The 288,358-nt window shown below is 40.6% G+C and overlaps 3 protein-coding genes across 14 annotated transcripts in view; 1 reads left to right on the plus strand and 2 right to left on the minus strand.

The window, feature by feature from the left end:
- Positions 1 to 3,228: 3,228 nt before the first annotated feature.
- Positions 3,229 to 132,829, minus strand: LOC128098639 (protein enabled homolog). The gene is made up of 3 exons (XM_052719934.1): positions 132,349 to 132,829; positions 132,211 to 132,265; positions 3,229 to 3,499 (listed from the first exon to the last, which is right to left on the minus strand). The coding sequence occupies exons 1-3, from the start codon at positions 132,827 to 132,829 to the stop codon at positions 3,244 to 3,246; spliced, it is 792 nt and encodes a 263-aa protein (XP_052575894.1). The 3' UTR covers positions 3,229 to 3,243.
- A 52,491-nt stretch (positions 132,830 to 185,320) lies between these two features.
- LOC128098862 (pseudouridylate synthase 7 homolog) lies at positions 185,321 to 244,005 on the minus strand. 3 transcript variants are annotated; one of them, XM_052720342.1, is made up of 17 exons: positions 243,805 to 244,004; positions 237,041 to 237,459; positions 234,668 to 234,752; positions 234,454 to 234,555; positions 230,521 to 230,665; positions 224,501 to 224,518; positions 223,007 to 223,118; positions 220,921 to 220,998; positions 212,656 to 212,784; positions 211,211 to 211,336; positions 207,989 to 208,050; positions 207,171 to 207,331; positions 206,262 to 206,388; positions 204,791 to 204,892; positions 199,641 to 199,770; positions 198,366 to 198,457; positions 196,768 to 197,844 (listed from the first exon to the last, which is right to left on the minus strand). In XM_052720342.1, the coding sequence occupies exons 2-17, from the start codon at positions 237,424 to 237,426 to the stop codon at positions 197,708 to 197,710; spliced, it is 1,992 nt and encodes a 663-aa protein (XP_052576302.1). In that variant the 5' UTR covers positions 237,427 to 237,459; positions 243,805 to 244,004; the 3' UTR covers positions 196,768 to 197,707. The 3 variants fall into 3 exon arrangements, with proteins under 3 accessions (XP_052576301.1, XP_052576302.1, XP_052576304.1); XM_052720341.1 differs by lacking the exons at positions 196,768 to 197,844; positions 198,366 to 198,457 and adding an exon at positions 185,321 to 188,595 and having other exon boundaries at positions 243,805 to 243,911; XM_052720344.1 differs by lacking the exon at positions 224,501 to 224,518 and having other exon boundaries at positions 243,805 to 244,005.
- A 28-nt stretch (positions 244,006 to 244,033) lies between these two features.
- Positions 244,034 to 288,358, plus strand: part of LOC128098861 (RAD50-interacting protein 1) — a 63,466-nt gene continuing 19,141 nt past the window's right edge. For 3 of the 10 annotated variants that reach the window (XR_008214361.1, XM_052720338.1, XM_052720337.1), the window contains exons 1-11: positions 249,270 to 249,472; positions 249,663 to 249,708; positions 256,317 to 256,501; positions 264,911 to 265,152; positions 273,721 to 273,894; positions 273,983 to 274,132; positions 275,512 to 275,668; positions 278,553 to 278,663; positions 278,754 to 278,979; positions 280,320 to 280,457; positions 287,926 to 288,125. Coding sequence is in view for 9 of the 10 variants with exons in the window: in XM_052720338.1 (XP_052576298.1) it covers positions 249,341 to 249,472; positions 249,663 to 249,708; positions 256,317 to 256,501; positions 264,911 to 265,152; positions 273,721 to 273,894; positions 273,983 to 274,132; positions 275,512 to 275,668; positions 278,553 to 278,663; positions 278,754 to 278,979; positions 280,320 to 280,457; positions 287,926 to 288,125 (1,761 nt within the window). In the remaining variant the exon portion in view is untranslated. Of the gene's footprint in view, positions 244,139 to 249,068; positions 249,241 to 249,267; positions 249,473 to 249,662; positions 249,709 to 256,316; positions 256,502 to 258,794; positions 258,873 to 264,910; positions 265,153 to 273,720; positions 273,895 to 273,982; positions 274,133 to 275,511; positions 275,669 to 278,552; positions 278,664 to 278,753; positions 278,980 to 280,319; positions 280,458 to 287,925; positions 288,126 to 288,358 lie in introns of those variants that run through there. The other 7 variants (XM_052720335.1, XM_052720331.1, XM_052720334.1 and 4 more) reach the window with 6 other exon arrangements.

Below are 288,358 nucleotides of genomic sequence, written 5' to 3' on the forward strand. Positions count from 1 at the left end.
GGGGGGGGGGGGGGGGGGGGGGGGGGGAAAGAAAGGAAGATAACCCACTGAAATTCTCTCTCTCTCTCTCTCTCTCTCTCTCTGATAAGTGAGACTACCTGACATATAGTCAGACAGCTGAAGTAGGATGTATATATTTGAATAAGACATCCATTCAGTCTCTAACTTTCAACAAAATGCCTATTAATTAGCAGGAGGAAAGAATACAGTAGAGATATCTGACATCCATCATCTTAATTAAATGATGCTATCACCAGTAAGGGACTAAATCAAACTTGTGTGCCACCTGTTAAGACACTTGAGAAGAACAAATTATAACTTTGGAGGTTTTCTGAGAAACATCACTTTAAAAAAAAAATGTGAAGGTCACAAAAGCCAAACAAATACTGAATAACTTCCAGATAGATTAAATAACCAGAAAATCAAAATGTATAATGTAATTCTATCACAAAATCATTCTATATAATAAATATCAGGCAACTAGCAAATTCAAAACAAAGTGTAATGGCTGAATGGGGCTAACATCAGTGTTAACATCCTGATCTCTGAGGATTGTGCTGGGGTTTATAGGAGAATGCACTTGATTATAGGCAAAAATAATAAAATATGCACGAGTATTCAGAGGATGCAAGGAGAATGAGTTAAGTAACTTAAGTTCACCTAGTTCTGGTGTCAAAAGCCGCCACCACCACCACCACCACCCCCCCGCCACCCCAATCCATGAAGAAAAAGAACATGGAGGCCACAATTCTCCATTCAGACATCCTAATCCACTCTTAGGATTTTGTTATGGCTTACTCTTCCAATGTATTTCAAAAGCCATGTGTTAAAGGCTTGGTCACCAGCCCACAGTGCCACTGGGAAAAAGAAGAACCTTTACAAGGAAGTTAGGTTACTGTAGGGCATGTCTTTGAACTGGCCACTTTCTAAACCCAACACCATAAATTAAAATAAACCTTTTCTTCCTTTAATTTATCTCAAGTAATTTTGTTGCAGCAACAGAAATCTGACTAATATAGACAGATTCTTTGAATGTATTTCTATCAGTGATTTTAGACAAACTGTTATGGTCCATACCACAAAACTTCAGAGACATCTGACACATGCAATGCTAATGAAAGGCACAAGCTACTTACCAAGTTTAAGGATGAGCAAAAGTGACAGTGAGAGTGAGAATGAGATTGACAGTGAAACCACACCAGCATGAGCACAAAACTGTGAGCTTGCACACACAGTGAAACAAAAGTTGTCACCATCTCTAATATGCCTTCTTTTTTTTTTCCAGAGCTGAGGACCGAACCCAGGGCCTTGCACTTGCTAGGCAAGCGCTCTACCACTGAGCTAAATCCCCAACCCCTAATATGCCTTCTTGAGACTGACTTTAATACTCCTAGAAAGTTTAGAGTTCCATAACTTCTACCTATAATCAGTTCTAAATGATCCTTCATTCTTAGTCCTCTATTTGGGAATGGAATGTCCCCTGAGCTAGCTCACTGAGGTCTGAAGAAATATTAGCTTCACCTCCTGACCTACACAGTGAACAACACACAGTGTTCATGCCAGCATGGAAGAACTTGTTTACTGAAGAGAACAGTTCCTAAATAATGATTTCTACTAGTCAACATCAAAATCAGTAGTCCATAGCTCACCACAACGGCATTTCCCAAACCAAGAAATGCAGACGCACAGGGAGAATGATGAATTCCTTCTTCTGTCTTTCCAAACTGCATCTCTTTTATTAGACAGCATAGACTACTGATGTCGTAACTGTGACAGATGCTGGAGAAGAGCCACTATCTTTTCTAATGAAAATAGTGATCCTAGGTGCTGGAGAGCCAGCTTACCAGATAAGAGCACTGGCTGCTCTTCCAGGAGACCTGGGGTCAATTCCCTGCACCAGATGGTGGCTCACAACCACTTATAAAACTCCAGTTCCAGGGGATCTGATGCCCTCTTATGACCTCTGTGGGCACTAGGTATGCATGTAGTACTCCTGCATAGATACAGGCAAAACATGCTTACACACAAAAATTTTAAAATCTTTTTAAAAAACAAAGAAAAGGAAACATTAATTCTATGGGTAAACACCTGTCTCTATCAGAGAATTAGATTACAGGAACTTAAGTTCTTATACTTTCATACCAGAATAACTCAGTCTTGTTCTGAGCAGACAATATTCCTTAACCAACAGCACAATCGATTGCATTCATTAGATAAGGATAAACTGCTAAGACACTACAGGCCTAGAAATTCACTCAGGGTTTATAGTTTGTTCACATATGCATCTTCTGTCATTTTACCCTTATGTTACACGGAATCTGAATTCCATACTTCAATCTGAAGCAGGTAAACTATCTTACCAACAATGCAGACTCTCAGAATTGCAAGAAATGAAAATCCAAGTGAGCAGGATAGCTAAAGAGAGACTGTAACTTCCTTTTCTTCAAGACCTTCAGATTCCAAACTATACAAAGTACAGCCAGCTTTCTAGCCTCTGGTGTTGTCAATATTCATCACACAACATGCTTGCTGCTTAGGAGTTTTAACTGCACATTTTTGGTCTTAAGAATCAATACAAGAACATTCTACAGCTGAGTGGTGGTGGTGGTGGCGGCGGCGGCGGCGGCCCACGCCTTTAATCCCAGCAATTGGGAGGCAGAACCAAGTGGATCTCTGTGAGTTCAAGGCTAGCCTGGTCTACAGAGCGAGATTCAGGACAGGCACCAAAACTACACAGAGAAACCCTGTATGGGGGGGGGGGGGGGGGGGGGGGGAGAACATTTTACTTCAATAGTTTCTGTGGAATCATAGATGAAAGCAAAACCTACTATGCCACATAACAGCAGAACCAACCCACAGAATGTCTTTTTTTTTTTTTTTTAAGTACAATGCCAGAAAGTCTGTCTCTGTAAACAACATGCACACTTTCTTTCCACAAACAATGAGCAATGCAATGCTACAAAGGGAAGGGAATGTTTCCCTTTTAGCCTAACAGGCAGAAAGCTAAAAGCCAAATACAAAAGTTACAATTAGCTTCTGTCAGGAGCCTGGTACTTCTGCTCCAATGCTCTTCTTAAATGGTTTCTTGTGCTCTTTATATTTAATTGTATCAAATGTGTTTAAGGTGCCTAGAGTATATATGAACATACATATTTTTCTTTCTCTTACAATTTCTATGACATACAATTTCTGGCATCATTCTAATAGTAAATTTAGGAGGCTAATTTAATAAATATCAAGTAGTTACTGCACTAACTCCCCTGGCCCACTCCCCAAGTTACTTGGTAGCCCTACAAGGAAAGCAAGCCCACCCTGCCATTCCACCACATCACCTTTGCAGTAATCTGCGGGGTCCTCCTGCTCCTCATCATCTGATCCCAGAATCTCCTCCTCTGGCTCTGGGGGCACTGGGTCTGGCAGCGGTGGTGGCAGCGGTGGTGGTGGTGGTGGTGGTGGAGGAGGAGGAGGAACTAAAGGAGCTTTCTGCTGAGGCTCTGGCCTGAAACAGCAGGGAAAAAAATTCTATTTACGAAAAGCAAACCATGCATGATAGGCAAATTTGAGTTTCTTAGTATGAGGAAACTAGAACTTGTCACACATTAAGAAGAAATTCCACTCATTAAAGTTAAAGTCATTCCATTCATTTTAATTGAATTCAAACAGTACTTCATCACATTGGCTGACAGGGGGTGGTGACCTTCTCCTTTATTAATGGAGTATTTTTCATAAGCATCTTTTCATTCAGAGATTCAGTATTTTTTCAGACAATGCTATTAAAATTTTATTGTAATGAATAAGCACCTTATCCTATGATGTACAACTTTATAAGAAAGAAAACATCCCGTGGAGATTATTAAAAGGTAAGTATACTCAGCTATCAGCTTATAAAGAAGTTAGTTTTTCTTACTTGAAAAAAATCAGAATTAGCCAGGTGGTGGTGGCACATGCCAGTAGAAGGCAGAAGCAGGTGGATCTCTGAGTTTGAAGACAGCCTAGTCTACAGAGTGAATTCCAGGATAGTCAGAGCTACACAGATAAACCGTGTCTTGAAAAACAAAACAAAACAAAATGAAGGATGAACTTACATAAAAGTTAATTATTACTTCTAATCATGTCCCAATAGAAAACACACAGTATCTCAGTTTGGATGCCAAAGCCTGCCTGGCTGTTAAGCTGTCTTCCTAATGGGACTATGACTGTTTTCCCTGAACTGGCCTCTGCAAGGGGGGTGAAAAGCAACTTTTATGTATCACATTTTAAGATGTTTTATATACAAGTTAAATATATTATTAACATTAATGTCACTCAACTCTTTTTACTTTGTTTAATGTGGCCATCAGAATCTTAAATTACAAGGAAGGTCTACACTGTATTTCTACTGGATGACACTACCCCGTAGATCTCCCTGAAGCAGAGCAGTAGCTTAGCCTCACATTCACACTCCTGCTCACACCAGTGATGACAGTTTCTTCTGAAGCTTTTATTAATGACCTACCTCATGGTAACTGACACTACTTCTCAAATCAATTCACCACAGCAAGTGTAATGTTATGCTTTATGTAACATTATGCTCCAATTATACACCCATACCTGTTACTGCCGTCACACAGGAGAAGGCAGCTGAGTTTCTTCTAGGGAACACACACTGACACATGCCCTAGCACCTGAGGGAAAGCAGGTTTGCCCCTTTCCTTCCTTAGAAACAGGGTCTTATAGAAAAGGCTGGCCTCAAACTTACTATATAGCTGACACTGGCTTTCAACTACTAATCTTCCTGCCCTAGTCTCTCAAATTCTACAATTAGAGCATGCATCACAAACCCAGCTGAGATGGTCTTCTTTTAAAGAATTTCTAAGAGCACTGTAAAGTGTGCTAAAATATCAACTATCTAAAAGATCAAGAGGGACAAGTTATCTCACCAATTACAGGCTTGTGAAGTATATCAAAAGATCAAAAGACAACTTCCTTCTGCCCTAATGAACACAATCAAGAAGCTATTCCAGGGCCAGGCACGATGGCGCACACCTTTAAGCCCAGTGCTTGAGGCAGAGGCAGGTGAGTCTCTGTGAGTTTGAGGATAATCTAGTCTACAGAGCAAGTTCCAGGACAGCCAGGGGTATGTAAAGAGACCCTGTTGAGAGAGAGAGACAGAGACAGACAGAACGTATGAATCTATTTTACAGAAGAAATATTAGAAATACATTAAAAAAAAAAGAGTGGGGAGGAACTAGAAATATTTTCAAAGAGAGTACCAATACAAATGGTTTAAAAACAGAAATCTGCCGGGCGGTGGTGGCGCACGCCTTTAATACCAGCACTCGGGAGGCAGAGCCAGGCGGATCTCTGTGAGTTCGAGGCCAGCCTGGGCTACCAAGTGAGTCCCAGGAAAGGCGCAAAGCTACACAGAGAAACCCTGTCTCGAAAAACAAAAAAAAAAAAAAACCAGAAATCTTTGGAACAAATGATGCCGAGATGAACAAAAGGTGCACAGGGTGGGGGTGGAGCAGGAGAGATTGCTATGTGGTTACTGCTTGCTGCTCTTCCAGGACCAAAACTCAGTTCCTAGCACTCATACTGGGCTGCTCACAACTCTGTAACTCCAGCTCCAGGTGCTCTAACACCTCTTTCAACCTCTGCAAGCACCAAGGCAAGTGGCACATATTCACATAGATGTATAAATAAAAATTAAAATTTTTTTAAAAAGCAGAATGCCCCCCCACACTATTCTAACATGGATTAAAGAGTTAAATGAGTCGGGCGGTGGTGGTACACGCCTTTAATCCCAGCACTCGGGAGGCAGAGGCAGGCAGATCTTTGTGAGTTCAAGTCCAGCCTGGTCTACAGAGCGAGATCCAGGAAAGGCGCAAATCTACACAGAGAAACCCTGTCTTGGAAAAAAAAAAAAAAAAAGTTAAATGAAAGAGCCAGAACTATCAAACTCTCAGAAAAATCTTCATGATCTTGAGTTAAGCATTGCTTTTTACACACAATACCAAAACAAACAAATAAAAGAAAAAGATAAACCATACTTAATCACAATTAAAAATGTTTGAACAGGCAAAATGGCTCAACAAGTAAAAGTACATGCTGCCAAGCCTGGAGACTTCAGTTCAAATCCAAGGACCAATGTGATGGAAGGAGAGAATGGATACTCTGAAATTATCCTCTGACCTTCAAACATACACTGTGGCATGTCATCCTCCCACATTCAATAAATCAATGTAGTAACTTTTTTAAATTTAAGTGTGTGTGTGTGTGTGTGTGTGTGTGTGTGTGTGTGTGTGTGTGTGTGTGTGTGTGTAGAGGATTAGAGGTTAATCTTGAGTTATTCCTTAGAAGTTGTTCACCCTACTCTTTGAGACAGGATCTTTCACTGGGACTTGGGGCTAGCAGATTTAGGACTCCTGTCTTCTCAATACTGTTGGAATTTTAAGCAGTCACTGTCATGCCTGGCTTTCAAAGGAAAAGTTTGTATTTCTCAAAAAACACCATCAAGAAAATAAAGAATCTATTCAATAGGAGGAAATATTTCAAAACTGTATAACTGAAACAAGACATATCCTGAAATATATAAAGAACTCTTAGAACTAAACAAAAAATGACACACTAATATGAAAGTGGGTAAAGAAAGTAAGGATGTATTTCAATTGTAGAGCATTTGTTCATCATCAACAAGGTTCTAAGTTCAATCACAAACACCAAAACAGAGTAGCAGATTAAAATAGATATTTCCAAAATAATATATATATGTATGAATGATCAAAATACAAAAAGATCAATATCATTGTCATTTTGACAGTTTTAATTGTTAACTGTTGTAGAATATTATTTTAAGTTGTATTACTTTTGTTTATGTCACATTTGTTGAACTCTGTGAAGCTGTATTACCATGCCCGTGTAAAACACCTGATAGTCTAATAAAGAGCTGAACAGCCAATAACGAGGCAGGAGAAAGAACAGGTGGGGCTGGCAGGCAAAAAAATTAATAGAAGAAAAAATTGGGGAGGAGAGGAAGGAGGAGCCAGAGAAGGAGGACGACTTTAGAGGCCAGTTACCCAGCTACACAGCAAGCCACAGAGTAAAAAACAAGAAAGGTATACAGGAATTAGAAAAGGAAAATCCCAGAGGCAACAGATAGATGGGATAATTTAAGTTAAGAAAAGCTAGGGTAATTTAAGTTAACAAAAGCTGGCTAGAAATAAGCCAAGGTAAGGCCAGGCATTTATTAAACAAGAATAGGCCTGAGTGATTTATTTGGGAGCTGGGTGGTGGGCCCTCCAAAAGAGTAAAAAATAAACAACAACAGTTAACTTGACAGAATCTAAAATTATCTGGAAAGAGTTTCAACGAGGAACTGTCTATTTCAAACTGGTCTGTGGGTATGTCAGGAAAGGGAGTGTCTTGATCATGTTCATCACTAAAGAAAGACCAAGGCCACTATGGGTGGCACCACTCCCTAGGCAAGAGATCCTGAACTCTGAAGTGTAAAGAGCAAACTGAGCGCTAACAGGCATACTTCCTTTATCTCTCTCCCTGATCCTGTGGATGTGATATGATTAGCTGCTTCAAGTTTCTGCCTTCACTTCCAAGCAACAACGGATTGTAACTTGGAATTGAGAGCTAAAATAAATCCTTTCTCCCTAAGTTGCTTTATGTCAAGGAGTTTTATCATAGCAACAGAAATGAAATTAGAGCAGGAGTTCAGGAAAAGGAAATCAAAATTGCAATGAACTGCCTCCCACACCAAGACAGCTATAATTTTAAAAAATCCAACATTAACAAATGTTAGGGAAGATGAAGACATGGGGCCCACATATACTTCTGGTGAGAATATAACACAGCTATTTTGTACAACATTCTAGAAACTCCTATGAGATTAAAGAGGGGGGGAATAATTGGAGAGATGGATTAGCAGTTAAGAACCCTTGCTGGGCACAGGTGGCACACGCCTTTAATCCCAGCACTCGGAGGCAGAGCCAGGCGGATCTCTGTGAGTTCGAGGCCAGCCTGGGCTACCAAGTGAGTTCCAGAAAAGGCGCAAAGCTACACAGAGAAACCCTGTCTTGAAAAACCAAAAAAAAAAAAAAAAAAAAAAAAAAAAAAGAACCCTGGCTGTTCTTAACAGAGGAACCAGGTTCAGTTCTCAGCAACCACATAGCAGCTCATAACTTCAACTCCAGTCCCAGAGGATCTAATGCCCCCTATTGGCTTTTGTAGACACTGCACACTGGTGCGCAGACATGCATATAGACAAAACACCTATACCCATAAAAATAACAAAATGTTCAAAACTATTAAAAATTCATAAAAAGATTAAATAGGGCTGATGAAAAGGCTAAGTGGGTAAAGCACTCACCACCAATCTGATGGCCTGGGTTTGACCCCCGAGACCATATGATGGAAGGAGAGAATCAACTCTACAAGCTTTGCTCTTACCTACACACACACAACACACACCACACACACATACACACACACACACACACACACACACACACACACACACACACACAACATCATCACCTCCAATCAATTAATCCTTTGATTAAGTAATTTTTAAAAAGCTTAAACATCATTAATATATGATTTAACAATTCCGCTCCTAGGTATATACAGAAATTAAGTATCTCCACACAAAATCTTGTCCAGGGTGTTCTCAGTGGTATTATTATCCATAGTCAACAAAGTGCAGAATCAATACAAATGTCTATCAACTGGTAAACAGATAACATGTGGTACAGATTTACAATAAACTATTATTCCAAAATAATAAGAAATAAATGCTACGGAGTGCATAGCCTTTGATGACAGTCACTGAGACCATAGGTTCTATGATTTCACAGTGAAACAGATATCCAAAATAAACAAAGTTATATAGACAAAATAAATTAGTGCATGCATTAAGTGAGCAAACTATGTGTATTGATTATACTTAAAGGGGCTATTTAAAATATAATACTAGGGCTGGAGGGATGGCTCAGAGGTTAAGAGCACTGACTGTTCTTCCAGAGGTCCTGAGTTCAATTCCCAGCAACCATATGGTGGCTCACAACCATCTGTAATGAGATCTGGCGCCCTCTTCTGTATACATAATAAATAGATAGATAGATAGATAGATAGATAGATAGATAGATAGATAGATAGATAGATACATAGATAGATAGATAGATAGATAGATACATAGATAGATAGATAGATAAATAAATAAAACAAAAAAGCTACATGAAGAAATTCCGTCTTGAAAAAAATAAAAAATAAAAAACATAAAAAATAAATAAAATAAAATATAAAATTATATAAAGCTACATAATTTATTTGAATTTTATATTATATATTAGTAAAGTGTATGTGTCCAAAAGAAAATTTAGAAATAGCTATATTTAGATTTCACAACTTGTATGCTCTTACAATTGACCAGCTACATTCTCAGTGAAAAACATTATGCAGTTCTCTAAACCACAGAGTGAAATGCTAGTCAATAGTACAAGGTTTATACAAAGCACTAGAAACATGTTCTTATATAAGAAAGAGTACGGGGTTGGGGATTTAGTTCAGTGGTAGAGCACTTGCCTAGCAAGCACAAGGCCCTGGGTTCGGTCCTCAGCTCGGGGGGAAAAAAAAAAAAAAAAAAGAAAGAAAAAAAGAAAGAGTACATTTCAGTTAAAGGAACAGAACATTTGAAAAGTAGAGTTCCCACTAGACACTTAATTTTTTCAAAGAACTATATTGCATATTACTTAAAAAGTATACTAATCACTACTCCATATAGGACCTTTGAAAATGTGGTTTGAAAAACTAAACATTTCTTTTGACACTAGAACTGCCTCACTGCACTCGTCAACTCCATGCTGTATTCTGCAGGTACATTTGCTCTAATAGAGGAAGGACCTGAGTCACTCCTACAAAATGTACATGCACTCTAAGTCCCATGGGACTAGAAGGCCAGACAGGAATCTCCAGCTCCTTCCAGTTCACACTTTTCCTTGTCTTTCTCTTTTAGCAGAGAAACTGACAAGTGAACTGTACACCTGGCAGGGAAAAAAAGTTTTTCTTTACAGCTTAGATGGCAACTACTATAAATTTAGAAAATAACATTCAATAAGTCTTCAATTAAAATTCAAAGAGGAGTTCCAGATGAATTTCTTCAGGTAGTATTAATAGTTCAGCAAAAGCTCATATAAAATAAAACCTTAATCACTCTCTTTCTCCTTCTTTACTCTCCACCTCTTAGTGTAATGTTAGCTTATTTCTACTTACAGATGGAATCGATAAATAATACATGCACATTTTTCCCAAATAACTTGTTTGAAATGTTATATGTTAACACTAGGTAAAGATACAAGCTAGGCAGGGAAAAAAGATGATTTCATTTATTCCTCTCAAATGAAAAACTAATTTCTAAGCTTACTATAAATCAATATATATGTGAAATGTCTGTTGTGGCAGGCAGAAATGTAACATGAGCCCCAGTAGGTCTTACCATGTGAAAACCCTGCTCCTCTGAGAGTGGGTAGTCCTGTGATACAAAATACAACAAAGCTACATGACCAGGGAAGTGTGCACTGGATGGCTTGACTGAATCAGCTCAGACGTTTAAAAAAACAAATAAAAAAACAGTGTTTTCTCTAGCTGGTCACTGGAGGAGCTGAGATATGGTCAAGCTGGCCTGGAAGAAAACAAATATTCATCTGTGAACTGTCAACTAGGGCCACAAAACACAGTAGTGACTGCCAGTAGCATCTATGAGTGACAATAGTCCCTAGGCATCTGCTAGAAGAATAATAGGGCAAAGGACCTCCATTCTGTAAACAAAACAAACATGCTCTGTTAACAATCCTTAAGTTTCAGGAGGTCCTGAGGCTCAGATAAAAACTGCAGACTCAAATGACACCTTAATTTTAGTCCAAGAAGAGAGCAGCCATGCTGTGTACCCTCATCTCCAACATAAATTAAGTTAATGAATGGATATAGTTTGAAGGAGCTGTGTTTAGTTTAATTTGTTACTGCAGCAAAAGAAATAAATACAGCTATCAAGTTCCTCAAAATGTACCAGAGAAGCTCATGTAGAAATAGTAGGTCTTATCTCAAGAGGAAGGCTGGAGTTTGTTTAACACAAAGGAAATGGCAAAAGGATCTCAGCTGAGTAAGCAAGAATGAAAGTAGGTTCTCGTTTTAGACATGGGCAGATTTAAAAACAAAAACAAAAGCTCTCCTCAAGTCCAAGCAGAAAAAGAATAATTAGTTTCATATTTAAAAAATACTAGTCTGCCTATTGCCTAAGATGGCATTATTTCCTAGCAGGTGTCAGCAAATCAGACTTGCTTCCCAGCTCTCTATATTTCAGTCTCCATGGTGGTTCGTTTAGGAGCTGGAGAGATGGTTCAGCAATTAAGAGCACTGGATGCTCTTTCAGAAGAGCCCGGTTCAATTCCCAGCACCTATATACTGGCTCACAGCAGCTGAGGGATCTAACACCCTCTTCTGGCCTCCAAAGGCACTACATACACATATATGCAAGCAAAGCACCCATAAACATAAAATAAATAATAATTTAAAATAATTTAGCACATGCCTTTAATCCCAGCACTTGGAAGGCAGAGGCAGGTGGATCTCTGAGTTCGAACCAGCCTGGTCTACAGAGGAAGTTCCAGGACAGCAAGGGCTACACAGAGAAACCATGTCTCCCCAACCCAACCCAACCCACCTACAATACTGCTTGATCAACTGAGTTACTAGGTAAGTTAGGACTAGAGAGGTTCTTTCATCAGAGAATAAGTGAAACTGGTATGTAAAAGGGGTGAAAAAGACAAAATTAGTGGGGGAAAGCTGGAACTGTTAAGTACAGAAAGCATGATAAAAACCTGAACTACACTTCATTGGCTGAAGGTGGGCACTGGTCTCTCTCACCTGTGTACTAAGAGAGAGGATGCAAATTTGAGGCTTGAAAAGAAAGGAAACTTCTGCTTTAGCTTACTTAAGTTTGGAGGGCAGATGGATTGCTCAGTAGCACAGAATACAGTGGGCATTGTTTGATATGTAGATATTTAGAGAACATGTGTGTACCAAAAAGAAAACAGCAAAAGAATTCAAGTAAGATCAACTTTTACATTGGGATAAGACATAAAGAGCAAGCAAACAAAGAACCTGTATGCTTTCTTCTGCTTGTGAGGAATCTGAAGTTGCTGCATGAAGGAAGGGTACAGTGCTACCAAAAAGTTTATTGAAATCTATCCTAAAGTAATCTGCTGTATTTTAATCCCAGCACTCAGGAGGCAAAGACAGGTGTATCTCTGAGTTCCAGGCCAGCCTGGTCTACAGAGTGAGTTCCAAGATAGCCAGGAACTACACAGAGAAGCCCTGTCTCAAAAAGCAATGGGAAAGAAAGAAAAGGTAAGAGGAAGGAGAAGGGAAAGGGAAGGAAAGAAATCTACCTGCTGTAAATACAAATGACTGTTTCACACTATTCAGAAAATAATACAAGATATGCCACTTTGAACAAAACTTCTGCAAACAAACTCTCATAAGACTTAAACCTAAAGGCATCTACAATTACTAATGAAACTACTTCAATGAAATTCAAATATAATTTATTTTCTATTCTCTGAGATAATTCAAAACACACAAAGAAAATAAATGAAATCCTGGTATGGTTTATATAATGTAGTAGCCAGCAAGCACATTAACTGACTAAAACTAAAGATGTAGTTCATTAATCACTCCATCACCATCTCAGGTCATCAAGAGTCACATATTCACTGTTGGCAGCATAGTATGGGCAACACAAAACATTTCTTCCACCAACTTCTGAACAATGATGCTTTAGGAACATTTTTAGCAATGTGTATCTCCTTTGACACATTCGATAATAGGATTAATCTATAAAGAGTTTATAATACTTTTCACTACAGTTTATTTTATATAACTTGAAGTTCTAGACAACACAGTAAAATGGTAAGTAGACAGGATAACCAGTTTAAATCAGATAAAAAATTACAGTACCTAGATATTTTGTGGTTCAGGTCATCTCCTTAATGAAATTTATCCTGATAAACAGTAATACTGGAGCATCGTAATGTCCTTCAACAGAAGAACAGCATTATGACACATTGTGAATCCACACAACAAAACTGCCTGAAGGAATTGGCAAATAAACTAAGCATGGTGGCTCATACCTGTAGTAACAGCAATTGAGAGGTTAAGGCAGGAGGACTGCTGTAAGGTATAGGCCAGACTGGAAATCAAGTGAGACTCTGCCTTTAAAAAAAAAAAGTGGTGATGATACATGCCTTTAAGCTAAGCATTTGCAGGTGGTTCTCTTGAGTTCAAGGCCAGCCTTGTTCTTCATAGTGAGAGCCAGGACTACAAAGAGAAAGCCTGTCTCAAAAAAAAAAAAAAAAAAGACTGAAGCAATATTAAATATTTAAAATATTAAAACAAAAATTCCATTTACAATGACATTAAAAAATTAAATGCTTAGGAATAAGCTTAGCCAGGCAGTGGTGGTGCACTCCTTTAATCCCAGCACTCGGAAGGCAGATTCAGGCGGATCTCTGTGATTTCGAGGCCAGCCTGGGCTACAGAGTGAGTTCCAGGAAAGGCACAAAGCTACACAGAGAAACCCTGTCTTGGGGGGGGGGGGGGGGAGGGAGAAAGAAAGAAAGAAAAGAAGCTTAATGAAAGAAGTTCAAAGCATAGTATGAAGACTATTAAGACTATTATAGAAAACCTAAATAAACAGAAGGTCATCTCATTTCTTGGATTAGAGAATTAATACTGTTAAAATGACAATACATCCCAAGAGATCTATGAATTCAATGTAACCTCTACCAAAATCCCAGATGCCTTCTTTTCAAAAGCTGATCCTCTGTGCTAGGCTTCAAACAGAAATACAACATTCTACAACAGTCAACAAATGCTGGAAAAGCAGAGCTAGAGCTCTCATACTTTCCATTTCAAAACTTAGAGCAAAACAACAATGATCAAGGCAGTGTGTTATGGAGCAAGGAATGGACATATGGATCAATACCATCGAAATGGAAGTTCTGAAGTAAAATCTCACTATAAACTGACTTTTAACAAGGGTGCCAGGATCATTCACATAGGGAAAGAAGAGTCTGTTCAACAAATAGTGATATGACAACTGGGTATATACATACAAAAGAATAAAGCTGATTCCCAAGCTTTCATCAGACACAAATACTAGCTGATAATGGAGCAAAGTGCTAAAAACATTAGCTTAACTGTGAAACTCCTAGGAAAAATTGTCTCCACTATTTATAGTGAGAAAAATAAAAATTAAGCCTCAATGATAGCACTTCACACCCACAAGAATAGAAATAATAAAGATGGAAAATGGATTGAGGAGGATGTGCAAAAATGGGAAATGGAGATTTCCCAAAAGGCTGAACTGTTCCCATAAACCTCAGCAACTTCAATTGATGTATGGCCTCCAAAAGTGAAAGCTCATTTCCACATAAAAAACTGCACATAAATGCAGTTTTTTATGTGGAAATGAGGAACATTCCCCAAACCATTTTGGTGCTGAAGATGAGACACAGAGCCCCATACATATAAAGAATTTGCATTCTCAGCCACTGCATTATAAGCCTACCCCTATTATTCATCATGGCCAGAAGAGCAAACCAGACAGTATCAATACCATGATAAATAAAATAATCACATTAAATAAAATGATAGTATGCTCATTAAGTTGGACTTAGCAAGAAAAGGAGTGCTGACAGATGTTACAATGTGTAATGTATGAGTCTTGAAAATATTATACTAACATCAAACAAACTACTAACCAAAGACAATTCTCCTAAAACTGAGTGGGGTAGACATGGTTACTCAACTATATGGAGTTTCTTTGTAGGCTCAAGATTTCTCAGAAGGAGACATTATATAACTTCACACATATGTTGTATAATATTATAAATATTTTTATATCTGTATATATATGAAATCTCACATACATATATAATATATATAATGCCTAGAATAAACAAATTTATAGAGACAAGTAGATTAGTTGCTACTTAAGGCTGAAAAGGTGGGGGAAATAAAGGTGATTTACCCAACTATATGGAGTTTTGGAGGGTTTGATCATTGCACAGTTGATGGCAAAACTGAGTATGTCTTCATTATTTTAAATGAAGAAAATTCAATATAAATCACCCTAATAAAACTGTTACACAGTGGGCTGGAGAGATGGCTCAGGGGTTAAGAGCACTGGCTGCTCTTCCAAAGTTCATGAGTTCAATTCCCAGCAACCACAAGTTGGCTTACAACCACCTATAATGAGATCTGCTGCCCTCTTCTTTTATGCAAGCAGAACACTGTATACATAATAAATAAATCTTAAAAAAAAACTGTTACACAATAACAAAATAGTTGCTCATGTATTATTAATAAAAATAAACAGAGCACTATACATTGCATGTTATTTGCTGTACACAAAGACACAGAGTGGCACACACAAAAATACCTGGATGGAGGAACAAGCAGCAAGCAGCACCGGTTCTCTCCAAGGAGGAATTATTAACTTTTCAAGAATTCTCTATGGTCCATTCATACGTTTTCAATTTAGAAACAAATTATTAATTTATACGAAAAGGAAAGAAACCCAAGGAAAAGGCTAGGGGTGGCTCAATCAACAAGTGTGAGGACTTGAGTGTGGCTGTCCAGCACTCGTGGGAAGGGCCAGGAGGGGTGATGCTCTCCCTGTGCTCCTGGTGCTGGAAAAACCCAGGAGCCCTCAAGCCTGCTAGTCTTTGCAAATCAGTGAGTTCCAGATTCAGTCAGAAACACTTCTCCAAAAATGAGGTAGAGAGGCTGAGGAGAAAGCTCAGTGGTTAAAATGCTTGCTGCACAAGCATGAGGACAGGAGCTGGCATCCCCAGATGCCAGGCAAAAGATGGGCAGAACACACATCTGTAATCCCAGTGCTGGGAAAGGGAGACAGTAGGACCCCAGGCTCTTGTTGACAGCCAAATGATACAGAAGACTTCAAATTCAAGGAAACCTTGTTTCAGAAAAGGAAGATCAAGATGGCAAGATAGCTCAGCCAGTAAAGGTACTTGTCCCCAAGCCTTACAACCTGAGTTCAGTCCCTAGAATCCATGTTGGAGGAGAGAACCAACTCCTTTAAGTTGTCATCTGACCACTACATGAAAACCATGGCATGTACTTGTACACACACACACACACACACACACACACACACACACACACACACACACACACACACACACACTTTCCTCTCTCTCTCTCTCCTCTCAATGAATGAATGAATCAATCAATCAATCAATGAAATAATTATTTTAATGTCATGGAGAAACAGCTGATTGAGGAAAACATCCTAACAGCAACCTCTAACTTCCACAAATGTTCTCAAAGACGACTGCACACCTGTGTACACACAACATCTATCTCACAAATACAGCAAACAAACCAAAAAATATTAATAAGGTGGAAAATAATAAAAGGAGACATTTGAAATCAACCTGTAGCCTCCATATGTGGCTACATGAAACCCAAACCTTGATGGAAGCACTTGAAACTGAGCTATACCTTCAGATCACACAATTCCAACTTTTAAATCAAGTGTAGGTTTGAAGACCACACTTGAGTTAGCACTAATGTCAACCTTACCAAAGAAATTGAATATAAGTTTCTGAGTTGCAAATGAACATTATTATTCCAGCTGGAGAGGGTGAACACATAAGAACCCATCGGAAAACCATTTTCCAAGGACGCATCAACATGAGCAGGCTGAGATTCTAGCTACACAAGCCCCAGAATGAACCCTCTCCTGCCACCAGCCAACAAAAATATACTCAGAATACAATCTGTATTTCGTCGAGCTAAGGAACAAGCAGGAGCTTCCCCTGCAAACTGCAATCCCAAACCTCCCTTGGAAAGAGTTTGTATTTAAATTCACAGCTAACCGATCAGTCTTGAAATCCTCAAATCAAGAAATTAACTTGTGCTTCTGGGTTAGTGGCAATCCCAGGGAAACTAGTGAAGCAAACCAAAGCCATTTGAAAGAAATATACCCTCCATCTGGGCGCACTGGGACTCTCAGCAATTATATAGCACAAATATGAGTTAACATTTTTTAATCACAATATAAACATGAAAACCACACTTAAGAGCAACCCAAAAGAAATAATAGCAGACAAGATCAGACATCAAATACTAGCATTACAAAACACACCCACAAAAAAAAGTATAATGGCTCCCCAATATCCATGGATACCAAACTTTATGGATGCTCAATTCTCTTAGGTTAAGTGCCATAGTATCTGCATGTAATCTGTGCCTATACTTTAAACCATCTCTAGGTAATTCATAAAGTCTAGTAAAATATAAATGCTACGTAAGTAGTAGCTATGACACACTGTTAAGTGTTCAGTACAGGTGGTTTTGTTTGTTTGTTTGTTTGTTTGCCTATTGCAATATTTTCAATCTACAGTTGGTTAAATTAGCAATTATGAAACCCATGGATAAGAAGGTAAAGATTGTTCATAATTTTCATAGAAATGAAAGTAAATCAATGGATTGCAGAGGGACAATGTCTGTTAAACATGAATTGTCCAGACAACAAATGAGACTGGAAAGTAAATCTGAAAACACTATCTAGGAGCAACATAGAACCAGAAAATAAAAATATAAACGAAAACGTAAAGCCATCACAGTAGTGGACAGCTGTAATCCTAGTAGTTGGCAGGCTGAAGCACAAAGACCTATGAATTCAAGGCTGTCATAAGCTAAATAGTAAAGACTGTGTTTCAAACACAAATTAAATGAAATAAGGAAAACTTGAGGCCCAGAGTAAGCAATGACAAGGCCTAATCTCTACCTACTTTTTGGAGGTTTTACAAAAGAGGGGAAAAAAAGAAGAGGCTGCTGTGAGAAGTAATAACAGCTGAGAATTGTTCAGAATTAACAAAGAACATGCCTTCTAAGAATCACAAAGCACAAATAATGTTGCAATGCTGAAGTCCCCAATGTAGTAAAAATAAAGAACACCGAAGGGGAGGAGTGTTTTTTCCTACCTAATCATGCCTAATGTCTGCCTAACATTTATATAAACACACACACACACACACACACACACACACACACACACGTATATACATATATACGTATGTATACATATATACGTGTGTGTGTGTGTGTGTGTGTGTGTGTGTGTGTGTGTGTGTGTGTGTGTATGAGGAAGATTTCTCATTTACTTTTTCAAGAAATATTTACAAAGCTCAAACTATATTGCTAAACTGAGTAAGTCCTCTCATGAAAATAGGAATTGGACATATTAGCTATGACAAATATATAAATATCAAAATAAAATAAGGCAGAAAGTGTTTAACAAATTCTTTTACTTTTTTTTCACTTTTAATTGTGTGTGAGGGGGGTAAATATGCATTTAACGATTGCCCAAGAGGTCAAAGAGGTCAGAGATAGAGAACAGCTCACCTGGAGCTAGAGTTACAAGCAGCGGTAGGCTACCTGATATGAGTGGTGAGAACCAAACTTATATCCTCTGTAAAACAATATGGGTTTTTAACTGCTCAGCCATCTCTCCAGCCCCACAAATTCCTTAATTATCATACAGCCTTATCATATAGTTTCTAGAGCTTGTTATAAGGTCTATGTCAATAACAAAATATGGTAAAAGGGGGAATGTTCACTTGCTTGTAAGACTCTAGGAATGATTAGAGAAAGAATATAGAATTGAAAGGACACAAGAAAGACAAATTGTATCAAAAGGTCTAACTAATGAAAATTCTAGTTAAGGGGGGGGCATGGGACTGTACTAATCATAGTTTTCAATTATACCAATAAAAATCAAGTTTGTGTTAATGTCAGACAAATGTAAATAACTACAGCCTAATACATTAGGCTTCCAATTCAGAAAACATGTCAAATAAAGCATCCTGCTTTCTCCATTAAGCCCACTTCTTAAGGTTGACACCATAGAATATCCTTTCATTATTCTTAAACCATCCCTGAGTCATGATGGTGATTCACCTATGATGTCCCCTTATCCATTCCCACTGCATAAACCACCAGTCCAAGCCCCATCCTCTCCAATGCCACATCCCCATCCCATTCAACTATCTTCCTTTACTACAGAAAGCTAGCTAAAAAAGATAACCTATAATTTTTCCTGCTTTTCTTCACATTACAAAAATACTTGTTCATACTAAATCACAGAACTACAACTGCTTACAGTCTTACTTTCCAGAAATAAGCTGTAATATCTCTGTGTATTTCCACTCAAATTTTACCCAGGTATATTTTACAGAATTTTGGATCATTATTTTCATGGACATCTTCCCACATCTCCCACCTGAAGACACAACCTACACTGGCCTTGAACACTTGACCTTCCTAACTCAATCTCTCCAATGCAGTGACTAAAGCTGTACACCACCATCCTCAGCTAAAACATCATTTTAACTAGCCCAAACCATTTCATCAAAAAGATCTATCTAAGGCACTTAACCATTTCTTTATACTCTCTAGCCAAAAAGTATACATGATGTGAAAGCATGTTTTGTCGTGTACGAATCTCTGAATGTAATGTTTTCTTTACAATGACTTCAAACTTTATTAAGAAGCAGTACTTGCCGGGCGGTGGTGGCCCACGCCTTTAATCCCAGCACTTGGGAGGCAGAGTCAGGCGGATCTCTTTGAGTTCGAGACCAGCCTGGTCCACAAAGCAAGTTCCAGGAAATCGCAAAACTACAGAGAAACCCTGTCTCGAATCCCCCCCCCCCCCCCCAAAAAAAAGAAGCAGTACTTGCCAGGCAGTGGTGGCACGTGCCTTTAATCCCAGCACTTGGGAGGCAGAGGCAGGTGGATCCCTCTGAGTTCGAGGCCAGCCTGGTCTACAGAGCAAGTTCCAGGACAGCCAAGACTACACACAGAGAAACCTTGTCTTGAAAACAAACAAAAAAGCAGTACTTTATTTATGAAAATATTAAGACACCATAATTGGAGACATTTGAAACTTATGAAGTCTGATCAACAAATGACAATATTCTAAAAATTAAGTGCTTAAGGCAGAAAGTAAGTTTTTAACAGCAAATTTACCAGTCAGTTTTAAACTTTCTATATTTGCCTACTTCAGTATCTATGCTAAGCAAGTAATAATTGGGATATTGTGAAATGTAGTTTGGTCTTAATCCCCATTTTCCTGGCATACAACAACTAAATTCCTTGGACTTTCCAAAGCAGTAACCATTTATTAATCAGTTGACAGACATCTGGCAGTCCTGAGCAGCTTCAGGATGGGAAACTTGTCAAGGGAAAGATCAAGTACCAAGACAGAGTAAGAAGACAGGGGGTTTTGCCCAAAGTCTTGTAGGGGTGGAGATGTTGAAAGGTTATTTATATTGATTACCAGGAGTCAATAATTTACTTAATCACACTTATATAATGCAACCTCCAAACAAATGCCTAAGAGACCAGACTCTGGAAGCATCTGGAGAACTGAGAGGTGGCACACCTTGGCAGGGCATGAAATTCCACACCCATTCCTCCATACTTCACTTTATGCATCTGTCCATCTGATCCTTTGGAATACCACTGGTAAATGTTAAGTGTTACAATGAGTTTCCTGAGGTACTCTATCCAATCAACCAAACCTAAGGAGAGAGTTTAAAAACTCTAATGAACACCAAACCTGGTAAGTCAGAAGGACAGGTGAAATAACCCCGCGTATGCACTGTCATCTGAAAGTAGAGAAGCAAGCTTGGGGTAAAAAACCCTCAAGCTGAAGATCTGTAGTTTCTAGGCAGAGAGTGACAAATCTGAAAGGTTGGTATCCACTGAAGCAGTTGTGCAGGCAAAAGACATCCACACATGGTGTCAGATAATAAAGTATAGAACTGGTTTGGTTTTTCCTATATACATAAGTCAATCCACTACCCAACAGTATTCTTCAAAAGTGTCTCACCAGCAGGGCGGTAATAGTGCACGCCTTTAATCCCAGCACTCAGGAGGCAGAGGCAGGCAGATCTATGTGAGTTGGAGGCCAGCCTAGTCTACAGAGCGAGTGTCAGGACAGCCTGGGCTATTTATTATACAGAGAAACCCTGTTTTGTTTTGTTTTGTTTTGTTTTTTTTGGGGGGGGGTTTCTCAACATTGCTTATAAGAGAGTATCTCATATAAATACCAAGAGTAAATTAACAGTAACACCAAACTTCAGAAAGACATTTATGACAAAATGGCCATCCTGAACACTTACAACAAATCTGTGTTTGTTTCACTGGGAACAAAGTGACATGGCTCCTGAATTCAAGGCATATTGTGTGGAGTTAGGACAAGATTATAATTTCTACTAGTAGATAAAGCCAGTTAAACTCTAGTAATTGCTGTTGGCCAGGTATTATTTGTATTCACACATACTAAAATTTTTAAAGACAAACTAATTACTAAAAAGACACAAATAACCCAGAAGAATCTTTCACTGTTAAGACTGCTAAAACAAAGTAAGGTGAAAGATAAATGGGCCCTGCCTACCATGACTGCACAGACAACTCCTGAGCACTGCCCAGCACTCCCCACACCTCCCAACCCCACCAGAAAAGCCATGTTGGGATCCACATGATCTCACAACCCAACCCCACTTCCCCAGGCTGGGGTCATTGAGAAATAATTCCACAAAGATGTACTCCTTCAAATATATTTTTTAAAAACAAACAAAAAACAACAACAAAAACAAACTTCAACTGCAATGAGTATTCCTCCAGATCTTTTTCCCTAGAATTAACAAAAATGAAAAGCCCCCAGAAATTTCCTAACATACTACAAAAGCCACAAAATTTAATTTCATGTTTTTATAACACAGGCAGAAAAAAAGGGGGGGGCTACCTTGTCAGTTTGTCCCTGGTGTGCATTCCTGCCCAAATTTCAAAGCTTCATGCTAACATTGTCACATCCTCTTTACACACATTCACTGTAAGCTTCTCCAAGGCAGTCTTTGTTACTTACTACAGTCAACAACCCATAAAATCATACTAACTCGTAGACTTCACATAGTAAAAGAACACAGCTAGATCTGTGTGTGCCCTGTTTCCAGAAAAAACAAAGATATGCATCCAAACGTCAACTCCAAAGGGGCAGGTTATGCTCATCTTCAGTTCTACAAATTGAGGTGTACATTCTATACCTGGAATGTCACTAAATGGCAAGGCAGAGTTCTAGTTTTATTAATGCTGTGTGGATACCAGCTGTCATAGTCACTACTTATTTTTATATGAGATTATCAAGTTACTCATATACATTGAATTTAGATATTTTTAAAAGAAAATGAAAATAGGAAATTTGAAAAGAAATGACATTTGTTATTAGCACACCCATGTGCACACATGTGACTTTACGCCCTTTAATGTTTTATAATTCCCTCTACAAATATCATGAACAGATATTGTTGGTTATTTCTCAGTGTTTAGAATCCCTATGTTTTACAAAAAAAAAAAAAAAAAAAATGTTAACATCTCTAACCAATGAAAAGTCCTCTCATTTAATGTTGATTCATTTCAGTTTACCATCATTTTTTAATTATAGATCATTTAAGATTTCAAATCGCCGGGCGGTGGTGGCGCACACCTTTAATCCCAGCACTCGGGAGGCAGAGCCAGGCGGATCTCTGTGAGTTCGAGGCCAGCCTGGTCTACAGAGCGAGTTCCAGGAAAGGCGCAAAGCTACACAGAGAAACCCCGTCTCGAAAAACCAAAAAAAAAAAGATTTCAAATTATACTCCAAACTATCAAAATATAACCTTTAATTTATTCCCATTTTATTTCATGAATTCAAGATAATGAACTAGTACTGATGGTAAAGCAAAACATTCTCCCTGACCCAGAAAATTTTAAATGTTTGCTAAAACAAAGGTAAACTTTTCATAAAAAAAAATCCTACTCTCAAAACATGTGTAAACTCAAAAATATTAAGTGAAACAATTCTTTAGTCATCCTGAGGCTTTCATGAGTTGGGTTAGTAAAAATTAGATTTATCTAAAAAGATTATCACCATACAAGAGCTGCCACTAAAATCTGAAGTACTTCTCTGTCTAAAAGCCTACTTTATTGAAACCTAACAAATACCCTCTTTCTACTTGAACTGGAATACATTACTAACACTAAAGTGAGTTCAGCAAACTGCTTTCTGAAGTGGGACTGTTTGCTCTAGGAACTTCCTTCTTAGGACTCATGAGACCACCAGCTAGCCCCACCTTTGTGCATCTTCCTACTTAGGACTGGCACCTTATCCAGGTGCATCTTGAAAAAAAGGGCAGCAGGACTCCAGAGCATTAACTGGCCTCCAACAAACAACAGCCACCATGCTCCAAAAATCATGTTTAGTGTGACATATTAGCTTTGTTTTCTATTACAGCATTCCAAATCTTCTAAATCTGATGACAATCCACCCAGCCAATTTTGTTTTGTTTTGTTTTGTTTTTCGAGACAAGGTTTCTCTGTGTAGTTTTGGTGCCTGTCCTGGATCTTGCTCTGTAGACCAGGCTGGCCTCGAACACACAGCAATCCGCCTGCCTCTGCCTCCAGAGTGCAGAAGGGGACATAAATTTATTTTAAAAAATTTAACAAGTGGGTTGGGGATTTAGCTCAGTGGCAGAGCGCTTGCCTAGCAAGCGCAAGGCCCTGGGTTCGATCCTCAGCTCAAAAAAAAAATTAACAGGTTATGTCGAGAAAACATGCATACATAAGATAATGAAAAAAGGAAATAAACTTCAGGAACAAATACTTCCCAATGATATCATATACTACTTACAAAATTTCTCACAGTCATTCAAAAAAAAGAAATAGTACCTTACAAGGTTCAAGGCCCACTCTCCTGACAGGTGATCACTAGTAACCTATGACTACTTGAACTAATATTTTAATAAATAAATTTCAGCATACTAGTTTAGTGCACACATTTCAAGTACTCAGTATGGTAAGAATGGTTCCTGTTATTGTATCTGACAGAGATCTATGAACAATTTTGAACTGCAGTTTAAAAGACTGTAAGCTAGGTTAATAAAAAAAAAAAACTAATTTCAAAATAGCTGGGAATATTTTACATGCCTGTAATTCTAGCACTTGGGAAGCTGAACCAAGGATAGCAAATTTGAGATCCTCTTACAAATAAACACATACACATACACACACACACACACACACACAAAAAAAAAAAATTGGCTTCAAAATACAGCATGTCTTACCAAGTACAAATTTATGTTGAATCTCAGAATTAGAAGACCTCCAAAACTATCTATTAATAAGGTTAATATATCAAATGTATTTTTCAATACATACAAAATCATAATTGTTTGTGAAGCCTTTTGGAAACTATCACACACACACACACACACACACACACACACACACACACACACACACACACACTTCTCAATATAAAAACTAGGAGAAAAAAATTAGCTCAGACTTTTAAAAAACATGCATCTATTTTAAGAAATAAAATTCATGCTCTAAATAGAAATCTAAGACATCTGCAACGACATCTCTCATACATATATTTACTTATAACATACATGCAGACATATATACATACAGATTTCTAATGTCAGTGTCAAACCAAAAACATATATAGTGACTGGAGCCCAAGGCTAAGTGACCAGCAATGCCTCTTCCCCCTCTAGGTTCCTCTCATCCTCTTGTGCCGCATCATTGAAAACATTACAGCAGTGGGAATTGGAACTGCAAACCATTACCTCCTCTTTTCCCTCACTAAAATCATAAGCACTTGATTTCCAAACCAAGTCATTGATAACAAATAAAGAACACTCATGATCCTGCAATAAAAAGACAAGGCACTGCCAGGCGGTAGTGGTGCACGCCTGTAATCCCAGCACTCGGGAGGCAGAGGCAGGTGGATCTCTCTGAGTTTGAGACCAGACTGGTCTACAGAGCTAGTTAGTCCAGGACAGGCTCCAAAGCTACAGAGAAACCCTGTCTCGAAAAAAAAAAAAAAAAAAAAAAAAAAAAAAAAAAAAAGACAAGGCACAATTGAAACATGAGCAAAGTGTAGACTCATTACCAAAGATGATAAAAACATAACAGACCTAGATATCCTTTCATTAGAAATGAAAATGTATGTCTATGTAAACAATGATACATGAATATTCAGTCATACTGTCTACAAATGCCCAAAGTGAAAAAAACCCAAATGTCCACCAACTAGTTACAGGCATAAAAAAAAAAATGTGCTATCTTCACACAACCAATAAATAACAGTTAACAATATAACCACATGCCTTTGGTTGTTTTTTGCTGTTGCTGTTGTTTGTTTGTGTAGTACTGGGAATTAAACCCAGGAGCTTGTATACACTAGGTAAATGTTCTACCACTGAGCTACATCCCCAGTCTCCTCCCTTTATAACTTTTTCTGTGTTGATTTTAGATATCGCTTGGTCTCCCTATTTTTCTTATTAAAATCTTCCTTTTAAAATCAGATTAGAGCTGGGCAGTGGTAGTACATGCCTTTAATCCCAGCATGTGGGAGGCAAAAGCAGGCAAAAATTTCTAGGTTTGAGGCCAGCCTGGTCTACAGAGTGAGTTCTAGGACAACCAGAGCTACATAGAGAAACCCACTCTCCAAAATAAATAAATAAATAAATAAAATAATAATAATAATAATAATAATAATATTAGAAATTATGGAAGGAGGGGTAAAGAGTATAGCTCAATGGTACAGCACCTACCTAACATTGATATGCTACAAACAGTCACTCAATGTACCCACTGGTGACATAGTGGTATGACTATTATGGGGGGTGACCAACCACTTTCTACTTGGATCTGAAGTCCATTCCACAGGAGAGAATTCATGCCTGGTACTATGAACCTGGTCCAAAGCCCATGGGTGGGGAGGTCTAGGCACTGATGGGATAGCTAACTATTGTTTTTTGGTTTTTTGCTAAATACACATATTACACCAGCCAAACTCTCCTTACAACATTTATGCTTATGTCCATGCGTTAGTGCTTCTGTCAGCTTCCATCAAAGCAGCTTTTTGTTGCAATAGGAAAAGTGGTTACAGCAGACTCATTAAATGAGAGTTATGAGTGCTGAGAATAAGCGACTACTTAAGAATATTCAGCCCTAATCGGGATTTATATCATCCTCTCCAAGACTCAACAGAACATATTGGAAGAAAAGAAACAAAAGTCAGAAAATGGGATGAAGTGTTGTAAAGCACTGTATTCCGGGCATGACATGGTCACTGTGCTTGTAAATTTACAACAGGTGTGATTATCTGAACAAGACATAGCCTATCAACATTCTGTCATGGAGAGGGGAGGAGCTTTACAGGTCTCTCCCTCTTCTAAGGATCTACAATCATTTAACAGTTGCTAGAGGAGGCAGAGACTTTTTTTCAGTGGTATACCCACTGCAAAAGTTTCATATACTCCTGTAAGCAACCTAATTAAATGCAGGACAGAAGGAGGGAGGGAGTGAACACAAACACAGAAGCAGGACTAGCTGGCAAGAGGAAGAGAAAAAGGACTGGGATGTTAATGAGAGAGTCACCACGTGAATGTGATTAAAATATACACATACAGAAAAACAGAATAATGAAACCCATTATAATCATTAATGGATCTGGACATACATAAAAAATGACTATCAATCTTTTAACTTTGGGATCCAATTTCACACACAAAGATACATTATTTTTACATAGAAACATTTCAGTTTATATTGGAATACTTTGGTCTCTGCTGCAGTAACTGACATTATTGCTCACAGAAGCAGCAATCTCTCTGATGCTTTCCCACTGTGAAACTAGAGTTAAAAACTGGTCCCAGTAAGCAGAAGAAGCTCAAAGCAATAAAGAACCACCCAAAATTTGAAAGATATTTGTTTTCAAAGAGAAAACAAAAACTCTGTTATAACATAACCATTATATGAAACACTCAGCCTTATTAATCCTTGCACAACAAAGGTATCTCTCCCTCCCTCACCCCACTACTCCCAAAAGATAGAGAGGGATCCTATGTGAGGATAAATCTGAAAGCCATTTATATTGCCAAAGAATAGGAGTAAGTCCTGATTAGTTTAACTCAGTGCTGAGCACTGAGGCTAAGAGCTGAAAAGCTGCAAAATATACCAAGTCAAAGGATTTTGGTGCACAGTCACAGCCAGGACTGAGCACTGTGCTCAGATACTGACAATGACCACAGTGAAGACAGAAACAAAGCAAAAGTAATAAATAGTCTGGGGACTGAACCAGAGACCAAAGCAAAAACGGTACAGCAACTTTTAATTTCGGTACCAAGTTGTGCTGACAGAAAAGACTTTTGATCCAAGGTGTACAGGTAGAATGTAGCAATGGTGAAAAAAATACATGCTGTATTTATGGCTTTAAAACACTAATGCAGAAACAGGTGTGGTTACATACTCCTGGACTCCCAAAATACAAGAAGCTGAAACAAAGGCATTGTTGGGAGTTCCGAGGCCAACCTGGGCTACACAGTGATCTCCAGGCCAGTCTAACTGCAAAGAAATATCAAAAACAAATGAACACGAACACACACACACACACACACACACACACACACACACACACACACACACACACACATCACCAGGAAAGGAATGAATATGTTATATTTTGGGGCACCCTATTTTCCATCCTCAGCAAATGTAGATTATCTGAGAATGGGAGGAAAGGTACAAACAAAAATGGTACTTAAAATGTGTTGGACTCTGGCAGAGATAGAATCTGGAACACTTGGGTAGAGAGAGCAATCTAAGAGCAAAGATCTTGTAAACAATTACCCATCTAGGTAATAGCACAATGTACATAAAATACAAGCTTAGTTGCAAAGATGGCAAAGACTGCTGGACAGAGCTCATCATTGCCTACTCTAAAGATGATAGAATGGCTATGTAAGCCATCAAGAACAAACACAAAAATATTAAAACCATCTATATTAAAACCATCTATGTGCTTTAGCAAGCTAGAAGAACAGAGGACCCTAAAAAGATTTACATAGAGTGGATTTCTTTTTTAAATACACATACTAATGAGATGCTGTTGGTCCACCTATCTGTCCTGATTCTTAAGAGTCATAAAGGCACGCTGACACAGACACAAATAGGCTAATGAATGAAAACTGCTAGAAATAACTAGGTAACACACATCAAAATACTGAAAATGAACATCTTATGATTCTTAGAAATATATACATGGGGAAGAACACAAATCTAAGTGTTTTTCAGTTTAAAAAAATGTATGCAGTGACTAAAGAGATGGCTGTTTAGTGCTTGCTAAGCAAACATAAGGGACCTGAGTTTAATCCCCCAGAATCCACGTAAAAAAGGCAGGGTGCTATTCCATGCATCTGTAATCCCAGCACTAGAGAGGTGAAAACAGTAGGCTTTCTGGGGCTGTCTGGCTAACGTAGCAGAATGGCTAGATCCAGGTTCTGTAAGAAAAATAACGTGAAGGGGGCTGAAGAGATATCTTATCAATTAAGATAACCCAGGGTTTGGGTCCTAGCACTGCACTGGGTGACTCACAACCACCTGTAACTCCAGCTTCAGAGTACCTGATACCTCTGGCCAATATGGGTACCTGCATTCACATACTCATACCCACACACAATTAAAAATAATAAAATAGAAGGCTAGAGAGATGGCTCAAAGGATAAGAATGTTTGCTGCTCTTCTAGAGGACTTGAGTTTGTTTCGAGCATCCACATCAGGCCTACAATCACCTGTAGCACAAGCTCCAGTGGATTCAACATCCTCTTCCGGCCTCTGCATACACATATTTATAAACTTAAAATAAATAAAATAAATTTTTGAAAAAGAATAACATGTAAATAAGTAGGGTAGAAGACATTTGAGAAAGATACCCAACACTGAACTGCTATGTGTGCATGTGTGACTGGGGCAGCAGGATTTCTTGAGGTCAAGCTGGGCAACACTGCAAAACACTAGCATCAAAAATGATTGTTTATAGTAGGAAACATGTCCTATACCAGGATGCTCCACTTTGCCCAGTTTTACTCCTTACTTTAAACAGACTCACAGGCTGAGAGGAATAGCACTTACCTGTAACCCAGCATTCAAGAAGCTGAGACAAAAGGATGGACAACTTCTGAGCTACAGAGCAATATTCTGCATAAATTAAATAAACAGGCAAAATACCTATACTAATATTTTTCTACATTAATTAGGGTGCATAATAACTGAGTGAGGCTGCATTTTAGTATTTCAATTATAGTAAGAGAAAAACAGACAAGAAAAAGGCTACCAAGATTTACAGTGGCAGTTGTCACTGGAAGGTTAAAATGTAGGTAATAGTTTTTATAATGGATACAGTTGGGGGGGGGGGGGGAGACAGGGGGGAGGGAGGGAGAGGGAGGGAGAGGGAGGGGGAGGGAGGGAGGGAGAGAACGAGAACGCACCTGTCTGTCTCACAATATAGATAAAATACTTGCCCATACAAGCTTGAGGACCAGAGATTAAAAACCTAGCGCCCATACAAAAACCCATGAGGGAGGTCATGGCACCTTCCCTGTAATCCCCAGAACTTTGGAGGATCCCTAGGGCAAGCATGCTAGTTAAGACTATCCAAATCCATGAACTCCAGGTTCCACAAGAGACTCTGTTATAGTAAATACGGTAGAGAGTGACTGAGGGAAACATAGTCAACCTCTGACCTCCACATGCACAGGAATATAAATGTACACAGACAAGTATGAACACTACGTTTTAGCACATACACACATACAGGTCATGAACACATGGATTTTAACACTTCTATAGTAGTATTTTATTTATGAATAAGCTCATTTTAATGGATCTCTAGATATTTCAGAAATATGTAAAGGGTCTCTATGATATTCTAAACACTAATGACAAAATGTAATAATAGTATTTGCTGAATAATTGCCACTTCACTCAATCCTTAAAATAATCTTACAAACTACTAGCAATTTATTCAAACAGAAAAATCAAGTAACTTGACCAAGATACAAAATAAAATAGTTGGTAAGCTATCCTTTTAAAGCAAGACGACCTACAAAGCTCATGTTCTTAATTGCCTACCTATGCTATAGGCTGCCTTAAAGGGTAACTTATACATTAGTGGAAAAAATAAAAGTACAAACAACCAAAGCAGTAAAGCTAGGTGCACCACATGCTTCAGAAGGTAAGGGAATGGGGGCGGGGAGGGGGGGAGGCGGGGAGGGGGAGGCCGAGGGGGAGGCATCTTTAACCTGCTTGAAGGGACAGAGGCATCATAAACACTGAAGTAGTTAACAGTTTCCAAGAATTCAGTTAGGCATGTCCAACCCATGGCCTGAGGGGCTGCATAGCTCCCATGTAGCTAAGAACATAGTCCACTAAATGTAAACTTGCTTAAAATATTGAGATTATAATTTTTGTTTGTTTTATAACTTGATTGTGTGGTTCTCAAACATGAACTTTGTAGATGACACAAAGTGTTTCTGAATACCAAAAGGCTAAACTCACCTGGTAGGCAAAGAGGCAGTAGACTATTCTCAGCAGAAAGAACAATTAAAGATTTTGGAAATAATAAATATCTAACAACTTCTTACCCTAAAGTCTTACAGATTTTTTAGGACTAAAGTAAAGTCACCAATGTTTGTGATAAGTAAATTTTAAGTACAAATATTAAAGTCACACCGTAGGATTTTAGATGGTTTTATTTTGCAGTGAAATTAAGTAAAATAAAAGCAAAGTTCAATTCCTATGCTTGCAACTTTCACCACTGCACTCACCAGTAAATCTACTTCTTCATGCTAATACAACATTGATTTCCCACAATGCAATATCTTCACTTCTCATGTGTGCCTGCATGTGATAAGGCCAGAGGAACTGCTATCCCAGACACAAATAACTATTCCTTCATCTCATTTTTTTCATGTGATTTTATATACAAGTGTACATACAACATCTGCACATCAGAACCAATTTACTGTTTTGATTTCTAACATAATACAACTGAAAGTCACAGCAACTGTAAGAAAGTATTATAAAACTGGTGTTTAAATGACTTCTAAAAATTATTTCTTCTAGCAAATGCTAAATATATCTAAAACTAGTATTGACTGGTATTATTTCAATCTATAAATGTCATCACAAAGTCCTTTTTGTTATTCAAAGTTAAGTCATTGATACAGTTCCTCCTGAGATGAGAGACTCAAGGGCTTTCTGCTATATTCTAGCATTTACAGTATTAACATCTACATGGCCATTAGAGGGGAAGGAGTGACCAGGAAACATATTTCATCTAACAAGCAGCCTCAACCTTCAACAGGCATCATAGTCTCTTCCAGGGCTATAAGGTGCAGATGACTTATGGGTTTGCCCTGGCATCTCACATTCCACAGAAGCTGAGCACATTCCCAGGGGTAGGGGTCATGAATTTATATCAATTGCTCAGGTGCTGCCACACAGGTTGATCTGGGTTTATATCAGTCCTTGTTGAAGATGAGATTTTATTTCTGAAGAATTTTAGACAGGGAACAACATTACAAAAGTTGAGGGTTTTAAAATAACACTCTGAAATAAATATAGAGAATGGAGCTTATACATGTGTCAAGTATTATTCTAACACATACTTTTTACATATTTATAACTTTGATAATGGTGCATCTTCTCATCTGTGGTGTGTTATACTATCAGCTAAACTGATAATGACTTTACTTTCTTGGACAAAAGAAAAGGGGGTGAACCATAATTTACAGACTGTGGATTCAGTGGAAAACACTATTACTCCTTCTGCAGAGGTGCTAGGAAAGGAAAACCCATTTTACAAATGTGGAAGCGGATTTCAGGGCAACACACAAGGTCCATTCACAATCAAACAGGTAGGAAATGACAGGTCCATGATTTTAAAAACCCCAAACTTTTGCCATCTAAAACAAACATCTTTCCAATAGATAAAGCTGTTTTCTATGACCCATAGCATGGCTCCCAAAAAAGAAGAAAGGAAAATAAAGTCAGTGCATATCAACAGAAGCAAGATAAATAATTGAAGTTTTTATGAACTCTGGCTATGAAATATTAAATCTAACCAAGATTTTATTTAAGAAACTCTGCCCAGCACTCGGGGCAGAGGCAAAAGGATATCTGTGAGTTTAAAACCAGCCTACTCTACATAATAAATTCCAGGACAGTCAGAGCCACAAAGTGAGAGCCTGCCTCAAAAAACGAACGAACGAACGGGCTGGAGAGATGGCTCAGAGGTTAAGAGCACTGACTGCTCTTCCAGAGGTCCTGAGTTCAATTCCCAGCAACCACATGGTAGCTCACAACTATCTATAATGAGATCTGGTGCCCTCTTCTGGCCTGCAGTCATACATGCTGTATACATAAATAAATCTTAAAAAAAAAAAAATGAAAGAAACAATAGAATAGAAAAACCATAAATAAAAGAAAGCAGCCAAATGAGCCATCTCTACAATATCCATATAAAATCAGGGTAGTAGTTTATGAACAGTGGTTCATTACAGTACTTCAAGACACAGAATATGACATAATGTCTTCAAAAAGACAGACACTGGTTTGAGGATTCAGTTCAAATTATAGGAGGTGACAACATGAAATGAGGTTTGTACCAGTACAGGCACTGGACCTGGAGAGTGTTCAAAACAGCATGCATGATCAGCTTCCCCAAAGACAATTATAGACACTTACAAAGTCCCTGGAGCACTCCACAGAACACCTCTATAAAGCATCAGTGTGGCTTTTGATCCAACATGACTTGGAAAAGTGTAATTTCTGAAATGGAACTCTTTAGGTTACCAAATGGTTTCCTTAGTTTTAAAAATTAAAAAAGGAAAATGGGAAAAAACTGGTATTTGTCATAATATCCTGCATATTCCCACTCTCTACTGCAAAGTCTACTAATAAAAGATTCATTAAAGTATGCACTATACTTAGCACATTCAGAAAAGCACACTTATACTTTCCTTGGATCAATTAAATGTTCTAACTCCTAGGAGAAGAATGTGCAAATATTCTTGTTCATCAAACCATCCTCACTAAGACAACTCAAAGCTCAGGAATGAACAGTCTAAGCTGATAATTCTTCTGGGGCCTGATTTTCATATCTGAAAGAAATACCACTTCCTAAATCTTACTTCAACTTCTATTGGGAAGGAAGACACCTTAAGAAAAGCCATAGAGCTGTTGCTATGACCACTACACAGATTTCAAAACTTGAATACTTCAACTCAGATAAGTAAAGAGTTACAAAGCCTTATTTCCTATTATCACATTCCAAATATTACACATTGGAGTCTCCTCTCCTCTCCTCTCCTCTCTCTCCTCTCCTCTCCTCTCCCTCTCCCTCCCCCCCTCCCCTCCCCTCCCCCCCCCTCTCTCTTTCTCTCTCTTGCTGAGGACCGAACCCAGGGCCTTATGCTTGCTAGGCAAGCGCTCTACCACTGAGCTAAATCCCTAACCCAGTAAATATTCTATATACTGATTTTTGTCCTTTTATGGCTCAATGATAAAGTAATATTTTATCTGGAGGCAGTGTGGAAATATTCTAACTTGTAGTAGAACATTTCTTTAAAACTACCGAAGCAGTATAGAAATCATGTGAAGCACCATACGTGTTATCTTAGTTTACAACATTCTCTACATAGTAATTACAAAAATAAAAGAAAAAGAAGAAGAGGTCAGACAAAGGAACAGAGGAACAGACATTAAAAAAAAATTAGATAATAAAGCTCTGCAAACCTAAACACAAACATAGTGTCCATAGTGTCAGTGAGTACAGGATGAACTAACAACCTTGAAAATCATTTGTCTATAAAATGGAATACTTCTGGCCAATGAGAAAGAACACTGCTTTGAAACAATGCTTAAAATAGTTCCTCTTGGAGCTGAAAAGACAGTCCAGCAGTTACAGGTTGCTCTTCCAAAAGACCAGGATTTGATTCCTAACACCCACATGATGGCTCACAACCATCTGTAGTCCCAGGACATCCAATGACATTTTCTGTCCTCTGTGGGCACTGCATGTACATGAAACAGATATACATATAGGCAAACACCATTTACATAAAATACAGGTAAGGTAAAAGGTGAAATAAGCTTTCTCTCTTGCAAGGCACTATGATTCATCCCAGCATGTGAGAAGCAGAGAGGCAGGTGGATCTCTGCCAACTTCAAGGCCAGCTTAGTCTACATAGTGTCAGGCTAGCCAGAACTATATATAGTAAGACCCCGTCTCCAAAGTAATAATAAAATAAAAATATGTTCTTGCTTCCTCAACCCTCATATATTGCATTTTAAATAAACTCTTGGCTTCCTGTGAGCCTTAAACATCAACATATACACAAAAAATATTTGCTTAATATTTAAAAAGCATTTATTTACCAAATATCTTCCAAAGTTTAAGCTGTGAAAGCAGCCGTTGGCAGTACTATTTCAGCTTTCATCTGCAATAATTTGTTTTCTTCATCTATTTTGTGTGCTTGCTGTTCATATGATGTTCAATAATAATTTTTGCTAAATCAAACTGAAGGATGTAAAGGCAAAAAAAAAGCATGCTAAGTTAAAGAACAAAAATGGTTTCATAATAAAAAATAAATTAACTTTTTACAAAAGGATTGCACAGTAGGAAAAGGATCTAAACTTTTTTTTAACTTATACCTCTAAAGAATTCAAATTCTGATACCAAAATTAGACAGTGACATATTGAGACATATAACAAGACTAAGCTAAATTTAGGTGTTCCTTCTCTGAAGCATTCACCAGTTTCCAGGCTACTTATTCAATAGTTTCTTGCCCTAAACACTTTATATACATTATTTCATTTAAATATTACAATTACTCAGCTGGTAATTAAGATAGCTGCTAAACTTCCAACTCAGATAGAAGGTCACCTAGTTGCCCAAGGTAAACAAAGCAATGCAGTGGCCAAGCTCACTTGAAAATATGGCTGGCTCTACAACATGGAACTACTACCATGTTGCGTTGCTCACAGCACCCACCACCTCTCTTCAGCATCAACTTTATATACATCACCTCCTTAGATCTACTTAGTCCTGAGATGGATATCAGCGTCTTTATTTTAATAATCAGGAAGATTAAGACTTGCAGATGTTATTTAACTTGCAAGGACTGACCTTTGAAGTTTATGACTCAAGCCCACATGGTATTTGCAATATATCACATTCTTTTCAACGCTAAAGTTCGCCTCTCCCTTTACAAGAAAAAAATGATTCCATGTGTACAGGAAAATCAAGTCACACCTGACTTTTCATTATAATCAAAACTTGAAAGTAGAGAGATGGCAGAGAGTTATGAGCACTTGCTGCTCTTGCAGAGGACCCAGGTTTGATACCCAGCACTCACTTGATGGCTAACAACCCTCTTTAACTCTAGTTCCAGAGGTTCCAATGCCCTCTTCTGACCTTCACTGGCCACCAAGCAGGCCTGTAATGCACATATAAAACACTCATAAAATAAAATGAATAAATCTAAGTTTCAAAAAAAGTAGCTATAATTAAAACTTCACTTTCTCAAAGAAAACCAATTTCTCATGGTTTTGCTTTAAGTCATTCACTGTCCTGGTTAGCCTTAATGACACAACTTGGAGTCTATCTGAAAGGAAAAGATTCAAGTGAGGAATTAGCAAGATCAGATTGCCTTGTGGGCATGCCTGTGAGGTTTTATCTTGGTTATTAATTGATTTAGGCCCAGCCCACTATAGGTGTTACCATTCTTCAAGTAGAAGTGGTCCTGGACTTTATAAAAAACAAGCTAGAAGCCAGGCATAGTAGTGCATGCCTTTAATACTAGCATACAGGAGACAAAGGCAAGTGGAACTCTGTGAATTAGGGGCCAGGAAGAACAACAGAGTGAGACCTTGTTTTTTAAAACATAAATAAAAAATTTAAAAGCAAGCTATACATGAGCTCGTAAGCAAAGCAGCACCCTCTATAGTTCCTGACTTAAGCTCCTCCTCTGACTTACCTAAATGATGGATTGTGACCTAGAAGTAGATGACAAATAAACCCTTTCTTCCCCAAGTTGCTTTTAGTTAGTGTTTTATCATAGCAACAGAAAAGTAAACTAAACCATTTACTCACCATCTCTCAAGCAGATGGTCACGAACAGTGAAAGGAATTAAAGGGAAATCTGCCTAATAAAAGGTCACTGAGTCCAATATCACGTTCTGCCATAATCTGCCTATAACATAAGCCAAGGATGAGGTCATGTTCTGTACATTTCTTAAATATTCACTGTGTCATTTGTGTTCTCAACTGCTGTGGGCATTTCTAGATCTGTTCTACTTCACCCACAAAATGAATATGATCTCAAATAATTATCTAGATATGCATCCCCTCTTCCTCTGCTCATTTAAGAGGAAGAGGCTAGAAATTATTGGTAAGAATAGATTAATCCCACAGTAAGTAAAAGAAACACAGAAAAACAAAAACACACATTACTGACTTCTACTATACATACATACAAAGACCTGTGTACTGGTATTCATGCAAACACACAAAGTCCAACCTAAAAGAAAAAAACCTACAGTTTGTGCTTTGTCAACCTAAAATGAGCCATCTATTTTTGGCTCATGCCCACTTAAGAAAAGCCCTGGGCTAGCCCACAGCAGACTGCTGCATTAGGCTGAGTTGTGAAGCAAGTCAGTCTCCAGTCCTCAGATGTGACCTCGGGCTTGGCAACAGCTACAGGCTGAATGTGAAAGCAGGAAACCATGAAAAATTGCTAAAGCTTGCCAAGTTGCATTCCAAATATAAATCTACTTCGCAATACTATTTATTCTGGTAGAAGTAGGTAAGACTCAAAAACATGAGAATCTTTATATTCTAATCTTGATTTCCTAAGTCTACCTAATGGCATTCACAATTGAAGGAACAGAAAAAAGTTCAAATGTGGAAACTCCAAAGTTAAAATCCTAAAGTAATTTGAAAAACAACTTTGAATAATGGTAAACTCAGGGCTATAAGCAAGTTGACAATTATAATAAAATAAATTTGAAGAAATTTTTAAATTCATCTATAAAGATTCTTTTATCTTTAAATTAGCAAATATTTGTGAGTCAGTAAAGGAACTGGTATAAACAGAATTTTGCCAGTTCAATGCAGAGAATTCTGCCTAGTACTCTAGCTCTTGATATTGTTACCATGAGAGGGAAGGACCACAAGGCAGACAGGCAACTCCAGCTCACTATGCCATCACTAGGTATGGCTCAGGGTTCACAAGCAACTCAATATTAAGTAAATAGATCTAAAGGGGAAAAAAACTAGAATGGAGCCACCAGAACAAAAGTGCGACAGGGGCATTGGTCCACATCCAGGCAAGTGGTCAGAATAATTTCCTAAGCACCCCTTTCCAAAGAGCCAAAAAAAAAAAACCCAAGAAGCAATGAGAGTTAAGTCTCCAAAATACCTGAGCACTGGGAAGCTGAGCAAAACCAATATGGAAAGGAAATAGTTCAGAAGATAGTAAGCAAAATATTAACTAATACCTTCAGCCATTAAAAAAAAAGCATTAGTATTTGTTTTCTTTGTAAATACTTTTCTTATGAATTAGGAAAGAAATTTTTAAAAGATCTTTATACAAATAAACATTTGCGTTTACTAGAATGGTCAGAGATATGCTAGGTGCCAGTGACACCAAGGTCAGACAAAATTCAATCTCTCATTGACTAGTTGGGTAATAGGCAAAGGTTTCTCAAGATAGAAGCGGGTATACTGAGAAACAGAAAGAGCCTCTGTGATGGGAGGGCATTATGCTTATAGGGAGGACCAAGTACAGGAGGGTGTGTTACAAAAAAGGAGGAGGCAGAATAAGTAAAGAATTCAGATGAGATCATTCCCCCATAGGATCTCCACAAGAGGCTAGAGACCATCAGGAAAGTAAGTACAACATCTGAGGGCAGCACCAGGAAACCCTGAAGAAAAGCAGTACAACACAGTCAGACAGAGGCAGAGGACTGGTGAAGGACTTTACAAAATAATTCATAGGATCTGGTGACCAAACAGAAGTGGGCCATGAAAGAAAAACAAGACAAAACAACACTAACAACTGTAGCAGGAATCTTAAAGAGTCATTAATAAAATCAAACCTGAGGCCAAACAACAAAAAAAAATGAGATTGTCAGGGTGGTGGCACACACCTTTAATCCCAGCACTGGGAGGCAGAAACAGAAGGGTCTCTTCCAGTTTGAGGACCACCTGGTCTGCCTAATGAATTCCAGGACAGCAAGGGCTACACAGAGAGACCCTGTTACAAATAAACATGTATTTAAAGAAAAACAGAGACGATGAAGTAACAGACTTCTGATTCTAGATATAGTGTTTAAAACTAAAATGAGAATGACAGTTTTCTGAAGCAGGGGTCATACAATGGTCATCCTAAGGTGGAAGGAGGGGCACTGATATGGAGTGGGGGAAAGTAAGTAACAGTCAAGAAGCCAAGCAGGAAGGTGTCAGTGGCCCCAGTAGTTGCTGCCAAAAACAGTGTGACTGATACACATCATATGCCATCAAAACTCCTTACTACTTACTAGGCAACTACTTACTAGAACTTCCTTCTATCCTTAAATAGACCCCAGGAATGTTACCACTGCCTACTTTCTCTGAAAGATATTTACAATGTCCACTTAAACCCACAGAGACAAGATACACCAAGCAATTTTTTTCAGTCACCTCATAGACCCCAAGAGCAGCCATAAATCAAAAGAATTATTTATCCTCTCTCCCTCCTCCTGCAACAGTTTACAAGATAGAAAAGTGAATGCAGCACACACTGGCCACATAAACTATCTGTCACTATAGTAGTCAGAAGGGATTACTGAGTTTTGTTTAGCCCAATTTTAAATCTGAGATCTCAAAAGACATTAGCAGTCTGAAGTAGGAGCTAGACATCTATAGTTCATATGGAGATCTGCAGATATGAATACAGGAACCACCAGTGTGCAGATGGTGTTTAATAGCACTAAAGAAATGAGGTCATCTGCAGGGAAAGTACAAACAAGGAGAGCAATAGACCAAAGACAGAGACTCTGATGAAGGATCAACATTTAGAAAATGATAATCTGGGGTTGGGGATTTAGCTCAGTGGTAGAGCGCTTGCCTAGCAAGCACAAGGCCCTGGGTTCGATCCTCAGCTCAAAAAAAAAAAAAACCTAATAAAAAAAAGATGATAATCTAATATACAAACTGAGAAGCACTATACTTTAATTTTCTATTGCTGAGAAGAGATATCATGACCAAGGCAACTTATAAAAGACAGCATTTAATTGAGGGGCTCACAGTTCCAGAAGGTTAAGAGTCTGTGGTCATCATGGCAGGAAGCATGGCACCAGGCATAGCACTGGAGTACCAGCTGAGAGCTTACATCTGACCGACAAGTACAAGGCAAAGATAGAGCTAACAAGGAATGGTGTGTGCTTTTGAACCATCAAAGCCCACCACTAGTGACACACCTGCTCCAACAAGGTCACACTTACTTTCTCATTCTTCCTAAACTAGGAACCAAGTCCTCAAACACATGAGCCTATGGGGATGGTGGGGTGGTGGAGATATCCCGTTGGAGGGATTCTCATTCAAACCACCACACAATGCTTTAATGTTGTTTTAATTGTCAGGTGGGGATATGTGAGTGTGTGTATGTGTGTGTGTGTGCATGAATGTGTGCACCATGCCAAGTGAAAGTCAGAGGACAAATTTGTGGTTTTCTCATTGCACCTTTACAGTAGGTTGCAAGGATTAAACTCGGGTTGCCAGATTTGTGTGGCAAGTACTTGCTTTTAGCACTTCATTTTTTTTCTCCCAAATTCCTCACTAATCAAGGCAGAAACCTTCTATATCAAAGGATATATATACATAATTCAATGCCAGGTATTCTGAGTATTGAAAAAATAAACTATCAATATAGATTTCCAATTAGTGGCAACAATTTTTCATTTGCCCAATCTGCGAAGAAAACCATGATTTCACTTACGAGACATTTCCAGATAAAGGAAGCTAGGCATCTTCAAGAATCAAGTGGGTGAGAAGATAAACAAAAAGCACACAGGGTCTGAGCTCTCTTGGCATGTACTGATGCCTCTTAAGGACATTCAAATTCAGTATTTTGTAGGGGGAAATACAGGACTCTGGTACATGAATGAAATGGGAATGAAGACCACATATACAGATCTACTAACATCGGAACATTCCTTTCACATACTAATTGAACATCAATAAATCTAAAACCCCAAATCTAACATGTCCACAAATCTGAAATTTAAAATATTTCATTTAAAATATGCTGACAAGTGGAAAACTTTACACCATGAAATTGTTTCTTTTTCTTTTTTTTTTTTTTTTGAAATTCTATTTCATGGACAAAATTGTAACACATAAATTACTTTGACAGTGTATATAAAGTATACATGAAACAAAAATGAATTTTATATTTGGGTCTCATGCCACAACTATCTGTGTATATTCAAAACCTGAAAATATCTGGTTATAAGATTGCAGATAAAGAATATTCAAGCCGGGCGGTGGTGGCGCAAGCCTTTAATCCCAGCACTCAGGAGGCAGAGGCAGGCGGATCTCTGTGAGTTCGAGGCCAGCCTGGGCTACAGAGTGAGTTCCAGGAAAGGAAAGGTATGAGCAGTAGTAAGTTCTACTACTATGAAAATTAGCTCCACCTTTGTCACTAGCTATGAAATCTTGTGCAGAAACTCTGGGTAAGGTATATAATAACTTTACTTTTCTTCCAAAGTGAGTTGGACGGCCAGGCAGAGGCTACCCAGAGGCTAGGAAGCGTTCATCTCAGTGTCCCAGGAACCAAAAGCTATTCAGAGGATTTTTGCAAAGATAATGAAATAAAAAAGAAAAATTCATTTCAAACGAATATGATGTCTTCATTTGCGTACCTTGCAATAAGTACCTGCACCTACTATGAAAGGGAAGTAAGTAAGCTTGTCAGCATGATACCACAGCAGGAAACACATCAAACATGCTCTTCTCTAAACTACAAAACCCCAACCCAGGGGACTGTCATGTGGGACAAAACTTGTTCACTTTATCACAAAATATTTCTTACAAAAGCTTTTCACTTAATCAAAAAGGTGGAACACTCAGTAAGAAAAGAGGAGACCTTTTCCTTTTTACTGGAAAATGTTGGACTAAACAAAAAGTTTCTTTCGTCAAACTAGGTTTAATCTTATCACACTTCCCTCTCACCAAATAAAAACAGCTACCACAACCCACAGAACCAGGGAGGCTATCTAGCAGGGGGGACCCTAAGATGACTGTGGCTTATAGTAAGTTTTGGTTTTACTCAATTACTGGGCAAGCCTCAATCAAACATTTCACTATTAGGATAAGAATTTACACTGTATCAAGCTGATCATAGAAAAATTAATTAATTATTAATTAATTATTAATTAATTAATAAAAAAGCAGACTGCAATCCACAACTCCAAAGAAGCTAGCTAACAAGGAGGAGCCAAGGATGGACGCATGGATTGCCCTGGGAAGGGAAAATAGATGAGATCTCCATGAGTAAACTGAGGATGAGGGGTGGGCAATGGAGGGCAGGGGATGGGGATGAGAACATAAGGGAACATGATGGTCGAGCTGGAACAGGGATGGATTGGGAGATCAAGGAAAGAGATACCATGATAGAAGGAGACATCATGGGGATAGAGAGAAACCGGGTCCTAGGGAAGTTCCCAGGAATCCACAAGGATGACCCCAGCTTTAGTGGAAAGGATGCCTGAACTAGCTTACCCCAGTAATCAGATCTGTGAATACCCTAACTGTTACCATAGAGCCTTTCTCCAGTAACAGAGGGAAGCAGATGCAGAATTCCACAGTCAAACACCAGACCAAGCTCCAAGGAATCCAGTTGAAGAGAAAGAAGAGGGATTCTATGAGCAAGGGGCATCAAGATCATGATGGGGAAACCTACAGAGACAACCAAACCAAAGTAGTGGGAACTCATGATACTTAGACCAACACCATTGGAGCCTCCACAGGACTGGACTAGGTCCTCTGCATAACAATACAGTTAGGTAGCTTGATCTGCTTAGCGCCCTCCCACCCCCCACCCCCTCAGTAGGATCAAGACCATCCCTGGTGCATGAGCTGGCTTTTTGGAGCCCACTATCTGTGGTGGGACACCTCGCACAGCCTTGAGGCAGGGGAGGGGCTAGGACCTGCCTCTACTGAATGGACCAGGCTCTGCTGACTCCCCACGGTAGGCCTTACTTTCTTGTAGGAGAGAATGGGTGGGGAGTGGGTGGGGAAAGGCTAGAGGAGGGATGAGGAGGGAAGAGAGTAAATTGGTATGTATGTAAAATGTGACTGGTATGTAAAATGAATAATACAATTTCTTAGTAAAAAGAAAAAATATAAAATAAAATAAAAACAGCTACCCTCACCATAGTAAAGCTTCCTCATTCTGAGACACTACATTTACATGCTAATTATCATTCTGCCTCAGGAAACACATGGTCATTGTAGGTCCAAGGAATACTATATTAGACAGGCAGTTTAGCCAACTAAGCCACAAAGCCAGCCCCCAGGAATATTTTTACAAACCCTGGTAAACTTCATCACAAAAAGCTAGTGAGGGAGACAAGAATCAAAATTCTGTCCAAGTTTTAACTTTTTTTTTTTAAAGTACTGGCTAAAACTGAACACCAAGAATAAACTGAAGTTAAATTCTCTTCAGTATGTATTTAGTGGGTGAGTGAGTAGGTAGATGGGTGAGGTTTGAATACTATAATACTATAAACTATAATCTATTTATCTTGATTTATCAGTTTCACAGTTAAGATCTGTACCATTTTATTTTTCAAAATTTAACACTAAGAAATCCAATACATTCTGTTTTCAGCTAGCAAAACATTAGGGAGAGGAGCTACATTCTGATGAGTAAGATGTGGGAGGTTAACGCTCTCACTAAAAGAAGATAAACTTAGCATCTCCTAAGAAATCCCAAAAAGGATTTTATCAAAAAGTAAGTAATAGTGAATTCCTAAATTACTGATCTGACTTACAATAAGGAGATGAACTTTTACCCAAATAGTCTAATACTGTTAGAACAAGAACAAGTGAGTTAGACAGTGGATAGGGTGACACTTAGGAAAGCAAGCCAGTCACAGAAACAATGAGGCTTTCCTAAATGAAAACACAAAGGCTAAAGCAGCTGTGGTGTTGTAAATGTGTAACCCCCAAACTCTTGACGCTAAAGCGGGAGGATCATGAGTTTGAGATAGCTTGGACTACAACAGAAAATTTAAGGCCAGCCTGGGCTACATAAAGAGAAGAAGTGGGGAGGACAGTAGGGGAGGGAAGAAAAAGGAAAGAAGGGGAGAAGGGAGCGAGAGACCTCATACAAGCTAACCATCTGTGTTAAAGGTCTTACCATCTGTCTGAAATGAAAAGTTTAGATATAAGTTCTTGAAATGCTTCAAGAAATTAAGATTCATTAGTACAAACAGAATACACATTTTTTTTCCTCACTGATTATTCCACTTGACAGCTAACAGCTAGTCAAGAGCACACTAAGGACACCTTAGGTATTTCATAAATGTATGACTGAATACAAGAATCTACATGTCTCAGTTATACTGACTTCACTTTAATTTATGTAAACAGAGTCTTTACTAGAGCAAAAGTCACAAGACACAGACTGAGAAGTCTACACCACTTAAAGTATTCATTAATGTCAGCTATAGAACACTCACACTGTTCTTGAAATCTGAAAGGAGGGTGCATGGGATCCCTGTGTGCACTGCCAGAGACAATGTAAAGTGTACTCTTCTGAAGGACAATTTATGTCCTGTGGTGGTATTGTGTTCCCCGAAATATTGTGCACTCTAATAAACTTATCTGGGGTCAGAGAACAGAACAGCCACAATATTAAACAGAGGTTAGGCAGTGGTAGCACAAGCCTTTAATCCCAGCATTCCAGAGGCAGAGATCCACCTGGATCTCTGTGAGTTCAAGGCCACACTGGAAACAGTCAAGCATGGTGACTCACGCCTTTAATCCCAGGAAGTAATGGCAGGAGGCAGAAAGGTATTTAAGGCGTGAGGACGAGGAACTATAGCAGGTTAAGCTTTTAGGCTTTTGAGCAGCACAGTTCAGCTGAGAGGCATCCATTCTGAGGAAACAGGATCACCTGAGGAATTGTCAAGGTGAGGAAGCTGTGGTTTGTTCTGCTTCTCTAATCTTAAAGCATTTACCCCAATACCTGGCTCCAGGTTTGTTTTTATTAATAAGAAATGTTAAGATTTGTGCTACAATGTCCATCATCAAAAACTGCACAAACTGCATTGAAATAATTTCACTTCTAGAACCAATACTCAATAAACAAAAAAATGATAGAATATCTACTTAAAGAGACCCAATGTAACACAGCTTTTTAAAAATCACTACGTGGGGATGGAGAGAAGGCTCAGTGATTAAGGGCACTTTCTGCTCTTCTAGGACTCTTTTGTTCCCCGCACCCAAATCAGACAGTTCACAACTGCCTATAAATCCAGCTCTAGGGGCTCCTACATCCTCTCTGGCCTCTGCAGGTATCTACACTCATACGAGAGATACACACACAAACACAAAGTTTTAAATATTTTTAATACTCATTTTTTAATCATGTGTGTATGTGTGTGCACACACACAAGTGCACCAACAGAAGTCAGAGGCATTAGATCCCTTAAATCTGACGTTATAGATGGTTGTGACCTGCCTGACATTGAGTGCTGGAAACCAAACCCAGAGCCTCTGGAAAAGCAACACTTGCTCTTAACCAATGAAGCAACTCTCCAGTCAAAAGAAATAATAAATCTTTTTTTTCTTTTTTGTAAATAACACTACAAAAACTAGGCTAATGAATATTCTTTAAGAACATAAGAAAAAATGCATAAGGACAGGAATTAAAGTCCAAATGTCACTATGATACTGTGTTTTGTTTCTGGCAATAGTGACACTGCTATAAAGTACATGTTTGTTTTTAGAGCTCACTTGACAGGAAAGCCTCAGTTATCTTCAGTATCTCAGCAGTGGTCACCTGTGTCAGAATGCCTGAAATGTTACAACAATCTGGAAATCTACCATTGGAATGAATATAACTTAGCCTGGCGCTGGGGCTCATGTCTTTAATCCCAGCACCCAGGAGGCAGAGACAGGTGGATCTCTCTCTCTGTGAGTTCCAGGACAGCCAGAACTACACAGAGAAACCCTGCCTCAAAAAAAAAAAAAAAGACAGAAAGAAAAAAGAAAACAACTTAAAATTGTATGCCTTCTACCTAGGGATGTGATGCCAAGTGCTCATGGTGTGAAAATCCCTCTCAGTGGGTCTGCACAGGTGGGTCAGTGTGTTATGGCACAGAGAAAATGCTTTACCGTGCTCTGCACCCGAGTATCAGATGCTCTCTCACTGGAGAGATCAGACATAAAAATCCAAAAATCAGAAATAAAAAAGCACAAGCGCTAGAAAACCTTGGCTTGTATTTGTACACAATCAGTAGTCCCTCATGTGGCAGTTATCTGCACCCTTCTGTCATATATACCTCTGATCTTTAAAGTACTTTGCCCAGAAATGTAACTATAATGACTAGTTATATGCAGTACTTTTCTTTTTTTTTTTTCAGAGCTGAGGACCGAACCCAGGGCTTTAGCAAGCGCTCTACCACTGAGCTAAATCCCAACCCCATATGTAGTACTTTTAAGGAGTGCCAAGGGCCACCCACTGTGGTACCATCCACAAAACTCAGCACTGAATGCCCAAGAAATAAACCAAGCTACAGGTACAAGCATTCACCAATATTATCTTCTGTACAAATTTTGTACATCGATTATCTTTAGAAATTCTACAATTTTGTGCTTCCTGGGCTATGCAGATTTACAAATCACTGAGTGAATGGTTCATATGTAGCAACTGCTGATAAATACTGGTTAGACAGATAACAAATATAATCTGTAAAAATTAGTCATAATTTTTTCTCAGCCCCATACTATATAAAGGATTGTGCTGCATCAATAATATGAACTATAGTTATTAAAAGTAGTTATTTTTGTCATTATCATTGTTATTAAAATAGTTGCTAAGCACAGTTTGCTCAGAACCATTCCTGATAAACGCATATAACTTACCAATTAAGAAAAGATTCATACTGGGCACGGTATCACAAGCCGGTAATCCCAGCAATCAGGAGACTGAGGCAAGAGGATAAGTTCCAGGGCAATCTTGGTTCCATAGAAAGACCTATTTCGAAAACAAAAATGAGCCAGCGAGGTGGCTCGGTAGGTGAGGTGCTTGCTGTACAAGTCTCACAACCTCAGTTTGATCCCAGAATGTACACAATGATAGAAGAAGAAAACAGACAGCACAAAGCTGTCTTCGGGCCACCATATGTTCCCCATGGCACGTCAGTGACACATACCCACATTACACACACACAAAGACACACTATCTTTTTAATGAATAAAGAACAAAGAGATGGTTCAAAGACAAGAGGAAATGATACCATTGTTATACAAAATGATGTTAGATATACAGTACCTAGAACTTGGTAACAAATAATACCGAACCACATACTCAAGGTTCTGATTCTTTTCCAAGCTTCTTGCATTCGGAGAATCCTGCACAAGTCTTACTTTATGACACTTGAAAATTGAGATTCACTATAAACAGAGAGGCTATAGCTCAGATTACAGTTTCTCACGCAGGAGCATCTAGACAGGACATGGGACACTGCTTCTTAAGATGAGTGACACTATTTCTCAATCTCTGGTAGAGACAGAAAAATTCTTTTTAAAACATAGGTTTTAGAATACCATTAAATTGGTTATATTGCCTGTGTTTAACTATAGTGAAATGTAAACAGAAAGGCATGATACTGTAACTATTAATACATTGTGAAATATATGACCAAATGACATACCAAACACTGACACTGGAAATGTATGGTTTAGTGTTGCTTTTTGTTGTAAAGAAATGGAAAGCATTCAGATTTATCTTAATTTCTATTTTACATTAAAATAAATGTAAAAAGTGTAACAATAAATGGCACGATACAAAAAAACTAAGACATAATCTTGCTAGTTTACAAGAATTAATATAGATTTGTTGTGACTATAATTTAATTTATGCCTGTGGCAAAGAACAGAAAGTTCTTTTCTACACAAACAATCATAAGATTAGTCTAAACACAGGTGCTCAGCAGCACAGGCTTTGTATCACCTTTATCCTAAGAACCATGGGAATACAGGTGAAGGGTTTTTACAGAGAATGACCTACCCAACAAGATGTGTTTTAAATGGTTTACACAGGCTTTGATGTGAGCAACATCCTTAACATCAGAAATCAGACAAAAATCAAAGTTTAAGTTGGTAACAAATATAATAGTGTAAAAAATAAAGCATATAATTACCAACAGAAGAGCAGTTCAGATAAATGTCTGCTATTTTTAACCAAAAATTAAATGGCAAGGCTACACTTTTATGCTGGTTCAAGAAATTTTCAAGAGCAAGTACAACTTAAATAGTTAACAGTTTAAAAGGTACGAAAATGTCACAAGACTGACTTATCTCCCCAGTTCTATAAAAGTAGGCTCTTCCTTATACAATTTATAAGGTAAGCTTCTAAGAGGATTTACCCAAGTAATTACTTTGCTATTGAAACCAAATCTGAAAACTAATGTTAACATGCATGGCCTCTAAGACCTGTTAAAAGATGAAAATCAATCGGAATGGTTCCTCGTATGACTCTGGCTAAGTTCTAATGCTCATCTCCTTAATAACATCTGTCCTCAAAAACAGTCCCCCAAGTGAGTTCCAGGAAAAGGCGCAAAGCTACACAGAGAAACCCTGTCTCGAAAAAACCAAAAAAAAAAAAAAAAAAACCAAAAAAAAAAAAAAACAGTCCCTTCTGTATATAAACCTAAACTCAACAGAAACACATACACAGGTTCATTTATCAAAAAGGCATGCATACTATTCATAACCCCATATCCACAAACAACAAATAGCCTCCAACATCCATCAATAGGTAAAATGGATAGAACTAGACCCAAGCTACAAATACTGGAAAGCTATGACTACACACATGAAGCATGTGCATAACATTGGGAAAGATAAAGGTGTTGTTCGATTTTTTTTTTACTCTTCTGGGGGGCCCACCACCCAGCTCCCAAATAAATCACACACAGGGACCTATTCTTACTTATGAATGCCCGGCCTTAGCTTGGTTTGTTTCTAGCCAGCTTTTCTTAAATTATCCCATCTATCTTTTGTCTTGGGGCTTTTCCCATTCTCTTTCTTCTGTAACTCTTACTCTTACTCCATGGCTTGATAGATGGCTGGGTGGCTGGCTCCTGGAGTCCTCCTCAGTCACTGGCTACTTCTTTTTCCTCCCAGAGTTCTCCTTCTATACATTCCCTATGCCTGCCAGCTCCTCTTATCCTTTCTCCTGCCTTGCTATTAGCTGTTCAGTTCTTTATTAGACCATCGGGTGTTTTAGACAGGCACCATAACATAGCTTCACAGAGTTCAACAAATGTAACATAAACAAAGGTAACACATCTTAAAATAATATTCCCCAACAAGAAGGCATGTTTTACTTTTGGTTCTGGTGGCTGAGTCAGGACACCCAGTCAAGCTAAGCATGTTACCACCTAAGTACACCTTCATCCATATCTTTTTTCTTTTTTTGGGGGGGTGGGGCGCAGGGGAGAGGTGGTGAGACAAGGTTTCTCCCTGTAGTTTTGCCTGTAGATCAGGCTGGCCTGGAACTCACAAAGGTCTGCCTGGCTCTGCCTCCCGAGTGCTGGGATTAAACGCATGTGCCACCGCTGCCCGGCCTCATCCACATCTTTTTCACATATTACTTCTATTTATGAATGTCTCCTACTACACTGTGCTCAAGGATTCTTGAAGGGAGAACCATAACCCAGTACACATCTTTCTACCTCTCAGATCTTTAAGACAGCACAGCACAAAATCCAGTGCTTCTGCAGGAGACCTATGAATCCTTAGTTCACATGTGCCATGTGTCTCTCAAGTGTTTTCAGAGGAGAAAATCCTTTCTCCCTTCAAATGTATCCTTTCAAAAGCTGCTCTCAAAGTTATCTGCCCAAGCCAGGCGGTGGTGGCACATGCCTTTAACCCCAGCACTCGGAGGCAGAGCTAGGCAGATCTTTGTGAATTCGAGGCCAGCCTGGTCAACAGAGCGAGATCCAGGAAAGGCACAAAGCTACACAGAGAAACCCTGTCTCGAAAAACCAAAAACAAACAAACAAACAAACAAAAAAAAGTTATCTGCCCAAATGAAACTCACTGCTTTCATTCTACAACTCTGAGAGGTAGCTCTCTCACTCCTGCTCCACTGCTTCTTAATTCACAGAAACTCTCAAAGACCTCACAGCCAAAATACAACCAGAAAGGGGCAAACCATACAATCTCATGGATTTTTTTGTTAAAAATCTCAAAGAACGTTGTGCTCCATCATATGAACATCAAACATTTGCCAAGCATCCAATTTGGCTTCCTGTAACCAAGCATGGAATTTTTAAATGTTTTAAAGGTTTCTATTTTCACAATATTCAAAACAGAAACAACTTACTAGGCATATGCAAACCATATGCAAAAAAAGAAATCAAAACCGAGTTATCAATCCTTACCTGAATATTAAAACCCAAAATGGATATCAAGATCAAACATTAAAAACATAGAACTTGTAGCTGAGTGTGGTGGCACAAGTCTTTAATCCCAGCAGAGGCAGGCAGATCTGTGAGTTCAAGGCCAGTCTGGTCTACAAAGTGGAGTTTGTACACAGAGAAACCGTGTCTCAAAACTGCTCCCCGAAGAAAGAAAGGTGGGGAAGCATATAAAGTCTAAAAAAATAAATCCAGTACAAAATCTAAATGACCCTAGGCTTGGCAACGATTTCTTATGTGTCACACAAAAATCATAAACTAAACTTAAAAAAAAAAGTAACAACAACAAAAACTCCACAAACTAAATTTAAAAAATCCACAAAACTGTATTTCATATGGTCTGCCAAATCCCAGTTCTTCAATAAAAATACTAATAAATACTAAATATAAACAAAATCAGCATTCAGCCACCAGTTGGATTCATTCTACCATTCAGAAACAAAAAAGAAAAAAATCTATCCTGTAAACAGAAACTAAGAAAGCAATGGGAGAGTGGGGACTGGAAAAGGGAAAAGTATCATCATCAATGAATGTACAGCCTAGTGTGTGGGCTGGGGAAAAGGAGAGACACCTTGTACTGCTCAGACCTCACTACACAGCCCAGAGCAAATCAAAAATACCTTCTTCTGGGACCACCATCACCACCAAATTGCTCCTTTCTCACTATTCTTTAAGGTTTCTGTTGGCTCCAAAATGAGAAAGGATATTAAAAGACATACATGAACAAGCACCAGTTGTGTACATGAAATGCTCTTATATAGGGTAGAGATATATTTATCATCCCTATCACTTCTCACCAATGCTGTTTACTCAGCACTGGCCAAATACAGGCCACAGCATAACTTTATGTTTATGACTTTTCTCCCTTCCTTGTTTCTCCCTTCCTGAAAAAGGCAGCAACCAACTTGTGGATTCAATATTTGCTGACTATCTGGGATGCTACAAGGACCCTCTTTAAGACACTAAAAATGTCACAAATACAAGTACCAAGAGCTTGTCCTTTTAGATTCTTTTCCCTGAGAAAACACAAATCCTAATCAGAGCACTGAATTACTAGTTTTTAAGTGACTGTGGAACATACACCTTCTTGTTCATTCTGCACTCTACCTCCCCTCTACATATTAAGAAGTTGGTAGTATCTGGTGTAATCCCCAGCGCCAACAACCAACCAATCAACAAGAGAAATGATATCTGGGTTGTTTAGTGAAAAATTGCTACCCTTTTCCTTATGAAGATTACTATTCCTCCTCTTCACCATGTGTTCTGCCTCATAAACTCTAGGAGAAGTATAGCCAGAACAAAGCAAAGGGGCGGGGAGGGTGAAAACTTAAATTTTGCCATTAACTATTGAGTTTACTTTATTACACTAAATGGGAGTAGACAAGAGTAACCTGTGTCTAAGCACCATCACAACCATGCTAACAAGTCAATGTGTTCATTCATTCAACAAGCACTCAATTAAAAAAAGAACTATTGGTAGTAGGATTTATTCCTGGAACCTCCAGAAGGCACTCTCCTGCAGTAGATGTGCCCTCTTAACTGGCCATAACACACATCAGTTGTTTTTTAACTTATCATTCATTCAATAATATTCTTTGTTATTAATCTTTAGAAAAGTAAGTTAAAATTTTCTTCTCTGGGGGGTGTTAAAATTTTTTTCTTCTCTTCAAAACACAACATCTAAAACTAAACTATAACTGAGTGCAGCTGCATTAATTCTGGCTTGTGAGCAGCCTTCCTACATGGAGCATGTGCACTCTATGTCTCCTCTATCAAATTACATTCTTATAGGTCTCCATTATTTCATCTGTGCTGAAAGCATAACTTTAAAATTAACTTCAAAAACTACTGTTATCCATTAGCACACTGCATTATCTAAACACATTTTACTTTGGACCTATTTCATTTTTCAACGAAGAAGTGTCCTCAAAAGTGTACAAAAATAAACTAAGTTTTTTCTTTATTATACTTTTCCCATTTTAGAAAAGTATATGAACAAAAATAATGCAGCCAATACCAGCTTCCACAAGACAAGCATTTCTATATAGTGGATAAAAAGTCACTAAAAACATCCCAGCACAGATTCCATAATGACAATACTCTATTCAGAAGCACTGTCTCTACGAGGGCTCCCAGAAGATGCTCTAAACTGCAGGGACAGAGCTGAGTACAGAAACAATACCTTGTTTTGTCACACAACTTAACAGCTTCCCCCTCTCTGAAGAAAGAAACCAGGTTTCTTTGCCCTATCTACTGATAAGGCATCTAGAATTTTAGCCCTATGAAAATCTCAAAGATCTCTAACACTTAAGCTACTATGTATAAAATCTTTAATCATTTCTTTTCCTTATTAGAAAAAACCAAAATCCATTTTTTAAAAGATAAAATATTTTTAAGATATAATAACTAATGAACAGTGAATTGAAAACTGTGGTGAATGTTATATGATATTATAAGATATTACATTCTGGGCAAGACACTGGTATTAGATAATGAACTTTTTACACTTGAAATTTTTTCTTTTACAGATTCCTCTAAATCAGCAGTTCTCAACCTATGGGTCATGATCCCTTTGTCAGGTCAAACAGGACCATCAGGAAACACAGATATTTACACTATGATTCCTACCAGTAGCAAAATTACAGTTATGAAGTAGGAACAAAAATAACTTTATGGTTGGGGGTCACCACAACATGAGGAGCAGCATTAGGAAGCTTGAGAACCACTGCTCTAAATAAATTAAAGGGTCAAATGATATGGCTTTTAATGAAATGGAGAGGAAAAGGAAATTTTAATGTACCTATATTAATTAAACAACTTTTATGCTTACAAAGTACTAGTTGATGCATAAATCACACTCACTACTTCAGTGAGAATATCACAACTGCCTAATAGAACTCTATGCACCTACTAAAATTATAATCAATAAGGCACGCTCCAGTAAACCATGCAGAAAGCCATTCTCACAGCAGTTGGTTTCTAAGCTTTATAATTATGACAAAACACGTGCTCTCTTTTCTTTCAAATAACCACAGAGCCTAAGTAAATAAAATCATGAAAATATTTTGGCTTATTTCCTATACAATGAGTTTAGTAAGAAAAGAATTCACTCATTCCTCACTTCTTTTTCAGAAATATTCATCCATTGTGTTCATCCCTCAACTTACCAATAAAGAATTCATGCTACCGCAGAAGGTTGCATAATTATTGCTGTCATCTCATTGAGTACACTCTAGTACAAACCACAGCCGACACTTGGACTGCTCATTCCTTACAACCCTACCCTCTGCTGTTCTACCACCACCATTTTACTGGCAGAACAGTCACAAGGCTGAATGACTGAAATCAGGTGGCTAGCAACAAACCAGAAGTTAGAAAGGTCAAGAAAAATAAATACAAACCTTCTTATTTTTTATTTTCAATCTCTACAGAAAGTAGTTACTTCTTCATTTGTAACCAAAGTTGCAAACATAGGCTTATTCACCTAATTCTAGTAAGTCAATATAATCTTGATGCCATCTGATCAAGTCCTCCTGAAACTCCAACACATTTTGCCATGGAGGATCAGCCAGTTTTTGTTTAACAATATTTTTCCTGTATTATTTCCTTACCACCAAGTAATTTTCCACATTTATTTTCCTAAATTTTCAATCTAAGAACAACAGATAGCCCTGAAAATTAGCCCTAGAAAAGATGAATCAACATGGCTTAAATACAATTATCAACATTAAGTACAAATTGATAAGACAAGCAAAAGAAAATGTAACCATTAAATCTGCCTAAGAACCTCAATTTAAAACATTTTGGATACATATTGTACATACACAATTTTGATAAATAGAAGTGAACACAGAATTTACTAATCAAAATAGGGAACAATTTTTTAGAGCAGAAAAATATCTTCTTTTTGCTTATAAGGCAAAATAGTAATTTTCATGAACTATCTCCTTACAGGTATAATCATATGAATGACTGATAAAATAATTGCTTTAAAAATACTTCTGAGTCATTTTGTCCTTACCTGCAGGCATGAACCATCACTGCATGCAGTGACTGTTCCACTGCCTAGCAGAGACTTGAAGAAACATCATATCTCTTTTTGAGAATGTGACTAATCTGTGTGTTTGCAATTCCTAAGCTATGTACAAATGGCACTCCCTTGGTACATTAAAAAATAATACTTATTACAAGAAAAAAAATCAACTATGTTTAAGCTAGATATTAAAAATATAAAAAAATAACCTTGGAAATTCTATGTAGCAGCAATCTCAAAATATAAGAACAAAAATCATGGTTGTTCCTTAAAAAGAAAGCAAGATTTTTCTTGGTTAAATTCTTTTAAGCTTTCAGCAGCTGTCACACATGAACCAGCGGTCTGCCGTGTTATGGTGTGCATGCTGCAGCTGATTAGGCTGACTGTTTTTCTAAAAAAAAATCAATTACCCTTTGCAAAGCAGAACAGCTTGCCCAAATACACATCTTCAATACAGCACAATACCAGCATGCAGTACAACATTATATAGCAAACTTGACAAGGAAAAGATTATGTCCTGTTTGTTTCTTAGCAATGCTACACCATTAATTGTTCATGCAAGAGATGTAGCTGTACCTTTCTGAAGAGGACGACTTCTCAGAGTTAACTGACATCAGCAGCTCAATCTTCTGCTTGATTTCTGGAAAAATCAGAAAATATTCACAACCAAGATTGCCCGCCCTTGCTTATAAGCCTTATATCAAGAGATTTCTTTCCTTCTCTAATCCCTTTTGTTCAGAATGAGGCCACAAGATTCACAGTACTTCTGTTAGGACTCGGATTCAATGGTGCTATAAAGGGAAAAAGCTCCAGAGGCATCAGGCCTTGCTAAACTATGCACATGACTGTTTATGAAAGCAGGAAGTACCATTTCTTTTAAGCAGAGGGGTGTCCTTTTTTTTAAGGTGGAACTACCCAGGCTCTATAAAAAGGTTTCAAATTGAACAAATTAGAATACAAACAAGAAATCCTAACATCCAAACTCAATATACTAAATAATTTAAGAAGCCTAAATTATAATATTTCAGTCTGCAATGTACAGATATGCAACCCCTGCCTGCTTCTATTTGATTAGCCCTAAAAAATATGGCTCAGTGAATCATTTTTGTCACTTAAGAATGAAATATTAAACCAAAACCCCAATTCAATGATTAAAATATGCTTAATCTTTGTTACAATTTTGATTGTTTTTCATTAAAGACACATTTAGTATCTAGTCCCTAACGCCTTTAAAAAGAGACTTCTCTTTTTACACCTTAGTTTTCCCTCCTCTTTCACAGTACACAAGTGAACAGCAACACCCAGACACCGAGCAGAGACGGTATTCTTGTCCTTTTGGGAAAGGACTGGCAATGCCGCCTACATCAGAAATTTAAGTGCAAGTTCAATTTAAAAATGGTTGCCAGAACCCAGTTAGGCAGAATGACTTAAAGGGGAGAGTGAAAAGAACTGAGCAAAGGTAAAGACTGGGAAAAACACAGCAAGCACATTTGCCTTTAAACACACCAACAACTACAATTTCAAGTGAGTAAGACCTAAATTATTACTTCATGTGAAAAGCTGTTTTTTCTATTCCTGAAAAGTATTTTCAGCTGTATTTTTTAAAATACAGTATACTTTTATAATAAAAAGTTCATGTTAAAAATAAAATTATCAGAGTTGGGGATTTAGCTCAGTGATAGAGCACTTGCCTACCAAGTACAAGGCCCTGGGTTTGGTCCTCAGCTCCAGAAAATAAATAATTAAATAAATGAATGAATGAATAAATAAATGGGGATATCATTGGAAGCCTATAAGGTCTTTCGTGTGTGTGGGGGGGGGGGTGTTTCCTCGAGGTAAATCAGTGTTTTTAAATGCTGACTACACTAGTAAAATTAAAATATGAAAAAATGTAAAGAAAAAACACTGTTTCATAAAATGCAACAGAGTAGGAAAATTCTTTCCAAGTGTTAAGGAATTTCTCTAATTTAAGCATATATCATCCCATAGGCATTATAAAATTATTTAAACTTCTGAGGCAGTTTACAGAGCCCAGCCCAAGGGGCCATACAGCAATTGTTCAGTAAAGGATCCCCCATTTCAAAAGGAGAAATGGCTCTGCCTGGGACTTAGAAACACTATTCTTCATTTTCAGTAGCCATGGGACTCAGGAAATTGCCTACACTCTCTAAAGCCTCTATCTCCTCATCTATAAAATGGGGATGACTATTTCTACATGATAGGCTACTGTGAAGAATGCATTAAATAACCCATCAAAGCCCAGGAAGTTACTGTGCTTTGCCTGTGGTAGGCCCTTCCTACCTGTTGTTAAGTACTGCCCAGCAAAGCACAGCACTCTCTCAATAAATGGTTACTAAAGGAGTTAATGAGGCACAGGCCTACCTTTTTTCTTGGCATTTCCATAGTTTTTTTTTTGGTTTTTTTTTTTTTGGTAGTTTTGTTTGTTTGTTTGTTTTGGTTTTCTTTGGTTTTTTCGAGACAGGGTTTCACTATATAACAGCCCTGGCTGTCCAAGAATTAATTTTATAGACGAGGCTGGCCTCGAACTCAAGAGATTCGCCTGCCTCTTCCTCCCAAGCACTGGGATTAAAGGTGTGCGCCACCACTGCCCGGCTGCGTTCCCATAGTTCTTCTCCCTTTTATTATCAACTTCATTCAACATGTTTTTGTTGTTGTTTTAATCAGTATTTTATTGTATGTAGAAGTTAACTGTACTCTATCTTGGGCTCCCTACTCACAGACATCCGCCTGGCTCTGTCTCCCGAGGGCTGGGATTAAAGGCGTGTGCCACCACCGCCTAGCTAATAAATAATTTTTTAAAAAGTTATTGAGATTGCTTGTAAAGATGAGTTACTTCTCGGGAGGCAGAGGCAGGCGGATCTCTGTGAGTTCGAGGCCAGCCTGGTCTACAAAGCGAGTTCCAGGAAAGGCGCAAAGCTACACAGAGAAACCCTGTCTCGATAAACCAAAAAAAAAAGAGCAACTCTTTAGTAAAGAGCCTTCTGTCTCTAGTCTGACTCGCCCCTTGGCGCCGCCCTGTGCCCAGACTCATTTTAAGGAAAACTCCTCCCCTTCCTCTCTCTCTCTTCCGCTTTTCCTCCCACAAGGCGTGCACCCTTAGTCCCACCCCCCTTTCCTAGCTTTCTCTTCAACTCTCTGGGCCCTGGTCCAGGCAGCCTTGGGTCCCCCACCTTGCGTAATTCAAAACAATTTCTATTTCAGAACATACAGAAGTTCCAAACTCTTGCTACATTCACAATTGAATATAGTGCTAAGACCCTTGACCAGAAAGAGACAAGAAACAAAGATCATGCAGTTATCATAGGAAAAAAATCAGGCAGCCATAATCCTCTCAGGATCTTAATAAAAATGACTGCAGAAGAGACAGGAGTGCCATAAACATGAAGTGCTCCTACCAATTCCACCACAAAACCAACATGAGGACCTTGACTTTTGTGATAGAGTAAATTAGGTATATAGTGCTTCCTAGAGTCTAACAAAAACTTCCTTTCATATGACAAATTCTTTACATAGCCATCTGTAAACTTGATTTTACTTGAGTCTCACACACAGAATAAAACGAAAGTTTCAAAATTAAAAATGGGGGAAGTTAAAATTAAGTTTGGAAATTGCTAATAACAATAAAAGATTTGCACAAATCTAGGCCTACTAATACAAGTATCAGGAAGTTCATGAGGTCCCACCCCTCCCTGAGAAGCAATAGTGTGGTAGTTTGAAAGAAAATGGCCCCCAAAGGGAATAGTGCTATTAGGAGGTGTGACCTTGTAGTAGGTGTGGCCTTGCAAGAGGAAGTGAGACACTCTGGGGGTGGACTTTGAGGTCTTTGCTCAAGCTAAGCTCAGGGTAGCAGACAGTTCACTTCCTGTTGCCTGCAGATCGAGATGTAGAACTCTCAGCTCCTTCTCCAGCACCCTGTCTGTCTGCATGCTAGCATGTTCCACCATGATGATAATGGACTAAACCGCTGAACTGTAAGCAAGCCACCCCAATTAAACCCTTTTTAAGAGTTGCCTTGGACATGGCGTCACTTCACAGCAATAGAAACCATAACTAAGACAACCAAGCAGTTAATGGTTGCTGGGGTAGAGACACTGACCTTGCTCAAGTAAACTCCTACTCATACTCATGAAAGCAATGCTAATTAACTCCAATGGGGCACCCACCCATCCCCAAAAAGAAATAAAAGTGGGAAGGGGACTTAGAAGGATATAACCAAAGTCAATAATAAAATCCTAAAAGAATTTTTAAATGTTTAAAAATTTTTAAATATATTTAGAGGCTAAGAGGAAAACAGATCAGTAGACTTCAAAACATGAATCTTAAGAAGGCAGAGCAGCTCTGAAAACTTAGCTCATGTCACGTGCTCAGGGCCACTGTTTCACACTGCTGTGCTCAACCATACTGGGCTTTCAATAGCTCACTGATTCCAATTACTTTCCTGGAATCACTACAATTACCTCTATTTCACATATTCACAGAATAATGTCTGATCTACTCTCTCTGTAGTAAACTTAGGCCTAGGAGTCTGTCTGAAGGACTCCCACTAAATGGAAAAGGTCTGCAGTATCTTTTCTGGCTGCCATGCTTACTTCTAAGACCAGGTCCCCAATCGAGATTTAAGGAGATACATCAGAGACCCTTCACAAAGGTGCTGAGTAAAGCTAGTGCTCTGAAATGCGAGAAAGCTGAAGATGGGTTAACTGACCTGCATCTTGAGAGGCCAAAACCTTAAAAAAAGTAAAAATTAAAAAGCCTTTACTATTCCAGGGCTCATCACTTCTGTCATAACAATACAGAAAAGAAAAATAAAGGCAGAAATTGTACAGATATAAAAAGTATCATTAAAGAACTGAACACTGAATCAACTGTCCTTAATTATCACTAACTCCGTCCACACTCTTCAAAACAGGTCACAGTAAACCTCAGTAAAATTGAAGTCCAGAACAATGCAGAAACATCTGCGAATGATACATTGATAAATAGAAAACACTGAATCCAAACAAAACCACCGAGAAATGAGGAGACAGACGTTAAAAGGTTAAAATAATCAACAAGAACATGATAAGCACTAAGAACACGTACTTAACCACACACTAAATGACAAGAAAAATAAAGCCCTTATGTAATTAGCAAAAATGCTCATCACAATTTCATTACCACCTAAAAGACATTCAATAATGTTGTTATACAACTAACCCAGTTTCATTTAATATACAAATGTGTGTCAAGAAAATTTGTTCATTAAATTTTATAAATCAGTGAATATTTTCCAGTTGTAACTTGTACTGGTTTTGTGTGTCAGCTTGACACAAGCTAGAGTTGTCAGAGAGGAGGGAGCCTCAGTTGATGAAATGCCCTCCATGGGATCCAGCTGAAAGGCAGTTTCTCAATTGGTGATCAATGAGGGAGGGCCAGCCCATGGTGGGTGATGCCATCCCTAGCCTGGTAGTCCTGGTATATAAGAAAGCAGGCTGAGCAAGCCATAAGGAGCAAGCCAGTAAGCAACATCCCTCCATGGCCTCCATTCTGCCTCCAGAATCCTGCCCTGTTTGAGTTCCTCCTGTCCTGACTTCCTTCAGTGATGAACAGCAATATGGATGGAAGTATAAGCTGAATAAACCCTTTCCTCCCCAACTTGCTTTTTGGTCATGGTGTTTCGTCACAGCAATAGAAACCCTAAGACATAACTAAAATTTTGTTCAATAAGTTTATCCTTGAGTTTTTAATTCCCTTTCTCAAAATAAATTTCTAATATCACCTCTTTCCTTAAAAGTAGCCGTTTTTTGGAGAGATGGGGAGATGGTTCAGTTGGTAAGGTGACCTGCTGCACAAGCATGAAGAGTTGAGATCCTATATGCCCATGGTGTGAGAAAACAGGCTTGCCAACAGGCAATTCCAATGCTGAGGAATTCGGTGTGAGATTTTTATCTCAAAAAAAAAAAAAAAGTAGAGAAATAATTGAGGGAGATACTTCTGGCCTCCACATCCACACACTCACAATCATGGACACACAGGGTTGTATTCCTCTAAAGGTAATGGGGCAGAAGGAAGTAGTCTCACCCTGGTTAGGTTTCTTTTTTGTTTGTTTTAAAATGATCTCATTTCTTATTTGTTTGTTTGTTTTATTTGGTGGTATAAATGCCAGAGGTGTGTCTGTAAAGGTCAGAGGACCACTTGCAAGAGTTGGCTCTCTCCTTCCATCATGTGGGTCCCAGGGATTAAACTCAGGTCCTTGGGCTTAGTGGTGAGTGAGCACCTTTACCAGCTAAGGAATCTCACTGAACACAGGTTGTCTTAACTTTTATATATTATTATTATTATTATTATTATTATTATTATTATTATTATTATTATTATTGCAGCGGGGGGAGGGGATTTGGGTATGTGACTGTAGGGAGGAAACGTGGCACATATAACCAGATCAGAGGACAGTTACTTTCATCATTTGGTCTCTCTTTCTACTGTGGGTTCCAGGCATTAATCCCAAGTCACTAGGCTTCCTTGGAACCCAGCGAGCCATCTCACCAGCCCAGGTCAATTAGACTTCTCATGAAGCCAGAGACACTGGTAAAGTAAGTTCTATGCCGGCTTCTCATAAGGCAGAAATGTAATTAATCACAGAGTTAGAGCTAAAAGAGTCAAATAGATGAATAAAATTCAAAGCAAAATTTTTACATCTTATGTCATGCTTGAAAAAAAATGAAACTTTATAGAGCTATTTATAAAGCTTGTCAATTTACCAAGATTCATTTTGTGTCAGTACACCTACACAGTTCCCATCAGGAATTTCACCAATTATCACTACTCTCATTTGTAAATCCAGAAATTCTCACCTCAAGTATCAGCAGTCCCTTCTATAAAAATCTTCCTCAGCAGCAATAGGAAAGACTACATACATCCATGGCATTGTTTTGTTCACAAAATACTATAAGTACCACAAATACCTTAGCAGTCTATTTTGTCATCCTGTTGTCCGTGGGGTTTGGGACAAATTGGCAAATGGCTTGAAACTCAACAATCTTCCTGCCTCAGCCCCATAAATATTGGGACTTCAGATATATACCACCACACTCAGCTGAGTTACTCATTGAATATTCAAGGATCAACGTAGCCTTAAACACACACACACACACACACACACACACACACACACACACACACACAATATCCTAGTTTTGTTATCTGAAATCAACATGGCAGATTTGATGTTCTCCAACATTATCACCTTCAGTCTTGTATTAAGTTGATCTCCAGTCACATAAAAATAGCATGTTAGGCAAGTATGGCTAAGATAAATAGGTCTTTTACAATTTTGTGCATGTCTATAATACATTCATACTATGCTCTCCTCTCCTCACATCCCTCTTTATTCTCCCTCCCATCTCTGTCATCTCCCCCTCTTCCCTACTAGTCCCCTTCCCAGATTCATAACTTCAGTTTTTCATAACTCATTGGCTTTAACCAGGGCCATATGTGTGACCACTAGGCCGTGACTATCTATTGGAGCCTAGCAGGGTCACCACTGAGTACACAACTGAAGGCAATGACTCCCCTCTCCCTGAATCAACTCTGTCAATCTTAATCAAGTTAACTGTACGTTGCTAAGTGCTATGTGGGATCATAAATTTGCACTGATTCACAGTCCTACTGAATCATCCTCTTGGAAACAGTGATGCCTTTAAAGTCATATAGATAACTTATGAATCTGTAGAAGACCCTTGTCCTCCCTAGATCCCTCTCTAATGGATTATAAATACAAAATACTCAGTTTATAAGCGCAAATAACTAGCCAATTAAGCCAATACTCATTACTGAAGTAAATATGAAGGATGTTAAATATACTAGATACACTATATATACTCTCACAATTTCACTTCTACCAAATTTACCCTAGAAAAAATTTACATGGCTGGAATATACCTAAGCAATACAGCATTTGCCTAACAGACAGACACAAAGCCATGAGTTTGTTGTCTACCTCCTGAAAGAAAGAAAGAAAGAAAGAAAGACAGAGAGAGAGAGAGAGAGAGAGAGAGAGAGAGAGAGAGAGAGAGAGAGAGAGAGAGAGAAAGGAAGGAAGGAAGGAAGGAAGGAAGGAAGGAAGGAAGGAAGGAAGGAAGGAAGGAAGGAAGGAAGGAAGACAGAAAGAAAGACAGAAAGAGAAGAGAAAATATTCATACATCATGTGTCTCAGGAGAATCATACAAAGACATTCAGTCATGGGCCAGTGAGATGCAGAGCAGATAAAGGTACTTGCCATCAAGCCTGAAGGCTTGATCAATTGAGCTCAGTCCCCAAGAACCACACACTGGACAGATAAAACCACCTCCCTCAGATTGTCCTCTGAACTACACACACACACACACACACACACACACACACACACACACACACACACGACATGCATATACCCATCTACTTTCATTCACACACATGTAATTAAAAAAAAATCTAAAGAATTGGAGTGCGTCTAATAAGTAATAGATAACACTCAATGGTAAGTGACCTATACTGAGAATATAATTGAAAAGAATGAAGTAGATATCATAAACACATCTAAAGCATAACTCATACTAAAGCAAACTTTGAAGGCTGCAGAAAACAAAATGACACTATTTCTGTAATAAATATGTATTTCATAAGTGCATTTATATGTTAAAAAAAGGTAAGAGTTATAGAGGAACATATCCTAAACTATTATAAAAATATTGTGCTTACTTCTGGGGATAGACATGGTGAACAATGTAGTCAGGAAGGTTTTACTGCCATCTGACCTTTACTTTTTTATAAGTATTACCTATGTAAATTAAAATCAATTTTTAAATATTAAGACCAAAGCATGTCCCATTTAATGATGTCCCATCTATTGCATAGCTTAAAATGGACACTAGTCAAAAACACTGCCATCACACTGTTATAAATAGCCTCTCCAAAAGGCCAATTTTCACTTTCAAATAAAATTCACAGTTCAATCAAGGTCAAAGCAATGTTCTGTTGGAATTTTGAGAGTGTTATACTGAAGGAAAAGAATTAAATTTTCCTGACACTATTCAGCCACAAAAAAAGGCAGTCATATTGGAGCTTGTACATTTGGCATTTCTAAAAAGACAAGCTTTAAAAATCTAAATTCAGGCTGCCCCTTCTAATTCCATCTGCAGCACCTTTTAAACAAACTTACCAGAGTACATCAATGAACTAAAATAAATAAATCTAAAAATATAGGTATTGATTTAGCAGCCCCCAAAGTATCAAGTCTCTGTTATATTACACATAGGTATGTCCATGAAAGACATGCTACTCTCACAGAGTCTACGAGCTGAGATCATGGTATAAAAACCAAATCTGTAAGCCAGAACACACATCTCTTGCTGGACCAGGAAGAGGAAGAAGACAAGCTCAGGACACTGGAGCTGGATGCTAATGGAAAAAAACAGACCACAGAGCTGCTACTCCAGAGCATTAAGAAATTCTGTGTACCTGTAAGCACACCACTTAGGAGGACTGATGAGTAAAGCAAGCTTAAACCATGAAGAACAGACCCCAAGAAAGAGCAGTTTCGTGCAGTGGCACAGGCATGTAATACTAGCACTCCAGAGGAAGAGGATGAATAGGAATTCAGTGCCAGTGTGGGCTACATATCAAGTTCAGCCATAGAGCAAGTTTGAGGCAAGCCTGAAAAAAAAAAAAAAAAGAGGAAAGAGGGAGGGGAGTGAAAGAAGAGAGAGAAAGACTACTTGTGTGATCATGATTCAAGGCCAGTCTGGGATACATACTAACATCCTGCCTCCAGAAAATAAAGTGAAATCTAGTCTTCTGCTTGGTAATAACCTTATCCCAGGCATATCATTATTATATTCATTTCAATAATTAAACTGGTTGATATATATACATAGAAAACTTCAAATTTTAAAATATTCCAATGGGAAGAACTGAAAGATGTGTCAAGGCAATCATGGAGTAATGTACCCTCAAATGACTATCCAGTCGCCTCTTTATTTTTTCCACTGTTCTCATGGTAGGGTCTCTTCTTTACTTGCTTATCTGGAATACAGACAAAACTGCAGTACCAAGGTTGATAGCCATACATGTATATGATAGTTGAAAAATTATCTTAACTTTGAGTCATTTTGGACTGAAACACTGACATTAGGTTAAAGTAAAGAGGACATACTAGGTTTCGTGGCTACCTCAGCAACTTCCATTACAGGCACTGCCTGTATGTTCTCACAACCTCTGAAGTACAGCTGAAGGTAGGCTTCTACAACAGTAGTCCCACACAGGGAAAGCTCTGCTTTTTGCCTCAATCTTTACAGACCACTGACTTGTGTATCTACCTAACTGATTGATTTGCTGTGAAAACACCAACAGGTGGTTTCAGTTTCCCACATTATACACAATGTTCCTTAAACTCCATGTGGCACCAGCTGTTTTGAGTCCTACATGAGGCTCACACTAAGAGCTCTAGTCCTTTCTCTCTTAAGAGTCCACTGCTATAATACAGCAGCTTCTCTTTGAGTATCTGGGTTTTTCCCAAGTGATTGGTTCTGTCACTGCAGCTTTCACATGGAACACAAAAGTATTTCAGGTATCTCTGTGTTATGGTTAAATAATAATTCTTTTCACATTATGGTGGCAATAGTTATATTTCAATTTGGCAAGCATTACATATCATCGTTAACAACTCTATTAGGTGCACATCTGTAATCCAAACAGCAAGGAGGCTAAGGCAAAAAGATCACAAGTTCAAGGTCAGCCTAACAAGACCTTAAAATACCAAAAATATGAGGCTGGGATATAGCTCAGTTGTTAGAATACTTGCCTAGCATGCATAAAGCCCTAGCTTTGATTTCCACCATCCTGAAACAAACAAAAAGCCCCACTGTCAAGTAGATATAAATATAATCCCCACCTTATAGACCAGAGAGCTAAAAGGTAAGGTTAACAACATCTAGTAAACCAGATAACAAGCAGCACGCCCAAAACTTAGCTCCAGTTCCATCCAACTTTCACAGTCAGTGTTATGAATGCCTCCCACTAAACTGAAATGTAAATTCCTCTCAGGCAGGGGATGGATTATCTCAGTTCATCTTTCTCAGCAGACTACAACTTCAACAAGATGCTAGGCTACCTGTAGACCACACTATTCAACCCCAGTGTGACACAGCACACAATACTGCTAGATCCCAACAAGCATCCAAAGGACATCCACAAACTAAATCTCCACCCATTTTGACCTTTGTTGCTAACAGCCAAAACTTTAGAAAAATGCTTGACAGAAATCAGACACAATTCCCAATGGGGAGAGATGGGAAGAAACCCACCAAAGCTTAGGCAAGAGGTCTGACTTTCTAAAACACCAACTTCAAATCATGGTTCCAGTTTTACTCATTACTCAAAATCTGCTCAAAACGTGGGGTACCAGAACTATATTTTGGAAGATGTCAAAATTCTGTCAAGAATTCCTTATACCCTCTCTTTAGAAGGCCTGGTGAAAAAATTCAATGTGAAATACTTCCTCCTCCAAAAGCTCCTACTCCTTGCAAGCTGTGATGCAAAGGGAAAGCTATGTCTAGAGCTGTCATTTTCAACCTTTCCCCCCCATGCCTGATGTCTAAATTCTTCCCCAATACTTTCAGCAAATGCTGAGTTTTTTTTAAATGTCAAATAATTTATGGGGTTTAGTAATTGTAATTCTTGCTGAGTGTGATGATGCACACTTGTAATCCCAACACTCCAGAAGAAGATGGATACAGGAGGATTGACACCAGTTCAAGGCCAACCTAAGCTACATAGTTTTAAGTCAGGCAGGACTATAAAATGAAACCTTGCACCATCCCCACCCCCACCCCCACCCACCCCCCAAAACACTAAAAAATGAACTGGCACCACAAAAATCACACAAGTGCTCTACAGCATCCATGAAGTTGGGTCTGCCCAATTTTCCTTTCTCTTCCTTCACATCTATCTCTTTTGGATGAAAGCCAGAGCCTAAGTATACTTTTTCTGGACTTCCTTACTCTCGTTGGAAGCTCCCTCCTTCCCCTTTGTGCCATGAAGCTGCTTTTCCACCATGTGGTTGACTTCCATGCTAACTCAAACGGCATAGCTTGCCTCTCTCTTTTTTTAAGCTCTCAGATGTAATTTTCTCTAAAACTACAATTAAAAAAAAACTTAATTCTGTATTATAGATGTGCATTAATCCAGTGCCCACCAGCTATATTTAGCTATTGAAACACTGCACTTATCTTAACCAAAAGGCCAACAAGTAAACCTAAGTTACATTTACTATAAAAGCAGAATGAATGTGGGTGCACTTGCCTCCAAGCCTGAGGACCAGAGTTCAATCCCCACGACCCACATGATGGAAGGAGACTCCCAAAAGTTGTCCCCTGACCTCCACCTGCTCACTGTGGCATACGTGCGCACACACCCAAAAAAAGAAATCAACAAAATTCTAAAACATGTACTAAAAAGTAGATTGAAGATATTTCAATTTTTGAATTAGTATTTGATGTCCTTTAATTTTACTTATGTTCTTTTTTTAAAAAGACAAGGTCTCACTTTGTAACACAAGTTGCCTCAAACTCCGTAGCTACTCTGAAGCTGGCTGGCTTCAATCTTTCTGTGATCCACCTGCCTCAACCTCCCAAAAGCTGGGATAACAAGCATGAAGCACTACACCAGACGAATACTTAAAATTTTAACATGTATATAACATACAAGTATGTATTATATTAGTATAGAAATATACAATAACATGCCGGGTGGTGGTGGCGCACACCTTTAATCCCAGCACTCGGAGGCAGAGCCAGGCGGATCTCTGTGAGTTCGAGGCCAGCCTGGGCTACCAAGTGAGTTCCAGGAGAGGCGCAAAGCTACACAGAGAAACCCTGTCTCGAAAAACCAAAAAAAAAGAAATATACAATAACGTAACTATTTTGATCACATTTTTTAACATTTCATATTTTTTATATCAACTTTATTATTTAAAAAATCCTTGGGAATAAAAAACATAGCACATCAAAATTCCTATTCTTATCATACATGTATCATGCTGTTTGGAGAATTCTGAGATAAATTTATAATTTAAATTATATATACATATAATAAAATAAGATTCAGGCACAAGGTGGAATGAAGTATGACACATGCTACAATATGGATTAAACATGAAAACATTATGGTAAGTAAAATAAGCTACAAACAAAAGGACAATGAATAGTATTACTAAACTCCACTTATGTGTAGTATCTGGAATAAGAAAATTCCATAGGGACAAGAAGTGAGACAAAGATTGGAAGGGGAAATAGAAAGTTACTGTTTGATGGTTAAAGAACTGTTTTAGATGATGCATAGTTTCTAGAAACAGTGTTCACATCACAAAAATTTTAATATATTTAATGCCAGCAAATGATATACTTTAAAATGGTTAAGATGGTTAAGGTTTTGCGTTCTGTACAGTAACAAACTTTATAATTAACATATGTAGCTGGCAGGATATTTCTAATGGACAGTACCATTCTAGACATCATGCCCAGACTCCAGAGGCAAGGAGGCCATGGGGAAGATCAAATACTAACTTACATTTTCACAATAGAGGATATATACATTACTGGTAAATGAGCTTATGGTTTGTTGAGTGTCTCTTATGAACACTAGACAAATTAACCCCACAAGGAGAAAGGATTAGTAAACTAGTATGCTACCATTAAACTTAAACATTTTCTCCTACTGAAGAATGGATCTAAAGAGCAGCAGAATATTTTGTGCAATTTGGTCCACAGGTGCTTTTTAACAAACATATAACAAACACAATCAGTTTTGTGATGAGGGTAGTTCTGTGTATAAATGACACATAATTCTACCAAAGAAACAAGATGTTCTTTTGATTGACAGTCAACTCTAACATTCTCTGGCTCTAACTTAAGAGGGTCAGTGCGTGTGTGCGTGTGCGTGCGTGCGTAGGCCAAAAGTTGACATCAAGTATTATTGAACACTATCCAGTTAGTTTTTTGAGGTAGGATCCCTCATTGAGTTAGGAGTTCACCAATCCTAGCTACTCTAGTTATACAGGGTATCCCAGGGATTCCCTGAATCTGTCTCCTGAGTTCTGGGATTACAAGAGGCTGCCACACCTGCCCAACTTTTCAGTGGGGTTCTGGGAATCCAAACTGGGGTGATCACATCTATACAGCACAGATTTTATTCAGCCTTCACTTTTTAGGAGTCAAACAGGTCCTCCCCTGTGATAATAACTACAGTATTTCTTAAAACAATGAAATAATTTTGCCCCTATAAGCACATATATTATAATAAATTTTTATTAGTTTATAAGATTTTGAGTTGCCTTTGTCACTTAGCATAATACACTTTAGATGTATCTGATTAGATGTATTAATAGTTCATCTCTTTTTGCTGATGAGTAGTATTCCACTGTCTAGATGTATCATAAGTTAGTCAATCACTAGTCAGAGAAATTGGAATAGTTTTCACTTCTTTTGGAAGGAGGAGGAGAAGGAAGAGGGAAGAGGAATGAGGAGGGAGGAGGAGGGACAGGGAAGAGGAGTAGGAGGAAGAGGGAAAAGAAATGAGGAGGGAGAAGGAAGAGGAGGAGGAGGGAGAAGGAGGAGGAGGAGGGAGAAGGAGGAGTAGGGAGAGGAGGAGAGGCGGAGAGGAGGAGGAGGAAAAGGAGGAGGGAGAAGGAAGAGGAGAGGAACAGGAGGAAGACGATGACAAGCAAAAATTAAAATTAAAATTAAAAAAACTGGCCAGGCGGTGGTGGCGCACGCCTTTAATCCCAGCACTTGGGAGGCAGAGCCAGGCGGATCTCTGGGAGTTCGAGGCCAGCCTGGTCTACAAAGTGAGTTCCAGGAAAGGTGCAAAGCTACACAGAGAAACCCTGTCTTGAAGAAAAAAAAAAAAACGGTACAAGTTTCTCTATGAACTTTTTATTTCACTTGTGTGAACACCAAGAGTAAGTCATATAAGTACACTTGACTCTTTAAGAAAATGTCAAAATGTTTTCCAAAACAGTATTTTAACCAGTAATATGTGAAGGTCCAGTATCTTACATCTTCATAAACAGTTTCTTTTTATTTTAGCAGTTCTAAACCATGAGTAAGTAGATGGAATACTTTCAGCTCCCATCCCTAACAACAGACACAAGAGAAGCATCTTTCATGTGCTTGTCTTCTTTACTAAAATGTCTGGTTGTTCTTCCAGCTTTTAAATGATTTATTTACTTTTATGTGTTTTGTATGTATCTATGTCTGTATGAGGGTGTCTAATACTCTGAAACTAGAGTTACAGACAGTTGTGAACTGCCCTGTGTGCTCGGATTTGAACCCAGGTCTTAACTTCTGTGTCACCTCTTCAGCCCCTCATTCCTTTTTTTTTGGGGGGGGGGGGTTTGAGACAGGGTTTCTCTGTATAGATTTGGAGCCTGTCCTGGAACTTGATCTGTAGACCAGGCTGGCCTGGAACTCACAGAGCTCTGCCTGCCTCTGCCTCCTAAGTGCTGGGATTAAAGGCTGCACCAACCACCACCGTCCAGCTCCCTCATTCCATTTTTAAACTGATGTTTTTCTTCTTGTTGAGTTTGAAAGATTTTTATATAAATATGGGTAAGTCTTTTCTCAACTAAGAGATCTGCAAACACTTTCTGCCAGTTTGTGACTTCTCTTTTATATCACAAATATCTTTCAAAGAGCAGTTAGACTTTCGGAGAAGTCCAATTTATCTTTTTTTTTTTTTTTTTCAAATTTTTATTTTATGTTCAAAGAAATAGCAAGATTCTCTTTTACTGGCTGGATGGTCCTGAACAATCGACTCTAGGGAGGTCACTTATTCTGACATAATGAAGCCTATATCCTTTGTGTACAAATGAAAGGGCTGCAAGCAAGCACATGTTCTGTTCTACCAGTATTTGCAGATCAGAATGCAATGGTTTGAACAAACACAGCAGGAGCAAGAACCCTGGTTAAACTTTCTGAGGCTACATCCAAGAGCTGCTGGGAACCCATGCTGCCTTCAAAAAGCTATCTTTGTTTTCTTTCTTTCTTTTTTTTTTTTTTTTTGAGACAGGTTAGGCTGGAACTCAGGACAATCTTCCTCCCTCAGCCTCCCAAGTGCCAGAATTGAAATGAGAATTTTTAAGGCAAAAGTCAACAGACAAAGTTGGCTACACACAATATGCAAATTGAAGAGTAATGGTGAAAAAAGCAAAAAGAAAAGATTTATTTTTTAGTGTGGCCAAAGAGAAAAGAAATGCATAGAAGGGTCCACTTACTAAGCTCATCTTTGAGGAACTGGCATGAGCTTTGGCTTAAACAGAGAACTGAGACAAAGGACAAGCATGCAAAATTAAGCAATTTTGGTTAGATGTGATTGATCACCTTGGTCACTGACTTAGCTGCAAGAGAGTCTCTAAGTTATTAGTGCTAATCACTGTTATCACCTTAGAGGACAGACCTGGCTCCTAGAAAAGGAAGACTTTAGCTCCATTCACATTCTTAGATGAATGCCCTGGGGAGAGGCTGTGTGCTGCCATTCCCTCCAGCCTCCCACCCCACCCCCAACTCCAACCCCCACCCACCCCCACCCCTATCTTTTTTTCCCCTAAATTCAAAATGACTGCAAGTTTAGGAGAATGACTTGTGCTTTATACCTTGAAGATGACTTAGGTAGAGTCAAGCAAGAAACTGAGACAAAGGAAAAGACAGACAGACACAAAATTAAGACAGAGATGCCAGGCTTTCATCTTGCTTTTTAGTTGCCTTTAGCAAAATCAGTCAGTCCCTGTTTCAAGGTTACAGGCATGAACCACCATATCTGCCTCTTCCTTTCTTTGTGTTTTGTTGTTGTTGTTTTGGTGTTTTATAGTATCATATCTAAAAATCCTTTGCTAAATGTAAAGTGACAAAAACTTTAGGGGCTGGAGGTGGCTCAGCAGTTGAGAGGCCTGGCTGCTCTTCCAGAGGACCTGGTTCAATTTCCAGCACCCACATGGCAACTCAAAACTATCTGTAATTCCAGTTCCAGGGGATCCAACACCCTTACACAGTCACACATGAAGGCAAACACCAATGCAAATAAATAAATTATTTAAAAAAAAAAAAAGGTAAAGTCACAAAAACTTTCTTCTGATAGTTTAATCCTTTTTCAGTTAATTTTTATCTATTATGCAAGACATACAAGAAATCAATTACATTTTGCTTTTACTACTTGCTCCAAAGTGGAATTACATTTACTGGTGTTGATTCCATGCATGGCTCTCACCTCAATGGAAATACAAGATTGTTTATTCTGAGCCAAATATGAGTGCATGGCCTGGGGACACAGATTTAAGTTTTCCTGAATAACAAGTTTCAGTGAAGATGTAGGTACATAAATTTTTATGGTCAAAGAATAAAATAAAGTTTTAAGTCAAAGCATTTACTAAATATGCTGCTTGGGACATCAGGCAGGCAGATCACAGCCAAGTGGATAAAATTTTCCTATGGATCTCAAATGTTCTCTAGTGACAATATTAGCTTTGGGGATAACAGAAGCAAGTGATTGTTAAGTTAATATATTCTAAGGTTTTGCCTGACAGTTGGGAGTGTTAGGAAAGCTATAGAAGGTGGGTGCTTAAGGAAAATAAAATTATAGTTTTATATCTTCAACATTCCAACTCGACAATCATGAAGTTCCAATTAATCAATTTGCCTTATAGAATCTTCAAATGCAGATTTCAGTTTATGCTTTTTTCTGCTTCATTTTTCTGAACATCTATATTGGTCTAGAATGTAAGAATACGAGATAAAGAAACAGGAAACAGCCAAAAACCAACCAATCCACTAAAATACAGGGTAAATTCAACAACAAGTGAAGGCACTCAACAGCTAACTGCTGGGGGTGGGGGGATGCTGAAGAGTGCTAGTTAAGATGAGAAAAAAACAGACACAAAATGCAACCTAGGAGAAGGAAATCACGTTCAGTTCAGAAAGAATGGAGCAGGAGGAAATCCCCCCATAGGCTTTACATTAGTGGCACACATTTCTATATGCTCGTGGTCTTTAGTAGGAAGTCTGCGTGCACTAAAATGCTTTTTAAAAAATGAAAAATCAGGGGGCTGGAGAGATGGTCAAGAGCACTGGCTCTTCCAGAGGTCCTGAGTTCAATTGCCAGCAACCACATGGTGGCTCACAACCATCTGTAATGAAATCTGGCGCCCTCTTCTGGCATGCAGGCAGAACACTGTATACATAATAAATAAATAAATCCTTAAAAAAAATGCTACTTTAAAAAAAAAGGAAAAAACAAAAATCCAATGTAATCACTACTTCAATGTAAATGTGCCTATAAAGTAAAATAATAAGGCCCTCAAGTCAGCCTGGCTCAGAACATGCTGTAACCCTGCCTGAAAGAAGCTTTGGTTATCTCACCAAGCTAACTTCACACCAATGCAGTAAGTCAGTGCAGCCCTCCAAACAAGAAGGTGTGTCTGTGCCTATGGAGATCTTCACTCCACCCTGGGTCATATTCTGACACGATCCTCTTCGTAAAGAGATAATAAGGACCAAGACTTTACACCCAGTTTAGCTCAGCCCAGAGCCAGAGCTCAGGTGGCTTATAGTTGTTACCAGTATGCTCTCTCATGTACTACTTCCACCACCATCCAAGGACCCTAATTCCACAGCTACCTCTTGACCCACAGAAGTACTTCACCTGCCCACTGAACCTAAGGATCTTCCTAGTCTCAAAAAGGATTGCTACATGTCCCCCAACAGGACTGATCACTGACAAGGACACTCCTCCCACTGCAGGCCTAGGACATGGAAGGCTTTATTTCTCTTATTCTCCCAGGTTTACTACCTGGTTGGAGGTGGGGCCCACAAAATCTCTCCTACCTACTCTTAAAAATAGCAAGTGGGGGTATGGGAGCAGGAAAAGAAGAGGGAGGGGGGACAGGGGTTGGTATATAAAAGGAAAGAAAAAAATTTTAAATAAAAATTTTTAAAAAAAAATAGCAAGTGGAACCCAAGTGGCACATGCCTGTAATCTCAGTACTTGAAAAGTGGAGACAACATCAAGAGTCCAAGGTCATCCTTAGCTATAGCAAATGCAAGGATAATTTAAGACTAAATAGACCTTGCCTCAAAAAACTTAATGAGATTGGGGAAGAATGGTTTAAGTTTGTTCAAGAAGGGCCTAATATTATATACTAGCATCCAAGCTCAAGTTCCTTTCCTCTCTTTCAACCCACCTCAAAATTTTAAATAACATTACATGCAAGCAAAACATCCACATCCCATACAAAAAAAGCACGCCTTTAATCCCAGCACTTGGGAGGCAGAGCCAGGCGGATCTCTGTGAGTTCGAGGCCAGCCTGGGCTACCAAGTGAGTTCCAGGAAAGGCGCAAAGCTACACAGAGAAACCCTGTCTCGAAAAACCAAAAAAAAAAAAAAAAAAAAAAAAAAAAAAAAAAAAAAAAAAAAAAGTTTTAACAAAAACTTGATAGTTAAAAAAATCTAAACATTAGTGTCTTAGGATTTCTATTGCTATATCCACCGTAACCACGGCAACTCTTTTTATCTTTTTGTTTTGTTTTGTTTTGTTTTTCGAAACAGGGTAGCTTTGCGCCTTTCCTGGATCCCGCTCTGTAGACCAGGCTGGCCTCAAGCTCACAAAGATCCACCTGGCTCTGCCTCCCGAGTGCTAGCATTAAAGGCGTGCACCACCACCGCCCCGCTACCACCGCAACTCTTACAAAGGAAACATTTAATGGGGTGGCTTACAGGTTCAGGGGTTTAGTTCATTGCCGTGACAGCAAGAGGCATGGTGATATGAAGGCAGAAATGGTGCTAGAGAAGGAGCTGAGAGTTTACATATGCATCAGCATGCAGCAGGAAGAAAGAGTGACATTGGGCCAGGATGGAGCGTCTGAAACTCAAGAACAGCCCCCAGTGACGCACCTCCTCCAACAAGGCCACACCTCCTAGTAGTGCCACTTCCTATGAGCCTAGGGGACAATTTTCATTCAAACCACCACACATAGGTAATCTTAATTTGCTACAGCACATTACATGTGATTCAACTACAAGATATGCATATCGTGGATTCAACTTTTGTTTAAACAAACAGATCTACTAGGAAAATAGATCTTTTTAAATAGCAACCATGTGACTTGCCTCCATCTTGGCTGATGACCTCATTAGGATGGAAACAACCATGTGAGTGGCAGCCATCTTTAATAAGATTAGGAAGTACATGCCATGTAACTTTACCACAGTCTTGCTTAAGATGACCATGTGACATAAAGCAACTAAAGCAACAATTATAAAACTCCTACTGAGCCCTCAACTAGGTGATTAGTATCTCCTTTTCAGACTATGGAGACAATAGGTCCCCAAAATATTTTGAATTAGGATGAATTTTTATGGCTAAAATCAAGGTTTATAAATTCCTAAGGTTATAAAGGTCTACTCAAATTGACAAAAGCTGACTTAGAAATGAATGTCTAACTACTTATGTCTTTGCCAGCTGTGTTCAACACTAGACTTCCAGAAAATTTAAATCAGAAATATTGTGTATGTTTGAAAATAATGTGTATTTGATAATTAAGGTTTATAATCCCTAAGGTCTACTAAGATTAAAAGTAACTGACTTAAAGATATCTAATCTCTTTGTCTTTGCTAACTTTATTAAGCTTTAGCTATTTGGATAAACTGAGTCACACAAAACACTGATAATCTGTAATGGTACACTATAAAAGGATCAGAAAAGGTTACTCATCTCTCTGTGGACCATATTTATGGTTGAATAAAGTTCCCAGTTTCTCTGTGGACTATATTTATAGTCTAAAGTTTTTATTTTGATGTTAAAGGATCTCCAATTAAATCTTCAACTCAATTTTTTTTTTTTTTTTTTTTTTTTTTAGTTTTTGAGACAGGGTTTCTCTGTGTAGTTTTGCGCCTTTCCTGGAACTTGCTTTGTAGACCAGGCTGGCCTCGAACTCAGAGATCTGCCTGCCTCTGCTCCCCGAGTGCTGGTATTAAAGGCGTGCGCCATCACAGCCCAGTTCAACTCAAATTTTTAAGGCATAATATAACAAAGAGAAAGCTGTAAAATCCAAATCTTATAAAAACTACTAGTGTAAACTGTTAAAGATAATTAAGACATGCAAGTTAATGGTCAGTCACCTCATAAAGGATCAATTTCTTTAATGTTCTCAGACCTACACTTGTAGCCATGCTAAGTCCAAACATAATTCATTTATTCATGCTAAAAACATCTGTCTAATCTAAAGATCCAGCCCTCTGGAAAGAGTGTTAATGCTTTTAACCCAGTATTACTTTGGGTTCCCAATATTTGACTATGATTCAAAGGTGTGAGTCTACTGCCTTTTCTATAATGTGGATTTCAGTACAGATTTTAAAAAGTGGTGATACTAATATATCTAAAACTCTTTTTGTAAACTTAAAAAATTTAAGTAAGCTTCAGGGAGTCAACTTGGATCCACCTCTCACAGGTCAAAGGGACTCCAGATAAGTACTCCTGTCAATCAACAGCCGAAGTTTTACCATCTGCCTATTCCTAAGGGTGGAATCTCTTCCTCCCCTGATCTTGGGATTCCCCTTCCAAAACTATTAGGACCATGGGCCTGAAAGTTTCAACTGCACAACTAAGATAAAAATTATCCCCTAAACTCCTTAACTTTACCTTCTTTGTCTACCCAATCTGTCCCAGCAAGTCAAATGCAAACTGCTCCAAGGATGCTTTGCCTACAATGTGCTAGCTACAGGTGTTCCAACCTTAGAGATTACTTCAAAGGCCTGCACTTCCCTATCCCCAGGTGGTTCTGCATAACCTGGGCAGCAAATGAAACAGCCTGCACTCCTCTCTTCCCATGCTCTGACCATCATTCCAGCCTGCCTGTGTCCCCACAAAGATACATAAATTTCAGCAGAAAGTAGCTACAGAAGACATTACATCACCCCCATCATCAACAAAAGGCTGAAATGATCAGTCTCAAACCCAGGACAAGTCTCACTCAGTCCCTGTGGCTCCTCCCAGCACTCCCCCCAACCCTCTGACCCTAAACCTCTCCCTCCCAGGGGCTGGGCTTCTACTTCCCTTCCTCCAGCCTGACCCCTACGAAGTCAGTCATTTTGGCTATGTTGGTCTCTTGGCCCAGGCTGCCTCTCTTGGTCTGCCTCCCCCTCTCTCCTCTCATGGTCTGGTTTAATCTGCCGACCACATTCAGTCTGGACTCTTTCCTCTTCCTGCTTTCTCCCTTATATCTAAAATAAAAATCTTCTCCATACTTTAGGAGTAGTTATATCCTCCTTTTATTTCATTTTTCATTCAGTTAGCTCATTTTTGTTTTTAAGAAAAGTTTCTCGCTACATAGGCTATCCTCAAGCTTGAATCATTCCTTCAGCTTTAGCCTTCTAAGTGTTAGGATTATAGGCCTGAAGCACGACATCCAGTTCTGAGAAACAACTTTTCATAAATATCTGCCAGACAGATCTATGATCTTCCTCATTCCTCTGTTACTTAAATTATTTTGTGTGATTTGGAGGGAAAGTCAATACTGAACCACCAAAAGGAAGAGGAAGCACAATGTAGGGATAAAAACTCTTGATCTAACTTGACCCCTGAACTCTTCTTCCTATGTCCCTGACTCAAGGACTCCAACTTGACTCAAGTACTCTAAGTTGACCCCTGAACTCTTCTTCCTATGTCCCTGACACAGGGACTCTAACTTGATCCCTGAATCAACTGACAAAGGACAAAGTAACAGGAGCAGAAACAAAGTTTGTTCACAATATATATAAATGTCATGGAACTCCAAAAGGCATTAGAATTGGCACAGTTTGTATACTTTTCCCTTTTCTGTGGTAGGAGAAATTAAACTGAGGAAACGAAGGACTAAAAAGTGTGGAGAAGATGCTAAACAAAGCAAGTTTTGGGCTTTGGAGAAAGCAAGAATGGAAACACTCAGAAAAGAAAGGTGGTTTTAATTAGGAACATGTTACATGTGAAAATGTACATCTTGCTTTTAAAACAGAAAGTGTAGAGAGTTAACCCGCTCAAAACCAAGTTCCAGTGCCAAAATGGCATACTACATGAACATACTCTCATCACCTTAAACACACTGGGAATAAAAGATTTAAAAAGAGATACAAGCCGGGCGGTGGTGGCGCACGCCTTTAATCCCAGCACTCGGGAGGCAGAGCCAGGCGGATCTCTGTGAGTTCGAGGCCAGCCTGGGCTACCAAGTGAGTTCCAGGAGAGGCGCAAAGCTACACAGAGAAACCCTGTCTCGAAAAAACCAAAAAAAAAAAAAAGAGATACAAAAACAATTAGGAGGGGCTGAGGGTGTGGCTCAGTGGAAGAAGAGTTATTACTTGGTACTATAAATGCACAACATGGGTTCAATGCACAACATGGGGGAGGAGGGCAAATACTTTTTTTTTAAACTGATATCTGATATGCTTTCTGAAGCCATCAGAAGCACAAGAATTTTCTTCTGTACTAGTCTGCATCTTGTTGTCATTTTTCACTTTGCAGGGAGAGAAAAGCAAACTATCACTTTGTCAGGGTCTCAGGACTTTAATGGACTTACTACTTCCTCCAGCAGGAAGTAGTAAGAGAAGCTACGCCCAAATTCCCAAATTATATGTAATTTTACTTTGTTAAGGTTAAAACCTTCCTTTTTGGAAAAAAAAAGAAAAGGGGAAGTGCTGTGGGATGGTCTGTATGTCAAGTGTGTTGCTGATTGGTCAATAAATAAATCACTGATTGGCCAGTGGCCAGGCAGGAAGTGTAGGCGGGACAAGGAGGAGAATAAAGCTGGGAAGTGGAAGGCTGAGTCAGAGATACTGTCAGCCACCACGATGACAAACAGCATGTGAAGATGCCGGTAAGCCACGAGCCACGTGGCAAGGTATAGATTAATAGAAATGGATTAATTTAAGCTGTAAGAACAGTTAGCAAGAAGCCTGCCACGGCCATACAGTTTGTAAGCAATATAAGTCTCTGTGCTTACTTGGTCGGGTCTGAGCGGCTGTGGGACTGGCAGTTGAGAGAGATTTGTCCTGACTGTGGGCCAGGCAGGAAAACTCTAGCTACAAATGACCCTGGAGGGTCATCTGTCTCTATAGGCTTGCTTTTAAATACATTTACAATAATCAGATGGTTTCAGAGAATAAATGAAAGCATAGTAACTATAAATTACTATTGCAAATGACATTTCCCTAGAAGCAATATATTTAGGTGGAAAGTATATGATTTTCATAACTATCATAATTTAATAATGAAGTGGGACATGTCATGTGAATAGGACTAAGAGCTCTGGTAGGCTACTTGCACTCATAGCAGCCTATAAAACTCAAATTACTCACACTACACCCAATCCTAGATTCCACCATCTACAAAGATGAAATATAAATCAAAGTACCCAGTACTTTTAACTACCTCCAGAGACTATGGTAAGGGCAATCCAAGGTAATGTATAAGGAAGTGTTTTGCAAAGTCCTGGGTAAAGTGGGAGAGTCAGTATCAGCTGACAGCTGTAGCTCATCACCCACCAACCATGCCCAAAGAGTGGCAATTGGAGCTAGTTCTTCTCTCATCTAGAGTTCAAAAAAGTCTGTCATACTATTTTTACAGAAAATAAATTCTGTATCAAGGCAACTTTTAAAAAGCAATGTTTTTTAAAATAAACCCCATCTTCTTTCCCCCAGCAAATCAACTGGGGGACTGGCTGGGTGTCTTTCCTGCTTTCTCTCACACACTCATAAAATCACATTCTCTGAATATATAAAAAACACATTCTTCCTCAGAATGCATTTTTTAAACATTTTTGGTTTTGTCTGTTATTATTCTTTGACAATTCCATAGATGTATATAATGAATTTTGGTCATTTTCACTCCCAATTACCCTCGCTTTCACTACAACATTCTGCCAAATGAGTTGCCCCACACACTCTGACTTTTTTTGTTTTGCTTTACATGCTGGCCTGGAACTCTCTGTGCAGCCCCAGGCTGACGTCAAGCCTACGATCCCTGCTTCAGCCTGAGTGCCCAACATTAGGTCCCAAAGAAACTCAGAACAAATGGATAACTGAGGTACCTATTACCATACTAACACTCAAGCTGGCCTCCAGGATCCTTACCCCTCTGCTCTTCTCACCCCCACTGGCTACCCTAAACCTCTCCCCAGCCCAGGGGCTTCGCTTTCCTTCCCCCAGCTTCTGATTCCTATATAACCCAGCCATTTTGGTCATGTGTCCTCTTGGCCCTCCTTTCTTAGCTACTGGTCCTCCCTCTTTTTTTTTTTTTTTTTAAGATTTATTTATTATGTATACAGTGTTCTGTCTGCATGTGTCCCTGCGGGCCAGAAGAGGGAGCCAGATCTCATTACAGATGGTTGTGAGCCACCATGTGGTTGCTGGAAACTGAACTCAGGACCTCTGGAAGAGCAGCCAGTGCTCTTAACCTCTGAGCCATCTCTCCAGCCCTGGTCCTCCCTCTTGCCTCTCTCTTCTCTTCCTCTCTCGCTCTCCCCCGCCCTCCTCTCATGGCCCAGTTCAGTTCAGGCTCTTCCAGATACCTCTGGAATAAAATAAAATAAAATAATAAAATAAAATATAAAATAAAATAAAATAAAAACAACAGTAACTATAAATTACTGCTGCAAGGTAGGAAAAAGGCCACACTAAAATAGGGACAGTAATCAAGTCATTTTTAAAATGCATCTAGAAGTGTCATACCATAAATTTTCTAGGTATCAAACATCCCATCTACAATAAAAACCTCCTCGACAATATCTAGAAGTAGTCACGTCCTCATTTTCATTCACCCAGCTCAAAGTGGGTATTTTTATGTGCAAAATAATCCTCACACAGTTAGTTGTACAATGTCAGGGAAACTGAGATGGGAAATGCACCAAGCCTGGAGTTGAGAGTACCAAAGGGTAACCCAAATGTCTGCTTATTCAACTACAAGATTCTTTTCATATTGAACCATAAGATTATCTTACCCAGTATTATTATAGAATTCATTCATTTTCATCTCAAAGAGAGTTTCATAATCTACATAGCTACAAGGCATGAATTTGTATTGAAAATAAACACAATTCTCATCTGTATGCATCCATACTGGTGGGAGCATCTGTAGTTATGACTCAGCATTATCTCCCACTGTTCTAATCCTGACCCACACTCTTGCAGAGCCAAGTCTCTGAAAATAACTGATCCCATTATTGTCCTGTTTGAGGCCCTTCAGTATTGTGCCATTTCCCATGGGCACAGAGCTTGTACCTGGCAGGGAGGGGACCACCCAGTCCCCTGTGAAAGACAGTCCTAGGCTCGTCTTTCCAAAGAGTACCTTTAAATTTTACATACAATTACAAGAATGCAGCTTATTTAAAGCTTTTAACATTTCAGACACAAACAACAAAATTTCATTTTCACTTAGAGCAATGGTTCTCAACCTTCCTAATGCTGCGATCCTTTAGTACAGTTCCTTATATTGTTGTGACTCCCAAGCATAAAACTATTTTCTTTGCTACTTCATAACTAATTTTTCTACTGTTATGAATTGCAATGTAAAAATCTGTGTTTTCTTATTGTCTTAGGCAGCCCCCTTGGAAAAGGGTTGTACAACCCAAAGGGGTCACAACCCACAAATTGAGAACCCCTGACTTAAGAGGAACTGAAGATTGCTTCAGACAAGTCCATAAGCATTTGGTGAAGGTAGGAAAAGGGCCACACACTATAATAGAAGTAGTAAATCAAGTCATTTTTAAAATGCATCTGGAAGTACCATACTATAAACTTTCTAGGCAACCAGACATTCCATTCCATGCAAGCCACTGTCCCTAGGGTTCCCTGGGTCAGCTGGTCTGCTGCAGTCCCTGGAGAGTCAACTCTTCAGAACTCTTGTGTTTCAGTTTTTTGTGAATGGAAATATAAAGCTCTGAGCCTATCCGTTTTTTAGCACTCTCAGTTAAAACCAGAACTGCAGAAATATGTGCATGACCCACATATTTCCCACGGTCTACCAAAATACCAATCCAACATATTTTTTTTTAATCTGTAGATCTTGTTGGTGAGCAAGAAGGCCACTGTTCCTCTAGATCAGGAAGTAAAGCTACAATGTTTCAGGAGAAGGAGGGTAAAACAGGTCCACTGGTACAAGGAGTGAGATCATGACAAACAACCTAAAAAGACCTAGGGCAAGTGTTGGAATTCGTGACCAATGGCCACTCCCCCAGCTACATGACTGCACATGCACTGGCAAAATGATTAGTCATCCCAGAGCCTAGTAATCCATGTGCTGTGCGCAAATTACATGATCAGGCAATCTATGCGCATAATCCCATATGCGCATGTGCAGGGAAATCCATAAAAAGTGGGTCACAGACTCTTCTCCTTCTTCTTCTTCTTCTTCCCCTCCCCACAACCCCCTGCACATGTCTTCCATAGGCCTAAGCACATTCTCTTCTGTCCCGCCTTCCCCAATAAACTCTAATAGTGGGTTTTGTCATGCCTCATGGCTTTTCTTCCACAGTAACAGCGTCGCTTAAAGAATAACATTGTGCCGCCAAAAGCAAGGGCCAAAGTTTTGTAAGTCAGCCCCATTTGCCCAAGGACAGATAACTTCCTGGAATGCTAGGGGCTGTAGTTCTTGTGAGATAACAAGCCACATATTTCCACTCCCCTAAACAGGTTTGTTAGACCCGACTGTACCAGATGTGCTCAAGCACGTAGGTGAGACGTCTGTGATAGTTAAAACCGCGCTGGTTGATGGCGCTGGTTACCTGCAGAAAAGTCATGGGCCACGGCAGAACTCAATGTTAGTTTTTAGAGCTTTATTAGGAGGCAAAGGGGGGAGAGAGTGCCAGGTCTGGGGGGAGGGAGCAGAGCGGGAACAGAGAGAGAGAGCAGAGAGAAAACACAGAGAGAGTGTGGGGGTTCGTGTCCAGAACCTGAGGAGTGAGGGCAGGATCCTAACAGTCCTGCCTAGATGTAGGTGGAAGGTACACAGACAGGAAGTACGTCAGGATATATGTTGCCCCTGGTTTGCCTTTATATGCCTCTGCAAAATATGCCTCATCACCATTTTCTGGGAACCCCATATGGACCTGGCCAGAATTTAATTAAAGTTTGCTTCAAATTTGGTTCAAAAATTGTGGTACTGTTCTTTCTCTCATGATTCTCGAGTCTAATACTAATTATCAGGAAAACATGCTGATTCAAGGATTCTAAACCATCTCATTTTTTCAAACTATAAGAATAAAGTTTTTTTTCATACAAAACATTCCCCATTTTAAAGAAGTTCCCACATAATCACATTCACAAGTGTGATCTAGCCCACATCCACCAGTCTGCATCCTATAACAGTACAGATATTTTTATTCTTGTAACTAATATATCAATGACAATCCTGAACCACACTCTGCTAGATGTGAGGACAATAAAGAAGTCTCAGGCTATGTTTCTGAGGGGGTTTACAAGCCCATGAAGGTGAAAACAGAGATATAATGCCACAAACACTGTAGTTAGTCCCAGAGGGACCATACAAGCAATAAGTAAAAAAGGAGAGCAGGCAGTAATAAACCCACAGGATGCAAACTTGCAAAGCTAGAGAGATGAGCCTAGAGGTGTCCTGGTGAGACGAGACAATGGACTCTCAGTCAGTGTGGACAGAACAGCAAGTCTGGCAAATTCAATAATGCAAGACCCTGTAAGATTTCTATTAATATGTTAAATATAAAAAATATAAAATGTTACAAAGAAACTTTTAGATAGCCCATAGCCTATACTATTGCCATATATTTCCTTTCTTCGTAGACCCAATGAGTCTTTGACCACCACCCCCCTTTTTTAAGAGGTATATATATGTATGTTCATGTGAGTTTGTACATATGCATTGGGTATATGCACACACAATGTGTTCACGTGTGTGTGGAGGTTAAATTTCAACATTATTTAGGCAAGGACTCACTGAAGCTGGCTGGTGAGCTCTAGAAATCTGCTCCAACCCCAAATACTAGTATTACAGATGTCACCAGGCCTAGTTTTTGGTGGGTTCTGGTGATCCAAACTCAGGTTCTCATGCTAATGCAGCAGGTACCACACTGACTGAGCTGTCTCTTCAATCTCTGTTTGCCCTAATTGTTCTTTTGTTTGTTGGTTCGTTTTTGTTGTTGTTGTTTTTTGGGTTTTTTTTGTTTTTCAAGACAGGGTTTCTCTGTGTAGCTTTGTGCCCTTCCTGGATCTCATTCTGTAGACCAGGCTGGCCTCGAACTCAGAGATCCGCCTGGCTCTGCCTCCTGAGTGTTGTGATTAAAGGCATGCGCCACCACCTTCCGACCACCCTAATTGTTCTTAAAAGTATGTGTGTGCAGTATGTGTGCCTGAGTGTATGAATTCCGTACGTGTGCAGGTAAACATGTGGCCCAACGTTAGCATCAGGTATGATCTCCACCTTATAAATTAAAGCACGGAGTAGGACTGTACCTGGAGAGTATGAATCTGGATAGTCATCTTGCTCCAGGTCTCCCCTGTCTTCATCTTAGGAGCTGGCAGCCCAGCAGTCCAAACAGCTTTTGCCTATGAGACAAGCACTTACCCTGATGAGCCATCTCCCTAGTTCTCTCCCAATTTTTATTCATCTTGGTCATAATTATGTCTGTTTAGACCTCTGTTTTGACATATCTACTATAAGCTTGCTCAATCCTTCACTAAAATGAAATGTAGCACAGAACTAATATGTATCCATCTAAAATGCCTTGCTGAGTATGGTGGTACAGGCCTGTATTCCTAGGACTTAAGTTCTAGGTCAATCTAGGCTACATAGTGGTTGCTATGTACAAGCCCCTTTAAATAAATACTAAACCCACAACTGCAGAACATTTAGGTCAACTACTTCAGTCTCTTCTTATATCTTATGCAGGGAGATTCTTAGAGGTAAGCCAATCACCTCCCACATATCACGCTGCAGCTCCATCAATAGAACCATAGATCACTATCCCCAAACACACAGGCACACTAGGTTCTGGTTTCCACTTGAATAATGGCAGTAAAAACAGAACATAAACCCACAGGGTACTATTAAACGAACGTAAATCCCAACACCAACCAAACCTCCACACTGGTTTTCAGTACTTAACTACCCACTGATTTATTCTCCTCACTGTGCCTGCACCGTTTCCTACCTCCCTGCCCTCCAACAGGAGCAGGAAGGTCCAGAACTGGTCAGTTGGCTCAGGCCAAGAATGGGGTATGGCCAGGAATTGACTTCAGCAAGGCTGGCCACTGTTGTATCAAGCCTTGTGATAGCTACATCAAGTAATACTCTGGAGGCTGGGCATGGTAATGAAGGTCACAACTCCCATTGCCCTAACCATGAGTTCAAGGCTAGCCTGGGATATATAGCAACATCCTGTCTCCAAGGCAAGAAGAAAAGAAGTGGGGAAGGGGGAAGGTGGGGGGGGACAAGACAGAGACAGAGGTGAGCCAAAGAGTACTGCATTTGTACTGCCCTTAACAGGGTACTGCAAAGGGATTTGAACCTGAGTCTTACAATCATCCCCAGCAAATTAAGTCACTAAGGGAAGGTCTTCTGGCATAATAATACCATTTGACTTCTTCTTGATCAAACAAAGTAGGGAGGGGATCTCTACATATTATTTATAGACAGAGGAAATTACAGTAAAGTCAAAGAGTAGCAGCAGGAACCATTCTGCTGCAAAGACAAGATCTGAGAGGTGGAAAATGTGAGTGAATAGATTCTTCTCTGAAAAATATGTAATACTTAATACATACCAACATTATGTCAAAAATGTTAGTAACATATCTGAGAATTAAACAGTACACACTAATAAAGTAAACCCCACAAGAAATCAGGAAGATTAACACACTTAACTATAATTAAACCTTAATTTGTGAAAGTCAGCTGTCTTTCCCCTTTCATAATCTTACAAAAATTTTTGGAATGTATTCAACTTTTTTTTTTTTTTTTGGTTTTTCGAGACAGGGTTTCTCTGTGTAGCTTTGCGACTTTCCTGGATCTCGCGCTGTAGACCAGGCTGGCCTCGAACTCACAGAGATCCGCCTGCCTCTGCCTCCCGAGTGCTGGGATTAAAGGCGTGCGCCACCACCGCCCGGCGTATTCAACTTTTTAAAACTGAAAAAAGGCTGGGCAGTGGTGGCACACACCTTTTAATCCCAGCACTCAGGAGGCAGAGGCAGGCAGATCTTTGTGAGTTCAAAGCCAGTCTGGTCTACAAAGCAAGTTACACAGGACAGCTGTGTGTGTGTGGGGGGGGGGGGGGTGTTACTAAAAAAAGTAACACATCACACACATTAGCTAAACTAAAATGATTTCAATAACACCAATGACACTAAAAAACAGTTTCAGACCTTAAACAGCTCATTTATGCTCTCCTCACCTTTCTTCATATATAAAGTCAAGAAGCTAATTGAGGAAAGTAGAGGAATGTCTTTCAAACCACAAGGCCATTCAAGTCAACTGCTTCAGTTCAGGACCTGTCTGCAGAATGAACACTCAGTTAAGTGCTAATGCTGTGTATGACCTGGAATGAGCCAAGTGCTCAAGCAGTGATGGGGTAGTAGTTTACCTACTGGGCAAGAAGCAGAACTCTGAGCCCACAATTCTTATTTTCAACATTCTGCTTTTAAGCTTTCAATACTGTACTTTTGTGTATGGTATTAATTAGAAAAAAGGCTCCATTATTTTCAAATGTTCAAACCACTTGACTTGACAATCCCAAGTCCCCTATAGTATAACAGCCCTGAAAAATATTACACACCAGTATTCTCATTACCTTGGAAGACTAGAAATACTGATGAACACATTAGATGATAAAAAATCTAAATATGCTGCACTTGCTATGACTGACATAATTGCATAACAAATTTTTGTTAATCCTTAGACCCTATGATTGCTTTTTCCTAACCCTCTTTCAATTTACAAGCAGTTGTTACTGAAATTTTTCTGTAATGACTTCTTGGTTTGTATTATACAACTGCTACCCCTGTTACACAAAAGCAGAAAGACATAATGAAAAGCATTTACCCAGGTAACCTTAAGAATGAGCCTTTTAGCCAGGTGTCTTTAATCTCAGCATTCCTGAGTTCAAGGCCAGCCTGGTCTACAGAGTGAGTTCCAGGACAGCCTGGGTTACACAGAGAAGCCCTGTCTTGAAAAATCAAAAACCAAACAAAAAAAGAATGAGACTTTTAATCTTCAAGAATAATATTTAACACAGTAGAAACTATTCTGAATTCGCTTCCCAGAAAAACCTGGGAAGTATCGTTGAGTTGTCTGTGTACCACTTGACCAGGAGGCTCCCAAATACTCACAGCACCATAACGTCTGCTAATTCACCCTACTTTCCCCACAGAGGGAGTAAGCACTTCAGCTACTTAGTACTGAATCCTAAACACCAGAGAGAGCTAGCTCACCAGTTAAGTTTCTGGTTTTTAAATATTTATCACAAACCTTATTTTCATTTTACAAATGAGATCCCGGATGTAATAAATATGATTGGTTTCCAAGACCATCTTTCTAGTCAAAGGGTTAAAGATAAGAGAAGGAAGAAATTGATGCCAAGAATTCAGGAGACACAAAAATGGAGCACAATTCCTCTGACATAGCCTCTTCTCATGGATCAGACTTCTCATGGATCCAGAGTTTAAGTGTAGCTTAGGAAGAGCTTATGGACTTGATTTCACCCAGAGCCTGGTTCCAACTCACTAGCCACTAGATGGTGGTTCTATGACCTAGGCAAGCATTTGACCATTTGTAATCACCCTGCCTTGGCCTGCAAGTAGATAGGATGGAAGGCCTGCACCACCAGGCCTGGCTTAATTTTACTTTTTACATTATTGTTTTATGTATATGGGCGTTTTACCTGAATGTATATCTGTGTACTATGCCTACCATCCATGGAGGCTAGAAAAGGGTACTGGCTCCCCTAGAACTGGAGTTGACATGTAGGTGATGGGAATTTAATCTAGGTCCTCTAGAAGAGCAACCAGTGCTTTACACGCTCAACTATCTCATCTCTCTAGTACCTTAAACTTTTTGTTTACACTTCAATTGTCAATATTCTAAATTATTTAACCTTCTAATTAACTCTTCTTCTTTGCCACCTTCTTTGCCTTCTTCTGCTTTTTGGATTTTCAAGACAGAACTTCTCTGTGTAGCCCAGGCTGTCCTGGAACTCACTCTGTAGACAAACACACAAAGATCCACCTGCCTCTGCCTCTGAGTGCTGGAACTGAAGGTGTAAGCTACCATGTCCAGCTTGAATTTTTGTTAAGACACCTCCACTGGGAATGTGAGTCTCAAAAAAACAACAAAAATTCTATATAAAAAAATTAAAAAGCAGGGCACAGTACACACACGTAAAGCTAGGACTAAGGAGCCTGAAACAGGAGGACTTCAAGGAGTTTTAGGGCAGCCTGGGCTATGTTACATTGTTAATACCAGAAGAGTCTCAGTCACAAAAGCAAGATCTTGTGTCTAAAAAAAAAAAAAGGAGGCATTATAAAGAAAATCTATGCAAAAAATATTAACAAAATCAAAAATATGAGTCTAGATCCTAAAATACATAAAATCAGAACTAGACAAGGGAAGCTACTAGCCTGAAAATGGTAAATGTACTTTTTACACAGAATAAAAAGTTGATAGAAACACAAACTATATCATTAATCACTGGACAAATACAAGTAAAAGCAATGATGTATCATTTCACATCCACAAGGATGGCTGTGACAAAAATTAAAACCAATAAGTACTGTCATACAAAAGAGATGCTAGAAAACTTGCACACTGATGGTTGAAAAATAAAATGGTATTCTTGCTGTAGGAAACAGTTGGGTGATTTTATCAAACAGTTAAACAGATTAGTAATTGATCTCTTAATTCCTAAGTACCTACCCCAAATTGAAAACTGGTACTTAAATAAATGTACATGCATGTCCACTGTAACAATTCAACAGCCACAGTACAAACAGCTCAAATATTTACCAACAGATCAATCAACTACAGTATAAACATAAGATGGAGTATTAATTCGCCAAGAGGAAGAACATATGGTAACATACACCTGTAACAACAGCACTTAGGATGCAAAGGCAGGGTGACTGTGAGCTGGAGGTAGGCCAAGGCATTCCCAGCTAGCCAGAGGAAAAGTTAGGAGACTATGCCCTAAGAACCTCGCCCACCCTAGTCATCTCCACAGTCCCAGGCCTAGCTCCAGACTTGCAACTCATGTACTGGTCTTGCCTGATGGAGACTGTTACAGAGAAAAACTGACCATGAAGTACCCATCCCCAAATGATACATTACAACACAACCCTACACCTAAGGCTCAGGTAGAAGAGAGGGCAGGAGATTTTAAGAGCCAGGGGACAGGGACATCTGGTACTAGGTAATGTCTTCTATATATGACAAGGAAGCCACACCCACGAAACCTCAACAATATGGTTGCCTAAACAAGATCTGAATAATGACAATACCAGTAGACATACCAACACAGATGGGCGAAATCTCACAAGACCCCACCCCTACATGAAAAGCTACAGTCAATAGCTGCTGAGAGAAGACGACTCATTAGTCTCCAGGAATGAGGAGGTCCCTGATATGCTACCAAGCCCAAGTGGTTAATGCTAAATACATACACATATGAGCAACACTAAATGAACTCAGCAAGTTGCATTTATATATACATATTTGTGTATGTGTATGTATGTAAAACAATGTCATGAATTTGAGGAAGTTGGTGGGAGCACTGGAGGAGTTGGAGAGGGGAGACAGAGGAGAGAACATGATGTAAATACAGTACCCATGTATGAAATTCTCAAAAATAAAAAATTAAAATAAAAAAAACTTTCTATGCTATATAAATGAACTTAGAAACATCATGTTAAGCAAAGGAAGCTACACAGTTATGTGCTGTATGAGTCTATGAACATGTTCCCAGAGTACAGAGAGAAAGCAACTGCCTAATGAGTATAGTTCCATTTCTGAATAAAATGTCAGAAAAGATTCACGTGATAGCTGGACAGCAGCCAATATACTAACTGCCAATTAATTATTCACCATAATGTACACAAGGTTATATCCTGTTGTATACATTTAACTTCAAGTGCTTACGTTAGTTCTTTCTTTCTTTTAAAAGACATGGTCTTACTAGCTTCAGAGAAAACTGCCTGCCTCTGCCTCTCAAGTGTGCTGAGACAAAGGTGTGTGCCACAGATTACGTCATTTGCTAGGAAACACTTGCCAGGTCAAAGGTTCTCTCTCAAACTCTAAAGTCACCCTGGATACAGCTGGTGAGAAAACACTGGGTCAAAAATGCACTTGCCAGGGCTGGAGAACTGGCTCAGAGATTAAGAACACTGACAGCTCTTGCAGAAAACCTGGGTTCTGTTCCCAGAACCCACATGACAGCTTACAATGGTCTGTAACTCTAGTCTGGGGGGATCCAGTGCCTTCTGGCCTGAGGGCAACATGCACACACAGTGCACTTGCATGCACGTAGGCAAAACACACGTACACATATGAAAATTTTAAATAAATTGTTTTAAAATGCATTAGCACTGCCAAGGCACCAGGTTCCAACCCTAGAACAGGATGGGGCAAAAAAACTTACAGAAAGAAATTACATATACACTGAAATTTCATACTAGAAGGGGAAATGCTACAGAAAAGTATAAACTAAAACTTCCTGCCATAGCCCAGCAGTGGTGGCACACACCTTTAAACCCAGCACTCAGAATGCAGAGGCAAGCGATCTCTGTGGTCTACAGAGCGAGTTCCAGGACAGCCAAAGCTGTACAGAGAAACCCTGTCTTGAAAAAAACAAAAACAAAAAAATTTCCTGCCAAAACTGTTGACAGGATCAGGAACTCAAAGCCATCCTTGGCTATACAGGGAGTCTAAGACCACTGTGGGCTACCTACAGGAGACACTATTTTATAACAATAAATACATCTTTTTTTTTTAATAAAGAAGTGTTCTTGTTCTTCAGATTCCACATACCCACAAATATTACAACATGCCAACAGCAAAGAACCACATAGAGATGTCTTCAGGACATCTACCCATGATTCATATTTAAAACACTGCAGGCACTCTTATTTTTCAAGGGCTGTCTCTTAATGCAAATGAAATTATAACACTAGCACTGTTCAGAGTATGACAAACAAAGTCTTTCTCCTCAGCAGCTCATTCTGGTTTATTCAGCACCAATGTGTACCAGACACTATACACACATAACATGGGCAGGCACTGGGCATGGTTCTTACACTGTAGATATTCTAAGAAAAGATAAAGTCAAAGTTCCATAATGAAATATGAAATAATATATCTTCAACACTACAAGAATGTCTTGGAGACATGCAATTCCTATCTTTCCTGTGGTGAGCCTGGCTAAAATACTGAAAACTTACCTAAGGAAGTCTTTTTCCACATGCAAAATGTTCAATAAAAGTAAGTTTTTAGAAAGAGCCTATTTTCCCTTAAAAGCTTTCTGACTCCTCAACTCATACTGAAGCACTAGCTAGTGAATGTGCAGTATGAATAGGAAGGCTCTATACCCACTGCATGGGAAGGAAGGTATTTATCAGACACCGAAATGTCTCCTGTTACCACTGAATACTCAATATCCTATTTATTCCATGTTTGTTGAAGAAGGTACACTTGGAAATCAGCTGAAGCCATCCATCAATAACTATCATAGAGATGTAATTCTATTCAAGACTTTTCTAAATTCTGATAATATTCTGACAAAAAAAGGCAAAACCCAACACCCTTAAACAAACTAATTTGGAAATCAAGTAATATGGCATCATAAGTCTCAACCTTCCAAATGCTATGACCCTTTAATACAGTTCCTCATGTTATAGTGACCTCCAACAAAAAAATTATTTTGTTTCTACTTCACAACTGTAATTTTGCTACTGTTATGAATCATAATGTAAATATCTGATATTTCTGATGGTCTTTTAGGTGACCCCTGTGAAAGAAAGGGTTGTTCAATTGCTCCACAGGGTCTCAACCCACAGGTTGAGAACCACTGATCTAAGTGACCAATGAAAACATTTAAGAAAATAAAATCAAAGAAAAAGTATTTCACCTTACCACAGAAAAAGCTCCTTTAAGATGGGTGTGGTGGTGCACACCTTAAATCCCAGCACTTAGGAGGCAGGGGCAAGCAGATCTCTGTGAGTTCAAGGCCAGTCTGTTCTACAAAGCAAGTTCTAAGACAGCCAGGGATACACATAGAAACACTGTCTCAACACCCCCCCCCCCACACACACACACACACACAAAAAGAGATAAACAAAGAAAGAGCTCCTTTAAATTAGCTACCAATTCATTAGCATCTTTCAAAGGCAAATGTTAAACTCTGTGGGTATACAATTACAGAAACCACATTCTCCAGTTGTTCAACAAGGTGCCAAGCCTTGATTAAGACCTTACATGCCTGAAACCTGTAGAATCCCTCTACAAAGATTCTACACAAACTGTCGACATGCATCAAACAAGACAGAAATGCCAAAACACAAAGTCAACATGCATGCCTGTCATCCCAGCACTTAGGAGGCAGAGAGGCAGGAGTCCACACCTAGCCTGGCTACAGAGTAAAACCTATCAATGAATGAAAATATGGACAAATGAATGAATATTCTACCTGTGAGAACCAAAAGATAGCAGAGAACTACCTTCTAACTTAAAAATCAAATAAAATACATTAGCCAAATAAAACCAAATCTAAATATTGAAAAATGCTAATTAATAAATCATTTGGCTGAATGTAGAATTGATTGCAGACATATATATATATATATATATATAGAGAGAGAGAGAGAGAGAGAGAGAGAGATCACATTTTCTGTATTTATTCACCTAATCCCATTGTCTTAGCTACTGTGAATAGTAACACAATAAACATGGGCACACAGGCATCCTAGTGTATGCTGCTTTGGGCTCCTTCAAACATATATCCCAGAGTGGTGCAACTAAATCACTGTAAATTTATTTTTGAGGAACCTTCAGATTTAAGCATTTGGGCATGATGACACATGCCTGTAATTTCAGCACTTGAGAGGTCATTGTCACTTACTTAGTGAGTTTGAGGTCAGGTTAAGATATATAAGAAGATCAGGTTGTGATGGTGCATGCCTTTAATCCCAGAGACAGAAGCAGAGGAATCTCTGTGAGTTCCAAGTCATATCATTTAATAAACTCTATAACCACTTTTTAAAAAGCATAAGGCATAACCACACGATGTTTACTGGTGGGAAAAATAAAATGTATCTTGTTTATTAGTTATACTATAAATCAGATATTGATTTGTTGCCACCTACTGGCAAAATTCATTATTTGAACTGTCACTTCACATCAAACATTCACTATTGTTAAAACTAAACACACACGGAAAAAAGCTTAGTTATCTTAGTTATACCTTTTCAATATTCTCTTCTTATTTGTAACATTTTACTCAACTATTCTAGTAAACTTCTGGGGGAAGTTTTTTTGTTTGTTTGTTTCGTTGTTGTTGTTTTGATTTTTTCAAGACAGGGTTTCTCTGTGTAGTTCTGGTGCCTGTCCTGGATCTTGCTCTGTAGATCAGGCTGGCCTCGAACTCACAAGAGATCTGCCAGGCTCTGACTCCCGAGTGCCAGGATTAAAGGCTTGCACCACCACAGCCCAGCTTGGGGGAAGATTTTAAAGCCGCATCAAATTTAATAATGACTGAAGCCAGGTGGTGGCTCACACTGTAATCTCAGTCCTTGGAAGACCGAGGAAGGAAGACTGTTAAAAAGTTCCAGGCCAGCCGAGCGGTGGTGGCGCACGCCTTTAATCCCAGCACTCGGGAGGCAGAGCCAGGCGGATCTCTATGAGTTCAAGGCCAGCCTGGGCTACAGAGTGAGTTCCAGGAAAGGCGCAAAGCTACACAGAGAAACCTCATGATCTACCATTTTACAAGGACTCCAATTTGCAGTAAGACTCGTTAAGGAAGGGAATGGCTCAGTTGCCTTTAACCTACCTACATGATCTACAGTCTGAGGTCCTGTCTAAAAATGGGGAGCGATCAGGAATGCATGAGAAGGGTGAATAGGCAGGAAGATCAACCAAAATTAACAATCTATGAAAAAGTCATATAGAAATCTGATACCTGATAATTAAGAAATAAAACATTTTCAAACGTTTGAGCAATGTACCCTGTGTGAGTAGATAAAATCACTCCAAGAAGTCACATTTTAAAAAGCCCCATGACAAGAGAGTAGGTTACCTCCCTATAAGCTGTTGGTCAGAGGCACCCTTGCAGTTCCCAAAACAACACAGGCAACTATCACTGCTGTTAGTTGCCCACAGAACTAGACAGTAAGGTCTTACTAATGATGATGCCTTACACCCTGGAACACAGAAAATCAAGTTAGAACTGGGCTAAGTCTCACTATAACAAGCTGCTGGGTAAGAGGTGTTACTAGACTTAGCTGTGGACCAAATATGCAACAAAACCAATAGCCAAGAAACTCACCCATTGGTACAACAGTGAAACATCTGTTATGGAGGTAATAGACTTCACAAGACAGAACTCATACTTAGTACTATAAACCCAGTCAAAAGGCCATGGTTGGAGGTTATAGGACCTGGGCAAGAGGTCACTGCCATTTCCCTAAACAAACATGATGTGCTTATCAAACTATCTTCTAAATAATTGTGCTTATTCCCCTAAAATAGTGCTGCTGTTGGTTTTGGTCAGAGCCGCTTCATTCAGCAACCTGTCAGCAGTGACTGTAAAGTATGCTCCAAGAACAGAGAGGAAAGTTAAGAGCACTGGCTGCTCTTCCAGGTCCTGAGTTCAATTCCCAGAAACCACATGTTGGCTCACAACCATCTATAATGAGATCTGGTGCCCTCTTCTGGTGTGCAGGCACACATGCAAGCAGAACACTATATACATAATAAATAAATCTTTAAAAAAAAAAAAAACTCATTCACAAATGGAACATCTATCTCACTACCTCCAGTGCTGAGAGAATGTCTGTAAGAGCTGGAAGGGTATGAGAGGTGAGGACTGCTGACTTTCCTGCATGGATGGCTGTTGCACACTTGAGCTCGTAACAGCTATGATTGCCTATGCATGATCGCCACCACAAGGAACCATCAATATCCTGACATGGATAGGGGAGGGTATCAAGGCACCCTCCTCTTCCTGAGGAATTACACAGGTCAGTGGAAGAGGGAAACACTTTCTTCAGTGAAAGTGCTAAAGTGCCTACACTCCTCTAAACAAACTCTCACCCACTCCTGTAAACAACCCCAATGAAACGCCAGGTCACCAAAGGAGGGGAGAGTTGGAAAAGAAAGAGGATTTGTGGGAAAGAGTAAGAGAGTAATGGGAAGTGAATATAATCAAAATACATTATGTACATGTATAAAAATGTTATAATGAATCATATTATTTAATTATTATATGCTAATAAAAACAATAATATTTTGGCTTTTAAGAATATCCCCACATAAATTTTCATCAGTGTACTGGGACAGTTTTAAAATGCCATAATAAATTGTGAAAAAAAATTTATTTAATAATGATATTTTCAACAAGTTATTCTTTTTTTTATAAACAACCCAAATGTTTACATATGCCAGATATTCAGAATTCTGGAGTTATATAAGAATTTGGGATCTTTTTTAATTTAATTTGGGACCTTTTTAAATTTAATTATGATCAGGGCTTTTTTTTTTTTTTTTGGTCATTGGTGTGGTGGTTTGAAACAAAATGGTCCCCATAGGAAGTAACACTATTAAGTGTGTGGCTTTGTTGAAGTGGGTGTGGTCTTGTTGGAGGAAGTGGGGGGGGGGGGTGGACTTTAAGGTCTCATGCTCAAGCTATCAGTGTGACATATAGTTGCTTCTGCTGCTTGTAGAACTCTCAGCTTCTTCTCCAGCACCATATCTGCCTGCACAGCTCCATGAAGATAATGGACTAAACCTCTGAAACTGTAAGCCAGCCCCAATTTAATGTTTTTCTTTATAAGAGTTGCTATGGTCATGGTGTCTCTTCACAGCAATAGAAACCCTAAGAAAACTACCCTCCAACAGATGACACCAGACCCCACACCTATCACTTTATAAGCAGCACAAATTATTGGACTCTCTGAGTTTTTTTTTTTTCCTCTGAGTTATTTTTAGAAGGACAGGGTGTGGTAGTATAAGCCTTTAATCCCAGAAGAGGTAGGTGGATCTCTGTGAGTTCTAGCACAACCTGTCTCAAAAAAAAAAAAAAAAAAAAAAAAAAAAAAAAAAAACAGAGGGGAGGGGAAAACATGAAGAATGCATCAGGGAGGAACTGGTGGTAAATATGATCAAAATACATAATATGCATATATAAAATCATCAAAGAATAAAAACATTATATTAGAAGTTACTTGGGTCAGTCATAGCAGCACATGTCTTTAATCCCAGCAGTCAAGAGGCAAAGGAAATCTGATCTCTTTGAATCTGAGACCAGCCTGATCTACATGGTCAGTTCCTTGCAAGTTGTTCTCTGACTTCCACACATGCTCCAATGCACTCAGATGCAAACACATATTCATGCAGATATGCATGACCACACATGCACACACATACATAAATTTATTTTTTAATTAAAAATAAGTAAAAATTTCTTACTGATAGAAATTAAGCATTTGTAGCATTTTCATCATACAGAACATTCCATCCATTGACTATACTTATTCTGAGTTTTCCTACAAGCAAGTAGGAGCTTCTAATTCTGTCTGTTCTCTGTGCCATTCCTGTAAGTTCACTATTAAAATACATTAAATTTTAGAAGCGGGACAAAAAGTTTGGAGAACTGATTCTATCTAGTTTAAAGACTTCTTCTAAAGCTACAGAAAGAAAAACAGAGTGGTAATAAAAAAGGAACTAAGAGATTAAGGGAATAATACAGAAAGTCCAGGAACATAATATCGTCAGAAGAACAAAGGCAATAGAGATACAGATTTTGACAAATGGTGCTTGGCAACTGATAACAGCACCAAAGGCATATACTAAGATTACAAATGTCTCCTCTGTGAAACTGTCAAAAGAACGACAAAATGTGGTGATATTGTGTTCCCCAAATATTGTGCAACCTAATAAACTTATCTAGGGTCATAGAACAGAACAGCCACTAGACAGACATAGAGAGGCCAGAAAATGGTGGCACTCAAACCTTTAATCCTAGCATTCCAGATGCAGAGATCAGTCTGGATCTCTGTGAGTTCAAAGCCACACTGGAAACAGCCAGGCATGGTAACAAGAGCCTTTAATCCCAGGAAGTGATGGCAGAAAGCAGAAAGGTATATAAGGCGTTGAAAACCAGGAACTAGAGTCTGGTTAAGCTTTTTGGCTTTTAGCAGCAGTTCGGCTGAGATTCATCTGGATGAGGACTCAGAGGCTTCCAGTCTGAGGAAACAGGATCAGCTGAGGAATTGGCAAGGTGAGGAAGCTGCAGCTCATTCTGCTTCTCTGATCTTCCAGCTTTAACCCAATACCTGGCTCCGGGTTTGACTTTATTAATAAGACCATTTAAGATTCATGCTACAATAAAACACCAACTGAGCAAACATATTTGCAAAAAAGGACTCTGATGAAGAATTATGACCCAATCCAGGGTTGACAACACATGCATGTAATCTCAGCGCTTGAAGACAGAAGCATGAGGACTGCCACAGACCAAGGCCAGACAAGAACAAAACAAAACCAAAAAAGAAGTGTTGTAATCCAAAACCTGTGAAGAACTCTTAAAATTCAACCATGGTGGGGAGCACAAAGGAAGGAGGTGGGAAACTAGGGGGATCTGGGAAGAGTTAGCAGGAAGACTAAAAAGGAAATATGATCAAAATACATTTATAAAATTCTTTTTTAATTTGGTTTTTCGGGACAGGGTTTCTCTGTGTAACCGCCCTGGCTGTCCTAGAACTCATTCTATAGACCACATTGGCCTCAAACTCAAGAGATCCACATGCCTCTCCCTCCCAAGTGCTGGGATTAAAGCCACCACAACCAGCTCATTTTATGAAATTCTTCAAGAATAAAAATATGTGACCTGATTGGTGGTGGTGACGCACACCTTGAGTACCAGCGCTCAGAAGGCAGAGGCAGGTAGATCTCTGAATGAGTCCAGCCTGGTCTATAAAGCAAGTTCCAAGACAGCCAAGGCTACACAGAGAAACCCTGTCTCGAAAAAGCCAAAGAAAAGAAAAGTGACCCAAAGATCTTTAAGAGGCACTTCACAGAAGACTACACACATGACAAATTATCAGCACATGCGACAATGTTCCACATGTTTTTAAGGAAATGTTAAGGAAAACACATGAGATCGGATGAGCTGGGCAGATGGCTCTACACTTAGGAGCACTTGTGGCACAAGCATGAGGACCTGAGTACAAAACCCAGAACTCACGTAGAAAGCCAACAACATCATATGAGCAGCCTGTAAACCTCTATGTTAACAGTTGGGATTACTGGGGCTTGCTGGCTGCCCATCTTGCTCCAGGCTCAAAGAGACCTGTCTCAAAGTGATAGGGCAGGGCACGCAACATCCTCCTCTGCCCATGCATGGATATGCCTACACAAAAACTCGCCCAGAACCTATTCCCCATGCTGGGATGCCTGGCCCAGCCTTGATGAGGGGAGAGGAGCTTGGTCCTGCCTCAATTTGATATGTCATACTTTATTGACTCCCACAGGAGGCCTGCCCCTTTCTGAATGGAGGAGTAGATGGGGGGTAGATAAGAGGGGAGGGGAGGGGACAAGAGGAGAGGAGGAGGGGAAACTGTGGTCAGTAAGTTAAATAAGTGAAAAAATTTAATTAAAAAAAAAACAAAAAAAAAACGAGGCTGGAGAGATGGTTAAGAGCACTGACTGCTCTTCCAGAGGTCCTGAGTTCAATTCCCAGCAACCACATGGTGGCTCACAACCATCTGTAATGGAATCTGGTGCCCTCTTCTGGCCTGTAGTCATACATGCTGTATACATAATAAATAAATAAATCTAAAAAAAAAAAAAAAAACCAAAAAACTCAGGTTTGGGGATTTAGCTCAGTGGTAGAGTGCTTGCCTAGCAAGCACAAGGCCCTGGGTTCAGTCCTCAGCTCTGGGGGGGAGGGGGGGACCTCACCCAGGAAACTACACACATATACCCAACAAAACACACACACACACACACACACACAGAGACAGACAGACAGACAGAGAGAGAGAGAGAGCGCGCGCAAGCAAGAGCGAGCACTATATAGCAAGACTGCTCAAAGAGAGCAAAACAGACAAAATATTGAAAAGGAATGATACTAAAGAAGATGTGGAGGAACTGGGGCTCTTATTCATAGCTGGTAAAAAGAATTAATCAAACAGAAGAGCTACCTTAGAAAACATTTGACTGCCGGACATGATGACACACACCTTTGATCCCAGCACTCAGGAAGAAGACGTAGGCAGATCTCTGTGAGTTTAAGGCCAGCCTGGACTACAGAGTTCCAGGACAGCCAGGGGTACACAGAGAAACTCTGTCTTTAAAAAAAAAAAAAAAAAAAAAAAAAAGGCCGGGCGGTGGTGGCACATGCCTTTAATCCCAGCACTCGGGAGGCAGAGCCAGGCGGATCTCTGTGAGTTCGAGGCCAGCCTGGGCTACCAAGTGAGTCCCAGGAAAGGCGCAAAGCTACACAGAGAAACCCTGTCTCGAAAAACAAAACAAAAAAAAAAACCTTAGGAAAGAAAAAAAGAAAACATTGGACACTTTCTTTACAGATTCACCTTCTACATGATCCCACATAAATACTACACACAAATGTTTACCAAACAACATAGAAATAACTCAAATGTCTATTAATAAACTGGATAATATAAAATAGATGCTACCTAGAAAAGGAATAAAAACACTGTCATGACTGCTAGATAAATCTGACTGACAGCAGTCATGCTAAGTGACAGAAAGCAGACACTGCTGCGGGCCGCAGGAATATATCACAAGAACTCAGCTGGTTATGGCAAAGTCACTACCTGGAGGGATCAGGGAATTCCTCCAGAGGAAGCCAAATTCCAAGGAGTTTTTGGTGTTATTTGGCTTGTTATATATCAGCTGTCTTCTGTTATGAAAATCATGTGTGTGCCTTCATAGTTTTCCCAATTGTCTTTTCCCTAAGAAGAGCTAACAGTGTGGACTGATCACTCTCTGGACATACACATTCCAGGTATTTGGAGAACAGCCTCAGGAAAGGCTTTCTCTGGAATCAACTATCTCCCTTAGCCACTTTCAAGGACTAACAGTGATAACAGCCCACATGCAAGTCTCCTGATTTAATTCCACAAGGAGACACCGCCTAGGTCAGGTGGACGTTAAATAATAGCTTTACACAGTTTAGCTTGGACCCTCCTTTCTTATACAACCTTACTAACAGATCCCTAACTTCTTTCCTAACCACTTCTAGGAATGTAGACTGAGCACATAGATCCCCTTTCTGATATGCTAACTGGTCATTAGCACTCAGTTGATCTTTTCTTTTACCACTCCCATTTTGGATTGTAAAAGAAAGCCTGATTGTCACTGCCTGAGGAAAATTCTTACCTGCCTTTATGACCCTGTAGAATTCAAGCCTGGTGACCTTGCTCGACCAGTGGCTTGCTATTGCTTGGGTTTATAACTGGATCCCTGGGAGACTTAGGTGGAACGTGGAGGACGGAGAAGAGAAAAGAGAATGGAAGAAGTAGACGGGTAAGAACTTGAAAGGAACAAACTGAGATGGGGAAGAACTAGATTGAAGGGTTAGAAGACAGTACTAGAGGAATGAGATGGAAGATGAGGAAGAGCCAGATGGGGAAGTACTAGCTGGGTTATGAACAAGCTGAAAAGGACCTAGATGAGGCAGAATTAAGATGAGAGAATTAAGATAGAACTTAGAGGGAGCAATAGGTAAGTATAGAGAGAAATCAGGCAAGAAAGGAGCTAGGCACGAGAACAGAACTGAAGCTGTGTATAAAGGATGTCATGCCAGAGGAATTAAAGCAAGTGGACTATAAAGCTCAGTGTGCTGAGATTCTATTTCCTGAAAATAGTCCTCGCCATAAGTAGTTCTCTCCTGAGCCCCTGGGATGTATAATATTGAGGATGGTCCCTCTAATATTATACAAGAAGACACAAAAAGATACATGTTGTATAACACTAAAGTACTTTAAAGTGACAGAAAAATCACTAAAATGTGGAGTTAAGGGAGGATCTGCCAATTAGCAGAAAAAAACTTTTAAAAGATAAACATGTTTAAGACTGTATAAATAGTTTCATAGATGCCTTCATATGTCAAAAATATGTCCTCTATTTCACGTCAATTATACATCAATGAAGTTGATGAACACACTTTAAAATGCAAGCAATTAGCCTAAAAGGAATTATAGTCAAAAAGGAGATGAGAAGTAGAAATGTTGGTTTATTTTCCTTTTTTTTTTTTGTTTTTTTTTTTTTTTTTTTTTTTTTTTTTTGGTTTTTCGAGACAGGGTTTCTCTGTGTAGTTTTGCGCCTTTCCTGGGACTCACTTGGTAGTCCAGGCTGGCCTCGAACTCACAGAGATCCGCCTGGCTCTGCCTCCCGAGTGCTGGGATTAAAGGCGTGCGCCACCACCGCCCGGCCTATTTTCCTTTTTTTTATTTTTTTTTATGTGTATTGCTGTTTTCCTTGCACGTATGTATGTGTGAGGGTGTCAAATCTTGAAGTTACAGACCAAAGTTGTGAGCTGTCATGTGGGTGCGGGGAATTGAACCTGGGTCCTCTGGAAGAGCAATCAGTGCTCTTAACTGCTGAGTCATCTCTCCAGCCCATCATTTTCTTTCTTTTTTTTTTTTTTTTTTTAATGCGAATGCCGTTTATTGAAGGAGGGAGGAAGTCTTGAGGAAGCCAAAACTCTGGAGGGCAGAAGTTCGCTACAGATGTTTTATGCTTACTGCCCATTATGCAGGATACACAGCCAAGGAACTTCCCTTAAGCATTCAGGAGGGTGGAACCCGGGAGGGAATTAGCACAGGGAGGATATCAAGGTCAAGGTCAGCAAGCAAGGCAACAGTTATTCAAAACAGGGGCCAGGGCCCTACAGGTCCCCTTTTTACTTTTTACTGATAAATGAGCTTCTGACTTAGGTTGCATGGGACGTCAGCAGGTCACCTTACCTGTCATGGAGACACCTGCCCAGGCCACACAGACACTCTTAGGTTGGTGAGCGCCCACCAGGCATTATCTGTCTCTGAATACTCATTATCATATAGGCTCAATCATGTGTGAGCTGCAGAGTTAATTGCTGTCAAAAATCTCAAAATGGCACTGGGCTTGCAATCTGTGTGTTCGACACAGAAATGACCAACAGAAGTCCTAACCCACCCATAGCCAGTACGTTAAAGGCAACTGAGCCATTCCCTTCCTTAACGAGCCTTACTGCAAATTGGAGTCCTTGTAAGATGGTATCCCAAAGGCAAATGGAACTTGAGTTTATAAATTTATAATTTTCAAAGCCAATCGAAATGTATATAACTACTGAATTAAATTTATCATACCCAACAGAATGAAAGATTAACTAACTGTGGTAGCTACTTTTGCTGCCAGAGTCTCCACTGTGCTAGCTGTAGTAAGCAATTATGAAATGGTAATCCCAGAAACAGTAGCAGCGGTGGTCACCATTGCTACATCAGCAACAATGGCAGCAGCAATGTCAAATTCTCTTCTGGAGTGTGTGGGCATCCACTGACATAGATACAACTCCAGAAAAAAAGGCCCATTTTTCTTGATCCCAGCACGACTTAATCAGGAAGCCCTGCAAATGAACAACTAAGAATCATAAAGAAAAACCAGGCAGCTCACAAGAAGCATAACTAATGGTCTTATAATGGCTACATTTAGGCTGATAATTTTTTGTTTTGTTTTGTTTTTTGACACACTTAAAAAAAAAAGAATAGTTTTTTGTTTTTTTGGGTTTTTTTTTGGTTTTTTGAGACAGGGTTTCTCTATGTAGTTTTGGTGCCTGTCCTGGAACTCACTCTGTAGACCAGGCTGGCCTCGAACTCACAGAGATTCACCTGGTTCTGCCTCCCAAGTGCTGGGATTAAAGGCGTGCACCACCAACACCCGGCTAGGCTGATAAATTTTAAGGTATCTTCAAAGGGGGCTAAATGAATTTCAGGAGGCCAATACATGTTGCACAGAGCCACTCCTGAAACAGCCCATCATTTTCTACTTCACTTTTTTTTTTTTAAAGATTTATTTATTATGTATATGGAAGAAGGCGCCAGATCTCATTACAGATGGTTGTCAGCCACCACGTGGTGCTGGGAATTGAACTCAGGACCTCTGGAAGAGCAGTCAGTGCTCTTAACCTCTGAGCCATCTCTCCAGCCCCACTACTTCACTTTTTTAATATGACAAAAATTTCACCTAAAGAGAATATGTGACATTTAAATGTCATCACTGCAAGAGTATATATATATATATATTTAATAGAATTAATAAATATATATATATAATAGAAGTATACAGTAAAACACCACCAAACAAGGCAGCAAAACTGTAGCCAATGAGAACTTAAGGATAATCCAAGCATGGGACTCAACTATAATCCCAGCACTTGGGAGGCTGAAGCAAGAGGATCCATAGTTTGATGTCTGTCTGGGCTCACAAAAACAAACAAATAAACAAACAGGGAGCCAGGAGTGGCTTTTAATCCCACGCAGGCAGATCTCTCTGATTTCAAGGCCAGTCTAGTCTATATATAGCAAGGTCCAGGATAGCCAGGGTTACAATAGAGACCCTGTGTCAAAAAAAAAAAAAAAAAAAGAGAGAGTACAAGAGAGGAGAAAGTAATGATAGTTGAGAATGAGGAGAGAGAGCTGGAGAGAGAAGCCCTTCACTTTTATTTGTGGGACAGTACTGGAGGGTTGAACCTACTAGACTGCATGCTAGGCAAGCTCTCTACCACTGAGCTATTATATAACTGGCCCTGTGCTTACCCACTTTCCATGTCTTAGCTCATTGACTGTGAGCTGTAAATGATGAAGGCTTTCTAATTTCAAGGCCTGCCCCCAGTTATATACTTCCTCCAGCAAGGCTGCACCACCTAGAGTTTCCTGAACACCACCAACAACTGGGGACAAAGTATTCAAATGTCTAGAAATCTGTAGAAATTCATGTGTTCAGTTTGAGTTCCTTATGACAAGTTAGGTATTAAATAATCCTAACTCATTCGCTTCCTACACACGTCTTCTGATATTTCCATTTCAGCACTTTGTATCTCAAGATCCTGTTTTTTTAAGCAAGATTATCAAGCACTGACTATTGCCCCACTTTTCAAGCATACCATTTAGTTTACAATCCTGTTGTCACTTCAGTTTTCAGTAGTATTCCCATCAGAGGTTGAAAACTATCTTCCTCAGACTGTGACAGCACTTCAAGCTTTATAAGCAATATAGCCTCCATTGCAACTACTCAACTACATAGAAGGCCAAATGTGATGGCTGGTACATGCCTATAGTACCAACACTCAGGAAGCAGAGGTAGGTAGACTTCTGTGAGTTCAAAGCCAGCCTGGTATACATCAGGGGTTCTAGAACAGCCAAAGCTACATAGAGACTGTCTCAAAAACAAACAAACAAGAAACCTACACATGAATAATATGTAAACAAAAAGAATATGTAACTTAAATAACTACTATGGACAATGAAATTTGAATTTCACTTATCTTTCACAAAATATTCTCTTGAACTTTTTCAACCACTTTAAAAAAAAAAAAAAAAAAAACCAACCTATTTTACCTACAAGCTATACAACCTCAAGGCACCAGGTACACGCAGCCTGCAAAGCACAATCCACAAACCTCTCCACAAAACAATCCTCACATTTAAAACTTGACTGATGCTGGGCATGGTGGCACACACACACCCCCCCTTTTTTTTTTTTTTTTTTTTTTTTGGTTTTTGGAGACAGGGTTTCTCTGTGTAGCTTTGTGCCCTTCCTGGAACTGGAACTCACTCTGTAGCCCAGGCTGGCCTCAAACTCATAGAGATCCAGATCTGCCTGCCTCTGCCTCCCAAGTGCTGGGATTAAAGACATGTGCCATCACCGCCCAGCTGGTAGCACACTTTTATTCCAGCACTTGGGAGGCACAGGCAGGAGAATCTTTGTGGGTTCAAGATCAACCTGGTTTACATAGTGGGTTCCAGGCCAGCCAGGACTATATGTCTCAAAAAAAAAAAATAGTCTGATTGCATGACCCTCCCTGTAACAAGAGTCTCAATGGTTTATATGCAGAAATTTATTAAGGGGTTCTATGGGGAAAACAAACTCACTGATACAAAATAAAGTGGCGCCGTTGCCTCTCTGTCTCCCAAGGAAAGATGGGGAAAGGTCCAGACCAGGTCAGGTCTCCAAATCAAGTACCAGGAAGCCTTCCATGTCCAAGAGATAACTTGAGATCCCCTCCCCGTTCCCTTTTAAGAAGTCACATAGGCAGGCAAGAAATACCACTTCTATCAGACCAGATAGCCCAAGATCATGGGCAGAGTGAATTCCCACTATACTCCCATTACTCTTTTCTTCCAATCACCACTATTAACTTTACTTGCAAGTCTTTCTGCTTAATCTCAACTATATGACAGCCTCTAAAAAGTAAGTAAGTAGGTGTTATTTTTACTTAAATCCATTTACTTTGGCCCATTGGCTGGCATGCACATGCATGCACGTGCACAAACACACACACACACACACACACACACACACACTCCTCTCTAGGTTCTTAAAAGAGAAAATGAGATTGTAAGAAGTTGAGCAAGGGACTGGAGAGGTGTGGCTCAGATGCTAAAAGTATTGACTGCTCTTACAGAGGACCCAGGTTTTGTTCCCAACACTGACATGGTGGCTCTCAGCAGCCTCTAACTCCAGTTCCAGAGAATGAAAATGCCCTCTTTTATGGACTGTTTGGGCTCCTGCATGCATGTGATGTACATACTCATACAGGCACATACACACAAATAAAAATAAATATAACTTTAATACTCAAAGTTATTTTAACAACAAAAAGAAAGTTATGGAATAAGTCAAAAAATAATGACAATTGTCACATCACTGCCAAATGTAAAGCATTTCACTCTCTCTTCAAACTCTAAAAACTAAACAGAAGCTTTAGAACTTTATGACAGTATACTCTAAACTCATTTTTCACATTTTATTAAGATTTGATTAAAGAAATTAGCATAACCAAGTATATTCAAGAAATGAAAAAACACCCTGTTATTTAACAATTACAAGTTATAAGAAGTAGTAAGGGGCTGGAGAGATGGCTCAGCGGTTAGGAGCACTGGCTGCTCTTCCAGAGGTCCTGAGTTCAATTCCCCAACAACCACATGGTGACTCCCAACCATCTGTAATGACATCTGGCGCCCTCTTCTGGCCTGCAGGCAGAACACTGTATACATAATAAATCTTAAAAAAAAAAAAAGTAGTAGTAAGAGGAAACAACCTTATCATTTGAAGAATGGAAAAAACAAAACAAAACTGTGTGCATGCCATATGTAGAGGTGTCCTTGGAGGCTGGAGGAAGGTGTCAGATCCCAACACTGAAGTTACAGGTTGTGAGCCCTCGGACATGAATCCTGGGAATCCAACCCAAGTCATATCGAAGAGAGCAGGTACTCTTAACAACAGAACCATCTCTGTTGTTTGTTTTTGCTCTTTTGGGGGGCCAGCCACTCAGCTCCCAAATAAATCACACATGGAGGCTTATTCTTAATGATGAATGACCAGCCTTAGCTTGGCTTGTTTCTTGCCCATTTTCTTAACTTTAAATTATCCCCATCTACCTTTTGCCTCTGAACTTTTATCTTTCTCTATTCCTGTATACCTTTTCTTTCCTTCTCACTCTGTGCCTGGCTGGGTGGCTGGCCCCTTGCGTCGTCCTCCTTCTCTGGCTTTTCTCTTTCCCAGATTTCTCCTCCTATATATTCTCTCTGCCTGCCAGCCCCGCCTATTTCCCCTGCCTTGCTATTGGCTGTTCAGTTCTTTATTAGACCATCAGGTGCTTTAGACAGGCAAAGTAACACGGCTTCACAAGAGTTAAACAAATGCAACATAAACAAAAGTTAACACATCTTAAAATAATATTCCCCAACACATCTCTCCAACAGCAAGGAATAAAATATTTTTAATGGTATGTTGTGCTGTGTGTGTGTGTGTGTGTGTGTGTGTGTGTGTGTGTGTGTGTATGTTGAGGGCATCTGGACATGCATGCACACACAGAAGCCAGAGGGGAGGTCAAAGCCAACTATCTTCCTCAAACGATTTCCATCTTACTTTCTAAGAAAGGGTTGTGTGGGGTGTTTTCCTCTCTCACTCTCCACCTTATTTTTTCACCAATCAGCATGACTAGATGGCCAACAAATCCCCAGGATCTACCCGTCTCTGCCTCCCAGCAGTGCCTAGTTTTTTACACAGGTGCTGAGATTTAAATCAAGATTTCATGTTTTTACAGCAAGGACTTCAGCCACTGAGTAATATTTCTAGCCAAGAATCTTTCTTAATTTATTCATTCATAAGCATTTTACACATGAAAAAACTCAAATTTGTTTAGAATGTAAAATTACCCAGCCCCCCCCAACACACACACCTCTGCCCTCCCCCCAAAAAAAAGTGTCCAGAGGCTGAGGAGATGCATCAGTAATTTAGAGCACGTGCTGTTTTTGCAAAAGACCCAAGTTCAGGCCCCAGACATTTCAGGCAACTCACAACTACCTGCAAATCCAGCTCCAGTGAATCTGCTGCCCTCTTGTGGCCTTCTTGGGCACTTATACACATGTGTCATACATACATATATACATACATACATATAGATAAGTAAAAATAAAAACTATTCTTTGCAGGGCAGTGGTGGCGCACGCCTTTAATATCCCAGCACTCGGGAGGCAGAGCCAGGCGGATCTCTGTGAGTTCGAGGCCAGCCCGGTCTACAGAGTGAGATCCAGGACAGGCACCAAAACTACACAGAGAAACCCTGTCTCAAAAAACCAAAAAAAAAAACAAAAAAAAAAAAAACTATTCTTTTTTTTTTAAGTGTGTCCAAAACAGATCTCGTCTATGATTTCTTGGAGTAACATTTTAGCCAAACTAGTTCTGTACAATCAGTGATGCAATTTTCGTGTGTGTGTGTGTGTGTGTGTGTGTGTGTGTGTGTGTGTGTGTGTGTGTGTGTGTATGCATGTGTGTTCACATTCAGGCTGTCCTTACACTCAGTGTGTTGCTGAGGATGACCTTGAACTCCTGATTCTCCTGCTTCTACCTCTCTCAAGTGCTAGAGTTGTGCATAAGCATGACCATCACACCAACCTTATGATGGGGACTTAAAAACAAAGTTGAGGGCCTGGAAAGATGGCTCAGCACTTTAGAGCTTCTACAGAATCTAGGTTTTATCCCCAGCACCCACATGGCAGCTCAAAGCCATCTGTAACTCCAGTTCCAGAGGATCTAATACCCTCTTCTGGCCTCCTTAGACATTAAAAAAAATTTTTTTTTTAAATTTTAATGTCAGAGCTTGCCAAAAGTATATGAAGCAATTAATTAAAGAGAATACTTTAACAGCTAAAACTATGTGCGCGCGCGCGCGCGCACACACACACACACAATTTTTTGGTTAATCTTCTGTGTTTCCCACTGCTGATGGAGAAAGTAGGCACTTCCTGATTTTCCATTCCAATTACCCAAATACCTGCAACCTGCTGCATACTCGACATGTACAATGAGACATTCAGAATATCTCAATCCATTATTGCTTCAAAATGTCACTTAAAAAAAAATCCTCTTGTTCAGTCAACAGAATTAACTCATCCTTTCCTTAATTTCCACAACACAACAAATACCTGCACCCCTATTTGCTAACATTCCATTTCATTTCACATCACTGTTAGTTGTTTACTTTCCTGTCTCTGTGAACAAGACATAAATCCCTCACTGCCACTAATTAGTTGACTAAGTTGCCATGACTAAGTCACTGTATTATCTGAGGTCCAATTTTCTCATCAGCAACATGAAGTGATTAAGTAATCACTAAGGAACTCCCAACTCCAAGGTTCTGTAAGAAGACTCTTATCTTTTAAAAGTCAGTATAGCACATATGTAATATTTTTGTTTTGTTTTGGTTTGGTTTTTGGTTTTTTTTTTTTTTTTGAGATAGGGTTTCTCTGTGTAGTTTTGATGCCTGTCCTAGATCTCGCTCTGTAGATCAGGCTGGCCTTGAACTCACATAAATCTGCCTGGCTCTGCCTCCCAAGTACTGGGAGTAAAGGCATGCGCCACCACCCGGTGGCCACACATGTAATTTTGAATCCCAACTCTAAAACCTACCAGATCTCAATGAGTTGCTACTTAACATTTATGTGCCTCAGTTTCTCAGCTGTAAAATGGGGTGTTATCTATTTAAAATTCTTTCCTTTCTTGACACTTTTTTGAGCTATTATAATACAAATAAAATTCACTCATTTAAAGTGTATAGTTTAATAACGTTCAGTATATTAAAAGACTTCTACAAACATCATCCTAATCAAATTTAGAATATTTCCACCAACCCAAAAAGGAATATATACCCATCAGCAACCATCAATCAGTAAAGCATACTAACTATGCCTATAATCTCAGCACTCAAAAGGTGGAAATAGGAAGAATATAGCACAAGTCCCAGGTGCAAGACCCTGTCTCAAAAACAAAAGGAAAAACAAAGGGGAAGAGGAAGGGGGAGGGGGAATGGGAAGAGGAAAAAGGAAGGGAGAGGGGGAAGGGGGAAGGGAAGGGGAAAGAGGAAAGGGAAAGGGGAGGGGGAAGGGGAAGGGGAAGGGGAAAGAGGACAGGAGAAAGGGGAAAGGGAAGGGGAAGGGGAAAGAGGAGAGGGGAAAGGGGAAAGGGAAGGGGAAAAGGAGGGGGAAGCGGAGAGGGAAGGGGAAAGGAAAGAAAAGAAGGCAGGTGTGGTGGTACAAGCCTGCAATCCCAGCATTTGGGAGTGAGACTAGCCTCATGTATACACAGAGAGTTTGAGGTCACTGTGGGCTACAAGAGAACTTATCTTGAAAAACAGAACAGAACAAACAAACAACAACAACAACAAAAAACCACCTCATTTCTCATTCCCCAACTCTCTGTCATCCCTAAGTATCCAGGGAGTCTACTGATGTGCCTCTAGGTCTTTCACATAAACTGGAATCATAGAATACGTGATGTTTTATGATTGATCTTTCTCATTTTGAATTTTTTTAAAGTTTTTACTTTATGTCCACTGGTGTTTTACCTGCATGTATGCCTGTATGAGGGTGTCAGAAGCCCTGGAACTGGAGCTGCAGATAGGTGTGAACTGCCATGTGGGTGGTGGGAATTGAACCAGAGTCCTCTGGAAGAGCAGCCAGTGCTCTTAACCACTGAGTCATCTCTCCAACCCCAATTTAGTATGTTTTCAAAGCATGTCCATGCTGTAGCATGTAACAGCATCTCATTCTTTTTAGTCCTGAATAATAAGCCATTGTGAAGGGCTATTACATTTTGTTTACCCATTCCTGGGTTAGCAGGTTAAGTGGTTGCTTCCACCTGGCTTTTATGGGCAATTTTTTCTTTCTTTTTTTTTTTAATTTTTTTTTTTAAGAATTATTTATTATGCATACAGCATTCTTTCTTGCAGGCCAGAAGAGGGCACCAGATCTCATTACAGGTGATTGTGAGCCTCTATGTGGTTACTGGGGATTGAACTCAGGACCTCTGGAAGAGCAGCCAGTGCTCTTAACCGCTAAGCCATCTCTCCAGCCCCTTTATGGGCAATTTTAAGTAATAGAAAATACTACTCAATCTAGCTCGATCTAAAAATACAGATAATAACCCTCTCTTATATTTCTTCTGTGTATGTGCACTCCAGCTGCTGGACACTGAACCTGGAGCCTTGAACACACTGGGCAGAGGCACTAAAACTGCCCTATACCAGGTAACTCGTTCTTTGTGTAGCCTCAGTTATCCAGGAACTCGCTCTGTAGGCTAGGGTGGCCTCAAACTCATAGAGCTCCTCCTGCCTGACTCGCAGTGCTGAGATTAAAGGTGTGTGCCACCAAGCCATGCTGTGACTTATTTTTAATGATAGCTAAACTACAATTCCTTATCCAAGATATCACATTTCAATCTTGACAAAACTGTATTTACTACATAAAACAAGTGACACAAACACAGGTGTCCAAAATTGTTTAATTTAGATCCTTTGCCTACACATGACTAGACAATGGAATCATCTATTCCTTTCATCAATCTCCTTGCCCTCTCACTCTAGATATCTCTTACAGTGGACAATAAACATCACTTCATGATTTCTATATTTCTTGTAGTTGTGTTGCTCTAATTTACTTTGTGAACTTATGCTTAGATGACAAATGTCTTAAAAAATAAGCCGGGCGGTGGTGGCGCACGCCTTTAATCCCAGCACTCGGGAGGCAGAGCCAGGCGGATCTCTGAGAGTTCGAGGCCAGCCTGGGCTACCAAGTGAGTTCCAGGAAAGGCACAAAGCTACACAGAGAAACCCTGTCTCGAAAAACCAAAAAAAAAAAAAAATAATAATGTGCAGAAATTATCCCCCACCCAAAAAAAATTAAGCTAGCTAAACCAGGCATGGTGGCATGCTATATTTCAGGATGAAGAATTGAGCCTAAAAATATTTAAATACATTAGCTAGTACACTGAAAAGATGCTGCTTTAAAATTGGAAATCTAGGCTGAGGAAGAGGTCAGATAACATACTTGGCATGCTCTAGGCCAGTGGTTCTCAACTTTCCTAATGCTGCAAAACTGTACTACAATTCCTCATGTTGCACTGACACCCAACTATAAAATTATTTTTGTTTCTACTCCATAACTGTAATTTTGCTACTGTTATGAAGTGTAATGTAAAATCTGATATTTACAGCCCATTGGTGGTGGCGCACGCCTTTACTCACAGCACTCAGGAGGCAGATCTCTGTGAGTTCGAGGCCAGCCTGGTCTACAGAGTGAGTTCCAGGATAGGCTCCAAAGCTACACAGAGAAACCCTGTCTCGAAAAACAAAACAAAACAAAAAAATTCTGGTATTTCCAATGGTCTTGGGTAACTCCTTTTAAAGCGTTGTTAGACCCCAAAAAAGGGTCTCAACCCTCTTAGGCCCTGTGGAAAGAGAATGAATTTGGTCAGATACCTCTGGCAATACATGTCTTAGCAAAAGACATTCAAAACTAAGCCAGACTTGTAGAAATCGAAAACTATCCCCTCTTCTCTAGGAAGTGTGGAAAAGATGAGCTGTTGCTCATATAAGGGAAGTACAGATTTGTTAGTAAGAGAACTTAAAAGAGTATAAAGTATAAAAATTTTAGAGTATTCTAAAAGAGAAACTTATCTGATCACAGGTGGTAAGTATTGATGAAAACTGTTTCTGCTGTTACTGGTCATGCCCACAGCTTGCTAATAATACTCAGAGACAACCCAATAGCCACTACTAAAAGCCCAGCACCTCAGGTGAAAGCAGGAGGAGCAAGAATGTAATAAGCTATATATCTAGCTTCAAGACGGCCTGGGTCATGGTATCTTTTTTTCTAAAAAAAAAATAATAATAATAATAATAACAACAACAACAACATGGCACCTATAATGTACAATTCAAAAATGTAAAGTAACTGAAGATTTGGAAGCTAAGGTAAAATCACGATTACAGCTGGGAGTATTGGCGCATTAGTTCCAGCACACCAGTCTGACCTTACAAAGCCAGTTCAAGGACAGCCAGGTCTGTTACACAGATTACTTATTTTTCCAAACTGTCTTTCTGAATATTAAATTTTTCCACAAAAAAAGAAAAAAAATCTGTACTTGGGTTGGAGGTAGTGACGCACACCTTTAATCTTAGCACTTGGGAAGCAGAGGCAAGCATCTCTATCCACCCTTACTACCATTATGTGTATGTGTACATATTCATATACATATACATACACATAGCACAGTACAGTCCCATGCAATACATTAACAAGTCTCCATTCATAGAAAAAGAATAGGTTACTTTTGACTTCCTTTCAACAAAGGGAAGAATTTTTTTAAAAGTAGGCTTTTAAGCCGGGCGGTGGTGGCGCACGCCTTTAATCCCAGCACTCGGGAGGCAGAGCCAGGCGGATCTCTGTGAGTTCGAGGCCAGCCTGGTCTCCAAAGCTAGTTCCAGGAAAGGCGCAAAGCTACACAGAGAAACCCTGTCTCGAAAAACCAAAAAAAAAAAAAAAAAAAAAAAAGTAGGCTTTTAAAATAATTTCTACCAGGCGGTGGTGGCGCACGCCTTTAATCCCAGCACTCGGGAGGCAGAGCCAGGTGGATCTCTGTGAGTTCAAGGCCAGCCTGGTCTACTGAGCGAGGTCCAGGAAAGGCGCAAAGCTACAGCGAAACCCTGTCTCAGAAAAACCAAAAAATAATAATAATAATAATAATAATTTCTATTTGAGGGCTAGAAATTTTCTGTAACACTTTTTTTCTTAAAGATAGACATATCAAAACCCACCTCCATTGCAAAAGAACTATGAATTCGATATTCTAGAAATTAAAATAAACAACACATTAAGATTCTCTATACAGGTGACTGTGGTGGTATTGTGTTCACCAAAATATTGTGCACCCTAATAAACTTATCTGGGGTCAGAGACAGAACAGCCACTAGATACAAAGGCTAGAAAATGGTGGCAGTCACACCTTTAATCCTAAGATTCCAGAGGTAGAAATCCCTCTAGATCTGTGTGTTCAAGGCCACATTGGAACCAGCCAGGCATGGTGACACACGCCTTTAATCCCAGGGAGTGATAATAGAAAGCAGAAAGATATATAAGGTGTGAGGACCAGAAACTAGAAGCATATGGCTGGTTAGGCATTTGGCTGGTTAAGCTTTCAGGCTTCTAGCAGCAGTTCAGCTGAGCGCCATTCGGGTATGAGGACACAGAAGCTTCCAGTCTGAGGAAACAAGACCAGCTGAGAAGTTGGCCAGGTGAGGTTAGCTGTGGTTTGTTCTGCTTCTCTGATCTTCCAGTTCACCCCAATACCTGGCTCAGGTTTAATTTCATTAATAAGAACTTTTAAGATTCCTGCTACAGGTGACTACATTAGACAACTGGAAACAGCAGCAGCTTTTGTGTTCTGAATTCCAGAAGCAATGAGAGTGCCTGCTGACTAAAGGAGTATCCACGCTCACCATGAGGACCACTAAGAGGCAGGAATATCATCTCACATTTTTGCTTCAGATAAAGTAAATACAGGGGCTATATCATTGATAAGAGTGCTTGCCTCGATTCCAAGAAACCCTGGGTTCACTCTCCATCACTGCATAAAAGGAACATAGTGGCACATACCTATAATTTCATCACTCGATTTAGTGAAGCGCTTACCCAGCAAACGAAAAACCTGAAATTGGTCCTTAACTCCAGGGAAGAAAAAAATAAAGACAAAGAACAGGATCACAAATTCAAGATCATCCTTAGCTGCATTTAAGAGCTATAAGGGAGAGCTCAAAACCATCCTGGCCTATATAAAACCCTCTCTCATGAAATACACACACACACACACACACACACACGTTTTCTTCTGAGCAGAGTTCAAAAGTAAGGTTCTTACAATAATCTCTCTCTGAGATAAACTATATTCTTCTGTATCAGTCCCAGCAAGGCTTGTTCTGCAAACTAAATCATATATATCAAGATGAATCAGGATTTAAGTCCAAGTTTAAAAATCCTTTCTCTTGCCGGGCGGTGGTGGCGCACGCCTTTAATCCCAGCACTCGGGAGGCAGAGGCAGGTGGATCTCTGTGAGTTCGAGGCCAGCCCGGGCTAAAGGCGGGTGCAAAGCTACACAGAGAAACCCTGTCTCGGGAAAAAAAAAAAAATCCTTTCTCTTGTCACAGGTCCCACAGTCCATCCAGAGGTACATTTACCAAATCTCACCAACACAGAAGAAACAGACTGTAAAACGAATGACAGGGCTGTGTATCATAACATATCCAAGTTTAAACCACCAAGTTATCATTCTGATGCCACCTTTTGTCCTTAGCTCTCACTTTTAGATTCTACACTCTAAGATCTTTTTTTGAAAACTATCACACTGAGAAAAACTTTTCCAGGGGATCTGACACTCTTCAGCTGCATGAATGTGGTACACTTACATACATGCAGGCTCATTTAAATAAAATTAAATAACAATTTTAAAAATAAAGACATACAAAACAAATGCATTTTATGTAGAATGATACAGTTTACATATTAAATAAAACTGTAATAATTTGATATGGCCGGGCTGGAGAGATGGCTCAGAGGTTAAGAGCACTGGCTGCTCTTCCAGAGGTCCTGAGTTCAATTCCCAGCAACCACATGGTGGCTCACAACCATCTATGAGATCTGGTGTCCTCTTCTGGCCTGCAGGGGTAGAATGTGCAGGTAGAATACTATATACATAATAAATAAATAAAATCTTTAAAAAGAATAATAATTTGATATGGCCTTAAATAGAAGCAACAGAGGAAAATTTCAGGTTACATGACTGGTCAATGGATACATGTGTCACACATTAACCCACTCTGAATAAGCAATTTTTTTTAAAAACTTTTTGGGGGGCGGGGGTTATAACATGAAATCATATATATATATTATATATATATAATATATATAATATATATTATATATATTATATATATATTTTTTTATCCCTTGGGAAATTTATACATGCATACTATGTGTTTTGATCATACCATCCCATACTACCTTCAATTTCCCCTGGGCTCCTCCCAACACATTCCCAGCAACTTCATATCATATATGTATAATTAAACACAATCAGTGCTGCCCACATGCACATACACACAGGTATAGGGCCATACACCCGAGTTATTCATTAGCAAATATGTCTAACTACAAAGATACTCAGTGTGAACTTGGTACAAATGTTATGTAGCGAAACACCTAGACATACATTTTAAGAATACAGAAGCCAGACATGGTGTGGCTTGCTTAAAATCCTAGCACTTGGGGGGTGGAGGCAGGAGGCCCAAGATCATCCTCAATCCTCAGCTAGAGGAAGTTCAAGGTGAGCCTGAGAGTTAAAGGCTAGGTAGGACTCTGTTTCAAAACAAAACAAAATATAAGGAATCACAACATTAAAAACTCAATGTAGAGTATTAAATGTACCCAAATACAGGTCAAGGTCTTTTCTTTAAAAAAAAAAAAAAAAAACTTACTAAAAATGAAGTTCCCTACCATTCTAGTTTTACACAGCCTTTCTGATGATAGAATATGATCTTGATTCTCTTACTTTTCAGTCACAGTTTGAGACAGACAGGGAAGCTGAGACAAAACAATGGGAATACAGTAATACCAGACTCCATGCCCATCAATAATAGCCTGGGTCACAAGGAGAAAGACCATTCCTCAAAGAACATGGATTAGTGGAGTCCTCACCAAATGTCTAAACTATTCAAAAATTAAACAACTGGAAAAGTCTGAAATCATTTTAAAATAATTTGTGAGGCTTATATGCATCAGCCAACAAAATCCATTCAAAGACATCAAGGAAATTTAATATATTTCTGAAGCTTCTTTCTGATGATATGACCTTGTTAATGCTATGCACATGACTTTTTTCTATTTCCCACATAATCATTTTAAATAGCAAGCTAATCATTAGATTTTAAGAGTAAGAAATCCTATCCCACTGAATGAATGAAAAACTGTCACATGAAAAACTTGCAGCCAGGTGTGGTGCACATGCCTTTAATCCCAGCACTCAGGAGCTGAGGCAGGCAAATCTCTTAAGTTCGAGACCAGCCTGGTCAACAAAGTGAGTTTCAGGACAGCAAGGGCTACACAGAAAAACCCTGCCTTGATAAACCGAAGGAAAAAAGAAAGAAAGAAAAAAAAAAAAAAGAAAAACATACAGACCAGATAGGAGTACACAATGCAATGGCGCAGAAACGAGACCCTGCCTCAAAAACAAAGTGGAAGAACCAATTCCCAAAAGTTGTCCTCTGACCTCCACATAGGCATGGTAGCACACAAGCTCTTTTACACACACACACACACACACACACACACACACACACACACACACACGACGATGATGATATATAAAAATGTTTAATTCATATCTTAAAAACGTGTTATTTATCAGACCTCTAATTAAAACACACAGCAGAGCTGGGCGTGGTGGCAAGCACCTTTAATCTGAGCTCAAGAAAGAAGAGGCAGGTAGTCAACTTGGTCTACACAGTAAGACCCTGTTTAAAAACCAAAAAATAAAACAAAACTAAACAAAAAAGTACAGTCAGATTCAGGTTCCCTAAAAAGAATCACTGCTTCTGAGATTGGCTCGTGATTAGCAGGGTCCCAGCCTGCACGGTCAGCTGGGGACAGAAGCAACAGGGAAGTGCTGTGGGATATCTTTCCGTATGCTGTGAACATGTGTTGCTTTGATTGGTTGATAAATAAAGCCATTTGGCCTATGGCAAGTCAGGTTATGGCTAGGTGGGAAATTGAAGAGGAGACAGGAAAAAAAAGGCAGAGGAGACGCTGCAAGCTGCTGAAAGAAGCAAGATGTGAAAGTACAGGCAAAGCCATGGAATACATGGTGATACATAGATTAATAGAAATGGGTTAATTTAAGACATAAGAGCTAGCTAGCAAGAAGCTTGAGCCATAGGCCATGGCCTTAACTTTGTAAATAATATTAAGCCTCTGAGTGACTATTTTATAAGCAGCTGCAGGACCACGGGCCAGGCAGGACTGGAGAAACCTTCCAACTACAGGAAAGTGCTGGAAGGTTGCAGGCAAGCAGGTTCCCACAGGAAGCTTGTGGCTGGCATGGTTTGGTCTTGTCAGCTCCTGGAGGGGCAGGTCCTAAGATGAAAATCACATGGCTTCTTTACCCTAGAGTGTGCATCACCAAGTGGAATCACTTCACCAATTGCCTGCACACCAAGATCACTATAGCTGTCACCCATACATCTGAGGTCACCACTTGTCACCTTCACTTGGGGTCACAACACTTGTACACCTGATGCTACCATCTGTCACCCATACACCTGAGGTCACTGCCTATTATCTGCATACCTGGGGTCACTACCTGTCACCTGTACATCTGATGTTACCACCTGTCATCCATATACCTGAGGTCACCTCTTGTCACCTGCACACCCAGGATCACACACACACACACACACACACACACACACACACACACACACACACAATCACTATCTTTGATCAAAATTTTCCATTTGCAGGATTCTTTCTACTCTATGAAAATTTAAGGCAGAAAAGATATTCACTGATGACAGAAAATATAATGCCAGAAAACTGGAAATATGTCTAGTAACAGGGAAATCTTTAAGTCAATGAATAACTAAGTAATTAGAATACTGCAGGTATCTATCAATTTATAAAGTTTTAAGACCATGGAAAATATTTTAGCAAATGTAAAATTTTAAGATAGTGTATAAGCTCACTAGGCTATGTGGAGCAGGCCTTCAACCCCAGCACTCAGAAGACAGTCAGGGTTCTCTAAAGAAATGGAATTGGTACAATTAATACATCAATAAATATATTAAAGGGGGATTTATTAGAGTGTCTTACAGGCTATGATTTGTGTATCCAGCAATAGCTAACTCAAAACCAACAATAGCTGTCTCACGACAGAAAAGCTAACAATCAGACAGTTGTTCAGTCCATGATACTGGATTTCTCAGCAGTCTTAATCTGACACTGGAGTCCTGGAAGAGCCTTAGGGAGCTGCTGCTCTTCAGTCCACCTCAGGATAATAAAGAAATAAGTTCTAATACCAGGATGAAATGCCTCAGCAACAGGATAGATGAACTTACCAGCAAGAGGGCAACCAAACAAAAAACAGAAGTTTTTGTTTGTTTGGTTTGGTTTTTTTCAAGACAGGGTTTCTCTATGCAGTTCTGGTGCCTGTGGAACTCGCTCTGTAGCCCAGGCTGGCCTCGAACTCACAGAGATCTACCTGGCTCTGCGCCACCACCGCCCGACCTAGAAGCTTCTTTCTTCCATATCCTTCTATGTGGGATGCTACCAGGTGTGACCTAAATTTAGGGTGGGTCTTCCCACCTCAAATGATCCAATTAAAAATAAAAAGTCCCTTCTGGGCAGTGGTGATTACACACCTTTGATCCCAGCACTCACAAGGTAGAGGCAGGTGGATCTCTTTGTTTGAGACCAGCCTGGTCTACAAAGAGTTCTAGGACAATCAGGCCTGTGTTGAAAAACGAAAGCGGGGGAGGAGAGGGGGAGAGAGGGAGAGGGAGGGAGGAAGGAAGGAAGGAAGGAAGGAAGAAAATAAATCCCTGACAGGAGTGCCCAATTGCCTGGGTTTTAGTTGATTCCAGATACAGTCAAGTTGACAACCAAGATTAGCCATCATCATACAGAGGCAGACAGATCTCTGTGAATCTGAGGCCAGTCTGATCTACACAACAATTCCAGGCCAGCCAGGGCAACATAGTAAAATGACAAAGTAACAAAAGCATGGGGTTTGAAGGGAAAGCAAAAAGAAATATAAAATATGTATTTTGATGGGAGATAGCTCAGCACACAAGCATAAGGACTTAAATTCAATCAACAGGATCCACATTTTAAAAAGCCTGGAGTGGTAATCATTCTTACAACCCCAGTGCCAGGCAGGAGGAGAAAGATGGGTCCCTGGAGCTCATTGGCCAACCAGCCTACCCTTCTTGGTGAGTTCTAGGTCAGTGAGAGACTATCAGGTGGTCAGCTCCTGAGGAACACCTAATGCTGTCCTCTGCTCTCCACATTTTCACCCCACACACACATACAAAAAAGAAAAAAAGTATGCACACGTACTAATATGTCTGTACATGTTTCTGTATGTGTATATATAAGGATTATATATAGCATACACACATACATGCACACATACATAATGTCCAATCTGGCTGATTTAAAAAAAAGTAATTTCGCTGGGCAGTGGTGGCACACGCCTTTAATCCCAGCAATTGGGAGGCAGAGCCAGGCAGATCTCTGTGAGTTCGAGGCCAGCCTGGTCTACAGCGTAAGATCCAGGACAGGCACCAAAACTACACAGAGAAACCCTGTCTCGAGGGAAAAAAAAAAAGAAGTAATTTCTGGGTTTTGTTCACTTATTTCTAGAATTCCTAAAGTTGCTACATGTTTTAAGAGGAAAGAGTTTTACAAAACATTTAAATTACAAAAAAAAAATACTGGGAAAATAAATTTAGAACATTAAGGTTATAAAATATTTTATTATTAATATACAATCTTGATAGGCAGGTTGCTTTAACAGCAGTAAGCACCCAGCTCCTTTCTCCCAAGACTTCAACTCAGCTGCCTTTCTCAATTCTCTTCATGTATAAAATTCAGGCCACAGGCCTTACTTTCCTAAGAGCTACTTCTGGGCCTAGACATAGTTTACCTTGCTACCAGACTCCAAAAAAAAAAAAAAAAAAAAAAAAGAGAGTGATAAATTCACAAAACAGATTTCAATGTAACTTTTTACTATTTCTTTATTTAAAGTAATTCACTTGACAATGACAGCTCTTAGTAGTCAACTAACTACTTTTGTGGTGAATGATTGGACAAAAAAAAAGGTGTTAAGTTTATGTAAGGTCTGAGGATATGAAAGCTTAAGTTGTGAGGATCTAGAAAAAAATGTGTTAGGGTCTAAGAAGGTGTTTTAAGGTATAAAGGTCTGAGTGGGGGAAACTTCCTTTCCTGGTCTTGGGACTCCCCTAACCCAGCTACCAGGACCTTGGACCTGGAAGTTTGGAATGTACAACCCCCCCCCAAAAAAAAACTGTTTTTACCTTTATTATTCTGCCCCTAATATATACCTGTTCCAACATATTTCTAATCAATTAAAGACTGCATACTGCTCCAATTGCTGCCTAGATTTTCCTAGCTTCAGAAGTTCCTAAAGAGCCTGGACAACAAACGAAAACAGCTGCTCTTCCTGGACTTGGTCAACATTCCAGCTTTTTGGTCCCCAATGATGCCCTAATGTCAACAGAAGTAGTCATAGATGGATGTTGTCATCCCTGATCATTCATTTATTATCAGCAAAATGACTGGGATGTTAAGTTTCAAAACCAGGACAAAAGGCTAAGGTGCCAATTTAACATATCAAAGCTGGACCTAGGTTCTCCCATCATCCCTCAGTATCTACTTGTTACAGGGTATGGCTCACATACCCTGCCTTCTACCCTGAACTCTGCAACCCAAGGGCTGGGCTGCCCTTTCCTCAAAGGCTCTTCCCTGTATAATACAGACATTCTGGTTACATTTTGGTTACTACAATTAGTCATGCTAAATTATAATCTCTCTCAGCTTCTGAGGTGGTGTAAAGATTTATAGATTCCTTAAATTCCTTTGTAATAGGAAAAATCTTTTGGTCATTTATTCCCAATTTGGACATTATTCTAGCTGTTGTGCTCATTCTCAACATCCTCCTTCCAGTCATCCTCCAATGACAAACAAGCCCTAGTAGATCTCTTCAACATGATTTCCAGACATCTAAATTAAATAAAAAAGGGGGAGATGGCGTGGACCACATGGCGACAACTGCTGCTTAACAAAGTTTCAGCATCTCAACACTGCAATACCACACTCTCCAGCACCCTTTTACTTTCATTTTTAATGATTCTCACTAATGGGAAATTTTGTGTGGGCTTTGGTAAAATGATAAAAATGTGTATAATGGTAGCCTCTCTAAACAAAATGATTCTTTGGAAAAAAATAATCCCTGCCACCAGAGAACTAGGAATTTCCCTGCTATGCCCTGCTAATAACACCAAGAATAGATACAGATTTACTAGACACACCTTATCCCAAGAATGAAATGCCTATGATTCAGACCCAGAGCATAAGACCATTAAAGGCAAGAGTTCAACTGAACTAATAACTGTATTATTAATAAATACAGAGAAATCAGAATGGTATGGTATAATGGGAAAAGAGTAAGACATCAGGACCTTCCCTTTTGGGATCCTTATGAGGGGTACAGTCCCATATAGTAAGAAACTGTAGTAGTGTCTGCTCCACAGAAGTCCTTTTCCCAAGGTCAGGCATTTGGATAAGGGTCTTCATTCCCTAGAGAGCCTGAGGAAAGTTTTTGCTTGGTAAAGCAGTCATTCTTCTTATCTCTAGCAAGAGGAACTTGTGGCCCTTCTATTAACATATGACTGGTGCCTATTGTCAAGGTCAATGCTAGATTCCTCAACTCCTGATCTCAAGCTGCACCCCAGCTCACAGGTCCCCTTTCTCCCATTTAATCCTATGTGCAACTATACAGTATAAAAGGTGTAATCTTTTCTCAATTAAATGAGCTGGCAGCCATCCCAATTCACCCTCAGACTGTGTCTGTCTCCTGCTTTCTGCCCCCTCCCCACTCCACACAGCCTTTTTGGGACCTGAACCCCCCTGCTGAAGCAGGTCTCCAGCTATTTTTCTAATTATGCTTTCAGTTCAAGACATCAGGCATTCTTAATCTACAAATTCAGCCTTATTCCAAACCAAGGGCAAATGAAAATTTGAGGATTGTGAAAATGAGTAAACATAAGTAAATAAATATGCAAAAAAAATAAACACACACCCCCACCCAAAAACATTACAAGATGTGATTCTGTGAAACAGCTTTCTCCTGGTTCTCCCAACTCTGAGGCACCTCTTGTAACCAAGCCCTCAACCATGTAGAACCTTCAACTAGGAGCCACACAGTCAGCTACCTGCCAGCTCTAATGACACAGCTCTGAAGAACAGCTCTGCAGTTACAAACTCTGACCAAGAATGTAACTGAAAGTCTCGAAAAGGCCATCAACAGTCCAGAACACCCATCATTAACTTCCCCAAGCACTCTGTACAATCACTACAGTGAGAGATAACTAAAAGCATCTATAAACTTCGATAATACAGAGACCCAGCATTCATCTCATACCCTCCCACTGGGCATGAATTACAGTGACTTCCACCCACTCAATCTCCTAAAGCCTTCTGCAGGTTCCCCAGTGAAGCTCCTGGCCACTAAGTCGCACTCCACTTAACAGCTAGGAAACTTTCTGAAATGTCAATCTGGCACACATGTGCTCTCCTCTTTGTGTGACCTCATCAGCAACCCCACTCACTGCTTACCATATTCTGCACCCCAACCTCACTAACTACTTAACATTCCAGGACTACAAACACACCATTGTACATCCCCATATGCTGACACCCACTCAGTACTGTTTCTGATGGAAGACTCAAGCCCTGCCTTCTCTTACTGTAGTTATTACTATTACTGGTTCTAAGACCCAGTTAGAGCACTCCTAGTTTCCAGAGTATTTTTAGATTATAAATTATATTCATAACATGTTAAGAATCATGCACAACATAGATCTAATAAAGAACAGTAATTCTGAAATCTACCGAAAATCTAGGGAAGTATTTACACTGTTAGAAAATAACTTTATACTATAGAAAGAGTGAGGAATTACTTAATAAGACTATAAAATATACCCATTAATGGAAGAGTAAGCAAATTATGGTGTATTTACTCAATGAAAGGCTCTAAAGCAATAAATGAATGAATGAATGGTACTACTTGGTCCATACAACATAGACAAGTCTGAAAAACAGATTAAGGGGGAAAAGCCACACGTAAGTATATTCTGTGAGACTTCATTTTATATGAAGTTCAAAAACAAGACAAAACTAATAGTTTTTTTTTTTTTTTACTTGTTTTGTTTTGTTTTTTGAGACAAGATTTCTCTGTAACAGTCCTGGCTATCCTGGAACTAGCTCTGTAGACCAGCTGGCCTCAAACTCACAGAGATTACTTGCCTCTGAGTGCTAGGATTAAAGACGTGAGCCATCACTCCTGGCCCAAACTAATGAATTTAAAACAAAAGAGGGGACTGGAGACTGCTCAGTGGCTAAGAGCACTTGCTCTTCCAGAGAATCCAGGTTTGATTCCCAACACACACACACACACACACACACACACACACACACACACACACACACACACGGCAATTCACAACTGTTCGTAACTCCAGTTCCAGGGTACCAAATGGCCTCTCCTGACATCCCTGGACATGAGGCATGCATGTGGTACACATACATACATGCAAGCTAAACAGTCATATACAGAAAATAAATCTTAAAAGAAAAAAACACTAACAGATGCTGGCAAAGAGTACAGACAAGAAACCTTGTGCACACTGGGGTAATGTAAATATTAGTCCAGGCATGGAAAATAGTTTGAAGGATCTTCAAAATAGTTGAACTACAATTATCATATGATCTAGCAATTCTATCACTACTTATCTCGAGAAAATTAAATCACTATGCCTGAAACATCTGCATTCCTGTGTTTACTTACTACAGCACTATTTGTAACAGCCCAGAAACAGAAACAACCTAGGTGCCTAACAACTGATGAACGGATAAAGAATATGTACACAGTAGAATATTAAATCATAAAAATGACTGAACTCAGTCATCTGCAGCGAAACAGATGAAACTGGAGATCAGTACACTGAAATATGCCAAGCACAGAAAGACGAGCACTCATGATCTCACTCACACATGGAATTTTAAATGGTTGACCTCACAAACTTGAAAACAGAATGAAGATTTCCCAGGTGCGAAGGACAATAGAGAGTTACAAAAGAAAAAAGCCTGGTTAGGTATTAAGTCATTCTTGGGACCACAGATCTCAGGTGTGCTATGTACACTAACTACAGATAATAAAGATCATAAGGTGTGGCACACTTCCAAAAGCTTGGGACTTTTGAGTGTTTTTACAGTAACAAAATGGTCTAACTGTTTAAGTAAATATAGACATATATTTTGAGCCAGGGGTGATGATGCACATTCTTAATCCTAGCAAAGAGGCAGAGCTGGCAGATCTCTGAGTTCAAGGCCAACATGGTGTACAGAGCGAGTTCCAGGACAGCCAGGCCTATACAGAGAAACCCTGTCTCAAAAACAAAGGAGACAGATACATTTAACCTGATTTTAACACACACAATCTATATAACACACAGAACCATGACATAGTACTTCATTAGTATGTACAAAAAAAAAAAACTTTTTAGCGTTTTTTAAAGAATTTTATTTTTATTTCATGTGTATGGGTGTTTTGTCTACCTGTATGACTCTGTACCAGGTCTGTAGTGCCCATAGAGGCCAGAAGACAATGTCAGATACCCTGGGAATGTAGTTAAAGATAGTTATAAGCCACCATACAGGTACTGGGAAATGAACCAGGGTCCTCTAGAAAGGCACTACGTGCTCGAGCCATCTCTCTGGCTCCCCAACTTGTACATATCCCCCTAAAAGGTAAACTTTTAGAAAAGATGACTCAGAAAAAAAATAATAAAAAATAAAAAAAAAAGAAAAGATGACTCAGAAGTCTACTGTTCTTACAGAGGACCCAGGTTCAGTTCCCAGTACCCACCCTGTGAACTATCTTTAAGTTCTCCAGAGGTTCCCAACACAATGTCCATGGGTTCATGTATGCATGTAGTATACATATGAACACTCAGGTATACACACACTCATTAAAAAAAAAAAAAAAAAATTGGGGGGCCGGGTGGTGGTGGTACACACCTTTAATCCCAGCAGTTGGGAGGCAGTGCCAGGTGGATCTCTGTGAGTTCGAGGCCAGCCTGGGCTACAGAGTGAGATCCAGGACAGGCACCAAAACTATGCAGAGAAACCCTGTCTTGAAAAAAATATAAATAAAATAAATTTTAAAAAATTGGGAGGTAAATACAGGCCAGCAAGATGGCTCAATGGGTAAAGGTACTCACTGTAAAAGCACAGTGACCTAAGTTCAGTTCCCCCAGAACCCACTTAAAGGTATGAAAAAAGCAATCCAAAACCTTCTCTACCTCCACATACATACCCATGGTCCAAATGTACACATACACATCATACACATATGCAGACACACATACACAAATAATAATTTTTTTTTTTTTAAAGAAACAGAGTCTCACTATGTAACCCAGACTGGCCTTGAACTCACAAAGATCTGTCTCTGACTTCTGAGTGCTGGGATTAAAGGTATGCACCACTATAACCAGCAGACCAATAATTTTTTTAAGTAAATTTAAGGACTGGAGAGATAGCTCAGTTTGTTAAGTACTTACCTTGTAAGCATTTAGATCTGAGTACATTCCCAAAACCTACATTAAAAAAGAAAGAAGTTGCATACACCTTTAATCCCACCCAGCACTCCAGAGCTAGACACAGGAAGATCAGGAGGACATCCTCAACTTGGAAGCAAGTTCATGGCAGCTTCAGTTACAGGAAACCTTGTCTCAAAAGCAGGGTGGAGGGCAAAAGGGTATTGCTAAGTGGTATGATGCATTGTTACCAAGCTAAGACCCTGTTTTCATGACAAGCACTCACAAAAAGAGAGGGGAAGCAGGAACTACTCACACAGGCAACACCAAGAACCTCAAAGATGTACAGAGAAGGTCCTGCTTGGATTTAATCCCTGGGACACAAAGAGACAAAGGTAGTTCACATAGCAAATTCCAGGCTATCAAGGACTACACGGGGAGATCCTGTCTCAACAACAACAAAAAAGGCACAGGGAGAAAAAAAAATATGTCAAAAAGTTACATATTGATACTGTATAACTTTGTTTACTAACATTCTCAAAGTATCAAAACCATTAGTGCTTTACAGGGACTACATGGGGAAGGGGTAGTAACAAGTGTTCCCACTTGTTTTAGCTGTAGTGATGAAGAAGTTCTGCATATTTCTTATGATTACACAAATCCATATATGTAATATATGATAGCACTACACAGCAAAAAAGACACATGCAACAATTAGTGAAAGTCAAATACTTTTTAATTGCCATTTGTTTGCTTGCTTGTTTTAAGACAATATATCATTAACAAGCCCCAGCTGGCCTGAAATACATCTTCCTCAGCCTCTGAAAAGCTAGCCCAGCTCCCAAGTAGATTTTACTTAGAGTATTTTATATAGGCTGGGAAGATGGCTCAGGGGGTAAAGACTTGAGTTTGAATTCCCAGAACTCAAGTAAACGCCAAACACAGTGGTGCACATCAAGGGTGTGTGTGTATGTATGTGTTGTCAATGTCAACTTCCTACTTTGGAACTATTCTATAGTTTTTGTGGAAGAGGGCCAAATGAAAGTACAAAGGCAATTCCAGTATTTAAAAAGTTTATGAGTCCAATTATTTCAAATTGAACTATTCCGAAGATTTTTAAAGTTTAAAAATACATTTATAACTCCTAATCAGAAACTACTCACATGACCAATAATGGTTGAATGGATAAATAAAATTCAATCAATATAATGGCCTGTTACTCGGTAATAAAGAAGTGAAATGACAATACAGGCTAGAACATGGATGAACCTTGAAAATATGTTAAATGAAAGAAACCCGAAACAATATATATATATATATAGACAATATGGTTATAGCTACACTACCTTGCATAAAAGGACCATAAATCAGGATGGGTAAAGCCCTGGGTTCCATCTCTAACACCAAAACATTAAAACCATGGAGTTTTTTTGTTATTGTTGTTGTTTGGTGGTTGTTTTGTTTGTTTGTTTTTTAAGATTTATTATGTATGAATGTATGCCTGCACTCTAGAAGAGGGCACCAGATCTCATTGGATGATTGCAACGTAGGTTGCTAGGAACTGAACTCAGGACCTCTGGAATAGCTGCCAATGCTCTTAACCACTGAGCCATCTCTCCAGCCCTAAAATCATGTTTAAGACTGTAGGGTTTAAGAAATCGCCGGGCGGTGGTGGCGCACGCCTTTAATCCCAGCACTCGGGAGGCAGAGCCAGGCGGATCTCTGTGAGTTCGAGGCCAGCCCGGGCTACCAAGTGAGTCCCAGGAAAGGCGCAAAGCTACACAGAGAAACCCTGTCTCAAAAAACCAAAAAAAAAAAAAGAAATCTTCCTGTCTCTGCCTCCACAAAGCAGCTGGGTCTATAAGAGTATATACCACCACACCGAGTTCTCTAAAAGATAATGTCTACACTTTATGAATTATATCTCAATAAGTCATGTGGCTAGGAACACAGTCAATTGGCAGAGAATGTGCCTACCATTCATAAGGCTCTGCAGCTTGATCCCAGTGCCCCCCTCTAGAAGTATCAACAAATATGAGACCTTAAAAATATTTCGTCTACAAGACAGATGTCTTGATGCAGGTTTGTGTGTCCAGCACTTTCAAGGTGGAGCCAGAAGGATTAATACTAACTATACATTGAGTTTAAGGTCAGGCAAATTACATAAAACCATCTAAAATTTTTTTTAATTTCCTACATAAACAAATGCCCTAGGGCAAAAATCCATGTGCTAAGAAATACAGCTTACACAGAAAATTCATGACTGAAGTATGATGGTGCATACCTGTAATCTCAACAATACCCAGGCTGAAGCAGGAGGATTATGAATCATGGAGACATTGTCATGCCCCAAAAAAGGGGAAGGGACAAAATCAAGTTAATGACTGAATTAAGTTGTAAATGTAATTTAAGTTATGAATTAAGCAGTAAATCTCTGCTACCTATACTCTCAAAGCAATAAAATTAACAATAAGCAAAGTATACTCATTGAAACAATGTAAAAAGATTAAATTTGACTCAACTAAGCAGAAAACATTCCTGACAATTACAAATTCTGAAGTACTAAAAGTAACCTATTACCACAGCACAGAATCCCACACCTCATGTCCTACAATATGGAGGTTGAAGCAAGAGGAACTCAATTCTGAGACCAGTCTGTACTATATAAATACTGGGGGAGGAGCAGACACACACTCAATCCATGAAAGTCTACAGAACTCAATGAACTAAAATTAATGAAAAGTCTGCCAGGCAGTGGTGGCTGGCACATGCCTTTAATCCCAGCACTCCAGAGGCAGAGGCAGAGGCAGGTATATCTTTGCAAGTTGGTCTACAGAGAAACCTGTCTCAAAAAAAAAAAAAAAGGAAGAAAGTCAGTTTGCATATAACATGGAAGTAATGACAAAAGCACACTCAGTCAAGTCACTACCACAGTTTAAAATTAGTCTCCTCCAGACTTAAAATGCAAAAACAGCCGGGCGGTGGTGGCGCACGCCTTTAATCCCAGCACTCGGGAGGCAGAGCCAGGCGGATCTCTGTGAGTTCGAGGCCAGCCTGGTCTACAGCGCGAGATCCAGGAAAGGCGCAAAGCTACACAGAGAAACCCTGTCTCGAAAAACCAAAAAAAAAAAAAAAAAAAAAAAAAAATGCAAAAACAATAGCCATCAGGACACTGGAATGTTGATCCAAACAAAGCTGTGTGGTTCTAAACTGTCAGAGCAGTTTGTGAAAAGAGGAAGACCTCAAGACCTCCAGCTCCCTGAAGTCCCTTCTCTCCAATGCCATTCCTTCAACCTAGAAAGCTGCTCATTTATCATGTATTATTACTACAGACTAGCTCTGTTCTCACTCCCACCCCCATCCTCACAGTCAGCCAATGCTCTTCAGAGAGGAACGACAGACACCATCTTACCCAGATATATGCCTCCAATGACCTACACAACCCTATGTGTGTCATGCCTACCTCTTATCCACCTCTGAATCTATCACTTAACCACCATGTCCTTTGAGTTCATCACACAGCCCCAAACCACTCCCCCCTCCTCTTCATCCTAGCTTCTGCCCAAATGTCATTTCCTCAAAGTTGAAGTGGCTTCTGGTCCCTGGCTGCCTAGACTCAACCTAGCAGATAGCATGTTGTTTGCTACATCCCCATTTCATCTCAAAATGGTGATAAGAACAGCATCCACCTTACAGTGGGTCACAACATAGAAATGCATGCAAACAGCAAGCAATGACTGGCAGTGTACAAAAGTCATCTTATTAGTATTAAAGTTTTTGCCCTGCTTATCTGAAATTACCTTCTTGATGGCGCTCTTCAAAACTCCATAGATTTTTTTCTTCATTTTTATTTATTTTTTTCTATTATCAGCTTGATACAGTACAAATTCTTTTTTCCCCCTTTTCTATTTTAATAAAAAGAAAAAAGGAAAAAAGCTATAACTAATATAAGAAAAACTATATACAAAAGTACAATAACTATATACCACATATACAAACAATAAATACCTAAACAGTGTCTAGTCCATTTGTATTTGACAAATTCAGAGAAAATAATTCCATTATCTATCCTATTTTGGTAAGTGCAAAATGTACCTGATTTCACTTTCTATCCTAACTTATATTACTAACAGAACTATCTTAAAACGTCTTTCAAATTTATACACTTACACCTCTTTCACTTAGTGAGTTTCTTTTCTGAAATTCTTAACAAAGAAAACTATAACTATCTAATCTTCAACTATAACTAACTAATCTTCAACTCCCTCAGAGACCCAAGAAGGAAATAATATTACCTAATAAAAAATAAAAACAGGCCGGGCGGTGGTGGCGCACGCCTTTAATCCCAGCACTTGGGAGGCAGAGGCAGGTGGATCTTTGTGAGTTCAAGGCCAGCCTGGTCTAGATGAGCGAGATCCAGGAAAGGTGCAAAGCTGCACAGAGAAACCCTGTCTCGAAAAACCTAAAAAAAAATAAATAAATAAAAAAATAAAAACAGGAAGTGCATGCAAGCAGCTTCCAGAAAAAATGTGAGTTGACAGAAACAGCAAGCTGCCTGGACAGTCACCTGAGGTTTCTCCACAGTGCTGGGGCATCATCTTCAACCTATAGTCTTAGCGTATCTGACAGACTCATTTGTGAAATTGGATGTACACAAGGTCAACAGTTCGACCTCACATTTGGTGAGAGCAGTGCATGTACCAGAAACACATGAATTCCATTTGTGTCATGTCATGATTCAGGATTTTAAATTCTGATAATTGTTGATCAAAACTCCATAGATTTTAAGCTTCACAGACTATTACCATCATGTACAAAGCTCTCTCATCATCTTCTAAGGAATACAAATACATATTGAATACCTAAATAATTATATCCAGAAATTATTTTCAAATAATAATATCTCAATTCAAAAAAAACTAAGTGAAAAGTCATACTTCACAATCACTGACTTGATCTGGGTTCTTACTGACAAACTTTTTTTTTTTCGTTTTTCGAGACAGGGTTTCTCTGTGTAGCTTTGCGCCTTTCCTGGGACTCGCTTGGTAGCCCAGGCTGGCCTCGAACTCACAGAGATCCACCTGGCTCTGCCTCCCGAGTGCTGGGATTAAAGGCGTGCGCCACCACCGCCCGGCCGACAAACATCTATTATGTCAAGCCAGTTCATCCCATCATTAACTGTTGTTTTCCTTCAAACACAGCACACAATGGAAGAGACTGGCAAAGTGATATAAGATTAGATAAACTATGTGGCTATCCCTAATTATTTACATACCTACCACAAATCCAAACTATAGTAGAGCAAAGACCCTTGGCCATTATGAAAGACCCTGAAACAGGAAAATAATGAAATGCATGCTTATTCAATTAAAAATGCTTTTTCTATATGCACATGTAATATGCACACAGACGAATGTATGTTTATATGCAGAGAGAAAGCTATCCTAAATAGTAGGGCCATTCTTTTTCAACTCCTTTCTGGTTTTTGGGTTTTTTTTTGGGGGGGGGGTGTTTTTGTTTTTGTTTTGGTTTGGTTTGGTTTTTGGTTTTTTGGTTTTTCCAGATAGGGTTTCTGTGGAACCCTGGCTGTCTTGGAACTCACTCTGTAGACCAGGCTGGCCTTGAACTCAGAGATCCACCTGCCTCTGCCTCAAGAATGCTAGGATTAAAGGCATCTAGGATTAAAGGCATGAGCCATCACAGAACAGCAAAAGCACTACTTTTTAGAAAGAATCTTAAACTAGCAGAAGTTGACAATGGGTTTCAATATTTTATACCCCGTATCTGGGCCAGGGAGATGTTTCAGAGGATAAATTAAAGGTGCTTATGACCATGCCTGACAACTGGAGTTTGATCCCCAGGTACCACACATAGTTGAGATTCAACTCTTCAAAGTTGTTACTTGACATCCACAGGTGTCAGGGTTCTACACACCCAAATCCAAACACTTACAGAATAATAAAAACTTTTTTTTCTTTTTCAATTTTTACCTTCCAGTTTTCAAGTCTTTTTGCCTCCCAAGAAAAGATTTTTACGTAGATACCCACATCTTATGAAATCCTATAAATACAGTCAGATTATATTCAATTTTGAATGAAGACAATCCTGTTGTAAAATACCTCCACACTAGCAATGACTGCCAGTTTTCCTAGATGCCATCAAATGGGTGGGAAATCCTCTAGGCTGCGACTAGGGCCAATAAGAGTTAACCACCACCACCATCACCTAGCTGAGGGATATCCCATCCCTTGCAAAATAAAAACAGACAGTATTTCGGGATTTTATTAAAGGCAATTCTGTTGTTCTCCATAGTGTCAAAGACACCACACACAGATTTCTTGCGCAAAAGGAAGAACGAAACAACCAATGTGAGTAAAGATATTGAAGAACTCTGGTCCGGCAAACCCAGAGAGGGAGGAAAGAGGAACACTCCCCTCAGAGCACCTAGCTCTCCGCGAAAGGCTTCTCCAGCAGCGGCCGCCCAACTGGGCTGCACGTCCAGAATGGAGGTGGCTGGAGCTGGCACATTTTTAATATCACCAGCTGATGGATTCAATCCGGAGCACCACGCGGGACCCGCCCGCGCACACGCCCACTGCCGGCTGCAGAGAGCGACCTAGGCGCAGCCGCAGAACGCAAGTAACGCTCGACCCAAGCAGAAAGTTTCGAATGAAAAACCCGAGAGCCGAAACGCACTGGTCTCAGAGCTGAAGTCGCCAGGAACACACCCGAGTCCAAACCACTTGACAAGCAGCTCGGGCTTTCAGCTGGATGGCCCAGGAGGGGCAGGGAGGAGGCAGAGGCGGCAGTGCACTGGCTCCCTCAGCCCAGGTGTCGCCTCCCTCCCTTGCTCACAATCTGACCGATGAGGGGCAGGGACCAGGGTGCGGATCGCAGGTGTGGTTAAGGGTCGCGAGGTGCGGGGTGGAGTGCAGAGCTCGGGCCGCTCTCAGGCCGCTGGGCCAGGTCGCAGCTCCGGAACCCGCGGCCGCGCGCCCCTCCCCCACCCCTCCCCCGCCGGGGCACGCAGAGCGGGCGCCGCGTCCCGGGAGACCCACAGCCCGCGTCCCGGGGACCAGGAAGCTCTGCCTGCGCGGTCGCAAGCAACCCTCAGCGGGGCGGGGCGGGGCGGGGCGGGGTCGGGCCCGAGCGCCGCGCGGACTCACTTTTTCGGATGTTTCTCTCTTTTCGGCCTCCGCTTTCGGGCCTGAATGGCCAGCACTGAGGAGAGAGAAGACACATTAACGGTCGGGCGGACCGCCTGCGGGCCGCGAGGCGGAGTAGGGACCGCGCGCGCCGCTCACCTTTCCTGGAGCTCATTCCGACTCTAGGCAGCCCGGCGGGGCGGGGGGGAAGGGGGGGTGCTCCGCGGCGGAGGCGGCGGCGACGCGACAACCAGCCGCACCGGGATGCAGCCTCCACTCGTTCGCCGGCCGAGGAGGCGGGAACCGCGCCTGCGCCGCCGCGGCCGCGGCCGCTCCCGCGGGGGCCAATGGGACCCGCCCCCGCGGCCCCGCCCCGCGGCCCCGCCCCCTCCTCACCTCCCGCGTGTAGTGGTCCGGACCCCGGCCGCGCCCTTTTGGGCGCAGCGCCCGCTCCGCAGCCCACCTGGCAGAAAGGTGGCAGCGCACCCACGGCCTTCCGCGCCCAGCCTCCTACAGCCTGCCTCTGCCTTCTTTGCCCTACAGCCGCCGCAGGCCTCCCGCTCCTGGGCACCAGGCCCAGCCGCGCGACCCTTCTTCCCAGCCACCGCCTGGCTCCGCACCCGGGCCGGTCGTGCTGCATGCCTCTCCAGGAGCCCTTCCTTGACCAGCGCCCTCACGGGTCTCTCTTCCCGCACCACCTCTCTTCCCGCGGCCTCTTCTCTCCTTTTGCGCCTTTGCATTCCCATGAGCGTGGCCTTCTCCTCTCCGGCAAGCGTGGAAAAGGCACAACACCAAGAGCTGGAGAACCTGGGTCCTTGAGTGTGTGACCTTGGAGAAGTGATTTCCTCTCTCTCTCCCCTTTTCCTACTCCTCCAAGACTGCATGAGTTTAGTGAATGAAAAGATGCACATAGCTTGAAAGGAAAGTTTGGCGCATGAAGCCCAGTTTTCTAGATACCATGAGATGAGAACTTAAAACTAGAATCATGTAAAGCAGTTCTTTTTCTTCCTCCTACAATGTAGAAACTGAACCCTAAATAGGTCAAACAGTTCTATCAGTCCTTATCCCTATTCAGGCCTGGCTGGTTTCTCTTTCCATCTTCCCAGGCTGCCTAAGATGTGAATCAAGCTGACTGGCACATAGTTATCACTTCAGTGTTCTCTTGTCTCTTTAAACAATTACAATATCTTTGGAAGATACACGTCCTGAGCATTGAGTCCTTCTTTGGTTACAACTGTATCATCATTTAAGTCTTACTCTAAAGATGTCCCAACAAACAAGGCCACTTTGAATTTGAAGAGATTTTACTTTTTCCATTTTTTATTTTAAAAAATATCAAACATGCTGTGATCAGCACTATTAACCCACATTCATTAGTTTTTTGTTGTTGTTGTTGTTCTCTATGTGTGTGCATGGTTTATTTTGCAGAATCATTCAGTAGTTTGTAGACACTGTTACTCTCAACCCCTAAACATTTCATTGCCTATCTGCTAGAGGATCAAAGATATTTTTCTACATAACCAGAATGTCCTTATCACTCCCAAGAAAATTCAATACTGTCTATGTATAATTTACAAGGCATTGTTCCCTTTTCTGAAATATTCCAATAAAATCTATTTGATGACATTTTTTCCAATCCAAGATCATTAGTTGCTGTTAGCACTCTTGCCTTTGCTTTAAACTATGTTTAGAGTAATCGGTGGGGCCCTACCCAGGTTCTTTCCCAGATACCAGAAAAAGAAAAATCCCTGTTTGAGACTTTTTTTGAGACTAGTTTCATGGTGTCTGTAAGGCTGGTCTTGAGTTTACAATATCTAACTGCACATTTGCACAAGGCCTTGGCTCCTCAAGTACAAGGAAGACAGTCATGAACCATAAATAGTGACTGTTTTGAAGACTAGTTCTTTTTTGCAGAATGTTTCTCAGTTTGGTTTTTGTTTGCCTAGTACGACAGTCAAATTCAATAATTTATCAAGTGCACTATATAAATGGTGTATGTCTGTCTCAGTGCATCAAGCTAAGTTTTCATCCATTCAATCATTTCTCCAGGAAAAAAGATAACTTTTCCCTTTGTATTAAAAAATAGCCGGGCGGTGGTGGCGCACGCCTTTAATCCCAGCACTCGGGAGGCAGAGCCAGGTGGATCTCTGTGAGTTCGAGGCCAGCCTGGGCTACCAAGTGAGTTCCAGGAGAGGCGCAAAGCTACACAGAGAAACCCTGTCTCGAAAAACCAAAAAAAAAAAAAAATAGTCTATATTTTAAAGGGGGAGTGGTAAAGGACTTGCATAGACATTTCTTCAAAGACATGGAACTGGCCAACAAGTATGTAACAAGATGTTCAAAATCATTAATCATTATGGACTTACAAAGCAAAATAAAAGGAGATCCCACTTGACACCTGGCATGACCACATTATTTAAAATAGAAAATACAAAGTCGCCGGGCAGTGGTGGCGCACGCCTTTAGTTCCAGCACTTGGGAGGCAGAGCCAGGCCGATCTCTGTGAGTTCGAGGCCAGCCTGGTCTACAGAGTGAGTTCCAGGAAAGGCGCAAAGCTACAGAGAAACCCTGTCTCGAAAAAACCAGAAAGAAAGAAAGAAAGACAAGACAAGACAAGACCAAGTCAAGCACAGTGGTGCACACCTTTGATTGAAGCACTAAGGAGACTGAAGTAGGAGTGATGCCTTAACAGCCCAGGCTGCATAGAACATACCAGGATAGCCTCAGCTACATAGCATGATCCTAACTCAAAAAAAAAAAAAAAAAGAAGAAGAAGAAAGTGGGGAGGGGAGCTAGGAATATAGCTTAGAAGTAGAATGTTTATCACAGTGCCCTCCCCAGGTTCACTTCTCAGCTACCAGAAAGAGAAAAGAAAAGAGAAGAGGAAAGAAAGGAGAGGAAAGAAACACCCCCCCCACCCCCCCCCACCCCCGCCGCCAGAGACACTTCCTCCAATACAACCTCCTAATCTTCTAATCCTTTCAAAGAGTTCCACTCCCCAGTGGCTATGTATATGAGCCTATGGGGACCATTCTTATTCAAACCACCACAATCCACTCCCTGCCCCCATGGGCTTGTAACCATATTATAACACAAGAATGTATTCAATCCTTCAAAAGTCCCTATAGTCTATCATGATCTCAACACTGTTTATACATCCGAAGTCTTCTGAGATTCATGACAATTTCATAACCCCCTACAAAATCAGAATGAAAAAGCAAATTACTTACAACATACAGTGACACAGTTCTAAAGGCAAAGAAAGGGAACATAGTGAGGAAATACTGGGTCAAAGCAAGACTGAAACCCAATAGAGCAAACTCCAAACTCTGATGCCAAATCACTCTTGAGAGCTCCAACTCCTTTTAGCTTTGTTGACTGCAACACACTTCTCTCTCTTGGGCTGGCCTACACCTGGTCTACATCTATTCTTGGCAGGTATCCCACAACTCTGGCATCTCTAAAATCTTGGCGTCTCCAATGAAATCTAGGCTTCACCTTCACAGCTTCAACCAATGGCCTTTCCAGGCCTCCATGCAAGGGCTCTTCTGACATACACCTGGTCTCAGCAGCTTTCCTTAGCCCCAAAGGGAGAGTCTAAAAACCCTTTTTTTGTATCCTTGACTCTAAAGCCAGAACCATGTGAACAAAACTGCTAGATTAATCTGTTTGCTGGAACTGGAACCTGGCCCCCTTCTTCAATTACATTTGCCTCAGCTTTCTGTTGTTGATAGTTTCCTTCACTGCTTAAGCTTTTCTTTCATTCCTTTTCACAAGCTGGAAGCTTAGCTGGGTGGAGTCCTGCCCTGAAATCACTGGGGCGGGGGGGGGGGGGGGGGGGGGGGGGGGGGGGGGGGGGGGGGGTGGGGTGGGGGGGCAAAACAGCTTGACCACACAGTTGCCATGACAGGCTTAGAAGCCCACTGCTTCTGGCAGGCAAACCCTGGACCCAGGAAAAGCCATAAGCTGACCCCACCCAAGGAGGTCCTGCATCTAAGAGGAAATACCTGACATTCCAAACATTCCCTATACCTAGACAAATGTCAGCCAACCAGGGTCCTGAATCCTGGAAATCCCCTCACCCCAACCTCTGCTATGTGATAAAAACCCCACCCTGCCTGGGCTCTGGGCTCTCTGTTCTCACTACTGTATCAGACAGGGAGTCCAAGCTCCGAGCTTGAAAATAAAGGCTCTTTGCTTTTACATATGGGATTCGATCTCTGTGGTGGTCTTTTGGGGGTCCCCGAAATCTGGGCATAACAATCACTACTCCCTTTATTCCATTTAGCATCAAGCTTTTCTTTAAACTTCTTATCTCCTTGAGTACAAGATTTGGCTGCAATATCACCTTTCCTGGTCCTCCTTTCTCATCAAATTGTACATTTTTTATTTCTCTTTGTCCAGCTTATCTTTTCATTATAGACCTGCATAAGAATGACCACAAATAACCACATGACTGCTGTGGGATACCTTTCTGTACACTGTGAACATGTGTTGCTCTGATTGGTTGATAAATAAAGTCGTTTGGCCTATGCAAGTCAGATTACTGCTAAGTGGGAAATTGAGGAGACAGGAAGAAGAGAAGCAGAGGAGAGCAAGATGCCAGCACTGCCAGGAGAAGTGAGATGTGAAAGTACCAGTGAGCCATGTGCAACTTATAGATGAATAGAAATGGGTTAATTTAAGTTATAAGAGCTAGCTAGCAAGAAGCCTGCCATAGGCCATGTAGTTGGTGATTAATATTAAGCCTCTGAATGATTTTATAATTTATATAAGCCTCTTTATAATTTTATATGCATCAGTGGGACCTTGGACCAGAGAAACCTTCTGACTACTAGATTGTCTTGAAATCTCTTCTGCCAATCCCATTAATTTAGCCTCAGGCATGATTTTAGGACAAGGGCAAAAGCAGCTATATCCTTTACCAAAATATCACAAGAATGGTGTCTAGGCCACTCACTAACATTCTTCCCTTCAGAAACCTCTGGAATTAAGCTGTTAAAATTTACATTGCTCCCAGCACTACTGTCTTTCATGCTCCTTCTAGAATGACCTATTAAACCCTGCTTAAGTGGTCAACTGCTTTTCTAGTCCAAAGTCCCAAAGTCTTCCATATTCCTCCAAACAAAACCATGGACAGGCCCTATCACAGCTGATATTAAACTCCTGCTCTTCTAGCCTCTGCCTCCCAGTGGCTGGAATTATAGGCATGCACCAACACCACCTAGCTTTTATTTATTTTTTGATGCTTAAACTGTGTCAAATTTGGCCAGGTAAACCCTGTAGCCTTGTAGTGTTCTTTGGACATTATTTGTTTGGTTACTTAGCACCTCTTTCTGGCTTGCCCTAATGCGATCTCAGAAACAGGCATATCTCTACTCTTACATTTTCCTAGTAGATGATTAGAAGCTTGAAATAAACAAGATCTGAATTTGAAAATAGTTTCTTTTATTATTTTAATTATTTTATTAACAATTTATATGACTTTTTTTTTCTTTTTTTGGTGGTGGTGGTGGGGTTTGAGACAGGGTTTCTCTATGTAGTTTTGGTGCCTGTCCTGGATCTCGCTCTATAGACCAGGCTGGCCTCAAACTCACAGTGATCCACCTGGCTCTGCCTCCTGAGTGCTGGTACTAAAGGCATGCGCCACCACTGCCTGGCAATGACCATTTTATTTAGTGTAAGTTGTTTAACCATGTAACTTGACTACTTAAAACATACACTTTAATTTTTAGTATATTCTCAAGGTTAGGGAACCATCATCAAAGTCTGGTTTCATTGTTTGTTTGGTTTTTGGTTTTTTGAGACAGGGTTTTTTTCTACATAGTCTTGAAAGCTGCCCTAGAACTCACTATGTAGACCACACTAGCCTCAAACTCACATAGATCCACTTGAGTGCTGGGATTAAAGGTGTGCACCACCACGTCCAGCTAAAATCTAATTTTTAAACTAGGTTACTGAAGCATAGTGATACACAACAGTCATCCCAACATTTGTAAGGCAGAAGGAAGAAGATTATCACAAGTTCAAGGCCAACTTCATCTGCAGAATGTGTTCTGTCAGAGATACATAGCTAGACTTTGTCTCAAAAAAATATAAATAAATAGTTAAAAATAAACGGTCTCAGCAAAGACGGCTCAGTGGGTTAAGGCATTGCTGACCAGACTGGTGACCTTAGTTCCACCCAAGGACTCACATGGTAGAAGGAGGAAACCAATTCCCAATAGTTGTCCTCTGCCCACACACATACACATTAAAAAAAGTAACAAAATTTTAAATAAATAAAATTTAAAATAAGTGAACCATGTTGGTTCCCCCTAAAAGAACTCCACCTTGTTACTATTCCTCTCCATTCCTCCTACCAATTAGGCAAGCCCTCATTTGGTTTTTTGAGACAGGCTTTTTCTGTATTGCTCCGGCTGTCCTGGAATCTGTAGACCAGGCTGGCCTCGAACTCACAGAGATCTGCCTGCCTCTGCCTCCCTAGTGTTGGAATTAAAGGCATGTGCCACCACAGTCCAGCTTAATTTTTTAAATTTATTATTATTATTTATTCATATATATATGAATATTATTATTTATTCATATATATATTTCATATATATATATATGAAAGTGAGTGCAACATGTGTGCAGGGTCCCACAGAATCCAAAAGAGGGCATTGGATGCCTTGGAGCTGGAGTTACAGGAGGATATGAAACAGCCAACATGGATGTTGGGAGATCAGCTTCGGTCTTTTGCAAGAACAGTGCATCCTTAGCTGCTGAGCCATGTTGTGGGGCGTTTACCCAACCACCCCCACAGTTCCCCAGAGTTTTGAGTGCGAGCAGCAGGAAATATTAGATAGAAGGCTTTATTGCGGAGAATATCGCGGAGATAAACAGATAGAAAATAAAGGATAGCCTCCAGAGGGCCTGGAACCTTTTCCAACGGGCCCAGACTATCTCTGCCCCAGGGTTTTTATAGAGACGCCAAGGGGTGGAGCAAAAGTCCTCCTCCCCCAGCACAGCCAAGTGCAGACCATCTCAGACACCTGCACTCAGGCCCGTGGTCTAATCATCCTCTATGCGGACCTGCTGGGTAAAGCCATGAGGAACCCGAGAATGGGCTCCCACAGGTCCCCCTTTCTTAATATATAAAAAAAAATAACTATTAATGGCTTACAGCAATCTCCATAGCTGTTACACCTCCCAGTATGGGAGTAGAGGATGATAAAGATGGCATTTCTCTTTTGAATTAGGTCCAAGGTGACTACAGCAGTCTTAGCTGCCTCAAGCCCTTTCTAAGCCAAAAACTCGTAAGGTGACTACAAACTTAAAGAATCCCTTAGCTTCATCATTACCATTAACAGGTTAACATAAATATTGCTATACATAGTCACAATTCTCCCAATCTTACAACACAAAGCAAACTCTTAACAGAACCATTGAATTAGCATGTATGGTGCTATATATAGTTAATTTTCTCCGTCTTACAACATTAACTCAATCATTTGAATTTTCTTGCTAACAACATAGGAAAAACTTCAATGTATTCACAAACTTAAATATTTCCTTAACTCCACAAAATCAGGGTGCATTAATATCAATAGGTTAAACATAATTTCTGCAAACATAATTCAATCTCATAACTCCTCCTTTTCTTTATAATTTTTTAAACAAAATCCCAAACCTAGTTAGAGGAACCCAAACTCATACAATTCCTACAAACCCATATTGAAAAAGCAATCTTCTCAATCTAACCATTAACACTTTGAAAACTTAGCAAAACATCCAAAAGCAGTTTCTTAATAAAACTCTTTACACTTTAAAAGCAGTCTCTTAATATACCCCATTTGCATTTCTTACTAACAAAAACATGACATTAATCCACTCAAACAACTTTTGAAATTAGACTAAGGAATATTAACTCTCCCCCTTTTCTTTATAATTTTTTAAGCAAAATCTCAAACCTAGTTAGAAAACCCAAACTTTTCCATTTAAACAGTTCCATTTATAACACAAAACCAGTTCTGTAAACAGTTCCACAAAACAATTCATGAATCACCAATTAATAAAGCATATATGCATACACAAAACTGCATCTTGATTCTAGGTAGAAATAAATTTCTTCATTTAAACAGTTCCATTTTTAACCCAATTCCAGAAAACAGTTCCTAGGTCATTACTATAAGTAAACTCAAAATTGTCCCATTGCAATGAAATCTCTACTGTTCATTTCATTTCTTAAGTCCCAGAATTCAAATAATAAATTCTGGTACGAGCCTTCCAAATATGAAGAAATCCATAACCAAAATCTTTTTGTAGTTTTATCTCATTTAAAGTTCAAAAAGTTCAAACAAGAAATAAATTCTGGTATCAGGCTTTCACTTCCAAATATGAAGAGACGTTTTACAACCAAAACTTTTTGCAGTTAACAATTGTTCAAACAAGCGTCTCTGAACTTATTCTCAAGCCAGAGACCTTTTTAGGTACAGTAGTATTCTAAGCCGCACCGTTTTTGATGTTAGCTCAGGTTTTTCTGTGTTGCGTCGATTTTCCACGGATCTCAGCTGCGGATGCCTTGTGCTGGTTCTTAGCGGTTTCTGGAACTTTTGAAAACCACTCAGACTGCCTACTTTGCAGTCTTCTAGGACACTAACTTCTAGATCTCAGGTTTTGTCATCATATACATTCATAGACTCACACTTAACATTTACACTTTTTCACAAACTCACATATAACATTTTTTGCCTTGCAAAGCATTTAGACTCACATTCAACATTTACATTTTACAAACTCACATATAACATCTACTTATTTATACTCCTTAAGGAAACTCTAGAACTACTTTAGCAAATATATTTCTTATTACTTATATACTTATATTCATTCCATCTTATTTCTTATTTAAACTTACATTTACAACTAGCATCTTTACTTCTTACAAGCTTATTACATGTCTTAAGACCACCTTAGATATTTCTTGCAAGCTTATATTCTTAAAGGAACTCTATAGATCTATTTTACAAACTTATATAGGGCTACCATTAGCATATATTTAACTTAGCAAACACCTAAAGATTTCTTAACACAGAGATATAACAAGAGACTAATTTCTACAAACTCACATATCTTATTTTCATCTTTTTCTACTTCTTACTCTTAATTATTATCACTATCTCTATTAGAAAGATTCTCTTAACTAGACAGGAAGTACGTACATCATTTCTAAAGTTTAGAGTTTATAGTCAGCTTTGTTATAAAGCACTGGGATTTAGTGAGTGTTGTTATAGAATTGTGATAGTTGTTGCTAGGGGACTATAACCTTCAGGACAAAGCCACACTCCAAAGTTGCCAGTTCTCTCAGCCATTCTGGACCGGCAGAGATGCACTGTCAGTGGTAAACGGTTTTTAACTAGAGGCTGTCCCTTCACCCAAATTCATAATAGTCCCCTAAGTGCTTCAATTCAGACAAACATTTCTATTACAGCAGTACTTTTGGTTCGTTCTACCGAAAAACTTCACTTCACACTGAGTGAAATTACCGTATTTAGCTGCTGTAAAGCTCTTCACCAAATACTGCACAGCTATTAGGTGATATAAAGTATTTTTCTAAAGAAGCTAGTAAAGTCCAAAGCGGCACAGCTCCGAACTCTATTTCCTCACTGTTTGCATTAACCAGTGACAAAACCTCAGAAACACTAATCGAGCCACTTTCATTCTGGTTTCTTTATAGAAACGTCATTGGAGCTGACCCTCCTTAGTTCCACGCTCCTTACTAGACGCTCCGGTAAACACCAAGCTTCATTCTCCTCTTGTGAAAAAACACAAACATGTCCTCAACCCCATATTAACACAGGATCGGGATCCTTCCATAATCCCGAGCACGGATCTTTCCATTTTGCATTACCCTCAGCTAAAGGACCAGGAAGATTAGAGAGAGCTCTAATATGGCCCACAAAGCATGGCAGCTTTCTTTTGTGGAATAGCATCTTGAATTTATTGAAACATTTTGACTTGGTTGTTGTTAGTTCCAATATTTTTACTAATCAAAGGAGTCAAGAACATAGATGTTCTTTCATGAAACATATCCTTCATTAGTTTACTCAGAAAGCATTTTCAGGATTTAGTATTTTCACTTCATTAGCTTTAACTCCTGATGTTATTAGCAGCTGTAATATTTAGCATTGATTTCTTATAAGGAACTTTCAGGTGAAGCAACTCTTTTGTAAGACAGCTAGATTTTCTGAAATTTGTTTCCCATCATCTATAAAGCAGTCATTTCTTTTTGAATGCCTGTTTCTTATCCCCTTAATTAGATTTACAAAGGAATCACTCGTTGCAGGCTGTTTGTTCAAGAAGTAAATAATTTTTAATTTCACATAAGTTTCTTCATATCTTAGACAACGTTCAGTGTATAAACTGCTTTCCCTTGTTTTTTTTAAGGATTTTAAAGTGGCTTGTTTGCTCTTATAGGTAGCTTTTTGTCTTCCAACTACTGTAAAAACTTTGCACAGCTATTAGGGTAAATAAGGCATTTTACCAACGGAGCCCCAAACCGCGAAGCACCTAGTTCCATAGCCTTTCAATTTTTCATTGGAAGTGACACTTAGACGATTTTCCTTCTTATTCTTTTAAAAGCTGTATTTTAAGTTTACCAGGAATGTATTTTCAAGCTGACAAAAAGTGTCTCAGGGCAATGTCGCCATCTTTAGCGGAAAAACTACCTTTCCCAGAATGCATTTCCCTTATATCAGTCCATAATATCATTTCCCTTATATCAGTCATTTCCCATAGTTCTTTTCAGGTCTGAGAGTCAACTTGTTCTCTTTTACCAGACTTGTTTACAAATTCTTGCCCGGGAGGTTTGAGCAAAGTTTTTTGCTTTTGCAATGGGAGATTTGAACAAGCATTTTACATTTTCAACTATGGGACATTGGGAGTTTTCTACTCTCTCCTCAGCTGGCTTTAACAGGTGTCTCTCCTTCATTTGACACTGGCCCCCAAATCAGAACTGCACCTGCCTCCTTAGCGCGCATTGAGGCTGGCATTTCTGATAGCAACTTTCCTTGGGGCTTGTGTTTGTCTTAGCCAGTTAGTGAAAAACAAGATCACATACAACAGCTTTTCCATAGCTCTTTCAGAGAGATTTTCTCCCACTGATTTTATTCTCATTTTGCTTGTTCCTCCCTTCCCCAGATGCAGAGCTTCAGGTATCTGTCTGCGGCTCTGTACCTCTGCTAGCTGCCTTTGGAGGTAGGGGCTTTTTTCTCTCCCCAAATCTGCCTTAAATTCTAGCAGCTTTTTCAGGTCATATATTTCTGGGGAGGATTATGTCCCTTCTGTTTCTTCAGAGTCTTTCTCCCAGACAGTTCCCAGTTTGGTCTCAGTTTATCCCCTCTACCCCAGAAACAGTTTCCGAGGCTACAGTGGTGGCTTTCCTGAAGGTAGGGGCTTTTTGTCCATTTGTTTTCTGGGTCTGTGTGGTTTGCATACAGACTGAAAATCTAACAGGGGCGGTTTTTGCCATTTCTTAACTCCCATTAGGACAGGTGTTTTGTCTCATCAGGCCATCACCTTGCCCAGTCCCTCAGTGGGTTGTGTTTGCTTGTCTGGGTACTCAAGGACAGAGCTTATGCCAGAGGCAATCACCCCTTAAGGCCACACTCCCTCATCTCATCGGGAGTCAGTTGAAACAAAGTTTTTCTCAAAGAGGTGCTTTCTCTGACAGAAAAGAGAGCTTTACTCCTGGATAGTTCTGTTCTGCCCTGGCTGGGCTCTTTCCCTAGACAGCATTCTGACTCAGCAGCACAACTGCTTCAGACACAGTTCAGCTTTACTGTTTTCCCAGAAAGGTCCTTACTCTGATAGGAAAGCTTTTTTCTCAGATTTCTTTTTGCAGCTGTGGACCTATCAACCAGGACTTGTAGGAAAGTGGACAACTGTGCTGTTCCCACCGGCTTTAGTTTTGTTTGTTCATTAGCAGTTTTCCCCTGGGTCCTGCACCTTCCTGCCTCAGCTCTGTGCTCCAGGAAGTTTGCAACTGCAGGAACCCTAGTATCCCTGAAATGCACTCCAACTCAGAGATGCTGGCCAGTCGCCTCTGGGTTTTTGGTCAGAAGCGAGGATACAAGGCTTCAGGGGATCTTTGCGTTAGGAAGATTAGGAGCACCTTTTCAAAGACACTCACTTAGAAACAAAACCCTTGATGCCTCAGCTTGGCTGTAACTGAAAAGCTTGGCTTTTCTGCTTTTCTCAGGTAAAGTTTCCCGCCCTTTTGGGCTCTCTGTAGCTCTTTACCCACAAGCGTTTCCCTCAGGGTACTCTGACACACTGTCTTTTACTGGCTTGAAGAGACAGTTTAGAAGAGAGGTTTTTAGGAACTTGTCCCTGCCTCCTGTATTGCAGGGAGGATTTTTAAGGCTTGAAAGTCAGAACTTAGGTTTTGCTGTCTTAAGAGGTTTGTTGTTTTCCCTTAGAGCTAATCACAGGTGGTCCCCATACTAATCTTCAGGTGATTCTAATTTTTGTCCTGAGAAAGTTAAAGGCTTTAGTTTTTAAGAGCTTTTGAGAAAGATGAAGGCTTTTTAGAGTTTTTTCCCCCAAAATTTTCCAAGAAAAGCTTTTAGTTTGAGATTTTTTTTTTTCCCCAAGAAAAAGACCAACTTTTCCCAAAACTTCCCAACTTTAAACTTTGACTTCTTACACCCCCATTTTTGCCTCAGGGAGAAATCACTTTCTCCTGCTGCTTGGACTTAGCATTTCAGCTGTCCCCAGGTCAAAAGCTTCCATAGGAAACTTTTTCTTCCCCATAAGCTCAGAGAAGAGCTTTTTTACTACCCATCAATACCAAAGAAAGATTTTTTTCCCAGTTTGCGTTTATAGTCCCCAAAGTTAGAAAATTGGAGAGTTTTTCTGTCTAGTTGACTTACTTATTTTTTCCTACACAATCTTACACTTCTAAGTTTTTCCTATACTATTTTATTACCCTATGCCGTATACTTATTTTTTCACAGATAGAAATTGAGAAAGCGATACAAGATAGAAAATTTTGACAGAAGAGAATTTCGCTGCAGCATTGGACATCCTTCCAGTCTGCTTTCCTTTTCTCTCGATAAAACCCCTGCCTCTCAATATATATAAAAATATATATATTTCCCATAACACCGGCATGCCTTATCCACTGGCAGGGCTGAACTCAGCACTTTCGCCAAAAACTCTGTAATAAAACTATTACTTTCCTTTATCTTTAGTCCCTATTACTTTGTCTTTAGTCCCTGTTCATTTGTCTTTAGTCCCCTTTTTTTTAGTCCCCCCTTTTTTTCTTCAGTCCCTTTTTTTCTTTCTTTAGTCCCTGTTCGTGGCGCCATTCTGTGGGGCGTTTACCCACCACCCCCACAGTTCCCCAGAGTTTTCTTGAGTGCGAGCAGCAGGAAATATTAGATAGAAGGATTTATTGTGGAGAATATCGCGGAGATAAACAGATAGAAAATAAAGGATAGCCTCCAGAGGGCCTGGAACCTTTTCCAATGGGCCCCGACTATCTCTGCCCCAGGGTTTTTATAGAGACGCCAAGGGGTGGAGCAAAAGTCCTCCTCCCCCAGCACAGCCAAGTGCAGACCATCTCAGACACCTGCACTCAGGCCCGTGGTCTAATCATCCTCTATGCGGACCTGCTGGGTAAAGCCATGAGGAACCCGAGAATGGGCTCCCACACCATGTCTTAGCCCTGACTCTATTGTTAAATGCTCACCAAATCACTCTTATAACAGGTATTATTTAAGTACTGTGTCTATTGCAGTCAAAGAAGCATAGGAAAATCTCCCACCCTTAGGGAACCTAACTCTACTGCCAGAAGGCAAAAACCAAAAGATGTGAATGTGTAATGTACTATGTGGATGGTAGGGTCTTATCTTTGTTTGGTTGGTTGGTTTTGTTGTTGTTTCACATGGGTACTAAAGATTGAACCCAGGACCTTGTATGCATGCTATACAAGCACACTTCTGCTCAGCTATACCCCCTGACCTAAACATTTTTATGAAAAAATAATAAAGCAAAGGAGGTTGAGCAGATGAAAGAAACAAAGAAAGCAACCAAAATTGATCATTGTGACTCACCCCCATATTCCCAGCACTGGGATCAGAGGTAATTATTGAAACAAAAGGAATGTCACAGGTTCAAATCAGTCTGGACTACGCAGTGACTTCTAGGCCAGCCTAAGCTACACAACTCTAGACTTTATACAAAATAAGAGCAGAGCCAGAAAGATGGCTCAGCAGGTAAAAGTCCTTGCCTCACAGACCAGACTACTTGAGTTAGATCGCCAGAACCCACAATGAAGGTTGAATGAAAAAACTTACTCTGGAAAGTTGTCCTCTGATTCCATAAGTACACTGTGGCACATGTGCATCTGTGCACCCACTTGCACACACACACACACACACAAACCACACACACATCTCTTAAGAAGATGGTCTTGATGGAAATGTTAGCAGTTGATGAAAATCCTTTGGGGTTTCTTACCAGCTATTTCTACTTCTCTAAGTTCAGAGAGGCCTACACTTGTATCTAGAATATTTATAAATGGCTTTGAATTTAATGAATTAAAATACACCAAATTCATCATTAACTTTATACATATCAGATACTGCAAAAAATACAAATTTACACCTAATATTTGCTGATTTAAAAATTAAACATTTCTTCTAGGTGTATCACAGTTCAGAATGACATATTTATTTACATAGTTTTTTAGGTTTATTTATTTTACTTTATGTATATGAAGGCTTTACCTGCATGCATGTATATATAACACATGCATGCTGGTTGAATCCTCTAGAATTAGAGTTAAGGACAAAATAAACAGGTTATGGAATTTGCCTCTGCAACTAAGAAAAGCCACAGAGGCCAGGCATGTGTCAGAAGTGTCCCTGAACGGAAGCTATTGTGTGAAGCTGTAAAGTTGAAGCCTGGATTGCCTCGGAGATCCCAAGATGTTGGAGATGCTAGAGTCATGGGATATGTGCTGAGGAGAGCTGCTAACAGGAAATGGAACCAGCCCCAGAGAAAGAAGTATTTTGCAGTCAACAAAACTGAGAGGAGTTGGTGATCAGAAGAACGTTTTAACATCAGACATTGAGGTGCAGAGTCTGGAGTTTGCCCAGGTGGTTTTCAGTCTTGCTGTGGTCCAGTATTTTCTCACTATGCTCCCCTCCCTATATTTTGGAATGGTAATGTATATCCTGTGCCATTATGTGTTGGAAGTATGTGATTTGCTTTTTGATTTTGATTTTATAGGGGATTACAGTTAAGAGATTGAATGATTCTCAGAAGAGACTTTGAACTGTAGACTTTTAAATAAGTTTGAGATTGTTACATATTATGGGGACTTGTGTATATATTATATATATTATATATATATAATAATATATATAATATATATAATATATATATACCCAACACTCTGGAGCTTGAGGCAGGAGCACCAGGAATTGAAGATTTCATTTGCATCATAATAAATTTGAGGGAAATTATGCTGCATGAGTCTTGTCCTAAAGGAAAGAAAAGAAAAGAAAGGAAAGGAAAAGGAGAGAGAGAGAGAGAGAGAGAGAGAGAGAGAGAGAGAGAGAGAGAGAGAGAGAGAGAGAAAGGAAGAAAGAAAGAAAGAAAAAGAAAAGAAAAATCAGTCCTACAAGATGGCTGAGCTTAAGGGCACCTACCACCACCAAGCTTGACAACCTGAGCTGGCTGCACATGGAGATCTGCTAGTTGTCCTTTGACCTCCATATGTGTGCCATGGCATGGGCACATTGCTGGCCTCAATAAAAATGTAATAAAAAAAATTTTAATATTTTTTTAGTTTTTTTTCTTTTTATTTATTTATTTTTCTTTCTTTCTTTCTTTCTTTTTTTTTTTTAATGCCAAATGCCATTTATTGAAGGAGGTAGGAGGTCTTAAATACAGCTTACAGCACAATGGGAGAACCCCGGAGGGCAGAAGTTCACTACTGATGTTTTACAATCTTGCATCTAAGCTGTTAACGCCCATTATGCAGGATACACAGACAAGGAACTTCTTATAGGGACTTTTGAAGTTGGACTGAATGCATTTTTGCGTTATGATATGGCTATAAGCTTTGGGGGCCAGGGAGTAGAATGTGGTGGTTTGAAAAGAAAATGGCCCCAAAGCGAGTGGTACTATTAGTGGGTGTGGCTTTGTTGGAGTAGGTGTGGCCTTGTTGGATGAAATGTGTCACTGTGGTAGTGGGCTTTGGGGTCTCATATATGCTGAAGACACACCCAGTGTCTCAGGCCACTTCCTGTTGCCTGCTAGTCAAGATGTAGGAATCTCAGCTTCTTCTCCAGCACCATGTCTGCCGCCATGTCCCATCATGATGATAATGGACTAAAGCCATCCAATTAAATGTTTTCCTTTATAAGAGTTGCCATCATCTTGGTGTGTCTTCACAGCACTAGACTCCCTAAGACACCATGTCTCCAGCCCCCTTACAAATGACATTTTAAAAGAGAAAAAATTGAGAAAGTCTCACTATGTACAGCCCTACTTCACCTGGAACTCACTATGTAGACCAAGCTGCCCTTAAACTCAACAGAAATTTGTCTGCCTCTATGCTGGGATTAAAAGTATGTACCACCATACCCAAACAAAAGGAAAAATTTTTTCTGAGTATGATTTGTATTTTCATCCTACAATTCATTTATTGATACATATACAAGTTAGTATAATGGATATATTTAAGAATGAATAGCCAGGCAGTGGTGGCACATGCCTTTAATTCTAGCACTCAAGAGACAGAAGTAGGCAGATTTCTGATTTTGAGGCCAGCCTGGCCTATATATGGAGTTCCAGTACAGCCAGGGCTACCCAGAGGAACCTTCTCTTGAAAAAACAAACAAAAAGAATGGATGGAAAGTATTCATTTTAGAGTGTAAAACTCAGGACATCTACATAATGTTGAAGTTCAGGACACAAGCAGACCTCTTTCCCCTAGCCTAGCACAGTGAAATTCAAGACATTACATTAAAAATGTTCCATTTTTACCAAATTTAATAGAAAATGAAAGGAACGTTGTAAAACCATTTTCACTCTGCTATTTCCAAGTGGAGTCATTAAATAATGATGTGTATTAAAAGGTATTTTTTTTTTTTTTTTGGTTTTTTGAGACAGGGTTTCTCTGTGTAGCTTTGAGCCTTTCCTGGAACTCACTTTGGAGACCAGGCTGGCCTCAAACTCACAGAGATCCGCCTGGCTCTGCCTCCGAGTGCTGGGATTAAAGGCGTGTGCCATCACCGCCCAGCTTAAAAGGTATTTTTAATATATGATGGAATTGAAAAAGCCTTGAGGGTTCATATAATTCATGTAGGGGCCTTAATGGATGAGGACCTAGGTTCCTTCCTAAGTTCTTATAATTCTTAGGAAGATCTCTTTATCTCTATTCCATGATTTCTATTATGAGGCTTATACCTGTATTGTTTGTTTGTTTTGTTTTGTTTTTTCAAGACTATTGTGGAATATTACTTTAACTGTGTAAAGGTGTATTACATTTGTTTATGCCGCATTTGTTTAGGTATGTAAAGATGTGTTGCATTTGTTTTATCTTGCCTGCCTAAGGCACCTAATTGGTCCCCCCCCAAAGAGCTGAACGGCCAATAGCTAGGCAGGGGAGGGATAGATGGAGCTGGAAGGCAGAGAGAATAAGTAGGAGGAGGAATCTAGGAGGGAAGAGAACGAGAGAGATACCCGGGGCCAGAAGCCAGGCAGCTGCCAGACAGACAGACACGGAAGAAGCAGTAAAGTAGGACATACAGAATGAAAGGTAAAAAGCCCTGAGGCAAAATGCAGATAAAGAGAAACAGGTTAAATTAAGTTATAAGAGTTAGTGGGACAAGCATAAAAAAAAAAGGTTGAGCATTCATAACTAATAATAAGTCTCTTTGTCATGATTTTGGGGCTGGTGGTCTGAGAAAGCCTGCTACAGAGACAGGGCTTCTCTGTGTAGCCTTGGCTGTCCTGGAACTTATTATGTCATTGGAGAGTATTTCCCAGTAACACTGACACCATCAAAACAGCAGTGTGACAGACAGATGTTAGTTCAGGGACAGCAGAGGCAGACCACTAATTCCTATGCTACTTCTCCTTTTAGCACCTGAGGAAGCTTGAATAAGATGTCTGTCTGTGCCTCAGTTTCCTAACCTGCCAACTGCAGGCAGCACTATTATCTACCTGTAAATTTGATAATGAATTAATTCACATATACACTAAAAAATTCACTTGAAGAACACTGGGTGTGGTGGTACTTACATATAATCCCAGAACTTGGGAAGGCTGAGGCAGAGGGATAAGTATTTTCAAGGCTAACCTAGTGTACATAATGAAAACATGTCTCAAGACAACCAACCAACCTACCACAACAAAAATTTGGAGAAGTATCTAATTATGTTTGTTCTGAAGGTTAAATCAGTACATACAAAACATTCAGGAAGTGTTCATGCATTCAGTAACTATTAGCTAGTCTTATACATTTACACATAGGCATTATGGGATGTATTAGGTATCTGTATCTATTACTACATACATCTCTTCTAAATTTATAATTTTAAACAACAAATATTTAGGGTTCAAAGTAGAGCTCAGAGGCTGAGAGGCTGAATGTGTGCAAGACCCTTGGTTTGAACACACAGACTACGTTGGTAGCACACACAGACTACTCCCCCCGCAAAAAAATCCTAAAAATAAAATGGTAAATACTTAATCATCTCACAGATTCTGTGGTCTGGGAGTGGAGGGACAGCTCAGCTGATGAGATGAGATGTCACTGGGGGCTGTAGTCATCTGAAGACTCGACAGAGGCTGGAAACTCTGTTCCTAAGATGGCTCATTCACATGGCTGTTAATAGGAGACTTCAGATCCTAACAGGCTTTGTCTCCTTCTCACAGCCTAGATCTCTCCATAGGGCTGCTGAACTGGCTGGCTTTCTCCATAGCAAGTGACCCAAGAGGGAACAAGGAAGAATCTATAATGCCTTTTATGACCTACCCTCAGAAGTCACAATCCATCATTTCCGCCAGATTCTATACAAAAGCAAATGCAATGTGCTCAAAGGAAGAGAAAAAAAAAACCTCTGCTTCTTTTTTGGGTGCTGGGGATTGAACCTAGGGCCTCACAAATACTAGGCAAGCACTCTACTACTGAACTTTATTTCCAGTCCACCCCACCCTAACACCTCATTTTTTCAACCAACAAGGTCTCTTAGAGGCTGGTCTCAACATTGCTCTGTAACCAAGACTGACCTTAAACTCTCACTAGTCCTCTCCTTGCCATGTGTGTGGCACTACAGGTACGGCCCATCATGCCAAACACCGTGTCTTCCTCATCTTTTTCTTCTTTCCTTTTTTTATTTTGAGACAGAGTTTCATGTAGCCCAGACTGGTCTGGAACTCACAATGGGTCACAGGCTGACCTTAACTCACAGTGATTCTCCTGTCTTAGCGTCTTGATGAACTACCATCCATCCTCCTTATCATCTTTCCTCCCCCTTATAAAGAAAATAAGCTTAAGCTCAGGCTCATGCCTATGATCTCAACACTCAACTCTCAGGAAGCAAGGCTGAGGCAAAATGACTGCCATGAGTGTGAGCTCAGCGTAGGCCACAGAATGAAACTTGGCGCCTCCCAAGAAAAAGAAGAAATGAAAAGGTTTATTCCCTCACAGACTCAGAGACTGGAAGTCCAAACAGCATGTACTGGTTGTGTTAAGGGACCTCCTAGCTGAATCACACCATGGCATAAGCATATATGTTCTCTTGCACTTTGCTTTTTGAGGCCCAAGCTAGCTTCAAACTCACAGAAATTCTCCTGCCTTTGGCTTCACAGTTACTGTATAGGAATGTACCACTACACACAACTCTAAACTCCACTTCTTTTTTTTGTTTTGTTTTGGTTTTTTTGGAGACAAGGTTTCTCTGTGTAGCCCTGGATGTCCTGGAACTTGCTTGTGGACCAGGCTAGTCTCCAATTCAGAAATCTGCCTGTCTCTGCCTCCCAAGTGCTGGGATTAAAGGCATTTGCAACCACCACCCAGCTTAAATAGCATTAAAAAATAGTTTTTGTGGGCGGTGGTGGCGCACGCCTTTATTCCCAGCACTCGGGAGGCAGAGCCAGGCGGATCTCTGTGAGTTCGAGGCCAGCCTGGTCTCCAAAGCGAGTTCCAGGAAAGGCACAAAGCTACACAGAGAAACCCTGTCTCAAAAAACCAAAAAAAAAAAGAAAAAGAAAAAAAAAGAGAAATTGTTTATGGGCTGGAGAGATGGCTCAGAGGTTAAGAGCACTGCTTGTTCTTCCAAAGGTCCTGAGTTCAATTCCCAGCAACCACATGGTGGCTCACAACCATCTGTAATGAGATCTGGTGCCCTCTTCTGGCTTGCAGGGATATGTGCAGACAGAACACTGTAGACATAATAAATAAATAAATCTAAAAAAAAAAAATAAAAAAAAAATAGTTTTTGTTTTATTTTATGTGCATTGGTGTTTTGTCTGCATGTATGTCTGTGTGAAGATGTCAGATCTTGGAGTTACAGAGTTGTGAGCTGTCAAGTGGGTTCTGGGAATTGAACTTGGATCCTCTGGAAGAACAGCAAGTGCTCTTAACTGCTGAGCCATCTCTCCAGGCCCTTAAGTAGCATTTTTAATGAAATAAAAATGCCTCATATTTTCTGAAACAAAATGTTTTCCTGGAAGTAACATCCTTGCAACTCTCTCTAATATCTGATTAATCCGGACAAATTGTCATGCCTGCTTCTTCATTCAATCTATTGCCATTCTATGTCATGTATCCTCTGGGAGCCCTCCCTGGACTCTCGTAAGAAAAAAATCTGAAAATAAAGACCAAAACTTGACTATTACTATGACTTTATTTTCTTCCTGATAGGGTTTCTAGATCCTCAGGGCTTCCCAGATCATACATTAAAACAACCCCAGTAGTTCCTTGTATGACACAGGTCTCAACAAGTGATGGAGACCTCTACTACTGGATTTTAAAAACAGTTATTTTATTTTTATGTGTATGACTGTTTTGCCTGTATGTGTTTAAGAGTTCCCCATGTTTGCAGTGCCCACAGAAGGCAGAAGGCAGCTTCAGACCTCCTGAAGCTAGAATGACAGATGGGTATAAGCAGTCATGTGGGTGCTGAGAACCAAACCCAGGTCATCTACTAGAGGAGCCAATGCTCCTAACTATTGAGCATCTCTTTAGCCCCTGCTACACAATTTTGAGGAAGACTTACAAAAACAAATCATGTCAGAGCTGTCAAGGTGGCATATGCCTTTGATCTCAGCGCTTGGGAGACAGGGGCAGGGCAAGTGGATCTCTGTGAGTTCTAGGCCAACCACAGCTACAAGTCATGCCAAGCATGGTGATACATGCCTTTAATCCCAGCACTTGGGATTCAGAGGCAGGTTCCAGTCTAGCCAAGACTACACAGAGAGACCCTGTCTCAAAAACAAAGACATTAAAAAAAAATCATAAACTGATGTATGTGTATTAGTGATTACCATAAGATAGATATTATCCTGAACATTAAGAAAAAAAAAGATTTGATGCAGGGATGAAGTGCTGTCAAATCATGAACATGGCTGGAAGAACTGATGGTAACAGCTGCCAATTGCCTTGGTTCAATCTCACACCACAAATAAAACTGAATTTCAAAGATTAGGGAACTACTCAGTTACCTCACACTGGGAACTGGCTATCAGACTTGGGTCTCTGCTGTAAACAGTGTGGGGAGGTTCCCATCCCACCTAAATCTCCCTCCACTACATCTTATTGACAGAGTTTAAGAATTCATGTCTAAAACTCTCACTCAAAGTAAATCTGGGAACCAAGATCATTAGCTTTCTCGCCTTAGTCAAATAGAAGGCTGTTGAAAGGATATTGAGAGAACCAGTTCAAGGACGACAGAGGTAAAGGATATTTTATGCTCTGTAGTGTCATGCCAGCAACCATAAAGGATGTTAGAAGGGGATTAATGAGGAGAGACTGTGTTAAAAAAATTTGTAACTCACATCTCTCCTCGGGTCCTTAGACCATATTTGGAGAATCACCACTCTAAAAGAGAATCTTTCTAAGTCCATATATTGGTTTTGTAAGGATTAGTTTCATGGAAGTACATAATACCATTTACAAATCTATTAACCAGGCTTGTATATCATGAGTTTGAGAGAGGCACAATCTGGCCTAATCTAAGCATTGTTTTCGATTGCTTTGTTTTCAGTTTGTTGTTAGGGATCAGACTCAGTTATCCACTCATGGGAGACCAGAATTCTACCAGTGAGGGACTGGAAATTCTACCAGTCAATGACTGAGAGCACTTGTGGCTCTTGCAGAGGATCTGGGTTTGGTTCCTAGCACCCACATGCTGACTAATACCATTTGTAACTCCAATTTCATGGGGTCTGATGTGCTTTTCTGACTTCAACAGGCACCAGGCACATATGTGGTGTATAGACAGATATGCAAGCAAAAGACTCATATATATATAATAAAATAAATTAAAAAAAAATCCTGCTACTGAGACACATCGCTAGTCCCCTGTGACCCAATGTTCAAAACTGTGATGGTGTCCTACTCTTCTTCCAAAATATTGCATATGACACTGACCAGCAGATATCTCAATTACTTGGAGGCTAGAGGAAACAATTTATATGCTAAATAACAAGTGAACTTACTTTACATTTATATAAACATAAATACAATGTATTACAACATCCCAAGAAGCTTGCACTCTATTTAGACCTTTGAGTATAGTTACATAGCAAGCAGGTGATGCCTAAGAGGGCAGCCTAACACATGCCTTGTTGAACTATATTGGGCTAGGTTTAGTGGCTCATCCTACCACTCAAGAGGTGAAAATAGGAGGCTGGTGAGTTTGGTGCCAGCCTGTGCTACCTAGTGAGTTCCAGAATAGCCTGGAGTATGGAACAAGATACCCCCAAACACACACCTTTTTGATACAGTGTCGCTCTATGTAGCCTTGGCTGACCTGGGACTCCCTGTGTAGACCATGATGGTCTCAAACTCACAGATATCCACTTGCCTTTGCCTTCGGAATGCTGGAAGTAAAGACGTGAGCCACCACACCCAGATCCTACTTTTTAACAGATCCTCAGAGCCTTAGGAGGAATCACCTTGATTGCTACTCTGGAACTGTGAGAGAATAGTTTTCTGTTGTTTTGAGCCTCCCAACTTAACATCAGCCTGGGAACTAATACAGACCCTGTGGATGGAAAGTTCAATTTGGTCTAGAGATGTAGTTCAGTGGTAGAATACTTGTTTAACACAAAAGGCCCTGGGTTCCATCTCTAGAACATGAAAAAGAAAGAAAGAAAGAAAGGATGGTGGAAGGAAGGAAGGTAGGAAGGAAGGAAAAGAAAAAGAAAAAGAAAAGTCAACTAGGCTCCTGAGAAAAGGATCTAAAACTAGGAAGGGGAAAGAATGCCATATACTTTTCTTTAGGTTTGTTTTCTTTTCTTCCTCCTTTCCTTCCTTTCTTTTCTTTCTTTCTTGACAGAGACTGAGTCTCACTGTGTAGCTTGCCTAGACTGGAATTTGCTATATAAACCAGTCTGGCCTCAAATTCATAAAGAGTCAAATACCTCTGCCTCCCAAGTGCTGAGATTAAAGGTATGTGCCCGTAAGCCAAGCTTGAGGTTTGGTTTTCAATAACCTACTATATAGAGCCACTGGGGAGACAAAGGCACTTGCTAGCAAGCCAGATGACCTGAGTATGATTCCCAGGACCCACAGGGTAGAAAGAGAACCAGCTTCTCCAGATTGTCCTCTGACCTCCACGTGTCCTCTGCCGTGTTCTGTGGTAACTGTTGGTGTACACACACACACATATATATACTGTAGCTAGAGTTTCCCTGCCTGGCCCACAATCAGGACAAATCTCTCTCACCTGCCAGTCCCACAGCCGCTCAGACCCAACCAAGTAAACACAGAGACTTATATTGGTTATAAACTGTATGGCCGTGGCAGGCTTCTTGCTAACTGTTCTTACAGCTTAAATTAATCCATTTCCAACTCACAGAGATCCACCTGCCTTGTGTTTTAATTTTTTTTTTTTTTTTTTTTTTTTTTTTTTGGTTTTTTGAGACAGGGTTTCTCTGTGTAGCTTTGCGCCTTTCCTGGAACTCGCTTTGGAGACCAGGCTGGCCTCGAACTCACAGAGATCCGCCTGGCTCTGCCTCCCGAGTGCTGGGATTAAAGGCGTGCGCCACCACCGCCCGGCGTGTTTTAATTTTTTTAATACAGGGTTACTAAGGCATTTTCATGCAAGTGTATTCCCCTCCAAACCTTAAACTTTTAAATTCAATTGGTTTTATTTTATTTATTATCTATTTATGTGTTTGTTTGTTTGTTTTATGTGTGTGGGTGTTTTGTTTGTATGTATGTCTGTGTACCACATTCATGCCTGGTGCCTAGAGTGCATGAGATTTTGGGTGAGACTCCTACTACCCTCCCACCAAATCTCTTGAAATTTGTGATTCATTTTGATGGCATTTAGGATGTGAGACTTTAGGGAGGTAATTTAAACTTGAAAATAGAGGACTAGGCATATTAATCTGGGTTTTCTAAAGGAATAGAACTGATAAAATGAGCACACACACACACACATATATGGAATTCTTTTAGAGTGGCTTGTAAGATGTTTTCCAGGTAGTCCAACAATGGCTGTCTCCTGATGAAAAGGTCAAGAATTCAGTAGTTGTTTAATTCACAAGACTGGATGTCTCAGCAGTACCAATTTGTTGCATGGAGTCCTGGAGGATTCCTGGTGAGCTATTGCTCTTCAGTCTACCTTGAAATCCCAAATAAATAGGTTCTAATACTAGCAAAGGAATGTCTCAGCAACAGGATAGATGAACTTGCCAGCCATAGTGAGGGCAAGCAGGCAAAAAGCCAAAGCATCCTCTGTGTCCTTCTGTGTGGGCTGCCACCAGAAGGTGTAGCCCAAATTTAGGGTGGATCTACATACCACAGATGATCCAATCAAGAAAATCCCTCATAGGTGTGCCCAAGCTACTTGGGTTTTAGTTGACAACCAAGATTAGTCATCACACTAGGGCTGGTAACATGGCACATGGGGTAAGGTGCTTGCTGCCAAGCCTGATGGCCTGAGCTCAGTTCCCAGGACCGCATAGTAGAAAAGAACTGACTCCCATAAGTTGTCTTCTGATCTCCATACATGTGCTGTGGCACATGAGTGTGCACACACATACACACACACACACAACAAATCAATGATATATTTAAAAATAAAAAAATAACAGAGGATTAGCCCTCCAAGGAGAGGCCAGAGAGCTAGATAGTACTCTTTCTGCTGAGTGAAGGCATAATAAAAAGTGAGCAGTGCATACATCCTCACCAGAGCCTGGCCATGCTAGCATCTAGCCTTCAGAGTTACAAGTCCAGGGAAGGAGTCACAGGGATAAAGAAAAAAAAAATTTTTTTCAACAATATTTTCAGACTATTGTGCCTGTGGCAAGGGTAAAGAATTATTTATAACTTGCTGTGGGATGGTCTGTATGTCAAATGTGTTGCTGATTGGTCAATAAATAAATCACTGATTGGCCAGTGGCCAGGCAGGAAGTATAGGCGGGACAAGGAGGAGAATAGAGCTGGGACGTGGAAGGCAGAGTGAGAGAGACACTGCCAGCCGCCATGATGAGAAACAGCATGTAAAGATGCCGGTAAGCCACGAGCCATGTGGCAAGGTATAGATTTATAGAAATGGATTAATTTAAGATATAAGAACAGTTAGCAAGACGCCTGCCACGGCCATACAGTTTGTAACCAATATAAGTCTCTGTGTTTACTTGGTCGGGTTTGAGCTGCTGTGGGGCTGGCGGGTGAGAGAGATTTGTCCTGACCGTGGGCCAGGCAGGAAAACTCAACCTACAATAACTAATCTATAGAAATATATAAATATCTTCAGTGAGCTGTGATGGAATAGACAAATGTATCAGAAATACTGACAACTTTTAATTTTTGGTTTATCTTTTAGACAATGTCCCAGTGCAGGCAGGCCCTCCAACTCCTTATGTAGCAGAGGGTGACCTTGAACTCCTGATCTTCCTACCTCTACTTTCCAAGTTCTGGGATTACACGCAAGCCAATTTCTAATTTTTGACATGGATTTAATCATTGGTGAGACATAGGTTCAAAGCTTTGTTTTCTAACCAAGTGTTCACCAAATCAGAGGATCTAATTCATCATACTATTTCTAAACAATGAAAAAGTATGAAGCCATTACAGATTTTTTTATTATTTACATAAAAATATCCAAGGCTTTGTAGTATATCACTGTGTATAATAAAAAAAAAGCATCTAAAAGTCTGTGACAGTAGTTGTCAACCTTCCTAATGCTATGATCCTTTAATACAGTTCTTCATGTTGTGACCCCAAACCATAAAATTATTTACATTGCTACTTCATAACTCTAACTTTGCTCATGACCAAAGGTTGAGAACCATTGGTTTATGAAAAGGAAACTTAACACATCATATAATTGAATAATAGAAGCTGGGCTGCTGTGGCACACACCCTTTAATCCCAGCACTGGAAAGGCAGAGGCAGGTGGATCTCTGTGAATTCAAGGCAGCCTGATTTACAAAAGCAAGTTCCATGACAGCCAGGAGTGTTACACAAATAAACCCTGTGTCAAAAAATAAAAATAACTTTTTTAGCAATTTATTTATTTTATTTTGTGTGTGCTTTGCCATCATATATGTATGTGAACCATGTAATTGTTTGATGCCAATGGAAGTCATAAGAGGGCATCAATCCCATGGAACTAGAGTTATGAATGATTGTAAAGCTCCATGTGGGTGCTGGGAATTGAACCAGGATCCTCTCCAAGAGCTATAAGTGCTCTTTAAAAAAAGAAAAAGAATGGGGCTGGAGAGATGGTTAAAAGCACTGGCTGCTCTTGGAGAGGACCTGGGGTCAGTTCCCAGTACCCACAAGGTTTCAACTGTCTGTAACTTTATAGTTTCTGGGGAGCCAACAACCTTTTCTGGTCTTTGAGGGTACTACACCATGTAGTACACAGGCACACATGCAGGCAAAACACCCCCCCCCACACACACACAAAATAAAAATAAAAACACAGAGCTGAGTGTAGCTGGAAATTTTCCTGTGTCCTGCCCAGTCCTGCAGCTCTTTGGACAGAGGCTTATATTATTTTTAAACTATATGGCCTAATGGTGCAGGCTTCTCGCTAGCTCACTATTACATCTTACATTAACCCATTTCTATAAATCTATAATTTGCCACATGGCTTGTGACTTACCGGTACTTTACATCTTGCTTCTTCTGGCAGCAGCTAATAGCGTCTCTCAACTCTGCCTTTCTCCTTCCTCTCTCTCTAGTTGGAATGTCCTGCCTAAACTTATTCTGCCTCACCATTGGCCAAACAGCTTTATTTATCAACCAATCAGAGCAACACACATTCAAAGCATACAGAACGACATTTCACAGCACTTCCCTGCTGTGGGATGGTCTGTATGTCAAGTGTGTTGCTGATTGGTCAATAAATAAATAAATCACTGACTGGCCAGTGGCCAGGCAGGAAGTATAGGCAGGACAAGGAGGAGAAAAAAGCTGGGAAGTGGAAGGCTGAGTGAGAGAGACACTGCCAGCCACCACGATGACAAACAGCATGTGAAGACGCCGGTAAGCCATAAGCCACATGGCAAGGTATAGATTTATAGAAATGGATTAATTTAAGCTGTAAGAACAGTTAGCAAGAAGCCTGCCACGGCCATACAGTTTGTAAGCAATATAAGTCTCTGTGTTTACTTGGTTGGGTCTGAGTGGCTGTGGGACTGGCAGGTGAGAGAGATTTGTCCTGACTGTGGGCCAGAAAGGAAAACTCTAGCTACAAATGGCATCCAACACGGTGGCAAGAGTTTCCACCTAAAAACTGAGAAAAAAGATTCTAAAATGGAGCTAAAAACAGTTCCTAATTGACTCTCTCAAATGAGCAGCAGCTGCCAGTTTGAGCTACTGGTGGGTTCCTAACATGAGCACTCGACCTGGCATATGGTGGGAATGAAGCCTCTGCAAGTGGCACATTATGCTGCGTGGTGGATTTAGACTTTGCTAGCACAAAACAAAAAAAGAGGTTTCTGGGCTACACGCTACTTGGATAAAAGCATAGACCCACGATAGCTCCCAGAGCTTGTGGTAAACCACCTCCATGCTGGGAAGCTGAGGTGGGCGGAGCCAGCAGCCACAGCTGCTACAGTTTAAAGCAATAGATTCACAATAAGACAGATTCAGATGTAATAGTTTACAATGTGTGTAAAATATACGTAGGCTTGAAAGAGACATAAAAGGTGATATATACAGTTATATAAACAAATACATAGTTTTAAAAAATAAAGTCTTTAAAGAGACAGTAAAATTAATATAAAAAATAAGCCACATGAAGATGAATATTACACAGAGAATCTGGATTGTGTTGTCTTTGGGATTTTTAACTGCAGAAAAACATTTGATCGTAAAAGATGTTGAGTTAAACCAATATGTATATTTTAAAGATACCTTGACTTTAAAATTTGGATGTAAGAATGTGTTGCTTTGGAAGAGTCTCTGCTTTTGTTCCCACAGAAAGCCAGAGGCTATGGATTTGTTCCAGATTAAGATACATCAGGTTTGACCAGCCAAGACCCCCTGAGAGGTCTCCGATGACACTAAGGCCCAGATGATCCAACATCCAGAATGGTTTGAAGGCAACTGGCTCAGACGATACACCCTCATGGACTATTCCATAATCCTAAAATTTCTTTGTGTCCCCATAAGATACAGCGCCCCCCCCCTCCAGCAGGAAGTAGTAAGAGAAGCTATGCCCAAATTCCCAAATTATATGTAATTTTACTTTGTTAAGGTTAAAACCTTCCTTTTTGGAAAAAGAAAAAAGGGGGAAGTGCTGTGGGATGGTCTGTATGTCAAGTGTGTTGCTGATTGGTCAATAAATAAATCACTGATTGGTCAGTGGCCAGGCAGGAAGTATAGGCGGAGCAAGGAAGAGAAAAATGCTCGGAAGTGGAAAGCTGAGTGAGAGAGACATTGCCAGCCACCACGATGACAAACAGCATGTGAAGATGCCGGTAAGCCATGAGCCACATGGCAAGGTATAGATTTATAGAAATGGATTAATTTAAGCTGTAAGAACAGTTAGCAAGAAGCCTGCCACGGCCATACAGTTTGTAAGCAATATAAGTCTCTGTGTTTACTTGGTTGGGTCTGAGTGGCTGTGGGACTGGCAGGTGAGAGAGATTTGTCCTGACTGTGGGCCAGGCAGGAAAACTCTAGCTACACTTCCCCTTTACTGTTTAATCAAAAAAGGTTTTAACTTTAACATAGTAAAATTTACACATAATAGAACAGTTATCGAGCAAGAATTACAATATCTAGTCTATTTGTATTTGGCAAAATTAAAGAAAATATTCTATCTATCCGATATTTGTAAATCTAAAGTTTCATATCTAATTTATCTTTTATCATAACCAAAGAAAATTATAACTATCTAGTCTTTAACTACATCAAAGACCCAAGAAGGATATAATATTACCGAAGTAAACAGAAAATGCATTATAAGCAACTTCCAAAATTCTGAAAATAACAGAGATAGCTGCCTGCCTGGACAATCATCCAAAGTTCCTCTGCAATGTTGGGACCTCTATCTTTAGCCTATAGGTCTAGAGTCTCTCAGTCACTTCTTCCTGTGTCCTTTAGAATGTCTAGCGGTCTCCTCTGAAAAGCAGGAAACTAAAGGACCATTTCACCTTGTTTTGGCAAATTTAGTGGTCATTTTCCCATGGGTCCTGCATGTCCAGTCAATACAACATTTTGTCAAGCAGTCCAGGCAAGAACAGTTTCTTGCCAAAATGGCTATTTTTTTTTTTGCCAAGAAGATAAACTTCATATGGAGTGTCTTTGATGCCCATTCTCCTCTTTGAAGTAATTGGCACTGCCAGGAGCAGACTTGTCTCATTGTCTAGAAAATTCTAAGTTCTTAAAACATTTTAAATGGGTCAGGAGGTGGTGGTGGTGGTGGTAGTGGTGGTGGTGGTGGTGGTGGTGGTGCATGCCTTTAATCCCAGCACTTGGGATTCAGAGGCAGGCAGATCTCTGTGAGTTCGAGACCAACCTGGACTACAAAGTGAGTTCCAGGAAAGGCGCAAAGCTACACAGAGAAACCCTGTCTCAAAAACAAAAACAAAAACATTTTAAATACCATATACTGTAGGTCTTTGAAGTGTTTGAAGATTACCTACCTAATTGAAATATATATGTATATCTAAAAAACTTAACTAATATGACTATAAGTTTGATTATCCTAGATGACTATTAATCTGTATTTCTTAATTATATATTATAATTTCAAATGAGCTGCACAAACATAATACCTTAAACAAGAATAGAAATTTACATACAGTATAACAAAATTAACTTTAAATTTGTTTTAATAAACTAAAGTCCATACCAATGTAAAATATTTATGCAAGTTGTTGCTCTTTAAAAGTAGATTTAATATTTTTGGTTGTGAGCCTAGCCTTTAATGGCTGAGCCATCTCTCCAGCTTAATAGCCGGGCGGTGGTGGCGCACTTCTTTAATCCCAGCACTCGGGAGGCAGAGCCAGGCGGATCTCTGTGAATTGAAGGCCAGCCTGGTCTCCAAAGCGAGTTCCAGGAAAGGCGCAAAGCTACACAGAGAAACCCTGTCTTGAAAAACAAAAAAACAACAAAAAAAAGTAGATTTAATAATCTGCCCTTTTATCTTATCATATCTATGTCCTATATATCTATATCATAACCCCCTTCTTCTTTTAGAAAGAGATTGACTATGATGAATAACAATTTGTAACCAACAACCTAAACAAACATCCATTTTTTGGGAATGTGGGCATAGTGTTTTAGGTTACTTCTTGCTGAAGTAGGGGGTGCTAGTAGTCTTATGGGGATCCTAAGAAAAGTCAAGAAAATGGTCAAGTCCTGAGAAGACCGGCCATAACCTTTGTTGATAGGAACCCTCTTTTAAGGTTCAGGAGGTCTGGCTTGATCAAATCTGATCCATCTTAACCTGGAAGACATCCATAGCCTCTTGCTTCCTGTGGAAACAAAAACAGAGCCTCCTTTTAAAGCAACATATCCTTAGACAAAATTTTGAAGTCAAGATACTGTTAAAATATATGTATTAGTTTAACTGAGTAGCCTCTACAATCAAATGTCTCTCTATGGTGATATTTTATTTGTACTGAAATGTGATTTTAATTGTATGTTAATAAATAAAGTTGCCCGGGGGTCAGAGCTATTAGAGCCATAGCAAGAGCGTGCTGGTGGTGGTACACACCTTTAATCCCAGCACTTGGTAGGCAGAGCTAGGTAGATCTCTGTGTGCTCAAGGATACAGCCAGCATTGGAGACACACGCCTTTAATCTCAATACCATAGAGGACCTGGAGGGCTGTACATACAGGCAGTGATGAGGCAGTCATGTGTTTGGGTTTACAACCAATAAGAAGGCAGAACAGATAGTCTATATAAAGACGAACAGACAGGAAGTAGCTCCCTTTCAGAGAGCTCTCTTGGCTGAAGCAGGAAGGGTAAGCCTCTTAGTTCTGACCTCTTGGCTTTCTTCTCTGAATCGGCTCTGTTTTTCTTATTTAATAAGACGGTTGGTTACATCTATATCTCTCTGTAGTTAAAAATCTCAAAGACAATATAAACCAGACTCTCTGTGTGATTTCCATCTTTATGTGGCTTATTTTTTTTTTATAATACTTTTACTTTCTCTTTGAAGACTTTATTTTTTTCCCTGTCTCAAACAACAAAACAAAAAAACAAAAAAATACTTTATTTTTTAAAACTTTCTATTTCTTTATATAACTGTCTATATTCATTTTCCCCTCTCTTCCAAGCCTATGTTGGTTTTTACACAGACTGTAAACTGTTTAGGATTTATCCCATCTGAATCTGTCTTATTGTGAATCTATTGCTTTAAACTGCAGCATGACTAGGACTGAAATGGCAGCTTTGGCTGCTGGCTCCTCCCACCTCAGCTTTCCAACACGGCAGAACTACTACATTTACCGCCAGCTCTGGGGGAAACACGTTCATCAAAAACTATATCCATCACACACTATGCTGTGTGGCTTGCAGATGTCACTGTGTACAGTGGCAGGAATCTGTCATGCTGCACTCAAGCACATATGCTGTGAACCTGCCATAATGTAGCTCAAGTCCACACACCATGGTGTCTCTGTACCTTGGCATCTCTATATCTCAACCTGCATGAGACATGAAGTAGAAAGCTGTTTTGGCTCCGTTATTGTGTGTTTAGAAGGCCTTTTTAATCTCTTTTAGGCCTTATGTAAATTCGAGAACCCCACAGTGGTATGCCAAATGTAGGTGGAAGATTTTTTTCCAGTCCTGCTGGGGCCCTGAAGTCAGGACAAATCTCTCACCCACAATCCCATAGCCTTTTATAGAATAATCACACAGAGGCTTAATATTATTTATAACTGCTTGACCATTAGCTCAGGCTTATTACTGACTAGCTCTTACACTTAATTTAACCCATAATTCTTATCTGTGTTTAGCCATGTGGCTTGTTACCTTTTCTCAGTTCTGCCTTGTCATCTTGCTTCCTCTGTGTCTGGCTGGTGACTGCTGACTTAGCCTTTCTCTTCCCAGAGTTCTCCTTGTCTGCTTATCCCAGCTATACTTCCTGCCTGGCTACTGGTCAATCAGCATTTTATTTATCAACCAATCAGAGCAACACCTGTTCACAGCATACAGAACGACATTCCACAGCAGCTGGACAGAGGGAAAAGTTAGACTTTGATAGAGCCATGAAGCCTTTATGATTCCACAGGAGACTGGGGACTGCTTTGACCTTAAACATCCCCTCTAAAAAGTATTAATTGGGGGGCTGGAGAGATGGTTCAGCAGTTAAGAGCATTGACAGCTCTTCCAGAGGTCTTGAGTTCAATTCCTTGTAACCACATGGTGGCTCACAGCCATCTATAGTGGAATCTGATGCCCTCTTCTGGCATGCAGGTGTACATGCAGATAGAACACCATATACATAAAATAAATAAATCTTTTTTTAAAAAGATTAGTTTATTTATTATGTGTACAGTATTCTGCCTGCATGTATGCCTGCAGGCCAGAAGAGGGCATCAGATCTCATCACAGATGGTAGTGAGCCATCATGTGGTTGCGGGGAATTGAACTCAGGACTCTTGGAAGAGCAGACAGTGCTCTTCACCACTGAGCCATCTCTCCAGACCAAAATAAATAAATCTTTAAAAAAGTATTAATTGGCTGGGTCATTATACCTGATATTGACCAGTCATTAGACACAGGCTGCCCCTCTGTGACCTTGGGCTAAGTAGCTCTCTTTAGCTGAGGACAAGTCCACAAAAGGACAGCTCAAGAATGGCGCAGAATACTTGGCAACTGAGGATTAAACACTTCAGACCTAGAAGGGGATTTGGTAGGTAGACTGAGTCAACTATAACTTTCTATGGGACAATTCAATAATCATGGGATGAGGGGAAGAGTATCCATCAATCTATCTATTATCTGTCTATCTATCTATCTATCTATCTATCTATCTATCTATCTATCTATCTACTTCCTTGGGGTACTAGATTGGGAAAAATGGGAAGGCCCCTTCTCTCTCCTCTCTCTCTCTGTCTGTCTCTCTGTCTGTCTGTCTCTCTCTTTCTGTCTCAGAGACTTTCCCAGAACTACATGGTCTTTGATGGATTAGGCCTTTGCTTCAATTTTGACGGGTGGTGCTCTCTATGTGTTGAATTTTACAGCCTAAATGGTATTTCTACCATGAAATCAGTTGTGCTCAGGTCTGGGGCCCTGTTCCAGGAGGGAGATTTACAACCAGAGCCCACAGCCAGGCTCACTGATCCCTAGGCAGGAAGCAGGATTGGTGGGGAACCAGATGTGCCTGGTCACATCACTGTAAAAAAAAAAAAATGCCTCTGAGAAATAACTTTAAAGAAGAAAGATTTGTTTGGACTCATGGTTCCAGTAAAAGTTGGCTGGGACCCTCATTTTCCAGCAGCCTGTGTAAATAGAAAAACCACTACTACTACTACTACTACTACTCCTTCTCCTTCTTCTTCTTTCCTTCTTTTTTTGTTTTTTTGAGACAGGGTTTCTCTGTGTAGCTCTGGCTGTCCTGGAACTCACATTTTAGACCAGGCTGGCCTGGAACACAGAGATCCACCTGCCTCTGCCTCCTTGAGTCTGGGACTAAAGGCATGCTCCTCAGGCCTGGCCTTAAATCATTTATAACTTAATTTATGATTCTCCCAAAACAGGTCAGTGTCTGAGTCTGGCTTTTTTATTGAGCTTTGTTGACCCATCTATACATTCCTTTATTTAAATCACTGATCACAAGAAGTAAAGACTTAGAATTTATAAAATTATGTGTAAATTTATTGAGTCTTGTCTAGCAGAGGTACAAGTAATTTGTATCTAGTAGAAATATAACATCAGGGGCTGGAGAGATGGCTCAGAGGTTAAGAGCACTGACTGCTCTTCCAGAGGTCCTGAGTTCAATTCCCAGCAACCACATGGTGGCTCACAGCCATCTGTAATGAGATCTGGTGCCCTCTTCTGGCCTGCAGTCATACATGCTGTATACATAATAAATAAATAAATCTTTAAAAAAAAGAAATATAACATCAAAGGTTCTGGCTATCGTCATATACCATATATATCTAGCACTCAGGAGGCAGGTGCTGGCAGACTTCTATGAGCTTGAGGCCAATTAGGGGTACACAGTGAGACCCTGTCTCAAACAAAATTTAAGTGGAATTGTATGGTTATAACGTTTTGGAATTTGTTTTGTTCACACAAAATAATTCTCTAGAGATTCATGTAGTTGAAAACCGAACTATTTTTTCTTGAAAATTCTTTTCTAGGCTGAGCACAGTGGCACATGCCAGATAACCTATTCAGAAGGCTAAGGTAGACTCATGGTTGAAGGCCTATCTGGGCTACATAATTAAGACACCTTTTGAAGGGGCAGGGGAAAAGAAGGAAGAGGAGTAGGAGAAAAGAGGGAGGAGAGGATGGGGAAAGACTAAGGAAAGAGGGGAGGGGAGGAAGGAGAGAACCTAAAGGTAATGTTTCCTTTTCAAGGACAACAGCCAGTTTGAACCAGCATCACCACTGGTTCATTCTCTCTTTAATGAGTTGACATTTCTGTAAGCCATGTCTTAAATTTTCTGAAAACAGTACTTTCCCATAATTACTTGGTCTGTGTAGGTATTTTATAGCGTGGATCAGTTTTTGTTGTTGTTGTTGTTGTTGTTGTTGTCTTGAGACAGGGTTTCTCTGTGTGGCTTTTGGAGCCTATCCTGGAACTTGCTCTGTACACTAGGCTGGCCTCGAACTCAAAGAGACCCGCCTGCCTCTGCCTCCTGAGTGCTGGGATCAAAGGTGTGCACTACTACCACCCGTCTTCAGTTTTTTTTTTTTTTTTTTCCGAGACAGGGTTTCTCTGTGTAGCTTTGCGCCTTTCCTGGAACTCGCTTTGGAGACCAGGCTGGCCTCGAACTCACAGAGATCCGCCTGGCTCTGCCTCCCGAGTGCTGGGATTAAAGGCGTGCGCCACCACCGCCCGGCCAGTTTTTTAATTATTAATAAAACTTGCATCTGGTCAGCAGAGACCAGATCACCTTTTGTCCCCACAGTCAGAATCAAAGCACTGATTACTTTGAGACTCAATGGTAGAAGGCACGTGAGGGCTCTCTCTCCAGCGATGGGATATTTTTGGGTAAGTTAAGAAGGAAGTTTTAAAATAGCTTATGCTACAGGCTCTGTTTTGATTTTTAAAGCACTGCATCTAATAGTATACCAACACAGATATTTGTGAGTATTGGTTGCAAGAGAAGCCCCAGGTGTCCTAGACTCTGCTTTTCTGCTTCTAGTAAAAAGCAAGTGTCATGATAGAGACCAGTGGTCAGGAGAAAAGGTTGGAAGGAACAGAGGTCACTCTTTCCAGTGTACTGTTTCTGAGCATTATCAGAAAAAACTTCCTTAAAAACAAAACACTGCACCCCAGGGCCTAAAGAGAGGGCTCAGCATTTAAGAGTACTGCTCTTGTGGAGGACTCAAGTTTGGTTCCTAGCACCTCCACTGCACACCTCACAAATGCTGCAACTCCAGCTCCAAGGGAATCTGCCATCTCATCTGGCCAGCACAGGCACCACACATGTGAATATACCCACACATATATACATAAGTGAAAATAAAAATAAACCTTGAAAAAACACAAATCAAATTTGTGTTATATAAATATATATAGGAGAGACATATGTCTGTCTATACATCTATCTGTCTGTCTATCTATCTAAGTATACATATCTCTATCTAGATAGATGATATATGTGTGTGTGTGTGTGTGTGTGTGTGTGATAAAACCTATGTCACCAGTATTTAGATCCTATATATCCATATTTGGTCGGTCTTATTTAATCTGTTACATATAATTTCCTCCAACTTTGTAATTCATAGAGATGATAGGATTTCATTTTATGACCATTCAGGACCTCCTTTGCATTTGTTTTTGTTCTGATAGACTTTACTCTGTAGCTCAGTCTGGCTACCAACATGCATCTGATCCCATCTAAGAATTTTTCATTTTTTTGTTTTTGTTTTGTTTTACAAATGGTGTGAAGCAGTGGTCCAAATTCATAATTTGCATGGAGACACCATGAAAGAAAAAGTATTTGACAGTTGTTAAAGACACTAGTACTTTATTCAAGGGAATGCTATAGAGTTTTTAGTAGGGGAGATATTGAATTTGAATTCAATTATATTAAGGAGCGATTTCAAGCTGATGTGGTGGTACATAACTATATTCCCAGGATTTGGGAAGCTGAGGCCAGAGGATTTAAGTTTGATGCCAGCCTGGGCTACATAGTGAATCCTGCTATAGAAAGGGGGTTGTGTGTGGCAATGCAAAGCCAAGGACCAGAATAGGCAGTCAATGAATAAGAAATTAGTCAGAGAACTATCAGGAATAAGAAGGGGTTCTGGGGAGGGTTGCAGTTCAAGACAGGGTTTCCCTGTGTATCCTTGGTTATCCTGGAACTTGCTTTGTAGAATAGGCTGGCCTTGAACTCACAGAGATCTGCCTGCCTCTGCCTCCCAAGTGCTGGGATTAACACTGTCTGGTCCTTTATAGGCTTCTTGCTGAGGAAGACCAGGGTGGTCAGATAACACTTCAGAGGGATGAGACTCATGAAGAAAGAAATTCTTTCTAAAGGGATATCCACTTGTTCCTAAAACTAGGTGATGTAGACCCAACAAGGGTTGGCATTGAGTGTTAGTGCCTAGAGGCTTCACATGCTCCTGCCTAGAGTTAGTCCAAGAAGAAATGGGCTGAGAATGTGGCTCAAGTAGAATGATTGCCTAGCATTAATGAAGCACTGAGTTCAATTCCCCAGCATTGCATAAACTAAGTGTGGTAGAGTTTACCTATAATCCCAGCACTGGAGAAGCAGGAGCAGGAGGAATGAAGTTCAAGGTTATCCTTACCTATGTAGCAAATTTGAGGCCAGCTTGGGCTACTGAATGATACCCATTCTAACAGAAGACAGTATGAGAGATGGAGAGAGAACAATACTTCCCCATCATTCTTCAACATACATTCAAAGCACTGAGAGGACAGCTCTGGCCCCTTTTAGAACCCAGGCAGAAAGGTGTCAGAGTGAAGGGGAGGTGCTCACTCTAGCTCCAACCTCTTCTAGGCTCTGGCTTTCACTTTCTACATCTAAGAAACTGGCCCGTACAATTTCTAGGATCTGCCCAGTGCTTACCTGTTAACTGGTAGCATCTTATTCATTGCTGTCTTCTTAACTCTACATTCATGCTATGGCAAGTGTGTGACTATATTCCCAGCACTCACCGTCAGGCAGCTCACAACTACCCATATCTGCAGGTTCAGGGTTATCCTCCACCTCTGGCCTCTGTGGGCGCTGACTGCACTCATATTCACATACCTCATACACAGATACACATTTATTTTGGTGTTGTTTTGAGACATGTTCACTTTTTTACATAATCCAGGCTAACCTCAAATTTGTGGCAACCTCCCTGCCTCAGCTTGCCAAGTGTTGGGATTACAGGAATAAATTACTATACCTGGCTAGTTTCTGATTTAAATTCATTATCATCCTTTGAGTAAGTATTCACTTTCATTTTAGCAGCTAATCTCTTGATTTTGGGAACTGTATTTTCTTTTTATTAAGAAGTTCACCTCAGGCAGGGGACATGGCTGAGTTTGTAAAGTGCCTGCTTAACATGCACAAAGCTCTAGGTTCAGTCTGTTGCACTGCACTGACTATGTGGTGGCACATGCCTGTGGTTGTGATCTCAGAACTTGAAAAGGGAGGCAGAGTTGGGCATGGTGGCGCACACCTTTAATCCCAGCAATCGGGAGGCAGAGGCAGGTGGATTTCTGTGAGTTTGAGGCCAGCTTGGGCTACAGAGTGAGTTTCCAGACAGCCAGGTCTACACAGGGAAACCCTGTCTTGAAAAAAGCAAAAACAAAAACAAAACCAAAAAATAGAAGAAACAAAGAAGGAAAGAATAAAGTGTCATCAGGAGGATCATAAACTCAAGGTCATCCTCAGCTACTTATTGAGTTGGAGGCCACCTTAGGTTTAAAAAAATGTCTCTATGACAGTCTGTGATGCTCAGGTGGTGTCCTAGAGGTGACTGTACCCTCTATGATGCTCTAGTGCAAATCACTGTTTTCTTTTGACCTCAATTGGAAATCCAGATTCCAAGGCCTCATTCCTAGCCTCCATGTCTTAGTTTGCTTTTTATTGCTGTGATGAACACCATGACCAAAAGCAACCTGGGGAGAAAAGGGGTTGTTGGTACATCTTACATCTTACAGTCCTCATGAAAGGAAGTTGGAGCAGGAACTCCCATATCAACCATTAATCAAGAAAATGCCTACAGACTTGCTTATAGGCAATTTCTGATGGAGGCACTTTCTCAATTGAGGGTCTCTCTTCCCAGATAACTCTAGCTTGGGTCAAGTTGACAAAAACAAAACAACAAAAACCATACACACACACACACACACACACACACACACACACACACACACACACACACACAGAGCACAGAAGACAAACTGTCTACGTTGCTTTGTGAGCAGTCACACCAAACCACAGACAGGTCAGGCCTGTCCACCCTCAATTAGTTTATCAACTTTGGACTGCATTGCTTACTTCCTGCTTCTTTTTTTTTTGGTTTTTCAAGACAGGGTTTCTCTGTGTAGCTTTGCGCCTTTCCTGGAACTCACTTGGTAGTCCAGGCTGGCCTCGAACTCACAGAGATCCGCCTGGCTCTGCCTCCCGAGTGCTGGGATTAAAGGCGTGCGCCACCACCGCCCAGCACTTCCTGCTTCTTAAGATAAATGATTAATTATACCTCTAATGTACTTCCTTGATTCTGATTCATCTCTCAGTGCTTTGGTTGGGTCCTATCTTTCCTTTTTGCCTTTAAACATGGATTCTTTAAATTACAAATATTAGCCAAGCATGGTAGTGAACATACATGGGAGACTGAGACAGGAGAAATGCCATGAGTTCAATGCCAGTTTAGGCTACATAGCAAGATATATATGTATGTATGTATATATGCACACACACACATATATATATATGTATGTATGTGTGTGTAAAAACATTATATTTACATATGTATGTAAGAACATTAGATTTTTATTTATTGAATATCCATTGCACATTTGCTCTTTTGCCTCCTCTAAATCTTATTTTGTTTTGTAGGCCAGGCTGGCCTCAAACTCACAATCTTTCTGGCTCAGCCTTCCCTCTGCTGGGACTACACTCAAATGCAGTTTCTCCTCTTTTACTATGGCATCATGTTACTTTATCAAGACAAGAAATTATATGCTATTTATGCATTTATAGTATTTATGTATTTATTTATTTTTTTTGGTTTTTCGAGACAGGGTTTCTCTGTGTAGCTTTGCGCCTTTCCTGGGACTCACTTGGTAGCCCAGGCTGGCCTCGAACTCACATAGATCCGCCTGGCTCTGCCTCCCGAGTGCTGGGATTAAAGGCGTGTGCCACCACCGCCCGGCTCGTAGTATTTATTTTTAAATAAAAATGTATGTATGTATGTGTGTGTGTGTGTGTGTGTGTGTGTGTGTGTGTGTGTGTGTGTGCGCGCGTGCGTGCGTGTGTTCCCATGCATGTGCACACATTCACACTTTTACTTGCCATGCCTTACATGTGGCAATCAGGAGATACCTTTCGGGAACTGGTTCTTTCCTTCCACCATGCGGGTCTGGAGAATCAAACTCCAGTCATCAGGCTTGGTGGCAAGTGCCTTTACCTACAGAACCACCTTGCCAGCCTGCCATTATATATTTATACCTAAAACATTAATTTTCTCTCTGCCCCAGCAAGCTGTGCATACTTCCTCCCAGGGCTTGTGCCTTACCTCTTCATGGCTCATGCTCTCATTTGACCCACATGTCAGTTGGGATGGCACCTTCCCAGAGAGGCATTTGCTGAATGGCTTAGCTAAAAGTACAGCCCTTTCCTCCCACCCCACTCATTCTGTTACTTGTTGAATTTTCTTCATAGCATTTATCATTTGTGACATAGTTTACAATGAAACTGTGTATCTGGTATTTTTCAACTCTGGCACAGAGCTCCTAAAAACTTCAAATTTCCTAAATAGCAAGAAACAGCTATTTGGGCCTGGGGATATAGCTCAGTGGTTAAGAGCACTAGCTGCTCTTCTGGAGGATATGGATTCAATTTCCAGCACCCACGTGATAGTTTACAGCTGCCTGCAACTCCAGTTCCAGAGGATCTGTTTCCCTTGTCTGGTTTCCATGGGCACTTGTACACATGTGAAGCATAGATATTCATACAGATATTCATTCATTCATTCACTTACAAACATAAATGAAAAGCAAATAGAGTAGACAGTTATTCATAATAAGGCCCTTCTAGGTTCTTTGATAACCACAGCTTTTGGGCTTGTTGTCAGAGAAACCAGCCAGGGTTGGATTGGAGGGCTGGAGTTTTAGTCTCTCTTCACTCAGGGAGGCAAGAAGGGCTGACTTAACCCAACATCAGTAATTTAATCAGTCATGTCTCTGTAGCAGAACCTCTATAGAACCCCTAGACTGTGGGCCTTCGAGACTACACCGAGGTGCTGATCTGCCTGGAAGTTCTATTCTTTTATGCATCTCTTCAGTTTGGCTATCCTTGAAGTATGTCCTGTCAGTGTTGCTGTGTTTCCGGTGCTGTGAGCTGCTCTTGCACACTTTTACATTTGAGGGTGAGAGCCTGAGGAATTCCTGATGTAAAACAAGTTGATAAGAAGTAAGAAATCTGGGCTTGTGATGCATTTGAAATAGGGGCAGTCTGTTGACACCAGCTCTCTGTGGACAGAGTTAGAATTAAATTTTAGGACACTGGGGGAAGTCAGAGCTTGGTTGGTGTGGGTTTATAACAAGGACTTGGAGGCAGCCTTTGCTAAAGGCACTGACTTTCCACTTAGGTCTAATGAGTATCTAAACGCAGGATAAACCTTTGGCATCTCTGCCTCCATTTTGAATCTGCTTACTTTGCTCTTAGTCACCCTTCTGTGCCATTACTTTGAATTCCAGGAACAACAGATTTGTGTGGACAGTCTTATCTGCTGCTTAGGCAGCAATGACCCTTATCAGGGTTCCAACTGACCGGTCCAAATAATGATAACCCAAACTATAGTTTGACCAAGGCCCATTAATTAGGCATACCTCCCTTCCTGTCCCCTCCCTAGACAGTATGAGTGTTCAGGTCAGTGTCCCCTTCTAAGGTGGAGGTGACATGCTTAGTCATCACTCTCTTCTCAGTATGGTTATATTGATTAAATTCTTGTCCTTCCTCTCTACTATTAGTTTTCCTTTTGATTTCTGGGCCAAGTGGTGGCTGGACATAATTTGTTGAGAGCCCTTGCCATGCCCCACTGTGGTCTCAGAGTCCACCAGAGGGATTCTTAAGTGTTAGAATTGTAGGCTCTAAGATTTTCTTCTCTCGAGTTTAAAGATGCCACTGGGTGCTGACCAACACTTGGTGTTGAGAAATCTAAATCAATTTGCTTTGGATACTTTTTAAGTACCATGACTTTTCATTTTCTACTGTTGGAAGATTTTAGATTGAAATCTCACTGGAAAGGAGGCTTGTTTTCATGAGACCCATTTGATACGTGATGTGTCATAGTTTTGAGAAAATTTTGGTCTATTATTTGTTTCTCCACTCTTTATGTTCTCCATCTTTGCATTAAGTCTTTCCTCTGCTGTCTTCATGCTGAGATGCTTCCTGTCCTCAGCTGATTGTCCTCTAGTCCATAGTCCAGTTAATCCCCTCTCATTGAAGACCTTTTGTCTAATAGATGCACTATTTTCTGGGTATACTAATTAGGACAAACTGGAACTCTCTTCATGAGTTGTCCGATTGCCTACCTTCATCTTGGTCCTCTACTTCCTGCTGCTCCAGTTCCTTCAGTCTGGTGTGCTTTGATATGCAGGCTGCTGTGTGACTGAACTTTTATGGTAAAGATGCAACACACATCTACTCACCCCAGATAGGGATCCCACAACAGACCAAAGTACGAATACCACCGAAGTCCAACTTGATTAGCCAATGAGTTTTATTGGGGTTACTTACAGGAAAATGTGAGAGGTTACTCACAGAAGCAGAAATGACTCTAAGACAGCTGCATCACCAAAGCCCACCCCTGGTTATAGCCAGGGGCTGATAACCCTGTAATACTAACTGGTTAAAAGTCTGGTTAGAAATCTCTTGAATCTGTTGTTGAAGAAATCTAGACAAGAAGTTCATAAGGCAGGGTGCAACTAGCAGAATTAAGAAAAGAAGGAGAAGAGGGGTGAGAAGGGCAAAAGCATGGGTGATAGCTCACAAAGCCTGGAACCTTGAACACACTGCATAGCCTGCATGCAGGTCAATAAGTTGAAGAGTATCCTTTCCAAGTAACTCTGTTATAAACCTCTTACAGGCAGCTTGGTTAGTTTCTGCTTCTTTCAGGTAGCTGGTCTAGCTTCAGAGTCTTCTTTGCAGCTCAGCTTGTCTGAGTCTTCTTGGAAGCTCTGCTCCTATTGCTTACTTTGGCAGGGAGGGACCTAGTGAATCTGGTCAGTTTCAGGGACATTCTGAAGCTGTTGGGTTGTTTACCTTCTTAAGGAGCTTCCCTGCAAGATGGAATGTTTCAATCTCAAAAGAGACAGTTTCTCAACACAGGCTCAAAGTGAACTTCATACTCTCAAAGATTGGCTAGTCTGGGACAAAGTGACTGTAAATTTCTTTGGAAGAGGTCTATTCTCCAGTGGGTAGATGTAGGCATACTTTTCTGTCCTGTCAGTCAATTTCTAAATAATCACTCGTGATTCTGAGACTCCTCTCTTCTTCATGTTCTCTTTTTTGTCTGCAAATCCCACCTAACCTCTACCTGTCCAGCTATTGTCCAGTTAGCTCTTTTATTAACCAATGAGAGTAATACATATTTCATGTAAGCATTGCAGCTCACATGAAAAGGTATCCTGGAAGCTGAAAGCCAAGGAATACCACAAAGTCACACCACAAAACAAACCTCACACAAGAGATTTATTGGGAGGGAAAAAACCAGGAGGGTGACTGCCTCTGCTTGAGCAAGAAATAGCAGCAAACTGAACAGGACAGAGGGCTTATATAGAGCTTCTTGGGAAGGGGTAGAACTTTTCAGGGTGGAGCTTTCCAGGATGGAGATTGGTGGGATTTCATGTCCAGAGATTGGGCTTTTTGCTCTGTAGGGTGGGGGCAGGGTCCACCAGTTAGGGTAGTTAGAATATTCTTTGGGTGGAACCTGGCAGTTAGAGGTCTTCTGGGAAGGGGCCTGGACACTCAAGTGGCTCAAGGGGCTTTCATTTCCCCCTTTTTTGTTTATTATTGATAAACAGGTCATAGGAAAGGGGGCGATGCTATCATTAGACTACTTCCTGCTAAATCAGGGCATCGAGCTTCTTCGGGCAACCTTGATCATCATCATCAGGATGTAACCGAGTGCTGTAGGTCTCTAGCTCTGTAGCCAGGGGCTGATAACCCTGTAATAGTAACTGGTTAAAAGTCTGGTTAGAAATCTCTTGAATCTGTTGTTGAAGAAATCTAGACAAGAAGTTTATAAGTCAGGGTGCAACTAGCAGGATTAAGCAAAGAAGGAGAAGAGGGGTGAGGAGGGCAGCATCCAGTGTCATACTGGACTATCAGTGACCCACTGGCCAGAGGCAGCAAGCTGTTTCTTATGTTTTTTGAAGATCTGTCTGAAGTTGTGGATCTTATCTTTCATAGGTCTGCTAAGGACAGCCTGCATCTGGCCGATGTTGACAGTCATCTCATAGAGAAAGAAGGAATAGGGGATAGGTGTTTTAGAAGTTGATTTAGGTGTCACAGGGATAACTATCTCCTTTTGGCAACCTGCTGGTGAGCAATCTCTAGACCCCACCGTGCAAGTGGTCTGGTTGAACCATTAAGTATAGATTTAACAATGGTGTAGAGGGGAAAGAAATCTGAAACAATTTCCATCATCCCAAGTCACTTTCTTATACCTTCAGAACTTTCATTTACATGACACTTTAAAACACTTTCTTTTTTTTTTTTGGTTTTTCGAGACAGGGTTTCTCTGTGTAGCTTTGCGCCTTTCCTGGAACTCACTTGGTAGCCCAGGCTGGCCTCGAACTCACAGAGATCCGCCTGGCTCTGCCTCCCGAGTGCTGGGATTAAAGGCATGCGCCACCACCGCCCGGCTACATAACACTTTCTTATACCTTCAAAACTTACTTAAGCTTTCACATCCTCAGACAATGCTTTCTTAGATCCTCAGAACTTAAGTTTTCCTCAGTGCTTACTAAGTTTTCACATTCTCAGACCTTTATAACACTAGTACATAAAGGTGCAAGTTTAATACATTATTAAACAAGCATTGTTTTTTAAATTCTATCAAAGATCATTTTTAAGATTTTTGTTTTTAGGACAGGAATTATCGTACAAGAATAGAGAAAACATATATAGGTGATAAGCCCCAGTGAAGAAGAGATGGATAGGGGAATTATAGGGGACTGAAACAGCCTTTGACAACCGGATATAGAGTAATTCCTGACCCTATTATGACTCGCTGTTGACTATAGGTGAGAGTCTCTTGAACGATAAACATCCCTATGTAAGAGCTACTCCAGATAGGTGTAGGTAAAAGAAATAGAGAAGAAAGCAAGTTTACATATAAGAGAATTTTGGATAATTTGTTTGTGCAGTGACAGAAATTGTCATCATTGAAAATCAAGCATGCCAATTTTGGCCGTTTGAACTGTATTAAGGCCAGAGAGAAGCTCTAATAAAATTAGAGTCCGTGGAGGAAGAGGAGAAGGGTTACAAAGTGAACTCTGCTGGAGGGAGTTTCTCTCAGCTCCAGGTGGGAGCTGAGAGACAGGAGGGACAAGGTGGCAGAGGCCCAATGGGCTTAAGGAAGCTGTGGGGCTTAGCAGGCAGCTCCTAGGGGAGGAGGCCAGAAAACAGGGATGTTCCAATAGTTGCCCACATGGTGAGGCCCTGGAGGGTGTAGCAGGCTCCAGGAGCCGGTGAGAAACATTTACCAAGTAGTTGAAGAGAGTTGGATGGTTACAACCCAGGGAGGAAAAAAGCAGCTGAAGAATTTGGAATCAAATATGATGGACAACAGAAGCCAGCAGAAACAAATGGTCTGCACACATCTTAACAGTGACATCAGCAACTTGAGTCATTTTGAAATGTTAAGACATGGGCACTACAGGCTAAAGGGAAACTCTTGCTGAGTTGCTAAGTTGGAGATCCTGAGCCAAGGAGTAGGTTCCATTGGCTTTTATAACTGCGAGGATGGGGGTATTAAAGGGAGAAGTGGGGAACAGAAGATTCTTTCTTAGGTCAGAGATGAGAGGCTTAAGTCCCTTGAGGCTTTGGAAAGAAAATAGATATTGAGCCTGGGTTATATATTTGTTGGGGTTTTGCAGTTGAATGATAAGGGGTGTGATGTTTGGCTATAGAGGGGTTTTAGGTGTCCCATACCTAGGGATCTACCTGAGCAGATGGTAAGGGAAGAGGTGTGTCAGACCATGTGGTTTGGAGGAGGAGGAGGAAGGGAATGGTTGGTGAGCCTGGGGTCAAGCAGATGGGGGAGCAAAAGAAATAGAGGTTCCCACTTTGGCCAGGAGGTCCTTTCCCATCAAGAGGACAGGACAGGTTGGCACCATTAGGAAGAAATGGGTAAGGGAAATACTCTTCAAGATACAGCTAAGTGATGGGATTTGGTGAGCCTGGTAAGGCTGTCTCCTTACTCCAACAATAAAAAATGAGAAGGAGAGGTGGGTCCCCAGAACTCCATCAGGACCGAAGAAATGAGCCCAGTGTCCAGAAGGAAGGAGATGAATCACCCTGATACTGTGATAACTACCTGAGGCTCCCTGTTTGAGGGCCAAGGGAGCCCGGGCCCCTCAGTTGGTCATGGCCAGACCATGGAGGTCAGATGAAGGGCAATCTGGGCTTGATGTCCTCATGCTGCAAGGGACATGGGGGCAATCAACACCCCAATGGCCTTCTTGATGGCACCTTGGACATGGTCTGGGTGGCTTATGAGGGTTTGGACAGGCCCAGGCCCAGTGGACCTCCTGACCACATTTGAAACAAGGACACCGAGGTCCTCAGGCTTTAGGAGACCAGGGAGCCTGGGCTTTTGCTTTGGTCAGCGGGGAGGCCCAAGCCATCATCAGATATTTTTGTTTTGGGGGCTCTTTCCTCTCTCCCATGGTACACCTTGAGGCTGCAGTGAAGACTTCTGCCCGTGGAGTCAGGGGTCCTCTCCTTAGACATTTGAGTTTGACCCTAATATCAGGGAAATTCTGGGAGAAGTAGGTCATAAGGAGTTGTTTCCCATCTGGGGTCTCAGGATCCAGATTAGGATACTGCAAGAGGGCCTTTGCAGGGCGGTCTAGGAATCGAGATGGGTTTTTGTGCTTTTCCTGGATAAACCCTTTACCATCTTAAGGGCAGCCTTATGGATACTGGCCAGGAGGCAAGTTATAAATCGATTCCTAGCTAGGATGACTCCTGGGGTATTGTAATCCCATTCAGGGTCTTTGTCAGAGACTGCTATAGCCTGGTCCCAGACTCACCTACACTCCTCTGGAAGAAGATTGTTGGCAAGAGTCATATGAACATCATGGAAGGTGAGGGTGTATATTGGGTAATATATTGGATATACAGTTGGTTTTCATAGATCAAGGTCTCATGTGATAGTGGAGTACTCCGCTTTAATGCCCCATACTCAACCCTGACTGGGTGGGCAGCCTGTTTCTGAGGAGGGAGAAAGGGAAACTACAGAAGGAGAAGGGACTACTGGTTGAGGCTGATAAGGGCAAGGTTCACTAGAGTGATAGAAAATAGTGGAGGAATTATTTGGTTTGGGCTTCATAGCTCGGAGTTGTTTCCTCCTTGGTTGGTTTATCCTAAAATGGCAACATACCACATGGTTCCTTTAAGATTACCTAAGTATGGATTTTTAACTATGAACCCCAGTGTTACGGATTTTTTTTTCAGACTTGTAACCTTACCCAATAGGCTTACAGATCTTTGAGGCAAGATTTATACCTTAGCAAAAGTTTTGGAGAACAAAACCAAAGCATATGAGATGAGTAGCAACAGTCCCCATTGGGAAGAGTCTGTCCCTTTATCTTGTTTTGATCTCCTTTCTGGGCTCGCCTGATATGGGACAGAGATTTTGGAGGAAACTTTTAAATAAGCATGCTTGAGTCTAGAGGAGGGGGAGCCACACCCTAACTCCAGAGCCAGCTTTTAATTGAAGTGGGACAGCATAAAAGTGGTCCAATGCCACTTGTACCTAAAAGACACCTGAGTCCCAGTGAAACTGAATCCAGTAAGGTAACAAAGAAGGCTTAAGGTGGGAATTTTTGAGCCCTGGACACAGACAGAGGACACTACAGGGAGAACCTGAGAGATGCATCAGCCAGGGAGGAGTGTGTGCAGGGTGTGTGCACGCTGCAGCTGGCCTACTCCTGTGCTTCCTCCCCCTCCCGCTAGGTCTCGCTCCTAGCTCCCACTTTGCAACAAACTTACAGATCTATCTAGGGTAACTTAAAGGACAGGACATTCACACAGTGTGGGGGTGGGGGACTAGACAAAAACAAACAGGGCTTGGAGCAGAGAAATAGGGGATCGGGAAATCTCTTTCCATTTCCTAGATCACTCACAGTATTTTAAAGGTCTCCAATAGTATTAGGATATAAGGTGACATTAGGTGGCCCTTTGGATTGCAAAAGTGAATAAATTTAGTGCCCTTCAGGTCGAGTGTGGAGAGGCTGGAGGTTTTCTAAGAGGCATCCCAAGGGGGAATGGGAGGGTATATAGAGTGCTGAGTTTCATGGATGAGAGAGGTGAGGAAAAGGTCACTGTAGCCTGTAGTCGTGGGCGTCCCCTGGACTCAGGGAAGACCAAATGAATGAGGACCAAGCCATTCAGAGGGTCATCATCCAACTCAACAGTGGTCAAGTGTAGTAAGCTTAGCCTGGCTAAGCCTGTGGAGAGACTCCAGATGCCTGGTATCAGGCTTCCATAGAGGCGAGAAATTGAGAGAAAATTGAGCCCTAGGGGAGGGACTCATCCAGAGGAAAGGACTGAAAAAAGGCAGCTTTTGTGGAGGAGGGGAGCACAGGAAGGGATGCTATAACCTAATTTGGCCTAAGGAAACTACCTGGTTGTAGCTCCAAGGGTGAGGGTATGTGGTGAGATGAAGAGGGCCAGCCATAGCTTTAAAGACCATGGCTGGGAGTAACTCCAATTCCAAGAGTGAGTACTAGAGAGGTGCCAGACACTTAAGGGTCACTTCCTCAGACTCAGGAAAAACTTAACTAATTGATTTTGGTGTTTGGGGGTACTGAGCAATCGGTGAGCTGTAAGGTGAGTCTGTTTTGGGTGGACTGGAGATGAGGGATAAGGTCCAAGTGCAGCTTAGACCATGAGGGGAAACACAGGCACTAGGAGAGCCTATCTGAGTCACAGTACCAAATGTAAGCATTGCAGCTCAGATGGAAATGTATCCTGGCAGCTGGAAGCCAAGGAATACCACAAAGTCACACCACAAAACAAACCTCACACAAGAGATTTATTGGGAGGGAAAAAACCAGGAGGGTGGCTGCCTCTGCTCTGGTGAGAAACAGCAGCAAACTGAACAGGACAGAGGGCTTATATAGAGCTTCTTGGGAAGGGGTAGAACTTTTCAGGGTGGAGCTTTCCAGGATGGAGATTGGTGGGATTTCATGTCCAGAGATTGGAATTTTGCTCTGCAGGGTGGGGGTAGGGTCCAGCAGTTAGGGAAGTTACAATATTCTTTGGGTGGAACCCGGCAGTCAAGAGGTCCTGGGGGAGGGGTCTGGACACTTGAGTGACTCTAGGGGCTTACATTCTACAGTGTACAAAGATTGTTCCACAGCAGTATGGGGCAAAGAACCAAGAGCAGCTGACAAGCTCCATAATTGCTAAATTATTAACCTGAGCCATACTATGGATGGAACAGGTGCTGTGTGTTTTTTCTGGAAGGTAGAGTTGCAGTTCCTTGCTCCTCACCCACTTGGGGCTGGGTCTCTGAGGTCAGTTTGACTTTCTTCAGCTCGTATGAACTTCTCTTTGCAGGGGGCATGTCTTCCCTAGCTATCTGCTTAAGAGTAGATTCAATAATCTACCTCTTATAATAAACTTGCATGAGGATCAGAGGACAGATCCAGCCACTAGATTAGACATAGGGGCCAGACACTGGTGGCACATACACTTAATCCTATCACTTGGGAGACAGGGATCCATCTGGATCTCTGAGTTCAAGGCCACACTGGAAACAGAGCCAAGCAGTGGTGGCACACACCTTTAATCTCAGTACTGGGAAGCACACACACTTTTAATCCCAGGAAGAGACTGCAGAGCAGAGAAAGGTATATATAAGGCGCGAGGAAACAGGAACACTCTCTCTCGAGGCTAAGGATTTTGTAGAGGTAAGAACATGGCTGGCTTGTTCTGTTTCTCTGATCTTTCAGCTTTCACCTCAATATCCAGCTCCCGGTTTTTTTTTTAATAAGACCTTTTAAGATTCATGTTACAATCTGCCCATCCTTTAGAGAGCTGTTTGCAGGAAGAAGCACTTGTAGCAGAGCCTAAGTACTTTGATGTGCCCTACAAATATTTGCCAAAGGAAGAAATGATGAAAGTGAAGGGAAGGGAGCTGTGGTGGTTTGAAAGAAAATGGCCCCAAATGTAGTGGTACTATTTGGAGGTGTGGCTTTGCTGGAGTAGGTATGGTCTTGTTGGAGGAAGTATGTCACTGTGGGGGCAGGCTTTGAGGTCTCATATATCCTCAAACCACACCCAGTGACTCAGACCACTTCCTACTGCCTTTGAATCCAGATATAAGTAAGAACTCTCAGCTCCAGCACCATGTCTGCCTGCTTTCTGACATGCTCCACATCATGATGATAATGGACTGAACCTCTGAAAATGTAAGCCACCCCAATTAAATGTTTTCCCTTTATGAGAGTTGCCATGGTTGTGGTTTCTCTTCACAGCAATAGAGACCCTAACTAAGACAGGAGCCTACAGTCCCTACAGTCCTAAGCATGCTTCCTTAATGAATTCAGTTCTGCATTGTATCTGTTGATGCTGATCTCACCAATTGTCAGCATTTCCTTCATCATCAGCCTTTTTTATGTGGGTGGTGGGAACTTGAGCTCAGGTGCCCATGCTTGTGCAGAAAGCGCCAACTGTGTCATATCCTCAGTACCTATATTTTATTTTATTTTTTCAGTGCTGGGGATGGAACTCAGAACCAATCTAAGGCAAACACTGTTCCACTGATCCCAGCCCATAGAGACTAGGTGTATAGTAGACTACATTATCTAGTTAGGTTTGCTTAAGTACATGAGTAGTCATGACATTGCTAAGGACTCACTTCTCAGATCACATCTCCTTCATTAAGCCATACACAAGCACAAATATATACGTACATGTCTATACATGAACATCACAGATTTATATATCTATCTAAACACACACATACAGATGTCTATGTATAGAGTCAGACACAGATATAGAGAAAAATTTACATATCATATAAAACTTTTTGGGCGGTGAGAGGAGACTGGAAATTGAACTCAAACTCAGCCTTACTCAGGTTAAGCACACATCCTGTTCCTACAATTAACTTTTCTAAATTAAAATATATTAGTACCATAAAATTTATTCTGAGGGACGATTAGTGTGTGTGTGTGTGTGTCTTTAACTTGAAAACATTGTCAGTGGCTTCAATTCTGATGCAAAGAGCTTTAAGGTTGCTACATCTTTTTTGATGTTGTTTAGTTTTTTGAGACAGGGTTCCTCTGTGTAGCTCTGGCTGTTCTGGAACTCAATTTGTATACCAGACTGGCCTTGAACTCACAGAGATCTATATGCCTCTGCCTCCCAAGTGCTGAGATCAAAGTGCCACCACCGCTGGGAAAGTTGCTACATCTTTACAAGATAAAAAGCTCGAGTGACTGAAAATCAATGGCTAATGATTTTTCTTGGAACCACCACAGAATATGATCACAAAGCAAACTGCTACCTGAATCTGGACAGACACAAACACCGATAGTCCCTAAGAAGGTCAGTTTACCTGGAGCCGCTGCTGCTAGAGCCATAAACCGGCAGAAGCACCATAATGCTAACTTTGTTACTGTGAAATTCACATTTATTTATTTATTTATCTGTTTATCTACTTATCTGTCTATTTAGTGTGTGTGTACACCACAGAGCACATGTGAACATTAGAGGATAATTTGTGGGATCTGTTCTTTCCTTTGTTAATATCACCAATTGAGAATAAGACCACTGCCACAATTTAAAGCCAAATTTGCTGCAAGCTTTAATTAAATACTGGTGAGGTGTATAGGTTCCAGCCAGGTCTATCTCTGGGTTTCCAGAAAATAGCCCCTGTTGCTAGAGTTTTCCTGGTCCTGCCTGGCCCACGGTCAGGACAAATCTCTCTCACCCGCCAGTCCTGCAGCTGCTCAGATCCAACCAAGCAAACACGCAGAGACTTATATTACTTAAACTGTTTGGCCTCATGGCTCAGGCTTCTTGCTAGCTGTTCTTATATCTTAAATTAACCCATTTCTATTAATCTATAAGTTGCCACGTGGCTCGTGGCTTACCGGTACCTTGCATCTTGCTTTCCATGGCGGCGGCTGGCAGCGTCTCTCTGACTCAGCCTTCTACTTCCCAGAATTCTCCTCTCTCCTTGTTCCGCCTATACTTCCTGCCTTGCTACTGGCCAATCAGTGTTTTATTTATTAACTAATCAGAGAAACACATTTAACATACAGAACATCCCACAGCAGGCCCCGAATCAAGGTTTGTAGTCATTGGCTTAAGTATTTCCCATCAAGTCCAATCAGGGGCAAGCATATATTCTGAAGTACCTCCAGCCTGTGAAACCCCCATCCACATGTGATCAAGCACACCTGGTGTATATGGGTTAAATAAACTTGTTTAGGGGAGTGAAAACATGTGTCATGTTATCTCCCATAAACAACAGTCTCCAGCATTTCAGGAACTATATGTCTTTGGGCAAGGGGCTTGCAGATCAGAGGCGTTTTTGTTTCATGGATCTCTTAAGCATAGTAATTAAAACTTAAAATGTGGGCTGGAGAGATGGCTCAGAGGTTAAGAGCACTGACTGCTCTTCCAGAGGTCCTGAGTTCAATTCCCAGCAACCACATGGTGGCTCACAACCACCTGTAGTGAGATCTGGTGCCCTCTTCTGGCCTGCAGTCACATATGCTGTATACATAGTAAATAAATAAATCTTAAAAAAAAAAAAAAAAAAAAAAAAAAAAAAAAAAAAAAAAAAAAAACTTAAAATGTACCTTTGGCTCTCACACCTTCTGTCATGTAGATCCAGGGGGTGGAACTTTTATCATTAGGCTTGTCTGTAAGTTTCTTAATTCACTGAGCGATCTTATTTAACCATCAATGGTGATTTTGAATTACTTAATGCTGAGTGTGGGTGACACAAAACTGAGGAACTTCTAAGGATTTTAGGTATTTTTTTAGATTCAGGAATTTAGCTTCTCATTTTGAGAAGGTAAGAAACACTATATTGCTGCAAGGGAAGAACTAAAGAGCATTTTAAAACATACTTAAGTATTCTTTATAACAACAGGGCAAAAACTTTACCAGAGTTTTATCTTGATGGAGCCTCTCCCACAACCCTGAACAGCAGGGGTTTTCTCTGGGAACCTGGATTAGGCACAAACCACACACAAACACCTGTTTTCACAGAGAGATTCTTTATATTAATCTGGGAAGAAAAGTTACAGTGACTGCTTTCTGATTCAGGCAGAAAAACAGCAACAAATGACCTTGCAGGCGTAATTTTTAAAGAGAAAAAAAGGGGAGCTCTGTGTTAGAATGGGGTAGGATGCACATTTTGATTGGGCCTGTTAATTAGGTGAGCCAAAGGGGGCTCTTGATTGCTAGACTTCAGTACTTTGATAGCTGGATCTTGTTAGTCAGCCTCAGGAGGAGGAAGTGGTAAAATAAGGGAACAGACCTTGATGACTAGCTTTAGGAATGTACTCTAACAGTTTTTAGCAAGACAGAGGGAGTCGGGGAGAAGGGCGGGGCCTGCCAGAGCCACGCTCCCACACTCAAGCCAGCCAGAGTCCCTTCATATCTAACTTAGGGAAGGAAAGTACATATATGTAGCCCCTCTTATCTTCCTGTGTCACCTAAATGCTAAGTTCCTCAGGGAAAAGGAACATGGTGTATACCAGAAACCTGAATGTGCATTAAGAAACAAACATAGTCAAGAAGCCATGCCTTAAAATACTTCCCTTTACTTTTCTTATTGGCAATTCATCTATTACATAACTGTTCCAAGCTATCGTGGTTAAGGGAGCATACTACTCTTGTAGAGGACCAAGTTGGCTTCCTGGGACCTATGTAAGTAAGGTGGGCCACCACTGCCTGTAACTCTAGTTTCAGTGGATCCCATGTCTCTGGCCTTTAAGGACATCAGCACTCATGTGCACATACGTCTTATGCATATAATTTAAAATAATAAGGAAAAACTGTAAAGGGAAAATGTTTTAATGAAATTCATTATTTTTCCAAGCTAAAATTAATTTTAAAGGATATTTGTAAATTTTTAAAATCTAGAATAATTACTTTAAAAAATTATGGAACTTGTTGCAAATTTGTCATCTTTGGTAAGTATTGGATCCCTAATTATTGGGTATCCTCTACCAATACAATAAGCCAAATCAAACCAAATTAATTTAGTAAGACCGGATTTAATAAAGGCAGGAGAGTAATCTCACAGCAGGTCTGGCAACCAGGTCTTAAATACCTTGTAGGCGTGGTCTTGAGCAGCCCTTGTGGGAGGAGCCCTTGGTGGGCTTTCTGAGGGGCAGGGTCTGGAATGGGAGGAGTGAGACCAGAGTGGAGATTCCCAGCAACCTTTACTTAAGGGCTATGCCCAACTTCTCTGTTTTGTTCCAGTTTTAGTACATATGGTACCGAAGCAAATGCTTGTTTTTGTTTTTGAGACACTGTCTCACTTTGTAGCCCTGGTTGGCATAGAATTCACTAAGTAGATTAGGCTGGTCTTGAATTCACAAAGGTGTCTGCCTCCCGCTCCTGCCTCTGCCTCCCACCATGCCTGGCTTCTTTGTTCTTGGGTGAGGTGGTGGGAGGGTAGAAACAGGGGTTCACAGTGCAACCCTAGCTAGTCTAGAATTCTAACTGATCTGCCTCTTGCCTCCCATGCCGAGATTGTAGCCCTAGGTCACCATGGCTATCACTAAAAAAATTTAAGCTGTAAAATTTTGATATTCTGTAGGAGGAAAGAAACAAGAATTATATACAATGTTCAGCTAAAACCAGAAAAGGCTGAAAAAGAGGAGAAAAGCAGCAAAGTGCAAACACAATTAATTTAAAGTGGATGTTAAACTGTATTATCTAAATACAGCAATTAAAAGACAAAAGTTGTCAGGTGGCTCACAAAATGAGACCTAAACTATATGTTGTCTAAGACAAACTCCTGGTAAAAAGTTGGGGGTAGGGGATGGGAAACCTGGTGGAATCCCAGCACTCCGGAGGCAGAGACAGGTGGATCTCTGAGTCTGAGGCCAGTCTGGTTTACAGAGTGAGTTCCAGGACAGACAGGGCTACACAGAGAAACCCTGTCTCGAAAAACAAAAAACCAAAACCAGGAGCTAGCATATCTGGAGGGCTCCCTGTGAGTTGGCCTTGGCACAAGTCTGGCAGGAGGGATGGACCTGTCTAGGGACTGATCCACCAGGCCAGATTTCTTGATACAGTAGCACAAGTCTTTCCCCAGGAAGCTGCAGGTATCTGTAAAACAACTGGAACAGATTCATATCTTGGTATCATAGCAAAAGGCTATGGCTTCGGGTTAAAAAGTATGAAAACTTTTCCTAGGGCCTGGTTTCAGCCCAATGAAACACACCTTTAAGTCTATACTTAAGAGGACAACCAGAGGAAATTTACTGAATGGAAGTGGGTAAGTTAGTGAAGGAGGCCTGAGGGAGGGAGGCTAAGGAGTGAGGGAGGAACAGAGTTGAATATCCCTGCAGGCTTCCATACTCTCTCTAATGCTAACCTGTCTCTAAAAGCTGAGACCAGTGAAATCCACAGGAATTTAAGAACTTCTGAAAACTGTTTGTAGTCAGCACTCTATCAGTTTATAAGTACCCTAGTCATCAAACGCCACCACATCTGAGAAGGATAAGTAAGAAGGGAGACAGCTTTCCAGCTACCCAGGCAGTCCCAGGTTTCTCCATGGTCATTAGGGGACAGAAGTCCCAATGTCTTCAGCTGCCAAGTCCAGAAGATCTGACAGACGTTCCTGTGGGGTAGGAATTTGGGGAGAGCAACCTACCTTATTTTGGCAAAGTGGGGCAATCGATCCCCCAGTGTCCTGTTGTCCAGTCTGGGCAGGGTCTTGGCAGAGGTTGAGATGTAAAGCAGTTGTCTGCTCCATGTCTGGCTTTGCCACATTTAAAACAAGCTTCCAGGTAGAAGTTCTTCTGTGACCTTCCATCTTTCTTGGAGGAGATACAGGATGTAGACAGGTACTGGCATGTCTCCATTTTTATTAAAATGCCATATTCTCAGATCCCTGAAGCATTTGAGGATCAGAGTATCTGTTAGGTATATCTGAGTTAGACAAATGTTTTTTAGGCCTGACTTAGTTTACCCAGTTAGCTGCAGCTTACCAATGTCAGTAAAAGCAAGAAGATTCGAGGGAATATTTCAGTCTCTAGTTTTCAGCTGTGGGCCTAAGATACAATCATAAGGCAAAACCAAGTTTTAACACTGCAAACAATTTAATGTTTTCAAAATCAATACTAAGGGAATATCCTTATGCTATAAAATCTGACTGCCAGCAAGATACATCCCTGTACACGAATGCATGGAGGCGCAGCTTTAATACATCAGCAAACCAGCATTGCTTTAAATCCTATCTTCCATAAACCTTGTTTTTAGGATAGGACAGGAATTATCACACAGAAATCTATCCGAATCCAAAATAACTTGGAGACCTAATGTCTCCTGGTGGACCCATCTCCACGTGGTCACCTCTATCTAAGATGGCAGTGAAGTCACATGACCTCCCTCTTACATAAATGGTGACTGCCCACACGTTATTAGGTAATGACAGACCACGTGTTGTTCCTAATGGTGGCTGCCCACATGGTTGTTTTCTAAAGCAGTTTAAATTTGGAGTTACCAGTTTTTAGTTAACTTTTGTTACAGATTTTTAACCCTACCCAATTTCTTTGCTGTTTTTCTTTGTAACAAGGTAGAACAGCATAAAACAACCTTCTTTGTCATCACATTCTGAGCTAAGTCTGCTAGTTGTAGTAACAGCTGAGCCAAGACACAGAATATGAAGACCCAGGCATCCAAGACCAGGTAAAAGCAAGCATGCAGTGGCCACATTATCATCCATACATTTTCATCCATCACATGAAATAGACGGGACTTTTTAACAGAAAGATGAACAAAACTTTTCCTGGGAAACCGTGTCAGATGATCAACTTAAAAATCCTAAAATGGCTGGGCTGCCCAGATTGAAAGAAAGCCTGGATGATCGAGTGGGAACAGTGAGTAGAGGATTTGGAAGAAGAGATTTTCTGGAGGGCAGGCAGGAACAAACAAGGAGAAGGGATTTGGTACAGGTGGAGCGGGCAGGTGGAATTACAACATGGTAATGTGGGAAAGCAGACAGAACAGGCAAAATCAAAGTGGGCATCCCTTTGGTGGGCCCTGCCAAAGGAATGTCACTAAGAGAACACATGAAAAGCTGGCAAGCAGATGAGCAGGGAACAAGGGCGGGGGTGGAGGTGGGGCCGGAGATATTATGATAATGATGATGGTGATGATGATGATGATGTTGGGAAACGCAGATAGACAGCAAGAGCGGGAGGGGGCAGGAGTGCAATGCTCACTCATAAACCTGGATGAGGCATATGGTGCAAGACAACCCCTATCTGAATAAATTTCAAACTTGGACCCTGGAAGCTTATGGACCTGCTAGCCTGTGATACATAGCAGCAAAACCAGTAGAAGGTGATCACCAACTCCCAAGGTTGTCCTCTGACCTCCACACAAGTCATCATTCACACACACACAAATGTGAACACACACATCATACATAAATGAATGTGTACACAGATTAAAGAAATCACATTCATGGCTCAGTGGGCAAGGGCCCTTGATGCCAAGCCTTATAACCAGGGTTTGATCCCCGAGTCCTACACAACTGAAGGAGAGAACTGACTCCCAAAAGTTCTTTGCCCTCCACACCCATACACATGTTTACACCTACACTCTCCCCCCGCCCCCCAAATTGTTTAAAAAGTTTTAGGCCTGGTGTGGTGGCTCAAACCTGTAACCTCAAGCACTCAGAAAACAGAGAAGGTAGTTCTTTTGAGTTTGAGGCTAGCCTGGTCTACAGTGTGTGTTCCAGACACTAGGGCCTACATAGTGAGACCCAGGTTTAAAACAAAACAAACAAAACCCGACAAATAGCCTCACATTTACCAAACCTTACTTCCAACCTATACATTCTAAGTTTTACAAATTAAACTTTATTTTTTAATGATTTATTTATATTTTATGTGCATTGGTGTTTTGCCTGCATGTATGTCTGTGTGAGGGTGTTGGATCCCCTGGAACTGTAGTTAGACAGTTGTGAGCTGCTGTGTGAGTGCTGGAAATTGAACCTAGATCCTCTGGAAGAGCAGTCAGTGCTCTTAACCACTGTGCTATCTCTCCAGATCTCAAATTAAACTTTAATACCCAAGATAATTTACCTTTACACTGATGACGTGACAAAGAACAAGTGATCTGAGTTGCTAAGCAAATATGGCAGCCATTAGCCAAATGTGCTAATGAGCACTGGAAATATGGCGAGCCCAAATTAAGATCTATTGTTTTGTTGTTTGTCTTGCATGTGTCTGTGTTTACATGAGGGTAGGTGCAACATGTGTGACTGGAAGCCAAAGTCCACGTTAGGTGTTTTCATCAGTTGCTCTTGCTGAACCTGGGGCTCACCAGGACTGACTAATCTAGTTGCCCAGCTTGCCTTGGAATCCTGTCTGTCTCCCCGAGTGCTAGGATTATATGCAGCTGCCACAACTGTCTGGCTTTTACATGTGTTCTGGGGACCTGAACTCCAGGCCTCACTCGGCATAGTCAGCCCTTTATTCACTGAATTGTTTCCCCACCCCAGCATGCACTTTAACCATAACTAGATTTTGAGTACTTAGCACAAAAACAAGAAAAAAGACAATGTAAAATGTTACGAGTTAAAATGACATTTTGGATATATTGAGTAAATTACATGCAATTAATTTCACTTTTCATGTGGTTACTGGAAAATTCTCAGGTACACAGCCCCACTTCTTTGGCTTTGGGTGCCAGTTTCAGTTATTTGTAGTCAACCATTATCTGAAAGTTCAGTTCATGCAGTAAGACACTGTGGGAGGAAAGAATATATTCATCCAAATCTTGTAATATTATTAAAATTGTTCCATTTTCTTATTATTTTTTTCTTTTTCTCGAGACAGAGTTTCTCTGTGTAGCTCTGGGTGTCCTGAAACTTGCTTTGTAGAACAGTCTGTCCTCAAACTCAGAGAGATCCACCTGCCTCTACCTCCCAAGTGCTGGGATTAAAGGCGTGTGCCACCACCGCCTGGTCCATTTTCTTATTTCTAATCTAACTGTGGCCTTATGTTTGGAAAAGAAAAACAAACAAACAAACAAACAAACAAACACCACAGTATCTAAGGTCACTGCCATCCAAAGCTTCATGTACCTATTTGGAGTCATGAAATATAGCCCTGTGGATAGTACTGCATATGGTTCACATTACATTTCTCTTGGGGATAGCTGGTCTGAAGAAACATGCTTCTGATGGGGCCAGTAAATGCATACCAGGAAGTAAATGCATACCAGGAATCAATTTCTTCTGTCCTCTTTTTACATACAGGTGAGTTTTCAGGGGTTTTTAGCACAGGTGGAAAAATCACAACACAAAGTCAGCATTGCACTCTCCCAAGACACCACCACAGTAGGGGCCCTCTAAGCAGCATTCTCAACCTGTAGGTCTTGACCCCCTTGTGGGTCAGAAGAATCTTTCACAGTGGTCACATAAGACCATCAGAAATATCAGATATTTATATTGTGATTCATAACAGCAAAATTACAGTTCTGAAGTAGCAATGAAAGTAATTTTATGGTTGGGTGTGGTCACAACATGAGGAACTATATGAAAGGGATGCAGCATTAGGAAGGTTGAGAACCACTGATCTAGAGTCTAGACATTCTCACAGCTTCTAACTACAGTGAAAGAGGAAGTTTTTTGTTTTTGAGACAGGGTCTTTCAATGTAGCCCTGGCTGTGGCTGTCCTAGAATGTACTATATAGACAAGGCTGGCCTGCAACTACCTCTGCCTCCACTATGCCTGGCTAGGGAGGAAGTTCTTAATTTCAATAGTTAAGTCTTTCTGGAGAATACATTTTCAGTACAAAGTGAAGTGACACAGCTTTAAGCCTGTTTTGACTAAACCTGTGGATGTTGGTTATCTAGTAGATAAGTGGATAAGTAAGGGTGGACAGAAGGGATAAGAGGTGATCCCAGAGGAAGACAGAAAAGCAGCATGGAAGCAAAGTGAGTTTAAGGAAGACTCCTAAAGTGAGCTCGCTCGCTCGCTCGCTCGCTCGCTCGCTCGCTCGATCTCTCTCTCTCTCTCTCTCTCTCTCTCTCTCTCTCTCTCTCTCTCTCTCTCTCTCTCTCTCTCTCTCTCTTTTAGTTTTGAGACAGAGTTTCTCTGTTTAATAGCCCTGGCTGTCCTGAAACTCACTTTGTAGACCAGGCTGGCATTGAACTCAAGAGATCCACCGGCCTCTGCCTCCTGAGTGCTCGGATTTGAGTAATATCTATTTCAAGTGGGAAATTCTGAGCCCTAGGATCTAATTACAATTGAATCTCACTTGCACAGTGCTGTACAGGAACTCAATGTACTTGCCTTTAGTCATCAGGTAAGACCTACCCTGAGTCTATGTGTCTCAGCCAAATGATTTGTTAACTAGGGCACTGCTATCCAACATGAAGTCACTGCTTACATATCTGATTGTGAAGGGGTGAATTGTAGCTGATGGGACTGAGGAACTAAGGTTCCATTTCAGTAAGCTCAGGTTGAACTACATATGGGCAGTGGCCACTATGCTGGCCAGTTTGTCTCAAGCCCATTACTTCAGGTGTGTGCAGACTAGCAGCACAGACACCACTGAGAGTTGGTTAGAAATGCAATCTCAAGTTCTAGCCAGACATCCCAGACTGTAGGAAATAATCTGCACTTTAAGATTGAAAATCTGGAAAGCAGCCACCTAGAGCAGGGGATCCAAATGCACTAAAGCCTGAAATTATATGAAAGTTTGCAAAAATGTCAATGTATAACTCTCTCTTCTCTGGAGGCAGTGTCTATAATTTTCCCTTATTAGATTTTCCAAAGTGTTAATAATCACAAACCAAAAACTTCTATCCTATGGGAATGTAGCACCATGAAATGAGAAAGGCAATTTCACTGAATAAAGAAAAAAGCTTTGTTATCCTTCACTATGTAAGCAAATTCTCTTTCCCTTACAGCTTTTACATTAATTAGCAACACAGTGTGTGTGTGTGTGTGTGTGTGTGTGTGTGTGTGTGTGTGTGTGTGTGTGTAGGTGGGAGGACAACTTATGGAGGGCAGTTCTTGCCTTCTACCATGTGGGTTCTGGGGATGGAACTCATGTTATCCATTTTGGCGGTAAGTGCCTTACCTTGCCAGCCCCACAGCTTGGGAGCTCCTCTGCTTGCCTCTCACTTCTGATGTCTGAAACAAGAAATGGTTCACTTTCCTGACCTGTTTTATTTTCATTTGAGACAAGGTCTCATCTAGCTTGGGCTGGCTTAGAACTCACTACATAGCCTAAGATAAGTTTGAACTTCTGATCTGCCTGCCTCTACCCTATACTACCCGGTTTTAAGTGGTGGTGGGAATGGAACCTGGGGCTTTTCTTCTTGCATGTTATCAAGACCCCTACACCTGAGCAACATCCTCAGCTCTCTCTTAACTAATTTTCATGTTTCAAAAAAGCACATACTAAATCTGGGTGTGGCAACACATGCCTATAATCCCAATACTTGTGAGGGAGTGCAGGAGGACTGAGATGAGTTCCAGTGTAACAAGGTTTTCGAGTAATATCCTGTCTCAGAAAAATAAATAAAAAGCACATACACAATCAGGCATGGTGGTAAACACCTGTTATTCTAGCACTTGCAAAGTTATGGCAGGAGGAAACTGTGTTTAAGAACAGCCTAGGACACAGGTTAGTGAGACCCTGTTTCAAAATACCAAGACAAAACAAAACCCCAAACCAGCATAGCCTGACACCCAGATCACATTTATGTGTAGCACTTGGAAAACTTACTTTGTTTAGTTTCTACATACAGGCTCCTTTTCATTCAAATTGGCCACACAATCTATTCCAATATAAATACTACATGTACTATTGCAGCTGATGCCAACTTATTGGTTGATTTAGGAATCAACCAGGTACTTTTTTTTTTTTTTTTTTTTTGAGCTGGGGTTTTGCTCACTATTTTACCTGGGCTGGTTCCAAACTCCTGGAATTAAGCAATCTCTTGCCTTAATCTCCGAGTACATGGAATACAAATATTCTCACCACATCTGCTAGGATTCTTTTTTTTTTTTTAACATTAGAGTAATGGTAATCAACCAGTTTTAAAACACTTGAATTAAATTTGCTCTTTGACAATTTGCTACACATATAAAATGCATCAATTACTCTCACTACCCCATAGACCAATCTCTGGTCACCCTTCCACTTCCTCCCGAGTCCTTTTCTCATTGTATGATTGGCTCTTGACAGATACAGCTGCTGTGATTGATGGTTGTAATGGCCATGCCATTTCCAGAAGATAGCATTTCGAAGACCTTCTCCCTCATCCTCTGGTTCTGATTCTTTCTGTCTCTCTTCTATAATGTTCCCTGAGCCTCAGAGAAGTAAGAACCAGATGTGTTTTTTTTTTTGTTTTTCGAGACAGGGTTTCTCTGTGTAGCTTTGCGCCTCTCCTGGAACTCATTTGGTAGCCCAGGCTGGCTTCAAACTCACAGAGATCCGCCTGGCTCTGCCTCCCGAGTGCTGGGATTAAAGGCGTGCGCCACCACTGCCCGGCTAGAACCAGATGTTTTGTTTCCTGTTTGTGTTTAGTAATGGCAACTACTATACTATAGTTGTCTGTAATATGAAACTATGAATAAAACATTTCATAGGAGCCAGGCATGGTAGGTAGCTCATGCCTGTAATTTTTTTTTTTTTTTCATGCCTGTAATCTTAGTGCTTGGGAAATCTGGCTAGGATTGTTGAGTTTAAGGTCAGACTTGGCTAATAGTGACTTCCAGGGTAACCTTGGCTAGAATTTGTTTATTTGAAAACCAAACCAAACCAAACCTCTAAGATTGACCAAATAAAAATTGCCATTTTCTTTTCTTTGTGAGAGACTCTCCCTATGTAGCCCTGGCTGGCCTGGAACTTGCTGGCCTCTAACTCACTGAGTTCTGCCTGTCTCTGCCTAGAGTGCTGGGATTAAAGGCGAGAGCCACCAAGTCCTGCCTCTTTGAAACACACTTACGCAGTTCTCAAGTGTAAACTTGGCCTCGGCCTCCCCAGTGCTGGCCAACAGGTGTGCCACCACACTCAGCTTTATTTACCTTACTTTTGCATTAGGAAATGGTTCCAGTTTGTAAATTTGCTTCAGAGAATCCTTTTCCTACTGTTAACATCGAGGGAAGTGTCCTGACTTCCATGCTAAGGTGATGGCTTATTTCACATCAAATCTCTAGAGCTAAACATTATGTTCTCGAGTCCCAAAATAGCTTGAAGAACCTGCCTCAAATCATTACTGTTTCTGTTGATGTTTAAAATGATACCTATACAGGGAGCCAGTGAGGTGGCTCAGTGGTAAAGGTGCCTGGTGCCAAGACTGATGACCTGAGACTCACATGATGGAAGGAGATAACCAACTCCTGCAATTATTCTCTGACATCCACATGTGTGCTGTGAGATGTGTACAAGAACACACAAATAGGCACACACAGAGAGACAATAAATAAAGTGTAATAAAAAATTATGTGTATACATACAATAAAATGTAATTTTAAAAAGACAAAGTGACATATACAAATTGGTGAAATTGGCTGATGTGACCAGGAAAATCAACTCCTCACACAGGGAGGGCTCAAAGTATTTCCCAGATGAGGACTGTAAGCTGAGCTTCTTTGTTTAAATGTCAATTTACATGTAGTACTGCATACACTTCCAACAGGAGACTAAGTCTTCTCATAAGTAACTGTTACTAGTTCTGTTTCTCACTCATTTGCAGTCTTAGCAGTGACACAGGCCAGTACAAAGAAAGAGTTAAATGCATTATTGGTTCTCACTTGTGCTTTCAGGGCCAGATCCAGGACACATGCCATTCATGCTCTGCTCTAAGCATTTCTTTACATTCCAGAAAGCACACCAGGAGGCCATGGAGTGATACTGTGGACTGGATAACTATGAACCCAGGCCATATCATCAGTCACCCCAGTGGATACAATTTCACATGATTCTCACATTGCATACTGTATCAAGACACTTCTATGTCACCTCTGCCAAGGACCCTTCACTCACTGAGTGCCTTGCTTTCCTTTAATGAGGGACAAGATTTTTACATGCATTCAGTTTTAGAATATTTATTTGATTTATTTACATAATTAGTAGAAAGGAGTTCTTAAAAATATTTGTTTCTAGAAATAATAGAAAATAAAATTAGTAGAGTCATGTTACACAACTTGGGAAAGGCATATCCATCCTTTCAGAGAAAGTTTTTTTTGCGGCGCCCATGATGGAAATGCTTGAGCAGCTGGTGACAGGTTAGCATAGAAGGAGCCCTTGTAAGTTTTCCACATTTTCTTTTTGATCACTGTTTACTTTTGAGTCCAGTGGAAAGAGTCCTGAAAGTAAAAGGCACCTAGAGCAAAATTAGACCTTTACCAATAAAAACTATGTACTTATATCAAGGAAAAGTTCACCTGAAAGACGCTGATACTATAAACAGGAAAGCCACTGCAAGCTAAGACATCTATAACTGCTTACTTGAATCCAACACACAGCTGCACCATGAAAACCATGTTGTGTTTATAAACCTTTGAACCAACATGAGTACAGTGTGTTAAGTATGTACTCTAATTTCCATAGTCAAGATCTGTTTGCTGCATTTGCTCTTGAGACGAATCACTGTGTATTCCCATCATGGACTTATAAAAATTCCCGGTGTTTGTACTTCAGGAGCGCAGCAAAGCCTAAAACTGCTCCTTTAAACCAAAGTCCCCTTTATTATTATAAAGCCAAAAAGCTGATGCTGTACTAAGATTTAAGCACCTAAAGTATATCCTGACCAATTTATATCTTCTGAGCTATAATTAGGATCCTCAGGATTTGTATATGTGTACAAACATTGTAAATTTCTTTAAGCTGATAAAAACTTTAAAAAATACAAATAATCTTTTACTATAAAAGTTTTAAAAATCAAATATGAGTCAGCAATTAAAAAAGAAAAGAACAGGAGGTCATCGAGCGGGTACTTGTCTGTGTCTCCTCTCTGAAGAATGCACTACTCATCGCAGCCAGTTTGTATTCAGCTGGGTCTGCTTCTTGATGCTGGTGTCCATTTTTAGCACTTCTCGAATGGCCATGGTGGCGTAAGTAGATGGAGGAAGAGAAAAGTCCATCTTCAGAGCCCTATATTTGCCTTCTACCAGGCAAGAAAGAAGTGCGTGGTCAAAGACTGAAAGTGGCTGCCGGCTGACCAGAGATCCCAAGACTCCCCCAAAGCTATACCCTTTCCTTAGGATTCTACTCCCCAAGGGTCCTCAGAGGATGAGACCATGGAAATGAGAGCACATGAGTGTATAAACCAGCTGGATGTATGTGGCAACTTTATTCAGGATAACAGAGCAGGTAGGGCTGGAAAGATGGCTCATCAAGTAAAGTACCTGCCACTGAGCCTGATGACTTGAATTTGATCCCTGGGACTCATCTGATCTCTTCAGTCCAGTGAAGAGCACCGGCTCCCACAAGTTCTCGGGTTCTCTCTCTGTCTCTGTCTCGCCCCCCCATCTCTCTCTCTCTCTCTCTCTCTCTCTCTCTCTCTCTCTCTCTCTCTCTCTCTCTCTCTCTCTCTCTCTCACACACACACACACACACACACACACACACACACACACACACACACACACACACACACGAAAAACTCTTCACATCATGCTCATTTACCAGAAGCAAAAATTGGTGGTGGTTTTCCTTCTAGATTGTCCACATCCGTGTTGAAAAGTGGAATTTTAGGATCATTATATGCAACGACTTCCCTTCAAAATACATAAAGATAAGCATGAACGTGAACATTCACAAATGGCACAAAGCTCTTTATCCCCATTTGTGGAGCAAGAAAAACATAGTTTGACTAGTAAGCCTCCCCCAGAATAGAACAGGCCAGATTTTATGCATAACAACTGCTTTTCCCTTACTTTATAATAGATGACAAATGCTATCAGAGGGTGGAAATGACCTGGAAGGTTTCTCTAGCATGGTGGACTTCATTTTGTATGGGTGAAGTGCAAGTAACCATGGCATTTACATTCCCACCACAGTGGGCACCACTGCCATCACCTTCTTATGAGAGAAACTGCTCCCCAGAGCATGGAAGGTAAAATCCAACTCTACCAACTTCATGCCCATTACCAGGAAAAAAAAAGAAGAAAGGAGAATTTCCTGGCAATGGGCAACTAGTTCAGCATTTAATTTTAAAGTTAGAAAAGCTTCAGGAAATAAAAAATATCAAAGGTATCTTTTAAAATAGATACATATTTTAAATTCTAATTTTATTTTGTATGTATGAGTGCTTTGTCTGAATGTGTGTCTGTGCACCATGTGTGAGTGGATAGAAGAGGGTGTGGAGCCCCTGGAACTGGAGTTACAGAACTGCCATGTAGGTGCTGGGAACTGAACCCTGGTCCTCTAGAGGAGCAGTCAGTGCTCTTAACTGCTTAGTTATCTTTCTTTTTTTTTTTTTTTTTGGTTTTTCGAGACAGGGTTTCTCTGTGTAGCTTTGCGCCTCTCCTGGAACTCACTTGGTAGCCCAGGCTGGCCTCGAACTCACAGAGATCCGCCTGGCTCTGCCTCCCGAGTGCTGGGATTAAAGACGTGCGCCACCACCACCCGGCTTAGTTATCTTTCTAGCTCCAGAATCAAATGAAGTTTTACAGAGAAAGGTAAGAAAGTTCATTTTCTGTGTATCTGTTTAGTAAGTCAGGGATGCCAACAAAATATAAAAAGAAGTAACTTTCACTGCATGACTGCAGTCAACACTAAGTTCTTGATCACTTGAAAAATACCAACAGGTGGCAGTAGTGACAGCAGTGATTAGGACAGTCAACAGCTATGGAGCACTTACATGCTGGATTCTAAGCACAGAAACACACACACACACACAAAGCAAAACCTTGTGGTTCTATAAAATACTCCACTTCTGTATCCTCAGTCTATACTTACCAGCTGACATTCTGAGGCCGAATAATGATCTTTCGATAGGCACCTGATAAGGAGTAATCTCGAATTGTGTGTCTCATGTTGTCAATATCAAGATTGTCTGCAGTGAGCATTTCCCTGTAGGCTTCACTAACTGATACAAAACACAAACAGTTAATTGGAATGCAGTCTGTCAGCACGTAAACTTGAACTGTAGTAAAAATGGCATAACATGTAGGTCCAGTCAGACTGTCCTAATAAAGTTAGTTAACTATAACACCTCTGCGACTCAGCCACCAGGCCTAAAAGGTGCCGACCTCCAGCTTCAGTGCTGTCACCCTGTGGCTTTATTTTTGTAATCAGCTATGGGGCTTGTGGCATAAAGATCCCAAGCTAACTTCAAAAAACTTACATGAAGTTTCTAAATACAATTTATATATGGTGACTCTAAATGTTTAAAAACAGGAGACCCTAGAAACTATCTGGTTTACCTCAGCCCACAGGAGATGGCTCTCTAATGTTCCCTTATGTGTCATCTGTGGGGACTATTACACAAGCCACAATATTAGAAAGTTCCTCCCACTGCAAACAGGTTCTGTTTTCTTACAGGCTCTGTTGATGTAGATTAGCTGTCCTTACATACATCCATAAGCATTGGAGCTGTAAGTCCTTTCATGTGACTTTGGTTCTTTCAACTCTGTCTCCTCTGACATTTTTGGTTTTATCTGCCCCGGAGTAAGAGGATTCAAAAGGCACTCCAGATACTTTATTTTTGTTGTTGTTTTTCTATTTATTTATTTGAGAGAGGGTTTCCCTGTGTAGTCCTGACTGTCCTGGATCTAGCTCTGTAGACTTAGAAAACCACCTGCCTTTGCTTCCCTGAAGCCATGGGCCACGACACCCAGCCCAGATACTTTCTTTGTTAAAGACTTTTTCAGTTTATTAATTGTGTGTCAGTATGTGTTTGTATATGTGTGTGTGTGTGTGTGAGAGAGAGAGAGCGAGCGAGCAGAGCTGAGTGGGCACTGAGCACATGTGGAAGACAGGGTGCACATATGGAGGTCAGAGGACAACACTGTGGAGTTGGTCCTTTCCCTGACTTCACATGTGTTCTAGGGACCTAACACAGGTCGCCAAACTTGGGTGTCATACAGCAAGTGCATTGTTACCCATCTTGCTGGCTCTTAATGTTTTTTTTTCCTTTTTGGAGACAAGGTCTCACTATATACCCCTGGTTGGCCTCAAACTCACAGTGATCATACTAACTCTGCTTCCTGAGTGTTAGAATTAAAGGTGTGCGCCACCATGCACAGCCTTTGTGACCCTTGTATTTTATAAGCTACCATCGAACTAATTTTTCTTTTCATGATTAAAAAAAATTTTCATTTATATGTATGTATTTCATTTTATTTATGTATGTGTATCTGTGTGTAAGTAAGTATGTGTGTGTGTGGATACCTATTTTATGTATGTATGTGTATCTGTGTGTAAGTAAGTATGTGTGTGTGTGGATACCTATTTTATGTATGTATGTGTATCTGTGTGTAAGTATGTGTGTGTGTGGATACCTATTTTATGTATGTATGTGTACCTGTGTGTAAGTAAGTATGTGTGTGTGTGGATACCTATGATGGCCAAAAGGCACTGGGAACCCCCGGGGCTTAAGTTGCAGGCAGATCTATGGTGGGAACTGAACTCAGGTTGTCTGGAAGCGTAACAATCTTTCTTGACTACTGGGCCATCTCTCTAGAATGTTGCTATATAGCTCAGGTGTGGGAGCCCACAGAAGTTTCCTTGTGAGATCTGAGATCTGAGTTTGCCTGACACAGCAGAGCTGCATAAGGGGATGATGTGACCATGGGCAATGTTGCCAGGTGGTTGGAAGGGTCTGCACTTGGCTGTGCCTGGGAGAGGTTTTTTGCTCAGCCCCTTGGTATTCCTTTAAAAACCCTTTGACAGAGGCAATTAGAGCCCGATGGATAAGGACCTAGGTTCTCCCGAGGCTAGTCTATGTTTGTTTCTCTCTCTCTAGCTATATTTCTATCTAATATTTCCTGCTGCTTCTGCTCAAGAATACCCTATGGAAAAGTGGGGGTGAGATGGCCCCCCCCATCAGGAGCCTTTAATTAAAAAACTTCCTGCTTCAGCTTCAACAGTATTATGGCAATGGCATGTGTTACTGCCTGAACATCTGACTGCTCGGCATGTCTATGAGAATTTACATTCAATGCCGAAAGGTACTTCTTATTTTTTCTATTCCTAACATTAACTTCATCTTACATTATTTACAAATGTAAGACGATTTAGGAATATAGTCAATTCATTTCTTTATTCAAGTTAGTCATTAAAAATGCTGGAAATACAGGGACAAGGAAATAAGACAGCCTCATCCCCTAAGAAGTTCTTGGTACTAGATGTGCCCATGTTATAGGTCCAAATGCTTAACTCTTTTCTAGTAGTGTGTGTCCCTTCCAGGGCTACAGGGTTTCATGAATGGCTTTGTCAAATGCTCTGCTAAATTTACTTTTTCTTGGAACCAGTCAAGTTCCAGATACTGAGAGGAATAGGAAAGAAGAGCGGGAACATTCTTTTCTTTCTGTGATGGCTGATTGAGGCTATCAGCTTGACTTGGTGTACCAGTTAGTTTTTGTTAACTTGATACAAATTAGTGAGTCAACTGGGAGAAGGTAACCTCAACTAAGGAATTGCTTCCATCAGACTGGCCTGCGGTGTCTGCAGAAATCATATTCCTGATTTCTGGTTGATGTAGGAGGGTCTAGCCCATGGTGGGTAGTGCTGTACCTGGACAGGTGGTCCTAGGTTGTCTAAGGAAGGTAGCTGAGCAAGCCAGAGGAAGCAAGCCCATAGCAGCTTTCATCCACTTCCTCCATCTGCTCCTACTTGAATCCCCGTCCTGATTTCCCTCACTGATGGAGTGTGATGGGGTTGTGTGAGCCAAATACATCCTTTTCGCCCCAGGTTGCTTCTGGTCATGGTGCTTTATCAAATGAACAGAAACAAAACTAGGATACTTGGCTGGCAAACTGGTAACCATTTTTTTTTTCTCACGTTTCAGCTGAGCCTGTCCCACCACTATTGAAAGGAAAACCCAGGAGACTTTGTTTTTGATCAGACCAATTAACTGGGCCACCGTACTAGTGCTAGTAATGGTGGTTCTGGAAGAGCCTGGCATGTGAGTCAGAGGACTCAGTGGGCAAGACTCACTCTTAATGCAGACATGCCTTGAACAGAGCAAAAGGCAAAAGAGCTCCCTTTCCCTGAGACCTGGGACACTATTTTTCTCCTGTTCCTGGACTTCATGACTTGCACCAGCAGACCCTAGGTTCTTGTATGTCTAGCCCCAGACTGACAGATAGAACAATGGCTTCTCTGGTTCTCTAGCATGCAGATAGCTATAATCAAGTGAGCCAAGGCCTCCCATAAATATCTTTTCTTATCTCTATTTATGGTATCTGGTTCTAGGAGGTTCCTAATTAAAACAAGGGTTTGCATTTTTCTTTTTCTTAAAAGGACAATTTTATTAGAGTTTAAAAGAAAAACTCCAAAGAAGGCAAGCTGTAGATCTCAGCAGCTGTCCAGAGGAGGGAGATGGAGAAGAGGAATAGAGAAAGCCATGCCATGAGTCAGGCATGGAGGTCAGCCACATGGCAAAAACAAGGGGGGGGGGGGGGGATGCTCAGAGAAAGAATAAGGAAGCCCAAAGTATCAGAAAAAGCATACTTGTGCTCTGGCCTGCATCAAAAAGAAAAAGGAAAAGTTACACCTCAGAAAAAGGCAGAATCAACAGACCCTCACAGCAGCTGTGTGGCAACCATCAGTTTTAGCATCTTGAGACTTCTCCTTGGTTGCTGCCAAGGGAAGCAGACTACACTCTTCCGTGCCCACCTTTCCTTATTCTCTTGTTCCAGTCTACTCCCTTCTCTTCAATGAAGTCAGCCAGTATAGGTACCAGAAGAAGAGCAATGTGGATGACTTATTAGATTTCTATAAACCTGGCAAGATGTATCCAATCATCCAAGGACTTTAGTCCTAACCTTTTTGGTTTGTTTTGAGACAGCGTTTCTCTGTGTAGTCTTGGCTGTCTGGTTCTCAATCTGTAAACCAGGCTGGCCTTGAACTCATAGAGATCTGCCTGCCTCTGGTTCTAGAGTGTGGGGACTAAAGGGATTCATCACCACTGCTTGGCTTCCTAATCATTTTCTTTTCTTTTCTTTTTGGTTCTTTGAGACAGGGTTTCTCTGTGTAACAGCCTTGGCTGTCCTGGAATTCAGAGATTTGTCTGACTCTGCCTCCCAAGTGCTGGGATTATAGACTCGCACCACCACCACCCAGCTCCTAATCATTTTCTAACTTAAACAAATTCAAGGAATGTAATATTAGTATGTAGAACTCTGGCCCTTTAACCATGAAAAACGATTTTAACAGAAAAATACTATCCACAGGCCAGTGCTGGCTAAGTGTTGGGTCAGTTCTTTGAAACTGCTCAAAACCATTCAGAAATAATGACAAAAAGTCTGGAGAATGGGAAGTAATGCAGAGGATTCTAATTTCCTTTTCTCAGTTTGCCATCCAGCTTATAGGCTGAGGCAACCCTCCAATGATCACAGTCCATAACACTACAGTGGGATAGCTTCTAATTTAATTTATCCTCCTGAATACATTCCTTTCCAGGAGACCATCATGTGTGTGTGTGTGTGTGTGTGTGTGTGTGTGTGTGTGTGTGTGTGTGTGTGTGTGTGTATGTAATGTGTATATATGCATATATTATATGTGTGTGCACATACATATAATATATACATTACATAAATAATTAAAGTATATATGATATACTAATATTTATTTTTAATAAATTTATTTTAATATATTTGTTATACACACATATAAACTTTTATATAGGGCTCTCTATGTAGCCCTGGTGGCTTGGGAACTTGCTTATAGACCAGGCTAGACTTGAACTCACATAGATCTGTCAGCCTCTGCTGGGATTAGCCATCACACTCGGCTGTTTATAGGTTTTTGAAGGCTAAATCTCTATTAAAGAAAGCTTTAAGATTATGTTTCAAATACTGATTTTCCCCTGCTTCATTCTTGGCTACTGACAGCTTAATCATGTTACACTTGTTTTAAACAGTTGGCTCAAACATGGAACTTACTTTTATGTTTGGGGTAGATAACATCAAAACCAGGCAGGGGCATCACCACATCATGAATGGAGTAATTATTAACATCCTCTTCCTCAATGTAGGTGGCTGTGGCTGCAAAATCCCACAAGTAAATATCAGGTTAAGAAAAAGCATTGTTGGGGACTGGAGAGATGGCTCAGCGGTAAAGAGCATTGACTGCTCTTCCAGAGGTCATGAGTTCAGTTCCCAGTACCCACATGGCAGCTAACAACTGTCTGTAACTACAAGATCTGACACCCTCACACAGACATGCATACAGGCAGAACACCAATGCACATAAAATAAAAATAAGTAAGTTACTAAAAAAAAAAAAAAAAAAAAAAAAAAAGAAGGGGCTGGAGAGATGGCTCAGAGGTTAAGAGCACTGACTGTTCTTCCAGAGGTCCTGAGTTCAATTCCCAGCAACCACATGGTGGCTCATAACCATCTGTAATGAGATCTGGTGCCCTCTTCTGGCCTGCAGTCATACATGCTGTATAAATAATAAATAAATAAATCTTAAAAAAAAAAAAAAGAAAAAAAGAAAAAGCATTGTCATGAATTCAGGCTCGTAAGATTTTATATTTCTCAGTGAGTTGAAAGAACAAGATGTCCAGGTGCAAAGGCCCAGGAATCTTAGAATCCCTCCTTTTCTAATTAGCTGGAACCCTGAGCAGGTGCTAAATCTTGCACAAACCAGAATACTTACCAGTAGTACTGCAACAGAGCAATGCAGGCAAAGTGTCTAGTGTAAGACTGGAAACACAGTAAACATTTCATAGGACAGAATATTAGCATTTCTTTATTTTAAAATTATTTTATTATTTTGTGTGTATGGATGTTTTGCCTGCATGTATGTCTGTGCACCATGTGTGGGCAGTATCCCCAGAGGCCAGAAAAGGGTGTTGGATCCCCTGGAAATGCAGTTATAGACAGTTGTGAGCCACCATGTAAGTGCTGGGGATCGAACCTGGCTCCTCTGGAAGAACAGCTAGTGCTCTTTACAACTGAGTCATAGCTTTAGACCCACATTAACATTTCTTACGCTAACGTTTCAGACCATTTGATTATGTTCAGTAAAGTCAGCTCTGGTCTGGTGCTCTCCTGAAGAATCTCTTTAAAACTGCCTGATGACACAATGAAACGCTGAGACACATCCATAAATATAGATATTTTGAAGACCCATATTAACAATTGTAAAGGACTTTTAGCCAATACTGGCCCACAGTTTATTCTGCTACACTAGCTGGAGGCCCAGAATGGAGGCCCAGACTTAGCTGCTTACCCAAAACACATACTTTTTTTTTATTGGTGATAAAAACTATCAGCCTGAGTTCATGTGGCCTTTCCATCTCCCACTTACTACACATCTCTTTCTTAACTAGTAGCCATGCTGGATTTCTAAAACACTGCTATAAAATATCTGAGTCCTAATCTGGCTGAATGACAATGACCATTTTACCTCCTTTGAGAACAAGGTCCCCTGGGACAGGTTTCAGCCCGTAGTCTTCTATCCTTTTGCTCACCATGTTATTCCACACATAGCTTTGATAACTATGGATATACATTAAGCGATTATTTCTTGGTATCTGCAGAGAAGGGAGAAGTAGGTAAAGAAACAATTCTGAACATTTAAAGTGCCATTTTCCCAGATATTTTGCTCATTTAATGGTAATCCTAACACAAGAAACTCAGACTTCAAATCTGATTGTGGGGCTGGGATGCAGCTCGGTAGGAAGGTACTTCAAAGTGTCCTGTATTATACACACACATAGACTATGCTTGCCAATATGGTGTCCTTGATTAAAAACACACTAACAGGCAACTACTTAGCTACTTCCTGTTGAACTCTCTTCCTTAGGTAGTTTAAAGCTCCAATGAAGATGATGACCGAGAAATGACTGGACGATGGGGGTCAGACCAACGGCTCAGCAGGCAAAGGCACTTGTGCCAAGCCTGACTACCTGAGTTTGATCTCTGGGGACAGACATAACATAAAGAGAGAATGAACTCTCAAATGTCCTGATCCCTACCTGTGTGCTCAAGTACATGCATAGACACAAACACAAAATAAATTTTAAAAGAAGCGACTGTACATTGGCTTCTAAATTGGTCAAATCCCATTCAATTATATTAAATTCAATTGACAATTATATTTTCCATAGATACTTTCTTGAACCTCCAATGTTAATAAACACCACCAGCATTTCTCACACATCATCTTTCAGGGTCAGAATGAGGCATACTCAAGTAAATTCCTTTTAAGACTACTAAAGGATTCTTATTTGCTGTTGTTTCAAAAATTTTTCAGTTCATTTTTAAAAAGCATTAGCCACCTTGAGTCAGTTCCTGATTCACAAATTGCACTCACTATGCCAAATGCAGAGACTATATTCTTCATTCCATATTTTGAAAGTCCTCGAAGCAGCTGACCTTCCACACACCTTTTGACAGGTAGTTTTTTGAGGGCAGAGGCTGGATCTTTGGTCTTGGCCCATTCTTCTCTGCATTTCACCAAGTACCCCTTTTCAGCTGTAGGAACAGAAAAGCTACCATCAAACTTGTCCAACAGAAAAATGTGCATCACTTAACATGATTCATAGGGAACATAAAACTGGGAAAACATTCATGTGTAATAAAGAAGCTCACAGTCGCTCAAAAGCAAAAACATGGAACCCCCAAAGAGATTACTTCTCTTTGGCTCTGTAAACAGCAAGAGCTACTGTTCACCATCACCTCAGCTAAGGAGGTTTCACCTTCTCTTTGCCCCGTACTGTTTGCTTTAAAATGAAAAAGTTTTTTTTTTTTTTAGCTCAAATATGAACAGTTACCTAAAGTGAGTATAAATATAAATTTGACAATTTATAAACTATCAGTTAAATCCCCTTTTTACAGTATAGTTTTAGAGATATTTCCTGGAAAAAATTTAGTCATTATACTATGCTTTAGAAAAATGATCATACATATAAGTTTCCTATAAATTCAGAGAATTTGTAGTAACTGAAGAGAAATAAACTTATATTTAAACTTGCATGAATAAATTGGATGAATAAGGAGCAAGAATATAAAAGAAAAACCAAAACAAGAACTTTAAAACAACAACCTGCAGTTACTTTTACTTAAAGTGTTTCCATGAATATCTAGCTATACACCCTATGCATTTTATTTTAACACAAATTTTTTTCTCACCTCCAGAACGGGGCTTCAGTATTAAATCCATGACTTCTGTCCAGGAATTCTGCAGAATAGCTCTAGAATTAAAACAGTATTTACTTACTTAACCTTGCATAAGATAAGCTTTGTATGCTCAACTGTTGAGAAGGCAAGAAGAAACACTTATGAATTCACTAAATTTAAAAAGTATGTAGGAAAACTATGACACAGACTTCCGTGACCACTATCTGCCATAGAAAGCGTCTCTGAGGCTAGAAGGATGGTTCATTTACTAAGAGTGAGTAGTGCTCTTGCAGAGGACCTGAGTTTGGTTCCCAGCAACTCACAGCTGCCTGTAACTCCAGTGGATCTGCTGCCCTCTTCTGGCCTCTATGTGCATTATATTCAACATGCACAAACCCACAAGCAGATATACACTCTGCAGAAGACCTGGATTCAGTTTCTGAATGCCCAGTCATAAATGGGACATTATTTCATCTCCTCCAAAGAGCAGGGGCACCAGAAGAAAAGGGAGTGGAAAGAATGTAGAAGCTGGAGGATGGAGTGGGGAAGGAGCTGACTTCTGAGTATCACATGACTATTGCACTTTGAACTCACAGCAGCTGTGACTACTCACACAAGATTCCCAGAAAACTGGTCCTGTTAATACCCTGTCATAGAACGGAGGGCACATTTTCTTCAGTGATAAGTTGTCCATGCTTCTGTAAACAACTCTAATGGACCTCAATGGGACACATTTAGAATACATGTAAGTAAATGTGGAGAAAGCTGGGAAGAAGCAGGCAATTAGAGTGGGGAGGGGGGAACAATATGATTGAATATATACATATGAAAATAATGAAAACAATTAGAGTATGTAATTAATATATGCCAAGAAAAAACATTAAAAAAAGTTTGGATTGTCCCTTTGCTATGAGGTGTAAGAGTTTTTCATTTGTTTTTATATATTCTGGATCCATCTTCTGTTTAATTATATATTGAGATTTGGCATTTCCCCTTAGGAAACCTTATAGTGATACAGTAAATTCTATGAAGGTAGGGAATAGTCTGACATTGTGAAAATAAATTGTTTGGAACTCTGAACTAACTTGTATTGGTCTTTGGGCATATTATGCAACTTCTCTTTCTGAGTAAATCTGACACCACTTTACTGAGCAATTATTTGCAGTAATTTTCTTTGGGATACAAAACTATAGGGTAACATGGCTGTGCTTCTGCTAAGTTAATTAAAAATACATAGGCTGATAGAAACCTTCCTTAAATGTTCTGTGCCACAACAATCAGCATCTATATTATGCTAATCCGTATTTTCTATTGGTTACTGTAGTGGCTTTTCCTTCATCAGTGATGGTCTAGTCTAGGGCTTCATGTATGGAAGGTAAACACTCTATTAGCTGAGCCACATTCTAGCCCTAAACTTTCCTCTTGTTCTTGTTCTAAATTAGCAGATCATTCTATGCTGCTGGCCTGGTCTTTCACAGTCCTAATCAGCTGCCCAGGACTGGACTCCACTGTGCCTGTCTGGCCTTAATTTAGAAAGATTTCTATTTATTAATTACTTAGTATATTTTAAGCATAGAAATAGGTGCTGCATAAACACCATCTTCATTCTCAGCCTTCTGTGAAGTTGGTATTAGTTCCACTTTACAGAGGAGTAGTTTGAGGCTCAGAACTCAAGCCTCACTTTACAATACTGCCTGAGAGAGGCACAGGAGCTGCCACACAGCAGACCAATCCCTCGGTCCTTGTAAAATCATATAAGCAAATACAACTTGATACTGAAAAGCTGGATGAGAGAAAACTCTTGTGTCAACTATTTAATTAGTGTGCTTGGGAGCCCTCCTGAAGCGCAACCTCTGTACTTGCTGAAACAGAAGGAAGAACAAGTGTTCTTAGATAGCATTCAGTGAAGCTACCATCACTCTAACTTCCATATAATTAGTTACTTTATGTGGCAATCCCTTCTGGACAGCTGGATTCCCAAAGTATGTTTACAAAACCAATCTCATTTATTGGTGAGACCTACTGTAATAATTTTTACTCTGGAGGGCTTTCCAATTACCTAAGTGTGAACCAAGCTCTTAAATTCTACATTACTAATGGTATCTTCTAGGGTTTTCTTGAAAGGGTGGGGGCAGGGCAGATGAAAAATTAATCAACTGGAACTTGTGTGTTGAGAGATCATAGTGTGCATGCCTTGGGTCTGGGTACTCTGGGCCTGTGTTACCCAGCTTTTTATGGCTGGCCACTTACCTGCTGAAAAGTAAAAGAGATGCCAGGAGTGGTGGCGCACTCCTTTAGTCCCAGCACTTAGGAGGCAGAGGCAAGCTGATCTCTGAGTTTGAGGTCAGTCTGGTATACAGAGTGAGTTCTAGGACAGCAGGGACTACACAGAGAAACCCAGTCTCAAAAAATCAAAAAGAAAAACAAACAACTCCCCCCCAAAAAAACCTAAAAGAGACCCTTCCCAGAAGGGCAGTGAGGAATGGGAGGTTAAATTTAATATTTAGGTCACATCTTCAACTGTGTGTTATATATGTGTTATATACGTGCCTCTAGAGGCTAGAGACCTTCCTCAGTGGCTCTCCACCTTATTTTTTCAGACCATTTTTCACTGACTAGGCTAGTCTCATTGGCCAGAGAGATCGAGGGATCCACTTGTCTCTACCTGTGTGTTCTATCACACCCGCTTCTGTGCAGTGCTGGGGATCTGAACCTACGACCTCATGCTTGTGTAGTAAGCACTTTACTGAGTTGCCTGTCTCTCCAGACCTCATTTCTTTCTTTCTTCCTCTTTTTTTTTTTTAAAGAAAACACACTGTTACACTGTTGTGTGCATTAACTGAAATAGAATAAATCTTACAAAGAGCCTATGGATCAGCTGTTCATTTGCCCTAAACATGACAGAATCCTGAAAGAATCAACATACCATTAACAAAAATTTTATTTCTTTTATGAGAGGTATCCTTTAGATAGAAATTACAAAATTAAATACAAACCTTTCAATTAACAAAAACTTTTTGAGTCGTCTTCTATATAAATCATCAAAGTACTCCATAGGCAGAGGCAGGCAGACAGATCTCTGTAAGTTCAAGGCCAGCCTGGTCTACACAGTGAGTTCCAAGACACCCAGAGCTACATACTGAGATAATGTCTCAAAAAACAAGACAAAACAAAACAAAACAAAACAAAACTCCAAAAAATAAAAAGATAAAAGTTAGAAAATCAAATACATACCTTCCAACTTGGTACGTAGGGACAGCTGTGGTCCCAAATCTTTGCATGCCATAGTAGTTAATGAAGCCAGTCTCCTTCAGAGATTGCATGGCCTGCTGTACTTGCTCATCAGTTCCTGTTATATTCCTGCAAGGACCCAAATTATTCAGAGGAAAAAAATAGACAGTCAAACTCATTTTATGATGCACACCTAACAGTGGCTTCTGTATCTTACCTTTGCAATCTTTTCTATGCCTCCTGAGGACTCTGCTGATTTGTTAATCAGCTTTTTTTTTTTTTTTTGAGATAGGGTCTCTCAGTGTAGTCCTGGCTGTCCTGAAACTTGTGTTGTCGACCAGACTGGCCTTGAACTCAGAGAAATTCCCCTGCCCCTGTGCATGAACCACCACTGACCAGCTCATTTTAATCAGTTTTTTTTTTTTTTTTGGTTTTTCGAGACAGGGTTTCTCTGTGCAGCTTTGCGCCTTTCCTGGGACTCACTTGGTAGCCCAGGCTGGCCTCGAACTCACAGAGATCCGCCTGGCTCTGCCTCCCGAGTGCTGGGATTAAAGGCGTGCGCCACCACCGCCCGGCCCATTTTAATCAGTTTTAAGTGCAAATTATTGTAAGATGGAGCACATGTGCAATGTGGTGCGGCTTCTCGCACTATGTAGTCCCCAAACTTGTCCACTTCCCCCAATGAAATGTATTTATTATTCTGCATGTCTTGCTATATAGCCCCTGGCCAGTCTGCAAACCATGTAATCCAGGTTTACCTTGAAGGAGTCATGTGATCTTCTGCCTTTGCCTCTGAGTCTGGGATTACAGGCATATGCAACTATGCTTGATCCCAAACTGAAACTTATGCCAACAAATAACTCTCTCCCAAAGTAACCTAATCTTTCTCTGAATGTGTCCATTCTAGGCACCTCATAAGAATTAGGCTGGGCGGTGGTGGTGCACACCTTTAATCCCAGCACTCAGGAGGCAGAGCCAGGTGGATCTTTGTGAGTTCAAGGCCAGCCTGGTCTACAAAGTGAGTTCCAGGAAAGGCACAAAACTACACAGAGAAACCCTGTCTTGGAAAACGGGGGGGTGGGGGGGTGGGGGTGGTGGTGGTGGGGGGGGGGTGGTGGTGGTGGTGGTGGTGGTGGTGGTGGGGGGTGGGGTGGGGTGGGGGTGGGGGTGTATGATTAAATCACAGGCTCTTTATCTTTCAAAACTGGATCTGAAGAACAGTGTTTCTGAAGGCTATAGGAAGCTTTTGAGGGAGGGATAAAGACCATTTATCAGGAGAAATGCTACACAGTATTTGTTCCCCGCTCCTACAGTCCTTGTTCTCCCAGCCAGCCCTTCCATCTATACCAGCTATCCTCTACCCTATCAACACATATAGAAACAGACCATGGAGACCCAGATAGACAGCCCCAGGTCTCCTATCTGTACTCCTACCTGCAGTACTTTACCTGAGAACAACAGTGAAGTGATTTCCTTGAAGCTCTCCCAATTTCAGAGGAGTTTTCTGATAGCTGAAATTACCCAACTTGAAGTTCATCAAGCACTTATTCAGGTGGGCGAGTCTTTGTGCACTTATTCTTTAAAGAAAACAGGAGCAGAGAAAGGATCGTGAGATCCTGCAGAAAACAAGGGCACACCAAGGCTGTGACCATTAGAAAGACTGCAGAAGGTAACAAGGTGCACTTGTCCTTCCCCCTTGAATTACTCTTGTGCATAACAGTACTGGAACAATGGGGCTTAAACACCAATGGAAACATAAGATGTACAGGATGCTACTTTCTGTGCACAGAGGGTAACAAAGGGGATGGTGGCAGACAGCAATCCCACAGGACTGTAGAGAGTGGTCTCTAACATTTAAGAAAAGATTAGCCATAATTGGGCCAGTAAGAAAAATATTGTAAACTCATAACTAAAAGACAACCTTAGAAAACACAAAAATAATAAGAAAGAAAATTAATTGGTTCATCCCTTGAAAAAAGTATTAGGTCTCTGTATTTCCTCATTCTTTTAAAAAACACATTGAAGATGTGTATAGCTAGAATCATACAAACCTGTGTCCTGCTATCATTGTACACAAGTGTTCCCATGCTGTTACGATTGTTTCATTAGAAAGTGTTTGTCTTCCTCAACAGGAAATCTATGTAGAAAAGCAAATACTATACTGAAAAGTCTTTGCTCTTTCTTTATCCCCATAACTCTCCCCACTTGCAGTTGATGTTAACACTTTCTTTCTTTTTAAATATTTATTTTTAATTATGTGTAAGTGTGTTTGTATGTGTAAATAAATGCAGGTACTCCTGAGGGCAGAGTCATTGGATCTCCCTAGAGCCAGAGTTACAGGAGATCAAAAATTACCCAATGTGGGTGCTGGCAATCAAACTCAGGTCCACTGCAAGAGCAGTATACATTCTTTACTGCTGAACTGTCTCTCTAGCCTCTTGGCCTGGAAAGTTTTGAAGTAAGATTGAGATTAATACAACTCTCTCAAGAAAAGATGTTCATTTCAGAAGGTTTCATGTTAAGGGGCTGTTCTTGATATATTAAAATTTTGAAAATGCTCATTTTTATTTTTATTTTGAAAATATATAAGGGAGGCTGGAGTGATGGTTCAGCATGTAAGAGCACTTGCTGTTCTTACAGAGGACCTGGGTTTGATTCCCAGCATCCACATGGTGTTTTATAACCACCTGTAACTCTCATTCTATATCTGAAGCTCTCTTCTGACATCCACAGGCACCAAACCTGCACATGGTGCATATGTAGGCAAAATACTCATACATAAAACAAGATGAATCTAAGCAAACAAATAAACAAAACCCCCCAAAATCCTGTAAAGGCCATAGAGAGGCCATCCTGGTCTATACAGCCAGTCCTGGTCAGCCAAGGTTACATAGTGAGATCCTCCCTAAAGACAAATAAACAACATCCAAAACCAAAAAGATACTTTCCAAAGTACAATATAAAGATCAAAGGTACTTGCCAGTGTTCTCACCCCCACCCCCCAATGCCAGTCACTTTATATTTTCACCTTGAATGCTTCCATATGTATCTTTGGATTTTCTTGAATACAAGATGAACTTTAGGTCCCTTTTTTCTACCATCTGGGCTCCAAGAATCCAATTTATTTATTTAACTATTAATTGTCTTTAAGATTCTCTCTAATTTGGGTCATGAACTAGTTGTTTTCAATTTTCAATTATTAGAAACAATGCCATGGGCTGGAGAGATGGCTCAGCGGTTAAGTGGTTAAGATGGCTGCTCTTCCAGAGGTCCAGAGTTCAATTCCCAGCAACCTCACGGTGGCTCACAACCATCTACAATGAGACCTGGTGCAGCAGACAGAACATTGTATACATAATAAATCTAAAAAAAAAAAAAAAAAAGAAAGAAAGAAAGAAAGAAAAAAGAAACAATGCCACATAACACATCACGGTGCCTAAGAATATGGTTTTAATTTTTCCTATGTCCATGTTTCCTTTGAAAAGACAGCTACTTTGTCCTGTAGCAAAGGCAAGGTGTTGAGGTTGGCTTGAGTCTGCCAGTGGCTTCCAGTATATTTACGTTTATGTGTACATATTGTATATTTATGTGTACATGTGTGTACATGTGTATATTTATGTCTATGAATATAGGGCTGGGGAGGTCTAGGTGTGGACCTCAGCAACTGAGAGGCTGAATTCTGTCCCAAAGTTCTAAATCATGGAACTGTTCTACAGGCCTCTCAAGTCCTATCACATGGGGAAAACTAATTGGGCAATCTTGGTCTACACACACACACACACACACACACACACACACACACACACACACACACAAAGTGAAGCTATGTAAATTTATAGAATTCACCTATATAGAGCCAGAGACACAGCTCAGCAATTAAGAGCACTTGTTGCTCTTCCACAACCTGAGTTTGTTTCTCAGTACCCACACTAGGCTGCAACTCTCTGGGCAGTGGTGGCGCACGCCTTTAATCCCAGCACTCAGGAGGCAGAGCGAGGAGGATCTTTGTGAGTTCAAGGCCAGTCTTGTCTACAGAGTGAGATCCAGGACAGGCACCAAAACTACACGGAGATACTCTGTCTCAAAAAACAAAAAAAACCCCTATGGTGATTTTTTTTTTTTTTTTTTTTTTTTTTTGGTTTTTTCGAGACAGGGTTTCTCTGTGTAGCTTTGCGCCTTTCCTGGAACTCGCTTTGGAGACCAGGCTGGCCTCGAACTCACAGAGATCCGCCTGGCTCTGCCTCCCGAGTGCTGGGATTAAAGGCGTGCGCCGCCGCCGCCGCCGCCGCCGCCGCCGCCGCCGCCGCCGCCGCCGCCGCCGCCGCCGCCGCCGCCGCCGCCGCCGCCACCACCACCACCGCCCGGCCCTATGGTGAGATTTTATTTGTACTGAAATGTGATTTTATTTGTAGCCATAGCAGAAGCTGGGCGGTGGTGGCACACACCTTTAATCCCAGCACTTGGGAAGCAGAGCTAGGCAGATCTCTGTGTGTTCAAAGATACAGCCAGCATGGGGACACACGCCTTTAATCTCAATACCAACCATAGAAGACCTGGAGGTCTGTACAGACAGGCAGTGACGAGGAGGTCATGCGGTTGGGTTTACAACCAATGAGAAGGCAGAACAGAAAGTCAATGAAAAGGACAAACACACAGGAAGTAGGTCTCTTGCTGAGAGGAGAGATAGCAGCGGCAGTGAAGGGTAAGAAAGGGTTTTTAGCTCTTAGCTATTGCTCTGACCTCTTGGGCTTTTAACTCTGCAATTGGTTCTGTGTTTCTTATTTAATAAGATGGTTACATCTACAAACCTCCAAAACCAAAAAAACCCTTCTAGCTCTAGGGAATCTGACGCCATCTTCTGGCCTCTGAAGGTATCCCCACACAGGCACACACACAATTAAAAATAAAACTTTATTTCACCTTGGGCTAGAGAGATGGCTCAATGGTTAAGAGCACTTGTTTGATGCTCTTAACCATTGTAGAGGACTCAGGTTTGATTCTCAACACCCACATAGTGGCTCAAAACCATCCATAACTTCAGTTCCAGAAGATTTGACCCCTCTTCTGACTTCCACAGGTACCAGGTATGCATATAGTGCACATACACAGAAGCTGATAAAACATTCATGCACATAAAAATAAAACACATTTTTTTTTAAAAAAAAATCACCTATATAACATCTGAGTTCCTGGAATTCTTTTTATTTCATTGCTGGGAATTGAGCTACGGCTTCATACATGCCAGACAAGCATTCTACCCTTAAGCTGTTCTTAGCTCTCCTGAAATTCTTTTCTTTTTCTTTTTCTTTTTCGAGACAGGGTTTCTTTGTGTAACAGCCCTGGCTGTCGTGGAACTCGCTCTGTAGACCAGGCTGGTCTTGAACTCACAGAGATCCCTCTGCCTTTGCTTCGTAGTACTGGGATTAAAGGCATGTGCTACCACCATCCTGCTCTCCTGAAATTCTTAATACTCTCTGAAGACAACCAACCCCTTGATGTACTCGACATCAGCCTGTTTATTTCATTTCATTTGTAAGGAAGCAGAATGACAAGCTTTTCATTGCTTAACACCCTCTTCCACTTTTGGTTAGTGCTGGGTACTAACCCCAGGGCTTCACACCTCCAGCCTTACTAAGTTAAAAAAAAAAAAAGTTGCCACTCCATTAATAGAAAAGGTAGAAGACAGCCATCAAAGTCAGGAAATTAATAAAACTTGTACACCCAGTTCTCCTATTTCCTGTGCCTGCATAGGACCTCATATAAACCAGGGCCACCTCAAGCAGGGGAGCAGGTGTGTTCCAGCAGCTAAGTCACAGCAGGCCCAGCAGAAAAAGGCCCTTGAATTGAGATGTAGAGGGAGAATGTTGAAAGTCAAAGGCATATATCACAAAGACTCCAAAAAAGCACATGGTCAGCATAAGTAGTGAGGACCAGCCGATGGAGCTCTTTAGTCAGTAGACACTCCTAGAGAAAGTGACAGTATTTCAGAGACAGGAGCAAAATAAAAAGTAAAATAAAAGTAAGCAAAAGCAAAAGACAGGAGCAAAAAAGAACTAAGTTGTCAGCCTGGCTGACCTGGCGACCTCTGGAGACTGCTTCTTGTTAGTGCCAGAAAAGAGCCTGACTTTTCTGTCCTTTTCTGTCTCTCTCCTTCCTTCCTTCCTTCCTTCCTTCCTTCCTTCCTTCCTTCCTTCCTTCCTTCCTTCCTTCCCTCCCTCCCTCCCTCCCTCCCTCCCTCCCTCCCTCCCTCCCTCCCTCCCTCCCTCCCTCCCTCCCTCCCTCCCTCCCTTCCTTCCTTCCTTCCTTCCTTCCTTCCTTGCTGGTCTCATAGAAATCTGACTGCCTTGCCTCCCGAGCATGTGTTCCTGTGTGTGTGTGTGTGTGTGTGTATGCTGGGGGGAAGAGGGGAAAGATTAAAGGTGAGTGCCAGGCCTTCTCCTTCTTTAAAAACATAAAATTCATCATTTTATCTGTTTTCAGGGTTTTTAGTATATACTTACAATGTGTGCAGTGTGTCTCCATCACCTGAAAAAAGAAACCTCATCCACTCAGCACTGACTCCATGTCCTCTAGCCTTCCCTGTAGTCCCTGTAATTTTACTGTACTTTTTGTTTACATATTTCCCCATTTTGAACATTTCATGTAAATAAAAAAGAAATCAAATAGTGATTTTTTTTAATGCCCAACTACTTAGTGTAATTTTTCTTTTCTTTTTTTTAATGTCAGGGTCTCCCTGTGTAGCCCAGATTGGCTTCAAATTTGCTATTCTCCTGTTTCAATCTATAGAGTGTTAGGATTACTGGCCTGTGCCAGTATGCCCAACAATGCAACACTCTTAAGGCTTATTATGCTAAGATATACTGGTATTTCACTTTTTTTATATTGAATAATCTCTTCCCTGAATACACAATGGATAGCCATTTCTGCATCCATCCAGCAAAAGCCCAGAGCTACATTTAGTTCTTGAAGGTGAAGGTGCTCATTGGCAATACTGTTCACCAATTTTGATGACTGCAGATCAAGTACTTTTGGTTGTAAATTCATGTGACAATCTTGTTTTTAAGCAATAAGGGCCAACAAACCAACCTGCTACACAGAAGCCTTTAAAAACAAAGTCAGAGAAATCCTGGCCCAAGCTCAGACAGGAGACTGGCAGGAACAGGCAGGAAAAGAAGCAAGTCCTTCTGAATGAGACAGTTTGGGATCCTGTTGAAATGACCAAGTAGCTCAGAGTTGCAAGAAGCTGAACAGAAATGCTGCTTATCCCAGGACTGATCAACCCAGCAATAATTAAAATCCCTGTGTGGCAGAATGGATTTATCCTGTCCACCAATTCTCACAGGAAAGGCCAATCTGCCTACCACACGGATCCATTAAGCAAACGAAGGGTGTAGTCTGTATCCAAGAGGTAAGTGCAAAGTGCTTTCAAAAGGGCAGCATTGAGATGGTCTGCTGCAGTTCCTCAAAGTCAACAGGAAAATGAGAACAAGGTCTGAGGGCAGAGCAGTATCCTGGTCAAGCCTGACCCCTGCTGGCTGATGAAGTGCCTCAGGTTTTAAATTATGTTTTTAACCCAAAATGTTTTTAACCCTCAAATTAGCACACACACCCCAAGTTCAAAACAAAGCAACATCTTCACACCCCCCCAGTAAACGTGATGGAGAGGTACCCTATGACAATGTGCCACTGCCTCAGGCCAAGGAAGAGAAGGACTGGAATTCAGCCAGTTGTAACATGGTCCTCAACATAAGCTGTGTGTCCTTCAGCATCTGTATCCTGCCCTCCTCAGCCACTCTCTTTCCTTGCCTTCCTTTTCCCTTTCTCCTTTCCTCCCTCTCCTCCTTCCTTAATAAGTCTTAATCTACTTTTATTGTGTTTGTCCTGTCTTTTTCCCTTTTTAAGTTTAGCATACAAAGTGATTGAGTTTCCTTATATCATTTTCATACATATGTATTGTTTTATTTTGTTTTCATTCATCCCTTCCACCTTCTCTCCTGCCCCATTCTTGATGATTCCAAATCTTCTCAAAAACAGTCCCCATCAAAAAACAAAACCAAAAACAGTCCCCATCTTTTGCCATACATATTCCTTTACACTCTTTTTTTCTCTCTTCCCTCTTGAGATCTCTTCTTCCCCTCCCATGACACCCCCCCACCACCACCAATACACTTAAAACCGAGTCTGCATATGGGGGAGGGGTGTAGTACTTGTCTTTCTGAGTCTCAGTGGTTTTGCTTAACCTAATGCTCTTCTGTAGTATCTATTTACCAAAAAAAATAACAAATGCCCCAGAAATTTGTCTTTCTTATATGGATGTTATGCTATCTCTTCTGTATGATTCCAATTTCAGCATATATGCCGCTGAAGTGAGTACAAAGAAAGCTTTATTTCTTGCTACATGCCCACAAAACTGCTTACCAGGTAGTAAATGTGTTGTGTTTCATAAGTCCTTCTAATATCTCCATAAGCTATTTCATTGGTTTGGAAATAACAACTTAAGTCCTCCCAGGCCGCAAGAAACATTTCATCCTTCTAGAATCAAGGCCATTAGTTCTCTACCAGAGGCAACACTGCCCTGGTACATCTGACAAGTCTGGAGATGGTTTTAATTTTCACAACTGTATGAGCAGCAGGGACTTATTACGAGCTTGTTGTATGGAAAGGACAGGGATCAGGGAGGCTGCTAAATATCTTATAATGAACAGGACCAGTTACCACAACAGAGACTTTCCCAGGTGAAAAAGCACATAGTGCAGAGATGAGATGCCCTCATTTATATTAAAACCATAGCATCCTATTATCTGTTCTAACTTTCCCTGACTGCCTTTATAGTAAGTCCCAGGTTTACAGTCAAGACTCACTAAGGCATACCCCTAGTTCAGTTCTCATCTCACTCTAGCAGGGTTCTACTTATCTGTCTGTCCTGTTCTATTACTTTTTCAAAAGCAGAGACCATCTTTTTCATCTGCATGTCTGTTATAAACAAAATATCTTATTCACTGTTTTGTACGTGAATATTAAAGAATACATGTTGATATTTAATAAACAAGAGAGAAAGGTGCACTTATTCTCTCTTTTTTAAATGTGCACTAGTGTTTTGCTTGCATGTATGTCTGTGTGAGGATGTCAGGTCCCCTGGAACTGGAGTTACAGACAGTTGTGAGTTGCCATGTGAGTGCTGGGAATTGAATCCAGGTTCTCTGGAACAGAAGCCAGTGCTCTTAATCACTGAGCCATCTCTCCAGCCCCAGCGCACTTATTCTTTTGGCTATATCACAAACAGCTTTTTAAAATTACTCAGAAAATACACGTTTGAAAAGATTAAGAAACAGAGATTCATGGTGAAAAAATGAAGTAGAAAAATAATATTTACAAAAATGTAGAAGCTGGGCTGGCAAGATGACTCAGCAGAAAGAGGCATCTGCTGCCAGCCTGAGTCCAGTCCAAGGGACCCACACAGTGTAGGAGAGAACTTACTGTCTCCATTTGTACTTTGACCTCCACTAACGTGCTGTGGTGTGTGTATAGATATGTACATACACACACATACAAAATAATACATAAATAAATAAATGCAATAAAGATGTCTAAAAAATTTTTAAGGCAGAGACATCGTATACAATTGAAAGCAGTAAATTTTGTAAAGCAAGCCTGAGGCTCTGAAGGTGTGCGAGGACCTCTGCAGTGTCAATCTGGGGAGGAGCTCTACTTACTTGAGGACAGCAATCTCCTGCACTGTGATGGCCCTTTTGTCTTTGGTTCCCATATATGAGAATATGTTTGGTTTTACCCTGGTGAGACAGAAACAAAGTATTCTGAAATTAACATACGTTAACCAAAGCACATTCCTAATAACTTGTTTCAAAATACATGTACTAACATACTAGGAGAATAAGGAGAAACTTTAATTAAGATTTTATTGAGGAAAATTTAAATGAACATGCAAATTAAAGCAGCAAAAGCTGCCTTCTTAGCAGGGCTTGATTTCAAGCCTTGGTGGCTGTCAAGGAATCACTTGGTTTTCAGACTTGGCTAACCAGTAACAAAAAACAAAAGCTACACACTTCTACAGTCAGAAACAATTTGTTAAGTTACATAAAACTGTGACAATAAATGGGAAAATATTCTAGAGATACAATGTAGCGCTCTGAACATTTCCTATCTTTAGTTTTCAAGAAGTCACAGTAATGTGATTTTGACCTTAAATATATCTATAACTCTGCATTAAAAAAAAAAAAAGCCAAATGCTAAAACAGGGATCTGGATAGCTCTTTTTTTTTCTTGTGTTTTTAAGACAGGGTTTCTCTGTGTAACCCTGGTGTCCTAGAACTCGATCTGTAGACCAGGCTGGACTCAAACTTACAGAGGTCCACCTGCCTCTGCCTCCCAAGTGCTGGCATTAAAGGTGTGTGCCACCCCAACCCAGCTGGTTAGATAGTTCTGATATAAAAATATACAAAGTTCCATAGAAGAATATTTACATAGTTCCAGAAATCCCAACTGTACATCCCAGAGGAACCATGTCCACCTGTCAACATCCTTAGGAGGACTATCTAGTCTCCTGAAAATGAAGCATGGTCAAGATACCATAGACTCTTTTTTTTCTGGAAGTTAGTAAAAAAAGTGAAATCATATTTAATTAGGTGTGGTATTCAGGGCTAACCTGTGTTTTCCTCAAACTCCTAAGTAGAAGCCTTGACTCCCAGCATCTCATGACTCCCAGCATCTCATAATATAATATTTGGAAACAAGGCCTTTAAAGAGATGACCAGGTTAGAATGTAGCTTCTTGGTGGACTCTTCATAGGGAGTTCCAGGAAAGACAGGGCTAGAGACCCTGTCTGAAAAACAAAGAAACAAAAAGAAAAAAGAAAACAAAAGAAAATAAACTACGGCTGGAGAGATGGCTCAGAGGTTAAGAGCACTGGCTACTCTTCCAAAGGTCCTGAGTTCAATTCCCAGCAACTACATGGTGGCTCACAACCATCTGTAATGAGATCTGGTGCCCTCTTCTGGCCTGCAGGGATGTGTGCAGGGAGAACACTGTGTTCATAAAAAAATAAATAAATCTTTAAAAAAAAAAAAAGAAAAGAAACTGCATATTCTGATCTTGGAACTTCCAGGCTACAGAACTAGGAAAGAATTATTACTTTTGCTACTTAGGTCATTTAGTGGTGTTTTGTTTTGCTCATCTGGAAAACATATACACTGTATAACCATGTTTAAACTGAGTTAAATTTCCATAGAATACAAATTTTCTGTGGTATCCACAGACATTTCTTTTCAAAATTTATTTTTTTTAATTTTATGTGTATGAGTGTTTGCTTGCATATATTTATATATGTACCACAAGCATACCTCGTGCCCCTGGAGACCAGAAAAAGGTGTCAGATCCCTTGGAACTAGAGGAAATCTGGATGCTATAGAAGAGCAACCAGTGGTCTTAACTGCTGAGTCATCTCTTCCTATCTACTAAAACCACAAACACAAAAAAATCATGGCATTCACCTACCCTCCGAACCTACGATCTTTGCTGTATTTTCATCCCTTTGCTCAAATTTCATTTTTCCCTGGCTGTACTGGGAACTCTTAATTGTATGTGAATTATTTATTACCCTGTCTTGAATTATTAGCATGGGGGTAAAAAGTTTTTTGATCTATTTCCCACAAACATTCCCATTAGGAAGCACATTTGGCACTTGCTGATCTCTGATTCCTGCTTTTTTCCCCACTGGCATAGAAAGAGAGAACACATTCCTATTTTACTGATTTTGTGTAAGAACAAGAATGAGACACTAACCGTAAATATTTGGACAATACATTGATGGCATCCATGGTGTCTTTGTTTTCCTTGTATAGAACAAAGTGGCAGTAGCTTCCCCGAGATTTTGGCCAAGAATGTTTTCTTGGATCTTAAAAACAAAAAATTTAAATGTCATATATACCATAGTAAATTAAAAAAAAAAAGAAAAGAAACTCTATGGAGATCATTTTTTAAATATAGAACCATTCAGTGGCCAATCAGATGCAGCCTAACAGGAAGCATAAATAGCTGTATGAGTCATACATACTAAACTTTCTGTAACTGGATACTAAAACACTATCTGTCTACATTTAAAATCAAAAACAAAGTGTAAGTGGTATAGAAAATGAGTAGGACTAAGCAGCCATCTTCCTTCAGCAGATACATGGAACCCACAGTGCTGTGAGGGTTACTGGATCAGCACACATCAGGACCAAGGGGCCCTATAGCTACATTCAAGAGGAAAGAACTGTTACAACAGACCCTATCATTCACACATTGTAGCACAGATGGAGACAGGGTTTGTAAGGACTTGTTTTAATGACTTTGTAAATTTCCCAAAGGCCATTTCTACCACAGAAGTTTAGCTAATATCTACAAATGGTCTATAGATATCTACATGAGAGAGTAGCTGGCATTCAAAGCCTGATTCTTATAGTGTCAGTGTGTACGAAAACTTAAGCCATGTTAAATGCTACCTTCTGAGTTAGTGTACCATGACTGCTCAACTCTTTGGGGATAGATACAGTCTATGACTTGGGATACTCTGTTAAAACTTTTCTTTTAATTGAATACTTCAATTATATTACAATCTAGAAACACATTTTAAACAAGATTTAGATTAAAAATGCTCAGAGTAAAGAAATTAGGACTCTGAAAAAAATAAGCTACAGCTACAATTTGCAGATCCTGCAAATATCCATGAGTCCTATATGACACAGAGGTAGGCTGTTTTTCAAGGAGCATATCTGGTTTCACTGACATAAAAACTCCATGAAAGAAAAATTATGAAAAAGTATTTTGCACAATCAACTAGAAAGAATCCTCTTGTTTTGAAAACTGTTCTTAAAAAAGTCTTTTCACACAAACTTAGGAATCTTCAGAGGCTTCTTCTTCCTGGAACTGAAGGTAACCGGTCATCTGGCTTTGTCAAGCGCAAGCACTTCTTGATAACAGGTTAGTGATTTCATGTACGATGTAAAGAACCATCAAGCAATGTAGAGAAGTAGTAACCCACCTCAGAAAACCATCACAGTATGTATATGCCTAGAAAATCAATTTCCTTCTTGATGAATGTGAGTTTTCTGTCATGTATAGAAAAATATAGCTCTTGGTGTGAAGTTCTTACAATTTCCTTAGGGCTGTGAATGGAAATATCTTTTTCGTTTTTTTCTTCCAGATCATTACCACTTAAGCAAAGTTATATGTACTCAGCACTTATGACAACATTGGTATTTCATCTTGTCTACACGAAATACCAATCACTCTTACCTGCTGCAGTTCTGACCTCTGTCCAGATGCACAGCATAAAGAGCACAAGAGAGCAATGTTTAATTTATAATACTGTTAAAGTGCTTTAGAGGTGAACATGCACATGATCGCATGGTAAGGGCATACTGAAGACTTCTACAGCACTTGGTAATTATGTGGTAGGTCAACAGTCATTGAGACATCAACAATAGGATGTTGTAGAGGCAAACAGTGAACAAATAGGAAAACTCCCCTCTAGGCACAGCCTTCTTGTCTCATTATCTTCACAATGGGCATGTCAGTTCATCCTCTAAGCTGTGTCTGTACCCATGGGATATAGCAAATTCTCATGACTAGAACTGAATGCTGCTTCTTTAATAGACGTTTTTTTTCATAAATATATCAAGACATGTTTGAAACACTGCGTGTGACTATTGTGATGAGAATACAACTGCTGTTTTGCTTCATGCCTTTTTTGGTGTGTGTTTTAGAAGTTTCCTGCATTGAAATGTAAAAATCTTTCAAATCAGCTAGGTGGTGGTGGCACACACCTTTAATCCTAGCACTTGGGAGGCAGAGGCAGGAGGATCTCTGTGAGTTTGAGGCCAGCCTGGTCTAGAGAGTGAGGTCCAGGACAGACAGGGCTGTTACACAGAGAAACCCTGTCTTGAAACAACAATCCCCATGTACCCACCAAAACAAAACAAAACAAAAACAAGAAAAACAAAACAACAACAACAACAAAAAACCCACAAAAAAACCTGAACGCTACTGAATGATTATTAGAGAACTTTTCTCTATCCACCAACTTACAGAAGGAAAGATTTAGGAGACATGTCCAATGAACACAATGCTCTGTCCTTCCTTTACCATCATCTTGAACAAGCTGTGTGAATTGAAGAGTTCTGAGAAATCTAGGGAGAACTAAGCCTGTGCTGGGTAGTAGTCAGGAAGTCATTTTGATCTTATTGAATGGTTTGGGATTTTAGTCCTCGTTTGGTAAGTAGATACTGAAGAATTTATGAACAAAATGAGATGTTATATTAATTTATTTTAAAATGCTCCCAAAAGGAAAAAAGTGTAAGGATGGGTGGGGGTATAATGGACTAAACAGAAACAACAGAATGTCGGTCATCTTGAAGGAGAAACAGAACTACCTTCTCTATCTGGGCACAGAGTTGAAAATGTCCACAATAAAAAGCTAAAATAGGGCTGGAGAAATGGCTCAGAGGTTAAGGGCACTGCTTGCTCTTCCAAAGGTCCTGAGTTCAATTCCCAGCAACCACATGATGGCTCACAACCATCTGTAATGAGATCTGGTGCCCTCTTTCTGGCCTGCAGGGATACATTATACATAATAAATAAATAAATCTTAAAAAAAAAAAAAAAAAGCTAAAATAATCAAGTATGACACAAGATGGTGAAGTGTGGCTATACATTTTAACTTCTGGTTTTTAGCAGTTACATGTAAGTACAAAGGCAAGAAATAAATACAGCCCCAAGACTGAAAACCTAAATGTTATCTTTCCTTAACAGAAACCAGGACAAACCAGTGAATTTGGCTCACAAGCATGTACTTCCTATTAGGAAACCCAAGCACAGAACATGAATTCAATGACCTCTGCAACAAACTAACAAACATAAATATTCACTTTCTAAGAATATTCAATATACAAGAGTACAACACTTGCACTGGAAATATTCTGAATAAGCAAAAACTAAAAACTCCAGCCTCTGAGAATACTATGTAATGTACACTTAGCTTTCAAGTTGAGTGAAGTTAGGATGACTTTCACCTATTTTTGAGGCACTCCAATTTATAACATATTTGCAAAGAATTCTAAGGCTGGTAATGCCCTTCCTATTTCAAGAAGTTTGGTTCTACCTTCAGAAGGTATGACATTGCAGTCCAGACCTACACAGAAGGAAACCAGTTAACAAGGGTAACCATGCCTCGAGGTTACAGTGAATAAGGAAGGAAAGATGTAGGTGGCTTGAGTTAGATGACATGATGGGGTGCATGTAGGACATTCTTTCTGCTTACTCAAGGTCCTCTTCATTAAAGCATCCCACATACCAACCTTTCAGCTTTCTCGGTATCCTGCTCCATCCACTGTCATCCCTGCTGTCCTGACACTTCCACTCTTACCCTTTCTCAGGCCCTTTCACTTCATATATAAATAAATTCATGGCTCTACTATCGTCAAAGTCAAGCAAGTTTCTTCTTCTCCTTACTATATTTTCCCCCTTTCTCTTTGCTTCACTGCTTAATTTAAAAAGCACTCTGTATATACTGCCTTCTGTTTCAACCTACGGTGTAAACTCATTTCCAGTCTCATCATTCTAATACCCAACTACTTAAGGAAACAGACATTAGTGATTCCTTGTGACAGGCAAATGTTTGAGTCCCTATCTCAAGTCTGGAGCACTTCCCACTGAGATCTCTGGGATTCTTTCCTTTGTGGAGTCTGTCCCAGGAAGTCTTTATGTCAGTGCCCCTTTCCTTGGTAGGCAGAGTCCCAGGACTAGAGACCTTGCCTGGGAATCATTTATTTCAAAAAGTACAAGAATTTGTATATATCATAAAATAGGTTTTTCCTCCCAGAGGCAGTAGCCCTTTTGGACTATGTAGCTTAGGTTAGCCATGAATTCACGATTCCTTTGCCTCTTGAGGACTGAGATGATAGAAATATGCTACCGTGGCCAGCCCCAGATTTCTTTTTTTAAGTTTGTGGTTAAAAACAAGTTCTTGAAAGCAGTTAGGATGTATATAATCTCAAAATATCAATGTATTTCCTGCTTGTACAATGTTGTAATAATTATATATCCCAAGCATGGTAAATTTTATATAATGTGTCCTTTTTAGACTGGTTTATCATAAAATGCCTGAGATTTAATGGCTGGTTATTTCTGATACTGGGTACTATGATTCAGAAGTTAACATGCCTATGTTTCACATAGCATATCTCTATTTGGGGAAAGTATAAGAATCCTGTAAATCTTGGCTGGGTGGTGGTGGTGCACACCTTTAATCCTAGCACTTGGGAGGCAGAGGCAGGCAGATCTCTGTGAGTTCAAGGCCAGTCTGTTCTACAAAGCAAGTTCTAAGACAGCCAGGGATACACATAGAAACACTGTCTCAACACCCCAAACACACAAAAAAAGAGATAAACAAAGAAAGAGCTCCTTTAAATTATCTACCAATTCATTAGCATCTTTCAAAGGCAAATGTTAAACTCTGTGGGTATACAATTACAGAAACCTGTGAGTTCCAGGACAACCAGGGCTACCCAGAGAAATCTTGCCTCAAAAAACCAGAAAAAAAAAATTGGATGTGGTGGTGGACAACTATAATCCCAGCACTTGAGAGGCAGAAGTGAGATCAGAAGGATCAGAAGTTCAAGGTCACTACATAGTGAGTTTGAGACCAGGCTGGGCTACATGACACTTTAAAACAAATAAATAAAAATAAAAAAGGAATGCTATAAATTTGCTTAATAATATATAATCCACAAATAACAACTTATACCAGTGTTTGACAGTGGATGAGCTTCAAAACATAAACTGCAAAGCTTTAAAGGCTATTATACTACGTCAAAATGTTAAGGGGCCCAGGAGAACACACTGTCATTGGCACTGGGCTCCATTTTCAGGGCCATGAATCAGCCTCCAGATATTTGTTCTCCCGATTTCTTGGTGACTTTTCCTTTAGGCCACTCTCAGCTTGGGGCAGGAGAATTGGATGAGAAAAGGCTGAATGCAGCCTCCCAAGTGACTGTCTCAGCTAGAGAACAACAGCCTTTGTGAGGAGGTGGAAGAAAACTTTGAGCCCAACTTTGACTACATGCCCTAACCCTCAAACCCAAGAGGTTCAGGTCTCTGGGAAAATGCCATTCCAATCTGCTTCTTTGAAAGAAAAACAGGGAGGAGGTGCTTTGTGTCACATAATTCATTTATAAAATCTTAAGAAAATTACACACACACACACACACACACACACACACACACACACACACACACACACACACAGAGAGAGAGAGAGAGAGAGAGAGAGAGAGAGAGAGAGAGAGAGAGAGAGAGAGAGAGAGATGGGTGTGGTGTCACAGACCTTTAATCTTAGCACCTGGGAGGCAGACAAGTGGACCTCTGAGTTTGAGACCAGAGAGATTTATATAGTGAGTTCAAAGCCAGCCAGGGCTACATAGTAAGACCCTGTCTCAAAAATACACAAAAAAGGTGGCTATGACATAAGTACAGAAAATCCAGATGTAAACAGAACAAGATGTGGCACTGTTACCTAAAGGAAAAGATGGGACAAACTATGAAGGCTACTTCCTCCTTACACAAAATATAGCATTACTTAAGAAATGAAGGTCATTTTCAAGAGGCAACTAATCAAAAAAAGTTTGTGCCTTTTAGAATCTGCATCTTCATGACCACACTAGCAGAATAAGAGCTTGCTTTTCTTCTCTGGAGAGTGGTTGTTGACCAAATACTGATCAACTGCAGCCTCCCCAAATGCATCCATGAGAAAATTAAGAGCCAATATGCCCATGATTGTATGTGATAAATCACCTTTTGTCCTTCATCTAGAATAAATAGTAACATACTGCCCTTGGAAAACTGAAAATACAGGAACACAGTCGCTGAAAATACTTCCCTTGGCACTGACTCCTTTGTGACCTTGGCTGACAGAGGGATGCTAAGATACTACTTTACACTGTGACCTAGACATTACAGAATCAAACAGCAACAGGTAGATCCTCCTGCCATTACAGGAAGGTGACATCAAGCCCAGCTTTGTTTTTTTTTTTTTTTTTTTTTTTTTTGTTTTTGTATCAGTAAAGAATTAGCCTCAGATCTCTACCTTTTCCTCTCCAACTACTCAAAGCTTCTTATTTCTGTTTGATTTTTTTTTTCAGGTGGTCAACCTTGCTTTTTTCTTAAGCCCTTTCATTTCATTGGAAGCATCATTACAAACATGGAGTCGTCATTCATATACTACACTCTCTCAAATTCATTTAGGGATACTGACAGTGTCCTAATGTGTTCAAGTGTCTTATGACATCATTCTGTGGGTTTGCTGTGACACATGTACTTTGAAATAACTGACTGCTAACAGGGGAGAACTTGAGACATGTAGCACCAGATACTGATAGGGGAGGAGAATGAAGAATAACTGTCTTCTGTTATAATTTTCATGGAAAATGTAAGTACTGATTTGATGGGAAAAACAAGAAATATCTAATTTTTCTTAGGGTCAGAGACAAATAGGAATTCTCATAGTTGTATAAAACATGAGAACATAAACATCAAAGTGACTGACAATGTATTCACCTTGACCAAACAATAAAAAACAAAAGACAGACTCAGATGAAGAGTCAACTTCTTAAAACCCCATGTTTTATGTATGTGAGTCAAGATACCCATGTTTGGGAAGCAGAACAGGAAATATGCCTCTGGAAGGGGAGGTCGGCATTTCTGTTCATCTGAATATTTCTTCTTTCTTTAAGAAAACACCGTGAGGGGCTGGAGAGATGGCTCAGAAGGTTAAGAGCACTGCCTGTTCTTCCAGAAGTCCTGAGTTCAATTCCCAGCAACCACATGGTGGTTTACAAGTATCTATAATGAGATCTGATCCCTCTGGCATGCACGCAGATAGAACGCTGTATACCTAATAAGTAAACAAATATTAAAAAAAAAAAAAAAAACACCACACAGTGAGCAATAATCTTTCCACTTTCTTCTCAAACTGGCAGTCAGCCCACGGTGGTCTTCACTGAACAGGAGTCTCTCAGGCGCCACTATAATTTTTGTAAATCTTCACTCACATACAAGGCTGAATGCCTACCAGACAGTGCAGGATTGTTCTACATTTAAAATGACTATTGACCCTCTGAAAGAGTGACATGACCCTCTCTGTACAATGTCAAGGCAGCCCATGATGTGACTAGGCAAGGCAAGGAAGTGGGAGGTGGGAGTGGGAGGTCCTGCCCCTCCTGCTTTCCTGAAACGAGAAAGAGGGCCAATGTTATACTTACTTGCCAAAGCCTTTTTGCCAGCTGCATGGTAGGCTACGATGTATTTCCTGCCTTCTCTATCCTCTGTTTTTGTCTCTAATCCTGGGAAGAGAGATTTAATAGCTTGATGCATGATGGTTCTTTTTTCTTTGGTGTCCTCAATGACCTATTAAAAACAGATGACAGCTATTACTCTAACAAGTATTAAATAGGAAAATAACACAGTGAATCAGTGAAGACATGGCTCATTTCATCAACTATGCAAAAGTCAACAAGAATGCTTGGCTATTATTTCAGAAAACATTTTCCAGCTGCCTGATATTGATGATCCCAAGGGCTTGTGGACAGAGCATATCCATCTCCAGACACTACACAAGCACTTCAGATTCATCTTTTTCTTTAATCCTCGTAAGCTCCCTGTTAACCCACCATTGTGCCATATATGGAGATGAGAATGAGGTGCAGGGAAATCACAGAATATATTTGAAGTTACATAATGGGAAGGTATGAGAGCTGGATTTGAAACGAAGCAGTCAAGCCCTGTGATCACCCACAGAAGTTGCTTTTGGTATCTTTTCTAGACAAAAAGCATAGGGAGTCCCAGAGCAAGAAGCTGACAGACAAGCCTTCGGGGTATCAGAAAGTTAATACCTCTGGCAACTCAGCCCACAAGTGTCTCCTACTGAACTTTATTTTATATTAAATTATTTTATGGGGAAAAATCTAACACAATTAAGAAAACCAACATAAAGAAAATTTAAACTTATCATTCAAACAACTTTTTGTCAGCTTTCAACGTTTCTCACACTAAGAAACAGATTTTACCTCTATTCAATAGCACAAATGGCTGGATATGCCACATTATAAAAAAAAAAAAGATTTTTCAAAACATGATGATGCTGTATTCAGTGCACAGGAATTTTCTAATTCATTATCTTAAAAATGCTGATAGTGTAATATGTTAACTGGGCCACTTGACCTCTTGCAGAGGACCTGGGTTGGTTCCCAGCAACAAGTGGCAGGTTATAACCATCACTAAGTCTAGTTCCAGGAGAATTTAACACTCTCTTTTGACTTCCTTGGGTACCAGGCATGCAGGTGGTACATAGACATACAGGTAGACAAGACACTTATTATATAAAATAAACAAATACTAAAACAAAAAAGTATTTCCTCTTAATTTAATAGCTAAGGTAACTTGCCTATAATTTATGCCCTTTAAAGGTTAAAACTGGGGGGGCTATAGAAATAGCTCAGAGGATAAGAGCACTGATTGCTCTTCCAGAGGTCCTGAGTTCAATTCCCAGCAACTACATGGTGGCTCACAACCATCTGTAATGAGATCTGGTGCCGTCTTCTGGTCTGCAGTCATACATGCTGTATATACAATAAATAAATAAATCTTAAAATAAGTAAGTAAATAAATAAATAAATAAATAGCTCAGCAGGTAAGAGATCTGGATGTCCTCCCAGAAGACCTGGTTCCTATTCCCAGCACCCACATGGCAGCTCACAACTGCCTTTAACTCCAGTTCCAGGTGATCTGAGACACCCTTCTGGCCTCCTTGTGCACCAGGAACATAAGTGGGACACAAGCATATATCATGCAGGTAAAACACCCATAAACATAAGTAAAAGAAAAAGAAAAAAAGTTAAAACAGTTAGCAGACAACATAGCTGTCAGGATAAGAGTTAGTCTGTCACACGTGGGAAATGTACACAGGGTGATACAACACTATATTACACATTCAGGGAAACTTGTACTCTATCTTTAATTGTCCTTACAGACAACTCTTTCTTTTTTCTTTTTAAAAATGTATTTATTTTTATTTCATGAGTGTGTTTTGCCTGCAGGTATGTATTTGTACCACATGTGTGGCTGGTGCCAGAGAAGGTCAGAGGAAGGCATTGGATTGCCTGGAACTGGAGTTTCAGACAGCTGTGAGCTACCACGTGGGTGCTGGGAATTGAACTCAGGTCCTCTGCAAAAACAACTGGTCTTAACTGCTGTGGACATCTCTCTAGCCTTAACTGCTCTTCTAGACAATTCTTAAATCCATACTTAAAAACATAGGCAACCCCTCCCCCCACTGCCTATGGCCTGACTCTGGCAGTCACTGTTGGTCATGGCCGTGTGAGAAAAGGGGAAGGGAGGAGAGGACAGGGGCAAGACCCAAAGAAGCTGAAGAAACTACTTACTATTGATGACAATTAAAAAAAAGATTTCGCCAGGCGATGGTGGCACACACTTTTAATCCCAGCACTCGGGAGGCAGAGCCAGGCGGATCTCTGTGAGTTCAAGGCCAGCCTGGTCTACAGAGCTAGTCCAGGACAGGCTCCAAAGTTACAGAGAAACCCTGTCTCGAAAAAACGGAAAAGAAAAAGAATTCCAAATTTAATTTAAAAGATGTTTTTTGACAAATGTGATGGTGTCTTTAATTCTAACACTCAGGAGGCAGAGGCAGAGGCAGTCAGATCTCTGTGAGTTCAAGGCCAATATGGTCTACATAGAGAGTTCCAGGTTGTCTCAAAACAAACATTTTTTTCCAGACAGGATGATATTTAGTCCCAGCTATTCTTGGAACTCCTGATTCTCCTGCCTTCATTACCTAAGTGCTGAAATCCAGGCCTGTGATGGTGTGACAAGGTTAAGACACTATTTTGAGAAACAGAACACACGCCAAACAACCAACCCAGGAGCTTTTTTTTTTTTTTAAATGACTTACTCTGTGTTAAGGAGGTAAGTGCAAGAATGTGTGGACAACACAGGTTGATGCATGTGTAACGGAACTAAAGAGAGCTGTTTCTAGAGAGAATTCTGCCAAGCCTGGTGCCCTTTCAACAATGAAAAACATTATTTTTGTTGGTGATATAAAGAAGATATAGAGCTAGGTGTGGTAGAGCACGCCTTTAATCCCAGTGCTCAGGAGGCAGAGGCAGGTGGATCTCTGGAGTTCAAGGCCAGCCTAGTTTACAGAGTGAGTTCCAGGACAGTCAAGGCTACAAAGAAACCCTGTCTCAAAAAACCAAAAAAGAAGGGGGGGGGGAGGGGATATAGAACTCAATTTATGAGACTATTTAAAAAAGAATAGCAAGGCTAAAACTAAGTAAGCTGTGGAAAACAGAGAGTACATAAAGGGGGCTTGTTTCTGTAACTTCTGATTGGGGCAATAAACCTGTGCCGAGGTATAACCTGAGGGACTGAGGAGATAACTTAGTATAGGGCTTGCCAAGCAATCACATCCTTAGCTGGACTTCCAGAACCCATACTAAAGAGCTGGGCATGGTGATCCACACCTGCAATCCCAGCACTGGGGAGGCAAAGAGAGGCAGCTTCCTGGGACTCACCTGTGAGGCAGACAGGGCTAACTGGATGAATTCTAGGCCAAGTGAGAGACTGTCTCAGAAATCAAGGTAGATGGCTCCTGAGGAAGGACACCCAAGGTTGTCCCCTGGCCTTCACATGCACCTATCCACCTGTGCTCTCACACATAAAAGAAAAAGGTACAATAGTCAGGTATGGTGGTATAAACCTGTAACCTTGCCTTGGAAGATAGAGGCAGGAGGATCAAGAGTTTGAGGTCATCCTTGGCCATATAAGAGTCTGAGGCCAGGATAGGCTATATGGTCTCAAAAAACACAAGCTGGGTGTGCCGGCATACATTGTAATCTCAGCATTTGCAAGATGGAGATAGGAGGAAACAAGTTCAGCCTAGACTATGAGACCCTGTTTCAATAAGAACAAAACAAACAAACCTTTCCTTGATATATTTATGTTGAAATTGATTATTTATCCTGATTTAAACAAAGTAAAACTAAAACTAGTAGACTGCCCTTTGAGATCAATAGGACAAGCCACCTTTTTGTTAAACACAGCTAGCTCTTCTGTGGTAACTTATGAACATGCACCCTGAAGGAAGCACACAAACCCAAGCTCCCTCTTGCACTGCTTACCTCAATGGCAACACTGGTTTCTTTATTTTTGAAAAGCTGGAGCTCCTCCAACTGCTGCTTGTCCTCAGCTGTCAAAACAGTGAGCGCTTCTTCTGGAGGGTCCTTTAACCACAGAAAGCAAGTAAGTCACACAGAGACAGTAAAACTACCTTTCTAGGATCTTTAGGAAGAGCTACTATATACAACAGGTGGATTTTTCTAGAAAGATTTCTACCTCCTTGTCCATTGGAACAGATAAGTCATCCAAATGGCTGATCCGTCCATCTTTTCCAATTTCATGAACAACAAAGTCAGAATATCTAATGAAGAGAAAACCAAAGTTTTTAAGAAGTGAGCATTTTACTTTCTACTAATTTTAGGACAAACTTTACTCATTCTAAATAAGAGATTTAAAGAAAATCTCTTATTTTAATGAACACTGAAACACATATAGTTTCATACCTAAGTTTCTGAAATATTATTATAGAAAATATTAACAAATGCAAAATGAAAGCCATCAATGTTTATGGCTCCATTAGTATAGTGCTTGAGTAGCAAGCATGGATGAAGACTTGAGTTTGATCCTCAGCACCCATGTGAAAAAGCCACATGTGGGTGCCCATGTTTGTAATCTGTTGGGAAGGCAGAGACAAGAGGATCCCTGGAGCCTGCTGACCTGCCAGTCTATATGAATTGGCGAGTCCCAGGTTTTAAGACTGTTTCAGAAAACCAATGCAGAAGAACTGAAGAGATAGCTCAATGGTTAAGTGCACTGGCTGCCCTTGCAGAGAACATGGGTTTTGGTTCCCAGTAACCACATGGCAGTCCACAAGTGCTTGTAACTGTAAAATCAGTTCCAGTGGACCTGATGCCCTTTTCTAGCCTCCTTGGGCACTACACACACACGGTGCAGATAAACACATACAGACACTCACACCATACACATAAAATCAATCTTTAAAAATAATTATGTGGGGAGTGACTGAGGAGGGCTTCCACATATACATGCATACATCTAAGGTTATACAGTCTATCTAAGGTTATACAGTCTATCTTAAATTAAGTCATAAATAGAGTCAATTAATTAAAACTAAATAGTTGCCGGGGGGGGGGGGTGGGGGGGGGGGGGGTGGGGTGGGGGGGGTGGTGGTGGTGGTGGGGGGGGGGGGGGGGGGGTGGCACACGCCTGTAATCCCAGCACTTGGGAGGCAGAGGCAGGTGGATCTCTGTGAGTTTGAGGCCAGCCTGGTCTACAGAGCTAGTCCAGGACAGGCTCCAAAGCTACGGAGAAATCCTGTCTCGGAAAAAAAAAAGAAAAAAGAACCCCCCCCCCAAAAAAACAAACTAAATAATTAAATCAGAACCCAGTAAGTCTGTCATAAGCTACTGTGAAAGCTTTTTTCTATTATCACACTTAACATCCTCTTAACAACTTCCACAGTGACACTGGTATCCATCTTGTGGATGTGGATACTGAGGCTCAGGAGCCTCAGCTAACTATTAAGTAGCTGAACAGAGTCATATCCAAATTTTCCTGGCTCCAAACAACTTCTAGTTCCTACTGAAAAATATGGTTTATTCAGATAAAACAACTTAAGATTATAAGATGAATTCAGCAAGAAAAAAAAATACCTTGAAAATGTCTAAAAGAATTTAACAAAACAAATACCATACCCCCACACACTAACAATATGCATCACTGGGAAATTATGTTTATTTAAACAGTTCTAGGAAAAATCTCTCCTTGATAAGAAATAAGAATTCATCATAAGCCAGATTGTGAATTAAAGGCCAAACTGATTAAGGAGCAAGATTCTGTCAAGAAAGAACAAGAGAAAAGGCAAAAGAAACAGGAGAAACAGGAAGAAAGCAAGAACTATAATGGGTACAGTATAGTAAGAGTGTTTGCCTAGTGTGCATGAGGCTTTAGGTTCAAAACACAGGACCACAGAAAGCAAACATGTTCAGAATCCAAGACTATTTACTTAGGCAGCTCTCCCCACTCTGTCCCTTTTTTGATCAGAAATGTAAACAATCCTTGGGTTTAGAAAACTAAATTGAGGGGTTGGAGAGATGGCTCAGCGGTTAAGAGCACTGGCTGCTCTTCCAAAGGACCCGGGTTCAATTCCCAGCACCCATAAGGCAGCTTACAACTGTCAGTAACTTCAATTCTAGGGGACACCCTCACATAGATATTCATACAGGCAAAACACCAATGTACACAAAATAAAAATAAATAAATTATACAAAGAAAAAAGAAAAATACAAGGAAAGTTGGGTGTGAAGGCATATCCCCAAATTTCTAACACTCAAGAGTCTGAGGATTGAGAGTTCATGACAACTTCTGGGTTAACCTGGGCTACTTAGAGAGACACTGCCTCAAAAAAAACAAACAGCAAAAGATTTTCTTAAAAAACAAAGAGGGAACAAAGAAAAGGAAAATGGAAGAGCGGGACTGTAGCTCAGTTAGTGGAGCTTCGCTAGCATGCCTAAATCCTGGGGCTTGAATAGAGAAAAACAGAGAAAGCTAAACAAAAGACTATATTGCTGATTTCTTTCTGAAGGAAAGTATTAACACAACTAAAACAAACATGTTTACTAAACTCACCTTTCTTTTAAGATCCCTGAGAAGCCCTCATGAGGGCTCACAAACTTCGTGATGCCTACATCAAGTTCTGTGAGCCCATGCTTCATCATATCTGCAAAACTCTCGGGCTCCTCCTCTTCCCCTGTCTCTGAAAGACCATCTTCCTCCTCTTCCTCCTCTCGCACCTGAGCACTGGAATTCTTTTCATCTTTCTTGGCACCTTCAACTTCTGGAGGTCCAGGCTCATCCTCACTGCTGTGTAGACCGTCATTTTCTACCCCATCCTGACTGTTGGTCAGATAGCACTCTGAGACCTTCTGTTTCTTTGTCTCCTCCTGCAGGGCCACGCCATCATTATCTTCCACAACAAGGCACCCACGTTTCAGGGACATGCTTGTCATTTCCATCTTTAAGGCTCCAAAAAAAACATTTAAGAGGACCTTTCAGAGAGGAGAAAAGAGTAGAAGTTAACAATCTCCCATAAAGAAGCTAGTTTTGGTAAACAGAGGCACAGTGAACCTTGTTCAGAGGATCCTTAAAAAATCATTTATTAAAATAATTATCAGGGGTGTGGAAAGATGGCTTAATGGTTTAAGAAGCTTGCTGATCTTTCAGAGAACCCAAGTTTGGATCCCAACACCTATATCAGGTGGCTCACTGGACCTGCCAGTCTAGCTCTAGGGGATTAAATGCTCTCTTCTGGTCTTCTAAGGCATCACATACACATAGCATTCACTGACACACATTCATATAAATAAAACATGAAAGTATCTTTTTAATGAGAAAATAAGTAATTCTGATAAAGGCATACACTCAAAAGCCTAGAAACAGAAAACATAGTACAACAGTTGGTACCAATAGTCTCACGAATATAACCAGGTGCAGTGGCACATGCCTTTAATCCTAGTATTTGGAAGGCAGATCAGGTGGATTTCTGTGAATTTCAGGCCAGTCAGGGTTACAGAAGAACCCTACCTCAACAAACCAACAGATAAAAAACTTAAAAAAAACATATGTAGTTTTAAGCCAGAAATATGTTTTTTTTTTAGGGATTTAGCTTAAGAAAATAATTTAGAGAGGGGCTAGCAAGATGGTTCAGTAGTTAATAGTATTTGTTGCTCTTGCAGAGGACCTGGGTTTGGTTCCTGATACCCACTCACATGGTGGCTCACAACCATCCCTAATTTGTTTCAAGGGATCTGACGCTTTCTTTTGGCCTCTGCAGAAACTAGACATGCACGTGGTGCACATATATATATGCAAGTCAAACTCTCATACATAAACATTTAAAAACTAAAACAAAACAAACCCAAACCAAACAGAATATAAATTCAGGGGGTGAAGGGATGTCTCAGAAGTCAAGGGTACTTGTTGCTCTTTCAGAAGATCCATGTTCAGTTCCTAGCACCTGCATGTAGTAGGCGTACAACTGCCTGTAATTCGAGTTCTTGGGGATCCAATGCTCTGTTCTGGTGTCTGAAGCTACCTGTATACACACATATACATAAACAGACACACATGTATGCACATAAAACAAATTAAAAATAAGCTGAATAATGTGTAGATACAACTGACTAGGAACTGCAAAAGGTGATTACTTCTAGGTGAGGACTGAGGTGGTTAAGTGCTAGCAGTGTGCTTTCATTGAATACCACCACTGTTCTATTATAACTTTGTTCCAGGCATGTGCATCATCTTTTCAAAACTGATAAAATACAGTAGTATATAAATGAAAGCACACTCACACCATACCAAGAGTTATGGAGTACTGTTGTATAATACCAATAAAGTCATCCGGGTATGATGGTATACATCTGTAGCCTCAGCACTTGAGAGGTAGAAATTGAAGGACCAGGAGTTCGAGGCCAGCCTGGGATATAAGAGATAGTGATGGTGGCTTAGTCAGGAGGATCTCAACTTTCTCCCCAGCACTAATTTTCTTTTTTTGAAGCTGGAGCCTGGCAAGGTGTAGACAGAAGGATTCTCTGGGGTTCACTGCTAGCCAATCTAGCCAAACTGCTGAGCCTCATATTCAGTGAGAGACCTCTTCTCAAAAAGCAAAGCCAACAAGACAGCTTAGTGGTAAGGAAGTGTGAATGCCTGGCCTGGCTTGAGTTAGATCTTCAGGTAGAAGGGGAGAATAGATTCCCATAGTGGTCCTCTGACCTCCACAAGTACACCCACAAACACACACACATACATACAATTAAATATAAACAAATGTAATTAAAAAATAAAAAAAAATACTAAGGTGGAGAAAGATAGAAGACATCTGACATTGGCCTCTGGCCTCCCTCTGAATTTCCCTCAAAACATACGGACACAAGACAAAAATAAAACAAAACAAAATGAAACCAAACCAAACCAAACCAAACCACAAATTGTAAATATATCAGGTTGGTCTTAACTCTTAACTCTCTAACCTCAGCTTCTTGAGTGCTGAGATTGTAGATGTGCTCCACTATGACAGCTATGTTATATATGTGACCATAATTTAAAAAGACACAGCCCCCCAACAGATTATTATTTAATCGGACCAACTGCAAAATCTAAGAGCAAAATCTAAGACATCACACATACTTCCCCAGTGAAGAGGAACTCAGGAGAGGGGCAAACACAGAGCAATCAAAATAAAGATATTCTGGACGGTGTGTACTTATCTACTTGATCTTACTTGAAACTAAAATAGGGATGTTACGTTTTTCCTATTTTTGTTACATAGACAGAAAAGTGAACTTACCAACCAACTTAGCAAACATATCCATATAAACCATAAATGAGCTCCAAAAATACTCTAGTCCTCTAAGTATGGTTAATGAAAAACCAGAAATAGCCATGGTTAGATATTAAAAATCAAGGAAATTCTAAGGATTGGCAGATTTTGCTTCATGTCATAGACATGACCACCTGAGCAATCACTGAGAGGAGTAATTACAATAACGGGCTCGTTGCTGTCAAAGGACTGACTGGTCAGGAATCTTGCGGGCTGCAAGAATATATTATAGAGATTCAGCTATGTATTAAAGCTATACTTTGACCAGCCAAGGGTCTGTCAAAAGGCAAGCCATTTACTATGAATATTTGGTGTTATCCAGTTTTTAATATTCTACCTGTCTTCTGCTATGAAATTCTTGCGTGCCAAATACTATAGACCATTTGGCAAACAGATAAGCTCAGATCTGCTTAACTTCTAGGTAACTAACTCCCCTGCTGAGCCTAGGAGACAAGCAGGCTCCTAGACGTATAGCTTTGTTTCTTGTGCAAATGAAGCTCAGGCCATCCCCTTCCTTCAGCCTAGGGGCATTGCAGAGAGATTGAGGACAATAGGGTGTTTTACATAACCATGGCCAGGGAGAGGATAGGAGTGAACCGTGAGGCAGGAACAGCAGACACAGAATAGTGTGGCCAGAGAGAGAAGAGGAAGACAGGTTTTATAGAGGTTAAAGCAGATCTCGGGTAGAGTTTTCTGAAAGCTAGGAATAAGGAGCTAGGAAGGTGAGATGGAGGACAAAGGGACAGAGGGCATAGAGCAGGTCAAAAGCATAGGAGCTTACTAAAACTACGAGGACAGGAAAACTGAGCACAGAGAGAAGCTGAATGTGAGGACAGAGCTGAAGCTGTATAGACAGAATTGACTGAGAATAAAGTGAATGGACTAAAGATTAACTCAGTGTGCTTAGATTCATTTGATATCCCTTAGATTAGTATCCTTAGCCACTTGTAGCATCTGTTCTGGACCCTGATAGAAATCTCAAGGCAGGCGCTTGGGGGGAATTCGTTATACAGGAGGAGATTCTGACACCCGTTCACAGGCCACAACACTTAGCAGAGAGGCAAGCACAGCCAGAAAAAGCCATGCATGCAGCCTGGCTCAGGAACTTTATAGTCAGACCGTCCACCTCTCCCCCAGATTTAGAAGGAACACCAGATCTCCTCTGTAACTCAGAGCAAGATTCCTAGGTCTTGCAATTTAGTAAGTGGGTCACTTATCATCTTCTGAGTTGTTGGAAAACTAAAATATGATGCTTTGGACAAATATCTAATATCTCTCCCCATTCAACTTTGTTCATTGACATTTTTTTTTTTTCTTTTAACTTTGGAGCCTGTCCTGGATCTCACTCTGTAGACCAGGCTGGCCTTGAACTCACAGAGATCCACCTGCCTCTGCCTCCCAAGTGCTGGGATTAAAGGCGTGCCCCACCAACACCGCCGCTGCCACAGCCCTGTTCAGTGACATTTATTATGTCCCCAGGAGAGGAGACATGACAAATAACTAAGACCTGTTTTTTTTTTTTTTTTAACCCCCTCCCCTTTTGTTTGTTTGTTTGTGACAAGGTCTCACCACATAGCCCTGGATGTCCTGGAATACACTTATATAGACCAGGCTGGCTGACTACCTCTGCCTCCCAAGTGTTGGGATTCACGGTGTATGTCACCAGGCCTGGTCCCTAAGACATTTCTTATTCACTTTTTAATTCTTGAGCTATTGTTGATGCTAAAGCATGGTTTGCTTTTAAATACTTTTGCTTTTTGAGACAGGGTCTCATGAAGTGTTGTGCATGATGAGCAAGTGTACCCTCTGTCTTTACTTTGAGACAGGGTCTCATGAAGTGTTGTGCATAATGAGCAAGTGTGCCCTCTGTCTTTATTTTGAGACAGGGTCTTCCTAAATTGCTTAGAATGCCCTTACAATGCAGCCCAGGCAGCTTTGAACTTGTGGTTCTCCTGCCTAGGCCTATAAGAGCAGGCATGACTTAGAAACACTCTCTTTAAAGGCAGAGCACACTCTATATCCTCTTCTGAAAAAAGCCACTAAGACTATTAGAATCATTTACTCTAACATTTATTGAGTATAAATTATCCTGTGTAGGCACTAGAGAAAAATGGAAGACTTCTTGCAATGAAACAGATGACATTCTACTCGAGGATAGAAAAACAAAATAAATTGGCGGGGTTTGTGCTCAGAAGAACATTTGCCTATCATGCCCTAGGTTCAATCCTCAGTACTGCAAACAGCTAAACAAACCCTCTATGAGGACATGCAAGGCATTTAGAAGCAGAGAAAGATGAGCAGAGAGGGGTCATTTTGGGAGAAGCCTCCATAAAGATGTTTTAAAGACTTGAAGAAAGCAGACCTGAAAAATGGGTGAGAGTCCCACAGGGGCAGAACGGAACTCGTGAAGATCCCAGCTAGAAATTAGGGTGACAGACCAGTGGGTCTGTTATTTCTTTCCAGGATACAAAATCTCAGTTTCATTAGTGCCTTGTACTGCCTCTAACAAAAGTGTTGGAACAGCTGAGTGTGATGGTCCAAGCCTTTGAGTTCCAGGCCAGTCTAGTCTTCATAGAGAGTTCCAGGACAGCCAGGCTACATAACAGAGAGACTCTACCTTGACTAAGTCCCTGATGGTCCAAGCCTTTGAGTTCCAGGCCAGTCTGGTCTACATAGAGAGTTCCAGGACAGCCAGGCTACATAACAGAGAGACTCTACCTTGACTAAGTCCCGTCTCAAAACTATGTGTTCAAATGAACTTATTAAATTAACAAATTCTGTCTGTTGGCTATTTGCTAATTATTGGACATTATTTCACTCTTTCTCACTATAGTGAATAGTCTGATTTTTGACAGTTTCCTTCAATAATAAAAACATTGGGCGGTGGTGGTGCACGCCTTTAATCCCAGCACTCGGACTCGGGAGACAGAGCCAAGCGGATCTCTGTGAGTTCGAGGCCGGCCTGGTCTACAGAGCGAGATCCAGGACAGGCACCAAAACTACACAGAGAAACCCTGTCTTAAAAACCAAAAAAAAAAAAAGGGCTGGAGAGATGGCTCAGAGGTTAAGAGCACTGACTGCTCTTCCAGAGGTCCTGAGTTCAATTCCCAGCAACCACATGGTGGCTCACAACCATCTGTAAACGAGATCTGGTGCCCTCTTCTAGCCTGCAGGCACACATGCTGCATACATAATAAATAAATAAATCTTTAAAAAAAAAACCAAAAAAAAAAAAAAAAAAAAAACCATTGCCCTGCCACTGGGGCATACCAATTTACAGACGGCCACAGATTTTGTTGTTGTTGTTACTGGTGGTGTTTTAGAGTGGGAACAAATCAAAACACCACCTATATTTTAGTGATTTTTAAAAAAATTAATTCAAGTGGCCTTGAACTCTCTTCCATCCATACTTTGACAGGCGCTAATTAACAGCAATAATCCTGTGCTTCTTAAAGCCCCCTCCCTCAGTTTAGGCTGGTGGTAAGGACCAAAGGGTAAAGTAGCCTGCACAGTCATCCAGCAGAGGCTGGAGAAAAGACCCCTGATGCCGGCCTGATTGCTTCCGCGGGTGTGAGAAGAGCAGCGGCCCCCGAGGCCTGCCCAGTACGTAAGACGTTTGCGGCCAGTACCAGCACCAGGCTCAGACCGGTGCAGGGTAGTCGGACGATCTCGGGGATTGAGCAGGGCTGGGGAAATGAGTTTCGGGAGGCCTGAGGCACCTCCAAGCAAGGAAGGAGAGGAAAAAGTTCCGGTCCACAGCACCGCGGCCAAAGAGAGGATCTGGACGCAGCGCCGCCTAACGACCGGCCGGGATCAGGGCAAAGAGCCGGGATCAGGGAACACGGATAGGGAACTGGGGATCTGAGATCCTGGATCGAGGAGCATGGAGCAGATACTGGACAGCGAGGAATGTGGAGGAGGCGGAAAAAACTGGGGCGGCGCAAGCTGCGACCACGGCCGGCCGCGCGCGTCTCCGAAGGCCTGGGGCCGCGCCGCCTAGCCATGCACTTACCCGGAGCCTGCGGGCGCCGGCTAAGCGCGGAAGAAGGCGCTGGGCTCGGGACGCAGAAGGGCGGCGGCCACTCGGAGGAGACAGCGGCCAGCGCCAACCTACATAGGGTACACCGCGAGGAAACCGACACGTACAAGATCTCCCACCAGCCGCCGGGCTCGCACACGTGCGGCGTGGCGCGGCGCTGCGCAGACCACGCCCTAGGGCGGAGTCCGTCTCACCAGCCCCGGGTCCCGGCAGGACGCTCCGCCCACCAGCGCCCGGGAAGCCTCTTGCCACATGCAAAGAATTCTGAACACCTTTAGGGCTTCAAAAGCAGAGACTGCCTTTTCAGGTATTAATTGCGCTTGAGTGAGAGCTTCTTTCACAGTTACAACCTTTTATTATAGTTAATAGCACATATTAATTGAATGGGTTTCCTATCAATAATTCCATGCTTGTATTGTGTGCTTCGATCGTGTTCAGACAATATGACCATTTCTTGTTGCATCCAGTGAACAATAATGAAAAAAGAATCACTTTATTTCTCTTATACAACTTGGTACTTGCAAATATAACAAGAGCTAAGAATGCCAATCTCCCCAATTCCTCTTTAAGACAGGATTTTTGACTCTGTAACCCAGGCTGGCCTAGAACTCAGGGCAATCTACTGCTTCAGTCTGTTTTTGCCACTTCTTAGTTTTGACAATTCCCCAGTAGGACTATCTTCAATAAAATCCCATAATTGCTGATTTATGCTTTGAGGTAAAGAAATATAAAATGTATTTTTCTTCTCATGCTCTTCAAGTAGCAAACTGATCAATTCAAAGCACCTTATAACATTTCAGATGTAATTTTTTGCCAGACTTCAACTCAGGGCAAAAAAAAAAAAAAACACCCAAAACAAAAAACCAACTCAAGATGTGTGGAATGACGGTTTGAAAGAAAATGGCCCTCAAAGGGAGTGACACTATTAGGAGATGTGGCTTTGTTGGATTGGATATGGCCTTGTTGGAGGAAGCGGGTCACCGTGGAGGTGGGTTTTGAGGTCTCATGTATGCTCAAGATTCTACCCAGTATCTTAGACCACTTGCTGTTGCCTGCCAGATGTAGGACTCTCAGCTCCAGCTCCAGCACCATGTCTGCCTGTACACTGCCATGTCCCTCCATGATGATAATGGACTGAACCTCTGAACTGTAAGCGAGCCACTCCAATGAAGTGTTTTCCTTTATAGGAGTTGCTGTGGTCATGGTGTCTCTCCACAGCAATAGAAACCCTAACTTAGACACCGAGTGTCACAAGCCTCTCGTCCCAGCACCATGATGGGGGCAGAAGGACCAGAGGCTTAAGGTCATTTTGGGCTATTTAATGAATCCCAGATAAACATAGGTTAGGTAAGAACTTGTCTCAAATTAAAATTTATTTCAAACCTTTGTATTTCTCTTAGACTTGTGTTTGTTGTATTTCTGTGTATATGTTCACATATGTGATGATTAGTCTTACTTGTCAATTTGACAGAATCTAGAATTACCTGCCTATGTATGCAGAATTATCCCTATTGAGTTAATTGAAATGGGAGGACCCAAATAATATTAACAGCATAATTCCTTGACTGGGATGCTGGAGCATGTAAATCAGTGGTTCTCAACCTGTGAGTCGTGACCCCTCTTGAGGGGGTGAATGACCTTTTCACAGGGATTACCTAACACCATGGGAAGCATTAGATATTTAAATTATGATTCATAACAGTAGCGAAATTCCAGTTTTGAAGTAGCAACAAAAATAATTTTATGGCTGGGAACTGCATGAGGAACTGTATTATAAGTTTGCATCATTAGGAAGGTTGAGAACCACTGGTGTAAATGAAAAGAGAGAGCCGAGCATCATCATTCATTGTTCTCTGTTTCCAATAGTGGACATGATATGACCAGCTGTTTCAAGGTCCTGGTGCCTTAGCTTTCCTTCCATAATGGACTGTACTCTTTTTTTTTTTTTTTGGTTTTTCGAGACAGGGTTTCTCTGTGTAGCTTTGCACCTTTTCCTGGAACTCACTTGGTAGCCCAGGCTGGCCTTGAACTCACAGAGATCCGCCTGGCTCTGCCTCCCGACTGCTGGGATTAAAGGCGTGCGCCGCCACCACCGCCCGGCGGACTGTACTCTTGAACTGTGAGTCGTCATAAACCCAGTCTACCTTAAGTTGGTTTCATCACAGGAAAGAAAACAAAACTATGTTCAATTCTGAGTTCAAGGAGACCAGAGGCCCATATTGGGTGCTTTCCTCTATCACTTTCTATCTTATTTATTTATTGATTTTTATCATTGTGTGTTTGTGGTATGTGTGTATGTGTGTGCATGTACACATGTGGAGGCCAGAGAACAATTCTGTAGAAGTTGGTTCTCTCCTTCTACCTTTACATGGTTTCTGGGGATAGAACCCAAGTAATCAAGCTTGCTTGTTAAGTGCCTTCCCCATCTGAGCCAGCTTCATGGCCCCTCTACCTTACTTTTTGATAAAGTTTTTCACTGATACTAGAGCTCTTCTATTTAACTAGACTGGTTGACAGGAGAGCTTAAGGATCCTGCTTCCTAATGCTTGTATTACAGCTATCTGCTGTGCCCAACTTTTTACATGAGTATTAAGATCTGAATTCAGGTCCTCATGCTTGCACAGCTAACGCTGTATCAATTAAACCATCTCCCCAACCAAAGACGTCTTCTTAAAATATGGATTTAATGTGAAGATTCAGCTAATTGAGTCATTGTCTTAAATACTTTTCTACTGCTATAATGATATACCATCTCCAAGGCAACTTACAGGAAAAAGAATTTATTGAGGGCTTAAAGTTTCAGAGGGTGAATACTTGACGATCGTCATGGGAAGCATGGCGGCAGGCAGCTAGGCAAGACACTGGAGCAGTAGCTGAGAGCTTACATCTGATCCACAAGTACGAGGTAGAGAACATCAGGAATCTTTTGAAACCTTAAAGCCAGCTGCTAGTGACACACCTTCTCCAACAAGGCCTCCCACTCCTTCCCAAACAGTTCTACCAACTGGAGACCAAGTATATGAACATATGAGCCTATGGTAACCATTCTCATTGAAATCACTATGTCATATATAATTATTCTACATTGCTTTCCTCTAGGATTATTCACCTCAGTTACATACCTGAATTCTTTCCTTTGTCCTTAATTCATTCATTCACTTTTTTTCTTTTTAAGATTGGTGCTCAGTATATAGCCCAGGCTGGCCCCAAATTCAAGATCTTCCTTCCTCAGTCTCCCAAGTACTGCAGTTATAGGCATATGGCACCATGCCTGGCTCATTTCACTAGTTCTTGTACAATCTCATACTCTTGGGCTATGGTAAATTAATAAAAATTAATAAATTAATGCCCCAAGGTCAGCAGATTCAAATACAACTATGTGGTATAATTTAGCCCAGATTTTATTTTAATTTTTTTTTCCGAGCAGATTTCTCTGTGTAGCCTTGGCTGTCTTCAAACTCACTCTGTAGACTAAGCTCGCCTCAAACTCACAGAGATCTGCCTCTGCCTCCCAAGTGCTGGGATTAAAGGCATGTGCCACCATTGCACAGCTCTATTTTAATTTTTAAAAATTTTATTATTTTATTATTTTTATTTTTAAAGCATCTAGATGTTTTGCCGGTATACCAACTGTGTTCCTGTTGCCTGAAATCCAGAAGTTACACCATTGGAATTAGAGTTATAGCCAGTTGTCAGCTGCTGGGTGTGCTAGGAGGTGAACCTGGGTTCTCTGGAAGAGCAGCTAGTACTCTAAATTGCTGAAGGTATCTCTCTAGACCCTAATGTTTATTTACTTAATGAGACATAGTCTCACTATGTGTCTCTGGCTGTCCTGGAACTCACTATGTAAATTAGGTTTGCCTTGAACTCACAGATTCACCTGCATCTGCCCTCTGTGTTCTGGGCTAAAAGGCATGAGCCACCACTCCCGGCTCCTAATTTTTATTTTCATTTTATGTGTGTGGGTGTTTTGTCTGCATATATGTTTACACCATAGTGAGTTTTCTTCTCACTGAGTAGTTTCTGTTCTCTCTCTCTCTCTCTCTCTCTCTTTTTTTTTAGAGCTGAGGATCGAACCCAGGGCCTTGTGCTTGCTAGGCAAGCACTCTACCACTGAGCTAAATCTCCAACCCCAGTTTCTGTTCTCTCTAAAGATTTTTTTCTGCTGGGTCCTCTTTTGTTTTGGTTCAAAAGCACTGCCTTCCCGGATTTGTTTGTGAGGTTGTCAAATTTCCAGATTCTCTACCTATCCCTTGCTTCTAAGTCACTCCAGTTCTTCCTTCTGCTAGGCAAAGTGCATGTTAGATTTTGAGTGCTTTTCTTCTATTATGCTTCCAGAATGTTTCAACCCTCTTGCAAACAGATCTGGACTCTCCAATTGGAAAATATGAAGGTCATCTCTAGGCAATCTGACCAGCATTAAATAAAGATCTAGAAAACCAGCATTCGTTGGTAAATTCATGCCAAGCCAAATAACCTACCCTGACTCTTCTGATCACCACGCTCATTCTCATTTTCGGAACATCAGAATATTGTCTAAATATTTATTTAAACTTACAGATTCACATAAAATCTATGGCATGGAAGGAGAACTATATGTTTCATTATTACTATTAGAATTTTTAAATTTTTATTTATTGATGGGGCTAGAGGAGACGTGCGGAGGTCAGAGGACAACTTGTAGGAATTCATTCTCTCTTTCCACCATGGTGTGGAACTCAGATGTCTTGGTGGTAAGAGTATTTATAGGCTGAGCTATCTTGCAATAGGCATTCTCTATGTTGCCCTAGTTGATACCGAACTCTCTTTATAGCTATACAGGAACTAGTAGCAATTCTCCTGCTTCTGCTTCCGAATCAAGAGGCTTGCCCATCATTAGGGGGCCAAAGCCAAAATATTTTCTTTATTTTGAGACAAAGTTACAAGTAGTCAAGGGCAGCCTTGAACTCAGTTTGTAGCTGGAGCTGACTTTGAACTCCTGATCCTCCTGCCTTTCTTGACCTCCCAAATGGTGGGATTACAAATGTGAGTCACCATGCCAGGGCCGAATTCTACTTTTATTAACTCCAAAGAAATGGAGGGAGCTCTGTCACAGCGGAGGACGCGAGCCCCTACCGGGCTGAGAAATAGGAGGGCCACCGGGTTCCCTGAGCGGCCGATCTGACAGCCAACCAGGAGGGGGCGCCATGGAACAGGACAGCGGCGACGCAGATAGGTCTCTCTAGCTGAGAGAACGGAACCAGAGAGAGGGTGAAAGGAAGTCGAGGTGGCCCTCGATCTGGCGTCTCTGAACGCTGTGGCTGCGGTTGCCGGATTCTGTAGGCTAGGCTGGCGGCGTATGGAATCGAGGACTTGCGCGGAGGCAGAATGCTTCCAGCTGGCGAGATAGGCAAGGTGCCGGCAGCCTCGGTGAGGTGTCTCTGGAAACCCGGGGAAGGAACATTGGTGACCCTGTAAGGTGGCACAGACCTCCCTGGGGAGATTGTCCCCGCCAGGTTAACCTGGAAGCATGTGGAGGTGGTTCCCACGGTCCGAGGCAGTCAAGGACTTCCCAGGGGAAGTAGTCACAGTGGAGTGTCTTTCATTGTCCCAGGAAGATGACAGTATTGGAAGTTGGCGGTGGCCTCAGTGTCCTGGCAGGGTAATTCAGAGCCTGGGGAGGTGGTACAGATTTCTGAGGTGGCAGTGGTGGCATTAGGGAGGTGGGTCAGGAATGCCCCTGGGAGAGGCGCCTAGCACCTCTCCAGCTGACAGTAGGGGGCCTTTTGGAGCCCTGCATGAACTCCACTTATTTAAATCTAACTTGTTTGCTATACCTGTTTTTCTGCCAGTGCTGTACCGCAAGCGGTGACGAAATGAAGAACACAGAGGAGAAAAGTAAGCAGCTCCAAACCCTTAGCTGTTTTTGCCTAACTATCCCTCGCAGCGTGCTCTTTCAGGGTCTGCAGAAGAAGTTTCTTTGCCTGCTACCTTTTAAAGTATTTTTTCTGTACAATGTTTAAATAGTAATAAATACTAGTTATCTTTGCACGTGGGCTTTTGTCTAAGATTGTAAAATACAGAAAGAGCACTTTGAGACTCCTACCTAGTGCCCCAACTAGTATGACTTCACTGGGGCCTGTCATTTTAATGAAACATCAGCTTGTTATTAGGTATTTGGAGGGAGTGATGCTGGTCACTGTTACTGGGTTCAAGGAAGAGGTCTGATAATTGCTTAATTATAGTTTTACCTTCAGTGAATTTGCAATTAAAATTTGCTGCAGGTAATCCTGGGTCTTGGTCTGGATAGGGGACAAAGGAAATATCTGATACCCCCATTTCCTACCTAGGACAGGAAAATATGTCAGGAATGTGGATATTTGTCATTTCACTTTAATGAGATAAGCATAGCAAGTTATTAGAAATCTAGTATTCTTCAGAGCTGTTTTTGTTATTTTGTGGTTTGTTTTTTTTTTTTGGTTTTTCGAGACAGGGTTTCTCTGTGTAGTTGTGGTTTTTTTTTTTAATATTTAAAAAAAATTTTTTTAAATAAGCTCAAATGTAGCCCAGGTTGGCCTCAGACTATGTGACTAAGGATGACCTTGAATTCCTGATCTTTATGCCTCTATCTCCCAGGTGCCACATGCCCAACCTCTACAGGAGCTTTTGAAGGACTTTTTTTTCTCCTTTTGTAAGAGGAAAGAGAAGAGCATGTAATAGCTCTTTTGTGTGTTAAGAGTTCAGTTCAATTACTTTGACAAGCAGGCTGATAAAAATTAGCAGTAAGAGAAAGGGTACCCACGTTTACCATGTGGCTCTTAGGAGTAAGATTTGCCCTTACTATTGGCTACTGATAAGCTTCTTGGAGTTGGAAATATGGCTTGGTGCTTAAGAGTGCTTGCTGCTTTTACAGATGACCTGGGTTCAGTTCCCAGAACCCAGGGTGACAGCTCAGTACTCTAGTTTCAGGAGTATAAATGCCCTGTTCTCGTCTTTTAGGGCTCTTGCTTACACCTGGTGCACATAAACTCATGGAAGCAAACACATGTGCCCATAAATTAAATGAACAAATCCTTAAAAGAAAAAAAGAAGAAATGGGCTGGTAGGTATTTATTACAGTGGCAGAGTTCTTGGCTAGCACTTTGGAAGCCATGGGTTTGAACTTAAGCACTACCAAACAAACAGAAAATGGACTTAGCTGTTAAGAGAATTCGCTGTTCTTCCAGAGGAGCTGGGTTCAATTCTGAATACCCACAGGCTGGCTAACAAACACTTGTAACTATAGTTCTAGGGGATCCAATACTGGCTTCTGGCCAGTGTCTGGCCTTTGTGTACATTGAATGAATGTGGTTCACAGACATTCCTGAAGGCAATGCATCTATACACATAAAAATAAAATCTCCTAAAGTTAAAAGAAACACAAACAAACCATTCCTTCTGTACCTTTGTCCCACTTAGATGCCATGACTCTTGACATCAGCTGATCTGTCATTTAGAATGTCAGGTACAAACTACTGCAGTAAGGACTTTGTCCTTGTGTATCCAGTGGCTCAGTCAGCGGCTCTGCGATGCTGACTGCTCTATAAAAAATAAAAAGGGAGAGACAGAAACCTCCCAAGCTAGGTGTGATGGCTCATGTCTGAAATCCCAGCCCTTAGGAGGCAGAGGCAGGAGGATTGCCATGATTTGGAGACTAGTTTAGGTCACAGAATTAGAACTTATCTTTTTATTTTTTAGATCCTTATTTTTTAGTTATGTGCAGTATAATTAAGCCTAGACTGTCCTCTTTTTTAAATTTAATTTTTTTATTTTTATGGTGTTTTGCTTGCATGTATGTCTGTGCACCATATGCGTGTCTGGTGCCAGAGGAGGCCAGAAGAGGGCTTCAGATACCTGGAACTGGAGTTAAGATGGTTCTAAGGTGTTGTGTGGATGCTGGGAATCAAACCCTGATCTGCAGAAGCAACAAGAGCTATTCTCCAGTCCATAGATCCTTTTTTTTTTTTTTTTTTGTCTTGGTTTTTTCAAGCCAGGGTTTCTCTGTGTAGTTTTGGTGCCTGTCCTGGATCTTGCTCTGTAGACCAGGCTGGCCTCGAACTCACAGAGAGTGAGTTGGCTCTGCCTCGGGAGCGCTGGGATTAAAGGCATGTGCCACTGGCCATAGATCCTATCTTAAGAAACCAAAAAATAAAACCAAGTACGGTGTTGCAAGCCTGTAATCCCAGCACCCAAGAGGTGGAGACATGAGGATTAGAAGTTGAAAGTCAACGTCATCCTTGACTGCTACATAGCAAGTTGAGACCAGCTTGGAATACATGAGATCTTTCTCAAAAGCAAATAAGCAAACATAAATAGATAATACAAACCTATTTATAATTTTGAAGGATATCATGTGCTTAAGCATGTAGTATGCCACATTTAAATATTTACATGTAGTGGTTGTAATTTTTGTTGTTTAAAGTGAAGGTAGAATTGACTGCCCAAGATACAGAAACCCACGTCTGCCAAATATACTCCACACAACTCATTTGTTATATTTATGAAAGGTTCTTAAGAAGATATTAAGAGTTTCGGACATGATTGCAGTTGGATTATTTTATTCTTTGAGACACCGCAGTTTTATGTGTCCCAGGCTGGTTTTAAATTTGCTGTGTAGCTGAGGATGACTCTGAACTTCCCTTCTTCCTCCACTTCCCCAGGACTTGCATTATGGGTGTGTGCCATTACATTTGGTATCTCCAGTCCAGGAGATGAATCCAGAACTTAATGTATGCTTGGCAAGCACTTTACCAATTGAGTCACATCCCTAGCCACAGATAATTATATTTTAGTATATGACTGTTATTATTGTGATTAACATATACATCAGATATTATTCAAGTTTAGATATAGAAAAAACTCTGTGTGTATATGGAGAAAAGAATAAAAATAGTTTTGGATTAAAAGCCAGGAAACATGAATTTTAGTCTGATTTTTAACCTTTATAGACTGGGGTGCCAGGCAGTGGTGGCGCACGCCTTTAATCCCAGCACTCGGGAGGCAGAGCCAGGCGAATCTTTGTGAGTTCGAGGCCAGCCTGGTCTACAGAGCGAGATCTAGGACAGGCACCAAAACAACACAGAAACCTTGTCTCGAACCCCCTCCCCCAATATATATATTATAGACTGGTACATACATTATTACTTACTTTATAGTTTGGAAGTTGAGACTTAGCCTTGTTTATTTCTCCTATTGCTTCTCATCTATTGTAAATGATCAAATTCTCCTTTTTTCTAAATAAAAAAATTTATTGCATTTTATTTTGTGTGTGTGTGTGTGTGTATCAGAGGACAATTTATGACAGTTAGCTCTCTTTTTTTACCATGTGGGTCCTGGGTAACAAACTTAGGACAGCAGGTGTGGCGGCAAGTGCTTTTACCTGCTGTGCCATTTGGCTGGGTAATTCTTCTTTAATTTATTGATTCATTATTTTTGCAGAACCGAGAATTGAATGTAGGTTTTTGCTTAGTTCGGGCAAGTGCACTATCACTGAGTTACAATGTTGGCACCAAAATATTTTAATTCTTGTAAGTTAAATAGAACAAAGGAAACTAAATTGTTTTCTGGAGTAGGGAGAAAAGAGAGGGAATGAGTACCTGGCAACAAACACATGGTATATAATTGTTCTTTTACATTTCTTTGTGCTTGTGTGTATAAACACATCCCAGAACACACAATTTGCAGGAGTTGTTTCTACCCCTACACTATGGGGTTTCCAGGGATTAAATTCAGGCATTCAGCCTTTTCAGCAAGTTCCTTTACCCAATGAACGATCTCGATGGCCTTGTAATTTGTTATTGTTGTTTTGTTTTAGATTTATGTATTTATTATGTATACAGTATCTGTCTGCATGCATGTCTGCATGTCAGAAGAGGGCACCAGCTCTCATAGATGGTTACGAACCACAATGTGGTTGCTGGGAATTGAACTCAGGACCTCTGGAAGAGCAGTCAGTGCTCTTAACCTCTGAGCCATTTCTCCAACCCTTTTGTTTTGTTTTTATATTTTTATTTATTTATTACTATTAAGTGTGTGTGTATGATGTATATGTGTGGGTGTGGGCATGCCATGCTGTGATTGTGGAGATCAAAGGACAACTTTATGGAATTAGTTCTCCTGATCTATCTTTATATGGATTCTGGTTGAATTCAGGTTGCAAGACTTGCAAGGCATGCACCTTTACCTGCTGAGCATTCTCTCTGGTCCTGTAATTTGTTTTTTGCAGGGGTTTGAGACACAGTCTCACTATATAGTTCAAGCTGGCCTTGAATTTATATTAGTTTTTCAGACTCCTGAGTGCTGGCCTTAGGTAGGTATGAACAGTATCTCATATACATTTTCATTTAGGCCTATCTTCATTTAGATATGATAGAGTCCTTGCCTAGAATGCTCAGTGCTCTAGGTTCAGTACCCAGAACCACATAAAACAGTGTGGTGGAGCATCTGTAATCTCAGTAAACACTTGGAATATAGAGTTAAGAGGATCAGAAGTTCAAGATCATCCCCAGCTGTATAGAGAATTCAAGGCCTGCCAGGCTACAGAGACCTGATCTCAAAAACAAAAGCTCTAAACTAAAATGTGTATGCATACTCACACATACACACACACACACACACACACACACACACACACACCCATAAAAAAGAATCAGGTTATGTATAGAAACAGCTACTTTGAAAATAAACCATTTATAGTAGAGTAGGAGAAGAAAGGTAATGTTGCCTAATATTAGTCATCCCCCTCCTCCCTCCAATTCTGAAGAAGCTGTCAAGAAGTTCCTATGAGGTGCAGGGTGGCTGAGTCTATGGCACAGATGATCATCAAATTAGCAGTGCTATTGAGCCATAAATTTTAGGACAGTAAGAGATGATTTAATTGCTTTAAAGTTTTGTTTCTTTCTGTTTTTTTGTTTTGTTTTTTAGAAAGTTGTTTTTTTTTTTTTTTTTTTTACTGTGCAGCCCAAGTAGGCTTAGAACTCTGGATTCCCCTATATCTACTCCTTAGTTCTGGATTACAGGTGTGCACCATCACATCTGACTCATTTAACTGCTTTTGAAGTTGATTATTTTGTTTAGTAAAAAATGTTTTAATTTGTTTGAAAATGCTTGAAACTTTTTTGTTTGTGTATTTGACCTGTGCTTCACCAGAAAGTATTTGTGGCAACTTAAACTGTGTGTAGTAAGCATCCTATGATAATGAGAGAAGGGAGTGCTCAGGGTGAGGGCTGGTTCATAGAGAAGATCAGTGTTCAAGCACAGGATAAACTAGGAATTTTCCTAACCCAAATGGGATAAGAGTAAAGCGGAGGCAGAGGCAGGCCTCTGTGAGTTCGAGGCCAGCCTTGTCTACAGAGTGAGATCGAGGACAGGCACTAAAACTACACAGAGAGACCCTGTCTTGAAAAACAAAAACAGGGACTGGAGAGATGGCTCAGAGGTTAAGAGCACAGACTGCTCTTCCAGAGGTTCTGAGTTCAATTCCCAGCAACCACATGGTGGTTCACAACCATCTGTAATGAGATCTGGTGCCCTCTTCTGGCCTGCAGGGATGTGTGTGGGCAGAACATTGTATACATAATAAATAAATAAATAAATCTTAAAAAAAAAAGAAAAAGAAAAACAAAACAAAACAAAAAAGCAAAGCTCACAGCCATCTCTGATTCCACTCTTCATTACTTTTTTTTAAATATTATTTTTATTTTATGTGCACTGATGCTTGTCTGCATATATGTCTGTAGGAGGGTGTCAGATACCCTATAACTGGACTTACAGACAGTGGTGAACTGCCATGTGGGTGATAGGAATTGAAGCCAAGTCCTCTAGAAGAGCACCAGTGCTCTTAACTGCTGAGCCATCTCTTTAGTCCCCAAATTACTTGTTTTAATGTTTAATAAATTTTGCCCTCCATTACCACTCTCTTTTCACAATAAATAAAAATGTTTTTAAAAGTTTTATCAGTGAGGGATTTTTATGTATGGGTTACCATCTCAGTTTTTTTTTCACTGTGTTTCAATAGCAGATATTTCAATACTGTTTTTCACATACATTAAAGCCAGAGCAGTACTCTTATATTATTTTGGATCATAGTTTTGGTTCCTTACTAACTTTGAAAGTTATGTATACCCATGACTCTTGAAAGCTCTAGGAATTTTTTCTTTGCCTGTGAGCATCTTGTGGTAATTGGTTCATTTACTGTTTTGGTTTTATCATTCAGGTATTATCTGTGTTCACTCAGATACATGTGTATGTATCAAGAGATACAGTATGGATGTGTATTCTTTAAATTATCAGGAGGTGCCCATGGCCTGATATATAAGAGACAAATGCTGTACCACTGAGCTTTATCTTCAGCCTTCAGTTAAAACTTTAAGTCTAGTATACTAACTTGTGTATCTCTTTTATAGCCCTGTATGCTTTTATATTTCCTGTAACACAGTGGTGTGAGTAGTTGCTTTCCCTACCTGTAGGTGACATGAACATTGCATCTCTTGTTGGAAGGGAGCAGCTCATGCAAGGTAGAGATGAAGATCAGCTTCCCCTGAATGTGTCTGCGTTTATAGAAAAGGAAGTGGGAAGTGACCTTAAATCTTTAAAGAAACTTGGCAAACTCATAGAACAGATGACAGAAAACAAAATGAAGTTAGAAGAACAGGTAAGTATTAAGCTCAGTGAACTATCAACTGTATTCATTGAAAGTGAACATAAACAGCACTATATGTACTAGCTGTCATGCATTTGAAGATGTAGATCATGACAGATAATCATTTAACTGACTTTAAAGACTCCTGCTCTACATTTTATAAATTAAGTAAAAGAGTTCCTACTGATTTGTGTCTTTGAAAACAAAATGATAGCTAATTTTATATCATTTTTATTTAATAATTTCTAGAACAGACTTGTGAATAAGTCAGAATGTACAGATATAGTTAAACACTATAATTCCAAGTTTCTATAAATGCACACATAGGAAGGAAACATGTCTAATTTACAGTCGTTGCTGGGTGTGGTGGCACATGTTTATAACCTCAGCACATGGAAGTAGGAGACAATTACTTCAAGAGTTCTAGGCCAGCTTCAGCTATGTAATGATTATAGACTACTTTGGATTCCATGAAACCTTATCACAAAAAAAATTCACAAAACAAAAAAAATACTGAAAGAGAATTTTAACAATGTTTCTGGGTGTTGGTTGAAAGGTGATTTTCTTCATGCTTTTATGTATTTTCAAGGTTTCATTTTACTATGAACATGTATTTTATTTTAAAAGACTCAATGAAAATAATCTTAAATTAAAGATAAGTAGGTCTTTATAGTTGTAGTACTCTGTCAAAGAGGAAAGATTTTATAATCTAAGTAAGAAATTAATTAGGTTAAGCAGACTCTGGATATGTGGGTTTGGTGTGGCTTATGTTCTTCCAGCCCCATGAATTGAGTTAGGCCTTCACACCTTCCTGCTTTTCTGTCAGAACTACTGCTAGTTTTTATATGTTGCCTGTTTGTCAGCTTTTCCATTCCTTCAAGGTTCTTTTGGAGACTATCACACTGCTGAGTCACCCAAGGACAGCCTAATTTGTGGCCTGCTACCATAACTATTTTCAGGCTCACCTTGCAGTCTTTTATTGCTACCAACCTCACTCATCCTTCTGAATTTTCCCTAAGTGACTACCCTATGTGGCTATTCTGCCATTTCTTTTTCTCTGACAAAAAAATTGAAGCATCTAGCATGAATATTTTTAACAGTCTATCCCATATTTCCAAACTTATTTGTAATCATTTTTACCTTTTCAGAGGTAAACTAATTTTTTGTTTACCACTGAAGGGTTCTAGGTGAGCCTTTAATTGTGTAGCAGAGAATGGCCTTAAACTTCTGATCTTCCTCCTTCCACCTCTAGAGTGCTAGGATTTTCAACATGTACCACCACATTGTGTTCCCAGTGTTCAAACTCAGGGCTTCATGCATGCTAGGCAAGCACTCTCCCAAGTAGGAACTCAAGTCTGAACCTTGGAAACAGGAACTGATGCAGAGACCATGGTACCTTTACATGGGTTGCATAGGTCAGACTTGGATGATCAGGCTTATTCTGCGAATGTTTTTTAACTGCTGAGTCACCCTACTAGCTGCTACCTCTGGTCTTGGAAAATACATCATTATGTTCTTAGTGTATGTCTTAGTTAGGGTTTCTGTTGCTGTGAAGAGACACCATGACCATGACAAATTTTATAAAGGAAAACATTTAATGGGATGGCTTACAGTTTCAGCGGTTTAGTCCATTATTATCATGGTGGGACATGGTGTTGTGCAGGCAGACATGGTACTGGAGAAGGAGCTGAGAGTTCTACATCTTGATCCGCAGGTAACAGAAGCAACTGTATCACACTGGGAATAGCTTGAGCTTATAAGACCTCAAAGCCCACCCCAACAGTGACAACAACAAGGCGACACCTACTCCAACAAGGCCATACCTCCTAATAGTGCCACTCCCTATAGGCCAAGCATTCAAAAATATGAGTCCATGGGGGCTATACCTATTCAAACCACCACAGTGTATAAATAGGTTTCACTATGACATTTTCATACATAAATAGCATTGTACTTTGCATGTACCCCCCCACCCCCCCATTCTTGCTCTCTCCATCTCTCCAGTCTGTCGGTCAGTGGTACCATCCCTAGCCCACATAAGCTTTCTAGTAGGAGCTAATATCAATGCAGGCTTACACTCTAACTCCTTCCTAGCATCTTGGCAACCAACCAGTGGTCTTAGTTTGCTCTTGGAATTTCTTTTTCCTTGATTTTTTAATTTTTTATCTTAGAACATATTTATTTTTTAATTTTTTAAATTCATTTTACATACCAACCACAGATCCCCCTCTCATCCCTCCTCTTACTCCCCTCACCCCCACCTTCCCCCTACCCCCAACCCACCCTTCATCTCTTCCTCCAACAGGGTAAGTTCTGCCATGGGACAGCTAAGCCTGGTACATTCAGTTGAGGCAGGACCAAGCCCCTCCCTGCTGCATCAAAGGTGAGCAAGGTGTCCAACCATAGGTAATGGGATCCAGAAAGCCAGAGATAGATCCTGATCACACTGTCAGGGGCCCCTCAAACAGACCCAGCTACACAACTGCCTCCCATATGCAGATGGTCTAGTCTGGTCCCATGCAGATTCCACAGCTGTCAGTCTAAAGTTCATGAGCTCCTTTGATCTTGGTTCAGTTGTCTCTGTAGATTCCCCCATCGTGATCTTGACACCCCCACCTTTGCTCTCTTCGACTAGCTTCCTGGAGCTTGGCCTGGTGCTTGGTTGTGGATCTCTGCATCTGTTTCCATCAGTTACTGGATGAAGGCTCTATGATGACAGTTAGGGTAGTCAGCAATCTGATTACAGGGGAAGGCCAGTTCAGGCACCCTCTCCACTATTGCTAGTTGTCTAATCTGGGGTCATCCTTGTAGATTCCTGGTAATTTCCCTAGCACTAGGTTTCTCCCTTACCCCATAATGTCTCCCTCTATCAAGATCTCTCTTTCATTGCTCTCCCACTCTATCCCTCCTCCAACTAGACCATCCCATTCCCTCATGTTCTCATCCCCCATCCCCTCCCATCTACTGACCCCCTCATCCCTAGTTTACTCATGGGAATCTCAATTTCCCCTTCCCAAGGTGACCTGTACATCCCTCTTAGGGTCTTCCTTGTTTCCTAGCTTCTCTGGAGCTGTGGGTTGTAGTCTGATCATCCTTTGCTTTACTTCTAGTATCCACTTATGAGTGAGTACATACCATGTTTGTCTTTCTGAGTCTGAGTTACCTCACTCAGGATGATATTTTCTAGTTCATCCATTTGACTGCAAATTTCATGATGTTACTTTTTTACTGCTGAGTAGTACTCCATTGTGTGTATGAGCTGCTGGATTTGTGTTGAGGTCTTTGATCCACTTAGACTTGAGTTTTGTGCATGGTGACAGATATGGATCTATTTGCCATCTTCTGCATGTTGACATGCAGTTATGCCAGCACCATTTGTTGAAGAGGTTTTCCTTTTTCCATTGTATAGTTTTTGGCTTCTTTGTCAAAAATCAGGTGTTCATAGGTGTGCAGATTAATGTTAGGGTCTTCAATTCGATTCCATTGGTCCACATGTCAGTTTTTATGCCAGTACCAAGCTGTTTTTACTACTATAGCTCCATAGTAGAGCTTGAGGTCAGGGATGGTGATGCCTCCAGAGGTTGCTTTATTGTACAGGATTCTTTTAGCTATTCTGGGTTTTTTGTTTTTCCATATGAAGTTGAGTATTGTTCTTTCCAAGTCTGTGAAGAATTGTGTTGGGATTTTGATGGGGATTGCATTGAATCTGTAGATTGCTTTTCGTAAGATTGCCATTTGTTACTATGTTAATCCTACCTATCCATGAGCATGGGAGATCTTTCCATTTTCTGATATCTTCTTCAATTTCCTTCTTTAGAGACTTAAGGTTCTTATCAAACAGGTCCTTCACTTGTTTAGTTAGTGTTATCCCAATGTATTTTATATTATTTGTTACTATTATAAAGGGTGATGTTTGTCTGATTTCTTTCTCATCCCTTTTATCATTTGTATATAGGAGGGCTACTGATTTTTTTTAGTTAATCTTGTATCCTGCCACCTTACTGAAGGAGTTTATTAGCTGTAGGAGTTCCCTGGTAGAATTTTTGGGGTCACTTATGTATACTATCATATTGTTTGCAAATAGTGAAAGTTTGACTTCTTCCTTTTCAATTTGTATCCCTTTGATCTTCTTTTGTTGTCTTATTGCTCTAGCTAGAACTTCCAAGTACTATATTGAATAAATATGGAGAGAGTGGACAGCCTTGTCATATTCCTGATTTTAGTGGAATCACTTTGAGTTTCTCTCCATTTAATTTGATGGTGGCTGTTGGCTTGCTGTAACTTGCCTTTATTACATTTAAGTATGTTCCTTGTATTCCTGATCTCTCTCTAGGACCTTTATCCTGAAGGGGTATTAGATTTTGTCAAAGGCTTTTTCAGTATCTAATGAGATGATCAGGTGGTTTTTTTCTTTCAGTTTGTTTATATGATGGATTACGTTGACAAATTTTTGTATGTTGAACCATCTGCTCTTGGAATTTTATCATTTGCTTCTCTACCAGTCCTGTCTTCTCAGTAGACGAAAATAGGTCTTTTCTATAAAACAAACCAAAAAACATTGCCTTCATCTTTTATTCATTTATTTGGTTGTCTGTATTCAGAAGTTTCTCCGGTCCTGCCTTGCCCAGCAGTCCGTATAAATCTCTCCCACCTTATAAAATAATTACTCAGAGGCTTATATTAATTATAAACTGTATGGCCTATGGCTTCAGCTTCTTGCTGACTAGCTCTTTCATCTTAAATTAACTCATTCCTGTTAATCTATATGTTGCCATGTGGCTGTGGCATTACCTGTCTGCTGGCATCTTGTTGCTCCTTCTGTAGTGGGCTGGCGTCTCCTTCAACTGTGCCCTTCTTCTCTCTCTGTCTCTGCTTAGATATTCCACCTGGCTGTAAGGTTTCTTACCATAGGCCAAAACAGCTTTATTTAGTATCCAGTGGGAGCCACACATATTCACAGCATACGGAAAGACATCCCACAGCAGCTGTCAGACATTTTAAAAAGTCTGTTATCAGTTTCCATTTTCTAGTTTGCTATTAGCTCTTTTACCCCTGTAATCAAGCTTGTTTTCCTAATGACCACAGATACTTTTGCTGAAGTCCCTTACTGAACCTGAAATTGAGCATGTCCAAAATTGTTCTTATCTGTCTCTTAACAGATTTCCCTCTGTGGCACCCTCTGTTTATCACTTATGTCTTGCTTTCTAGTTCTATGATAAAACACTGACCAAAAGCATCTTGTGGAGGAAAGAGGTTTTTTTTGGCTTACGCTTCCATGTCATGATCTGTCATTGAGGAAAGTCAAAGCAGGAGCTCAGGGCAGGAACTTGGAGACAGGAACTGGTGCAGAGAGCATGGAAAAAGAGTGTTTACTGGCTTGTTTTTCATGGCTTACTCAGTTTGGTTTTTATATAACTAGGGACCGCCTGACCAGGGGTGATACTACCCATAGTAGGGTAGGCTCTTCCCCATCAGCCATTAATCAAGAACATGCTCACAGAATTGCCTAAAAGCCTATCTGATAGAAGCATTTTCTCAGTTGAAGTTCCATCTTTTCAGATGACTCTCTAGCTTGTGTCAATTTGACAAAAACTCAACCAGCACAGGTCTGTAGCCTAGGAGTCTGATGCTTCTCCTCCCTCTGTTAATACCCAACCCTCAGTCTTCTGAGCTCCCTCCTTGCTTTCCTATTCCTATTTTCTAACCTGTAAATTTAAACATCTAGTGGACTCTGTTATCTGTTATACAAAGAATGTTCTTCCATGACCACCTGTGATCTGGTCTTTTCCTCCTGTCCAGGCTCATCTAGTCTCTCTTCTCCCTTTGAATTAGATTCTGTCCATTAGAACAAGATCTCCAGGTAATTTTTGTTCATGTTCAGGTTTCAGGAGTGCTCCATTAGTGTACTGTTTCTCCTAGTTCCTAGTGTGTCAGGTGGTTTTGTTGTTCACAAGGCATCACTCTAGCACTGGCTAGCTTGGAACTCACTGTGTAGACCAGGCTGACCTGGAACTCACAGAGCTCTATCTGCCTCTGCCTCCCACGTGCTGGGACTAAAGGTTTGTACCATCATGATCAGGCTAGTGTGTTGTTTTATTGCATTAATTTCACTTTTGAGAATGTATGCTTGTGTGTCTCTTCCATAATTAAGGGCAGATGTTTATCTTCCTTATATTGCTAGCATAGTACAGGGTTCAGAGTGTCTAATCAGGATTGATTGAGTTGAAATTCTATAAAATTCTGTGTAGTACTGGGTGTGGTCACATTAACCTGTAATTCCAGAACTCATAAGATGGATGGAGAATGTTCAGAAGTTCAAGGCCAGCCTAGTATATATGAGACTGTCTCAAAATAAAATATTACTCATTTGTTCTGATGTCTAATATTGATTTATGTTTCTTATATATGATAAAAAGCATTTTAAAAACATCTATTTTTTTTTATTTTATTTTATGTGCATTGGTGTTTTGCCATGGGTGTTGAGTACTCTGGAACTGGAGTTACAGACAGTTGTGAGCTGCCATGTGGGTGCTGGGAATTGAACCCCTGTCCTCTGGAAGAGCAGCCAGTGCTCTTAACCACTGAACCATCTCTCCAGCCCCTAAAAACATCTATTTTAATTACATGATTGGGATTGGGTTATATGAATGAGTGTAGGTGCCCCTATAGCCAGAGGCTTCAGTCCATTGTGGATTCTGGGAAAAGAACTTGGGTCCTCTGGAGGAGCAATATGTACATTTACCTGCTGAGCCATCTCTCCAGTCCCCATAAAAACATCCTTTAATAAATTACATTTCTAAAGACATTACCTAAATATCTTCTTACCAAATCAGTAGGTCTCCTCTTAGGCTTCAGCAAAGTACATGGATCCAGCTGTATTTGGGGTTTTTTGTTTGCTGCAAGGCAGGGCTTTATGTAACTCAGGTTGGCCTCAAACTCCTATGTAGCTGAGACTGGTGTGGAACTCCTAATCCTCCTTCCTCAACCTCCCAAGTGTTGAGGTTACAGGTATGTGCTACCTTGCCTAGTTTAAAAGATCCCTCCACCCCCACCCCTGCTGTGGTGTTGAGAATTGAACCCAATCTTATGCATACTAGGCAGGTGCTCTACTTGTTGAGACATATCCCTAGCTGTGTTATCAATGCAGCGTGAATCACAGCTTTATTTGTTTTTTGAAGGGAAATAACTTAGTGAAGTAAGAAATCTCTGGCTATAATGCTTTCAAAATGTTCCAGATACTCTCTTGGGAGCCATGTGTTGAGGTTTCTCTCTCTCTCTCTCTCTCTCTCTCTCTCTCTCTCTCTCTCTCTCTCTCTCTGTGTGTGTGTGTGTGTGTGTGTGTGTGTGTGTGTATATATATGCTTGTCATATAGCATTATATGTTTGGGTTGATTGCTATAGGATGAAGAAATTGAACCTTGTTATTTTGTGTGTGTGTGTGTGTGGTGTATGCTATATGTTTCCATGAGTGTGGAAATGAATAAGCCAGAGGTCAATGTCAGGTGTCTATCTCTATCATCATCTACCTGTTTTTTTGAGGTAGGGTCTCTTACTGAACCTGAAGCTCATTGATTCAGCTAGGTGGGCTGGCCACTGAGCAGAGATCTACCTGTCTTTTTCTTCCTAGCATGAGGGTTACAGACACAGTGCTGTGCCTATTTTTTTTTTTTTTTTTAAAAACCTCACTAGCCCTTTTTCTTCCTTCCTTCCTTCCTTTCTTTTCCTTCCTTCCTTCCTTCTTTCTTTCCTTCCTTCCTCCCTCCCTTCCTTCCTTCCTTCCTTCCTTGTCTCTCTCTCTCTTTCATTTTTTCTTTTCTTTTTTTTTTTAAATATATTTACTTTTATTTCATTTGCATTGGAATTTCGCCTGCATGTAGGTCTGTGTGAGGGTGCCAGATCTTGGAGTTAGAGACAGTTGTGAGCTGCCATGTGGGCGCTGGGAATTGAACCTGAGTCCTCTGGAAGAGCAGTCAGTGCTCTTAACTGCTGAGCCATCTCTCCAGCCTCTTTCTTTCATTTTTTCATTCATTCATTCATTCTTTCTTTCTTTTTTTTTTTTTTTGAGATAGTCTTATGTAGCCTAGGCTGACCTTGAACTCCTGATTCTTCTGCTTCCACCTCCCCAGTGCTGGGACCGAAGGTGTGTGCCACCACACCTAGCCAAACCTTTTGTTTGAAGGGTTTTTATGTTTGTTTTTAAGACAAGGTCTGATTACATAATTATAGCTGCCCTGAAACTCAGATATAGCTCAAACTTACAAAGGTACTCCTGCACCTACCTTCTGAGAGCTGGGATTAAAGATGTGCACCAGTATGCCCAGCTAGATTGAAAATTTTAATGGAAAACTTTCAGTTCTGTTGGAACATGTTTTTGGACTAACAAACTTTTACCTTGTTACTAATATTTTTGTATGTTGTTAGGTACTTACAATTTCATCAGAAATCCCTAAAAGAATTCAAAGTGCTTTAAAAGATGCAGAGGAATCCCAACAAGTTCTTAATCAGTTTCTGGAGCAGGAAACTCCTCTCTTCAGCTCCATCATTAGCCATTTGCTGACTGCACAGCCCTGGATGGATGATCTTGGGGCCATGATCAACCAGATAGAAGAGATTGAGCAGCATCTCACATACCTTAAATGGGTTTCACAGATCGAAGAGCTAAGGTAGGGCAGGCATTGTTCTCATAATTATTGTTTCCTTTGAGTCCTCTGTCTCACAGAATATATGTATGCTGTTAAATAATTGAGTTAATTAAAGATTATAATTTTTTTTACCAAGTGTTAGGAAAATAACATTATGGTAATGATTATTCTGCTCTATTGTGAATGAAAAGAAACTTCAGGCAGCTTAATTTGCATTTGAAAGAAACTAATCTAAGTAAGTTAAAAATTTAAGGCTTAAGCAGTTGTGTTAAACTTTTTTTTTTTTTGGTTTTTCAAGACAGGGATTTCTCCGTATAGGTCTGGCTGTCCTGGAACTCACTTTGTAGATCAGGCTGGCCTCAAATCTAAAGGCATGCGCCACCACTGCCCAGCCAAAACTACTGTTTCTTTTTTTTTTCTCCCTTTTTTTTATTAAGAAATTTTCTATTCATTTTACATACCAACTACAGATGCCCCCTCCTCCCTCCTCCGACCCCCTGGCTTCCCCCTAATACTCCACCCATTCCCACCTCCTTCAAGTCAAGGTCTTCCATGGGGAGTCAGCAGAGACTGGTGTATTCAGTTAAGGCAGATCTAAGCCCCTACCCCCTGCATCAAGGCTGTGCAAGATGTCACACTTGGACACCAAAAAGCTCGCTCATGCACCAGGGACAGATCCTGATCCCCCTGCCTGGGACCTCCCAAACGGTTCAAGCTAAACAACTGTCTCACGTATCCAGAAAGCTAGTCCAGTCCCATGGGGGCTCTACAGTTATTGGTCCACAGTTCATGGGTTTACACTAGTTTGGCTGGCCGTCTCTGTATGTTTTCCCATCATGATCTCAATGTCCCTTGCTTATAGAATCCCTCCTCTCTCTCATCAGTTGGACTCTTGGAACTTGTTCTGGCACCTGGCCGTGAATCTCTGCATCTGTTTCCATCAGTAACTGGATGAAGGCTCTATGATGACAGAGTATTCACTTACCGGAGTAGACCAGTTTAGGCACCCTCTCAACCATTCCTAGTAGTCTAAGGTGGGGTCATCCTTGTGGGTTCCTGGAAACTTCCCTAGCACCCTATTTCTCCCTATTCCCATAATGTCTTCATTTATCATGGTATCTCTTTCCTTACTCTTCAACTCTGTTCGTGTTCCAGCACAAACCTCCCATTTCCTTATGTTCTCATCCCCAATTCCTTGCCCTCCATCACCTCTCCTCACCCCCAGTTTGCTCATGTAGATCTCATCTATTTCTGCTTCACTGGGATATCTATGTGACCCTCTTAGGGTCCTCCTCTTTAGCTAGCTTCTCTGGAACTATGGGTTGTCGTCTGGTTATCCTTTGCTTTACACCATGTTTGTCCTTCTGAGTCTGAGTTACCTAACTCAGGATGATATTTTCTAGTTCCATCCATTTGCCTGCAGTTTCATGATATCATTGTTTTTTACTGCTGAGTAGTACTCCATTGTGTATATATGCCACATTTTCTTTATCCATTCTTCAGTTGAGGGGCATCTAGGTTGTTTCCAGGTTCTTGCTATTACGAATAATGCTGCTATGAACATAGTTGAGCATGTGTCCTTGTGGTATTATTGAGCATTCTTTGTGTATATGCCCAAGAGTAGTATAGCTGCGTCTTGAGGAAGACTTATTCCCAATTTTCTGAGAAACTGCCACACTGATTTCCAAAGTAGCTGTACAAGTTTGCATTCCCACCAATAGTGGAGGAGTGTTCCCCTTGTTCCACATCCTCTCCAACATAAGCTGTCTTCAGTGTTTTTGATCATAGCCATCTGACAGGTGTAAGGTGGTATCTCAGATTCGTTTTGATTTCATTTCTTTGATGACTAAGGATGTTGAGCAGTTCCTTAAATGTCTTTCAGGCATTTGAGATTCTTCTGTTGAGAATTCTCTGTTTAGCTCTGTAGCCCATTTTTTAATTGGATTGTTCAGTATTTTGATGTCTCGTTTTTTTTTTTTTAAATCCTTTTATGTTTTGGAGATCAGCCCTCTGTCAGATATGGGGTTGGTGAAGATCTTTTCTCATTCTGTAGGCTGTCATTTTGTCTTACTGATTTTATCCTTTGCGCTACAAAAGCATCTCAGTTTCAGGAGGTCCCATTTATTAATTGTTGTTCTCAGTGTCTGTGCTACTGGTGTTATATTTAGGAAGTGATCTCCTGTGCCAATTCATTCAAGAGTACTTCCTACTTTCTCTTCTATCAAGTTCAGTGTAACTGGATTTATGTTGAGGTCTTTGATCCACTTGGACTTGAGTTTTGTGCATGGTGACAGATATGGATCTATTTGTAATCTTCTACATGTTGATATCCAGTTATGTCAGCACCATTTGTTGAAGAGACTTTCTTTTTTCCATTGTATAGTTTTTGGCTTCTTTGTCAAAAATCAGGTGTTCATAGGTGTGCAGATTAATGTCAGGGTCTTCAGTTCGATTCCGTTGGTCCACATGTTGGTTTTTATGCCAGTACCAAGCTGTTTTTATTACTACTATAGCTCTATAGTAGAGCTTGAGGTCAGGGATGGTGATGCCTCCAGAGGTTGCTTTATTGTACAGGATTCTTTTAGCTATTCTGGGTTTTTTATTTTTCCATATGAAGTTGAGTATTGTTCTTTCCAAGTCTGTGAAGAATTGTGTTGGGATTTTGATGGGGATTGCATTGAATCTGTAGATTGCTTTTCGTAAGATTGCCATTTGTTACTATGTTAATCCTACCTATCCATGAGCATGGGAGATCTTCCCATTTTCTGATGTCTTCTTCAATTTCTTTCTTCAGAGATTTAAAGTTCTTGTCATACAGGTCTCTCACTTGCTTAGTTAGAGTTACCCCAAGGTATTTTATATTATTTGTGGCTATTGTGAAGGGTGAGTGATGTTTGTCTGATTTCTTTCTCATCCCTTTTATCATTTGTATATAGGAGGGCTACTGATTTTTTTTTTTTTTTAGTTGATCTTGTATCCTGCCACCTTACTGAAGGAGTTTATCAACTGTAGGAGTTCCCTGGTAGAATTTTTGGGGTCACTTATGTATACTATCATATTGTTTGCAAATAGTGAAAGTTTGACTTCTTCCTTTTCAATTTGTATCCCTTTGATCTCCTTTTGTTGTCTTATTGCTCTAGCTAGAACTTCCAAGTACTATATTGAATAAATATGAGGAGAGTGGATAGCCTTGTCATATTCCTGATTTTAGTGGAATCCCTTTGAGTTTCTCTCCATTAATTTGGTGTTGGTTGTTGGCTTGCTGTACAATTGCCTTTATTATGTTTAGGTATGTTCCTTGTATTGCCTTTATTATGTTTAGGTATGTTCCTTGTGTCCTGATCTCTCTAGGACCTTTATTCTGAAGGGGTGTTGGATTTTGTCAAAGGCCTTTTCAGCATATAATGAGATGATCATGTGGTTTTTTTCTTTCAGTTTGTTTATGTGGTGTATTACATTGACAGATTTTCATATGTTGAACCATCCTTGCATCCCTGGGATGAAGCCTACTTCGTCATGGTGGATAATTTTTTTGATGTGTTCTTGGATTCAGTTTACAGATATTTTGTTGAGTATTTTTGCATCAATGTTCATGAGGGAGATTTGTCTGTAATTCTCTTTCTTTGTTGCATCTTGGTGTGGTTTGGGTATCAGGGTAACTGTAGCCTCATAAAAAGAGTTTGGTAATGTTCCTTCTGTTTCTCTTGTGTGGAACAATTTGAAGAGTATTGGAATTAGCTCTTCTTTGAAGATCTGTTAGAATTCTGTGCTGAGACCATCTGGTCTTGGGCTTTTTTTGGTTGGGAGACTTTTAATGACTGTTTCTATTTCCTTAAGGATTATTGGTCTATTTAAATGGTTTATCTCATCTTGATTTAACTTAAAACTACTGTTTCTAATGCCATATTTCTTCGAGTGTGATCATCATTGTCCCATTCATATTTAGAGACTGTCACATGTTGAGCTGCATTGTTTCACCTAGTATTTGAATTTCTTTAGTGGTTATTATCATCTAATAAGAAATGCATTGTAAGAGGCTCAGCAGTTAGAAGCACTTGCTGCTCTTCCAGAGGACCAGGTTTCAATTACTGGAACTCACATAGCAGCTCACAACTTCTATAACTTCAGTTCCAGTGGATCTGATGACCTTTTCTGGCCTCCCTGGGCACTGTATGCATATGGCGCTCATAATGTACATGCAGGCAAAGCACTCATACACATAAAATAAAAATAAATAAATAATCGACTGGACAGTAGTACTGTACACCTTTAATCCCAGCACTCAGGAGGCACAGGCAGGCAGATCTTTGTAAGCTGGAGGCCAGCCTGATCTGCAGAATGAATTCGAGGACAGCTAGGGATGTCTTGTCCTGTCTTGAAAAACCAAAACCAAAAATAAATAAATAAATAATTGCTTAAGAAAGAATTGTGGGGGCTGGAGAGATGGCTCAGAGGTTAAGAGCACTGCTTGCTCTTCCAAAGGTCCTGAGTTCAATTCCCAGCAACCACATGGTGGCTCACAACCATCTGTAATGAGATCTGGTGCCCTCTTCTGGCCTGCAGGGATATGTGCAGATGGAAAACTGTATACATAATAAATAAATAAATCTTTAAAAAAAAAAAGAAGCTTATGCAACTGAAAAGGTGTTTCTGGTGAGCATGCCTAGTTAAGAATTGCTATGGATTCCTTGTAATTAAAAGAAAAAAAAAAAAGGCCGGGCGGTGGTGGCGCACGCCTTTAATCCCAGCACTCGGGAGGCAGAGCCAGGCGGATCTCTGTGAGTTCAAGGCCAGCCTGGACTACCAAGTGAGTTCCAGGAAAGGCGCAAAGCTACACAGAGAAACCCTGTCTCGAAAAAACCAAAAAAAAAAAAGAAAGAATTGTGACCTGTCATGATGTAATCCTAGCACTTGGTGGGCTGAAGCAGTAGGATTGCTGCATGTTTTAGGCCAGCTTTGTTTACAGAGTGAATTCCAGGAAAACCCAGGCTACTAATTGAGACCTGGTCTCCAGAACAACAGCAAACAAAAAGAACTACATAGTTAGGCCAATGTGATGGTTCAAACCTGTAATCTCAATGCTTGGGAGGCCAAGGCAGGAGGATAGTAAGTTCAAGATCAGCTTATGGCTACATGGCTAGACCTTGTCTAAAAACAGACAGACAGACAAACAGACAAAAAACTCTCCCAAAACTATACAGTATTCTTAGATGAATAATGGAGTTGAAATACCTAAGAGTAGGGAAAAATAAAGTTATTTTGATAAAAAGAGAAATAAAGTTTACATCTGTTTTGTGAACACTACAGGTTAATTATATCTGGTCTTGCCTCTCAAGTCAGAGTAACATTTCTGCCTAAATGGGGAGATTATTTTGTTTTATGGTACGGTTCCCTACCTCCTCCAAATTGTACATTGGTTGTCTTCCTTTATTTTTTGAGACAGTCTCTCTCACTAAACCCTTGGCTCACAGATTGGCTAGTCTGGCTGGCTAGTGTCTCCCTAGCCACCCTCTGTCTCCTCTTCCTATGCTGGGATTACAGGTGCATTACCTTGCCTTACTTTTTATATGGCTGTTAAAGGATCTAAATCCCAAGTCCTCATGCTTGCACAGCAGATACTTTACCCCCTGAGCCATCTTCCTAGAACCTTTAGTAAAGGAGTTTTAAACCTTGCTTTCCTTCATTTCTCTTTGTTTGAAAGTTTCCCTTTCATAGTAGCCAAAGAAATTAACCAAAACAAGACTGTAGTTTTCTGTAACTTTTGTGGTATCTGAATTGTTTAAAAGAGAATTTTAATCCAGGAATCATATTGAATAAGAATCAAATAAATAGGGGCTAGAGAGATGGCTCAGTGGTTAAGAGCACTGACTGCTCTTCCAGAGGACCCGGGTTCAATTCCCAGCACCCACATGACAGCTCACAACTGTCTGTAACTCCAGTTCCTGGAGATCTGACACTGTTATACCAATGCACATAAAATAAAGTTAAATAAATTATTAAAAAAAGAAAATATTAAAAAAAAGAATCAAATAAGTAATGAGTACCACACTGACAGTTATTTCATTCTCTTAATATAGTTTTTCCCTTAGGGCCTTTGTGATAACATCTCTAGTTCCAATTTTCTTTCAAACCTCTAAGCCTATTTTTTCATCTCTAAATTTCCCTGTAATGGCTTGTTTTTAGTCTGTATTCTGTCCTCTTTTTCTCTCCTTCTCTCTTCTTGCTTGATTTAGCATCTTGGCAGTGTTTTGGGAACATTATAGTGAGCAGTGTCATAGCATGAACATTGTTATTCTGGCTTTTCCTGTGCTGTAAGTGTCCTTCACGTTTCAGTGTTATGCAATTCTGGAAATTTTATATTCTGTGGTTACTTGTACATTTTCTGTTCTTTTGTAATATATCTTTTTTTTTTCTTTCTTTTTTTGTTTTGTTTTTGAGACTGGGTTTCTATGTATAACAGCTATGGTTGTCCTGGAACTTGATTTGTAGACCAGGTCTTCAACTCACAGCTCTTCACCTGTCTCAGCTTCTTGAGTGCTGGGATTAAAGGCGTGCTCCACCACTGCCGGACTCTTCGTTTTTGAATCAAGGTCTTACTATGTAACCTTGGCTGGCCTGGGACTTACCATGTAGGTAAACCTGTACCAGGCTGACATCAAACTCACAGAGATCTGCTGTAGTTTTTTTTTTTTTTTTAAACCCTTTTACTCTTTTGGGGGTCTGCTACCCAGCTCCCAAATAAATATATGTGGAGGCTTATTCTTTCTTATGAATGCCCAGTGTTAGCTTTGTTTGTTTCTAGCCAGCTTTTCTTAAATTATCCTGTCTACCTTTTGCCTCTGGGCTTTTATCTTTCTCTGTTCTGTATACCTTTCTTTACTTCTTACTCCATGGCTTGCTGTGTAGCTGGGTGTCTGGCCCCTGGTGTCCTCTCTTCTTCTTTTCTTTTCTTTTTTTTTTTTCCAAGACAGGGTTTCTCTATGTAGCTTTGCACCTTTCCTGGAACTCACTCTGTAGACAGGATGGCCTTGAACTCACAGAGATCCACCTGGCTCTGCCTCCCGAGTGCTGGGATTAAAGGCGTGAGCCACCACCGCCCGGCTCTTCTTCTTTTCTTGTTCCTTGATCTTCTCTTCCCAGATTTCTCCTCCTATTTATTCTTTCTGCCTGCTAGCCCTACTTATCCTATCTCCTGCCTTGCTATTGGCTGTTCAGCTCTTTATTAGACCATCAGGTATTTTAGACAGGCTAAGTAACACAGCTTCACAGAGTTAAATAAATGCAACATAAAAGAATGCAACAAGTCTTTTCACCATTAAATGAGTGTTCCTCAGCATAAACAAATGTAACCCATCCTCAACTAATATTTCACAGCAATCTGCCGGTCTCCACATCCTGAGTGCTAAGATTAAAGGTATGCATCCTTGTGCCTGCCTCATTTTTTTATTGGAGGGTCTAGGCAAGTCTCATGGCCCATGAATTCTTGATCCTTCTGCCTCTATTTCCCCAGTGTACCGTGCAAGGATTACATGCTATGTCACTCTACCTGGCTACATTTATACATTTCTTAAGCATGATGGTCTTTATTTTAATGAAATACTAAACTTGGAATATACCTTTTTTGATGCAGAAATGGTAACTATGATGCAAAGTAGATAAAAACTGAAGGTTACTCTACTTGAGTGTCCCATATGCTAATTACATTATCCTGTGGATCACAACTTGTATGAAAGAAGTCCTACCAGAAATGAGTGTTGTCTGCAGAAATGTGACACATCTGTCCTCTCAGGAGGAGTAGGGAGAGACAGGTAGAAGAAGACATCCTGAACACAGGCTGCTGCTCTTAGGAGGATGTTAAAGGAGGCGGATGGGGAGGTGTGTCTCCAGGTTCCTTCAGATGTGAGTGTCTGATAAAATAAGTAGCCAACTCATAGTCATGCTTCATTCTTCCTTAGATGAGGGAGAATGTTTTTCTTTTTTCTTTTTCTTTTCTTTTCTTTTTTTTTTTTTTTGAGACAGGGTTTCTCTCTGTAGCCCTGGCTGTCCTGGAACTAGCTCTGTAGACCAGGCTGGCCTCAAATTTACAGAGCCACCTTGCCTCTGCCTCCCGAGGACTGGGATTAAAGCCCACCACAGCTTTAATCCCAGTCCTTACTGTGAAATTTTCAGAGCTTAATTTTGTTCCAAAGGGGGATTTGGTGGTGGATTAGTCAGTAAAGTGCTTGCTATGCAAACATAAATATCTGAGTTCAGTTTCCAGCAATGGCATTAAAGAGCCAGGTGTTGGGGAGGCAGACAGTGTAGAGTCTAGATTCCAGATGAGTTGGTGAATTTCAGGTTCAATGAAGAGACCATGTCTCAAAAATAAGGTGGAGAGTGATTGAGAAAGACACCTGCTATTGACCTCAGGGTCTCTACACAGGTACACACTCACTTACTCACACACACACAGACAGACAGACACATACACACACACACACACACACACACACACACACACACACACACACACACACGTCCACGTCCACACACATACTCGCTCACTCCACAAGAAACACTCATTAATGTGTGTTCTGCTTTGTCTTACAGTGATAACATTCAGCAATACCTGATGACCAATAATGTGCCAGAGGCTGCCTCTATCCTGGTGACCATGACAGAACTTGACATCAAGCTTCAGGAGTCATCTTGTACTCATCTTCTTAGTTTCATGAGAGCCACCGTTAAATTCTGGCATAAAATTCTCAAGGACAAGCTTACCAGGCAGGAAATATTTCATGGTGATTGCTTTCTGATGGATATTTGGTAATTTAATGGCATCATATGAAATACTGTTTCTTTTCTGTTACAGTGATTTTGAGGAAATTTTAGCACAGCTTCATTGGCCATTCATCACACACACCCAGTCTCAAACTGTTGGCATAAGCCTGCCTGCTAGTGCCCCTGAGGTGTATGCTACTCTGGAGACACTGTTTTGTCAGCTGTTGAAACTACAAGCCTCGTATCTTTGTTGGAGTGGAAAAGTTACTAAGACTACTTCCTACAGTATATTTGTAGTTAGTGATTAAAATATTTTGGGCTATTGATAGAGTGGTAGAGAATGAATGAGGCACTGGAATTGACCTTCGATACCAGAGGAGAAAGTTTTCAAGTGACCATGAAGCAAAATTGAGGGTCCTAAGTTAGACCTGATATGTAACTTTCTATTGGAAAGTATATATTTTCTTTAAAAAATGAATTGTCTGGGAGTGGGAAGGCTGTAAAAAAAGAGTTCTGAGATAAACAGCTGTCTTAGTCAGTGTTCTATTGCTGTGAAGAGACACCATGACTACAAGAACTCTTATAAAGGAAAACATTTAACTGGATCTGGCTTATAGTTTTAGAGGGGTTGTCCATTATTGTCATGGTGGGAATCATTGCTGCATGCAGGCAGACATGGTGCTGGAGAGGTAGCTGAGAGTTCTACATCTGGATTAGCAGACGGCAGGAAGGGAGAGACACTGGGCCAGTCTTGAGCATTTGAAACCCCAAAGCCCACCCTAGTGGCAAACTTCTTCCAACAAAGTCACAGCTATTCCAATAAGGCCACACCTCCTAATCCCTGTCAAGTAGTGCCTTTTCCTAAAGACCAAACATTTAAACACATGAGCCTACTTTGTCCAGTCTTATTCAAACCCCCATGGTAACTGACCAGTGTTGGTATTACGGGTCTTTTGGGACAAGAAAATAAATAGGCAATGGGAAGAAACCTTAGTAACAAAGTATTAATCAGCCGGGCGGTGGTGACTCACGCCTTTAATCCCAGCACTCCGGAGGCAGAGCCAGGCGGATCTCTGTGAGTGAGTTCCAGGAAAGGTGCAAAGCTACACAGAGAAACCCTGTCTCAAAAACAACAAACAAACAAACAAACAAAAAACCAAAGTATTAGTCAAATGATTGTGTAAGTTGATATCTTTACTACTGATTGATTCTAAAAACCTTTTATATTTTCATTATTTTTTATTTTGTGAGTATACCTGTTTTGCCTGTATGTGTGTCTGTGCACCATGTGCATGACTTGTGCCTGTTGAAGTCAGAAGAGGGCATCAGATCTCCTGGTACTATAGTTAAGGATGATTGTGAGTCATGATGTGGGTGTTGGGAATCAAGCCTGGATTCTCTGCAAGAGAAACAAGTATTCTTAACCACAGAGTCATCTCTCCAGTCCCTAAAAACCTTTTTAGTGAATTTAAATTCAATATAAAGTTAGGTTTCACATTACTTGTATTAAACCTTTTGCTAAGTATTAATACATTTGTTGGAAAAATTGCGTGAGTGAGTGAGTGTGTGTGTGTGCATAAATATGATTTTGATTCTTTTTCCTTGACTTGACTGTATCAGAGATGAATTACTAACTGAGCCCAAACAACTCCCAGAAAAATATTCTCTTCCTGCATGCCCTTCTGTGATCCTGCCCATCCAGATCATGCTGACTCCCCTTCAGAAGAGATTCAAGTACCACTTCAGAGGCAACCGGCAGACGAATGTTATCAGTAAGGTGTGCTTTGCTATCTCTCTCTCTCTCTCTCTCTCTCTCTCTCTCTCTCTCTCTCTCTCTTATTGTTTTTTGAGACAGAGTCTAAGAAGAACCCCAGGCTGGCCTCAAACTTGAGCTCCCTTTGCATCTGCCTCCTGAGTGCTGGGATTACATATATGTGCCACGATGTCCACTTTGCCCTGAGGTTTCAGTAAATGTTACCTGTGCCAGGGCTTTTGTGTGTTTAAGTTAAAAACCTGTCTTTATTCATGTTTCTGTTTTCCCTGAAAGGCTAAATTCCTGCCTTATAACTGCTCTTTGTAGACATAACTGGGACTTAGATTGACAGGTTGTCAGAATTGGTGCTCTCCTTGGGACATCGTCTGAGCAATTTCTCACATTTATGTTTGAGCATGCAGGCTTTACAATCAAATCTATGCCCAGGCTTCACTATACAGACCACTCCTGTAGATATATATGAATAGAGTGAAAAAGATGTGAATTCCACAAGATAGAGCATTGGATGTTGACTAGAGGTGTCAATGCCAAAGTGACACATAGCTGCAGAAGAGATATCATGGCAGTAAGTGATGGAATAATTTAAAGGAAATTGTTACCAATATTTGAACTGAGGGATCCTATTGGCATTTTTCTGTAATTATAATCTACAAGGATGTGGGCACTATCTTATTTGTTCTTGTTGTTTGCTGCAGTCAATGCAGTGCATGGAACAGGGTCAGTAAGTATTCTGAATTTAGTGCAAAAGCACACCAGGTATTATACATGTCATATGGATGAACATAGTGTCAGTAGATTCCTGTTTGTACTTTATGGGTTTCCTTTTTGGGTAGAGTGTTGTTGGAAGAGCAGAATCATTTAGTACTCAGTAGTAAATGAGGCAAAATATAAACTGAACATGTAGAAAGGCAATAATATAATTTGGTGTAAGGAAATTTTGAGTTGTATTGGCTCAGTTTAAAAGTGTGATCCTAATGAATCAAAAGACATAATGTGAGACAGTCTTTGAGATTAGATGTTGCCCTTATTTGTATTCCCAACCTTTCGAATACCATAGGGATTTACCAGTCAGTCATTTTTTTTCTCAGTGCTGGGGGTTTAACCCAGGACCTTGCACATGCTGGGCAAGTGCTCTATCCCTGAGTTATATTCCAGCCTAGTATGTTTTTGAGTTGTTGTGTAGAAAAACTTGAAATGTTTGGAGAATCCTCTCTAAAGACAATTTAAAACACTTTATGTGGAGCTGGTGAGATGGGCCAGTGGGTAAAGCCATATATACCTCTAAGCCTGACTACTTGAATTTGATCCCCAGGACCCACTTGGTGGCAAGAGAGAATTGACTCCTGAAAGTTGTCTTTTTATTGCCACTTGTACACTGTGTATTGTGCACTCCCACATACACATACACTCAAATGTGCATATACACACAGAAAAAAATGTAAAAAAAAGTTTCAAATTCTTTGTGCCTACATTTCCTTTCCATAACTATATCCATTTTAAGGCTTGGATATATTTGTAATGTAGACCAGCTGGCTTTTTCCTTTACTTTACCTTTTGAAAAGAAAGCAGAAGAAAATCATGTTTAAAAATGATTTGGGGATGTATCTCAGTCTAAGTGGAGTGCTTCCATAGTTAATGAAGACCTAGGTTTAATCCCCAGCACCACATAAACCACATGTGATGGTGCATATTTGAAATCCTCAAACTAGGAAGGTAGAGGCAGGAAGATCAGAAGTTCATCATCCTCAGTTACATAAAGAGTTTGAGGCTAGCATGAGCTACAATGAGATCCTATCTCAAAATACTTTCTTCAGAATGCTACTTCCAAGAACAATTTCAAAGATATCAGTTGCTTATAATACCTCATCATGCTAGGTTTGGAGGGCTTTAAAATAAACCAGCATTTTATATCTCTTTGTGTGTGTAGGTCAGAGGAACAACCTGTGCGAGTTGGCCCTTTCTCTCCACTATGTAGATTCCAGGAAACCAACTCAGGCTGTTAGGCTTGCTGGCAGGTCTCTTTACCCATGGAGCCACCCTGCTGTCTTGACTCTGTTGTTGTTTATGTTTTGCTCTAGAACCTAGGGCTTTTTGTGTGCTGGACAGGTGTAGCTAGAGTTTTCCTGCCTGACCCACAGTCAGGACAAATCTCTCTCACCCACCAGTCCCACAGTTGCTCAGACCCGACCAAGTAAACACAGAGACTTATATTGGTTACAAACTGTATGGCCATGGCAGGCTTCTTGCTAACTGTTCTTACAGCTTAAATTAATCCATTTCTATAAATCTATACCTTGCTACGTGGCTCATGGCTTACCGGCATCTTCACATGCTGTTTGTCACCGTGGCGACTGGCAGTGTCTCTGACTCAGCCTTCTGCTTCCCAGGTTTATTCTCCTCCTTGTCCCGCCTATACTTCCTGCCTAGCCAATGGCCAATCAGTGTTTTATTTATTGACTAATCAGAGCAACACATTTGCCATACAGAACATCCCACAGCAGACAGGTGTTAGTTTTTAAGTATAGTCTTTTCTTCATTATTGTTGTGATTATGCCCCCTTCTTCCTCTTTTTTTTTTGTGGTGCTGGGGATTGAAATCAAGGCTTTTTGCATCTAAGCAAATGTTATACTAGCAAAATACCTAACCCCAATATGGTATTTTAAATTTGAGTTTGCTGACTTAAGCCACATTTTTGGAATTTGTTGAGAGTATGTTGGGAAACATTTGATTATAAAGTCTTTTGTGAATTTGAAGTGCAGGGTAAGAATTATTGTCTTACATATATGAATTTTTGACTAATTTTTGTCTGTTTGTAATTGAATGCATTTAATTAGAATTTTCTATGACTAAAGAATAAATAAGGAATTTCCGTTTCCCTTCTCCTTAGCCTGAATGGTACTTGGCTCAGGTACTTATGTGGATTGGAAACCATGCTCACTTTCTGGATGAGAAGATTCAGCCAATATTGGAGAAAGCAGGCTCTGCAGTCAATGCAAGGGTAAAAGGCTGAGGCCTATGCATTCAGTTTCATTAGAGTTGTTTATGTACCTGACAGACATAATCCCTCATATCTGTCTGTTTCTTTCAGCTTGAGTTTTCTCGGGGCCTTATGATGCTCATACTTGAGAAGTTGGCTTCCGATATACCTTGCCTGCTCTATGATGACAATCTCTTCTGTCATTTGGTGGATGAGGTGCTGTTGTTTGAAAGGGAGCTGCACAGTGTTCATGGTTATCCTAGCACTTTTGCTAGTTGTATGCATATTCTGTCAGAGGAAACCTGTTTTCAGAGATGGTTGACTGTGGAGAGAAAATGTAAGTGCTCATGTGGCCATCAAGTTGGGAGGGTATCTCAGTTTTTTTGTTTGTTTGCTTGCTTTTCATTTTATTTTTAGACAGTGTCTCACTGTGTAACATTGGCTGACCTGGAACTCTCTGTATAGACCAAGTTGGCCTCAAACTCATTGAGATCTATGTGCCTTTGCTTCCGAAGTGCTAGGATTAAAAGCACATAACACCACTGCCTGGCAATCTGTCTGTTTTTTGTGTGTAAAGTTTTGGAGCTTTTCTCTCTTACAGCTCTGAGTAGGAAGTATGGGAGCCTAAGCTTTCCTAGGCAGGGTCTACTGAATTAGCTTCAAAGACAGTCTTCATTTCTTTCCGTGAAACTTCAGTTTTATTCCTGGAATTGCAGTCTACATGTTGGAATATTGAGTCAGTAGAGGATATTGCTGTTTTGTAGATTTTTGCCATGTACTATTTCTACTCTAGTTCCCCCCCTCCCCACCCCCCCACCCCCCCATCCCCCGTTTTTTGAGAGAGGGTTTCTGTAGGTGTAATTCTAAACGGTCTTATTAAATAAGAAACACAGAGCCAATTAAGAGTTAAAAGCCCAGAGAACAGAGCAGTAGCCAAGAGCTAAGACCATCTTATCTTACCACTTGCTGCTGTCCTTCCCCTGAGAGACCTTCTTCCTGTGTCCTGTCTTTTTATTGCCTTTCTGTTCTGCCTTCTCATTGGTTCTAAACCCAACCACATGACTTCCTCGTCACTGCCTGTCTATACAGACTTCCATGTCTCTATGGTTCATACTGAGATTAAAGGTTCGGGTCTCTATGTGTCCTTGAACACACAGAGATTCTGCCTGCCATGTGAACACGGATTAAGGGCGTGTGCCACCACCACCGGACTTTTGCTAAATGGCTTGTTCTTAGCTCTGATCCCCTGGCAACTTTATTTATTAACATACAAATAATATCACATTTCAGCACAAATAAAATATCACCATAGGTTTCTCTGTGTGGCTTTGGAGCGTGCCTGGAACTCTCTCTGTAGACCAGGCTCGCCCCGAACTCACAGAGATCTGCCTGCTTCTGCCTCCCGAGTGCTGGGATTAAAGGCGTGTGCCACTACTGCCTGGCTAATTGAGTATTTTTGGTTGTACCACATCTAGTCAGAATTACTATTTTGAGGATTTGAGAGGAGGGAGAATAAGGTATTTTATTTAACTCTAAAGTTGAAGATTTTAAATATAATACGATTAGTTAGTGGGAGATTGCAAATTTATTTTGTATGAAAAAAATCATTGCTAAAAATATAAATTGATAATTTAAGAATGACTATAACTCCTTGACATGATCCATTCTTCATGTTAGTTGCTCTTCAAAAAATGGACTCAATGCTTTCGTCAGAGGCTGCCTGGGTATCCCAGTATAAAGACATCACTGATGTGGATGAAATGAAGGTTCCAGACTGTGCAGAAGTTTTTATGACTTTACTTTTGGTTATAACTGGTAAGTACTGGTCTTTTAATGCATGATGTTAGTTTAAAATTAATTTTTTAAGCTGGGTATGGGGGCTCACACTTGTAATCCCATCTCGGGAGGGAGAGACAGGAGTATCAAGAGCTCAAGGCCAGTCTTAGTTATGAAGCAAGTTTGAGGTCAGCCTGGGATATATGAGACTCTATTTTAAAAAAACTAAAACAAACCAAGGAGCAAACAAACAACAAAACTAATTGTAGTTTTGTAAGTTTGGGGCTTGAGAGATAGCTCAGCAGGGAAGAATTCTTGCTGCTCTTACAGAAGACCCAGTTCAGCTTCCAGTTTATAACCCATTGTAACTCCAGCTCTAGGAGACCCAATGCCCTCTTTGGCCTCTTCAGGCACCAGGCATGCATGTGGTGTATATATATATATATATATATATATATATATATATATATATATATATATATATACTACACATGCAGGAACACATTCATAAGCATAAAATAGAAATACTAACTCTTTAAAGTCGTACGTTTCACTAGGAGGTAGTGGTGCCCACCTTTAATCCCTTAACTCAGGAGGCAGAGGCAGGCAGATCTTTGAGTTCGAGGCCAGCCTGGTCTATAGAGCAAGTTCTAGGATATCCAAGGCTACACAGAGAAACTCTGTCTCCAAAAACCAAAACCAAACAAGCTAAAAAAGTATTGTGTTTTGCATGTTTTTTTTTTTTGGTAGTTAATAACTAGCAGTATAGTAACTTCATGTTTTTTCTACTCTAATAAAAATCTGGGGCAGTAGTCTCACTTTTGACTTTCTAATAATTTAGGACTGAGCCATGTGTGGCAGCACTCACCTTTCATCCCAGCACTCTGGAAGAAGAGGCTGGAGGATTTGTGGCTTTGAGATAATTTTGGTTTATGAGTTCCAGGCCACCCTAGATGTATAGTGAAATTCTGGCTCAAAATAATAAAATAACAATAAATATTAATTATAATATTAATAGTAACAACAATCAGGCCACCTAGATGTATAGTGAGACCCTGTCTCAAAATAACAACAACAACAATGTCTGTAAAAAGGGAAAAAGTCTTGAACAAGGCCAGGCAGTGGTGGCACATGCCTTTTTTTTTTTTTTTTTTTGGTTTTTCGAGACAGGGTTTCTCTGTGTAGCTTTGCGCCTTTCCTGGAACTCACTTGGTAGTCCAGGCTGGCCTCGAACTCACAGAGATCCGCCTGGCTCTGCCTCCCGAGTGCTGGGATTAAAGGCGTGCGCCACCACCGCCCGGGGCACATGCCTTTAATCCCAGGACTCAGGAGCAGAGGCAGGTTGATCTACAGAGTGAGTTCTAGGACAGTTAGGGCAACAGAGAGAAATTCTGTCTCGAAAAACCAAAAAAAAAAAAAAAAAAGTCTTGAGCAAAACAAATAAAAATTTAATTTTTTTTAACTCATTGCCATTCTTTTTACATGTCTTCAGATTTCATTTTATTGCTGTTATTTTAAAGACTTTCTGTGTATGAGTATATACCTGTATGAATGTATTTGTACCATGTGCATGCCTAGTAGTGCCTATGGAGGCCAGAAGAAAATGTTGGATTCCCTGAAACTGGAGTTACAGATGGTTGTGAGCTGCCATGTAGGTGCTGGGAACCAAACCTGTGCTCTCTATAAGAATAGTAAGTGCTCTTAACTAGTGAGCTTCTCTCCAGCTCCTTTTATTTTATTTAAATTCCTTAGTTTTATGTATGAGATTTTTGCCCGCACAGATGTATGTGTACCACATGCATGCCTAGTGCCTGTATAGTTCAGAAGAGAGTGTTGGATCCCCTAGAATGGGAGTTACAGTTGGTTGTAAGTTATCATGTGGGTACTAGGAACTGAACCAGGAACCTTTCTAAGAGCAGCCAGTGCTCTTTCCACTGAACCATCTCTCCAGCCCCCATTTATTATTTTTTTAAGAGACAGAGTCTTGGCCGGGCGGTGGTGGCGCATGCCTTTAATCCCAGCACTCGGGAGGCAGAGGCAGGCGGATCTCTGTGAGTTCAAGGCCAACCTGGGCTACCGAGTGAGTTCCAGGAAAGGCACAAAGCTACACAGAGAAACCCTGTCTCGAAAAACCAAAAAAAAAAAAAAGAGACAGAGTCTTACTGCATTGCCTGGGCTGGCTTGAGCTCCTATTTTCAGATGATCTTTCTGCCTTGGCTTCCCAGATAGCTGAGACTAGGTACACTCTACTATGTTCAGTGGAAACCTAAACTTTCTTGGAATTGAAGAAGAGAGTAGAATAATGAAGTAGTTTTAGAATTGAAATAGTATAGGGATTCTTCTGATGCAGTGTTATTCTGGCCAGAGAGGTGACTAGTGTCCTAAAGCTCTGTTGGTGTGCAACATCCAAATTCCCTATTGTAGACTGCTGGTTCTCTAGATGCCAGTAACTCCTCATTGCTGTCATCCTATGCCCTCTTTGCTCCCATCCTCATATGGCAGTTGTTTTGGTTTGAAAGGAAATGGCCCACAAAGGAAGTTGTACTATTAGGAGGTGTGGCTTTGTTGGAGTGGAGTGGAGTGTGGCCTTGTTGGAGGAAATATGTCACTGTGGTGACAGGCTTTGAGGTTTCCTATGCTTAGGATACCAGTGTCTCTGTTGACTTCCTGTTGTCTGCTAGATGTAGAATTCTCAGTTACTCCAGCACCATGTCTGCCTGCATATCACCATGCTCCCTGCCATGATGATAATGGACTGAATCTCTGAAACTGTAAGCAAGCCACCCCCAATTAAAGGTTTTTATTTATGAGAGTTGCTATGGTCATGGAATCCTTTCACAGCAATAAAAACCCTAATTAAGACAGAGGTTACAAGGGACTGGGGTATTGCTGTGATAGGTCTGACCATGGTTTTGTTTGGAGGAATTTGGACGTTGGTACTTTGGGTTATGTTTTAAGCACTGCTTTATGGGCCATACTAGTAGGAGCATCGAAGACAGAGGTGCTAAGAGTTATTTGAACTGTCGAGGGCTCACTCAAGAGATTTCAGAGGAGAAGAATGTTAGTATGTTGCCTAGAGATTGTTCTTGTGATATTTTGGTGAAAAAAGTGGCTGGCTTTTGCCCTTGTCTGAAGAGTCAGCTTGAGGCTAAAGCAAATAATTTTGGATTAATTCTGTTGGCAGAGGAAATCTAGTATAGACTCTGTTGTGTGGTTACTAGTGTTTGTGCTTATAAAGATTTATAATGAAAAGGAGAAGCTGAGCAAGGAAAATTACAAAATGGAGAACAATTTGAAGAGAAAACCCTTTTTAGGAAGTAGAATGAAGCTAAGTCCTGTGTTAAAGGAGATAAACAATTAAGAAATGGAATAAAGGGAGTGGTGATCTCAGGGCAAGATCCCACCCAGCTAAGTTTCCAACTTGTGAAAAGGAACTGAAGAAAAACTTAGAACCAGATGTGGTGGGGCACATCTTTAATCCCAGCATTGGGAAGGCAGAGGCTGGCAGATCTGAGTTTGAGGCCAGCCTGGTCTACAGAGCAAATTTCAGGACAGCTAAGCTTAGGCTGTGAAGGACAGAAAGCTGGTGAAGATATAATTGAACGAGGATGCCATTTCCAGCTCCAGTAAGCAGCAGAACTTGGCAGCTTTGGCCACGTGGTTGTGCTTTAGAGTTAAGGATAGAAGAAATGGGTTATGGAATTTGCCTCAGCCTAAAGAAAGCTGCTGAGGCCAGGCATGTGTCAAGTGTGTCTCAGTGCAGGCCTAGTAGAGATGCCGTTTTGTGAATCTGTGAAGTTGAAGCCTGGCTTGCCTTGGAGACCCCAAGATGTTAGAGATGCCAGAGTCCTGGGATACCTGCTGAGGAGAGCTGCTAACAGGGAGTGGAACCAGCTCAAGAGAAAGAAGTATGTTGCAGTCAACAAAGCTGAACAGAGTTGGAGATCTGAAGAGTGTTTTGACATCAGACATAGAGATACATAGTTTAGAGTTTACCCAGCTGGGTTTTGGTCTTGCTTTGGTCCAGTATTTCCTTGCTATGCTCCCTTCTCTCTGTTTTGGAAAAGTAATGTATATCCTGTGCCATTATATGTTGGAAGTATGTGATTTGCTTTTTGATTTTAATTTTTTTTTTTTTTTTTTTTTTTGGTTTTTTGAGGCAGGGTTTCTCTGTGTAGCTTTGCGCCTGTCCTGGAACTCACTTGGTAGCCCAGGCTGGCCTCGAACTCACAGAGATCCGCCTGGCTCTGCCTCCCGAGTGCTGGGATTAAAGGCGTGCGCCACCACCGCCCAGCTTAATTTTAATTTTATAAGGGGATTGCCGTTAAGAGATTGCCGTGAGTCTCAGAAGAGACTTTGGACTTTAAAACATATTTGAGACTGTTATAGACTGGGAACATTTGAAGTTGGACTGAATGCATTTTTGCATTAAGATATAGCTACAAGCCTTGGGGGGCCTGTAGTGGTGTTTGCTCTGCCCATGACCTTGAACTATATGGCCCAAAGGAGGCGGTGCTTTCTGCCATTGTACATGGCCTCTTGTAAGAGAAAGGGGAAGAGAGATGGCTCAGCGGTTAAGATGTTCTAGAGGACCCAGGTTCAATTCCCAGGCCATCTGGTGTCTGATCACACCAAGATAAAAAAAAAAAAAAAAAGGACCCACATGACCCCTTTCCCTTTTCTTATAAGAGGTCACATACAACAGGCAGAAAGCATCACCTTCTTTGGGCTGTATAGCCCAAGGTCATGGGCCGAGCAAATACCACTACAGGGGTCAGGGAGTGGAATCTTGTGGTTTGAAAGGAAATGACCCCCAAAGGAAGTGGCACTATTTGGAAGTGTGGTTTTGTTGGAGTAGGTATGGTCTTACTGGAGCAAGTGTTTTACTGTGGGCTGAGTTTTGAGGTTTCCTATGCTCAGCATACCACCCAGTGTCTCAGTCAATTTCCTGTTGCCTGCAAGATGTAGGACTCTCAGCTTCAGCACCATGTCTACCTGCAGGCCACCAAATCTCCCCCCACCATGATGATAATGGACTGAACTTCTGAATCTCTAAGGGAGCTGCCCCAATTAAATGTTTTCATTTATAAGAGTTGCCGTTGTCAGGGTGTCTCTTCACAGCAATAGAAACCCTTGGTGGCAGCATAAATGGAGGAATGGAGCAATGTGTATGTGTGGTGGAGAGAGGCAGAACTAGAGATGTCATGGAGATGACAGGTGTGACAGAAGGCCTCGGTTGAACATGTTGATGCTTAGTAGGGTTGGCAGGGTGATGTGCAGCAGCCTGGAGCTTGCTCAGACTCAGCCCGCAAACATGCTGCCCAGCTGCATGATCCCTCTAGTTCTGAGCAACAACAGCATGTCTGAGATAAAGAATGGTTCATTTTCTGGATTGGACTATCTTGAAAGACTTTCATGGTCCATACTGTCTGTCTCCAGAGGCTATGTTGGTATCCGTGGTCCATACTGTGGCCCCAGGCTATGTTGAAGCCCAAGGTTCATGTGAATATCCATGGACTGGGCTGCCAGTGGAGGCCATTTTTATGTCCGAGGTCTATGTTAACCACTGGAGGCCAGATGTATGTCTAATAGTCTGTACTAACTAACACAGAGGCCATGTTAGTGTCTGTGGTGCAGGTTGCCACTGGAGGCCTGTATTTGATGTTGATATGTGTGGCTTGTACTGCCACCGGAGGCCATGTTGATGTCCATGGTCTATGCTGCCACCAAGGGTCATGTTTGGGTCTGCGGTCCTGCTGCAACTGGGAACCGTGTTGATATCAGTGGGCCATGTAGTTGCTGGGGGCCATGTTGACATGAGTGGCCTGTGTTGCCACCTGAGGCCATGTTGATGTCTGTGGTCCATGCTGTCGCCAGAGACCATGTAGAAGTCCATAATCCATTCTCCCACTGAATGTAAGGGGCAGGGAAGCTACTTTTGGAGTGGTATCAATGATGGCAAACACACAGTTGAGAAAGAAAGTTATAGAAGGCTTGTGACAACACCTACCCACACCCTACTCTACCCCTAACAAAGCAACAGCCTAGACAGCCAGCCATCAAAGAGAACTCTTAAAAATTGTGAGAAGGGGCAGTTTGTTGTTTTCGGACTCCAGATGTGTTGAGTACCCAGGATGCCACGTGGAAGCTAAAGCTGCTCTTCCTAGGATGAGGGCTGCTCCCAGACAAGCACCTGCAGCTCATCCTCCAGCAGCAGCTGCACCATCTGCAGTTGACTCACCTGCTGCTGCACCCAGACAGCCAGGCCTGATGGCCCAGATGGCAACCACTGTAGCTGGTCTGGCTGTGGACTCTGCAGTGGGGCACTGAGGCACACCCTGGGTCATGTCATCACTGGAGGCTTCAGTGAAGGTGGTAATGCTGAGCCTGCAAGGCCTGACATCACTTAACAGGAGCCCTAGGGGGCCCAGCTGCTGGACCAGCAGTCTCATGGGCCTTGTTCTCTTGAGATTAGTTTCTGGAGTGTGCCCAGAACCAGAGTGATGTCAAGTTCTTCAAGGACTTCAGTGAGGTGTTGTAGCAGTGCAGTATTGCAAATTGTTTAATCTAATCAAGAAGTTCAAACTGAAGAAATTGAAGTGGGCTTTACATAATTGATAGTGCAAGTGGACCCTGACTAAACTTCTTATTTCTAATAGTTCCATTGCTTCAGAATAGCCATGAAAGAGTTCTAAATGTAAGGATATTCACTGAGGCTTGTAGAGTTGGGGACTGAGCAAGTGATGGCCTCCTTGAACCAACTATATTGTTTTTTGTGAGTTAATGAAAATAAAATTGTTTTATTAAACAAACAAAATTGTGGCAAGGATGCTGAAGTATTGTTTTACATAATTGATGGCTTCTGGCAGGGGTGTGGTAAGGAAGGACTTAGTTTTCTTTAAGGGACTGGCGACTTGGAGTTTGACCATCCTCCAGTGAGTATATGGGCAACACAAATTGGACTTCTGTGTTTTTATTTCTTTTATCGGGGGGTGGTGTCACAAAGGTGGTGGGAGCAGACTTTGGGTGCATTATGTGAAATTCCCAAATAATCAATAAAAATATTATGTTGGAAAAAGAAAAAGATAGCCAGACATGGTAGTGCATACTTTTAATTTCAAATATCAGGATTTTAGAGGTAGAGGCTGGAGGATCAAATATTCAAAGTAATATTTAGCCACATAGGAAATTTGAGACCAGCCTGGGCTGAATGAGACCTGTCTCAAGCCTTCCTCACCAGAGCTACTAACTTAAGGAACAGTTATTTTAGAACACAATTTGCTTTTTGTAAATGAGACATGATTTATACATAGCAAAACGCACAGATCTAGATCTTAAGTATTCGGAAGTATACTATTGGATGAGTCCTGACACATTTACCTTTGTAATCTAAAGAGTTTAGAAATGGTCAATTGAGATTTTTCATAAATGCAGTAAAGTAGAGCTTTAGGGAAAACTGTCATGACAGTATCAAATCCTTCATGTGTTTTGTTAACTTTCTTCACAGACAGGTATAAAAATCTCCCCACAGCTCCTCGAAAGCTGCAGTTCCTGGAGTTACAGAAGGACCTAGTAGATGATTTTAGGATACGATTAACACAGGTGATGAAAGAAGAGACTAGAGCTTCACTTGACTTTCGATACTGTGCAATTCTTAATGCCGTGAACTACATCTCAACAGTACTGGCAGATTGGGCTGACAATGTTGTGAGTTAATGTGCTTTTATATTAAATAATATATTAGTACCTTGATCATCTTTAACCTTTGAAATGTTGACTCTGTTGCAAGCAAAAAAATTACATGAGGCAAAAAGCATAATGATGCCAAATTTAGGAGATGTAAGTAAAGATTTTTATCAATCAAATCTATAACAGTTAAATAATACTAATTATTTAATAACTTTACTCATAAGAGGACTGGGGGTATAGCTCAATGGGAG

This window comes from Peromyscus californicus, unplaced genomic scaffold, assembly GCF_007827085.1.
Source record: "Peromyscus californicus insignis strain IS unplaced genomic scaffold, ASM782708v3 Scaffold_6__1_contigs__length_162567912, whole genome shotgun sequence".
NCBI classification, from domain to species: Eukaryota; Metazoa; Chordata; class Mammalia; order Rodentia; family Cricetidae; genus Peromyscus; species Peromyscus californicus.

Coding starts and splice junctions, on each gene's coding strand:
- LOC128098639 (XM_052719934.1), bottom strand. CDS start 132,829: ATGCAGCACGACCGGCCCGGGTGCGGAGCCAGGCGGTGGCTGGGAAGA. Junction 132,266..132,348: donor CGGAATGAGCTCCAGGAAAG/GTGAGCGGCGCG, acceptor CTCTCTCCTCAG/TGCTGGCCATTCAGGCCCGA. Junction 3,500..132,210: donor AGAGAGAAACATCCGAAAAA/GTGAGTCCGCGC, acceptor CTGCTGTTTCAG/GCCAGAGCCTCAGCAGAAAG.
- LOC128098862 (XM_052720342.1), bottom strand. CDS start 237,426: ATGGAAATGACAAGCATGTCCCTGAAACGTGGGTGCCTTGTTGTGGAA. Junction 234,556..234,667: donor CTGTTCCAATGGACAAGGAG/GTAGAAATCTTT, acceptor CTGTGGTTAAAG/GACCCTCCAGAAGAAGCGCT. Junction 204,893..206,261: donor GGACCTTGTTCTCAAAGGAG/GTAAAATGGTCA, acceptor GGGATTTTGCAG/CCACAGCCACCTACATTGAG.